At 47.1% G+C, this 285,643-nt stretch overlaps 6 protein-coding genes across 17 annotated transcripts in view; 4 read left to right on the top strand and 2 right to left on the bottom strand.

Annotated features, from left to right (window-relative positions):
- Positions 1-16,156: 16,156 nt before the first annotated feature.
- Positions 16,157-56,752, top strand: ZC3H4 (zinc finger CCCH-type containing 4). Of its 7 annotated transcripts, none has more exons than XM_081274291.1 (15): positions 16,157-16,571; positions 16,696-16,861; positions 33,944-34,163; positions 34,416-34,526; positions 36,791-37,013; positions 38,232-38,383; positions 39,044-39,140; positions 39,243-39,382; positions 40,330-40,440; positions 42,503-42,614; positions 43,100-43,209; positions 48,374-48,738; positions 48,898-49,241; positions 51,697-51,948; positions 53,086-56,752. In XM_081274291.1, exons 2-15 carry the CDS (start codon positions 16,701-16,703, stop codon positions 54,600-54,602), a joined length of 3,915 nt encoding a protein of 1,304 aa, XP_081130417.1. In that variant the 5' UTR covers positions 16,157-16,571; positions 16,696-16,700; the 3' UTR covers positions 54,603-56,752. The 7 variants fall into 7 exon arrangements, with proteins under 7 accessions (XP_081130417.1, XP_081130422.1, XP_081130419.1 ...); XM_081274293.1 differs by lacking the exon at positions 16,157-16,571 and adding an exon at positions 18,260-18,321 and having other exon boundaries at positions 16,750-16,861; XM_081274294.1 differs by lacking the exons at positions 16,157-16,571; positions 16,696-16,861 and adding exons at positions 17,063-17,123; positions 18,260-18,321.
- A 14,660-nt stretch (positions 56,753-71,412) lies between these two features.
- Positions 71,413-73,707, top strand: TMEM160 (transmembrane protein 160). Its single transcript, XM_081273685.1, has 3 exons — positions 71,413-71,667; positions 72,736-72,828; positions 73,365-73,707. The coding sequence occupies exons 1-3, from the start codon at positions 71,460-71,462 to the stop codon at positions 73,628-73,630; spliced, it is 567 nt and encodes a 188-aa protein (XP_081129811.1). The 5' UTR covers positions 71,413-71,459; the 3' UTR covers positions 73,631-73,707.
- A 153-nt stretch (positions 73,708-73,860) lies between these two features.
- On the bottom strand, positions 73,861-90,415 carry NPAS1 (neuronal PAS domain protein 1). 3 transcript variants are annotated; one of them, XM_081274825.1, is made up of 12 exons: positions 90,078-90,389; positions 88,890-89,053; positions 88,219-88,454; positions 81,624-81,697; positions 81,295-81,384; positions 79,224-79,392; positions 77,854-77,969; positions 77,367-77,527; positions 76,757-76,863; positions 76,217-76,364; positions 75,065-75,159; positions 73,861-74,424 (listed from the first exon to the last, which is right to left on the bottom strand). In XM_081274825.1, the coding sequence occupies exons 2-12, from the start codon at positions 89,009-89,011 to the stop codon at positions 73,961-73,963; spliced, it is 1,782 nt and encodes a 593-aa protein (XP_081130951.1). In that variant the 5' UTR covers positions 89,012-89,053; positions 90,078-90,389; the 3' UTR covers positions 73,861-73,960. The 3 variants fall into 3 exon arrangements, with proteins under 3 accessions (XP_081130951.1, XP_081130952.1, XP_081130953.1); XM_081274826.1 differs by having other exon boundaries at positions 77,367-77,524; positions 90,078-90,382; XM_081274827.1 differs by having other exon boundaries at positions 74,289-74,424; positions 76,217-76,317; positions 77,367-77,524; positions 90,078-90,415.
- Positions 90,416-100,186: 9,771 nt separating this feature from the next.
- ARHGAP35 (Rho GTPase activating protein 35) lies at positions 100,187-224,664 on the bottom strand. 4 transcript variants are annotated; one of them, XM_081275418.1, is made up of 8 exons: positions 223,830-224,664; positions 188,857-188,894; positions 172,269-176,145; positions 159,415-159,559; positions 113,413-113,490; positions 111,722-111,853; positions 105,610-105,715; positions 100,187-104,411 (listed from the first exon to the last, which is right to left on the bottom strand). In XM_081275418.1, exons 3-8 carry the CDS (start codon positions 175,950-175,952, stop codon positions 104,054-104,056), a joined length of 4,503 nt encoding a protein of 1,500 aa, XP_081131544.1. In that variant the 5' UTR covers positions 175,953-176,145; positions 188,857-188,894; positions 223,830-224,664; the 3' UTR covers positions 100,187-104,053. The 4 variants fall into 4 exon arrangements, with proteins under 4 accessions (XP_081131544.1, XP_081131545.1, XP_081131543.1 ...); XM_081275419.1 differs by lacking the exon at positions 223,830-224,664 and adding an exon at positions 191,825-191,860; XM_081275417.1 differs by lacking the exon at positions 188,857-188,894.
- A 13,424-nt stretch (positions 224,665-238,088) lies between these two features.
- Positions 238,089-248,412, top strand: AP2S1 (adaptor related protein complex 2 subunit sigma 1). The gene is made up of 5 exons (XM_081274462.1): positions 238,089-238,248; positions 241,866-242,015; positions 247,260-247,373; positions 247,924-247,983; positions 248,088-248,412. The coding sequence occupies exons 1-5, from the start codon at positions 238,246-238,248 to the stop codon at positions 248,187-248,189; spliced, it is 429 nt and encodes a 142-aa protein (XP_081130588.1). The 5' UTR covers positions 238,089-238,245; the 3' UTR covers positions 248,190-248,412.
- A 28,128-nt stretch (positions 248,413-276,540) lies between these two features.
- The window catches only part of SLC1A5 (solute carrier family 1 member 5), a 17,835-nt gene continuing 8,732 nt past the window's right edge, over positions 276,541-285,643 (top strand). Inside the window, exons 1-3 of the mRNA XM_081273740.1 lie at positions 276,541-277,925; positions 280,046-280,088; positions 280,596-280,643. Of these exons, the coding sequence (XP_081129866.1) occupies positions 277,369-277,925; positions 280,046-280,088; positions 280,596-280,643 (648 nt within the window). The 5' untranslated portion in view covers positions 276,541-277,368. The remainder of the gene's footprint in view (positions 277,926-280,045; positions 280,089-280,595; positions 280,644-285,643) is intronic.

Below are 285,643 nucleotides of genomic sequence, written 5' to 3' on the forward strand. Positions count from 1 at the left end.
ACTTATGGATCAAGGAGGCCAATTTTGAGTCAGTTCTGGAACATGTACAGAAACCCCAGTGTTGTAGGTATTGTGAAATAAAGTGGTGAATAAAATAGACAAAATGTAGAACTTTGCCCTCTATTAGAACAACCTAAAGAAAAATACAGTCTTCCCGGGTACAGGTGGGAGATTACTTCCTCCACTTCATGCACATACCAAAATCTGCAGATACTCAAATCCCTTATATAAAATGAGCTAGTGTTTGCGTATAATCTACCCACATCCTCCAGTGTATTTTAAATAACTCCAGATTACTTATTACACATAATGCAATATAAATGCTGTGTAAGTGGTTTTACAGATAGGATGTATTTTCCTTAGGCAGGATGCCCTTTTATTATTTAAGTAAATACTTATTCAGGACCTGTTATGGGGTCAGTCACTAATCTCTGTCCAACATATACAGCTGTGAAGGAGGCAGTAAAACAGATACCCCCTCATCAAGTTAGAATGTTTTTATTTATTTATTTATTTATTTATTTAGATGTAGATGGACAGAATGCCTTTATTTTGTTTATTTTTATGCAATGCTAAGGATGGAAGCCAGTAACTCACACATGCTAGGCAAGCACTCTGCCACTGAGCTACATCCCCAGCCCTAGAATGGCTTTTAGTAATCTATGTAATCTTTATAAATATTGGAATTTTGGGGAGGGTGGGTACAAGAGATTGAACTCGGGCACTCAACCACTGAGTCACACTCCCAGCCCTATTTTGTATTTTATTTAGAGACAGGGTCTCACTGAGTTGTTTAGCACCTCACTGTGGCTGAGGCTGGCTTTGAACTCGCAATTCTCCTGCCTCAGTCTCTCAAATCACTAGGATTACAGGCATGTGCCACTGCACCAGGAAGAATTTTTTTTTGTTTAACTAGGGACTGAATAGGAGTACGTTACCACCAAGCTACATCCTCAACCCTTTTTGCTTTTTATTTTGAGATAGGGTCTCATTAAGTTGCTCAAGACCTCACTAAATTGCTGAGGCTAGCCTCCAATTTGTGATCCTCCTGCCTCAGGCTCACAAATTGCTGGGATTACAGGCATGTGCCACCTCACTCAGTGTAGATTACATAGAATTTTATTCCAATTTCATAGCTGAGTAGTCTGAAGTCGAGAAAAGGTAAGTAGCCAAAATAAAGTCTCATAACTGGGATTCAAGCCCAGGCTTCAAAGCATTTAACCCATGTGCTTCCTGAGGAATTTACACTGTTGTGTGGTATATTAAGCTCCTACTGTGTCCTGATTTTGTCCACTGAGGCACATACTCTGTGAACCTCAAAGGTGGAGGAATGAGGGACAAGAGATGAGAAATGAAAGACGGAGACCAGGCAGAGATACACATGAGAATTTATTTGTCAAAGCTGACAAATAAAGGCCATTTCTCTATAGGAGAGAGAGGCCAAACAGGCTTGGGTTCTGGGACTTTGGGGGGGCAGGCTCAGGAATCAGAGCCAAGTGGGTCCTAATGGGGGCGGTTAAGGTTGGGTTGGTATGAGGGAGTGGTGAGCCTTTCTCAGAAATGCCCCTAGGTGGGAAAGGGAAACTTTTTCCTTAAAATGGCAGCTGTCACTTAAGATGGCCATCCAGATGCTACAAGGACCTTTTTTTTTTTTTTTGGGGGGGGGTTTGCTGGGGATCAAACCCAGGGCCTTGTGCATACAAGGCAAGCACTCTACCAACTGAACTTTATCCCCAGCCCCACTAAACAAGGAACTTATAGTGGATATTTCTTCCCCTTGTACAGACGAGAACTTGGAAACTCAAGATGGCAGTGGCAATCCATCCAAGGCCATATTTTGTTTTTAAAAATTTGGGGGGCTGAAGCCGGGTATGGTGGTGCACACCTATAATTCCAGCATCTTAGGAGGCTGAGGCAGGAGGATGGCAAGACCAAAGCCACCCTCAGCAAAAGCAAGGCACTGAGCAACTCAGTGAGACCCTGTCTCTATCAAGGCCCAAATCTTTTTTTTTTTTTTTTTTTTTTTTTTTTAAAGAGAGAGTGAGAGAGGGGGGAGAGAGAGAGAGAGAGCGCATTTTTTTAATATTTATTTTTTAGTTTTCAGCGGACACAACATCTTTGTTGGTATGTGGTGCTGAGGATCGAACCCGGGCCGCACGCATGCCGGGTGAGCGCGCTACCGCTTGAGCCACATCCCCAGCCCCAAGACCCTGTCTCTAAATAAAATACAAAATAGGGCTGGGGATGTGGCTCAGTGGTCAAGTGCCCCTTAGTTCAATCCCCAGTAACCCCCTAAAAAAATAGTTGGAGCTGAATTTACAACTCCATGGTAGAGCACTTGCCTAATATACATGAAATACTAAGTTCAATCCCCAACACTAGAAAAAAAAAAAATGGCAAAAACATTCATGCAGGGCTGGGGATGTGGCTCAAGCTGTAGCGCGCTTACCTGGCATGCGTGTGGCCCGGGTTCGATCCTCAGCACCACATACCAACAAAGATGTTGTGTCCGCCGAGAACTAAAAAATAAATATTAAAAATTCTCTCTCTCTCCCCCCTCTCACTCTCTCTTTAAAAAAAAAAAAATTCATGCAAAAATCTGTTCAATGACTGCATTATTGATTATTGCCCTGGAACAAATTTTGTGGAAACGTAGGGACTTGAACCAGGCATAGTGGCACAGGAAGATCAAAAATTAAGGTCAGCCTCAGCAATTTAGCAAGACCCTGTCTCAAAATAAAAAACACAAAGGGCTGGGGAAGTAACACAATGGTAGAGTGCCCCCAGGGCTCAATCCCCAGCACCAAAAACAAGCAAACAAGACCAAAGTAGGGACTTTAAAAAATAAACATTTATTGGGGCCCTTTGGTGGCACAGGCCTTTAATCCCAGCCGCTAAGGAGGCTGAAATGGGAGGATCAGGATCACTAGTTTAAAGCCAGCCTCAACAAAGGCGAGGCACTAGGAGCCACTCAGTGAGACCCTATCTCTAAATAAAATATAAAATCGAGCTGGGGATGTGGCTCAGTGGTACAGCGCCTCTGTCATTTGAGGACACCCTAAGCAATTTAGTGAGATCCTGTCTCAAAATAAAAATAAAAAGGGCTGGGGATGTGACTTAGTGATCAAGACTCCTGGGTTCCATCCCTGGTACCCAAACAAATAAAATAAATAAACATTGGGGCTGGGGATGTGGCTCAAGCGGTAGCATGCTCGCCTGGCATGCACGGGTCGCTGGGTTTGATCCTCAGCTCCACATAAAAATAAAATAAAGATGTTGTGTCCGCCGAAAACTAAAAAATAAATATTAAAAAATTATTAAAAAAATAATAAATAAATAAACATTTATTATGTCTTATAGTTTCTGTAGATCAGGAGTTCAGGAGCAACCTGGCTGGGCAGTTCTGGTTTAGGGTCTCATGAGGATTTAGTCAAGTGTCATCTGGGGCTGAGTTTATCCTTTGATTTGGGCTGACTGTTCCCCTTCTTAGAAGGCTCACACACGTCTAGCAAGTATTCATTGGCTTATTCTTTTTTTTTTTTTTTCTTGGTACTGGGGATTCAACCTAGGAGCACTTTACCATTGAACCAGATCCTTAGCCCTTTTAATTTTTTTATTTTGAGAAAGGGTCTTGCTAAATTGCTGAGGCTGACCTCAGACTTGCAATCCTCCTGCCTTGGCCTCTCTAGTGGATGGGATTACAGGCCTTTGATGACAATTTTGACCATAAGAACATGACAGAGAGACATTACTTAAATTCTGAGCTCAGTCATCAAAGTGGAAATTCACTTCCATCTGCTGTGGAAACACTTGAGTTTGACCCTGAGTTGCCAGAGAAGCAGTCCAATTGCCCCTCGGCCATGGTGAAGGGAGAAGCCACCCTAAGCACAGACAGATGCCTACCCAGCCCCCAAGTTCTTCAACCATCCACAATTTATTTTCTAGACATGTGTTCTGTAACCCCATGAGATGTCCTATGCCAGAACCAGCCAGCTGAGCCCTTCCTGAATTTCTGGCCCACAGGTACTGTGAGGGATAATAAAATAATCGTTGCTATTCCAAGCCACTAAGTTTCAGGGTAGTTTTCTTTTGAACACACATAAAATGTACCATCTTAACCATTTCTAAGTGCACAGTTGAGTACTGTTAAGGATATTCACATTCATCATTGTGCAACTAATCTCCAGAATCTTTTCATCTTGCTAAAAATGAAATTTTTTGAATTGCCAAAAGACAGAATAACAACAAATTTAGTTTAAAGATCTAGCTCGGTGCAGTGATACACACCTATAATATCAGCAAATCAGAAAAGTGAGAGGAGGATTGCGAATTCAAGGCCAGCTCAGCAACTTAGGGAGACCCTGAATCTAAATAAAACATAAAAAACATCCCTGGTAGTACCCCCCCCCAACACAAATAAATAAATAAATGAACATAAAAAGGGCTGGGGCTTGGGCTGGGGTTGTAGCTCATTGATAGAGCGCTTGCCTAGCATGTGTGAGGTACTGGGTTCAATTCTCTGCACCACACATAAATGAATAAAAATAGAGTTCTTTTTTAATATTTATTTTTTAGCTGTAGATGGACATAACACAATGCTTTTTATTTTTTATGTGGTGCTGAGGATCAAACCCGGGTCCTGCCTATGCTAGGTGAGCGCTCCACCACTGAGCCACAATCCCAGCCCTAGAGTTCTTTCAACAACTAAAAAAAAAAAAAAAAAAAAAAAAGGATGGGGATGTGGCTCAGTGGTTAAACTTTCCTGGGTTCAATCACCAGGTAACTAACACACACACACACACACACACACAAATTGGTTACCATTAGGTTATTCAGATTCCTATCCTTGTAAATGGTAAAGCAGAAGGATGTCTTTTCTTTTATTTTATTGGTACCAGGGATTGAATCCAGGGCTCTTAACCACAGAGTCTGGGATTACAGGACTGCACCATAATGCCCAGCGCAGAGGATGTCTTTACCATGCCAGCCAAACTGCACTGGGAATTAAACACTTAGTTTGCATCTGGTGACATGAAACTTTAGCATGAGTAACTCCATTCTGGTTTGTTCTTTTAGGGTCTTAAGCAGGAACTTACATCAATGGACTCCTATACATTTTATTTAATACCCAACAAGTCCACATCTGTCCCTGCTCCCTGTCCAGGCTCTGGTGACCACAAATTTATTTTCTATTTTGATTTCAATTATTCTAAATACTTCATCTGAGTGAAGTCAAACAGTATTTATCTTTGTGGGGGGAGTGGGTACTGGGATTGTGCCCAAGTGTCCTTTATCACAGAGCTACATACCCAGCCCTTTTTATTTTTTATTTTAAGACAGACTCACCAAGTTTACTGAGGGTCTCACTATGTTGTTGAGGCTGGCTTTACATTTGCCACCCTCCTGCCTCAGGCTCCCATCCTCTTGGGATTACAGGCATGTGTCACCATGCCCAGTGTCTTTCTTTTTTGTTGTTCTTGTTCTTGGTAATGCTAAGGGATTGAACCCAGGGCCTAGTGTCTGCAAGTATATACTGTACCACTGAACTATTCCCAGTCTTTGTCTTTTTCTGTTTCCTTCATTTAGCATAATGTCCTAAAAATTCATCCCTATCTAGATGCAGACACCACATGCTGTTATCCTAGCTACTCAGGAAGCTGAGGCTAGAGGATTGCAAGTTGGAGCCCAGCCTAGCTTTTTTTTTTTTTTTTTTAATAGTGTTGGTGATGAAACCCAGAGTGGATCTTGGGCATGTGTTGCACACCAACTCTTCCTTTTGAAGGCTAAATAACTAAATAATATCCCATTGTATTTACATAACATTTTGTATGTCTGTTCACCCACTGATGGTGATTTAGGTTACTTCAATTTTTTTTTTTTTAATTGGGAATTTAACTCAGGGGTGTGTCAGCACTGAGCATATCCCCAGCCCTTTTTTTCATTTTGAGACTGGGTCTCCCTAAGTTGCTAAGGCTGGCTTTAAACTTGTGATCCTCCTGCCTCAGCCTTCCTAGACACTGGGATTACAGGCATGTACCACCGTGCCTGGCCCATCTTTTGACTATTGTGAATAAATAGTTATGAACTTGGTGCACAGATATTTTTTTAAAATATTTTTGTAGTTGTAGATGGACAGAATGCCTTTATTTTATTTGTTTATTTTTATATGGTTTTGAGGATCGAACCCACGGCCTCACACATGCTAGGCAAGCACTCTGCCACTGAGCTACAGCCTCAGCCCTGCACAGATTTTTTTTTTTAAAGAGAGAGTGAGAGAGAGGGGGACAGAGAGAGAGAGAGAGAGAATTTTTTAATATTTATTTATTTTTTCTTAGTTCTCGGCAGACACAACATCTTTGTTTGTATGTGGTGCTGAGGATCGAACCCGGGCCGCACGCACGCCAGGCGAGCGCGCTACCGATTGAGCCACATCCCCAGCCCTGCACAGATATTTTTGAGACCCCATTTTCAGTTCTTTTGGATCCACACCCATGGGACAGCTTGTTTTTTAGCAACAACTAATCAGAATGGTTGTCAAGGGGTGGGGGTATAGCTCAGTTGGTAGAGTGCTTGCCTCACACGCAAAAGGACCTGGGTTCAATCCCCAGCACCAAAAAAAAAAAAAAAAAAAAAAAGAAGAAGAAGAGGAAGAGGAAGAGTTGTCAACTTAAGATTCTAAAACTTGCAAAGGGTAGACAGCAGTTATCCAGTAGTTTGAGTTCCTGGGTTTGAGGAGTACATAATTAACTCCACCCAGGTGACTGCTCACCGTTAACCAAGGCAGGGACTCTCAGTCCCACCTGCACATTAGCATCACCTAGGGAGCTTTGCAGCAAGTGCAGTGCCTAGACCCTTCCTGCAGAGACTGGCTAATTGGTCTGGGGTGGAGCTGAGACATTGGGATTTTTATAAAACGCTCCCCAGATGATTCTAAAATGCATTCAGGGTGAACCACGGAACAAGTCCCACATACTGCTTCATTCTAGTCTAGATTCTTTTCTTCTTGTGAGAACCAAATTACACTTTGGGCTGGTAGAGTGCTTGCCCAAGCAAGGCCCTGGGTTAGGTCCCCAGCACCACAAAGTGAAAAACAAGAGAGCAGTAGGTTATTTACCTGTGGGTGAAACTGTTTTCTGCCTCCTGTCTTTTTTGTTGTTGCTGTTAACTACATTGGCCAGACTGGTCCTGAATTCCTAGACTCAAAGAGACTATCCTGACTCAGCCTCCCTGGTTATTGGGACTACATGTGTGCAGCACCATGTGCAACCACTTTTTCTTTTTAAAAAATTTTTCTCGGGGCTGGGGATGTGGCTCAAGCGGTAGCGCGCTCGCCTGGCATGCGTGCGGCCCGGGTTCGATCCTCAGCACCACATACAAAGATGTTGTGTCCGCCAATAACTAAAAAATAAATATTTAAAAAAATTCTCTCTCTCTCTTTCTCTCTCTCCCTCTCTCACTCTCTTTAAAAAAATAAAAATAAATAAAAATAAAAAAGCTTTAAAAAATTTTTCTCATGCTTGGGACCAAACCAATGGAATTGCACATGCTACTGACGTGCTCTATGACTGAGTTACACCCCCAACCCCAACTCTATTTCTAAATAAGTTCAAGTTCTGAGGTTCCAGTAGAGATGTGAGTTTGGGAAAAAATGCTAACCTAGTACAGGTATAAATGCATATTTTCAAACACATAATGGCATATGTAGAAATAACTGTAGCTGCATGTATGTGGATATATATATACACACAGATATATACATATTCATATATATATATATAAACATACATATATGATATTAAGTCTGGGATTTGATTAAATAATTCAGCAGGTTTGGAGGTGTTCTGAGGATGGGAGTAAAGAAAAAATGAGGGCTGGGGTATAGCTCAGTGGCAGTCCCTGTTATGTGTTCAGCACCACAAACAAACAAACCCCCAAAACAAAGTGCCTTGGTGCGTACCTGTAATCCTCAGGAGACTGAGGGAGGAGGATCATAAGACCAGGCCAGCCTCAGCCATTTACTGGGACTCTGACTCAAAATAAAAAAAAAAGGCTGGGGATGTGGTAGAGCATCCCTGGGTTCAATCCTCAGTACCAAAGGGGAAAGAAGAGCTGGAGATATACCTCAGTTGGTAGAGTGCTTGCCTCATATGCACAAGGCCCTGGGTTCAATCCCCAGCACCATAAAAAGGAAAAAAAAAAAGGCAAAAGAAAAAGTTGAAGGAAAGAAAAGAAAAAAGAAAAGGACCGTGGTTGTTTTGAGTTAAAGATTACTGAATTTGGGCAGTGCGTACATGATTTTATTGATTCTTAATTTTATTCATTTTATTGTATTCCTCCTACAATTTTTGTATCTGTTTGAATTTTTCAATAAGAATAATCTCTTTTCTATCCTGCTCTTAAGCTTCTGACTCTAAAGCTCTTGCCCTTTGGTTTGTTTTTCCTTGAGATTGAAAAATTGCCAATTCCAAGATCAAATAACCTCTTCCTGCAGGAAAAGACATTTAGAAGTCACAGAATCACCAAACAGCAGAGGGTTGTATCATGTGTCTTTTGGATAAGCCTCTGGAAATAAACATTTCTACTCATTACATTATTAAAGTGAAATGCACATGTATCATAAAAAGAAAAATAAAGGAAGTTAGAGCTATTTCAAGGAACAACAACAACAAAAACAACAAAAATCCTTAGTTTTAAATGGTTTAGGAGTTAATGTATCAACTTTGAAAATGATCCCAAAGATCCATGGCCTGTAGTTATTTGTAATTGGTCAGGGAGTGACTGACCTGAGCCATTCCATTGTGGATGCAGTAATTCTTATAAAATGATTACTCTGTGAAAAATAGTGCTGAAAATACAGCTAATTGCTCTCTATATTATTTTTTCTTATATGTATAGGCCTACTAAAGATTTTTTTTAAAGAGAGAGCGAGAGAGGGGAGAGAGAGAGAGAGAGAGAGAGAGAGAGAGAGAGAGAGAGAGAGAATTTTTAATATTTATTTTTTAGTTCTCGGCGGACACAACATCTTTGTTGGTATGTGGTGCTGAGGATCGAACCCGGGCCGCACGCATGCCAGGCGAGCGCGGCCCACCTACTAAAGATTTTAAAGGATTCGCCTTTTTGCCTTTGCTCTCCTTCCTTATATATATATATATATATATATATATATATATATATTTTTTTTTTTTTTTTTAAGAGAGAGAGAGGAGAGAGAGAGAGAGAGAGAGAGAGGGAGGAGAGAGACAGAATTTTTAATATTTTTATTTTTTAGTTCTCGGCGGACACAACATCTTTGTTGGTATGTGGTGCTGAGGATCGAACCCGGGCCTCACGCATGCCAGGCGAGCGCGCTACCACTTGAGCCACATCCCCAGCCCCTATATTTTTTGAGTTTATGGGGAAAATGAAATAAAATGGTATAGCTTTTACTTTTCTTTTTCCCCTTTTTTTAATGTGGTTTTGAGGATCAAACCCAGGGCCTTGTACATTCATGGCAAGCACTCTACCAGCCAAGCTATATCCCTAGCCCTGAGGTAGAATGCTTGCCTAGCATGCATGAGGCACTGAATTCGATCCTCAGCACGACATAAAAATAAAATATATTGTGTTCATATACAATAAAAAAAATGATATAAAAATGTGTATTGATTAAAAGAGAAATAATAAATAAAAATTAAAAAACTTTCATGTTAAGGTGATCTGATCATGGCCTGAAATCCCAGCAACTAAGGAGCCTGAGGCAGAAGGATCTGAAGTTCAAAGACAGCCTGGGCAATTTAGCCAGACTCTGTGTCAAAATAAAATATTTTAAAAAAGGGCTGATCACAGTGGTACATGCCTGTAATATTAGCAGCTGGAGAGGGTAAGGCAGGAGGATTATGAGTTCAAAGCCAGCTTCAGCAATTTAGCAAGACCCTGTCTCTAAATAATATAAAAAGGGGCTGGGGATGTGTCTTGGGGTTAAGCGCCCCTTCGTTCCCCATACCAAATAAAATAAAATGAAAATGGAGGGGAATGATGTAGTTCAGGGGTAGAGTGCTTGCCTAGCATACTTAAGGCCCTGGGTTTGATTTTTTTAAAGAGGGGCAGTAATGGCTGAGAATATAGTTTAGTGGTAGAACATCAGTGGGTACAATCTTCAGTATAGAGGAAAAAAATTTTTGAGATGAAATTTGCATGATTTAAAATTAGCCCAAAGTGTACAATCCGATATTTCATTCCCCAAGTGATGATATGTATATCTCATAAACTGCCAAGAATCTATCATGACTTTGTTAGGAACAGGTGGTGTGAGGCCCTGGGATTCCCAGCACTTCAAAAAACAAAAAAGATTTCAATGTAACATATTAATTTATTATTATTATTATTATTATTTTTAAAGAGAGAGTGAGAGAGGAGAGTGAGAGAGAGAGAGAGAGAATTTTTAATATTTATTTTTTAGTTCTCGGCGGACACAACATCTTTGCTTGTATGTGGTGCTGAGGATTGAACCCCGGCCGCATGCATGCCAGGCGAGCGCGCTACCGCTTGAGCCACATCCCCAGCCCTATTATTATTATTATTATTATTGGTAGTAGTAGTAGTAGTAGTAGTACCAGGGATTGAATTCAGGGGTATTCAAATCCTGAGCCACATCCCCAGCCCTTTTTTTTTTTTTTTTAATTTTGAGACAGGGTCTTGCCTAGTCGCTTAGGGCCTCTCTAAATTGCTGAGGCTGGCTTTGAACTTGTCATCCTCCTGTCTCAGCCTCCTGATTTGCTGGGATCTCAGGCATGCCCCACTTTGACAAGCACCAGTCCTATTATTTTATGGGCTTTGTTCACTAGGTGAACATTCATTGTTAGACTGTGGAACTCTAACCATCCCTGGAAACAAATCCTTATCATTATCACTAATGCCCCCCAAAAGGGCAAATTTCCAAAATGCTCCCAAGGGAGCAATACTTTCCCTTGACAATCAGTTGACTGCCTAAAACGACTCATTAATTTCCCTCAGTAATTCCCAATATGTCCTCGAGGGGGCGACATCATCCCCTTGAGAATCAGGTAGACCAATAATTTCTCTCCCAGACTAGACACCCCAATAAATCCAGGATTGGATTCTCAAGGAAGAAAGGGAAATAACTATTGGTTGGTTGTCATTAGGGTCCAAAAGGATATAATGCTTCTCTTTTGACCAGTGGTTTCCTTTCTTCTGCAGGTGACTCCTGAGTTGATGGTGGTGTTTCTTCTACACTACGTTGGATATCTTCTCTGTAAAGAGCTTCCTTCCTTTCTTTTTGCACTGAGGATTGAACCCAAGCCTCAAGCCTTCTAGTAAGTGCTATACCACTGAACTACTTACCCAGTCCTTTCCCCCCAACTCTTGCCTCCCTTTCCTCACACTTTTAAATTATATTTTGAGACAGGTTCTCACTAAGTGGCTCAGGCTGATCTCCAATTTGCCATTCTCCTGCCTCAGGCTCCCAAGTCTGTAGGATCACAGGCGCTTGCTCTATACCAAGCTGGCTAAAGATCCTTTTATCTACAGTGCAAAGAACCCACCCTAAGGCTATCCCTGGAACTAGAAAGAAAAGTCATTCATCAGAATAATGTACCAAGAGTAGGAAGACATATATCATAAAAATATTAGTTAGACTTGCAAGAATTTGAGAAAATTCTATCACAAAATTAAAAAAAATATATGCAGAGAAGTGTTGCCTCAGAGACATTTTGGAAGTATAGGGGAATAGGTATGTTGGAATTTTTGTTTTTCCTTAACGGAAAGTTGCTGAAATTTGATACCCCCTTCCTGTCTACACACACACACACACACACACACACACACACACAAAGAGAGAGAGAGAGAGAGAGAGAGAGAGAGAGAGAGAGAGAGAGAGAAAGAGAAAGAGAGAGAGAGAGGGAGGGAGGGAGGGATAGAGAGAGAGAGAGAGATCGATCTACCTTTGGCTCCTGGAGTTTTGGAGGCAACTTGGATCATGGTTGAGAGACCTTACTTATCAGCAAAGAGCTATAAAGCTGGTGGGCCCCTGGGCAGAAGGAGGTTCTCTAGTTGTTCTGGGATATTGTGCAAATGATTTTGCCTTTTGGGTCTCATACCCAGCAGATCCAGTTCTCAAAAAATATATAGCAAATGAAGATAGTAAATACACTACAACACATTCATCTATTCTATGGATGGACACTTGGAAGTTTTCTGGGACTCTTTCAATTAGTGTGGTCATAAACGTTCTTGTTCATGCCTTTTGGTTGATTTTGTTTTGTATGTATTTCTATTGCCATGTACTTTTTTTTTTTTTTGACCCAGGGGCACATTAATCACCATGCCACATCCCTAGCCCTTTTAAAATTATTTTTATTTTGAGACAGGGTCTCCCTAAGTTGCTTAGGTCCTTGCTAAGTTGCTGAGGCTGGCTTTGAACTTGCAATCCTCCTCAGCCTCTTGTGCTGTATTCTTTTGGGTGGAACTATTGAAGTATAGTATGGCAATACCTACTAACCCAATTTCCAAAGTGGGTACAGTCCCACAAGCAATGTAGGAGCGTTTCAGTTGATTTGCATCATCATTAATATCTGATTTACTCACATTGGGTTTTGTTTGTTCAGTTTTGGTGCTGAGGATTAAACTCAAAGCCTCACACATGCTAAGCACATGCTCTAACACAGAGATCCACCCTAGCCCTACACTGAGGAATATTAGACAGAAATGAGCATGAGCTGATTATTACTGTATGCCACAAATATTCTGAAGCACGGGCTGGGGTTGTGGCTCAGTGGTAGAGTGCTTGCCTCACATGCATGGGGCACTGGATTTGATTCTCAGCCCACATAAATAAGTAAAATAAAGGTGTTGTGTTCATCTACAACTAAACATTAAAAAAAGGAAAAAAAAACCTTGCATTAAAAAAATATGTTGCCACATGCTAAGCAAGTGCTCCACCATTGAGCTATATCCCCAGTCCTTTTCAAATTTTATTTTGAGACAGGTTTTTATTGTGTTACCCAGGCTGAACTAGAACTTGCAATCCTCCTACCTGAGTTCCCCAGTAGCTGGGATTATAGGAGTAGTTGGGATTACAGGTGTGTACCTCTGGACCCAGCTGGCTCCATAGTCAATGTAAATTCAATATAAACAATTGATGAGGGGCTTGGGATGTGGCTCAGTGATAGAAGTACTTGCCTAGCATGTGTGAGGCTTTATGTTCAATCCCAAGCACTGTTGAAAAAAAGAAAAGAATTATGATTTCTTCTTCTTTTTGGTATTTGGGATTGAACCCAGGGGCGCTTAATCACTGAGCCATATTCCTAGACCTTTTTATTTCTTTTTTTCAATATTTTTTAGTTGTAGGTAGACATAATACCTTTATTTTATTTGTTTATTGTGGTGCTAAGGATCGAACCCAGGACCTCTCGTGGCTACAACCCCAGCCCACCTTTTTATTTCTTATTTTGACACAGGATCTTGCTAAATTGCTTAGGGCCTCACTAAGTTGCAGAGGCTAGCTTTGAACTCAAGATCTTCCTGCCTCAGTCTCTTAATCTGCTGGGATTACAGGAGTGCACCACTGTGCCCTGTAACAATTATGGTTTCTTTCTCCAAATTGTCATTATAAAAGTGTTATGGGGCTAGGGCTGGGGCTCAGTGGCAGAGCACCCGCCTTGCACATGTGAGGCACTGGGTTCAATACTCAGCACCACACAAAAATAAATAAACAAAATAAAGATATTGCGTCCATCTATAACAAAAAAAAATATTTAAAAAAAGTGTTATGGGCACTTAACTCTGGCAGGTGCAGAACATAGAACTTGTCCCAAGAAATGGTCTTTTTAAAAATATTTTTTTAGTTTTAGGTGGACACAATAACTATTTTATTTTTATATGGTGCTGAGGATCGAACCCAGTGCCCCACGCATGCCAGGCGAGCGCGCTACCATTTGAGCCACATCTCCAGCCCCAGGAAATGGTCTTTTTGGGATCAAGCATTTTGGTCAATCATAAGATTTGCTGACCTACTCGCATTTCCCATTACCTAAAAGAAGATAGCCCTGGAAAGGTGTGGAATGGTCTGTTGAACTTCCATGATGGCCTAGCTGGGTACTATACCTTGAAATACAGGTGTTGTCCTCTCAGATATGGTATATGTTTTCAACTGGTGTTGTATTATCCATAAGTAGAATACAGGGCATCTATAAATCGAGGCACCTAGAGGGAAGAATGGCACCTTTCCCAATAACACATAATGACCCATTGCAGTATCCTCCTCCTCCTTTTTTTTCCCCCCTCTCTCTGTACTGGGCATTGAATCCAAGGCCTCTCATGTGCCAGGCAAGCACGCTAATAATGAGCTACATCCCTGGCCCTGTATTCTTTCTTTTCACTCCCACAACCCTGCACTATTAGTTCTTGGCATTTTAACAGACTTTTTGGGAGAACTTAGTTATGAGCAGGTGGCAAATTTCATTACAATCTTGCATTCAAGGAAAAGGTTCCCTTGTACCTTGTACTTCAATTAAAAGATTTGCTCTTGTAAGGACATTTTATAGGAGTAGGGAATAAAGATAACCATCATTAGATTAGGGACTGGATGCAGAAAAAACACTGTGGTTAGAGGTCAGAAGACTGGCTGGCTGTGACCATCGGGTGGTGGGCCATCAGTTTCTCAGAACAAGTATCATCCCTTACAAGTTTAAGCATTTTATCAAGAATGCTACTTTTATCCCTGAAGGAGGTTGTAAATTACAGCTCCCAAAAGCTTGAGACCCAGAACAGATTTGGGAATTTTCTTTCTTTTATATCAGGATCTAGGGGGCTGGGGATGTGGCTCAAGCGGTAGCGCGCTCCCCTGGCATGTGTGCGGCCCGAGTTGGATCCTCAGCACCGCATACAAAGATGTTGTGTCTGCCAAATAATAATAATAATAAAAAAAATATATCAGGATCTATATACCAGGGAGTCACATGGCACCTCTGTCTTCATACTTATCAATCATGTCATAAGGGTTTTCTCTCTGTTCCTGGAAGTTGATCCTTGCCTCCTCAAGGCCTGGAATACGCAGTTTTCTTGGCCTGAAACCTTCTCCACGCTTTCATGTTCCAGTGTAAACAGTCATCCTGAGAGTTCCCTGACGCCACTCCCTTTATTATTTGGTGACCAGTTCCTTCCCCTGGGACATTATCGGCTAGTTACTAAGTTCCATAAAGAAACCATTGCCCAGCACAGCGGCTGGCACTGTAGAAAGAGCTGATAGATACTGAATCAAAATCCCTGTATGGAAATAGGACTGAACACTTCTAGCCCTGACTTGCTGTGTTCTTATGACATTGAGCCAATTTAGTTTTCATCTACAAAATGGGGATAATAGCAGTTTCCCTTACGACGGTTGGGAAGATCAAAAGATTGTGTTTATACATGGCTTATCTACTAGTTCAAGGTTTCAATTTTGAAGGCACTTCCAGGCATCGTCCCCACCCAAGGATGACGTCATCGATCGAGTTAGCCAGTGATGTCATCTCCGGGCCGGCTTTGCACTGCCCTTTCTCCGGAAACCTCCGACTCCAGGGACAGGCCTCCAGCTTTCGGTTATTTTTTTTTCCTTCAATTTTCTCACCTAAAAACTTTCGACTCTTCATGCCTTCCTTTAATCTAACAATTTTCGATTCTTCCCGCTTGCTCCGGGGCGAGTTCCTCAAAATCATTTACTCTCTCCTCTCCAGTCCTACTCCTGTCAATTCTCTTAACCCCATTACCCGGCTCCGTCTCTTTCGGCTGTTTCCGTCTCCCATCGCCTATCCTTACACTGTCTTCGGACCTTTCCGGATTCTCTCAGTTCCTGGCACTTCCCGAGTCTCGATCCTGTTCGGCAATTTCCGGTTCCCCGTTTTCTCTCAAGTCCCACCGCCATCCTCACATTCGGCTCTTTCCGTCTCGCCTCGATTTCACGTGCTTTGGTAGCAGAGACTACTTTCGGCTTTTTCTGGCTCATGACAGCCCCCTGTTTCTTTCTCATGTGCTTTCGGCTTTTTCCGCCTCCCCTCGGCCTCGCCCTTTACCTTCGACTCTTTCCGGCAAGCAGTCTCTGCCCCCTACTCCGCGTGACGCGGCCTGGGCCTCCGCCTCTCAGTTCCCCCTCCCTCCTCGCCCTTCCTCCCGCCTCAGTCTCTGGGCTCGTCCCGGCAGTATCGCCATTTTGTGTGAATTCCTGACTGCGGCGGGGGCCGGGAAGCCGGGGAACCTAGGGCGGGCAGGCAGACAGTCGGCCGGTCTCCGCGGCCCGTTCCCTCTCTCCCTAAAATCCCCCCCTTTTTTTAACCTCACCTCGCTCGCTCTCCTCTTCTCCCCTTGCCCCTCGCTTGCTCCATTGCGCGCGGCCTGCGCTAATTACACCCAACACCCACCAGTGTCCGTGTCTCCCGGGTCTCCGCCCCCGGGCCCGCAGGCGTGTGTGTGGGGGCTCTCGCCCCGATGAGGGCCCCGCGCCCGTGAGCGAGTTACCGCAGGGCGGGCTGCAGAGAAAGCAGGCGGCGGGCGGACGCCCGGGCCTAGGCCGCGCGGCCTACGCGGAGGTCGGCGCAGAGGTGATTCCGAAACCGAAAAAATATATACCTAATTCCCATCAGGAGCCCAGAGAGCTTAAGTGTGCCCCTCCCGCCACGCCCAAGCAGTCCTTTTTCGTGCATTAACATCCCCTCCCCCCCAAAGGAACTATGGAGGCCGCGCCCGGGACCCCCCCGCCGCCGCCATCAGAATCGCCGCCGCCGCCATCGCCACCGCCGCCATCAACGCCTTCGTCTCCTCCGTGTTCCCCCGATGCCCGCCCGGCCACCCCGCACCTCCTCCACCACCGCCTCCCGCTCCCTGACGACAGGTCAGGCCCCCGGCCGGGCCGGGGCAGCGTCCCCGGGGGGAGGAAGAGGAGGAGGAGGAAGGGGGGCGGCCGCCATGTTGGGCCGGGCCGCGGAGGAGGAGGAGGAGGAGGAGGAAGGGCGGGGTCGGTGGGTGTCTCTCGCTGGCTCGCTCTTTCTCGCTTGCTTTCTCTCCCGGCCTCATGCGTTTCCCCCCCCTCGCGGCGCTCGCCCGCTCTCCCTCGCTCTCGCTCTGTCTTTTTTGGGCGCCATGCTGAGGGGAAGGTGAGGAGGCGCCCCCCGGGCCCCCCGCGCCCGCCCTGGGGAGGGGGCGCCGGGGGGCGTTGCGGAGGCCCACCGGGGTCTTGGCTGCCCTAGCGCCGGGAGCTGGCAGCCAGCGGCCCGCCTGCCCGTCGCCTGGCTTCGGGAAAGGGGATGGGGGAGGGGCTCCCGTCCCTTTTTGGGGGGCTCTTGAGCAACAGCCCCCCTTTAGGTGTTTGGAGTTGGGGGTCTCCCAGCCCCTGGCAGTATCCTTTCTCCTGAGGGAGGTGTGCCTTGCTGTACTTGGATAGGTACCCGAGCTTTCTTAGGAGGCAGAAAGTGGGGGTTCGTGCAGTCTTGTCTCCATCCTAATGGGGGGTCATTTGGACGGGGCCTGTTTTGCACCTTGTAATTTTTTTTTTTTTGGCGGGAGGTGTTTTTTAGCTACTCCCCAGAAGACAGATTAGGGGGTGCATCCAGCCTTTTGACAAAAGCCCCTCTTGGGAAAAGCAACTTCCCCATATTTCTCCTTGGGGGGGTCCTCGCTCTTCGTAGGTAGGTGACCTGGGGGAGGATTCTCAGTCTTATTTTGGGGGGTGAGGTTTGTTTTTTTTGCCAGGGAGGGGAGAGGAAGTTGTTCCCCCACTTTCTTTTCACCCTCTTTCCGAGTAAAACGGGGCGCCATCTCTTCCGGGAGAGAAATAGAGGTTTCTTAGTGCTTTGGCAGGGGGTGGAAGGGGACACCCCCTGCCTTTTATTGAGTGCGAAATGGGACCCTCCACGCCCTTCTCTAGCGATGATAATGGGGCCAGCCCCGCGCCTTTCTGGGCGAGGTGGGGGCCCGTTTCCCCCGCTCGAGCTGGAGGCTTTGGGGTGCAGGCTTCGCTCTCACCCATTCCTGGTGGGGAAGGGGAGAAGTGGCTGGATAGTGGGTTTGAAAATGGAAGGTGGGTTTCAGCCGGCAGGAAAGCGAGTCTTGGAGGGAGTGGGGGTGGGGAGGGAAAGAGAATGCGCTGGACAGATGGCTGCCCGGACACAGCTCGGTCTCGGAGCCGCGCAGACCCTCTCTTAGACCGGTGTCTCAGCCAGGGCTTCCTTGCCAGGCTCCACGGCCCCTTCTCCCCACTCCCACCTCCCCTTTTTCCCTTTCTCCTTCACAGACCATACTTTGCCTTTTAAAAGAAATGCCACCCACATTCAGAGACACAAGTGCAGCAGTTTGGTGAGCTTTTACAAAAAAAATTTTTTTTCTGTTTTGTTCTAATTAAATGTATCGTCCTGGGAATCGCAGCCCTTCGCAGCCCGACTCCAGTTCAAGGAAATAAACAGATTAGCAAAGGTCTGTTGGCTGAGCCCATGTTGGGCTTCCGGGGCCCCCTCTCCAGGGGCAGGTGCATTACTCAAAGGTGCTTACACGCTTTATTCGACCTCTAAGGAGTTCTCTTATGTCAGAAGTGTATGTCTTACAATGGGTTGGGATGGTAAGTAGCCTCTTTTATTGAGTAATTCAATTATCTCCCTCTTTTTGTCCCTTTCCTGCCTGCCTTCTCACCTTTAGACCAAAGTGATGCTTGAGAGAATGAATTTATATGTTCAAATCAGGATTCTAACCCTGTTGAGCCCTTTTAGACTTGCACATCCTTTCAATGTTTAATTTTTAAAAATTGACGTACACAGTTTTCTCAAAAAAAAAAAAGTATTACTGTAACATGACAAAAATCTATGTAAGTTTTCAGACCCTTGGCATCTCTCTTTCCATATCAGCCCATTGTTTTGTCTCCAGCCTTCATCCTTGAGGAAAGTGGATACTTCAAGTCCATGTGTAGGAGACAAGCTTACTGAATTTGGTTTATGATATTTGAATTCAAGTTAAAGTCTCCCCCCCCCAAAAAAAAAAAAAAAAGATTGTGGTTCAAGTAGATCCAATTTCCTTGTTTTACTCCAATGTCTCTTATGGTGATGGACGTTTAAATTGAGCAAGTCATTTGTAAAGTACTGTTTAAGCACAAAATCTGTAAACTGTGTCAAGCCCCAGTCTCTGCCTGTCTCCACTGCTCTTTGTTCAGAAAGCACATGTCTGACCGTGAAAAGTTGATGCAAACGTGTTACACGCCCAGTCATGTTGGAGAGAACACCTCCAGCCCCCAGTTCCCCATCCTACACTTACAAGGAAAAAAACAACAAAAATGACTTGCAGAACCAAACACTGTACTTCTGATGTGTTTTACAAGCATAAGTTTTTCTGTTAAAAGACAAAACACGTTGAAGTTCCATCTTCCCTTGGCCCACTTTTGGTCCCTGACATTTTGCTAGAGAAATCTTTCTAACACACAGCCTATCACCTAATCCCCTCCAAGAGACTCAGTTTCCTTTTTTCCATTCTTAGGAGAAACAGTGTTCACTCATATTTAGTTGAGGAAACACGTAAACTGCATTTTGCAGGCCACTTGTTTTGTTCTTCCTGGTAATATGTTGCCAACTTAACCCCCCGCGCAGTGGTGGTCTTAGGCGTATAAAGTCAGTTATGGGAGGAAGAAGACTCTAAAATGTACAGTGTCCTGAAAAAAACGTCTGAAGCACGAATCGAACACACTATCCAGTGCACTGTGTCAGCCAAAAGGAAATTGCTCGAAGTTTCCCATGCTTTGTAAAGTTCCTCCTGCAGGGGCTAAGAAACTGGATGTTAACTGAGGACCCAAGTTTTAGAATTACTAAATTATGGAAGAATGCTTACTTAGATTTACTTTTATAAGGAAATAAGAATTTCATTTGTAAGTGAAAGTTTTAGCAGTCATTAGGTGAATTTGAAAAACATTTAAAAAGCTCTCAGACATATCACAGTGATTTATTGTTTTTGTTTCCCCCCCCCCCCCTCAAAGGAATCTCATTCATCCAGTCCAAGAAGCCCCAGTTATTAAGTCAAACTGCATTTTGGTAATCCGTGTTTTTGAAATGTCACAGTACTACCTTTTTTTTTTTTTTAACTCCCCCAAACTGATGTACCAGTGTTAGTGAAAATGATGAAATTAATGGATGTTGCAAAAGAAAAAGAAGGGTGTCACTCAGAATCCCTGATTTAACAGCAATTCTTAAACATTTGTAACTTTGAATTCTTTTGTTTTCTCTGGGTGAGAGATTTAATTTGAAAGCAAATCAAAATCCCGGTGGAAACAAACTAATTTGTGATCATGAAAATATGAAGATTCTGTACCTCAGACCCCTTTTTTATTCCTTTCCAGTTTGCTTTTCCAAAGAAAAGGATTCCCCAGAAGGGCTTTCCAATTCCCAGTCTGTCCTCTCTTCCTGTAGGGTTTTGATTTGCTCTGAAGGTTTACATTTTTGATTCTTGACAAGCCAGAATTTTCTTTACATAGAGCTAGTTATTTTAGAAAGCCACTATTGTGGTTTTGCCTTAGTCAGGAAGGCTGATCCCAAAGGAAAGTTGTTTTGCACCTGTGGCTTTCCTGGAGTGCGTCACATGTCAGAGGTGAACATTTGACTCTTGAGTCTGTTTATTTTCTTGCAGTTGAACATATAACAATTTCATGTTGGCCCTCGTTAGCAATTCATCACTTGATAATACCTCTACCTCTGCTCCTTAGGATCTAAGATCTCTTACTTACCCTGATGGGAAAGAATGGCTGTCTCAGGGTTGCTTGAAGTTGTTCACTTTTGTTATATTTTTTGTGACTATTGAGTCCTTAGAAACATCTCTCCATGTAGGCCAGATCCAGTTACAATAATACTTCTATGGCTAAAATTGCTTAATGATACTGTTTCCAAGTCTCTGGATAGCTTTAAGTCAAACCTTATTCAGACAACCTAATTTTGGTCCCTATGGATGCTATCTTCTAGTGCCATAGCAACTGGTTCTGACCTGCTTTTGGGAGTTTGAGTGACAGCAAGAGAGAATTGAAATAGTCTGGTTGAGCAAGGCATTTAACCTGTAGCTTGGCAGCATAGCTGTTGATGCAATAGGAGAAAAAGGGAAGGTTCCAGAGCTTTCTGGCAATTGGTATTTATTAAGCCAACCTAAGGACCTGTAGCAGCAGTCTGCTCATTGGTGGAGTGAATTCTGTCTGAATGAATGGTTTGAGGCCAGTTTCATAATTAAAACCTAATAGAATGGAAAAGCTGCCAGTTTGAGTGGCACATAAAGTTCACTGGGATGAGTTAAGATAAAAATGAGGTTGTTGGGCTGAGGATGTGGCTCAGCGGTAGCACGCTCGCCTGGCATGTGTGCGGCCCGGGTTTGATCCTCAGCACCACATACCAACAAAGATGTTGTGTCCACCGATAACTAAAAAAAAAAATATATTAAAATTCTCTCTCCCTCTCTCTTTAAAAAAAAAAAAAAATGAGATTGTTGGGTCTGGGCTTATAGCTCAGTGGCAGAGCACTTGCCTCCCACGTGTGGGGCACAGGGTTCCATCCTCAGCACCACATAAAAATAAATAAAATAAAGATATTGTGGCCCCCTTCAAAAAAAAAATGAGATTGTTCCAGGGGAATCAGACTTTGTGAATTTTGCTTTCCAAATTTCTTGGCCTAGTCTTCGCTATGGAGTGTTTTTGCTTTTGGTAGTACTGTAGATGAAGTCTTGATGACATTGTGCAGAGCTTATTTTGTTTTTAGTAGTGATGTGGGATGAGGTGGGCAGTTTTAAAATAGGTTACTAGTACATCACCGTCTGGGGTGATTCCTTTTTTTTAAATACCTTTAATTAATTAATTAATTTTTTAATGTGGTGCTGAAGATCGAATCCAGGGCCTCGCACATGCTAGGCGAACACTCTACCGCTGAGCCACAAACCAGCCACATGGGGTGATTCTTAATTGTTGGCAAAAATGAAGACCTGGCTTATTGGTGCTAGAATTTTTTTTTTTTTTAAGCAGAAAGAGGATATTTATTAGGAGTGTGATTTATTTCTCTGGCCAAAAAGGCTCTGAATAGAGGGTCTGTCTGGTAATTTTTTGCCATGTTGCATCTGGGTGAATTGGTGACTCAGCTCCCTGTTTTCAAGCAAGTGGTGACATCTTTTTGAACATTGGAGGTGGTGACAGGATGTGAAGGAAGAATGTGGGCTTTGGAGTCAGATAAAACCATTCAGGCCTGGTCCCTCCCCGGCAGTGTGCCATGGGCCCTGAGCATAATGCTCACTTCTCAGGGTCATTGTGGTCAAATGGATACTGCTAGACACCCACACAATACCCACATTCAGTGACCTCCCTCCTAGGGGGAAATTCTAAATAGAACTTTTACAGTCTGGTGTGTAAACAGAAGTAAGACTAACATCTGTGTTTCTGAAGAAAGTCAGTTTATCTTTCACCTTGCAGAGTTCCTGTCACTTATTTAGTTGCAAGTTGCTGATTGGGGTTGAAAGAAAGTGGAAGCCATTTTAAGGCATTTCTTAGGTGTGTCTTGAGCCAGTGCTCACCGTATCATTAGTGTTTATGTTTTGCAACTGGAATCTGAGTCAGTGTTGTACCCTGGTAGGCCTCTGAGATCTGGGAAGCCAGGGACCTAGAACCTGGCACCACTGGTAACTAGTCCCATCGCCTTAGGCCAAGCCTTTACCCTTACAGAGTCTCTGAGAGCAAGGTCTGTCCTAAATCCAGGATCCTGCAATCCCTGTGGAATTTGGCCAAGTAGGCTAAGGTTTTGTTCTTTTAGCATCCAGCTTATCCTGTGCTTTTCTTAAATGTTTTGGAGTGTGCCAAGGATCCCTTTCCTGAGAATTTCATGGAGGGCTAGGCTAAGATTGTTCCTCCCTTTACCAGGCCTCCAGTTTCTTTCTTCTCTGTCTGTCGTACCTTCTGCAGTTTCTGGCATTCATGAAGGGTACTGTAGCTCCTGCTGCTGCAGCTCCTGCAGCCTGCTAATCCCCAACTGCAAAGTAGGTGTCTTGAAAATTAATAAGGTTAGGCTCAGTGGCCAGCTCACAGGGAGATTCCTCAGGAGACCCCTTGGCTTAACAGTTAGCTAAGTACCTGGCTTCCTTGTTCCAGTCGTGCCAGATTGGATAGCGTTTCCTCCTCAGCCATCAAGCTTGATGCAGCAGGGCCCTTTCCACATGGGGTTGACCCTCTGCTGGTGGAGAGTGATGGGCAGCTGGCAAATGGACTTTGACTCCTACATTATTAAGCTCCTAAGTCAATTTCCTTTGTCTTCCCAAAGGGGCAACAGTAGCACTTCCACCTGTGCATTGTTGATGGGAAGGTCAAAGGCTGTCCTCTAGAGTCCTGCTGACTGCTTCTTGTATTAGCTCATTTAACCTCAGCATTAACTGAAAAGTTAATGTCCCTTGTTCTGGGTTCACAGAGTTAGTATGCTAGAGGCACCACTGGAATCTGGCAGCCTGCACCCTGGCTCCATCTCTGTACTCACTCTGCTGTCCTAGACCTGCAGGGTAAGTCATCATTGGGATATGAAGTCCATTTATTGATTGTCTCTGCATTTGAAAAACAAAGCAACTGAAGAGGATGGAAAAAGCAGAATGTAGTTAGTAGTTTTCTGAAACTTGAGAGGAATGTAGAGGAGGAGACTTGAGTCAGGGTCAGAAAGTTTGAAGCCACTGCATTTAGGATACCGGTAGGTCTTTCCCACAGCCGTTTTTGTAGGTGAAGTTTGTGGTCACATGACTATACTCATTTGTGTCTTCAGTGGCAGATGGCAGAGTTGAGTAGTTGGGACAAAGACCACCCTATAGCTTGCATAACTGTTTACTCATCAGTCCTTGAAAGTTTTCAGGCCCCTGCCCTTGTGTGGTGGGCATGGTGGCTGGTGTTCCTACACAGAAGCTGGCATCATTATTCTTTGGTGGGAGGGAATGGAAGGAATGAATACAGGTATTCCGTTTAGAGTGGGCCCCAGAGGATGGGGGTGTGCTACACTCTCCTGTCCCCCAGTCTGCAGCAGCTCTATCATCCCTGTCTCCTGCTCATCCTGGTGAATGTAGAGGCACAAGCCCTGGCTTTGAACTCCTAAATGAAAGGGATTTTCATTCATTAGAAGTAACTGGAGACTTCTTGAGGCCCAGAGTGGATGGAGATCACTGCTAACACGTCCCTGCTGTGGCCTGACCCAAGGGAGCTGGGTCCAGACATTAGTGTCACTTGGCTAAATGACCACTGCAGGTGGCTTGGATTATTGCCCTCCTCATTTTCCTAACAGACACCAGGGCTTAGGTTTCCTTGGGATTCCAGGCAGGCCCTGCTGCAGCACGGGACAGGAGCAGTCACAGTAACCGAAGCCAATATGCAACACAGGAGGGCTGTGTTCCTGGGAGTGCCACATTTGTCTTGATCTGCGCACCGTCACGCTTGGGCCAATTTGGAAGCCCTTGAAACACGGAGAATGAGTTTGTGACTAAAGACATAATGACTCCATCAGAGTTTTAAGTGGTTAGGTTGCTGAAGGAGGTTCCTGGGAAATTTTCTATCCTTTGTGTTAAAGAAACTGACAAAAAGGGTGTGAATGGCCGCCACAAAGGCCTCATGCGCCTGGACTACTGCGAGTGCCAGCCCAGGCTAGGTACCCCCGCCCCTGCTGGGTCCTTGGAAGCCCAGGTACTGAGATGTTGCCCACAAGGAACCCACAGGTGACTTGAAGTTAATAATTGTATTTTGCAGCTCTTAATGAGAAATTCTTTTTTTGTAATATTTAGTTTTTAGTTGTAGTTGGACACAATACCTTTATTTTATTTCTTTTTTTATGTGGTGCTGAGGATTGAACCCAGGGCCTCGCATGTGCTAGGTGAGTGCTCTACTGCTCAGCTACTGCTCCAGCCCTCATGAGAAGTGGTGTCTAAATAAGAAATTTCATGATTCCTTGGCCAAGAACTCTTTTTAGAGGAAGATAGCAAAACTTTGTCTTGGTTGAATGTATGTCGAATGGAACCAGATGAATTCCCCTGAAAAGTTATAAACAAGGTCAAGCCTTCGTCCCCAAGTTAAATAATTTGACTTTACTCTCCGGAGTATAGAAAGTGGGCTGCTTGCATGTGACCCAGCGCCTGTGCGACTTTAAGCCATCTAAAATTGGGTTGGTGTGAAAGGTGGTTAGAAAACTTTCCTTTACTACTAAGAAGCAAATTCTGGAAGTTCATCTGCCAGGAGGAACTTGGATCTGAGAGTCACGCTGCTGAACAAGAGCATTTTCAGAGGTTGGGCCAGTGAAGAATGGCTAGTTGGGGAAGGAAATGGCAACTGTGTTTCGGCAGACAAGGCTGCTCTAGCAGGCTGGGTTTCTTGGTTGGACTGTTTGAGTTCTACATGGACTGTCCACTTGCGAGGATTGTATGCTTGGTTGACCTCAGTGTGGCTGCTGTACATTTGAGGGTGAGGTGTTCCATTTCCCATTACAGGACTTCGAAACCTCCCTCCCTTGGATTTGCATTGCTTTCTGTCTTGGGATGAGTCCTATTTGTTTTTTCACTAAGATTGTTTAGATCTTCCTGTCCTCTTAGCTCCTGAACTATTCAAGTGTTCTCAGACTTTTGAATGCCACCATTCCCTTCGTTCAATATTGGAGGGACTGTATTGACCTCATGTGTTTGCATTTCTAAACATTTAACATAAGCTAGGGTTATACCCATTGCTTTATTTATGTGGGCTCATGGGATTCTCCCCAAACCCCATCCTGGAGGCTCCATTGTTGCCTTGGGATGCAGAGTGTTTAAGAAGGGCTGGGGTTCTGACTCAGTGGTAGAGCACTTGCCTAGCATGTGTGAGGCACTGGGTTCGATTCTCAACACCACATATAAATAAGTAAAATAAAGGTCCATCAACAACTAATAAAAATATTAAAAGAAAAAAAGAAAGAAAGAAACTTGTACCCCGAGCATGGTAGCATACTCCTGGTGGCTACTCCTATAATCCCAGCAACTCAGGAGGCTGAGATAGGAGGATTTCAGATTCCAGGCCAGCCTCAGCAATTTAGCAAGGCCCTAAGCAACTTAGTGAGACTCTGTCTTACAAGATTAGGAAGGAAAAAAAAAAAAAAAAAAGGACTGGTGTTATAGCTCAGTGGTAGAGCAGCCCTGGGCTCAATCCCCAGTACCAGGGAGGGAAAAAAAAGAAACTTGCTCCTTTGGGCGCAGTGGTACACATCTGTAATCCCAGCAGCTCAGGAGGCTAAGACAGGAGGATTGCAAGTTCAAATCCAGCCTCAGCAAAAAGTGAGGCACTAAACAACTCAGTGAGACCCTGTCTCTAAATAAAATACAAAAAATAGGACTGGGGATGTGGCTTAGTGGTTGAGTGCCCCTGAATTCAATCCCTGGTCCCCCTTCCCCTCCAGAAAAAAAAAAAAAAAGCTTGCTCCACAATGTCTTAGTGCCTCATTCTGCCATTTCTTGGCATGTGGATTTAGTCTGTTTTCTGTTCTTTTTTTTTTTTTTTTTAAAGAGAGAGAGAGAGAGAGAGGGGGACAGAGAGAGAGAGAGAATTTTTTTTTAATGTTTGTTTATTTTTTCTTAGTTCTCGGCGGACACAACATCTTTGTTGGTATGTGGTGCTGAGGATCGAACCCGGGCCGCACGCATGCCAGGCGAGCGCGCTACCGCTTGAGCCACATCCCCAGCCCTAAAATAAATGATTCTTTTACAGATAATTTCTGTTTAGAGCTGGGCATTGTTGCTGGTGATGGTGTTGCACGCCTGTACTCCCAGTGACTTGGGGGCCAACCTCAGCAAAAGCAAGGCACCAATCAACTTAGTGAGACTCTGTCTCTAAATAAAATACAAAAAATAGGGCTAGGGATATGGCTCAGTAGTTTAGTGCCCCTGAGTTCAATCCCTGGTACAGGAAAAAAAAAAAAAAAAAATACAGCACTGGGGTCAAATCCTTGTTCTAATCCTGCTGCTTCCTGCTGTGATTCTATGGGCAGATTTTTTTCCATCTGAGTCTTTTTGCTGGTGCTTTAAATGGGATGAAGTACTGCCTCGTGGGTTTGCTGGTTTTTGCAGTCAGAGGAATACAAGCATGGTGCTGTAGAATATTAGCATTGACGTCTACCTGCTGCTTTGGGACTTCACAGCTCCCCTCAGGTACTCAGGCAGGCTTGGGAGTTCAGGAAAGCTGGGCAGATGGGGTATGGTCTTGGTGAGTGACAAGGAGATCCCACACCCTACACTTTGGTTCTTTGCTGGGAAATTAACATTGTCTTTCCCTCACAGTCTTCTCACATTGCTGAGGTGGTCCCACTCTAAGCTTTATTTATTCATTTAAGAAAATATATTATTTTAGTTGTAGGTAGACACAATGCCTTTATTTAAAATAACTTATCTATTTTTATGTGGTGCTGAGGATTGAAACCACTGCCTCATAAATGCTAGGCAAGCACTCTGCCACTGAGCCACAACTCCAGCCCCTAAGCTTTATTTTTTATTATGTATTTTCTGGTACCAGGGACTAAACACAGGGGTGCTGTACCACTGAGCTGTATCCCCAATCCTTTCAGGGTCTCACTAAGTTGCTGAGGGTCTCACTGAATTGCTGAGGCTGGCTTCAAACTTGAGATTCTCTTACCTCAGCCCCCCAAATCACTGGGATTACAGGTGTATGCCACTGCACCTGGCCTACTCTGAGCTTTAACTTTTTTGGTACCAGAGCTTGTACCCAGGGGTGCTTAACCACTGAGCACATCCCCAGCCCTTTTTAAATATTTTATTTAGAGACAGGGTCTCACTAAGTTACTTAGGGTCTTATTAAATTGCTGAGGCTGGCTTTGACTTGCAGTCCTCCTGTCTCAGCCTCCTGAGCCATTGGGATTACAGACATGAGCCACTGCACCTAGCTTTGTTTTAACTTTTTATCATGAAAATTTTTACCACACAAGTAAAGAAAAAATGGTATAATAAGTCACCATATACTCACCACCCAGTTTCAATAATTATCTGTATTTTGCCAATTTTGGCTTATTCCATTACCTTGTCCCCCCATATCTGCCTGTTTTAAAGTAACATTTCACCCATAAATTCTTTAGTATAAATCTGTTTTTCTTTTTTTTAAGAGAGAGAGAGAGAATTTTTAATATTTATTTTTTAGTTTTCGGCAGACACAACATCTTTGTATGTGGTGCTGAGGATCGAACCTGGGCTGCACGCATGCCAGGCGAGCGCGCTACCACTTGAGCCACATCCCCAGCCCTGTTTTTCTTTTCTTTGGTACTGGGGATTGAACCCAGGGGTATTCTACCATCATCACACCCCCCCCCCCCCCCCCCGTCCCTTTAAATTGTAAGGCAAGTTGGCCAGGGCCTCCCTAAGTTGCCAAGACTGGTCTCAAATTTTCGGTCCTCCTGCCTCAGCCTTTGTGTGATCAGGATTACAGATGTGCTCCATCGCATCTGCCTAAGTTTTTTTTTTTTTTTTAATATAGGCCAGAAATCCAACTTCACTCCTAACAAAATTAATAATAAGCAGTTATATCTCAGTCAGGTTCAAAATGCTTGAGGTGATTTGAATTGGATGCCTGTGTCAGGCTGCATGCAGTCTTGCTCACACTGAAGGGAGGGGTGTGGAGGGGTGGCTGCCTTTTCTTCTTCCCAGGTGGCATTGTGCCTGCCACTCGGCTGGTGCCATATTATGGGCAGGTTTCCATGGAAATGTTGTGACATCACAGAGCAGGTTATGACTACACTTAAGAATTCTGAAGAGGGGAAGGGAAAGCGCCCATTTGCTCTTGGTTTCTGATTGATGAACTAGGTAGTAAGGACACTGAAAAACACGTGCAAGACCCAGAGATTTATTTCAAGAATTTCTTGGTTCTGAAATGCCCTCAGTTTCCCCGCGGGGCTGCTCTACCACTTCCTAAATCAGGGAAGGTCGTGGGCACAGCCCCTGAGCCAGTCTTCTCATGGAAAGGCCTGTGCCTTCGCTCTAGTGAGCGGCTGTCTGCAGGGTCAGGTTGCGATCCTCGGCTCCTGCACTTAGGCTGGTCGTTAAACATTTGAAGAGGTGGAGCCTCCTTGTAATTTTTGTGATTTTGTCCCTAGTTAATGGGTCATTCAGAGCCTACCCAGGCAATTTGTTGAGAGTCTGGGCAGTTAATGGTCATAACCCTGACCTTCACATTAACCTAGCCGCCTCATGATCTTCAGGTAACAGCCACTGTTCCCATGAGCTTCCATCTTTCTGTGTTTGCCTCTTTTCTCCCTTGTAAACCAGGTAGAGCCGCAGGCCCCTGGCCCCTCCCAGCTTCTTCCAACCCTGTTGTGTAGAGAGTTGCCATGTTGCAAGCTTTCTTCTCACAGGGGCCTTTGTCCCTTCTTCCTGGGTCTCAGCTCTCCCGTGTCTTTTCTTCTTGGGTAGTCACTGGGTTGCCTTCCAGTACCACACAGATTAGAGCTAAGGAAGGGGAGATGTTGATTTTTTTCAGTTTGATCAGCAGGATTGGTTGGGAGAGAATGGTTGGGCACAGTTGGGCCAAGTGAGTGGGAGCTTGTTGGCTAGCAGATAGCAGTGTCCCCTCAGGAAGGTGATGTGTGCTTCCTGGGCAGCATTCCAGCCATTGTAGGGTTGTCCACATGAGGCATGCTGATTGTAACTGGGTTGCTTTTTTTTTGATGCTGAGGATTGAACCCAGAAATGCTTAACCACTGGCCATATCTCCAGGCCCTTTTATTTTTTATTTTGAGACAGGGTCTCTCTAAGTTGCTTGGGGCCTTGCTAAGTTGCTGAGGCTGACTTTGAACTTGAGATCCTCAGCCTCCTGGGCCGCTGGGATTATATGTGTACACCATCTCGCCTAGTTCTGACTGGTTCTTAAAACCAGTAAGTAACTAATATTTAACTTGTGTGCCTGCCCCATGACCAGGGCTTTATTCATATTATCTCATTTAGCCTTCACAGCCCTTGAGGTAGGTACTGCTGTTATCCCGTTCTTCAGACTAGAAAACCAAGGGTTGGGTCGCATAGCAGGAGCACATGTTAGGGTAGAGGCCAAGCTGGTGGAGTTTCTTGGGTCTGTAGGAAGAAGCATGTTGTCCCTTCCACCAGCCTGCTGTGGAAATGAGATCTCATTTCCAAGTACTGTTTTTGCCAAGTCCGTGGTATGTGATGAACCCTGCATGCTTCCGGGCCCTGTGGAGTTGGCTCAGTTGGTATTGGCCAGGCCAGGTGTCTAGATCTATTTTTTGACCCAAGAGGAGGAGCAGCCAGCTCTCAAAATGGAAACTTGGATGCCATGGAAGCTTTGTCCAGGAAGTTGGAGGCAGAGCTACCTCTTGGCCTCTTTTTATTTCTTCTTGGGGGCCAGTTCCAAGCGTTTCCCAGTGCAACTAATTTCTTGTCCCTGATGGCTCTGGCAGTAGAGCCAGCTGTGGCCGTGTAGGGGCATTGCCAGTCTGGGCTGTTGGAATGAAGCGGTCTCTGTGCAGGCCGCCACTGCAGGCTTTCTCCCGCGTGCTTGTCTCAAGAGGGTTTGGCAGGTCTAGATTGAAATGATTAGTGCAGTGGGGCTTCCCCCACTTTTCTTGGGGGATTATGTCACAGTCTATTAAGAGTGCTCCCTTGGTATTTAATCCCACTCTGACATGGATTTTGCTGGCAGCCTGTTAAGTGGCACTGCTTAAACCTGGTTGCTGTTTTGTGAAGGCTGCCTTTGTGCAGTGGTGTGGATGGCCCTCAGGATTTCCCCAGCTCTCCCAGTGGGCTTGATTTCTTTTCTTTTCTTTTTTTTTTTTTTTTGTTTCTGTTGAACATTCTTTTTTTTTTTTTTTTTTTTTTTGGTTTCTGTTGAACAGAGTTTGAAGGAAATAACCAGACCTAATATTCATGCAGGGAGGGTGTCTCCTATGTAATAACCACCTGCAGAGGTTATCCTGGGACTCTGGGGGCTGAAGGCATGCCAAGACTAGATGGCACTAGGAATGCCCAGCAACCCATCCAGTGTCACCATCCCAATGCCCCTTTATAAATCAGCAGTGATTTTTTCTTCTTTAATTCCTGTTTCTTTTTCAGCTTTTCTCAATTCTAGAAAAAAAAAAAAGTTCCAGGTTCTCCCTGCCTGCTTTGTGCAGAATGTGGTTGATTCGTGCCAAGCCTGGATGTGCCCATGACTGTTAGTTTAGGTGGGGCAAGGACTCTCTCCTTGGCTGAATGCTCTGTAGGCTGGAGCTGTGTGCTGTCCTCCCAGTCTTTTTTTTTTTTTTTTTTTTTAAAGAGAGAGTGAGAGAGGAGGGGGAGAGAGAGAGAGAGAGAGAATTTTTAATATTTATTTTTTAGTTCTCGGCGGACACAACATCTTTGTTGGTATGTGGTGCTAAGGATCGAACCCGGGCCGCACGCATGCCGGGCGAGCGCCCTACCGCTTGAGCCACATCCCCAGCCCCTGTCCTCCCAGTCTTGATGAGGCCTTCGTAATTGACAGGCTTTCTTCTAGAATCATTCTGGATAGTGGTTAGGGCTTTCGAGTTCCACAGATGGTCTTTTGTCACGTCCCTCACCCTCCTATTCCTGTGTGTTAGATGTCCAGCAGCTGGTCCCTGCGCCCTGGCATGTGAGCCTAGAGTGCAGGCCTCAGCGGATCCTAGGTAGGATCTTCCGCCTGTATCATGGAGACTGCTTTGTGGATTGAGTTATAAGACAGCGATGACGTCCCTCTCAGGCTGGCCCTTTCCACACTACAGTGAGGAGGGCCGTCCTCTCTTCAGCATTTTTGCATGGACTTGCAGCCTACGCAGTCTGTCCCCTGTTTCTCCAAGGTATGGCTCTGGCCTGTCCACAGTATTCCCATCAGGGACGGGCCAGTCAGTTGCTCTGCTCCAGGCGCCATCTCGAAGTGATTGCAGAGCAGGAAGTTTGCTGTGTCACTGAGTAACAGGACCCAACCAGTTTCCCCAGTCAAGTGGGGTGTGTGTGGTGCTGGGGATGGAACCCAGGGTCTTGCACATGCAGACACACGCTGTGCCTCTGGCATGTGCTTATCCTCAGGTGGTGCTTTCAGCGTGGGCGAGGCCACCCTGGCTAGTGTTGTGGGAAGGTGCCTCACTTGTCAGGAATGCTGCCCTCTGCCCCACCCTGATCCCACCTTTGATCAGCGTCTGCCTGTAGGGGCAGCTGGGGACAACCTGGTGGTTTAGGAGGGAACAACATGAGCTGCACATGGTCACTTCTCTTTGTTGTTTACTTTGAAATAGAAGAAAGAGCTTTGTGTCCTATAATCTGTTTCAGAAGTGGCACTTGACCTCTGCCTCTGGGTATGTGCAGGGCTGGGCCACTTGGCATTGAAACAAGACCTGTCCACTTTAAAATGGCGTGAGATTAACACAGAAGCCCCTCTTGAGGGCCTCCTTAGTGTTTGGGAGCATCCCTGAGGTGGGCCAAGGGAACAGCTGGTGAAAGGGCTGTGGAGAGTCCTCAGGAAGTGGCAGTTTGTTGCTTTTCCAGAGCTCACCTTAGAGCCTTTGGGGCTCCTGACTGGCTGTTTTCCCTAAGCTACAGCCTCCCTACCGAGGTCCATTCCCCTTGGGTTATCGCTTTGGATCCTTGGCCCATTTCATTACTCTTTTTTTTTTTAATTGTAAATGGATCTTTATTTTATTTATTTAGTATGTGGTGCTGAGTATCTAACCTAGGGCCTCATGCTGTGAGGCAAGCTCTGTCACTGAGCTATAATCCCAGCCCCTACCTCACCTTCGTCTCTTTTTGTGCCCTAATCAATTGAGATGGAAGAGATTTTCATGCTTACAGTGGACCTTGCGGTGGTCATTCATGAGGAATTTGGGGCGCTTTAAAAATTTTACTTTTTTTTTTTCCTTTACCAACTTCTGTAGTTGTGAGAACTGTCTGTGGGTTTGGCTTGAAAGTTGGACTGCTTTTCTTCCTGCTCCCTCCTTAACCCTATTTCTCCCTCCCTCACCCCACCCATACATCCAGTGTCCTGCAGGTGGTGTCTTCATGTTTGGAGACTACTTTTACTTTTTAAAGTAGTGGGCCATGGGGGGATTGACAAAGCCAGGAACACTGTAGGAGGGGTCCAGAAGGGAAACGTGGAGGCCAGGCATGTCAGGAGGGAGAGAAGGCAGGGTCACCTACCATGTGAGGACCTCATTAGGGGATTGAGACATTTCTCCTCTGTGGTGTCCCTGTCCATCTGTGACCCCCAACCCCAGACCAGTAGTGGAGGCCAGAGCCTCTTCACCAGTGGTGATTGTGGGCCTTCTGTAGGGTGTATTGGTGTTCTGAGGCCTGTTTGTGGGCAACCAGAAAGCTGAGGGGTAGTCTTGGTTGAGAACCATGGCCCTCTCAGCCTTGTTCAGATGTAGAGCAGATGCTCAGCTGGCTGGGCGGCTCCAGGGGCCAAGGCCCTGGGCAGCAGGTCATTTTGCTGTGGGAAGATATAGTCGGGGTTCCCTGAGATCTGGAACTTCTGTGATCAGGCGAGTTTTGTAAATGCTCCAGAGCAGAGCTGAGTGGGTGCTGCAGGGCAGGGCTTCTGGGAACCCTCTGACAGTACCCAGGGTGAGACTTTGAATTCACATGACCACAGAACTTGCCATTTTTCTTGTTTAAAACTCAACCTATGGAAAATCCTGGTGTGGGTTTGTCCCTGTTAGTGGCATATCTTTCTCTTTGTGTCTCTCTCTGCTGGGAATGGAGCACCCGCAAGGCCTCTGAGCTACGCCCCTAGTCTGCTAGTGGTGGGGCCTTTAAATTCTAGGAGTTCTCTATGTGCACCCCTCCCAGCCAAGTTAGAATCCTAAGCACAGCCCTTCTAGAGAGGAAGGGTCTGTCTGGGGCTTGCAGCTCTTGCCCCATGGCTTTTGGGCCTCCTCCAGCCCAGAGTCCTTGGGTTCTGTCCCACCCACGGGTTCATGCTGACTTTGGGGTTGGTTTGTAGGGAAGATGGTGAGTTGGAGGAAGGTGAACTGGAAGATGATGGGGCTGAGGAGACCCAAGACACCCCCGGAGGGCCTGAGAGGAGTCGGAAAGAAAAGGGGGAAAAGCACCATAGTGACTCGGATGAGGAGAAGTCTCACCGGAGACTGAAGCGGAAACGGAAGAAAGAGCGGGAGAAGGAGAAGCGGAGGTCGAAGAAGAGGAGGAAATCCAAGCACAAAGTAGGTCCGGGAAGGCTCCTGCACCGGCCTGCCTGAGGGCACTCTCAATAATGATGTTTTTTTCGTGCCCTGAAGTGGGTAAAGACTTTTCTTTTAAAGAGCTTATGCTTCATTGCCACTGAGTGCCCCAGGTGAGGTCTTTTGGTTGGAGCACAGGGCCCTCTGGCACATTCCAGCCTTGCCTGTCCTGGGGCTGGCTGTGCCACTGCAGCCTTTAGCACATTGCTAACTCCACTTCCCTTGTCCTTGCAGCGCCATGCTTCTTCCAGTGATGATTTCTCTGACTTCTCAGATGACTCGGATTTCAGCCCCAGCGAGAAGGGGCACCGCAAGTACCGGGAATACAGCCCCCCATATGCACCTGTGAGTGGCACTGCCCAGGGCCCCGCTGAGCTACTTCTGAGCTGCACCCCTAGTCCGCCTTTAAATTCTAGCAATTCTGCCTATACTCCTCCCAGCCAAGATAGAGTCCCCAGCACTGTCTTTTCTAAGAGAGGGAGAGGGGTGGCCTCCAGCCTCCCAGGGGTTATCCTGGGGCTCACAGCTCCAGGAGTCTACAACTACCCACATTTATATGGATTTTAATTCTGTGGTGTTAGGTATTGTTTCATCCTATGTTATAGATGAGGAAACTGAGTCTTTAGAAGATTTTAGGAAGGCTACCCAGTTGTCAGTGGAGGAGCTAGGATTTGAACCCAGGCAGTGGTTGATTTCCATAAGGCCCGCTCCTGAGCCTTTTTGGCACATGACTCCCAGGGCTTCAGCAGGATTCAGTATGTTTCACTGCCTCAGGTCACAGCTGACTGCTTTCTGACATTCATAAGTGATCTTTTGTGGGAAATTGGCAAGAGAATGAAATGGCCAGGAGAGTAAATTATCTCAAGGTTTGCGTAGTGGGAAGTTAAATACCCCATTACATCTCTGAGCTTAAGAACAAATTTGTGTTATTTGTTCAGAGTGTGTACATTTTTTTCCCACCAGAAGAACCCGTAAGAAAGAAATCTATGTGAATTTTCAGATTCTGATAAGAAATGTTGAAAAGTTAGTAGCTCTTTTTAAAGCTGGAGAGACAGCATCATCCTATGACTCAGCGTCATCCATCATAGTGGAAGATTGTCCAATGGCATAGCTGAGAAGATTCAGATCTGAGAGAGGCCAGGAATGGAGGGGACAGTGTAGGCTTGAATTGTGAATGAGAGTTTTGAGGCCTTTTGAGATATGCTCAAGAATTTCTGAGCATGTCTATATATCTGTATTTTGAGTTTCACTATGACTATTGTAGATATTTTAAATCAATAGACTTTATTTTGTAGAATAGTTTTAGGTTTACAGAAAACTGAGCAGGCAGTGCAGGGTTCCCTTTGCTTGTCTTTCTCTTCAGTTTCCTGTTATTAACATATTGCATTAGTGTGATAAGTTGTTATAATTCATGAACCTGCTGGATACATTTGTATCCATCAGGGTCCAATCTGTTAGGGTCCTGTAGCTCTTTGGATTTTGTTACAGTTTCACAGTAGTTTCACAGCCCAAGAAACTTCGCTGCAGACCACTGATCTTTTTACTGTCTCTACAGTTTTGGCTCTTTCAGAATGTCATAGCTGGAATCATCTGTAGCATTTTTGGACTACCTTCTTTCCCTTAGCAATATGTTTGGGTTTTTGTTGTTGTTGTTGTTTTTGAAATGGGGTCTGCCTGTATTGCCCAGGCTGGACTCAAGCCATCCTCTTGCCTCAGCCTCCCAAGCAGCTGGAACTCTGTGTGTGCACCCTGTGCCTGGCCTTAGCACTATGCACTTACAGTTCCTGTGTTACTTCTCATTGCTCTGTAGCTCATTTCTTTTCATTGCTAAATGATGCACCATTGTCTGGGTAAACCACACTTTCTTTGTATAACTATTGAAGGACTTTTTTTTTAAGGATATCTTGGTTGCTTCCATTTGAATGTTTGTTTTTTCTTCATCCAGCACTTTTTGGCACTAGGACACCTTTGTAAAACAACAATTGAAACAGCTGTCTAGTTTGACTAAAAAAAGCAGATCATTAAATTGGATTTCCAGGTCATACAGGGAAAAACAAATTTTTTTTTTTTTTTTTTTTTTTTTTGTACTAGGTATTGAACCCAGGGGTACTTTACCACTGAGCTAGACCCCCAGCCCTTTTGATTTTTGTTTTGAGAGTGGGTCTCACTAGGTTGCTTCAGTTCTCACTGAGTTGCACAGGCAGGCCTCAAACTTGAGGTCCTCCTGAATTGCTGGGATTGTAGGCTGTGTGCTATGGGCCCTAAAAAAATTTTGACCGAGGAGCACTCTTCCTACCTATAGGCCCCTCCCCAAATGTTCTTGCTCTGCATTCTTGGAAAATACTGCCTCTTGCCCTTGGCTTTTCAGGGATCATGGGGTCTGAATCTCAGTTTTCTTTCAAGCGTTATCTGTTTCTGAAAGACAGAAATATGTGGGCCCCCTGATAGATTGGTCTCCAGAGTGGTTGAGGCCCAGCAGTGGTCTCTACCCAGGGACAGTAGAGACTCTCAGATAAGTCAGTTCAGGAATTCTTGGGAACCTTGGTGGTTCTGACCCCAGTACATGAGGCCTGACTCACCCTCTCTTCCTGATTCTCTCCTGGGCCCAGTCCCACCAGCAATACCCCCCATCGCACAACACGCCCCTGCCCAAAAAGGCCTACTCCAAGATGGACAGCAAGGGCTACAGCATGTATGAAGACTATGAGAATGAGCAGTATGGGGAGTATGAGGGGGATGAGGAGGAGGACATGGGCAAGGAGGACTACGACGACTTTACCAAAGAGCTGAACCAGTACCGGCGTGCCAAGGAGGGCAGCAGCCGGGGCCGAGGTGAGCCCTTCCAGCAGATTCTTCTCTAGGGCTAAGTGGTTGCTGGGCAGGGGCCACGCAGAGCCAGGCTGACCACAGGCCCTGCTCATGGAGCTCCTCATGTCCAGGAGGAGATGCAGGCAGCTGTTTAGGGGTGAGAGAAATAGATAAAGAAGTTCTGGGAACTACGCAGGGCACAGGGACCAAGGTTAGCCACAGAAGAGTGTGGGAAGAGGATCCCCAGCTAGGCAGTGGCAGGGAGGAGGCCGGGAGGAGGCCAGTGTGGCTGAGGGTATTTTCTTTTTAAATTCACTTTCTGGTCAGCTCTGAGGAAAGTGAGAAGGGACAGCTTAATGTCTCTGTCACCTGGACTAGGATAATAACAACTGGCTGCTGAAACCCTCAGTGGCACTGCCCATCCCCAGCCCTCCCTGCTCCCATTACCTGACAGTGCAGCTGCAGTCTGTGCAGCTGCCACCACCTCTGAACCTTGAACCTGTGGCCAGGAAGATAGGGGAGGGCTGAGCACTGAGTCAGCAGCCCAGCCTAATCTCTTAGAACTGTCTCCTGCCAGAAGGGCAACCAGCCCAAGGGGCTTCCAGAATCTTACAGCTCAGAGGTTCTTAGCCTTGTGACCCTGCCTGAGGCCCAGCTTTTTGTTAGAGCGGCCTTCATTTGTTTCCCGGGGGCAGGCTCTGTGATTTGGGGAAACCCTCCGCCAGTGCTGTCCAGTGGCATTGGAATGTGAGCCACTCATCAGTTCTCATATTCTAGTGTCCACGTTGACAAAGTGCCAGGAAACAGGTTAACAACCAGTTTAATCAACCTGTGTATTCAGAGTGTATTTCAGTATGAACTCAAAGCAGACACGTGGGATATTATTCACTCTAACTCTTTTTCTCCCCACTAAGTCTTTGGAAACCAGTGTTTGGTTTGGGCTCTGTTCCTCTCTTAGCTTGGACTAGCCTGTTCCAGGTGCTTGTTGGCCATGTGTGGCTGGTGGCTGCTGTGTTGAACAGCTAAGTGGCCGGTACCCATGAAGCAGGGTTGTCAGTGCTGTAGTAGCTGTATGTCAGGAGTGCTGAGGAACCAGGGGACTTTTAATCTTCCCAGGGAAGCTGGGAGGATTCCTGAAGAAGCAGGAAGATGCAGTGATTGAGCGGCAGGAGTTGAGTTATCTTCTTTCTTGCTGATGGGATCTGCTCTGATATCAGGCTCTCTATTCCAATCCCTGTGCAGGCAGCCGAGGCCGGGGCAGAGGCTACAGGGGCCGAGGAAGCCGTGGAGGATCCCGAGGCCGAGGCATGGGCAGGGGCAGCCGAGGCCGCGGCAGAGGCTCTGTGGGAGACCACCCCGAGGACGAAGAGGACTTCTATGAGGAGGAGATGGAAGTAAGGTTTTCTGTAGCCCTGGAGTGACAAGACTGTGGCTGGTGGGCTCTCTGGCTAAGGTGGAAGGACACAGGAACATTCTGAAGGAAAGGAAGGCCTTGAGTAGCTGGTTAATGTGCTTTAAAATGTTCATTTTGCATTAGATAAAACCTTCATATGGATTGAAATGGCAAAAGTATCTAAGGGTTAGTTGTGAAGCAACCTTGTCCTTGGAGACAAGTTTCATTTATTCTTCCCTCTTTCTTTGTTTTTCTTTCTTTCCTGGGGCTTGAACCCAGGGCCTCACACATCTAGGCAAATGCTATATCATTGAGCTACATCCCCAGGCCCAGGAATATGTGTTTAGGCTCCTTGCCCCTACAGAAGACATGCAGTGTTCTGTTCCTGCCTTGCAAGGTCACCATTCTGTGGCCTTTCTGAGCCAGGACACAATAAGCCGCCACTTCTTTTATAGCCAGACAGCTGTCCATAGTGTGCCTTACTGGTTCTGCCCAGTGGCTGGGAGGCAGGAGTCTCCCCAATGAGGGCTGCATAGGAAGGACCAGGACCACCCACTGTTGAGGCAGCCACACTCCAGTGCCTAGGAGGCAGGGTGTGTAGGGAATGTTCCTTGTTCCTCTGTGACACTCTCTTGCCATTTCTGTCTTTCTGGAATTCCAGTATGGAGAAAGCGAGGAGCCAATGGGCGATGATGACTATGATGAGTACTCCAAGGAGCTGAACCAGTACCGCAGGTCCAAGGACGGCCGAGGCCGAGGTGGGCAGGGGCCTCAGGTGCCCTGTGCTGCTGGGGGCTGGTAGCTGCTTCTGGACTCAGGCCCTGGGAAGGGGAGCAGGCTAACCCACTCTCATTCTGCAGGGTTGAGTCGAGGCCGGGGCCGGGGTTCCCGAGGCCGAGGGAAAGGCATGGGCCGGGGTCGCGGTCGAGGTGGAAGTCGTGGAGGGATGAATAAGAGCGGAATGAACGATGACGAGGACTTCTATGACGACGACATGGGCGTGAGTTGATCCTTGTTCTGAGCTGATGGTTTTGGCCAGAGCCCCTTCTGGGATTTCCCGATCCCTTTGATAGGGGTAATTGAACTCAGAGATATTCTACCATCAAACCACATCCCCAGCCCCATTTATTTGTTTTTTTATTTTGATATAGGGACTCACTAAATTGTTGAGGTGAGTCTGGCTTTGAATTTGTGATCCTCCTGTTCGAGCCTCTGGAGGTGCTGGGATTATAGGCATGCATCACCATGCTCAGCCTTTTTTTTTTTAACCGCCTTTAATGAGTCATTCCTTGAGGCTGATCCTGCCCTCCTACTCCCATTGGCTCTCACCCCTGTGGCTGATGATGTCTGTCTTGGGGACTCAGTGCTGGTAGACCCTTTGTATTTACAACCATGTCTTCAGCTGGGAAAGTGGTACTGGCACAGACCTATAATCCCAGCAGTTTGTGAGGCCGAGTTCAAAACCAGCCTCAGCAATTTAGCAGTGCCCTCTAAGCAACTTTGCAAGACCCTGTCTCTAAATAAAACGCAGAAAGGGGTAGGGATGTGGCTTAGTGGTTAAGAGCCCCTGGGTTCATTCCCTAGTACCTAGTACCAAAAAAAAAAAAAAATGTCTTCAGCAGTATCTGCAGCACCTCAGTGAGTCTGACGTTGGTGACCCATTCAGCTAGTCCACCAGGGTCTTAGAGGCTGGCCCATGCCTCCTCCTCTAGGAGGTGACATGTTCCCACACAGAACTCAAGATCCCGTCTGCCTGCAGCTCTGAATGCTAGAGCTTTCTCCTGTGTGCACCAGTACTCCACACATGGGTTCAAACTCTGCACTCCCTTCAGGGTGGGTCAGAAGTGCTTATCTGTGTTCTTGTAAACACCCTTCCCTTTGCGTGCTCTTCCCATCTGCCCAGAGCTGCGCTTTTCACCCTCTTCACTCATTCTGCATTCTTCACAGGATGGTGGTGGGGGAAGCTACCGCAGAGGTGACCATGACAAGCCCCACCAGCAGTCTGACAAGAAAGGCAAAGTCATCTGCAAATACTTTGTGGAAGGGCGGTGCACATGGGTAAGAAGCAGGCTGTGTCGCCTCTGTGAATAACCTGGAGGTCATACTAACTGTTGTGGTGGGTGGACGAGATCGTGTGATGCTCTTTGTTCTTGGTGTTGATACCCAGAGACACCTGGGCAGGCCTGGAAGATTCCACTGACTTCTCAGAGTGAGGAGGACATAGAGCAGGGGAACATATTTTCAGTTTTAGGGATATTTTTTGGCCAAAGCTTTGATCCATCTGTATGGCTTCAGATGCATTTATAAGGGTCAGTGCTAATGTAAAGACGTGACAGGTCCTGATGGGCATTCAGGGATGCTGCTCCCATGCACGTGTCTTGGGAAGAAATAGGTACCTCAGAATAATGTGTGGCATATAAAACATTCTGTATTACAGTCACGGTTCATATTCTTTTTAGAAACTTGAATACATATATATATACACACACACAAAGAAAATGGAGTAGCTATCCCTAAGTATAGAGGAAGCAGATACAGAACAGCTTCTTTCTTTCTTTATTTTTTTTTCATGGGCACGATATCTTTATTTTGTTTATTTATTTTTATGTGGTGCTGAGGATTGAACCCAGTGCCTCACATGTGCGAGGCAAGCACTTTACCACTGAGCCACAACCCCAGCCCCTCTTTATTTTTTTTATTCGTGCATTATAGTTGTACATATGGTGGGGTCTGTTGTTCCATGTTTGTACATGCATACAGTATAACAACATAGGGGCTGGGGTTGTGGCTCAGTGGCAGAGCACTTGCCTAGCACAGGTAAGGCCCTGGGTTCAAGCCTTAGCATCACATAAAAATTAATAAGGTTAAGTTCTTAAAAAAAAACCTATAACAATATAACTTGGCCAATATCCCTCCCTAGCACCTCCCCACTCCCTGCTTTCATCTCAAACTCCTTGTCCCCTTCCTCTGTTCTACTGCTGTCCCTTTGTTTTTCATACAGTCACCCCTTTTTCCTTTTTCCTCTGTAGTTTCCACATATGAGAGAAAGCATACTACTCTTGACCTCCTGGGTTTGGCTTATTTTGCTTTACATAATGGTCTCAATTCCATCTGTTTTCCTGCAAATGACATGATTTCATTCTTCTTTATGTCTGAATAAAGCTTCATCATGTATACATACCACATTTTCTTTATCCATTCACCTGTTGATGGACACCTAGGCTGGATCCATAGTTTGGCTGTAAACCTGGGTATGCATTTGTCACTGTAGTATGATGACTTTGATTGTTTAGAATAATATTGAGGAATGGTATAGCTGGGTCACAGTGGTTCCATGCCTAATCTTTTGGGGACCCTCCATACTGGTGTCCATATTGGTTGTAAGAACAGCTGCTTTATCTCAGTTGATAGTAAGTGATTCCTGTAAGGGACTGAAGGCTGAGGAACAGAGAACAAGAACCTTGATTCCTTTTGTTTGAATTATGTTCAACGCCAAGTAAAGGAAAACCTAATTTTACTGGCTTCAACACAGTAGACATTTGTCTCAGAACAAGGAGTCTTGGGGGAATGGGCAGTAGAAGATGCTGTAGTGGTCATCAGTATCCTGGGGACCTAGGTTCCTTCCTACTTTCTATTCTACCTTTTTAAAGCATGTGGCATTTATTCTCATGTTTGCATAATGGCTGCTGTGCCTCTGGACATCGCATCCAAGGTCTAGGAGGAAGAAAGATGAGCGAAAGAAAAATTTTTTTTTTATTTAGGAAGTTTTCTTTCTGGGAACTTTTGCCTATATTTTATTGCAAAGGAGGCTGGGAAATTAAGTATTTTTAGCTAGGCACATTCGTCCCCAAACAAACTTAGGGTTCTGTTAGGAAGGAAGAAGTGTGGTACTGGGTTGCAGGTAGGTGACTAGCCCTCATTGCCACGCAGCCAACAGTGAAAAATAGATGAAAACTGGGGGAAGACGGAGAAAAAGAAGACAGTTGGAGAGAAGCAGCAGAGACAGTGGCATGGGGATGTGGCAAGGGCAGGTTTTAGCCTGCTGTTCTTGGCTGTCCTTTCCAAGGGGCAAGGAAGGCCTTGCTGCCACCACCTTACCTTTTTAGTGCTTCTCTTCCAGGGAGACCACTGTAATTTCAGCCACGACATTGAACTGCCAAAGAAGCGAGAACTGTGCAAGTTCTACATCACTGGATTTTGCGCCAGAGCTGAGAACTGCCCCTACATGCACGATATCCTTTGCCATCTACATCTGTTGCGTAGAGCAGCCGTGGTGCCCTTCATCATGCTTGGCCTTGTGCTGAGAGCTTTCTGGGGTCTTCATCTCACCTAACCCCCTTTCTGCCCACGCCGGGTCTGCCGTGTAAGCCAGGACACACCTGCTGTGTCCTCTTTCACATAAACTCGCAAGACCGGCCTGTGCCCGGTGCCTGTCTTTCTGAAAATTTTCCAACTGGCTTTGTAAACTTGAGCAAGTCATGTTACTTCCCCACTCCCATTGAAGATCTGAGGACACAACTCCAAGGCCAGAAATTGCTCTTCAACAGGAGTCTGTAGAACCATGTCTGGTCTTGAGTAGCTGCCAACCACTGTGCAACCCTGAGCAAGTCACTTGACCTCTCTGGGTTTCCGTTTACTCATCTCCAAAACAAAGGGCATGGATTCTGTCTTTGGTGGGTTCCATGAGTTGAAGTATTTGCCTTAATTTGTCGTGAACGTGATTTTCCATGTAAGTTATACCACACCACTGGGAACTGCATTAATGGTGATGACTGCATGTTCTCCCATGACCCCCTCACTGAAGAGACGAGAGAGCTCCTGGATAAGGTAATGTCTGGGGGCCCAGGGCTAACAGGAACCAGGAAGCACCCCTTCCATTGCCTTGGCGCTGCAGCTTGCCCATCTGGCCTATGCAGGTCCAGAATTCCCAGTTGCTTGATGAGCTTCTGGGTCATTTTCAGAAGGCAACAGCGACTGCTTTCCTTTCTGCAGGGGAGTTGGCGTGGCCGTGTGTGGATATCTTGTTTCTGGCCACAGCAGGGTGTTGCTATATTCACTGGGGATAGCTGTGTAAAAGGAGTACCGCCTGGTGTATCTCCAGATACATGTTGTGATGTCAGGATCAACTAGAAAGCAAGCCTACGATGTGCAGTAGCACACGCCTGGGTTCCAGCAATGGGAGAGACTCAGGCAGGAGAATCACAAGTTTGAGGCAGCGTAGTAAGGCCCTCAACAACTTAGATCCTGATGCAAAATGAAAAGAAAATTGAAAGGACTAGAGATGTGGCTCAGTGGTAAAGCACCTCTGCTTCAATCTCCAGTACTGGCAAGAGAAAAAGGAAAACAGCTCACGACACAAAGGAGGCAGTGGAAATGTCAGTGTTGCTTGCAGCTTGTAGGGACCCTCATGCAGAGAGGGAGGGGCAATGGAGGTCTCTGGAGGAGGAAACTCCTCAGTCGAGGTGTCAGGATCCACAAGCCAAGTGACATCTGAAGCTGCTGGTGTCTGTAGTTTTCTGCCCGAGGAGTCAGTACTAGGGCGTGGGGTATTATGAACTCTTCTCTGACACACAGCATGTCCAGAGGGTGGAGGGAGATGGACCAGGATCCCTCCTCGCCTCCTAGTACACAACAGTCTTAGGAGATTGGCTGTTTTTGAAAAAGGGAAGGACCTAGCCCATCAGTCCATGAGCCAGCTCAGGGAGCCCCTCCTTCTGCAGCTGCCTGACAAGCGGGCAAGCGCTTGGAGGCACTCATGCTGGTGGTCCTGTGTCCTGGGAACGCACTCACACACTCTTATATTTGTCTTCAGAGAGCCCCTTACCCTCGGGTTATGTGACAAATAATTACCTTAAGTCCAGTCATTTCACCACAGGAGGAGTGGGACCAGAAATGGTGGCTCCATTTCCCCTTTGAAGGGCTAAATGATGCCTGACTGAAGACTGCCCCCTGCAGGAGGCTCCAAGTTTGTACTCCAGCAGAAACAACCAAGCAGTATCTTGTTTTACTTTTTTTTCTAGTAGTACATTTTTATTTGTAATTTTTATCCCCCAACGTTCCCCCCCGCCATACACAAAAGCCAGGCACCATGGCACAGGCCTGTAATCCCAGCACTTCAAGAGGCTGAGGCAGGAGGATTGTGAGTTCAAGGCTAGCCTCAGCAACTTAGCAAGATTCTGTTTGAAAATAAAAAGGGCTGGGTTGTGGCTCACAAGTAGAGCACGCCTGGGTTCAAGCCCAATTCCAAAATAAAGAAAAAAAATAAGCAAATGAGATTCATTTTAATAATATATCTTATTTAACCCCAGTACTGTTTGGCAAGTAACAAATTATAAGGAGAAAGTTGAGACTTTTGTTTTCTTTCCTGCACTTGTTGTTCACGTATGGCCAGTGGTCACCATATTGGACAGCTCTATGCTAGACACTCTAGTCAGAAACCAAAGGGGCATGTTTTAGCTTTTCTGTCCACAAACCTTCTAAAGCATCAGTATCAGTCCCTATTTCAAGTCAAGTATGTAGATTAAAAATGAGTGGCAACCCAGGAAAAACAATACTAGAGATGAGGTGGGATGGTTAGAAAGTAAAATGTAAATTGGGTGCAGTGGCACAGGCCTATAATCCCAGTGACTCAGGAGGCTGGGGTAGGAGGATCATGCAAGTTCAAGGCTGGCCTCAGCAACTTAATAAGTCCCTAAGCGACTTAGACTCTGTCTCAAAAAATGCAAAGGGCTGCAAACTTAACTTAGTGGTAAAGCACCCCTTGGTTCGATCCCTCGTACCAAAAAGAGAAAAACGTGCACAGGCCAGAGCAATGCCGGAGTAAGATTGCAAGTTTGAGGCCAACCTGGGCAACTTAGACCCAGTCACCAAATAAAATGTAAAAAGGGCTGGGATGTAGCTCAGTGACAGAGCTCTTCCCCAGCATGTTGGAGGCCTTGGGTTCCAGCCCCATTCTGGGGGCAGGGGGCCTATATAATAATTTTCAGAATTAGAGAAACAATCCATGTGAAGCCTATGCAGACTCCGTGGACTGTGGGGACAGTAGCCGTTCTGAGCTCTCCTTCTCGCTCCTGTGGAGGCATGTTGCAGTCTCTTTCTATTGGTGCTATCTCCCACTCCGTTGTGTGGATGGCTAAGTGGGTCCCATCATTAGCTGAAGGATGGTTTTGTTTCCAGTTTGAGGAAGAAACTTAGAGGTTTTGACTAACTGCCTTTAGCTCATTTACTTGGCCCAATGAACTTGGTCCACATATCTTTTTTGTGGGGGTGGTGGTACTGGGGATTGAACTTGGGGGAACTCAACCAACTGAGCCACATCCCCAGCCTTATTTTGTATTTTATTTAACGTCAGGATCTCACTGAGTTGCTTAGCACCTCACTTTTGCTGAGGCTGGCTTTGAACTGGCGATCCTTCTGCCTCAGCCTCCCAAACCACTGGAATTACAGGTGTGCGGAACAGCACCCGACTTGGTCCATGTATCTTTGCATTGTGCAGATATGACTCCCATTTTTGTGCTGAAAAGGTGACTTTGACTTTTGGAATCCCTTTGATTCACTGAATGCATCAGTCTTGGTGTGAAAGGCTTTTCTGAGAGCAGGGTGTTTGGTGGTTGTGTCTGCTGAGGTGTGCCTGTGAGCACTGGTCCTGCTACTGGGAGTGTTCAGGGTTAGATGTACCCCAGCTCAGTGTCTGTGCTAGAAGGACCAATGGTTAGTTTGGGTCTGACCCTTCTGGTTGTGTTCTCTTGTGTCATTTATAGTCTGTGTCTGGGCTTAAATGCAGAACCTGTCTGTATCTTTTTTAATATTTTTAGTTGTTGATGCGTACAAAATTCTATTTATTTATTTTTATCTGGTGGTGAGGATTGAACCCAGTGCCTTACATGTGCTAGGCCAGCGCTCCACCACTGAGCCACAGCCACAGCCCTAGCCCCTTACGTCTGTATCTTGAGCTGGCCTCTTCTCCCGATGTTAAGGGCCTGTGTGAGGCGAGGGAGCCCTTGAGGCTGAGTCCTGGAAGGCTGAATGTCATGCTGCCAGCCTAGAGAGGAGGCAGAGGCCCTGAGTACTGGGCCCAGTTGAGACTCCTCTGTGTAGAATGCAGCTGGGTCCCAAGGAGCAGGAGGCCTCTCTCTCTGGACACTGGGGACCCTCTCACAGAGGAAGTTGTTAGAGCCTCTGTCCGATTAGCCATCCAGGAGTGACACAGGTGTCTGCTGCGTGTGAGCACTGGGCTCACGCTTCCCAGAGGCTCTTGTCCCTGGAGCTGGCAACTTGTGGAGAAGGGGATGTCGCCCTGTTTTCACGGCTGCTCAGTGGTACAGAGATTGGCAGCATGTTCTGCAGATTCAGAAGAGCGAGCCTATTTTGTGGGTGTTGGGAGGCCTCTGGGAGAGCTGATGTCTGAAGGAACCTGGAAATGAGAGCAGGTGGCAGGTGTTACCAGGGAAAATGGTGTTAACCAAGAGGGGATGAGCCAAGTGTGGTGGTGCACGGCTGTAATCCTGGTGGCTTGGGAAGCTGAAGGAGGAGGATCACAAGTTCAAAGCCAGCCTTAGCAACTTAGGGAGGCCCTAAGAAACTTAGTGAGATCCTGTCTTAAAATAAAAAAATAAAGGGGCCGAGGTTGTGGCTCAGTGGCAAACACTTGCCTAACGCGTTTGAGGCGCTGGGTTCGTCCCTCAGCATCACATAAAAATAAATGAATAAGAGAATAATGTCCATCTATAGCTAAAAGGAATACTTTAGGAAATAAGTAAAAAATAAAAAATAGGCTGGGGCTGGGGCTCAGTGGTTCGGCACCCCTGGGTTCAATCCTTAGTACAAAAAGAAAAGCCGAAGAGGGAACAAGGCATCATGGTGGGAGCCAGGGAGGCAGACCAGACGGGGAAGGCCTGGGGGGGCGGGGAGCGGAAGCAGAGGTCAGGTTTGTTCCTGTTTAATGAGGTCAGGTTTGTTCCTGTTTAATGAGGTAAAACCTTTACTTTTTCCTGAAGGCATTGTGCCCATGTTAGTAGCCCTGAAGTTTGTTCTACCAGTACACAGAGGTGGGTGGTGTTTTGAGGGTGTTCAAGCCACCATGTTTATTTTTCTTCACATAGTTGCTGAGACATTCTGGCCCAGTCCAGATGTCCACTTTTTTTTTTTTTTTTTTTTTTTTTTTTTTTTTTTTTTTGGTTCTAGGGATTGAACTCAGGGACAACTCGACCACTGAGCCCCATCCCCAGCCCTTTTTATATTTTATTTAGAGACAGGGTCTTGCTGAGTTACTTAGCGCCTTGCTAAATTGCTGAGACTGGCTTTAAACTCTCGATCCTGTTGCCTCAGCCTCCTAAGCCCCTGGGATTACAGGCGAGTGCCACCACACCTGGCCAGATGTCCACATGTTTTGACACCTCACCTGCAACTCTCCTATATCAGGGCCAGTGGCATGCGCAGGTGGTTCAGCAGGGTAGGAGACGGTCTTGCCTTCATGGGGTTGGCAGGATGGGCACACCAGGAGTCATCACAGGAATAGCTTGGCACCAGACCTTGTCGGGAGTGCACTGAGGGTGCAGTAGTAAACAGGAGCCCCGGGTGTTGAGGGTTAATAAGGCTCCCCCAGGGCTGGGTGGATAACCTCTTCCTACTATGTATGAGGCCCTGGATTCAATCCCAGCACTGCAAAAAATAAAGAAGAAGAAGAGAGAGAAAGAACGCACGCACTGATGTATGGTATCCATCCATCATAAGACTTATTTAGGGCCTTAGCAGATTAGCAAGGCCCTGACAACTTAGTGAGACCTTGTCTCTAAACAAAAAATAAAAGGGGCTGTGCCTCAGTGGTTGACAAAAAAGGAACCGTAGTCACGGAACCCATTCTGTGAGGGCCTCTGCATGCTCTGCTTTAGCTTTTCCTTTCAAAATTGAGCTCTCAAGGTGGGGAGGTCTGATCCGCCTGACTGCCCGAGACTTCTCTGACCGTTACTCCTTGGTTCCCTCTCACCTATAGATGCTGGCTGACGACGCAGAAGCTGGTGCTGAGGATGAGAAAGAAGTGGAGGAGCTGAAGAAGCAGGGCATCAACCCGCTGCCCAAACCGCCCCCTGGGGTGGGCCTCCTGCCCACCCCGCCCCGGCCCCCTGGTCCCCAGGCCCCAACCTCTCCCAATGGCAGGCCCATGCAGGGTGGACCCCCTCCCCCTCCCCCACCCCCTCCACCCCCTCCCGGGCCCCCTCAGATGCCCATGCCAGTGCACGAGCCGCTGTCCCCGCAGCAGCTGCAGCAGCAGCAGGACATGTACAACAAGAAGATCCCTTCCTTATTTGAGATTGTGGTGCGGCCCACAGGACAGCTGGCTGAGAAGCTGGGCGTGAGGTGAGTGCCCGCCCACATTAGCCCACAGGAACCGGGTGCATGGGCAGGGTCTTGCCCTAGAACCTGTTGGGGTCCCCTGAGCTCTCCACATCTTTTGGGGGTAGGGTGCCACCTCCTTTCCTCAGCAGCTGCTTTCATAGTAACTGTTTTCTCTCCTAGGTTTCCTGGACCTGGAGGACCCCCAGGGCCAATGGGTCCTGGTCCCAACATGGGGCCCTCAGGGCCAATGGGGGGCCCCATGCATCCTGACATGCACCCCGACATGCACCCGGACATGCACCCCGACATGCACCCGGACATGCACCCGGACATGCCGATGGGCCCTGGCATGAATCCTGGCCCACCCATGGGTCCTGGAGGTCCCCCGATGATGCCATATGGTCCTGGAGACTCCCCTCATTCTGGAATGATGCCCCCCATCCCGCCAGCCCAGAACTTCTATGAAAACTTCTACCAGCAGCAGGAAGGCATGGAGATGGAGCCCGGGCTGCTCGGAGACACAGGTACGCACACTCCTGCAGGGATCCCTGGGGTGCTGGGCTGGCTGAATGGAGTCAGAAGGTGTGGCTTTTTTCTTCCTTGGTCTGCATCTCTTTGAAATCAGAACTCCAACTCTTACCTCTGTTCCATTGATGGTTGAATATTTTCAGTGACAAGGGACTTATTATCTTATTGAGACCAAAAGGAATATTATGTTTATTATCAATGTGTCAGAAATAAGTCAGGTACCCTGGGTGGAGCTCCTCTCTCCAGGTAGTTCTGGACTTGGAGCTGTCAGTGTCAACCCTGTGACTCCATTTGTCCTGTCTCCATGACTGGCCATTTTCCTTCCTTCTGTCTTCTCTTTGTGTTGGTAACAACCCCAGTGTCTGACAGCCAGTCAGGACAAGATGATGTACTCTGCTGGCCGGGAGATGTGTGCTCAGCCCCCAGAAACGGGAAGGAGATTGGCTCCTGGCCTCGGGGCCCCAAGCGGGTAGCTGCAGTCTTTGCCTAGCGCATTTCTCTGGAGGGAAGGAGATAGCTTGTAAATAAGTGATTCAGCTCATTTCAGCCTTAGCCACTCTTAGAAGATAATATGGGCAGTGTTGGGGCAGGGCAAGGTGGGGACAGACATTAAAGGCCAATTCTCAGTCACTGAGAATTGAAGTGACTGAGACAGGAGTTCAGGTCTGCACCGAAGCACAGCAGGTGCTGTGGCCACAGTGCACCTGCAGAGGAAGAGTGAAAGAGGCCTCCCAACATGTGGGACCGAGCCTGGCAGGAGTGGACTTGCTGTGAAGGGTGGGGGCTAAACAAGGATGATGGGTGGGAACAGGAAACCTGCCACCCCACTGTGGAACAGGTGGTGAGAGTTGGCCAAGAGCAGCAGGGTCAGGCTTCAGGGTTTGGACATGGTTCTTTAGGGCCAGGGTGACCCCTGTAAGCATGGAGCAGGAGCAGTGTGGACGAGGGGGAGCTGGATCAGGGCCACCGCCTGATGCGGCCAGGCCTCCTGGAGCTGAGGCGGGTGGCAGCAGCGCCTTGTCTTGGCGGCAGAAAACAGGAGATGCCTGTTCATCAGCCACACAGTAGTTTTGAAGGAGTGGCTGGAGGGACATCACGGCAGTTTCCAGTCTGGAGATGGAAATGTGAGCCTCGAGTGTGGATGTTGGGCAAGGAGCAGGGCCTTCAGAAAGATGAATGGGAAGCAGCAGGCTTTGAGGTCATGGGGCTCATGGTCCCTGAGAGCTTCAGTGCCCTGCTGGGAACTCTAAAGGCCTGTTGGCAGCAGGCCTCTCGAGCAGCATGCCTTTCTCCTACGCAGTCCAGGCCACAGACCACCTTGGCGAGCACACAGTGGGTGCTTTCTACTGTACTCAGAGTTGCGCAGCCATCATTCACTCTCAGCTCTGGTCTTTGGCGGGGCCTCGACTATCTTGTTCCCTTGAGTGTCCCCAGCTCCTGGTGGGTGTGCACTAGAGCAGGCTCCGGTCATTCACACAGCCACGCTCAGGTCCCAGCAGCAGGCATGGCCTGTCATTTTTTGCTTCATATACTTTTGTGTATGAAATACTTACCAATTTTGTAATCTGCAATCCTGTTAATTTAAGATAAATTGTAGTTCCACTTTCGGGGTAGCACCGGCCATGTTTCCAATGCTCACTAGACCCATGAAGGTAGAGGTGGTCCTGTCCCATGTGGAGGGACAAGGTAGACAGTCCTGGGTGTTTGGTGCCCCCCCTGCACCCCCACTGCTCGTGTGGACTGCCCACTCCCTCCCTGGGAGTGGTGAGTGGGCTGCAGCCTGCCCCTCTCTGCAGCTCTGGGCTCCACATGGTGAGGGAGGGAAGGCTGACACCCCAGCCTTGAGAGAAACCACCCACCCTGCCCTTCTTGCAAGGCCAGGGGCCTGTGAGGAGAAGTGGGAAGAAGAAGCACCCCTAGACTTCCAGGCTGGCAGGTGGCACACTTGTGCAGTTCATTCTCTTCCTTTCCTGGTTTCTCTGTTGGAGAATGTGATTGGGCTCATGCTCTGAGCTGTTTTCTTTATTATCACAAAGAACCAGAGACCAGTGCTCATTGCAGATAACTATGAGTAGCCAGAGCACGTGGGAGGGCGCCCCGTCTCTCCTGGGGACTGCTGCTGTCTCTCTTTTCAAACCCCACCCACATCTCACCAGCACACCTGCAGTGTCCATCCTGTTGTCATCCACCAGCATTTCCGCACATGACCAGACCCCTTTTGTGAGCTTCATCCTTCCCAGCTGCCTTGTGGATGGGATGCCCTGCCAGGCTGCCCCGTAACCCACTGTTTGGCTCCCCGTGAGCACCAGGCCTGGGCCAGGCAGGAAAGGGATGGGCTGGACATCCTCACCCATCACCATCAGGAATTGGCTTTTCTAGTGAAGGGCAGGGGGTGGAGTTGGCACCTCCAGGACCTTCCCGACACGAACCCTCGGTTCTTCCCTGCCACAGAGGACTACGGGCACTACGAAGAGCTGCCGGGGCAGCCTGGGGAGCCCCTCTTCCCCGAGCACCCTCTGGAGCCTGACAGCTTCTCTGAGGGAGGGCCCCCAGGTCGACCGAAGCCGGGCGCCGGTGTCCCCGACTTCCTGCCCTCGGCCCAGCGGGCCCTGTACCTGAGGATCCAGCAGAAGCAGCAGGAGGAGGAGGAGAGAGCAAGGAGGCTGGCTGAGAGCAGCAAGCAGGACCGGGAGAATGAGGAAGGCAGGTGTCCCCAGGGCAGGGGCTTGGCCCCCGGGCCACTGTGCAGGGGAGAGGTGGGGACCTCTAGGTTGGGTTTCCTGCCAGGAAGGAGACTGCAGCCAGGGAGGACCCTTGCCGAGGCTAAGAAGCCAGGCCGGGCTGCTGCATGTGCCTGAGCCAGCTGGAGGTCAGGGCGGCCCCGCTGTGTCTTGGGGTTCCTGAGAGACTTGCTCCCCAGGAGGGGGGAGGTGGGCTGGTCCCTGGCGAGGCAGTGGCGGCAGGGCTGACCACCTGCGCCTATCCAGATCAGGCTTTAGGAGGGCTCTCACCTGTCCCCAGAGCAGGCATCTGGGGAGCCTGTGGGACAGCAAGTTGTTGCAGTAAACTGACAACAATTACAGTCATGGGCGCCACGTGGGCGCCAGGTTGCATCCACCTCGGGGTGAGTGGACAAGTGGTATCTGGGACTTGAAGCCAGAGGCCACAAGCCCCCAAGACAGGAGCCTGGGAACCACAGGGACCGCAGGAGGAGGGGAAGGGAGTGGCAGCTCCTACCCTGGGGTGCAGGTGTCCCTGCCTAGGTTTTGCTTGTGCCAGTTTCAGTGGTTGGTTAGACCGCCCTCCCCTGGGTCAGGTAAGGTGTGAAGGGCCCGAGGGCAAGTGCCAGTGCCTCGGCCCGGAGTCAGTGATGGCTGCTGCCAGGGCCTCCAGAGAGAGGTGCCCAGAGCCCGGTGACCACGATGCCGAACCAGCCTGGAGGATGGGGAGGAGGCAACAGAGCCCTGGGCCAGGAGTCCCAGCTCAGTCCCATCCCTGACCCCAATTAAATGGCACCGAGCCTCCATGTTCTCATCTGTCCAGTGGGCATGTCAGTCGACCTCCTGGGTGGTTGGTGAGTCATCTAAATGCGACAGGTCACTTAGAACATGGTGGATGGGAGGACAGCTGCCCAGACGTGAGCACCAACCTGCAGGCTCTCGCTCTGTACCAGGCTCCCTGGGTCTCCTTGGCAGCCACGCACGAGGTCTCGGGAGATGCTGAGGCGTTCCTGAGAGCCAAGAGCAGAGCGCCATTCACCCAGGGGGGTGTCAGGGTCCATAGGGCTGGTGGTGGATGTGGTGGTCACTCACACCTCCCTGCTCCTCTGTTCTTTCTCAGGTGACACTGGAAACTGGTACTCGAGTGATGAGGACGAGGGTGGGAGCAGTGTCACCTCCATCCTCAAGACCCTGAGGCAGCAGACGTCCAGCCGACCCCAGGCTTCAGTTGGGGAACTGAGCAGCAGTGGGCTGGGGGACCCCCGCCTCCAGAAGGGACACTCCTCAGGAGGCCGGTTGGCTGACCCCCGCCTTAGCCGGGACCCCAGACTTTCTCGCCATGCTGAGGCTTCTGGTGGGTCAGGCACAGGGGACTCGGGGCCCTCTGATCCTCGTCTGGCTCGCTCCCTGCCCACCTCCAAGCCTGAAGGCAGCCTTCATTCCAGCCCAGCCGGCCCCAGTAGCTCCAAGGGGCCCGGGCCAACTCCTACCGAAGAAGAGGAAGGGGAGCGAGCCCTGCGGGAGAAGGCTGTGAACATTCCCCTGGACCCCCTCCCCGGGCACCCACTGCGGGACCCACGATCGCAGCTGCAGCAGTTCAGCCACATCAAGAAGGACGTGACCCTGAGCAAGCCCAGCTTTGCCCGCACTGTGCTTTGGAACCCTGAGGACCTGATCCCTCTGCCCATCCCCAAGCAGGACGTGGTGCCCCCTGTGCCCGCTGCCCTGCAGTCCATGCCTTCCCTGGACCCCAGGCTGCACCGTTCTACCCCTGCAGGGCCCCCCAATGCCCGGCAGCGCTCAGGCACCTCCACGGACCCCAGCACGTCTGGCTCTAACCTGCCCGACTTTGAACTCCTCTCTCGAATTCTCAAGACTGTCAATGCTACTGGCCCTTCGACAGCCCCCAGCCCGAGTGACAAGCCCAGTGACCCCAGGGTGCGGAAGGCTCCCAGCGACCCCCGACTGCAGAAAACAGCAGATTCTGCAGCCCCCTCCCGTGCTGCCAAGCTCAGCCCCGCAGAAGCACCCTCTCCGGCCGGCAGTCCCAGTGGGGAGTCCTCCCCACCTGCCACAGCTCCCTATGACCCCCGCGTACTGGCAGCTGGTGGGCTGGGCCAGGGCAGCGGCAGCGGCCAGAGCAGTGTGCTGAGTGGCATCAGCCTCTATGACCCGAGGACTCCCAACGCAGGTGGCAAAGCCGCAGAGCCGGCCACTGACGCAGGTGCCCAGCCCAAGGGCCCCGAGGGCAACGGCAAGAGTGTGGCCTCCAAGGCCAAGGAGCCCCCATTTGTCCGCAAGTCCGCCCTGGAGCAGCCAGAAACGGGGAAAGCCGGTGCAGATGGGGCTGCCGCAGCCACGGACAGGTACAACAGCTACAACCGGCCCCGGCCCAAGGCCGCCTCGGCCCCCGCCACCGCCACGGTCACCCCGCCACCAGAGGGCACCCCACCTCAGCCCGGGGTGCACAACCTACCTGTGCCTACCCTCTTTGGGACTGTGAAGCCAGCCCCCAAGACAGGCTCGGGAAGCCCATTTGCTGGTAACAGCCCAGCCCGTGAGGGTGAGCAGGACGCAGGGTCCCTGAAAGATGTTTTTAAAGGCTTCGACCCCACTGCCTCCCCCTTCTGCCAGTAGTGTTAAGCCGGAGCCAGTGTTCCCTCCACTCCACCCTCCTTGGGGTGATATTTAAGGGCAGCAGCTGGAGTTGGGATGGGGGTGGGATCTGGGTGTTTTTTATTTTTTCTTTTTCCTTTTTTTTCTAATGTAGTACCTTCTTTGAGACATAAATTGTATATAACCATCTTCAGTTCTGGTCAGTGCTGCAGGGCTCCTGGGCTCCCCTAAGGACACTGGCTCACAAGGGGAGCAGCTGACAGTGTGCTGGGCCTGCGCCCCACGGGGCTAGGTCTTGGAGGCAGGGGCTGTCTGCTGCGGGGGGCCAGTGGGTCTCCTGGGGAAAGCTTGATGCTCCCAGGACAGAGGGCACAGGAGGTGTCTAGAAGGCACTGAAAGCCACACACACCACACTCCTGGGCAAGAAGAGTGGAACCAGGCCTGTGAGCAGACAGGTCAGGGTGCCTCCAAAGTCCCAGCACCAGCTGCCGTGTCCCTCCAGCCTACATCCTGAGACAGCCCGCCTCAGGAGAGGATGAAAAGCACCAAGGAAAGAAGGGGTCTCGGTGGCACCCTGAGTGTCCTGGCTGTGGCCCACTCCTGTCTCTCTGAATTCATACTCGGGGTCCCCTCTTCACCCTCCGTCCAGAATTCTGAAAATCTACACCCTCCAGTCTGTGCAGGAAACTCCAGGGGAAGAGATGGACCTGGAGGCAGCAGGGGCTGGTGGGGGGCAGTACCCACTGAAGAGCTGCCCCCAGGAGGAAGCCCCCCTTGGAGTGTCTTTTCTGTCAGTATTACCTGCCTGTCCCCCTGACCAGGGTCTGCCCTGATCCTCAGAAGCCACAGCACCCAGTGTGCCTGCACTGCCAGCCCTGCCCCTTGGAGACAGCTCAAGGATCCGTGGTATGGCCACTCTGCCAGGCTCCCAGGGAGGGAGTCCTGGGGTGGCTCTTTGGCCAAGTGTTTGTGTCTCTGCTCTCTTCGCTCCTCCTCAAGCTGTGTTACCTGTAGGATGAGGTGCTGGTGTATTTGATTTTCCTCTCCCAAGCTGACAGAAGTGCTCATTCAGAGGCTGTCACAGTGTTGGATTATGGGCACTTCCCAAAGAGGGCCTGAGGGAAGGGCAGGAGGCTGTAGCTGGGGTGGAGAGGGGTGCGCTGGGCCCTGTCCATGAGAGGGACCGGGACCCCACTGTGGGGGGACCAAGGCATCCGGCTGAGCCGGGACAACAAAGACGTCTGCACTGGCCTCTTCCCCCAGCTGCCCTGCCCTGGCCTGTCCTGTCCTCAGAACCCAGGGTGCCCACCCTGAGCACAGCTGGGGAGGCTGGCTCAGGGAATGGCAGACCTGCAGGTCCTGCCTGTCAGGCTCACTCCGAGGCTGCAGGAGGTCTGGTGCCTGTGGCCCCCGCTCATCTTTACTCCACCACAGCTGCCCTGCTGTTAATGAGGCCCAGTCACCCAGCCCTAGAGCGGGAGGCAGGCAGGTCCCATCATCCCATACCACCACCCCAAAGGTGAAAAATGAATTGCTAATTTGGGGCCATTAGCCAGTGTGGGAGAGACTGGGCGGCCTGCTAGGCCCCAAGCCCTGTGGTCAGGTTGGTTGGTTCCATCCTTTTGTCTTTCTGTTTTGTTTTTTAAAACAATCATTAATGAGATTTGTCTTCAGCTACCAGTGTTGGCCACGAAGACAGGGCTGTGGCCAGGTGTGTGTGGGAGAAGTAAGGATGCAGACAGTGTGGCAGTGTTTTTTGGTTTTTGTGTGTTTTTTTTTTTCTCTGAGAATTTTGTAAAGAAAAAGTAAATGCTTTTTAAAACCGAAATCTGTGGATGAAATAGAAGCTGGAACCCTCCTTGGAATATGCAGCCTAAGACCCTCCTGGGCTGTAAATTCACCCGGAACTTCCACTGGCCGACAGGCCGAGCTTTTAAAGAAAGATTGTTCTCTAACCAGGATTGTAACAAAAGTGTAAATACTATTTCAGAGTTGAAAGTCGATGGTGCAAATATGTATATAATGTACTGTATTTTTACAATGATCATCGCATGACTTTATCCTGCCCCCTTTTGTACTCCGTATCTGTCTTCCAGAAACCTCACCTGCCTTTTCTCCTGTGGTCTCTTAATCCAATAATTGTATTACTGCCATTAAAGGATGCAGTTATTTTAAAAAGCCTGTGGGTCTTGTCTCTGTGCTGCCCAGACTTTCCCTTGTCCTGGAAATGAAAAGAGGTGAGTGGAGGCTGCAGTGGAGCCTGCCTTTGGTTCACGATGTTGGGATCACACCCAGGACCTCAGGCTGTGCTCTGCCACTGAGCCACACCTAGCCCTGTTGTGTTGGTTTTGTTTGTTTGGGTGCTGGAGAGGGGACCCAGGCCTCCTGCGTGCCAGGCAAGCACTCCTACAAAACCGCTGAATCAGTGAGGGTCTCCAGTGAGCCAGGACCAGGAGGAGGGAGACAGGTGTGCAGATCTGCATCTGTGCTTCTATCGATATGTGTGGGATCTACACACACACACACACACACACACACACACGTGGGTGCTCCCCCACTTACAATGGTTCCACTTAGGATTCTTTGGTGTTACGATAGTCAGAACCGATATGCATTCAGTAGAACTGCACTTTGAGCCTGGATCTTTGGTCTCGTCCCAGGCTAGTGACAGGTGATGTGATGACTCTTGGATTGTGAGGAAGCAGCAGCTGCAGCTCCCAGTCAGCCCTGAGATGACTTGAGATGGTCAAGATCTTATTATTTAAATAGGCTTTGAGGTAGCTGACGGTGCTCAGCTGCAGGCTGATGTCAGTGTTCTGGGCACATTTAAAGGAGCTGGGCTGGAGGGTGATGTTCAGTGGATGAGGTGTGTTAAATGCACGTCAATGCACAGCAGGTTTATGGGGAGGTGACTCCACTGGAGAGAGGGAGGGGGAAAGGTTTGTGCTGCACTTTGGAGGCTGGTGAGTCAGGACTGGCAGGGTGGGCCATTCTTCCTACTAAGACCTTCAACTGATTGAATGAGGCTCACTCACACATTCTGAAGGGTAATGTTTACAGAAAATCTGCTGACTACCTCATCTGTGCTGCCACAGGCTTGGAGTGTGGTTCTGGGGTAAAGTGCTTGCCTCAGAGGCACTGGGCCCTGGGTTTGATCCTCAGCCCCCAAACAACAAAACAACCAGAAGTTCAGCACAACTATCTGACACGTTTGGCCAGTCACCTGGGTTCCCGTGGCCATGCCACACTGGCACAAACCACCACGGAGTGGGAGACCCCATGCGCTCCTTTGCTCATGGAGTAGTCCACGGTCACTGCCAGGCCAGAGATGAAGTGCTGAGGCGCAAACTCGGGGCAGGCGCCCGCTCGTGGAAGGGGCCTGTCCTTGCAGATGCCTTGCCACCCTGCCTGGTCCTGGCCTACACACACCTGAGAGGTACACACACCCTGAGAGTTTCACTTGAGAGCACCTGGAGGCAGAGGAGGATTTGGGGATCAGGGAGTGAGGCTGCAAACAGAGGCTAGGCTTTTGCAAGAACCCTGCCCTGGGATGCTATTCCACTGCAGCCCCGTGACAAATTGCCATGGCCTGAGTGGCTTAAACAGACACTAATTCTCTCAAAGTTCTAGGTGCTGGAAGTCCAATATGAAGGTGGATCTTTGCCCGGCTTGTAGATGGCCCCCTTCTGTGTTCTCAGCTGGCTTTCCCTAGGTGCATGCAGTGAGGGGACAGAGGCAGAAACAAATCACTCTTTGGCCAGCACTGTAGCACACACCTATAATCCCAGCAGCTCAGGAGGCTGAGACAAGATCCCAAGTTCAAAGCCAGCCTCAGCAACTTAGTGAGTCCCTCAACAACCTAAGTGAGTTCCACTTTCAAAAAATAAAAGGGGGGGGTGGTCCCAGGCCCCGTGTCCTCTGCTCTTTGTCAACTTCAAAGACAAGCAAAGGCTCACACTGCTAAATTTTCGTTTCGTTTTTTTTTTTTTTTTTTTTTTGGTCCTGGGGATTTAGTCTGGTGGTGCTCTACCACTGAGCCACATCTCCAGTCCTTTTTATTTTTTATTTGGATACAGGGACTTACTGAGTTTCTTAGGGTCTTACTAAGGTGCTGAGGGTGGCCTCAAACTTATGATCCTCCAGCCTCAGCCTCCCAAGTCTCTGGGACTACAGGTGTACACCACGATCGATGTCTGACTGAAAAACCCTTTAAATGTGAAAAATATGGCAAATCATCCCATTTTCCCAGTTGTCTTCAAAGCCATTTCATTCATACTGGAAAACAAACCCCCTGAATGTTTGATGTTCCATTTTCCTTCTCATTTACTAAAATACTCAGGAGAGAAGCTCTGAGAATGTGAGAAATGTGGGAAATGTTCCAGTTTATTCCATTTCTTCTATGGACTGGGAAGATTCTCTTTGAAAGATTTATGCCAAAATAAATAAATCCTATGCAAGTAAGAAAATAAACAAAAGGGCAACCAGGGTTGTGGCTCAGTGGCAGAGTGCTTGCCTAGCATATGTGAGGCACTGGGTTCCATCCCTGGCACCACATATAAATAAATAAAATAAAGGTATTGTGTCCATCTACAAGCAAGGAAAATTTTAAATAAATAAATAAAAGGGGATGGGAGTGTAGCTCAGTTTTAAGCACCCCAGGGTTCAATCCCTGGTACAAAAAAAAAAAAAAAAAATCCAAATAACTTTTTGGTGTGTGTTATAAAGACATCCTCATGGATTGGGGTCTACCCTACATTACCTCCTACAGCCTCTACCCACACACTGCCTGGGGGATTAGGTTAGAGCTTCAACTTGTGAACAGGCAGGCAGGGTGGGGTGGCTGGTGCACAATTCAGTCCGCAGCTCCCACCCAGCCCCGTTCCGCTGGGTCTCCAATTACCCACTGAAGAGGCAAAAGCATTTCCACATTTTATAAATTTTCTTCTAGTGGTTGCTGCAGTAGTCTCGGAGCCTGTCATTTTTAGACAATCTGTCTCTGCCTGTTCACTTTCCCCTACTTACCAGCTGCTCGTGTGATTTTAAAGACCTCATCCTCTGGGGATGTGGCTCAGGTAGTAGCGCGCTCGCCTGGCATGTGTCGGGCACTGGGTTCGATCCTCAGCACCACATAAAAATAAAATAAAGATTCAGTGTCCACCTAAAGCTAAAAAAATAAATATTAAAAAAAAACTCATCCTCTGTACTGCAACCTCTCCACTGGTGCTGTCCACTGGAATGTCCCAAGGTGATGCAAGTGTCCTCTGTGTTGTTCCATGCAGTTGGCACCAGCCATGTGTGGCTATAGAGCACTTGCAGTGTGGCAGGTCGAGGAGGCGCTGAATTTTTGGGGAGGTCAGGGGAGGCGGGTCTTGGAGATGGAACCCAGGGGTCTTGACCACAGAGCCACATCCCCAGACCTTTTGGGGTTTCTCTGGGTGTCTTGTCTTGTTTTTTTAGACCGGGTCTTGCTAAATTGCCCAGGCTGGCCTTGAACTTGCAATCCTGCCTCAGCCTCCTGAGTAACTGGGATTACAGGTGTGTGCCACTTGTCCGGGCTCTGGATTTCTATTCTGAATGAATTTGACCACCACACTGCAGCACAGCTGTGATGACCTTCCGGTGGTCAGAACCACTACAACAGAACCGACATTGACTGTCCTCTCTAACCCTCCTCTCTCCTGGCAACTGTACTTATTGTCAAGCTTGCTAACTGCAATTGGGTCTTTGTATTTCGTTTCTAGATATACATAACAGTAGGGTGTATTTTGACATATTAAACATACATAGAATAAGTATAACTGGTTCCAATGAGGTTGTATATGATGTAGAGTTATATTGGTCATGTATTCTTTCTCCCAAAATATTTTTTAGTTGTCAATGGACCTTTATCTTATTTATTTATATGTGGTGCTGAGGATCGAACCCACATGCTGGGCAAGTGCTCCACCATTGAGCCACAGCCCCACCCCCCAGTGTATTCTTCTTTTTTTAATATTTATTTTTCAATTGTAGATGGATATAATACCTTTATTTTATTTATTTATTTAATGTGCTGCTGAGAGTTGAACCCAGGGCCTCGCATGTGCTGGGCGAGCGCTCTACCGCTGAGCCCCAGTCCCAGCCCTCAACCCCATTTATTCATTTTTTTAAAATATTTTTTTTAGTTGTAGATAGACAATATTTTTTTAATACTTTATTAGTTGTTGGTGGACCTTTATTGATTTACTTGTGGTGCTGAGAATCGAACCCAGTGCTTCACACATGCTAGGCAAGCGCTCTACCACTGAGCTACAGCTCAGGCCCCATTTATTCTTATTATTTAATTCATTCTTATTTAATTACCATAAACTTAGTAGCTCAAAACAATGTACGCGTGTTCTACTATATTCCTAGAGATCCGAGGGTGTTCAGAAGACTGTGCTGGTCAAGTTCCTTCTGGGAGGCCAAGGGAAGCGTTCATTCATTTGCTTTTTAGGGTCCATCTGCAGCGCTTGGCTTGTGGCCCCTTCCTTCCTTGTCGCATCTCCTGCCATTACCTCTAATCCTCTTCTTGTTTTCCCTCTGTTTTTCTTTTTTCTTTTTTGTACCAGGGGTTGAATCCAGGGAACGTAGCCACTGAGCCACATTCCCAGCCCTTTTTATTTATCTTTTTTATTTGAGACAAGGCCTCACTAAGTTGCTGAGATGGTCTCAAACTTGCCGGCCTCCTACCTCAGCTTCTCGAGTTGCTGGGATCACAGGCCCACGCCATGATGCCTGGCTCTACTTAGGTTTCTGTAGAAGATGTGACAGCAGATGTGCATCCCAGGATGGAGTGATACCAGGAGGGGCCACCGGCCACAGGCTGCAGATGCCTCTGGAAGCTGACAAAGGCCAGGAATGGACTCTCCCTTAGAGCTCCCAGAAGGACCCCAATCCTGATGCCTGATTTTAGACTTCTAACCTGTAGACCTCGGACCTCTGTAAAAGAATAGACATGTGTTAACAGAAGTCACTACGGGTGCTCATCCATTACCACGGCCACGGGAAGCTCATGCACAAGCTGAACTGTAGTATTAGAGGCCAAGGAGGGGCTCAAGCAGGCTCCAGGGGATCCCAGTCAACACCTCATGTCTGTTTCTCCATCTGGGGACTGGTGATGGGTGTGACCTTTTAAACATTCATCAAGCTCTATGCCTTGATTGGTGCCCTTTCCTGAATTTATGTGGCTCTTAAAAGTTAAAGCTAGGTGCAGGCTAGGGTGGTGGCTCAGTGGTAGAGTATTTGCCTAGCATGTGTGAGGCATGGGTTTGATTCTCAGCACCACATACAAATAAATAAAGTCCATTGACAACTAAAAAAAAAAAAAAAAAAAGTCAAATGGTGCACGACTGTAACAAGCCTCGAGACTTTCCTCGCTCTCCCATTTGGAGATCTTGAGGCTGAGAGCGGAGGAGCCGTCCTGAAGCTTGGTTTAAAGGTAAAGTGTGTGTGTGTGTGTTTTATTTGGTGTCCCAGGAAACTCACACGAGCAACCTGAAGTTCAGCTGCCTGCGCTGGATGGGGGTGGCAGAGACTCCATCTCAAAATTTTACAAAGATCTGGAGATGTGGCTCAGTGGATAAGTGACAGGACCCTCCCCTCCCAAAAAAAGGAGAAAAAAAAGCTAAATAAAGCTGGGTGTGGTGATGCCCACCTGTAATCCCAGCTGCTTAGGAGGCTGAGACAGGAGGATCACAAGTTCAAGGCCAGCCTCAGCAACTCACTGAGACCTTGTCTCAAAAAATAAAAAGGGCTGGGATGTGGCTTAGTGGGAAAGTGTCTCTGGACTCACCATCACCCCAAAAATATTAAATTCCAGCCCTCCCGGAGCCCCCCATTCTGGAAGGCCCCTGAAGGCCACAGGATGGGCCCCATCTCTAATAGTATTCCTGTTTGGTCCTGGAACAGCCCCCCATGGATGCTGAGGGACAACGGTAGCAGTTTCAGTGAGTTTTATGCATCCTATAGAATCAGTGAACCTCACAGCACTCTTGGGGACCTCTGACTTGCAGATGGTGTCAGTAAGGGTGATCCTGTGGTCTGGTCCCTCCAACTTGGCCTTTGTCTTCACTTTCACGCCCTCTCTAGGCCAGCCCCCTAGTGACTTCCAGCTTGTGCCCACTGTCAAAGTCCCTTTGGTGTTGGGAATGGAGCCCTGTTCGGGCCAGGCAAGCGTCCCCCACCAAGCCACCTCCCCAGTCCTGATACCATGTACTTTCTCTTCTGCATAGAGATCCTAGTCAGCCATGACCTACCCAAGACTATTTTTTTCTTTGTTTCAAGATTATTTTTCTGGCTGGGGATGTGGCTCAAGCGGTAGCGCGCTCGCCCGGCATGCGTGCGGCCCGGGTTCGATCCTCAGCACCACATACCAACAAAGATGTTGTGTCCGCTGAGAACTAAAAAATAAATAGTAAAAATTATCTCTCTCTCTCCTCTCTCTCCTCTCTCTCCTCTCTCACTCTCTCTTTTAAAAAAAAGAAAGATTATTTTTCTGATTCTTTTGGATGGTTTCATCTGTGACATCCGAACGTCCACTTTTTAAGATGGTGTCCCCTTTGTCCAGGCTGGTGCCAAATGCCTGGCTAGACGATCCTTCCTCCTGCCTCAGCCTCCCAAGCAGACAGGACTACTGGTGCCCACCTCGTCTACCCCAGACCCTCCACCTTTGGGGAACATGGTCAGAGCTGGTGCACGGGGAGCCATGAGCGCGGGATGGCGCGCTGGTGGCCTCGTCTCCCCGCGACCCTCGGGTTCCAGACTTTCTGATGCTGAGCGCGTTGGGAATTCTGGGACCAGGTTTCTGGAAGCCCAAAGGAGGAGGCGGAGAAGCCAGCCTCGGGGAGGAGAAGGACGCTGAGAGGGTGCGGGGTTCCCTGCGGGAACGAGGGGCCCACCTGGGTCAGTGGGGGCTTCCTGGCACCATCAGCATCTGGACCAAGGGTGCTTCCGACACCTTCTTCAGGATGAAATAATAGAGTCCTCAGTGGAAGGAATGGAAATCTCTTAACAGAAGAGCAGATGATGAACACAGAAAGCTGTGGGAGAGTTCTCTCCTGCCCTTCTGGGCTATGTCACAGGCGAAAGGAGGAGACCAGAAAGGGAAATCACCTTTCCTGAGGCCACCCAGGAAGATCTGGGACAGGCAGCCAAAGCCAGATCAGAGCATTAGCGGCAGTCCAGCACAGAGGATGGTGCTTTGACTGGGCATGATGTTCATGGTTCCATGACCCAGGGGCCACCAGGTTCCCCATTTCACAGATGAAGAGATCGAGGCACAGGGAGTCTTAAGTAGCTCACTGTAGATCAGCAGCCTCTGAGTGGCTTCAAACACAGTCTGGCTCCAGGGTCATCTTACTGGGACAGGGACACCTTACCAAGGCCCTCCCTGCCTTCTCCCAGAGCTGCCATGGCCAGAGGTCCCTGTTTTCCTCTTGGCTTAATCAGCATCTGACCAGGAAAACAGAAACTGCGAGGCCCAGAGGGAGTGGAGCGCAGCCACAGGACGCTGCGGGAGGTCAGGAGGGCTGTGAGAAGCTGCTAGAATCCCCAAGTCCAAGGGAATCGGAGAAAGGTGGTGTCACCCTGAGACCCTGAGCTGTTGAAGTAGGAACCAGCCACCTGTGCAGGGCCACAGGAGCCCGCGATTGGTGGCCATGGTCTCTGGGTCTTTATTACCTTCCAGTTGCCAAAACCCAGGGAGAAACCAGCCAGGCTTCGAGCCTCAGCTGCAGAGAATGAAGTCTGGGGAGTCACCCTCACAGGAGACCCGACACTCACCCCATAGTGTCCTCAGAGTCACAGCCCAGCAGACAGGAGGGCGCACAGGAAGAGGAGCAGGTGCTGCAGGTGGGGGAGGAGGGGGGGACGGGAGGAGGGGGGAGGGGGAGGAGGAGGGGAGGGGAGGGAGGAGGGGAGAGGGGGGAGGGAAGAGGGGAGGGGAAGGGGAAGCGGGGAGGAGGGGGGGAGGGGGGGAGGCCTCTCCAGGGGCCCTGCTCCAGGGCATCCCAGGGGTGGGAAGAGCAGGGTCTGAGTCACCTCCTGAAGGGGATCTCCTCACCCCTTGGCCCCCACAGGCCTCCCACCCGCCTCTGACCACCCTTCTCCCAGCCAGGGCAGGCAGGAGAGCTAAGGGGTGTCCTGGGAAGCCTCTCCAAGGGCTCCTCACCCAAGTGCCAAACCACTACCGAATCTCTCATCAGAGAGAAAAACGGGTTCAAAGCCGATTATTTGCCCCTCTTATCTTCTTTTTCCCTTTCCACAGTTTTAGTTGCTGCTGTCAACCATAGTCCAAAAGTATTAAATGAAAATAATAAAAATAGCTGGGCGCGGGGGTGCACGCCTGTAATCCCAGTGGCCCAGGAGGCTGAGGCAGGAGGATGGTGAGTTCAAAGCCAGCCTCAGCAATTTAGCGAGGCCTTGTCTCAAAATAAAAAATAAAAATTGGGGCTGGGAATGTGGTTCAATGGTTAAGCACCCTGGGTTCAATCCGAGGTACCCCCCCGAAAAAAATCTCTATCGGTCATAACCAACTAAGACCTACAACAGAATATCAGATAGCAATAGAAACTATAACAAGCCTAGGATTTACCCTAATGATGAATGCACAAGAACTTTATGGAAATGTCGAACATACATCTGTTCCCAGAAGAGGGGCACAGCTCAGGGGCCGAGCACCTGCCTGGCACACACCAGGGCCTGGGCTGTATCCCCCTCACTGCAAACAATAAAATAAAGATGCTTATGATCTCAGTGTGGCTAAGGAGGCCTAATGAGCAAGGCTTGAGTTTAAAAGAAAACCCTGGGAATAAAGAAGGGGGGGGGAAGAGACTTGTAATTCCCCTCCCCCTCTCAAATGTGGGACCAGGAAGCTGGTTATTTACCCCTTGGGTTCACTGTTGTGACCACAATGCCTCCAAATGAACTGCCACCTAGCCAGGTCCTTTAAAAAAAAAAAAAAAAAACACCAGGGATTGAACCCAGGATCTCATAACCACTGAGCCACATCCTCAGCCCTTTTGTGAGACAGGGTCTTTCTAAATTGCTTAGGGCCTCAACTCTAAGTTGCTGAGGCTGGCTTTGAACTCATGATCCTCCTGCCTCAGCCTCCTGAGCTGCTGGGATTACAGGTGTGTGCCACGGTGCCTGGCTACTTTTTAAAATTTTGAAACAGGGTCTTACTAAGTTGCTTAGTCTCTCAGTAAGTTGCTGAGGCTGGTTTTGATCCTCCTGCCTCAGCCTTCCGAGCCACTGGGATTCCAGGTGTGTGCCATAGTGCCCAGCACCTAGCTAGCTCTTGACAAAAATATATTCATTATAAAAACAAAAACCCCAACACCTACCACCCCGTCTACTCCACAGATACTGGCCACAGTGCCGTGGAGCGGGGCTGGCACTTTGATGTATTTTCAAAACTTTCCAGATAATTCCCCTGAGAACCACCATCTAATCACTGATGCGGATGCAGCCAGCCGTGTTAAGATCTGTCTCTTTATGGACGGTTTGTTTTTCTGCCCTGACCCTTTCTGGCATTCAACGTATTTCCCTCCCTCTTTTTTCTCATCAATAGAAACCATTTAACTAGCCAAGAATGTGAAAAATGAGTCTCAAATATTTTTAGTTCTCAACCCCATTGAATGTGTAGCATTGCACAAGTGCACATGCGCGGTCCATTCCCTGTCCATCCCCAGGTTTAACCCCACACCTCCTAACCTGCCCTCTCCACGAAATCCTACTCTTTCTCAGCAGGAGATGAAGGAGCAGATTTCAAGAGCAGCCTGGCCCAGCAGGCCTTGTCACCAAGGTTCTGGGACAATGGAGGGCAATGGGAGGTCCCAGTTTGAAGTAGGGAGACAACATAAGCAGATGCTCATTTAAAAGTCCTGTACCTGCTAAAGGAGGTCCACCCATCAGTCAGCACAAGCTTCTAGGGGTAGTCAGATCGGGTGACTCCTCAACTCACAATGTCCCACTGGCTTCCGTCACAGTTAAAATAACAGAAAGTCCCCACGAAGGTCCACAAGACCCTGGTAATGTCACCTCCCCTCCCCATCCCCCCTCTGGCTTCCTCTCTCCTCACTCACTATGCTGCAGTCAAGGTGGCCTCTGTGCCATTTCTCTAACCAACCCCAGGACCTTTGCAGTTACTTGTCTCCTCTGCCTGGAGCTCTCCTCGAGTCATGGCTGATTCCTCCTTGCTACTCACATTACATCCTCAAAATTTAGCAGCTTAAACTAGGTATAGGATTGAGCCCAGGGCCTTGAGCAAGTGCTCCCCATAACATCAGGTGATGATGGTGCTTTCAGCTCTGCGTGTGGAGGATGAGCACCCACATGGTCATCCTGTTTCTCCCTTATGGTATGCTACTCAGAGTCCCTGAGATATTCAGCTCTTCATTATTAAAACAGACTTTGTGCCAGCATGGTGGTGGGACACTCCTGTAATCCCAGGACTCGGGGGATTGAGGCCGGAGGATTACAAATTCAAGGCCAGCCTCAGCAACTTTGCAAGGTTCTGTCTCAAAATCAAAAATAAAAAGGGCTGAAGATGTGGCTCCGTGGTAGAGCACCTGGATTCAGTCCCCAATACTGAAAAATGAATGAATGAATGAAGAATGAATAAATAAATAGGCTTTATGTAAAATGATTTTGCCCACCTGGGTGTTGATTTGTGTTCTGAGGATTTTTGAGGTACATGAGCCTGAGCTGTGATATTCACAGGCATATTAAACACATTTTTTTAAAATTAAAAAAAAAATTTTTAGTTGTCAATGGACCTTTTTTTTTTTTTATTTCTATGTGGTGCTGGGAATTGAACCCAGTGCCTCACACATGCTAGGCACTGAGCCCCAGCCCCAGCCCTTTAATCGCATTTTCAACTTCTGACAGGTTCGTTGGGATGGAATCCCATCATAAGTTAAGGATCATTTGTACTCAATAAATATTTGATGAAATAATAAATGAAGAGGCCCGCTTAGGGAGACTGGAGACCACTGAGCAGGCGGGTTTCCATGCCCAGGTGAAAGCTGATAAGGGTTTGGATAGGGAAAGAGTGGAGGGAAATGGATAGCTGTCGACAGGATCACCAGCCCGCTCCTGTTTCTGGTCCCTCCCTCCCATATCCATCCTCCACAGGGAGGCAGGGGACCTTCTCAACACATAAGTTCTCTGTTCTCCACCTGAACCCTCCATGGCTCCCCAGTGCACAGGATCAGGGGTTTAGAGGTAAACGAAACAGGGTGACCTGGGAAGGCCAAGATTACCCATTCCTCCCTCTGGGCAGGGTTAGGAGTGGGAACAGAGGAGTAGACACCATTCTAGCTTCAAAAGACCTCCATATACCCTAGGGCATCTCAGAAAAATGCTGTCACAGCTGTCTGTGTGTGTGTTATCCAAGAAACCATCTTGTGATCGTAAATAAGTGGAATTTATTTTATTGGTTATGTTCCCGTTTACACTCAGTTGTATTCCACAGATTCATTCTGCAAGTCTGATCTCTCTCTACTTGGTCTGTGCCTACTTAACACTTCAGACTTCATCTTTTTTTTTTTAAAGAGAGAGTGAGAGAGGAGAGAGAGAGAGAGAGAGAGAGAGAGAGAGAGAGAATTTTTAATATTTATTTTTTAGTTCTCGGCGGACACAACATCTTTGTTGGTATGTGGTGCTGAGGATCGAACCCGGGCCACACGCATGCCAGGCGAGCGCGCTACTGCTTGAGCCACATCCCCAGCCCCAGACTTCATCTTAAATATCTCCTTGCCGATCCTACATCCAGGCTAGGTCAGATGCCCTCTCTGGAATTCTATAATTTACTTATTTGGCATGCTAATTGCTTATTTTCTGCCTCCCCTTCGGGACTGTGAGTTGCATCAGGGAAAACAGTTTTCCCATCTATGAACATGGTACATCTCTCCACTGATTTAGACCTTCTTTAATGTGTCTTCTATGTATTTTTTAGATTTGGGTATAGGAATCTTACCTTATTTTATTAAAATTATTCCTAAGTACTGAGGATTGAACTCAAGGGCACTCGACCCCTGAGCCACATCCCCAGTTCTATTTTGTATTTTATTTAGAGACAGGGTCTCACTGAGTTGCTTAGCACCTCACTTTTGCTGAGTGATACACACTTTTTTGGTATATCAACCTTGATTTCTGCAACCTAGCTGAAATCACCTGTTAGTTTTAATTTTGTTCAGTTAATTTATTAGGAATATCTAAATAATCACATCATGAATAAATAGAGACAGTGTTGCTTTTTTCTGATTTTTACATCTTTTATTTCTTTTTCTTGACTTGTTGCAATATTTATCACCTCCAATACAATGTTGATCAGAAGTGGAAATAATGGAATTCTTTTCTTTTTTAAATCTTAGGGCAAAGCAGTCAATATTTCACCATTATTGGCTGATGGACTGAGGAGGTGCTCAGTGGTACAGCACTTGCTAGCATGCACTGAGCTCTGGTTCACTTCACAGCTCTGGGGCGGGGTTAGGGAGGGGACTAGTAGCTCCTTCCTTCATCCCTCCTTCCCTCCCTCCCTTCCTTCCTTCTTTCCTTCCTTCCTCTTTCTCCTTTCTCTTTTCTTTCTTTTTATACCAGGAATTAGACCAAGGGGTGCCTAACCACGAGCAATAACCTTAGCCCTATTTATTATTATTTTTGGGGGGTGTAGTGGGGATTAAACCTAGAGTTGCTTTACCACTGAGCCACATCCCCAGCCCTTTTAATTTTGAGACAGGGTCTTGCTGGGATTTTACAGGTGTTCATCACCACACCCAGCTTAATTTTTTTTATTTTGAATCAGTGTCCCACTAAGTTGCTCAAGGCCTCCTTAAGTTCCTGGGGCTGGCTTTGAACTTGCCATCCTCCTTCTTCAGCCTCCAGAATGATGGATCACAGGCCAGCACACTGTGCCTGGCTTAGTTGTAGCTGTTTTGTAGATGCCTTTTATCAGAATGAGGGAATTCACAGCAGAAAATTTTGTCTGTTTTGTTTACTGACTTATGCCAAATGTGCTCAGTAAATACTTAAACTTTTTTTTTTGTGTGTGTGTGTATATGTTTGTATGTGTGTTTATTTGTTGGTTGGTTGGTTTGATGCTGGTGATTTAGCCTAGGGGCACTTTACCAATGAGGTACATCCCCAGCCATTTTTATGTTTTTATTTTGAGACAGGGTCTCACTAAGTGTCTGAGGCTGGCCTCAAACTTGTGGTCCTCCTATCTTAGCCTTCTGAGTCACTAGGATTATAGGCATGAGCTCCTATGTTCAGCTGCTCAGTAAATACTTGTTGAATGAATGAATGCATGAATGCATATAAGTGGTATGGCACAGTGGCTAGTAATTTGGCATTAAAAATGTTTAATTAGCTATGTGATTAAGGGTAGTGATTAACCTCTATCTCCTCTGAAAAATGGGAATAATAATGGTATTATATGAAGCTATTTTGAAGATTTAATGGGGTCCTCTATACAAGGCAGTGGAACAGTGATTGACACATTGAGCTCAATTAACATTAGCTTCTATTATCCCAGTCCTCTGAGCTTTGCCGTTTCCCTCTAAAACAGGGAACATTCCAGTTTCTCTTAGGGTTGCAGTGAGGACTAAACAACCATTATGTACATAATGTGCCTAGCACAATTGCTGGCACAGAGAAAGCCATCAGTAAGTGTTTGCTATTATTGACTTAGTCCCTCCCCTGTGTTGGGTGGGGGACATGGAGATGGGTCAGTTAAGTACCCCATCCACTGGAAGCTCACAGCCAGAGAAGTATTAAGATACTTATGTCATGGTGTAGTGAGTGTATAGAAAGCCAAGAGAGCAACCAGTGGCAGAAGCACGATGCTAAAGTTTGCCAGTGGGATGTTTTTAAACGTTTTATCTGCCTCTTTTTTTTTTTTTTTCCTTTAAGTACATGGACCTGACATGCGCTGGGATATAGCTCAGCAGCAAAGCGTTGGCCTAGCTGAGGAACCAACCCAGTGCCTCATACAAGCTAGTCAAGCGCTCCACTACAACCTGAGCCCCCCAGTGGAATCTTGTCCCTCCTAAAACCAGAGGCTTAGACCTTAAAGGAAACTACATATGTCTATAGCAGGGAAAAAATGGAAACAACCTTGGTATCCAACAGAGGCGTCCGGATCAATCACTTCTGGTATGTTCTTATAATGTATCCATAGGAACATTAAATATGATGGTGTTAAATAGGGGATGGAAACTGGTTAGGGGACTGGTTGGGGTTTACTTTTCATTGAACCCTGCATTTAGCACCATGTTCAAAAATAAACAATGTTTTTAAGATTATAAATTTAAATGTTACGGGAAAAAATTGTGATACCACAATTCAAGGTTCACAGTAAAGTTATCTGGAAAAAAAAATTTGTCAAACAGCATCTTATTTTACATCTACATAAAAAGACTAGAGAGGAATACAAAATAGTAGTAGTATAATCGCTCATTGGTCAGCTTACTGAGGAGTTTTACTCTACTCTCCGGACTCCCCCGAGTATTGCAAAGATTCTACATTAAGCTCCTGGATGTTTGTTTTCGCCTTTGGGATTATGTTTAAAACTACAAGTCCCAGCAGACACCGCGCTGCCGGCTTCTGGAGAGAGGCCTCCCCCGACGCAATGATCGCTGGGATTCGTAGTCGAGTGGTAAAAGCAAGGTGGGACGCACACTACCGGCATAGATGACAGAGGAGGAATCATCACCATTCTGACCAATGGACAATGGTTACCGGACCTGAGTGGCGGGCGAAAACCTAATGGGAGGGCCGCTACTCCTGAGTGACGCGTCTTGCAGCCTACAGGCGGCTCTTGGGGCGGGGCGGCGCGCGGCGGCTGTAGTGCGAACTATGGGAGGCGGCTGGTGGTGGGCTCGGGTCGCCCGCCTGGCCCGAGTCCGCTTCCGGGGGGCGCTGCTGCCGCCTCAGCGGCCCCGGAGTGGGGGCGCCCGGGGGTCCTTCGCCCCCGGCCACGGTCCCCGCGCCGGAGCTTCTCCGCCCCCAGTGTCCGAACTGGACCGCGCGGACGCCTGGCTCCTCCGAAAGGCTCACGAGACAGGTCTGTGGTAGGGAATGGGGTCAGCTCGGGTGAGAGACGGGGGACCGTGTGGCTGAGCGGTGGGCGTATGTGTGCGGGGACGAGGGTGCGTGCGGTTCCTGCTGGAAACAGGGCCTGGGCTCGGCAGGGAGAAGGGCTTCCGTATAAGCGCAGAGAAACCCTGGTCGAGGAGCGCAGGAGGTCCGCATAGGGCAAGGACTTGCGGAAGGAGGAGTGCTCGGTGCAGGAGGGATCGGAAGCGGTGGTCCGACGAGGAGAGGCAGCTTGATAGAATTGCGCCTTTCTGGATGAAAGAGGTTTGCAGAGGCAGCCTAAGAGTGAGGGAGTTGTTTGCAAGAGGGGTCCATTCGAATTGTAGAGGCGACCACTCGGTATAAAGCGGGAGTGTGGCTCCCCGCAGAAGATGGGGACGCTCCGGATTGGAGGAGGGCACAACCAATAGAAGAAAAGTTCTCGTCTGATTGGAGGGAGAGGTGATCTATGCTGCAGGGGGAGGGAACTCAACAAGGGGTGGGGGTGGCAGTTTGGAGGTACAGTGGGATAGTGTGGGGTCTTGTAATGGGACCAGCCTGCCAACACCACGCAGGAATTTGAGCGGGGGTGGTGGGAAGATGTGGATGCATTGAGGACGACCATACCCGGTAGGAGAGGGTGGCATTTGGTGGAAGGTGAAGAGGGAAGCTGGAGAAAGGCTTGGGTGGGAGGAGCCTGTTCCAGGTGTCTGAGAAAGAAGTGAGAGGGGGTGCCATGGAGATACCATGTGGGCAGGAGGGTGACCAGGACCACCTCTTGGGGCTTTCCTGCCTTCAGATGGAGATTCTTCACTTTGGGCTCTAAATTATCCTCCAGGTTCTGCAGACTGACTTGAATCTCGGGTGGTGCAGAATTTGGGGGAGAGGGGCTCAGTGATGGGGTGAGAGATTGAGGTGACAGGGTTTGGGGGGGGGCTGGATGGGGTGGAAGTGGGATGAGGGGAAGGCCCAGGGTTTGACTCTCTGGGTGGGGTGGGGGTTGGGAGTGGGAGTCAGGCTGGGCTGACATTGTGCTTCCATCTCCCCCTCTCTCTAGCCTTCCTCTCCTGGTTCCGCAATGGCCTCCTGGCATCTGGCATCGGGGTCATCTCCTTCATGCAGAGTGACATGGGTCGGGAAGCAGCCTATGGTGAGTGTAGACCCCTTCTCTCACTCTCAAGGGAGTGAGGGTGCTCCCTCTCAACATGGACTCCCTCCTGCCCCTCCCCCAGTTATAAATGTAGAGCCTCTCACTCTTCCACGGGACACACTGGTGAGTGTGGGCCTCCCACCCACCTCTATTCAGGGGCACAGATCCCTCAAGTGGTGGCTCAGGGCATGGCTATGGGGCTTCCTCTTCCAATCTGATTTCTTAGAGTTGAAGGGCTTTTGTCCAGCCCTCCTGCATGGCTCTGCCTCTGCCCCTCCAGCATTCTCTTTGCTCCCAGACCAGCCCTCACTCTCCTGGACTTCACTTCCAAGCATGGACACCCTGATTCCCGTTTATGCGCAGCCACCTTGGTCCTGGCCCTGAACTGCTCCAGCCCCCTAATCCACCCTTGGGTTTGCTCCAATCCCTTCCTAGCCCAGCCTCTGTCCCTGATCTCCCCCAGCCCCTCAAGGGGGCAGCACCAGGCTGGTGCTCCAGTCCCTGCCCTCCATTGACCCTGGTCTTGTCTTCCACAGGCTTCTTCCTGCTGGGCGGCCTGTGTGTAGTGTGGGGCGGCGCCTCCTATGCCGTGGGCCTAGCGTCGCTGCGGGGACCCATGCAGCTCTCTCTGGGGGGCGCGGCGGCGGGCGTTGGGGCCGTGCTGGCCGCTAGTCTGCTCTGGGCTTGTGCCGTGGGCCTCTACATGGGCCAGCTAGAGCTTGATGTGGAACTGGTACCCGAGGACGATGGGGCGGCCAGCGCCGAAGGCCCAGATGAAGCAGGCCGGCCACCGCCCGAGTAAGCAAGGCTGTGCCGACCGGCTGGTGCTGGGCGGCCCGGGCCCCAGGACTGGGACATTAAAACCTGACCCTTCCCTCGCTCCAGAGTGGTGGTTCCTGTTGCTTGGGGAAGGCTGGGCCTGGAGGAGGTGGGGCCGAGGGAGGAGGGCAGTGGGGACTGCGGCGGGGGGGGGGGGGGCAGTGGGGATGGTGGGGCAGGCAGGTGGAGCTCATCCAGGAGATGAGATGGAGGTGGAGCCGGTGCCCAGCCCCGCCCGGCGGGCGTTTAATTCTCAAGAGGGCTGACAGCTTGGCCCCGCCACGCCCTCCCCAGGTCCACTGCCCCGCGGTCCTCAGTCCCCCTTCCGCGACACCCTGGTGCCCGGAGGCCCAGGGTAGGGCAGACCCAGGCTGGGATAGAAGGCCTCGGGGAGCGCGGGGCTGGGACCCAGCCGCGGCAGGTGCGGGTACACGAGGCCCAGCTCGGCGGGGCCGTAGCGGATGGCGCCGGGCGTGCACAGGCTCCGCACCACGGGCGGCAGGAAGCCTGCGTGGAGCAGGGCGGGTGGGGGGTCCCCGGGCGGCGCCAGGCCCCACGGCCGCACCGGATCCTGCTTCAGCGCCCCGGCCCGGATGACAGACGTGAACTCCCGTCGCGGTGGGGCCGGCCGTTTGGAGGGCTCCTCGTCCCCACTGTCCTCGTGGCCTTGCCTTTCCCTGGAAGCCGGTTCCACCTTGATGCGTTTGCCGCGCGTCTGCGGGGCCTCGTCCTTGTCGGCGGGGACGACCTGCTTCCTCTCCACTGGGGGCTCCCGCTCTGGAAGAGGCCGATTCTGAAGCCCTCAGCCTTCCCCCGTGGGCTGGGGGCTCGCCCTGCCCTTCTCAGCTAGGGAACACTTGCTGAGGTTGTCACACTGGGAGGGGGGCCACTGCATGTAGTGGGCAGAGGCCAGAAGTGCTGCTAAACATCCTCCAGTGCAGAGGACAGCAAAGGACCGTCCAGCCGAAAACAGGAGTAGAGCTGAGGTTGAGAAGTCCCAATCTAGACCTGTGCTGATCCATGAAACTTTCCAGAATACAACGTTCCACTTACTGGAAATGTTTTAGATCTGCACTGTCCCATGTGGCGAGGAGTATGATCAAGATGTGGATTCCTTTTCTTTCTTTTATTCTTTTTTGGTAGCAGGGATTGAACCCGGGAACTCTTAACCACTGAGCCCTGTCCCCAACTCTTTTTCTTTTGAGACAGGGCCTTGTAAGTTGCTTAGGGCCTCACTGAGTTGCTGAGGCTGGCTTCAAACTTGAGATCCTTCTGCCTGGTTGGTTGCTGGATTATAGGCATGTGCCAGCGGATTTTTAATTTTAATGTAAATAGCCACATGTGGCTTCCAGACTGGACACTGCAGGACTGGGCAGTCCTGAGGGGCTTCCCAGGGGCCCAGGTGGGAGGGGCTTACCTGTGTGCTCTGGCCCTGGGCTGGATGTGTCCTCACAGGGCACACTGGCTGGAAGCTGGAAGGCATCCAGAGGTGTTTGGCCACACTCCGCTTGGCTGGGGACAAGAGGATGGCATTGGGAGCCAGGGGTCCCTGGCTGCCCAGCCTCTGGCAAGGGAAGGTGCCCTCCTGCCCCACACCACCTGCAGCAGTAAGTGAAGTCCCCCCCTACACTGTGAGTGCAGGTGACTGCACCAGGGAATATGGAGCCTCCACCCCAAAGTACTGAAAGGACTCTTCTCCAGACCCCCAAACTCCAAGTTGGCTTCTAGCCCAACCACACAGATCCACACAGCCACTGGCCAGCCTGCTGGTACTGTCTGGTGCCCCTGGGCACCGTGTGCTCCTGCTGTTTCTGTCTGGGGGCCCCCGGGCACCCTGTGCTCATGTGTTCTCAGCATCTCCTTCCAGAACTGCGGCTCCCCTCCAGAGCCCAAATCTGAGCAGAAGACTGCTTTATCTCCCTCTTCCAGCCTTAGAGTCTGGCATTTTCCAAACCTGCCCCAGCCTACTTTCTGGTCCCCCAGCACCCATTTTGTTTCTCAGACCTTCATCTTCATAGTAGCAAGAGAGTTTTTCCCCAAAGCAGATTTGACTATGACCCTCCTCAGATCTAAAGCCGCCTATGGCTCCCCAGTGCCCCATATGAAAGGCCTCTAGTCATCCTCAGCCTTTTCTTTCAAGACTTTATACGCCGGCCCCAAGCCATGCCCCTACTTCCTGTTGCCCTGAGCCTGTTTCTGCTGGGCCTCTGATGGCAATAGCTTTCTCTCCTCTGCCTTTCCCACTCATTTTCCATGAGTCCGTCTACTCTGTGGCCCTCCCCTGGTAGGAGCCTACTATGGCTCCCCAGTGCCCAGAGTCAATTTCAAGTCCTCAGCCTGGACCGGAAGCCACCATGAACCTGCCCCACCCTCCCACCTCTTCTCTGTGTCCTTCTCCCTCTCACGGTCTCCTTTCCCCTTCAGGTTTTCAGACCCCTCAGGACTTGTCCTGTTCCCAAGGCTCTCCCTGAAGACCCCCACCCTGAGCTGCGGGCAGGTGGCAGAATCCTTGGGAGGAGTTCTCGGGGGCTGGGCTCTGCGCCCGCAGGAGGGGAGCAGCAGCTCTCACCTGAGCACATGGCTGACCCAGAGCACGTGATGCTCCCCAGGGCTCTTCCCGCTGCCAGCCACGGTGGCCACAGACTGCAGCCACACGAAGCCCCCAGCACGCTGCAGCCAACGGTAGTAACCGGTCATCACCTGGCCCTTGTCCAGCACTGGACCCAGCCCAGAGGTCAGAAGAGACCCAAGGGACAGGGCAGGGTGGGGACGGGGAGGGGGTCAGAAATGGTGGACAGGAGGAGGGGGCAGAGAGGGAAAGACCAGCAGAGAGAGGGAGACAGAGAGCCAGAGTCAGAGCCCAGAGGTGGTCCAGTACGGAAGCCTGCAGCGTTTCAAGGGTGGGTCAGAGGCCCCACAGCCCCTTTAGCCCTCCGCCCACACCCTGAGTCCTTGCTGAGTCTCCTGCTGCCCTCTTCGTGTGACAAATTGAGCCCTTGGAACCACAGGTGCAGCAGGAGGCACCGTGGCCAGCCCTGAAGGAGGACTTCAGGGAACAGTGAGGGTACTCAGGTCTGGTTTGTGTGGGGGGGTCTGTGGTGTGTCTCACGGTCCAGGTGGCTTTGGCGGATCCTGGTTGCATCCTGTCCATGGACGAACTGGTAGCAGCTGCGGCCCACAAGCTCTGAGGGCCCCAGGTCCATATGGTCGCTGACTCTGGGATGACAGAAGAGGGGAGGAGTCCAAGACCATGGTGTGGGGGGAAACAGAGTGGGCTCCAGAGTGACCCGGGGTCCAAGCCCTTGCCCTGAGGGCTCTGGGCTTCTGTTCAGCTGTGAAGTGGGCATGATAATAATAGTGTCCCTCGCAGGGTGGCTGCGAGCAGGGCTTTGATGGTGCTCTCAGCACAGGGACCGTTTCACTGTTAATCTTCCCCACCGCCCAGTGCAGGAGTGCAGGGAGGAGAGGCTCCAGAGGAAAGGGCTGGGGAGGGGCGGAGCTCCGTTGGCCCCGCCCTCCTCCAGCCCCAAGGATACCACCCAGGCCGAGGCGGGAAGGGGGGCGTCCCTTCTGCCTGTTACCCTGCCCCTCCGCTGCTCTTCCTCCTCCCGAGGTCCCCGATGCCCCAGTCCGCAGACCCAGCAGTCCCTTTGACTTCCACAGAACCCCAGGTCTCCTGTGCGCCCCCATCCACGCGCCCCAGTCCCCGACCCCGGTACCTGCTCTCACAAGCAAGGATGGTGAGACCCAGGCTGAGGCGGAAGACGATCATGTGTCCATGCAGAGGCAGCTCAGCCAGTGGGGCTGGGGGCAAGGTGTGACCCAGAGCCACCAGGCCCAACGCACGGGCCCGCAGGCGCCCTGTCACGTGGATGACCTGCTGGTGGTGGGTGTAGTTGGGGACAAGCAAGGCGGTACCAGTGGATAGTGGGCATGGTTGGGGCGGGGCAAGGCCAGGGGCAGGAAGACCATAATCAGGCCATTCCACCAGGTTCCACCTGTCACCCAGAGGCCCTGGGGCACGGAGGGAAAGGAGGGGCCCTCAGATCCTAGACCTGGTTCCCTAAACCATCTATAGCTAGAGAAGCCTCCACCAGGTTTCCCTCGGTCACCCTCGGACCAGGGACATCGCTGGCAGGGATGCACAAGCTCTGCCCCAGACCACAGGATGTGCCTCAGAGGCTGGGACCAGATGCCCACACCCACCTTGTACCCTGAGGCCTTGACGTGCAGCCCCCGCTTAGTGAGGGTGGATTTCATGCGGATGAAGAAGGAGCGCTCCTGCACCCGGGAGGAGGCGGGCCCCTCCGCAGGGCTGGTCTCTGGGGAGGACAGCAGGGCAGTTATGGGGTCCTAGAGAGGTCACACAGCCCCACCTACCGCAGAGCCAGCGAGAGCCGGGACCCTGATAGGTTCCCAGTGCACCCCTCAGAGAACACCTGATCATGCAGCTCGTTGCCACCTGCCCATCTCCCCTCTGCTGCAGCCAGGCGGGTCTTCAAGCTCCCATCAGACCCTGGCCCTCCTGATCCCACCACCACAGCTTCCCAGGGTCCTGCAGCCTCTTCCTCCAGGTCTCGGCTCACACATCTCCAGGAAGTCCCTCTCTGATCCCCAGGCTAGGCCAGCTGTCGGGATTCAGGTCCCCTATCTGGGCTCTGTCCAGTTTCAACTGTCAGTCTGTCAGGACCAGGTCAGTCTTCCCCACTGGACTGTGAACTCCAGGAGGATGGAACTGTCCTTACTCTGTCCCCAGCATAGGACCTGGCACAGAGGGAGGCTCGGGAATAGCAACTAATGAAACTCAAAAATCCAGATTATCCTGTGAGCCCTGATATGGTCTTACAAAAATGCTCACATAAGTACTCTGAGTCTCAAGTTCAGGTGCAGACAGCCACACTTCTTCCTCGTGTGTAACAGACATCCCCCCCAAGCTGGCAGTCCCTGCTGATGTACCAGGTGTTTTTGGTGTTTAGCAAACCCAATATAGGAAAATTCAATTTACGGGAGAGTTAAACCTCATAGGCCCCCAACATTTCAGAGCTAAAAGTAGCTTTCAGGATCTAATCTCCAACACACACTCTCTGCACCACAAGAGTGGAAATTTCCACTGGAGGAAAGAGACAAGCCTGGGCTGGAGTCCAATTCAATCACTTATAGCTGTGTGACCCGGGGCAATTAACTTAACCTCTCTGTGCTGTGTCTCCGTGTTCTGCTGTGTAATATGGAGATAATAGTTCCTGCTTTTAGTTAGAATACAATGCAGTTATGTACTTAAAGGCACAGCACAATGCGAATGTCCCCCTACGCGTGCCTGCCTGCCAGATTATTTTCCGAAGTCACTCCCACCTTTATTCAGCAGGCAGAGAGGTCTTTCTGAAACTCAAATCTTGGGGAGCCTGGCCATTCTAGGGAGTTTGGCAGTTTTAGCGAGCCGAGTCTCATCGCTCAGGCTGATTGGTTCTACAGACTTGCTTTGCGCAAGGGAGAGTGGGTTTCGTTTAAAGGAGACAGAGCAGAACAGGCGCCCCCTGCTTCACCCGGGCTTCCTTCTTTTGGGGGGTCCTTGGAATTACCGATCTCCGGGGCATCCGCCAGCGAGGAGAAAGAGGAGGAGGAAGAGGACGAGACGGAGGGCGGGGTGGGGGGCCCGGGGGTCGGGGTCCGCAGCCCCAGTTGTTCCAGAACCTCCGAGTGGTCCCCGGGGTGGATGTAGTCGAAGACGCTGCTGCCAGTCAGCTCCACCTGCCGGCGGCCGAGGGGAGTGCAGGGGCGCGTCAGGTGCGCGCGCAGCCTCTCGCCCCAGGGGGTGGGGCCCGCGCGCGAGTGTGCCCCGTGCCAATCCTGGGCTTTTTAGCAGAAATAACGTTTACCTGTTTAATGGAGGCCACAAACAGGTTCTTCCTGCGCCCTCCCAGGGGAGAGTCGTGCCCAGGGATTATTAAAGTTTTTCTAACTCTGACTACTCTAGGTAACTCTGACAGCGGGTTGTCACAGCCGCGGTTTTCTAGCTCCTCTCCGCTCCCACCCTACAGCAGGCAGCCTGTCCCGGCGGGGATCGCAGGGAACTCGGAAAGCGAGCGCTGGGGTAGCTTCCCAGCCCTGGAAAGCGTGAGAGCCCTCAAAGCAGCGCCTCTACATTCACGTCGACCTCCAAAATCTCTCTCAGGGGTCCTTCTCTCCCCGCCGCCCCCAGCCCGGACCCCCATCTCTTCTCCACTGCACTCCTGCCCCGAGTCCCCACTCAAGCCCCCTCCCCACATTGCTAATTGACCACAGCTCTCCATTCATCGCCCCTCTACCGGGGTCACGGGTCTCCCACTAGTCTTCATCCCTCTGGACTGCTCCCCCTCATTGACTCTGATCTTTTTTTTTTTTTTTTTTTTTTTGCATCTGAGATTGATTCCAGGAGCACTGAGTCACATCCCCAGTCCTTTTTTATATTTTGAGACCAAGTCTTGCTAAGTTGCTGAAGCTGGCTTTGACCTTGCAATCCTCCTGCCTCAGCCTCCTGAGTCACAGGGGTTACAGGCATGCACCACCTGGCTTTGAGCCCCCCTTTTTTGCGGGGGTACTGGGGAGTGGACTCGGGGGCACTCAACCACCGAGCCACATCCCCAGCCCTATTTTATTTAGACAGGGTCTCACCGGGTTGCTTAGCGCCTGCCTTGCTTTGGCTGAGCCTGGCTTTGACGTCTCAATTCTCCTGCCTCCCTGCTGAGCCACTGGATTATAGGCTTGAACCATCTCCCCAGCTTTGACACCCCCCCCTTTTAAGCCTTTCTTCCACTCTTCCTGTGTGCCCCCTTCCTCTTGTCCAAATTCCTTTTCTTTCTCTTCCCACTCCAGGAATCGCTAACCTGATGACCAACAAAAGCCAGCTAGACAATGAACCGAAGTTCCCCAATTTCCCATTTGCCAACAGATTTGTAGAAATGATAAAAGTTGATAGCAATTTGCATTGAATGGATTGGCTAGGCCTAGAAGCTGTAAGAGGCCAGGGCTCCTGAGCCAGGGGCTTCTGAGTCTTCCTGCCCTCCTTTTATTTTGCAGGAGCTGGGGCAGAAACAGCATGTTGAGTTAACCACATAATGAGAGTCAATCAACTAAAACAGCAAGGTGGCATACACCTGTGTAATCCTCGTGATCCAGGAGGCTGAGGCAGGAGGGTCACACGTCCCAGGCCAGCCTCTGCAACTCAGGAAGGCCCTGTCCCAAAGAGGACTGAGAATGTAGTTTAGTGGTAAATTGCCTCACGGTTCAATCTCCAGTTCAGGAGTGGGGACATACTCACTCCCCAAGGCGGGGGGGGGGGGGGGGGGGGGGCTCAAACCCTTCCAACATGAATTGCTACAAACTTTAAAATGATTAAAAGGAATGTGCTGGCAAACACGGTGCACCTGGCTAACCAGTTACTGACAAACGGATCTTTCAGCTCATTTGCTTTCCTCAAATTGACCTGTTATTTTAATGACTCTTCCCCCAACCACTACCATGAAGATGAGCTGGGGGGTGCCACATGGGGTTCCAAGGAGCACACTATGGGGACTGTGGATTCAGTCCATTTCTTTTATGGGTGGGGTCTGGAGAGAGCAAAAGCAAGCACGGGCCAGGCGGTGGAGATGGTGGCCCCCTGGTGGTCCTTACCTGTGAGAGGCCCAGGTAGATGGAAACTGTTTCTGAGATGTAGAGGAATTTTCCTTCCTGGTTCAAGGCGAACACAAAGCCGTCTAGGGACTAGAGTCGGGAGAAACGGAGGCAGGAATAGGGAGGATTTCCAGCCAGCAAGCGGGAAGGCAAGCTCTGAAATCTGGGTCTCTGCCTGGGGGTGGTGGGCTTCGGTGACCCTTGAAACGGGCAGGCAACAGCGAAGCCCGGCATTCACTCCCCAGGGGATGATGCGGCAGAAGGGGTACTGTTCCCCGATGTGGCCACCAGGTGGCAGTGAGGAGCAATAGGCTAGGAAAGGGCCTCACCTGCAAGATGTGTCCTCCCAGGTGCTGCTCGAAGACCTCGGAGACCAGCGCCGCGGGGCCCCGGCGGCCTGAGGCTGGGGCGGAGGGAAGGATGCGGCCAGGGCCTATTGGTCTGGCTGACCTTGGCCTGGGAAGGCCCCCAGGGAGCCAGGCTACAAATCCCCCACGATTCCCCCAAGTGACCAGGGCCCAGTAGAAAAGAGACCCGAGGTGGGGCGGGGGCAGGGTCACAAATACAGTGACAGACAGACGGGGGTGCAGAGAGGGATTCGTTCATTCCCACTCACTAACTCCCCCAAAGCTCACTAAATACCTCTGCCATAGGTCCTGCAGTGGGCAGTGCTGGGGTGACCAGGTGACCGGGACAGCCCAGCCCGCCCTCACTGAGCTCCCAGGCCAGGTGCAGATGAAGAAAAGCAAGAAATAACAGGCACAGAACTATCATTTGTGGCCAGTGTCATGGAGAATAGAATAGGTGGGGGACATCTGAACAGAGGACTGAAGGGTGAGGAGGCGGGTGGGAGAGGGGCTGAGAGAGACCCCGGGAAACAGGAAGAAACCGGGGGATTGCAACAGGACAGCCCAGTTCAAAAATGGGCAAAAGACTTGAATAGGCTTTTCTCCAGGGAAGATGTACAGATGGTTAACAAGCTCTGAAAAGGTGTTCAACGTCCTTAGTCATCAGGGAAATGCAAATCACACCATGCCTGTAATCCCAGCTGCTCAGGAGGCTGAGGCAGGAGGATCCAGAGTTCAAAGCCAGCCTCAGCAACGGCGAGGCACTAAACAACTCAGTGAGACCCTGTCTCTAAATAAAACACAAAATAGGGCTGGGGATGGGGCTCAGTGGTGAGTGTCCCTGAGCTTAATCCCTGGTACCCAAAACAAAACAACAAAACACCACAGTGACAGGTGACACGGGGGGGGGGGGGCTGGGCACGGGGGTGCAGGCCTATAATTCCTGCAACTCAGGAGACTGAGGCAGGAGGACCGCAAGTTTTGAGGCCAGCCTTAGGAACTTAGCGAGACCCTGTTTCAAAATGAAAAAATAAAAATAAAAAGGTCTGGGGATGTGCTCAGTGGTAAAGCACCCCTGGGTTCAGTCCCCAGTAACCAAACCAAACAAAACCAAAACACAGTGACATACCACTTCATACCCACCGGGATGGCTAGAGTTAAAACAAAAACAACCCCCAAAACAGAAACCAAGCATCGGCAAGGACGTGGAGAAACGGGGTGGTTGTATGTTGCTGGGGGTGTACGACAGCCCGGCGGCTGTGGCCCTCATGTGGTGGGGACTCCGAGGGCAGTGGTTGGGCTCCTGATGTGCAACCAGAGGGGTTGAAACCAGGGAACAAATACGTGTGCCTGTGGGTCCACCGGGCGTTATTCACCTGGTCCAAGAGGGGGACCCCCCAAATGTCCACGCATGAGGCGTGGATGGCATGGGTGTGTGCACACGATTCAACACTGTTTCGAGTCCAGAGCGAAACTGACAGGTGACGTGACGTGGCCGAACCTTGAGAAAAGTGCCAAGTGGAAGGCACACACCAGGACGTGGGCAGGACTCCAGCCCCGGGGACGTCTAGAGTCGGCCTCTATGGAGGTTGAAGCGGTGAGTGGTTGCAGGACTGGGGGAAGGGGAGGGGCTTGATGGGGCTGGGATTGTTTTGGGGTGATGGAGACGGTTTGCAGAGGTGACCACGGTGATGGTGACGGCTGCAGAGCATCCTGACCACTGTACTCACTGCCACTGGGCTCTTCCCTCTACAATGGCTAACTTTATGGTAGGTAAATTCTACTTCAATGAACTTATTTTTTTTTTAATGAGATAAGGTCAGAGACATTAAAAAGGAGATAAGGTAAGAGGCTGAGGCTGTAGCTCGGTTGGTAGAGAGCTTGCCTCACATGCACAAGGCCCCGGGTTCGATCCCCAGCACCGCATTAAAAAAAAAAAAAAAAAGCTAAGGACAGGTCCTTAAATAAAGAGAGAAGGGCTGGGGATGTGGCTCAAGCGGTAGCGCGCTCGCCTGGCATGCGTGCGGCCCGGGTTCGATCCTCGGCACCACATACCAACAAAGATGTTGTGTCCGCCGAGAACTAAAAAATAAATATTAAAAATTCTCTTCTCTCTCTCTCTCCTCTCTCACTCTCTCTTAAAATAAATAAATAAATAAATAAATAAATAAATAAAGAGAGAAATCTAAACAAAGAGAGAGGGAAGACAGAGAGATGTAAAAAGATGAGAGAGAGAGAGAGGGGGGGGGAAGAGATCCAGAGAGAAATGCAGAGTCAGAACTGGCGAAGGAGCCAGGGGTGGTGACAGGGTCCCCGGCGTCATCCTCCCTTGGCCAGGAGCTGGGGCCCCAGTCCTTGTGCTGGAGGTCGGCAGAGGTACCAGAGTCCTGGACACTGTCCCCACCCAGATTCCCAGGGTGACCCCGACCCTGCATAGTTGACCCCCTAAGGGAGAGGCAGGCACTCTGGGGAGGACTTGGTTCCTCAAGAGTCCCCAGGGCAGGCTTCCAGTGCCATCCTGCCCTGACCAGCCCCTCCTCCTCTCTGAGCCCCAGTTTCCTGCTCTGCCAAGTGGGTTTGGGGGTGCGGGTCTCCCCCAGGGCCACAGCCCCAGCCGCCCGGCCCAGAGCGGGTGCGTATTCATTGCATTAATCGTGTGATTACTGTTGTTACGACCAGGCCACCAGACCATCAAAACACCGGGTCATGACAACTGCCCAGGCCGCCCTGGCCCCCCAGTGTCTGGCCAAGCCTCCCCCAGCGCCCCAATCCTACTGCTGCTCCTCTCTCCTCCCTCTGCAGCTCCAGGAACAATAACTGGGGGGAGGGGGGCGGCAGACCCTCCCGAGACGCAGCTCCCACCATCCTGGTGACTGGCGGAACAATGCGGGCCTGCTAATTGTCGCAATTTTCCCTGTCATTTTTGCTAATTCCTTCATTTTCCCTCTCCCAGGACCAGCCCGGGTCAGACTGAGCTGCTGCAATTAACAGCATCCACGGGCCGGCGGGCTGGGGGCGGGGGCTCAGGACCTGCTGTCCCCATCCCCGGCCACCCCCTGCGACAGGGACCCCAGAGCCGGCTCTGATCACTGACTGATGCTCACATTCACTCTGCCCCCACCCCCTCAGCCCAGCCACCTCCTGACTCCTCCCTCAAACGCCCCCCCCCAAATTCACCGGGTGCCTCTTCAAATCCAGACCCCCAACCTCACTCACTTAACAGGTTTCTCCTCAGGGACTGCCCTCAGGTGCCATCAAGGCACACAGAGAAGGGACAGAGGTGGGGACAGGGGAGCAGAAGTGCAGGAGGGACCCAGGGGCAGGCCAGGGGAGAGCAAGGGCAGAGGGGAGCAGTGGAGGCCCAGCTTCACGGCTAATGCCCTGAGCTTCAGCTGCCCTGAGAAGGGCCGCCGGGGGTTGGCTTCCAGTGCCAACACTTTATCCCGGGACTCTTTACCCTGGGGAGCCTGGAAGACGGACCCCCCCCCCATCATCCAGGCTCCTGGCTCCCTGGTGCTGACCTCGGGGCACTGTGGGGAGGGACCCTGTTCTGCTGAGTCCCCTTAGCTCCGTCTGTGATGGAGTGGATGTCTGTGCACCAGCCAGACGCAGGCGCATTTTTTTTGGTACAGGGGACTGCATCCAGGGCTACTCAACCCCTGAGCCACATCCCCAGCCCTTTGCAAGTTTTGTTCTGAGACAGGATCTCACTGAGTTGCTGAGGCTGGCCTTGAACTTGTGGTCCTCCTACCTCAGCCTCTGGAGTCACTGAGATTCCAGGTGTGCACCCCGAGCCTGCACTGCTGGATTCTTACCAATGTCATGGCACATAACATGGAGGCAGTGGACCCTTCCAGGTGGTCCCCTGGGGTCCACCCGACCCTCCTCTTCCTCACGCCCATGTGTGTCATCAGCAGGCCCCATGGCCTGGACCCGAGGTTATCACCCACCCCGACCAGCTCCCACCCAAAGCCTCACCTTCCACCTGTCCCCTGCTTCTCTCCCTGGGTCCCGGGTTCCTTCCTGGCTCCTGTCTCACTGGGGTAGTGATCAAATCCTCACCATGACCCGGAGGCCCTGCATGACCATGACACGGCCCCACTGGCCACTCTGTTCACCCTCACCTTACTTGCTCCTCTCCAGAACCCTAGGTCTCAAAGCTGTGACCTGCTTTCCAAAAGGTCTGCCTCAGGACCTTTGCATTTGCTGTGTCCCCAGGCCTAGACCACTCTTCTTCCTTACAGCTTACTCCCTAATCTCCAGGAAATCACTTCCTCAGAGAGGTGGTGCCTGACCTGTGATCTAAGACATCACCTCACCTGGGTCCACTGCCGCTCAGTGACAATGTATTGAGCCCTTCCTGCAACCCAAGCACTATTCTAGCTCAGCAGACAAAGGGCACACAATAAACAAGATAAGCACATGCGGGTGACAATGAGTGCCAGGGAAAGGTGTAAAACCAGAAAGGAAGATGGGTGTGGGCTGTGGGGGAAGGCTTTCCTGAAAAGCTGGCCTTCTGAGGGAAGGGGATCCGGGTGGAGGACCCTAGGCAGCCTCCTAGGAGCCAGGAGGAAGTGAGACCAGGGAGGAAGGTGGGGCAGGGCCCTGTGTGCAGGGTGTGGAGGTCAGGGACACAGAAAGGTGGTCAGTGGGTGTTTGTTGAAAGAGGAGGGCGTGCTGATGTGAGGCAGAGCCTTCTCCTTCCTAGACTGACCCTGGGGGCTGGACTTTAACATCCATCAGCCCATTTTACAGATGGCTGACTGAGGCCCTGAGTAACAGATACCCCCACCAGGAGATCTGCAAGGTAGGCGCCATCCCTATGCTGCAGTCCCTGCTGTGTGCCCTCTGTGTGACCTGGGGCCACCAGAGTACCTCCCCCTATGGCTTCTGAGGGCTCAGCTGGTTCTCTGTGTGGGGCGCCTGGCTTAGCATCGGGCAGGCAGTCACCGGCCACTCTTACCACCGAGGACATGAGGCCCCTTCAGGGGCGACAGCAGGCTCTGCTGTCTGGTTTCAGCCGAGACATCCTCAGTTTCCCCATCTGAACTACAGAAGCAGGTGTTTAGCCCCTTATTGGGGGACCCCTACAGCTGCAGGCGTCTGTCCCTCATCTTCCAACTTGGGGGCTACAGTCCAGCAGTACTGCACCCACCCACACACGCTGGCCCAACCTCAGCTGGCTCTGGCATACAGGTGGCCTGTCACCCCATGCTGTCACCTCGAGGAACCCCTGCCCCCTCTGAGCCTCGGAATGCCCATCCAGGTAGTGGGGGGACGGCAGGCCCACTCTCTCAGCCCCCCTTTTCCTCCCTGGAGCTCAGGGACAATAGACAAGATGTTTATCCCCCAGCGGCGCACATGTTGTTCGAGGTAATGACAGTAATCAGCGGCGCTAATGCCGCATTCTCTCAGCGCCAGTCAATTCGCCTAATTACCGCCTGGGAAGCCGGATTATTTAAATTTAAATGGTGATTTATTGCGAGCTTAATCAATGCTATTTTCTCTCCCCCCCTCCTCCTCTGGGACCAGGGCAGGAGGGGAATTGGAGCCCCTGCAACCCCACCCTAAGGACACCCCCTTCTCCTGCGGCAGGGGTCAGGGGTAGCTTGGTGCATCCTGTGCCTTTTGCCTACGACCTCAGATTAACACCTTTCACCGTCTTCTTTTAATAACAGTGAAGCAGAGATGCATCAAATATAAGTGGTAATGACAAGGACAGAGCCCTTCTGGGCATCAATAGTCAAGTCTGAGTGATAATAAAATTAGTTATACATCTGTATTTCACGTAGTCTAGGTTCTTACAGATTCCAGATGATAGTGGCTTATTTCTCTGTGTCTTGGCGGAGTGGCTCCAGGGCGGGAACTTTGCTCTACTTTGATGCTGGACTCTGAGTGCTGGGAACGCGGGAGGCAGAGGCTCCCGGCCAGAGCCCCGCAGCCTGACCACACTGCCCCTCTGAGCCGGGCCTGCCCGCTCCTCGGCCTTCTGGGGGAGGTTGGAGGGTTAGTCCCATTTCATGAACAAGGCACCAGGAGAGGAGGCCACCTGCCCAAGGCTACAGAGCTGGGGGGCGGCAGAGCCAGCCCAGAGACCAAGGCACATCTCCCTGAACCGCCTCATGTTCCCCCTTGGCTGAGCTGTCTGCCTCACGCACCCCAAACCCCGGATTCGGGCGCCAACGTCCTTGCATGCCCTCTGCGCTCCGCAGGTCTGGGCGTGGTATCTCCCACGAGTGATGGGAACCCAAAGTGGGTTCTCTGCGGCTCATCCATTAGACATGGGGATTCTTTGGGATAAGAATGATTCACCTCCCCTAATAAAAATAACAGCTGTTACTGGCGATGCCTGGTGTTGCCGCGTCCTGGCTTAGGCCAAAATTTACGAAATCGCCACAATTTCTGTGCCCATTTCACAGATTAATAAACCGAGGCTTGGAGGGCAGGAGCCACGTGATAGGGACACACAAAGGGCCTGGCCGACTCCCCTGGAGCTGGACCAGGGCTCAATCTCCTGCGGCCCGGATCCCAGTTTCTGGGTCCCTAGAACCCTGGCGCCCCGCGCATGCGCACTCACCGAGGCCGGCCGGTGGTCCCACCGCCCGCAGGCCCCAGGGCGGCGCCCCCAGCGCTGCGAAGCGTCGCAGGCGGAGGTAGGTGACGCTGAGACGCACGATGGAGGCCTTGTCCAGCTGGCTGGAGATGGCGCCGGGCAGTGGGAGTAGCTTGGCCAGCTCGAAGAACTCTAGGTTTTCCTTCCCGCGCCGTGAGCGCGCCGCATTACGGGACTTCTCCTTGCGCTGCGCCTGCAGGCTGGGTGGGCGGCCGGGAGGAGGCATCAGCTGGGCCAGGGGCCCAGGGAGAGGGGCGGGGGGCAAACCCGGCCTCCTGGTGCCCCGGGAACTGGAGGGACACTGGGAGTGGACTCAATCCCCTGGCGATGGGGGCAGACCTGAGTGCGAATTCTATACGTGGCCGGCGGTGGGGACAGACCTGGGTGTAAGCCCGTCCTCTAGGGGGAGGAGGAAGAAGGGAGGGATTAACAATCCTGATTCTGAATTCTGGCCGAAGGGACTAGAAACCGAACGCAGCAGACAGGTACCAAACCACCGTTCAGTAAGTCGGGGCGGGGCAGAAAGCTCGGGAGGAACCCTCCCCGGGGACGCGAACCCAAAAGTGAGTGTGAATTCTCCCCGGGGCACCTCCCCGGGGGCGGGGCCATAACCAAGGGGGCGGGGCTTAGCTCACCAGGGTCCAGGCGGGGCCTTGACCATCAGCCCAGGCAGAAAGTCCCACGGGACGCTGGCGCCACGGCCTCCCCCGCACTTGACCTCGCTTCCGCCGCCACTGCCGGGATAGGGGGCCGCCATCTCGCGGGGGCTGCTTCAGGCAGGCTCAGGGACCCGCGTCTCCTGCAGCCGGAAGGAGTCAGAGGCGGCGCTCAGTGCCCTGGGGAAACCTTTGGGGAAACTGAGGTCCCTGCGGGGTCCCTGAAGCTGGCCTGGATGGTGCCTCAGTTTCCCCTCCTTAGAGGCCCGGGGACAGAAGCCGCAGCTCCTACCCTGCCCTGCCCCTGGCTGGCGCTCTGGGTGAGGACGTGCCCCGCCGCCGCCTCCCCCGCGCCGCCCGCCAGCGCGCCCGCCTCACGCCCGCGCCGGGCCGGCTCCCGCATACCAATGGGCGCACGCGGCGCGCATACGGATCGGACCGGCCCGCGCGCTGCGTGCCAAGCATGCCCAAGCCGGGCTGGGGGCGGGCGCCTTGCGGGGCCCAGGCACGCAGGGCTCCAGCCCCCTGGCCTTTGGTCCCGGGGATCCGCCCCCCAAACCCATCCCCAGCGTCGGCCTCCTCGGATCCGCGGTGCGCCTATTTCCTAGGCTAGGCTAATGAGGTAGGGGGCAGAGGCCAGGGCCCCACCCTATGTCCTGCCCAGGGATCCCTCAGTCCCTCGGGGGTGGCGCCAAGTGTCTGAGCCGCCAAATTTCCGCAATTTCAACTTCCTCTCTGAAGACCCCAGCGTGCGAGAGCCAACCCCCATGCGGTGACCATAGCCTCGGCCCCGGGACACCCCCAGATGGACCTATACTCAGGGCCCAGGTGTCTTGGTAACCGGATCCTCTAGAACCAGAAGGTTTTTCTTCCAGAACTGGGCTCCAGGACGCCCCTTTCCTGAAGGATCCAGGCCGCCCCAAAGCCTCCGCATCCAGGTGTCCAGATGCCCCCGACCCTGGCGTCTAGGTTCCCTGATCTCCTATTTCCCCAGGACGCAAACAGCAGTGTACCCCTGTCCCCAGCCTGGGGATACAGTCGTCCTGATCCTCTAGCCCCCAGGACACTAGAGTTGCGACCCCATATTCCTCCAGGACCCAGGAGTTCCTCTTCCCATCCATTCAAGCCTCCAGGCGTCCCCAACTCAGAGGACACCAACCCGGTTACCTGGCCGCGGGGCAGACTCCAGGCGCGGCGTGAGGCCGGCCAGGCGGCGCAGAGGGGCCACTCCATAGACCCTGGGGCGAGCGGGGCTCCGCGGGCTGTGGCGCCTGGCTCTCAGCGCCCACCGCAGCCCCGCAGACTCGGAGACCGCGGACAGCGCCGCCGGGCGGGGGCGGGGTCTGTCGGGACCCCGCCCACCGCGTCTCCACCCCTCGGCCCAGCCCACCGCCAGCACTCGCGCCTTTGGTTGGTAGGGAGTCCTCACCTCGGTGTCCCGCAGCCCGGCCTCACCTCACAGCAACATCAGGGGTCAAAACCTCGGAGTCGGAGCGTCTCCAGACCTGGAGAGGAACCCGGAGTCTCCGCATATTCACCGCGCTCGGAAGGTGTCAAGTGCCCCAGCTCCTCCGAGATAATCCTGCCTTCCAACAGCCCCTCGGACAAGGACAGTACCCTGCGCCCAAGCCCCCCAGAGGAGACTCAGACGTCCCCTTCAGGGACACAGATCCAGGCGTTTGAGACCCTCCCTTTCCAGTTGAGAATTTTGGGGTGCCAGCATACCCTTCCCCGATAAGCCTGGGACCTCGTACCGGAGCCCACACCCCTTACAAGGCCAGGATTTGGCGTCCAGACCTAGCCCCTTTCCATAGGTCTCTGGTACTGACACTTGGGTGCCTGAGGAACTCCAGAGGCCAGGAACCTGGGGTCTTACTTCCATGTCCCACTGCAGAGACATCCGAGCCATTTAGGTGGTAAATGGGAACTGAGGGGTTGTAGCCGCTGGAACAGATGGCAGGGACCCAGGTGTCCTAGCCAGGTCTTGCCAACTCTGATAGGGGAACCTACACTCATCCCAGACTTCCTCTCCTCCAGACCCGGGTCCCAGTGTGCTCTGCTGCCTGCTTGGAAGGCAGGTCTGCAGGTACTTAAGGCCTCTGGAGTGAGATCCCAACCTGGGGATGGAAAACAGGGGTCTCTAGGAGAGGGAGGCAGGCAGGTATTCCCAGAGAGTGTGGGCACCTCTGAACAGATGGGTAAACAGATGAATGTGTGTGCGCACTGGCTCAGAAGAGCACTGTAACACAGTCATAGTTAACGATTAGGGGGTGCCGATTTTTGGCCGTCCTTTATTCTGTAGCAAGGTCTGCACTGGCCTCTCTAATAGGTCCATTTTACAGCTAGAGAAACTGAGGCACAGACAGGCTCAATAGCCTGGTTATGATGATCTCTCAACCAGCAATATTTACACGTGTCTGAGAGGGACTCAGGCCCAGGTCACTGGCTCCTGTCTCTCTCTCTCTTTTTCCCTTTGGGGGGATTAAACTCAGGGGCACTCAACCATTGAGCCCCACCCCTGGCCCTATTTTGTATTTCATTTAGAGACAGGGTCTCACTGAGTTTCCTATGCCTCGCTTTTGCTGAGGCTGGCTTTGAACTGGCGATCCTCCTGCCTCAGCCTCCCGAGCCTGTGGGATTTCAGGTGTGCACCACCAGGCCTGGCTGGCTCCTGTCTCTTGACATTACTTTGGCTGTGAGGCCTGGGCAGGCACAAGGCCGCCTCAAGAGGTGCCCGGTACTGAGGTTTATGGCTCCGGACACATGCAGCTCTAGTGGAGGTTAGGGTCCTGCTGCTGGGGTTGCTGCTGCACTTCCTGCTGAGGGCTCCACCTGTCTGGGCCTCCCTTTTGTCCCCCGTAAAAAGAGGATGATTGAATTCTGGTTTTCCCCTCTTGCATCTGTGGGGTTATCATTTTCATCCAACAGTTCTCACTGTGACCTGGGGACAGAACCCCTCTCAGAGATCTGCCAGAGATACATACGGAGACATTTTCTGCTTCAGTATCCCTCAAGCATCTGGTGGCTGCCCAAAGGCTGTGTTGCATGGAATATTGCAACAGACCAGCCACAGAAGCAGCCTTCAGAGTCCAACCATCTTCTTTAAGCTTCACACTAAAATGATTTGCAAAAACGTAAAACAGCTGACTGTGTTACACCTGTAAACTCAGCCGCTCAGGAGGCTGAGGCAGGAGGATCTGGAGTTCAAAGCCAGCCTCAGCAAAAGCAAGATGCTAAGCAAGTCCGTGAGACCCTGTCTCTAAATAAAATACAAAGTAGGGCAGGGATGTGGCTCAGTGGTCAAGTGCCCCTTCGTTCATTCCCCAGTACCCCCCACAAAAAAAAAAATCAATGTAAAATAATGCCCGGCACAGTGATGCACATTTGTAATTCCAGACACTCTGGAGGCTGAGGCAGGAGGATCACAAGTTCAAAGCCAGCCTCAGCAACTTAGGGAGGCTCCAAGTAACTTAGCAAGACCCTGTCTAAAACTAAAAAACAGAAAGGGCAGGGATGTGGCTCAGTGGTCAAGCACCCTTGGGTTTCAATCACTAGTACAAAAAAAATAATTAAAATAAAATAATATAGGGCTGGGGTTGTGGCTCTGTGGCAGAGCGCTTGCCTATCATGAGTGAGGCCCTGGGTTCTATCCTCAGCACCTCATACAAGTAAATAAAATAAAGGTCCATCAACAACTAAAAAATATTAAGAATAAATAAATAAAATAATATAAAAAATAAAGAAGTCCTGAAAGTATGGGCTGGGGCGGTAGCTCAGTGGTAAAGCACTTTCCTCACACGTGTGAGGCCCTGGGTTCGAGCCTCAGCACCTCATAAATAAGTAAAATAAAGGTATGTGTCCACCTACAACTAAAAAAAAAAAGTTCTGAAACCAAAAGTTTGAGAAGCCACGACTAAGCCATTTAAGGCTGTCGGGCATATTAAGTCTGCTCCACAGTGTGGCATACACCCAGGGACACCTGCGCCATCACACACCCGACACAAAGACGAGGCCCCGTCCCAGAATCACTGACACCATCTCCAGGCTCCCTTAGTGGGCCTCAGTCTCCCACCTGTGAAATGGGTGGATGTTCATGATCTCTGTGTCCTTGTCCTTTGGCAGCTCGGAGGACAAATTCTGGCCAGGGGTGTCAGCCAGGCCCCCACGCTGGGACCCAGGAAGTCTTCCAGAAGGGCTCCAGATAACCCTTTAGTGCCTGGGATGCAGGCAGGGGTCGGCACCAGGAGGCAGAGTGGGGGCTGGACTGGGCGGAGGGGCCTGTGGGGACAGCCAGTCCCCAGCAGCCCGGCCTCCACTCCTCTCAGCTGCCCTCGGCTCTCTTTGGCTTCTCTCTGCTTTTCTTTGCGGTGCCACTGGGGATTGGGCCTGGCCTTGTGCGCGTGGGTTCAGCACCGCAGCTGAGCTGGGCGCATTAGCAGTGCGAGGCTCAGGGATGGGATCTGGGGGGTAAAGAAGAACCAGAGCTAGAGATGATTCCCCTGAGGACCAGGGCGGGGTGGAGTGCCAGGCCAGAGGCAGGGGACGCTGGGGCGTGGGGTGCAGATGGAGGGTGCCCAGGTGCCACTTAATCTTCGTGATTGTTGTTATCGTTTACACCAGGCAGACAGACATGATTTTTTTATTTGGTACCAGGAATTGAACCCAGGGGTGCTAACCACTGAGCCCCATCCCCAGCCCTTTTTTGTATTTTATTTAGAGACAGGGTCTCGCTGAGTTGCTTAGGGCCTCCCTAAGTTGCTGAGGCTGCCTTTGAATTTGTGTTCCTCCTGCCTCAGCCTCCTGAGCCACTGGGATTACAGCGTGGCCACTGTGCCCGGCTGTTGTTCATGTAGTTTATTTAGCTGGAATAACAGGAATGGGGGTCCTAGGGGCTGAATTAAACTCCCCCCAACCCCATGTTGCCATCTTCAGCCCCAGGACCTCGGAATGTGACTATTTGGGACAGGGTTCATAGAGGTGATCAAGTTGACATAAGGTCATCAGGGTGCTTAGGGTGGGTCCCTGGATCTAGGGGAAGGAGGAAGATATCCAGCTCAGTGCTGAAGCCAGCCAGGAGGCAGGGAGCAGGCTCCCGCAGCCCTGGGAGGAGCCAGCCCTTCACTTGTCCTCCCCCGCTGTGAGGCTGGGGGCCGCCAAGTCCAGATTTTTTGTCAAGGCAGCTCTAGGAGGGGAGTGGCCGCCCGTGGGGACAGAGCTGCTTTTGGGTGGAAATATTGTAAAATCGACCATGGTTTCAGTTGCATGACTCACAAATGTGCTAGAACCCACCACACACGCAAAAACAGAACACAGGTGCATGTGCAGGCCTGTGGCCCAGAGGCCCCGGAGGCTGAAGACTGCAAGTTCAAGGCCAGCCTCAGCAATTCAGTGTGACCCTGTCTCAAAAAATAAAAAGGGCTGGGCTGGGGCTGGGGCTCAGTGGCTAAGTGCCCTGGGTTCAATCCTTGCTCCCCCCAAAAATTTGCGATTCAGGTTTGGCGAGGATTTTGGGAAAATAAGTCCTTTATTTTATTTGGTGCTGGGAATTGAACCCAGGATCATTTTACCACTGAGCCCTAGATGTCCCCTAGCCCTAAATGGGTCCTTTTTAAAAAGTCAAGATGGCACCTGGTCCCAAATACTTGGGAGGCTGAGGTGGGAGGATTGCTGGAGTCCAGGAGTTTGAGGGCAGCCCGTGCAACGTGGTGTGACATCATCTCAAAAGAAAGATGTCTGTTGAGTGCTGGGAGGAGACAGCTCACCAGAGAAGAGCCTGCTGGTACTTATGGTGTCAGGGGAGCCTTCTGGGGTCTGGAGCTGACTAGTTGGGAAACATGGGGCAGAAGGGTATGTGGGGAATCTCTGGAAAAGTCCTCCAGGCAGAGGGAAGGCCCTGAGGTAGAAGGACAGAAAGGGGTGGGGCAACACACTTTGCTGCACGATGGGGGAGTCTTCTGGAGATGGGTTTGGTTTTGGCTTGGGCCCATAGAAGAAGCCATAGGAAGGCTGGGGACATGGCTCAGTTGGTAGAGGGCTTGCCTCATGCACAAGGCCCTGGGTCCAATCCCCAGCACCAAAAAAAAAAAAAAAAAAAAAAAAAAAAAAAAAAAAAAAACAACAACAAAAAAAACCGAAGCCATTGGAAGTTCTTAGGTTGAGGAAGAGCCTGATTTAATTTTCTCTTTTTTTCCCCCTGTAGTCTGGGGATTGAACCCAGAGGTGTTTTTCCACTGAGCCACATTCCCAGCCTTTTTATTTATTTTTTTTTAATTTTGAGACAGAGTCTCACTAAATTGCTGAGGCTGGCCTCAAACTTGCCATCCTCCTGACTCAGCCTCCCAAGTCACTGGGATTACACACATAATGGCTTAATTTCCATGTCTGGAGACAACCTCGGCTGCAGGACAGAAAAGGAACTGCATGTCATATTGGGTGGCTGGCGGGGAGTGAGAGCAAAATCCCAGCTGAGGGGGTGACAGGAAGAGCACATGGGGGAGGTGGTGGGACCGCCACCAGGAGACAAGTTGCTCAGATTCTGTGGCTATTTCAAAGGCAGAACTGCTGGAACCAGGTAGGGCGCACACCTGTGATCTCAGCGACCTGGGAGGCTGAGGCAGGAGGATCTCGCCTTAGAAACTTAGTAAGACTTTGTCTCAAAAAAAAAAAAAAAAAAAAAAAAAAGGGCTGGGGATGGCGCGGTGGTGGAGCGTCCTGGGTTCAATCCCTAGTAAGGGTGGGGGAGGGAAGTCGGGGCAGGGAGGGCGGGGCGGGCAACCAGACCCAAGTGTGGTGAAGGGGAGGGGCGAGGGGGCCTGATGGCGGGCTAGAGGGACTGGGGTGGGCAGGCGCAGGCTGGGCCCGGACATTGAATCCAGCTTCCTAGAGCTGATTCCTGTTCTTGGGGCCTCCAGGGGAGCTGGACATGCCATCCGGTTTTGGGGTCAGACGAGTGGGAGCAAACCTGGGTCCCCTAGTTTGTGTTGAACGAGTCACTTGGCCCCCTCTGTGCAGTTTCTCCATCCACTAAATGGGGATAATGTTAGACCCATGTCACAGAACTATGTGAGCTGACGGATGAAAGGGTGAAGACAGGCACTTGTAAGTGCCCTAACTGTGGGTTTTGTAATATTATTTCATCGCTCGTGTTTGTCCTCACTAGCAGGCTGGCCTGGGGCAGGCCTGTCTCTCCAGTCCCTTCTTTACTGCACCTCCTCTCAGGTCCTCTAAGCCTGGTTAAGTCTCTCCCTTGCTCAAGCCACATCCACGGACGAGCTTTAAGCTTATTATCTTGCCCTGCAAGGCCCTGTGTGGCCTGGCCTCTGACCTCCCGTGACTGCATGACAGTAAACGGGTGGCTGGCTGGATGAATGCATGAAATGACAGGAATTGGAGGTCATTCTCTGGTCTTGGCCAGCTCCTAGGACACTTCAGTTCCAACCACCGGCCCTCACAACCTGTCTCCTCCCCAGTCTCCAAGGCTCCTAATCTTACAGTCTTCATGAGAAAAGCCTCCACCAGCCTCTAGTACTGGCCGCCCCACGGGGCTGCTGGGCAAGGCGGCGCTCTGCTGACCTCTGGTGGCCACATGGAGGAATGCAGGAGCTGGTGTGTCTCTGGAGCCCCTGGGAGGCGTCTCTCACAGTCTCGGTTTTTAACAGTCTGTCTTCTGGACCCCAGGAGATCCAGAACCCCACCTCTCCTCTCCTCTTTCTGTCTTGCTCTTGTCTGATCCATCGTCACCTCCTAACTGAGCTCCTGGATCCCAGGATCAAACTTCCATATTTCTTCTTTTGCCCCAGATTCCTGTAGGTTCCAACCTTCGCATTGTTAATTGTCACATTTTTTTTTTTTCTTTTTTGGTGCTGGGATTGAACCCAGAGGCACTTAACCACTGAGTCACATACCAGCCCTTTTATTTTACTTATTTATTTTTTAATATTTTTAAGTGGTAGTTGGACACTAAAAAAATTAAAGGGCTGGGGGGCGATGTTATAACTTTCTTTATTTTTATGTGGTGCTGAGGATCGAACCCAGAGCCTCACATGTGCTAGGCAGGCGCTCTATTGCTGAGCCACGACCCCAGCACCGCCCCCCAGCCCTTTTATTTTTTTATCTTCTGTCAGGGTCTTGATAATTTGCCCATGCTGGCCTTGAACTTGGTATTGTCCTGTCTCAGCCTCAGAATTTCTTGGGATGACAGGTGTGGACTTCTGTGCCCAGCTCTGCTTTAATTTAAAAAGTTTTTCTTAAGAGTAGTTTTAGGTTTATAGCTAGTTTGATTTTTTTTTTAAAGAGAGAGTGAGAGAGAGAGAAAATTTTTTAATATTTATTTTTTTTAGTTCTCGGCGGACACAACATCTTTGTTGGTATGTGGTGCTGAGGATCGAACCCGGGCCGCACGCATGCCAGGCGAGCGCGCTACCGCTTGAGCCACATCCCCAGCCCGCTAGTTTGATTTTTCAGAACATCATACCGAATAAAAATGCTGAAGCGTTTTGATACTGACTGCTGTTTCCTGTAGGTGCTGTACCCGGGGTGGTGCCTCCCTGGCCTTCCTGGCCCCTGCTCCCCAAGGCTCCTGTCTCCACAGCGCATTCTGCTTGCTAATTGATGTCTCTCATTAGGGTCTCAGGTCCAGGCAGGGATCTTTGTTGTGTTCATGGCTGTGTCTTCTGGGGCCTGACAGAGAGCAGATGCTCAGGAAATCTATGTTAAATGGGGGTGGGGGACACTGGGGATCTAGCTCAGTTGGTAGAGTGCTTGTCTCATATGCACAAGGCCCTGGGTTCAACTCCCAGTCCACACAAACACACACACACACACACACACATACACACAAAAAAAAAGTTAAAAAAAGAGGGGGGGCTACAATCTGAAGGAGCAACTTAACCACTGAGCCATATCCCCAATCTTTTTTATTTTTAATTTCTTTTTGTAGTTGTTGATGGACAGCATGACTTTATTTATTTTTATGCTTGCTAAGGACTGAACCCAGTGCCTCACACGTGCTAAGCAAGCACTCTGCCACTGAGCCACATCCCAGCCCTTTTTTATATTTTATTTAGAGACAAGAGTCTCACTGAGTTGCTTAGGGCCTTGCTAGGTTGCTGAGGCTGGCTTTGAACTCATGATCCTCCTGCCTTAGCCTCCCAAGCAGCTGGGATTACAGGCATGCACCACTGTGCCTGGCTCTTAGAGAACTTTTTCTATAAAAGCAAAGGAATCTATGTTGGTTTGAGAGTCAAGGAGAGCCTTTGCTGTCCATGAAGCTAAAGAGGGAAATGTGTGTGTGTAATAAATAATTTATATAGGGGCTGGGGATATAGCTCAAAGTGCCTGCCTTGCATGCACAGGCCCTGGGTTCAATCACATCACACACACACAAAAATAAGTAAATAAATAAACAAATAATATATATAAATAATTCCATATAAGGTGGGGTGAAGGGGGAAGGGAACAGCATGGCTTGAGGTGGGTGGACCCTGGCTGGACCGGAGGGTACCAAAGGAGGAAGGCTCCCAAGAGGTTGGCAGGAGGCCTCGTGGCCTGCTGAAGAATCTGGGCTTCCTCCAAGGGCACTGGGGAGCCCTGGAGGGTGCTGAGGGAGTGGCATGGCCTGATTCAAGTTTTGAAAAGCTCCTTTGGCTGCCACCTGGAAAGGCTGAGACTGGAGGCTGGGAGGAGGCAGGAAGGATGTCCTGGTGACATGGGTGGCAGGGAACCGGGAGGGAATTGAACCTGGGAGCTGTATCAGGTTGACAGCAAAGGGAGCAGGACACCTTGGGGTCGTTGGCTTGTGAAATGTCCCGGGGACACACAGATTTGGAGAAGATGTAAGGGGTTTGGCTTGGGTGTGTGTCACACTAAGATCCTTGAGGGGAGCATCGCAGGCAGGTGGACACGAGTGAGGTGCTTGAGCAGAGACTGGCTGAGAGATTGCCTCCCAGGTCAAGGTCAGGGTGGGCCTGCTGCATTCTGCAAGCTGAGCAGAAGCAGCTGGTGGCCATCCTGGGCGGGCATCTGGAAGAACCACAGAAGCTGCCCCGGAGGCTCTCCACCTGGGTGGACAGTGGCTGAGAGACACAAGGACGGAAGTCCACAAGAGGAACATCAAGAGCAGGAGGACTGAGACCAGCTGTGAGAGGGCCCTGTGAGAGGGGTTTTTGGGCTGGGGCTCAGGCTCACTGGTAGAGCGCTCACCTGGCATGCGTCAGGCGCTAGGTTCGATCCTTAGCACCATATAAAAATAAAACAATAAAAGAATGATACCATGCCCACCTATAACTAAGAAATATTACTATTATTTTAAAGAAAGAACAAGTGCTGAAGCATTCTTGGCTTCCACAGAGGCCCGTGGTAGGTGAGAGATGCTGGGCAGATCCACGTAGGAAAGAGGCCGAGGGAGAATTTCTAGAGGAAGGCTGGCTTTGGAGGCAGGCGGGAACCTGGGGAGAGCTGAGGTTGGACGGAGGGCATTGCAGCCACCTGTCCTCGGGGTGACTCTGAGGAGTTGGATGGAAGCGGGGAAGAGCAGGCTGAGTGGGGCGCAGTCCCACGTGGATAGCAAAGTGCAGGGTCCAGTAAATAAGCAGCTCTATTTATTTGTCCGACTGCCCAGCTGAGAAGCCCAGAGCAGGCAGCACCATCTCCTGTGCCCGCTGCTGCTGCTGGCAGTGGCTGCCTGCAGAGGGGGGTGCCCTGGGTCAACCCACAGGGTCATGTCTGCAACGGGCTTGGGCTGGGGTGGCCGTGGGGAAGGCACCTGTATGAAGTTCCTGCCCCAGGTTAGGGCAAAAGGCAAGGTCAAGGACAGGGAGGGCAGTGAGAGGAGTCGTCTAGGTGAGCCTGGACTGGGGTCTGCGCTGGGATGGAGCAGAGGGACTGGCAGGGCCGAGGCCAAGGCCTGCTTGGGTGGTGGGTGAGGGTAGGGAGGGAGCGGGGCTGAGTGGGCCCCTCAAGCCTGCGGGCAGAGGTTTCTTTGGGAGGCAGCCATCTACCACCACTGAAGGCATTGTCCCTCATCTGGTGGTGACAATGTCAGACTGCAAGGACAGGCAGCCTGCTCTGGCAAGAGGAGAGGCTGGGCCCCTGGCCCGTTCCCGCTCCCTTCCCCGGGACCCTCCTGACGTCTGCCTCCCAGCACACCAGACTGGGGCGTGATGGACAGTGACAGTGGGAAGCTGTGCAGGCGACAAAGGCCATCGAGGTGGGAGAGACGGCCGCACTCGCAGGACCCCAGGCTGCAGCCCACCCCTGGGCTGGGGGCACCCTTCATGCTCTTAGGTTTGGTTTTTTACAAGATTGATTTATTAACTATGATACATATCACATAAGGCCTTTCAGTTTTTTACACCATTCCCATTGAGACAAGTACAATACTTTGTAGCAAATACATGATTTTAAAAAACAAAACCAAACAAAAACACCTCGGTCAGAGATGCCTCAGCCTTGTTGAGGGCTGGCCATGCACTAATCAGGCTGGAGCCTCACACCCCACGACTGTTAAAAGAAAAGCCTGGAAATTAAGCAACACTCCTAACACCAACTAGAGCGGTCCTGGTTAAAGCCCCTAAAATACGAGAAATAATTGTTATACTTTCTTTACATACAGTTTCCACTTTGCTGCAAAACAGAATTTTGGGCACACGGCCAGACTACTAACACATTTCAATACCATTAATGTTTGTTTTTCTCAGGAAACTCAAAATATTTGTTAATTCAACATATATAAAGGTCATTTAACATGTGAAAATACAAGTACCAGAAAAATAAGCCGGCAGCAGCACTATTCCAAATTTTTCAAACAGTTTTATTCCCATACATTTCCAAGACATTTCCTTTTTTTAAAAAAAATGTACACAGGGAACATGATTTTTTTTAAATGCAAACAATAACTTACGCCCTGTCTCAACTACATGGATAGCAAGTGGCATCGCTGCTGTCAGGAGGGGCACAGGGAAACGGGCTGCCAGGTGTTGGGGCCGCCCTGCACCCATCCCCAGGGTCCTCGAGTGACGAGGTCACCTTCTCCCTAGGTGCAGACGCACGGTCAAGCCCGCCTGTCGAGGAGCGCTGCTCCTGCTTCCCCTGCCACGCTGTGATCTGCACAGCCCACAGCCCCAAGCAGGTCTACTCTTTGGGGGAGCAGACCTGGCCCCCCACCTGCACAGTAAGCGTTCTGCTCACAGGACAGGAAGCAGCACAAGCAGAAATCACATTTGGTGACAATATGCTGCAGCTAGCCAGCCCACTGCCATATTTTGGGAGTTGAGGCCAGGGTGCCTAGTGGCCTAGGACCATCTATCAAGGGGACACTGGCTTCCACGGAACCCAGTCCCACAGACAAGCAGCTGAAGCTTAGTCTGGGGAGGGCGGGCTCTGTTCCAAAACCTTCCGGCCAGCAAGCTGCTCCTACAAGTGATGTCACCCTCAAATGCAGTGGCAAAGGCAAATTCTGCCAGAAGCCTTATAAGCAGGGAAAACCAAGGGGGAGGGGCAGGCTCCCTTCACACTCCTCCTTAAAATGTCAAGGGATGGGAAGGGCAGGCGACGCAGAGTGAGTGCAGACGCCCAACAGTGACACAAGTCAGGAGTTCCAATGTTCCCAGGCCTCCAGCCTGCCCGGGTCTCTGTGCAGGGCAACCCTGGGGTACTGCAGAGTGATGCCATCAGGCTATGCCCACCAAGAACAGCCAGGGGCGGCAGCTGGCCTGCTCTCCTGCTTTTGGCAAGAGCACTGGCTGCCACCCGGATCCGAATGATGTGCAGCCCACCCAGGGACCAGGCGAGAACGTTCTAGAGCTTATGGTCCTGGACAGGGGAGGGGTGGCAGGGTTCTGTGCAAGGCCAGCGTGTCCTAGTGAAGCCCTAGGTGCTCTCCCTTTCAGATCTGATTGCTGTCCTGACTGCCACCACTGCCATGCCCGACGGAGTGTCCTTGATCCCCTGGGTCCTGGGAAGAAGGACTTGAAGGCTGAGGAGTCAGGGCAAGGGGAACCTGTAGCTCCCTGCACGCTCAGGCTCTCCTGGGACGCAGGCGTCAGTGCCCACTGCCCAACTCTGGTGCCCTGGGGGCAGTGGGCAGGAGGCCCCAGCCTGGCTTCTGGTACTTCTGCAAGGGTTAGGGTGCAAGGCAGCGCCTCCCACAGCCACCCTCCTGTCCCCACAGAGCATAGCAGCAGAACTTGTGGAAATGGCTGGCCAGTGTGGGAATTGGTTGCCTTTACCCTTGGTACAAACAAGGGACTCCACCAACATGGTTTCCCTGCAGCCCCAACTCCTTGAAAAGCCAACTGGGAGAGCAAGATGTAGATAAAGTAGAGGGGTAAATGAAGCCTCTTCCCCATCTGCCTAGGGCTCAGGGCTGTGGGGACTGGAGGGCTAGAGGACAGACCACCAGCCTCAACCGAATCCAGCAGCACTACCCCTCCAGCCACCCAGACCTACAGCTCCAGGTGTTACAGACCCACTAGAGGGGAGGAAACCAGCACCCAGCATCCACACACAACGCGTCTGTACCTTGGGTTTGGTTTTATGTTCTTAGGTAATATAATGGGCTGGGGTGTAGCGCAGCGGCCTGACACAAGGCCCTGGGTTAACCCCCAGCACTGTAAAAGGAAAAAAAAAAAAAAAAAAAGTAAAGTCACAAAACTCTTGGGGGTAATTTAGTGTTTCTAAGCACCTTATTTTGCCATCAAGAACTCGACAGCTGGTTTACCCAAAGGACCTAGTGGGCACAGTGCCCGCCTCTACCAGCAGGTGGCAGCATTGCTCACCTGGAGGCCTCTCCTGCAGTGCAGTGCGGTGCGGGTGCCCTGTGATGGGGAGGCCCTGGGAACCTACCATGCAAAAGCTGTTTCTAAAGTGCAATGACAAGTGAGGAGCCTCTCTGCCCCTCCCCTACACCCAGGGCTGCGGAGGCCGTGATGCCACCATGAAAATGAAAACTTGGGGGATAGGGTAGTGGCCTTTCCAGTAGAGGTAGGGGGTGGAAATGGCTCTTGGGGCGGGTGGAAAGACCTGGCAGGGCCAGGGTGGTGATGACAGGAAGGCAAAATGCCTGTGTCTTGAGCTGTGTGCTCTTGTGAGGGCCCCAGCAGACAACCCTGCCTGCCCACATCCCAGACACGCCTGCTGGTGTCATTCCACTTTAACACCAAACGCACCAACCCAGGCCCCAGGTGCCCACCTCACCCCATGTGCACAAGTAGTGTTTCCTTAGCAGTGTAGTGTGTTGGCAGCTGGGCCAGGCTGGTCCCACCTGCAGCTCTCCCACCAGGGGATGCAACCTTCTTGGGGAGAGGGGATCTGCTGAAAGGACCTAAGTGGGACCCAAAAGGCTCACAGGCCTCTGCTCCAGACATCCTTATTTTGCTCTGAGCCTTCGGGGCCACCTCCATCTGTCCACCTGCCCGCAGAGGTGGAAGACAGTGGAATCTCGAGGTCTGCGGTTTCTTCCTCCTGCGGTTGACTCGTGGGCGGAGCCTTCACCCTCTTCCAGTGTTCCTACAGGTGTGTCCAGAAGCCTGTGAAGCGGGGATCTGGGGATGGAGAAGTCACACTCTCTTCGGTCCAGGCACAAAGCTATCCTCCCCTGGTTCTCATCCGCTGGGCAGATGCCCCCATATGTACCTTGGGTTGGCAGAACTGGGACCTACATGTTCCTGAGGACCCCCAGGGCAGGTATGTGTGGGCAGACAATGAAGGTGGGAAGAGACAAAAGGGGTGTCAGCCCTGCCCGGGGCAGGCCTGCATTCAGAACGTCCTCCCCTGGCAGAGGCCAGGGTTCTGGCCCAGTAATGGGGTCTGCACAAGCAGGGAGACACCCTGAGGCTGGTGTGCACAGCTGGGCGAGGTGGTCCAGGGAGCAGCGGAAGAGCACTTGGGGCTGCTGCCTGACTAGGTCAGTCATCAAAGTGGTCCGAGTCGAAGGGCAGGGCCCCACTGCTGCTGCTGGGCTTGGGTGCCTGACAGCCTAGCTTGTAGAGGACACGAGCTGGTCCCCGAGCTGAGGTCTTGAGAATTGACAGGGAAGAGGGGCACTTGGCTTTGGCCCCTGCCCCAGTAGCTGTGGTTGTGTTCAAGGCTGAGTGCCATGCTGTTTAAGAGAAGACCAGTTCCCCGTTGCCCCAGGCCCTGATGGCTCACAACGTGTGTTCGGCTTGAAGCTGGGAGGGGAGCAGTGGCTGCATGGGGGACTGTGGGGTGGGTGGTGGTGACTGGGGGGGTGATGGCTGACTGGTGACAGGCGTGGAGGTGAGGAAGGGGACGGTGGCAGCCACAGCCGAGGGGGAGCTGGGCACGGCACCTGGGGGCTCGCTGATGGGGCGGTTGTAGAAGAAGAAGGGGCACTGCTGGATGAAGAGCTCGATGATTGTCTGGTAGGTGCGTGTGGCCGTGAGCGCGTCCATGGTGCTGAAGTCGGGCCTCATCAAGGTGGGCCAGAAGCAGATGGAGAGGTTCTCGCTGGTCATGAGGTTCACCTTGTTGTTGTGGCTGACTCTGCAGGTGACACCAAACCCACAGTCAGAGTGACCCACTGTCACTGGGCCCAACCACTGAGAACCCGGGACTGCCTTGGCTTTCCGTGCCTGCTCCTCTTGCTCCAGGGGCTCCTGTGGCGAGCATGGAAGGCTGCCACAGGCGAGGAAGAGTGAAAGCCCTGGCCCACAGGCACCTTCCAAACCCTGGGGGGTGGATAGAACCCTCAGGGACCAACTCACCAGACAACCAAGTGGGTGATGGTGCTCTGGCTGTGCAGAGAGATCTCTGTGGTCCCAAGCCAGAGCTCCATAACATACCAACAAACCTATTCTTGTATGTGAACGCATCTGGGGACAGTTAGACAGCCTTCCTGACTGCAGCGGCCACACTCCCTCCACTGGGGTCTGCTCTTCTTGTGGCGCAGCCCTTCTGAACAGCGTCCTGTCACACACCAGCTGGGAAATTCGGAAGCTGGAGATGGACTCTGGGAGGTTTCTAGGGGCAGATCTCTTGGGGTACCAGTGTGCACCAGAGAACCTTCCCTCCTGCTAGTTAAGAGGAGGTGGATGCCCTCAAGTCCAGTCAAAGCCAAGGGCACAGTCTGGTGTGGGGCCCGACTCTGTCCAGGAGAAGCCCACATGCCATGCACCTGGTGGGAGGGGAAAGGACACTCAGGCCAGTGACTATCAAGGCCCTTCCCCTCCCACCAGCTGGGGCCATGTGGGCTTCTCCTGGACAGAGTCAGCTATTCCTGTGGGGGAGGCTAAACAGCAGCATGGCAGGCTGGGGCCCGACCTTTCAGCCAGGATGAGGATGTAGGCCTTGTTCTACTGTTAACTAACCTGGCTGTCCATCTCCCCACTTTTTTTTTTGGTACCAGGAATAGAAACCCAGAGGCACTTAACCACTGAGCCACATCCCCAGCCCTTTTTCATATTTTATCTAGATATAGGGTCTCACTGAGCTGCTTAGGGTCTTGCTAAGTTGCTGGGCTGACTCTGAACTCACAATCCTCCTGCCCAATCTCCGGAGCTGCTAGGATTACAGGCATGTACCTGGCTGTTTATTTTTTGAGATAGGGCTGGCCTAGAACTTGCTATCTATCCTCCTACCTCAGCCTTCCACTGGTGTGACAGGTGTGTGCCACGGGGCCTAGGTGGCTGTCAATTTTTCAGAGGGAGAAAAAAAAAAAAAGCCAGAAAGTCCTGCAACCTACTTGTTTAGGTGAGAGATGACGTATTTGAAGACTTCATGGTTTTCCTTTGGGAATTTCTTTAATACCTCCTTAAGGGCGTGTAATTTCTGCTCCCGGTCGTTGATCTCTGAGGAAAGAAAATCAAAGACTTTCATGGCCAAGGCTGGTGGGTGTTCAGTGGCTCAAGGCAGAGCTAGGGAAGTGATGGAAGTTGTGGGCTGGCGGCACATCAGGGCACACTGTGCAGCGGGCCTTCTCTGAGGGCACCTGGGGCTGTCACAAGGCCTGCCTGAGCCCCAGGGCCAGGCCCACCTGTGTCCCAGCCCCCTGCTGAAGGGCAGTATTATGTGCCTGGGGCTTCCTGGCCCCCACCACCCAAGAAGCAACCATCCAGAGACTCTACCATAAAGAACACCATTCTTTTGCTCCTCTGGTTGCCCTTGGAGACAGGCACCCTGATGCAGAAAGGCTGCTCGCTTCCTGACCAGACGAGCGCTGCGACCCACCCACGCCAACAGGCTGTCTACGAAGGGAATCTGTCACAAGACCAGGTCTCTGTCCTCCCTGGAGACACAGAATGCCTCTATCCACTGCCCTGCTGGAGGAGCGGATGGCAGCAGTGGGGAGCTTCATGCAGCTCAGAGCGACTCTGTACCCTCCTCCCCCACTGCCACCACACTCTGCCCATTGTGCAGCCCTCACGTCCTGGACAGGAAAAACAAGCAGCCCTAGAAGAAGCGCAGAGTTCACTTCAGGCCTGGTGCAGTTGGCCCCACAACCCTGAGGAGGGCACTGTTCGGCCCCATTTCAAGATGAGGAACCTGGAGCCCAGAGAGCTTACAGGACAGGGAATCAAAGCCTGACCAACTGGCTGCAGAGTCTGAGCTGTGACCACGGGGCTCCCTGGTGTCCTGGCTCTCCTCCCTGAAGGGGCCTGCTCCACCTTGGCTGGTGAGGCTTCATTTCTCTGTAACATTTATCTGAAGTTCCCACCTCAATGACAGACTCTACAGACTGAGATTTAAAATTCTTTACTGTTATGTTTCAATAAAGCCTGTAACAAACAAACAAACAAACAAGCAGGGACAGAGGAAGCACTTGCACAACTCCAGGTTTCATTTGATAAAATAATCACGCCCCTTCCAGATGCCAGTGCGCACAGGTCTCTCTGTAGGTGCCTGCACGACACAAACACAGCTGTGTTTGTTTTAATCAAGCACTTATGGCACCTTCACAGAAGAGCTGAGTCAGGAAGTGGGGCTGGCCAGGCCACCATGTGGATACCCCCTGTCCTTCCTCCCCAGGGAGCAGCAAGGATGGGTGTTTCCCTTCTTTGTTCCTTGGGGTGATTATGGAGCCTGCTCTGATAACTCCGGTGACCTGTGATGGTGGTGATGGAAGCCCAGCCCCCTCAGCAGCACTTCAGCCAGGAACCTGAGAAGGGCCCTGATAGTCACTAGCCTGTGTGTCCTTTCCCCTCCCACCAGTTGCATGGCAAGACCCTGGCAGAGGCTCTCAGGGAGTGGGATCACTGCAGGCTCAGACCAGCAGCCTCTTCACATAGAAAAGACACCAGTGGCCTCTCGCTTGGGACAGTGCGGGAACCTGCTGCAGAATTCCCAGCAGCTCTCCCTGCAGCCCTCATCAATGCCTCAGTGGAAGGTGAAGCTGGGCTACACCCGTGGTGGTCCAGAAGACTGCTCAAGTGGTCATAAAAGCCACAACACTGGTGCCAGGGCAGCTGAGCATTGTACCAGGCTCCTCTCCCAGGTCAGCCATCTGTTCTGGGTTCCCTGTCGTGCCTCTGCTGTCATTAATTCCATCAAAAAGGAAAGTGATGGGGGCCCCACATGAGCAGGCCTCCTGTAGATAGCAAGAAAGCTCACTGTGGGGTCGGCTGAGCCAAGACATGTCTGGGGCATAGAGTAGGCAACTGAAAGTAGCTGAGACTCCAAGAACTCATGAGGAAGAACAAAGGACAGGAGAGGCCACCAGGGACCTTAGAGACATCTCTCACAATAAAGAGAAACCAGCTCTCAAGATGATACAAAACTGGCAACGTCTCTAAATTGGTGGCATGGATCCAATCTCAATGTCCCTGCTTGGCTGCTTGCTGTGTTTGGCACCCTGGTCACCAATTGAGCTGTAAGCTTAGATCTGTTCCTGCTGACTCAGTACCTGGAGCTGATAGTCTCAGAACACCTTGTACACCTGCATCAGGAGAAAAGGAAAAGGCCTGGATCAAGGTCATAGGCCTAGTGATACATATAACACAGGAGGTGTGCAACTCCCCTTCTGCCAGGTGGTAGACCCCAGGGCCAGGCTGTCCTGTGGGCATGATCTTATGACATGCTGTTCAGTGTCTCCTGCCCCTCCCCACTGAGGCAGGGACTGCATAATGTCTGTCTACTGCCATCTGTCCCTGAAAATACCCAGCCTGGTGCATATGTGTATCTGTGAAATTAATCAGCCTGTGCTCGGCAGTGAGGAGCACCATGCCCCTAAGCATCTATCTGGAGAGACAAGAGAAAGGTAAGGTCCCAGAATCAGCAGTGTCACAAGGCAGTATAGGAACGAGAGCCCCAAAGGTGGCAGGACCTGTCTGCTTGTGACCTTGACAGTGAGTGGTTTGTTATCTCTTGCCTCACCTGTCAAATAGGAAGGGTAAACATAATAAGCCAGTACTCTGAGCCACTTCCCTTTGACAATCTGATGAAAGCTACTGGCCTTCCTCCTAGACTGAGACAGACTGATTTTATGAGCAGGTTTTGAGGGCTGAGGACCTTGGAACTGCAGGTCCTTAGCTCAGACACTCTGGCCTGAGATGGAGTCAGCTCTAGGACCCCTGCCAACACAAATGCCCTAAGACAAGGTTTACTGGGACTGGATGGACTAGAGGGAGCCTGAATGAGGAGGGGGTATTGTGAGGAGAAAAGGACAAGACTGAGGACACCTATGTTCTTGGCAGGTGACACATGAGAGGACAAGAGATGGCAATATAAAGCTGCCTTCTCTGCCTCCTGGAATCCTGTTCCTACCTGAAACCACAGTTCAGAAGATACCTCTGCCGTGTGGCCGCCCCCCGCACAGTGTTCGGCGTACTCTATCGAGCTCAGCTCGATTCATTCTGTCTGTAGGGACCTTCAGTGGGTCTCCAGGGAGGGCATGGATTAAAGAGCCTGCCAGTCAGTAGCAGTATGACTCTGAGCCTTAAGCCAAGGAGCATCACCTCTGATAGCCTTAGTGTCCTCCTCTGTGAAATGGGAGATATAATACCATCTGCCTCAAATGCTAAGGGCTATCAGGCCTGGCAGCCAGGTCAGGCATACCGCAAGCACACCGCATCTTCTGTGAGCTCTGGCTGAAGTTCATTTCTAAATCTCCCACATACCACCTCGACCATGGTAGAAGATAACTGGTGAATAATCACAAAAATCTTCACTTTGTGGGCACATTTTCAACAATGTTCAAAAGTTCTGGCATTAACAGACCAATTGTACAGTGACCCTGATCTCTGTTGTGATGGGATCTGAAACCAGGTCCACCTGAACACAGGCACAGCTGCTCTGAGGCATTAAGTGGAAAGAGCTGGTCAAGTTGATGTTGCCATGGAAACCCAGCCATTCTGGAAATAGCTACTTTGGGGCAGGGCAATTTTGTTCCTTACTGTTCCTTGACACTAACTTTTGCTCTGCCTGATACCTCTGGCTCAGTAACAACTACCACCAACATACAGAGCCCCACTTTCTCTCAATTGCTTTGGCTGCGAGAGGGATCCACTCCTCCCCTACCCCTTCTTCCAGGTTCAAGACAACGGAGGAACCAGCTGACTGGTGTGGGGCACAGGAAACTCACAATGGGAGAGGAAGCTGCGAGCCTCCACCCTTTTCCAGGCAGCTGCAGAAGCAGCAGTAGCCTCCTCCCGGCAGTAGCACTGGAGGTGCTTAGGAAGGGCCAGTGATTCCCTATCAACCCCCTCTTCTCCTGCCCCTCCCCAGACAAGAAGGTGCTATGCCAGCAGTTCACCAGGAAACAATAGCATTCTGTTGGGTGTCAGGATCTGATCCGCCTCTAGATGGCGCCAAGTCAAGACAAATGCAGAGAGGAATCCTGGCTTCCAGAAGGCTGTGTGCTCCTCCTCTAACTTCCACTCAGAGATAAGCTTAGGTTGAAGGAGAGCTGGCTCTATAGAGTTCTTTAAAAAAATTATTATTTTAATTATATATTTTTTGCAACAGGATCTGGCTGTTGCCCAGGTTGGCCTCAAACTTGCAATCCTCAGCCTCAGCCTCCCAAATTACTAGAATGGCTACCTTGCCCAGCTCAGAGAGAGATTTCCTATACCTTTCACCCCTGGGCCAGCCAGGAACCTGCTGGAGAAGGACTAACTTCCCTGAGAAACCCTGTCTCCTGTCTTCACCAGGCAACCCTCTGAGAGTCCCATAAGAAGTATGTGCTGCCTGCTCCCTGGTGGGCTGCAAGACAGTTAGGAGCTGTGACTACTCCAGAGGATGGAGTGGGGGCAGAACAAGGCCAATGTGGCACCCAGGCTGTAGAAACAAACACTACAAGAAATGCAGGCCATGGAAAAGTGGCACAGGGCCGCATAGCATAGCAGCCTCTGCAGGCTGGGAAGGGACTTTCTTAGCACCTGCTTTTTTTTTTTTTTTTTTTTTTTTGTACTGGGGATTTAACCCAGAGGCCCTTTACCACGGAGCTACCTCCCCAGCCCTTTTTTTATTTTTTGAGACAGGGTTTTGCTAAGTTGCTGAAGTTGGCCTTGAACTTTCAATTCTCTGACCTCAGCTTCTGGAGTCATTGAGATTACAGGAGTTTGCCACTGTGCCTGGATCAGTACCTGCTTCCTTTAGAAGAGTCCAGGACACAGGACTCAGAGCTACGTTATCTACAACCTCTAAGAGTTCTTTCTGCTCATGTCACCAGTCTTGTGAGTAAACTTGTTCAAAAGTCCCTTGGGCAGTGACAAGATTAGACTCATGTCCAGACCTTGAGAAGCGTGCCTTTCCTCTTCCCACCCTGTCACTGACAGCTGGAAAAGATACTGCACTTTCTGCAGCTGCCCAGCAATGCTGCTTCTGGGTCTTGGTCCGCTGAAGGGGCAAAGTAGGAAGATTGCCTTTGGCTAAAAAAGAGAGTTAAGTGCCAGGTGGTGGGAAGCTCTGAGGTCAGGGCCCCTCCATGGCACTGCACAAAGCCCAGGCAAAGTGGGCTGGTGAGAAGTCCCCACCTTGTGGACAGACAGTTCCACAGAAAGGCAGGCCAAGGCAGCAACAGATGACAGGGCAGGCAAGACGGTACCCAGAGACTGCTATGAAAACCAGAGGGGCTCTGGGCATAGTGGCACATGCCTGGAATCCCATAAACTCAGGAGGTTGAGGCAGGAAAACAGAAAATTCAAGTCCAGGCTTCACAACTCAATGAGACTCCGTCTCAAAAAATAAAGGGCTAGGGAGTGTAGCTCAGTGGTAGAGCACCCCCGAGTTCAATCCCCACATACCATGAAACACAAAGCCAACCAACCAAACAAAAACACAGGTGCTCGTGTGCTACAGTGCTAAGTGAGGCTCTGGCCAGGGCCACTGAAGGTGACCCTTTTCCTCTAAAAGGGTCTTCCTAAGAGGCTGTATGGCTCCAGACCATGTTAACTTTGTGACCTGAGAGGCAGGAGAAGAGGAACAAAGGGGAAAGGAAATCAAGACAGGGCTTTTTTTCACATCCTTGCCTCCAGGTATCTCCACATCTCACTTCACCAGCCGTAGGGGCAGGAATAGCAGGACCAAACTAAGGCACAGGTAGGGTTAAGTCGGCCACAAGCAAAGGAGCAGGGATTCAGTGCAAGTCAAATAACAAAACCATGCACTTAACAGTTTTGGGGGAATCTGCAGCTCTCTTGGTACAACACTCACATGAGCACCTATGGTTTACAGAAGAGGGGACCAATCTGAGGTCCCTCTAGTGGTATCTTTCCTTTCCTTCTGTCCTTCAAAACTCAGCTCCAAGAACCAGAGTGTCCATTCTGAAGGCAGGACCGTCCCTACAGCGCTGCTCCCTGCACTCTACCCATAGGGTCTGCGTGGCCTAGCCCCAGGGCCACACGTGGTGCAGTACTCACTGTGCGCCTCCACCAAGTCGATCTGCATATTGTAGGGGACCAGGGGGTCTGGCAGTTCTGAGAAGAAGCTCTTCATGGCGCCTGCCACAGTGTTCACCGTGAAGTCTTTCTCTGCCAGGTCCAGATTGTGGTCTGAAAGGAAGTCAGACAGTGAGGCTAGGCAGAAGCAACAGGGAGACTGAAGGTTTGGGAGAGGCTAGAGAAGCTTGAGGTCTTGGGGATTCTGCCCAGGGCTCGCCAGGAGTCTGGGCAGGGATTAGGGTTAGCACAGACTGGGAAGGAGGCGACATCCATGGGTCCTGCTGAAAAAGAGCCCGAGGTCCACGGGCATATGAGAGCCAACGCCTCTTTCCCAGGTTGCTGGGCTGAACTCACCTCCACCCACTGGGAAGGGGAATCGCACTCCTGCACCCTGGTTTTCTGTGCCACTTTCCTCCCCTTGTCTAGCTGTGAAGTGGTGCTGTCTTTCCTCACTTCCCTCCCTCCCAGGATCAAAAGGGGCTCTGCTGAGAGGCTGGCTTGCTGCGAGAAGGCCGTCTCCTTCTCTGTCCTCTATGGGGGAGAGGTGAGTCCACATTTTTCTTCCTCTGGCTCCTGCCTTCTGTGGTACCACTGGCCGCTTCTCTCATTTTCCTTCTCTTGACATACTTCACTGCCTGCTTCTCTGCAGATACCATCTGCTGATGGATGTTGTGGTGACCATTCTGGGGAGCTGTCAGCTGTTCGGACTCATGCTGTACAGTTAGGCGCCACCCCCAGCCCTTTTTAATATTTTATTTAGAGACAGGGTCTCACTGAGCTGCTTAGGGCCTTGCTAAATTGCTGAGGCTGATTTTGAACTCCTGATCATCCCGCTCCAGCCTCCTGAGCCACTGGGATTACAGGTGTGCACTACCGTGCCTGGCACCACCACCTTTTCCAGTTAACAGTAGATTGAATGTTACCAACAGTGATCCCATGAGTCAGTGTCTCTACCTACCTAGTAGCTGTCAGGCTGTGTAAGTGTACTCTGTTATGTTTGCCCAATGACAAAATTGCCTAAGGATGCTTTTTTTAATTTTTTGGGTGGGGGTATCGGGGATTGAATAAGGGGCATTCACCACTGAGTCACATCCCTAGCTCTATTTTATATTTTATTAGAGACAGGGTCTCACTGAGTTGCTTATCACCTCAATAAATTGCTGGGGCTGGCTGTGAACTCGAAATCCTCTTGCATCCACCTCCTGAGCTAAGGATGCATTTTTCAGAAGCAATGGATGACTATACTAGTGTGTCCCAGGTCTCGCCAAGAGCTAGTATGACTCTTGAGAGTTCTACTTTGGGAGTCTGGGCCTAAGGCTCAGCTCATCCTAAAACATCTCTGCATTCTCTCACACAGGGCCTTTGTGAAGGCAGCTGTGGTTGAGGCTCACAGCCTCATCTCCACCTGCTGTGATCACCCTGCCCAGCCAAGGGAGGCAAGGCTCTCTCTTCAGGAGAAACAAGCAACCTGAACAGTGTCTGTGGATGGTGATGAGGGTGGCTAGTCTGGCTCAGCTGGGCAGGGGTGTGCTTTGGTTTGCTGACAGGTCTGGTCCCCATGGGATCTTTTTCTCGGTCCCTGAGCCAGTACTTCTTGGCTGGCTTTGGGTAGATGGGTGGCAGGAGTGTCTGGAGGCCCAGGCCCCACTGGCAGTCCAGCTGTGACTTACCTTGATCAAACTGTCTCTGCAGACTCTCCATCTCTGACTTGTTCCCACTGACCCGGTAGATGCCTTCAGTGCTCAGACCTGAGGAGACATGAACAAGCAGGGGTCTATGAGCATGTCAGGAGGAACAGGGTGAAGCATGTTTTTTTTCATTTGATTCTTCTTCTTCTTCTTTTTTTTTTTTTTTTTTTTTTTGTGGTGCTAGGGATTGAACCCAGGGCCTTGTGCATGTGAGGCAAGCACTCTACCAACTGAGCTATATCCCCAGCCCTCATTTGATTTTTCTACATGCTTCAACCCACGTGCCTCACATTTTTTTTTTCAGTTAAAAAATTTAAAATACTTGGCTAGCAGCAGTGGTGCACACCTGTAATTTCAGACACTTGGAGGCTGAAGCAGGAAGATCACAAGTTAAGAACAGCCTGGCCAACTTAATGAGACTCTGTCTCAAAATAAGAAAAAAAAAAAAAAAAAAAAAGAAAAAAAAAAAAAAAAAAAAAAAGCTGGGATAGAGCTCTGTGGTAAACAGTCCCTGGGTTCAATCCCCAATACTTCAATCAATTCATTAAGTAAAATATTTGTTTTTTTTTTTTGTAAAAATAGAATAGAAGTATATTTAAAATAACAGAAGTGGCTGAAGGCAATTTTTATTTATTTTTTATTTTTTATTTTTTAAAGAGAGAATGAGAGAGAGAGAGGGGGACAGAGAGAGAGAGATAGAATTTTAATTTTTATTTATTTTTTCTTAGTTCTTGGCGGACACAACATCTTTGTTGGTATGTGGTGCTGAGGATCGAACCCGGGCCGCACGCACGCCAGGCGAGCGCGCTACCGCTTGAGCCACATCCCCAGCCCCGGCAATTTTTATTTTGATGTATAGTCTTGAATTTTTCATTTTTAAAAATGAATATAATACTATATTTTAATCCACTGTTTTCACTTACAAAGTATACTGTGAACTTTTATTTTTTCAGTACTGAGAATTGAACCCAGGGGTGTGCTACTCACTGCTCAGTTATCTCCCCAGCCCTTCTAAGTTTTTATTTTGAGATGGCATCTTGCTATGTTACTGAAGGTCTCACTCAATTGCTCAAGGCTGGCCTCAAACTTTCAATCTTCCTGCCTCAGCCTCCTGAGTAGTTGGGATTACAGGTGTGTGACACTGCACCCTGTCTGTGAACTTACTTTTATCAATAAATGTTATACTTTTACAACAGGATCCTTAGGGGCTGGGAGTATGGGTCAGTGGTAGGGCACCTGCCTAGCATGCTCAAGGCCCTGGGTTTGAACCCTAACAATGCAAAAACAAAACACAAAACAAAAAGAATGCCATATAACATGATTCTGAAAATGCTGAAGTATAAGCTACACTCATGGCCCCCACAATTGTTTCTCGATGTGTAAGATTATAGAATCTTGGAAAGATATATTCCTTACTATGTGAATTTGCTATTTATGTTCTTGTTAATTTTCCTAATGAAATGCTTCTTATTTTGTACCAGCAAAAACTCTTTGAATACCAAGTAACTGTTTTTTTTTTTTTAATTATTGTTATTTGGGTTCTGGGGATTGAACCCAGGGATGCCCTGACACTGAGTCAGAGCTGCCCCCATTTTTTTTTTAATAGAGAGGAGAGAGAATTTTTTAATATTTATTTTTCAGTTTTCAGTGGACACAACATCTTTATTTTTATGTGGTGCTGAGAATCGAACTTAGCGCCCCGCGCATGCCAGGCGAGCGTGTTATAGCTTGAGCCACATCCCCAGCCCAACCCCAACTTTTTTTTTAATATTTGTTTTTTAGTTGTAGTTGAACATAGTATCTTTATTTTATTTATATGTGGTACTAAGGATTCAACCCAGGGCCTCGCACGTGCTAGGCGAGTACTCTACCTCTGACCCTCAACTCCAGCCCGAGAGCTGGCCCTTTTTATTTTGAGACAGAGTCTTGCTAAATTGATGAGATTCAACTTGAACTTGAACTCCTGAGTTGCTGGGATTACAGGTATGTGCTTCTATGCCTGGCTCTAATTTTGTTAAATTTTAAGTAGTATATAATTTAAAAAAAAATTTAAGTTTTTAAGATTAGTCTTTTTTGAGGGGGTTGGGTACTAGAGATTGAACCCAGGGGCACTCAACTACTGAGCCACATTCCCAGCCCTATTTTAAATTTTATTTAGAGACAGGGTCTCACTGAGTTGCTTAGCGACTCACTAAATTGCTGAGACTGGCTTTGAACTTGTAATCTTCTTGCCTCTGCCTCCCGAGCTGCTGGGATTACAGGCATGCACACTGCGCCTGGCCAAAATTAGTCTTTTTTTTTTTTTTTAATTTTATTTTTAAATATTGTTAAAAAAATTTTATTTTTGAGTTGTAGTTGGACACAATACCTTTATTTTATTTTTATGTGGTGCTGAGGATCGAACCCAGGGCCTCACACATTAGGCGAGCACTCTGCCACTGAGCCAAACCCCAGCCCAAATTAGTCATTTTTTGATGGTGTTTTCCACTTAGAATGGCTTTGCCTATTCTTATACCAGGCAGTCTGTTTTTTTCCTTCGTATATATATATATATTTTAATGTTTTAATTCTGTGTAACTGATCTGGTACACGCTGTAAGGAAGAAGTCAATAGTAAAAATCAATTACTTAAATGACACTGAATATAAAAATATTAAGTGAAAGATTCATCCCTAACCCCACTCTGCCCCCAGAGGACACACTGTTCAGCCTGGAGTGGATTCCGAGCATTCTCTACTGAGTCCATTCTCCCTGTCCAGGGAAGTAAAGTCTGCTGTTCATACTAAGGTCACAAATCTAAAGAAGAGCAACATCACTGTGAAAAACAAGGAAGAAACTCTAGGTCCCTTGTGAAGACCATGCTGGCTTGCTGAAAGGGCACCGATGGGAGGACCAGGTCCTGAAGTCAGTCAGGCTCCTGAGGGCCCAGTGTCTCGATGTCAGTTGCCACTATAATGATTGCCATCAGGTAAGATAAAAGTCTGGGTCCCAGACTGGCAGCAGGTGACCTCTGGAGGGCACTGGTGCAGAAGCTATTCTGGCTTTAACACTGCTAAGTGCAGACAGGCCTTTCATCTCAGAGAAAAGGGGGCTGATGGACGAGCTCCAAGGACACTCTGCCGTGTGAGTGCAGCACCCATCTACACAGGAGCAGCTGTGGCTGTGTTCTCCCAACCTGAGCAGGGCCTGTGCTGTGCTGTGTGCTGAGCAAAACACTCCTGCACCCGCCATTCGCTTGTTTACTCATGTGTCATGACGCCACTTAGTCCTCCACACCTCCTGGGAGGAGATACTGGCTGGGGAGAGAATACAGCTGAGAACAGCCCAAGTTCAGAAACAAGGGTGAAATCCTGGCCCCCAGGGAGGCTGACAGAGACCAGGGCTTCTGCCACACTCCTGTCTTCACACTGCTCCAGAAGCCAATTGGCTGAGGCGCATGCTGCCTCACTACACCCCATCAGGCTAGGGTCCAGGCCATAGTCTCCCCAAAAGTACCATACTTGAGCAAAAAAGCCCAGGGGCCCTGAGCATTCTGCATGGCTTTTGAGACAGTATGTTTCCTACTGTCAGCAGGACCCCATTTCCCATCCCTTGAATCTGTTATTTTACCATAGACTATTTCCTCAGTGGCTTTTTAAAACTACCCGCAGACGCATTTAAACTTCCTCCCCATTTCACATCTTAGGTTTACACAGAATTACCACATTCTGGGCCAGCCCCATCAGTAGCCTGAAGTTTTCACTCCTGCATTTGAAAACAAACAAAAACTATGTTCTAAGTTCTCTTCCCTTTCCCTGAATATCAACCCTCTCTAATTTGGGAGACAGGAAAAAAAAGGCACAAATGGCAGGAGCTTAAAATGTCTCTGATGGTATAGCAATGTCACCATTCCCAAATCCCAGTGGAGGGGCACTCCCTGCACTACAGATCTGACAGTCTTGGGCCACTCACGTCTTTGGGCAACCTGGACCCTTCACATGGACAGGAATCCCTCTGCAAGTTCTCCTAAAGCCACCTACTTCAGCATCAGAAGGCAGAAGACAAACAGCAAATTAGCTATCTGGCAATGATCAGAGGTGCTGGGCCTGCTGACATCTCAGTAGATGAATCTCACAAAAATGCAAGCATTTAAAAGCACAAGAGCAGCAGCCCCATTGCATTAATCATCAACTTAGTATTTCCTGTAATCTGGGTATTTGTTTATTTTATAAAATCTCATTTTAAAATAGCAATTCTGCTACTGTCACATTCAACACTACAGCATAATTTAGGAAAGGTATCATTAGCTTGGCTAGTATGATATATCACAACTACTAATTAGACATCAATTAAAACAAAAACAAAACAAAACTGCGAGTAGAACGTGAATACCATGAAGGCTCAAGTGTGTACAGGGCAGGCACACAGGTGAGAACCAGGATGCTGGACAGAGCAGGGCAGTGTGTCAAGGGGCCCGAGACCAGAGCAGGAGAAGAACAAGAGGCTTGGAGCAGATTTCTTACTAATAGTGACGTGCACACACGATGCCTAGTCCAGACTCTCTCTCTTTTTTTTTTTTTTTAAAGAGAGAGCGAGAGAGATAGAGAGAGAGAGATAGAGAGAATTTTAATATTTTATTTTTTAGTTATCGGCGGACACAACATCCTTGTTGGTATGTGGTGCTGAGGATCGAACCCGGGCCACACGCATGCCAGGCGAGCGCGCTACCGCTTGAGCCACATCCCCAGCCCGAGAGAGAATTTTTAATATTTACTTTTTAGTTCTCGGAGGACACAACATCTTTGTATGTGGTGCTGAGGATCGAACCCGGGCCGCACGCATGCAAGGCGAGCGCGCTACCGCTTGAGCCACATCCCCAGCCCAAATTTATTTTTTAGTTATCGGCCGACACAACATCTTTGTATGTGGTGCTGAGGATCGAACCCAGGCCGCATGCATGCCAGGTGGGCGCGCTACCGCTTGAGCCACATCCCCAGCCCCCAGACTCTCAATCCATCCGAGAAAGCATCAACCTTAATTTCAGAGGCATCCCTCCCCACGAGGACTCACCACAGATGCACTCCTCACTTCACTAAAGTGCAGCCCCATCTATAGGCCTTTTTCCTTCATTTTATTTTTTAACTTTAAAAAAAATTTATTTTTTAACTGTAGATAGACACAATATATTTTTTATGTGGTGCTAAGGATCGAACCCAGTGACTCAACGTGCTAGGCAAGCAAGCGCTCTACCACTGAGCCACAAACCCAGCCCTCTTTTCTGTTTTTAAAAAACTTTTTTTTTTTTTTACTGGTTTCCAATGTCTTCTATGTTTAAGTTAATCTTCGGGACTAAAACAAGAAAAAGTTCAGAATGGGCAAGGTCACTATTTTCAAATATCTGAATGACTGCCATGTAGAACAGTCTTGTTTCAGTGGCTCAACGGAACAGAGTTAACGAGTAGAATAGAAATTACAGAATGACAAATATTCTCTCAATATAAAGATAACTATTAATAGCTACAGATGTGGGCTGGGGATGTGGCTCAAGCGGTAGCGCGCTCGCCTGGCATGCGTGCGGCCCGGGTTCGATCCTCAGCACCACATACCAACAAGGATGTTGTGTCCGCGGAGAACTAAAAAATAAATATTAAAAATTCTCTCTCTCTCTCTCCTCTCTCACTCTCTCTTTAAAAAAAAAAATAGCTACAGATGTTATTTATTAGAATAAGCCAGAGCTTTTGACCTCCTGCACTGCATAACCATCTGACTGGGATGCTGGTGTCTAGCCCAGAAGACAGCTCCTAACAAGACTCGCCATCAGAAACCATGCACCGAATGCATACTATGCCAAGCTCTCACCGCGCCCTATAAGAGAGGTTCCAACTACTCCCATGGTGAGATGGGAATGCTGAGGCTAAGAGTGAAGTACCATGCACAAGGTCAGACAAGATGTGATCTGAACTTTATAGAGCTTGCAGTCTTCTATTTCATTTTATGTCACTAGGTCTCAAAATTAAGCATGCATCAGAAGCAGCTGGGGGCCTGTTACAGTACAGGCTCTACAGTCCCAGATTCCATCAGTTTCAAGTGAAGCCCAAACATCTGCATTTTTAACACTATCCTTGGTGCTGTTGTGGCTGCTGGCCAGTCGGGACCTGCCACTCTAGAAGGTAGCCAGGTTTCTAAGGTCTCTCTGACTCCTAAATTCCATGAGTCAATAAAACCCAGGGGCAATACAAATGGATATCAGATACTTTAGGACATTTCTAAGAAGTATTAAAGCTGCTGCTTTTTACATCTAAGCCAAGTTTCTTAGGTATCACTTAATCTTTTAACCACAGTCACGTATGACTTTCATAAAAAATTTAAAAAGTAGTAGATAAAAGCAAAAAGGTCTATTCTGTCTTTCAATAAATATCTGCAACATCTGTCACTCCATTGATTGCCAGGGTTCATTCGGCCAATCTGGCTGGCTAGGTGTGTGTCTATTTCCTCTCTCACCACTCCATGTGCATCCCTCCCAAAGCTGTGTACTCTGAAGACGGCAACCTTCTCTGACAGAGGTCTTCAGTCAAGGGTATTCAAGTAGCTGTGCTCCCCTGCTAGAATCTCCAAACAAGCTCTCAATAAATACATGCTTAGCAACACACATGTCAGATAAGTCCTTTACAGAGCTATCAGACTTGGTCTTAAAATTACTTTGGTGACCCCACAAAAGGCTTAGATGGCCGGGTGCAGTGGTGCATGCCTGTAATCTCAGCAGCTCAGGAGGCTGAGACAGGAGGATCGCCAGTTCAAAGCTAGCTGCAGGCGCTAAGCAACTCAGTGAGACCCTGTCTCTAAAGAAAATACAAAAAAAGGGCTAGGGATGTGACTCAGTGGTTGAGTGCCCCTGAGCTCAATCCCTGGTACCCACCCCCTAAAAAAAAAAAAAAAAAAAAACCGGCAACAACAACAAAAAGGCTTTGATGGATGCCCAGTTCCAGCACTGAGGCCTCCTCATGGCATATTTTTTTTAAAATACTTTTTTAGTTGCAGATGGACACAATACCTTTATTTTATTTATTTTTATGTGGTGCTGAGGACTGACCCAGTGCCTCACATGTGCTAGTGAAATGCTCTACCACTGAGCTATAGCCCTAGCCACAGAATTGGTGTGTTTTGGCCTTCAGCTGCCCTGGCTCCTGAGAGGCCAGCAGCACTTGGCAGGATGGGTGCCTCACAGGAGCCTGGAAACCAAGGGGAGAGCATCACCTCCTTGGCCCCGGATGGGCCTGACTTTCTGAAATATCCGAACGAGTTTTTACTCCTGGATCCCATGCCAGTCTTTGTGGCCAGAGGTCCTTCTGCAGTTGACTGCGACAGGCCTCACTGCTGCTCCTTTACACCAGGACTTGATTCTGCTGAAGTGTCCTTTCTAGCAGCAAATCAATACTTCCTCCAAGACAAACTATTTTTTACTTTCTATATTTAGAAAGAAAAACTCAGCACTTTAGTTCTTTGAAAATATCTAACTAGCACCCCAGGACTGACTAAAGGCAACACTAATGGACTTTTCTGGAGGCTGAGTCTGAAATAAACCATTCTTTTTTCTTAGCCTCTAAGGCTAAAGCCAGCAGATCCTCAAGGCCTGAGGGTGCTGAGAGCTCAGGAAGAGGCAGAAACTCACTCCCCTAGCAGCACTTCAGACTCTCTTTCAGAGGACTGGCCTTTGGGAGCACCAATAAGCCATTCTTTTGGTCCTTCTGAGGACCTTGCTGCAGCACTGCCCCCTCACCTCAATGTAAGATGAAAGGGTGAGGGGGCAGGTGAGGTCAAAAGCAGGTGTGCCTGCATTTCCCTTTCTGTACACAAGCAGTAACAGTTGCCAGTCCAGGGGCTGGTATGTACTTAATGAGATCTTGGCTCCTTGCTCACAGAGCAGATATTGGCCTAATGATCTAGTGACAGTAGGTGGGCAAGGGCATGAGCAGTTTTCTTTTTCTTAATATGTATTTTTTTTAGTTGTAGGTGGACACAATATCTTTATCTTATTTTTATGTGATGCTGAGGATAGAGAAACCCAGTGCCTCATGCGTGCCAGGCGAGCGCTCTACCGCTGAGCCCTAGCCCTTATGTTTTCTTTTAAAGAGAGAGTGAGAGAGGAGAGAGGAGAGAGGAGAGAGGAGAGAGGAGAGAGGAGAGAGGAGAGAGGAGAGAGGAGAGAGAGAGAGAGAGAGAGAGAGAGAGAGAGAGAGAGAGAGAATTTTTAATATTTATTTATTTATTTTTTTTAAGTTCTCGGCAGACACAACATCTTTGTTGGTATGTGGTGCTGAGGATCGAACCCGGGTCACACGTATGCCAGGAGAGCGCGCTACCGCTTGAGCCACATCCCCAGCCCCCCTTATGTTTTCTTTTGGGGGCTGGGGATTGAACCCTGGGGCGCTTAACCAAGGAACCACACACCCAACCCTTTTTATATTGATTTTTTAAAATCGTGAGACAGGGTTTCACTAAGTTGCTGAGGCTGGTCTTGAACTTGTGATCCTCCTGCCTCAGTCTCCCCAATTGCTGGGATTATAGGTGTATGCCATTACGCCTGGCTCAAGGCCTGAATTCAAATTCTGAGTCTGATTTTCACTCACCTGACCATTTGATGGAAGAAATAAGATGACCAATACAAAGTCCACAGCACAAAGCCTGCCATTATTTGTCTTTTTTGCCTATACTCTTAGAAAGCCTCAACAGTAGTGCTCCCTGTAGGCATGATCTAGGTTCTGAAACCTCGGCCCAAATAAGCCAGTCTGCAGAAACATATTTAAAAACATGCAGGGGGTTTTGACACCAAGGTGACTTCAGTTCAGATCCTGGCTCTGCCTTATAGCTAACCTGGGTGGCTGAGAATAAACTACTTCACCTCTCCAAAGCCTGGGATCCTCACCAAAAATCAGGTAAAGGTATCATTACTGAGTCTGCTGAGAAGCTATAAACTGTGAGATTACACAAATCAAAGCAATCAGTATCACAAATGGCTGATACACTGAAAAGATAACTGAGAATACTAAAATAGCAAATTAACAAGAGTTCACTTTTGGATGTGGCCTTACTATGCAGTGTACTAAGGTCTTCACTAGAATTGCACAGTGAATCCTCCCAATAATTCCTTGAGGTAAATATTTTTATTGTCAACAGCAAAAGGAGGTTCAGAAAGGCCAAGCCTTTTGCCCAAGGCCACAGTGCTGGGTCAATGGTAGTGCTAATGCAAGCCAGGGTCTCAGTGCTATGCTGCTCCCTCCAACACCTGCTCCCACTGCCTTCACCCTTAAAAAGTCCAGGCAGGAGGCAGCCCCTAAAGGCCAGATCCGCTACTTTCCAGTCCTCCTGCCTTATCCGCACCCGCTCACCCACACTCTGTTCCTTCTGCTCATCTGTGAGCTGTGAGGTGAGCAAGTGAAGCTGGGAAAGACCAAGGTCTTCTCGCCACACCACAGCGGCAGGTTCCTGCTTTTTTCCTCCGACGAAGGCCTGCTGGAGGTCCTACTCTAACAGTCCCCAACAGGTCTCCCTGCTGCCTTCCTGCTCTGATGTGCCTGGAATGTCTCTCTGGCTTTTCTCTTGCTGGAACACTAAGGCCCCTCGGGCCCCTCCCATGATGGATTGTCAGCTGTCTTCCCCTCATGCTATAAGACCTGCTTCTGCCAGGGCCAGGCCTCCTCCCCATGACAGGATGCCATTAACATGCTATTATGACTGCTTGATTGGGTGCTAGCCCCACAAGCAGGCACTGTGGCTTTATGCATTCCTAATGTCATTGTACGTCTATACAACCATGTCAGAATCTCAGGGCTGAGAAGGAAAGGAAGAAGGATCTGGAGGGGAAGCAACGAAAACCTCGCACCAGGTCTGGGGCATCATATGGCTCTGGCATCTGCTTGATCCTGGCATTAACTGCAAAGCAGGGCTTCTGGACCCTGTTCTGAGCCAAACACCAGGGCTCTATGTTCCCTTGACTTTCAAGAGAACACACACCTCAGCATGGTGTTTAAGAAACCACACTGCGGGTTGGGGATGTGGCTCAAGTGGCAGCACGCTCGCCTGGCATGTGTGCGGCCCGGGTTCGATCCTCAGCACCACATACAAACAAAGATGTTGTCCGCTGAAAACTAAAAAAAAAAAATAAATATTAAGATTTTCTCTCTCTCTCTCTCTTAAAAAAAAAAAAAAAAAAAAAAAGAAACCACACTGCATCTGGGCGAGCGGCATACACCTTAACCCAAGCTATTTGGAAGATTGAGGCAGGACAATAGCAAGTTTGAGGCCAGACTCAGCAACTTGGTGAGACCCTGTTTCAATATAAAATTTAAAAAGGGCTGAGCCTGTTCTCAGTGGTAGAGTGATTAGCTAGCAAGCGTGAGGCTACAGGTCTGATTTCCCAAAATTGTTGAAAGAAAAAGGAGACTAGATTGGCCAAGTGAAATTCAGGCCAGCCTGGAGATGACACTCTGCCCAATCTGGAAGGGAGAGGAGTGTGACTCAAAATTGAGGTAAGCAGCCTGCACTCTGTAGAACAGGAATGACTGCTCCTAGCCAGGATAGCCAGGAAGCCCCTCCTGCCTGAACACAAGGAGTCCTCTGGGTTCTGAAGTGTGACTTTGCCAGCACACCCACACAAGGCCAGTGGCCCAATATGCCAGTATGAATGACAGGAGCTGGTAGCACCACGCTGAGAGCTACCAACAAAAAGCCTGCTGGCACATCTGCTGGGCCAATACCCCAGAGTAGCCCAAGCAGGCAGTCTCGTGAGGGCACAGGAGACTTCTCCAGGCCTTAAGGAGGGCAGAGGTTAACTTCATTCAGATTCCCGATTCCCAGTGGTCCGTGAAAGGAAGCAAACATGACACCAATGCCAGTCCTGGTCTCTCATTTCTAAGAAGGAGCACTTTTCACAGTCAGAAACACAGAAGCCTTTGGCAGCAAAGTTGACTTCGGTCTCTACAATCTAAGAAAGATATACACTTTTCTTTTCTTTTTTTTTTTATATTTATTTTTTAATTGTTGCCGGACACAATACGTTTCTTTCTTTTTATTTATTTTTATGTGGTGCTGAGGATTGAACCCAGGGCCTCGCACTTGCAGACCAGTGCTCTAGGCTGAGCTACAACCCCAGTCCAGAAATATACGCTTTTCAAAGGTGACCTTGGGAGTTCCCCTCATCAGGCTCAAGCCAGCTAATACACACCCCGCCTTCACTCCAACACCCATAGCTTCAAAGCACTCACTGTTTCCTGCCTCAGGACCTTCCTCCAGGTCATCTCTTCACCTTTACCTCCAGGCTTGGGCTGGCTCACCATGGCTCCCAGACCTAAGCGGAGTTTCCTGTTTCAATAACACTGCTTCCATTTATGCAGAATGTACCCTTTAGGGCAGGCTCAGCCACAGGCACTCTACACACACCAGCTTGCCAGATGCCCACAGCCTCCCTAGGAGTTGTATAATACCATCACTCACTCAATTATTGTGGTACCAAGGATTTAACTGAGGGGACGCTCTACCACTGAGCTACACTCCCTGCCCTTCTTAAAAAATTTTTATTTATTTATTTATTTATTTTTAAGAGAGAGAGAGAGAGAGAGAGAGAGAGAGAGAGAGAGAGAGAGAGAATTTTTTAATATTTATTTTTTAGTTCTCGGCGGACACAACATCTTTGTTTGTATGTGGTGCTGAGGATCGAACCTGGGCCGCACGCATGCCAGGCGAGTGCGCTACTGCTTGAGCCACACCCCCCAGCCCTCCCTGCCCTTTTTAAAAAAATGTTTGTGACAATGTCTTGCTAAATTGACCAGGCTGGCTTTGAACTTGTGGTCCTCCTGTCTCTGTCTGCCAAGTCACAGGGGTTATAGGTGTGCACCACCATGCCTAGGAATATGCTGGGGGATTTAAGGGTCAGCCTATGTGGCTCAGCCTTTTCTTCCCCTACAAAGCTGGTTTATTAGCAAGTTGCTTTTCCAGTTTAAAACAAAGCCCTCCACTTTTTTTGCTACCTCCCAGGAACTGCTTCCACGGCGCCTTATTTTTCTGCTTGCTTATAAGTGAAGCATAAGTCACTTGCATTCCAAAAATTCCCCACTGCCATGCAGGCAGGCAGTCAGCTCGCCAGCTCTTGCTTGTTCCAGATAAGCAGAGTTCACTTAGCTTGTGACTCGGCCTTGCTAGCGGATTTCCTCAGGACCCAGTGCCCTGCCTGATCAGAACAGCATGCCCTGGCAAGCTGCCTGTAGAGCTCAGAGCCAAAGCCAAGTCGAGCTTGTCTCAGAAAGTGATCCTGCCTTCCATCCAAGATAGAAATAGTCTGGGTGGCAGCCCAAGTCCCTGCACAATTCTGACGGGCCTGCTTTGCCTGGTTGTCCCAGCTGCGCCTGCCCTCCTGTGTACCGGGGAACTCGGCTGGACAGGCTGCTCTGCCCCAAGCCAGCCAAGAGGACTGTTTGCCACACAGAACAAGCAAGAAGGGACAAAAGGACAGCAGGCTGTCCTGTGAAAGTGGTTCAGAGGAGCAGAATCCACAGACCACTGCAGATTCTTGTCTGGGCCCTTCGTGGAGCTGCTTGCCAATGCCATCCAATGAAGACCTGGGGACATACCGTTTGCCCTTGCTCTTGCCCTGTGCATGTCTACTTGTCCGTCTCCCTCTCTCACACTTTGTGCTGCATTTATGCTGGGGTTCTGCACACTAACCCTCCCTCCAGGTCTGAGGAATGAGAAGGTGTGAGACCTGCAGGCCCTGAGGTGATCTGGTGAAAAACACTGAGTGCTCACCATGAGCTAGGTACAACTCTGTGGACAGGACAGATGTACACAACAGTTCCCATATTTTCAGATGAGGACAATGAGGGAAGGCTGCGTGCACAGTAAAGTGGCCAGGAAGTCCAGCGCTGGAATTCAGCTCATCTACGCTAGAACCCGAGCCCCTGCACGCGCCTGGGCAAGTGTACTCAGCTTCTGGGATCTCTTCTCCTGATTATTTCACCAAAGCCAGTGAACCCTATACCAAACAGTGTCTGCTCCTCCATGTCCCACTGGCTTAAAAGGTGTTGAAGACCCACTCATAAAAGGACCCATTAACAAGAATTTGGGCAACTCTATGGAACAGTGCCACTCTCTCTAGGGTATACAAGCCACAGCAATCACTGCACTGGCCCTAAGAGTGAGTCAACGGACCAGACTGGAGATAAGACTTAGTGCATGATCCGCTGAAGTGAACTGAAGAAGTCACTGGGCAGACGGGGTGGAAGGCTTCCTGGAAAGCAGCACCTCCATACAGGTGCTACTCCTGTCCACAAAGGAGAGAGGACGAGTGCTCCACTGTGGGAGGAGCTCCTCCACGCTGGCCACCTCCAGGCTTCCAAGCCTAGAGCTGGCAGAACAAACAACTTCAGTCCTCTTTACCTCAAAACTCTGTACCTTTTCTCCCTCCTGTAGACAATCAGTGAGCCCTTCTCTAGATGCTAGAGACTGTGCTGGATCCAGCTGCAAGAAGGGCCACGAGGAAGCACCCATGGTGGTGGCGCAGACCTGTAACCCCAGTGACTTGGGAGATTGAGGCAGGAAGACCACAAGTCTGAGGCCAGCCTCAGCAACTTAGCAGACAGTCTCAAAATAAAAAGTTAAAAAAAGGGCTGAGGGGGCTGGGGATGTGGCTCAAGCGGTAACGCGCTTGCCTGGCATGTGCGGGGTGCTGGGTTCGATCCTCATCACCACATAAAAATAAAATAAAGATGTTGTGACCACCGAAAACTAAAAATAAATATTATATATATACATAAAAAAAAAAGGGCTGAGGATGTAGCTCAGTAGTAGAGCACCCGGGCTCAATCCCTAGTACCAAAAACCTGAAAATGACAAAACCCCATGGTTTTCTCACTTTGTCACCAATTTACAGAAGCACAAATACGGCAAATACTCAGACAGCCTGGTCATGTGGCCAATCCATAGCTGCACCTAACTAAATGGCTTCGGCCGACAGACAGAAGCATCTACACTGAAGTGGCTGCCTGGTCAGATAATTTCAGAGAGCTGGAACTTCTGAGTGCAGGGAAATAACTGACTGGATTTAACAGCTCTGGTTCACCAGTCTCCTCCATGATAGCTCTACAAAGTGACCATGCTGATTACAGGTGGAAACCAGGAGGCTTTTGTAGGAAGCTGCTTCCCAAGTCTAAAGGAGTTTGGTAAAATGCTGGATCTGCCTAGTCTGAGGTTACAAAGCCCTTGGCCCCATTAGCCTAAATTAAGCACAGAAGGAAGAGGTAGACGGTGGGCCCTTCATCCAGTGGGTTGTGCAGCCTGTACTCAAAGGACTCTGGGATTTCAGTTTCCTCTTGTAAAAGGGATTAGTGTTACTTTGAGATTAATACCATCCTCCAGTTCATGGAAGATTAGTCAATAATTGTAAAGGTGCTCTGTGAAGAAAAAGCCCCACGAACAAGGTTTTCACTGTGCTGCCAACAGGCACATGGGCCACTGTGCAACCAGGCCTGGGCGGGGGCACCGTCTCCCACCTTTCAATTGCAGCCTCCTCACCTGGGTGCTCTCAGGAGGGCAGAGGGAGGCCTGTCTTGAGATCTTAAATTTAGAAGTACTGGGGCGAAGGGATGGTGCAGTGTGGCATGGCAGGAAAGATGTGTTTGGTATTTGTCTTTGGCAGCTGACACACAGCTTGTAGAACCCTTGAAACATCCTGAGTTGATAGGAAGGTCTTTGGTTACTCATGGATAATGACTTAATCAATCATGCCTATGTGATGGAGGCTCCACAAAAGCCTGCAACAGGGTTTAGAGAACTTTGGGGTTGGTGAGCACATCTAAGCATTTTTGGGAGGGTGGCATGTTTCAGGGGTTATGGAAACTCCATGTACCTCCCCTGTATCTGGCTATCTCTGAGCTGCACCCTCTACAACAAACTGGTAATCGTAAGCACAGTGCTCTCCTGAGCTCTGTGAGCTATTCTAACAATAACCTGCTCCTGCTGAGAGGAGGCCATGCCATCCCTTGACTTTGCAGGCAGGACCCTAACTTGACTTCTGGTCATTCACCCAATCCTTGCCTGGCATCTGGAGTGAGGGCAGTCTTGTGGGATTGAGCTTTGAACCTGTGGGGTGTGATGCTAACTCGGGGGGTTAGTGCCACAGTTGAAGTGACCTGGAGAAGTGGCACTGGAAAGAACCCCACACATTTGCTTTCAGGAGGAAAAAAACCTCCCGGGCAGTTAGAAAAGTTTTTGGTGCAGGGGAGCAGAGTCCAGTACCACCTGTTCTGATTCTATGAGTTGTCGGGGTGCTGATTTGTCTTCTTTGGGCTTCAGATTGCCCCAGTGACGAGATGCAATGTGGGTAGTGGGACAATGGCTCTGGGTTTGAATTCTGGACCCTGGCTTCATCCTTGTGAACATAATTTTCCGCATCAGAACACTGGAGGTTCCAGCTGCCTCACAAGGTTGCTAGGAGGGTTAAATGAGACTAGTGGAAACCTTAGCTCAGGGACCCGCAGGTGAGCTCTGAGATGGCACTTGGTACACATCATCTCTCTTAATGTGCACAACCACGCTGCAAGGAAGCTATTTTCATCTTCACGTTACAGTCAAGGAAATGTAGACTCAGAGAAGTGAAGGAAGTTGCTCAGGGCCACGCCGCCTGCAGATACTGTGCTGGCACCTCTCATGAAAGGCTCTATGCTGCAAAGAGGTCTAAATAAAGAGCATTTCTCAACTGGATTAAGCAATCTGGGAGTTCACCAACAGCTGCAGGGAATCAGGTCAAGCGATAGTGGGCCTTTTGTCCTGCTGTCTCCCATCAGGGCAACACTGTAATATGCTCTCAGTTAGTTATAAAGCTGGGAATATTTGCATATTGCTTACACCAAATACTTAATAGCTATTTTCCATTTAATAATTTGGTGGAATTTTTTGGAAGGTAGTTCCAGGAATAATCAGCACATTAAAAAAAATGAATAAAATAACATTAAAAAAAATACACTGGCTTACACAGTCCTTCAAGTTATAGGTTGTACGGGGTCTGAGAATTTGCTTTCTCCCAAGTTTCCTGCTATACTATACACTGCGGCCCTTACACAAATATTTAAGCAAACTCCTTTGGCATTTACTGTGGTACCCATATCCTACAACATTCAAAGGTGAAGTAAACCTTGTATGTAATATACTGCTGATGGAAAAAGTGTTGATTTAGGTGAGGAAAAAGGAAGGTGCCAGCACACTCCAGCCGATCAGAGAGCTCCAAGAGATCAATCCCCAAGAATTCACTGTACATCTTGTGCTTTCAGCTTTTTATTTGTCCTAATGTAGCTAATTAGTGTCTGGGAAGAACAGCCTACTATTCCTTCAACAGACACCAGAGAGCTGACTGCAGGCAGAAGTGGTGATGGGTGATGGAACACTGCTTGCCTGAGTCCCTCACAGCCTGGCACAGGGAGTGGAACAGTGAAGGGCAGGGCCACAGCAGAGAAGACAGGCCATGAAAGCGCACACTGGTCTATCGCTTCTCTCAGGGATGACACTGTACCTTGCATTTGGCAGGCAGGAGGGTGGGTATTCAGGAAAGGATTACTGAAAGTGAAGAGGGCAACAGAAGAGCTAAGAAGAATCCAGACCAGGATGCTCAGAGGAGATGGAGCACAAGGAGCTCTCCCCTAGGGCTAGAGAGGGTACTGCTTACCTCAGGCTGCTCACACCCAGGTGATAATATGTCTGGCAGTCTGAAGGAAGCAAGTGTTCCCTGATGGCTTGTGTGCTGCTGCTCACACTAGCCCAATGCAGATAGTATCACTAAGACTCCAACACTGGCTGCATCCCCTGAGAACTGAACAATTTGCCTAGAACAGTCCTAGAGTGGCAGGGGAGACAGACATCACCAGGTGACAAGAAGTCCTCTTAAAAAAAAAACCACCTGGGATTGTGGCTTAGCAGTAGAGTGTTTGCTGCAAACCCAGGGCATGAGAGACTCTTGGTTTGATCCTCAGCACCCATAAAAATTAAGATAAAGGTATAAAAAAATAAAAAAAACCACCTGAATTAATATAGGCCAGTATGGACCCAGTGAAACACTGATCAAACTTGGAATGAGAAATCTATTTGCCAATCCTCCATTTATTATTATTATTGTACAATAGTTTCACTGAGGTACAACTCACAGGCACACAACTCAATGGTTTTTAAAAACATATTCACAAAGTGTACAACTATCACAAACAGTTTTCCAAATCTTCCATCAACCCATAAAGAAACTACTCATGAGCAGTCACTCCAAATTCCTCCCTTCTTGCAACTCCTGGCAACCACTAACTTACTTTCTGAATTTATGGATTTACCTATTCTGAACATTTTATTTAAATGGGATCATACAGCATGCCTGTAATCCCAGTGACTCAGAAGGTTGAGATAGGAAGATTACAAGTTCGAGGCCAGGCTCAGCAACTTAGCGAGACCCTGTCTAAAAAAAAAAGGGGGGGAGGGAGAGGGTTGAGGGGCTGAGGATGTGGCCCAGTGGTAAGTGTCCCAGGGTTCAATCCCTGGTACCACAAACAAACAAATGGGATCATATAATATGTGGTCTTTAGTAACTGGTTTATTTCATGTACCATAATATTTTCAAAGTTCCCATTATTTTATTCCTGTCCATGGTTGAACAATACTATCCTGTATGGATATACTACATTTTATGAGCCCCTTATTGGTTTGATATGTGGACTGCTACCACTTTGGGCTACTGTGAATAATGCACTCTCCGAATCTTTTTTCCAAACTTAGGGAAGATGCCTGGAATCTTCATAGCCAGCTCCCACCAAGTTTTCCTTCAGCCCTACCAGGCTGATCTCCGTACTTTCTCCCCTTCTTGTTCCACTGACCCACTGCTCCCTCCTTTCAAGCCCATCTATTTAGACATCCTACCTAGAAGTTTCACACATGCCCCCTGTTAGCAATGCACCCTCTACCCCCACACGGAACACACAGGGCATTTGTTCCCACCCAGATGTTGCAACTCTGCTCAAGACTTATGCATTATACACATCTTCTTCCTTCTCCTTTTCTATATACACATCTTCACATTTCCACTGCTGAATGGAGCTTTTGAGGGATGAGGTCTTTTGAGTGTCTCTATACCATTAAGTCATTCATAATCATTTACTAGAGCCTTGTTTACTTAGTTTGGAGGGGACAATGATGAAGATCCAGTCCCTTCCCTCAAGGAACTTAGGGTCCATTGAGGCAGACAAACAATTGAAGTCCAGTGCACAGAGTGCTCTCAGAGAAAGACACAGGGCATGACAGACCAAGGGGTAGGGGCCCTGGCTCAGAGAACAAGTCAAAGAAGGACTCTGGGAAGGAACAGCAAAGATCTCAGCGAGTAAGAAATATGATGGAAGCTTAAGAAACTGTGTAGTTCTGATCTGTGGCCTAAAGTTTAGAGTGGATGAAGTAAACTTCAAAAGGCAAGGGTAGATGATGAACAGGGACCAGATCCTATCAGTAACAACATTCACATTTGTCTGCAAAGTGATGGAGAGTGAGAGAGCCACTGAAGAACTGTCAACAGGGGAAACTGATGTGAACCCCATCTGCTTTAGAAAGATATTTGCAGCAGTGCGGATAAGGGACTGAAAGGACACAAGATCAGAAACATAAAGACCAATTATATGAGGCTATGACAGCAAACCAAGAAGAAAGTGAAACTACATGCAGTGGCAGGGGCCAGATTCAAGATTCCTGAAGGTAGTTAACACTAGGAGTGACTGATTAGGTGGACTGCTGAGGAAGGTAACAGGGAAGGCCTGGGGTCTCTGACACAGGTCACCAATTCTCTGGGATAAAAATCTTTTTTTTTTTTAGTTTTCGGTGAACACAACATCTTTGTATGTGGTGCTGAGGATCAAACCCGGGCCCCACGCATGCCAGGCGACCGCGCTACCGCTTGAGCCATATCCCCAGCCCTGGGATAAAAATCTTTAAAACCTAATTTCCCACTGATGACAGCGATGATTGACAAGTTTTCTCTTTCTTAGAGCAACAAAATCCTTTTTTCCAAACAAAAATCTTAAACTGAACTTGAAGAGTGCAGGCCCCACTTAGAATCCTAGGGATCCAAGGAAAAGTCTTAAAATCCCTGGCCAAGACCAGATGCTGGAGGCTTACCTTCAAGGGACATGAGAGCAAAGCAGCTAGGCGCGCTGCCCCCACCTCTACACCTAGTCAACCCTCCCACCCATTCTCTCTCAGACCAACCTCTATCCCAGACATTTCTTTCTTCTTGATTTCTAGGACACCCAAGCCCTGTAGCCTCAGACGCTGGGTGAACTTACTACCACGAGCTAGTATAGCTAGTATTTTTCTCTCCGATATAGTCATCTTTCCAGAGAGTTCTGGCCTTAGACTTCTTTGGGATCTTCTTAGCCCTGAAAACGCTTTCACTCAACAGGCTCAGAAACATTTACAGACTAACTCATTACACTCATTCCATCAGATTACCTCTCTAAAGTAAGACAAACAGTTGTAATGACTATATGACAAAGAGAAAAGGGAAAAAAAAAAAAAAAAACAAAGAAATCAGGGTTTTGGATTGGGAGACCATGATCATACAGATGTCCAATTGCATTGTAAGTATAAACCAAATGAAAATCTCAATGAAATGGGTAAAATGGACTAAACAAAGTAATTCCAGAAATCACACAGATATTTTGTTTAAAAATAAAAGAAGAATATCTTGAAGAGTTACGCAGAGTGGTGCAAACCTGTAATAATGGCTACTCAGGATTAGCAGGAAGAGCATAAGTTCAGAGAAAACTTAAAACAGGGCTGGGGAGGTGGTTCAGTGGTAGAGTTTGCATAGCATATGCAATAATCTGGTTCAATCCCCAACACCTGCAAACAAATAAACAAATAAACCAAAACTAACAACAACAACAAAAAAACCTTTAAAAGATCCAATAAAAATATAACATATAACATAGGGAAAGTTGAAAGTCCCTGAGATCCACTTTGGGACTGGATGTATAAATAAATGAAACAGGTGCAGAGGCTGGACAGACACAGGTTTCCATGTAATATCTCTTTACTGATTTGGTCTTGACCAGATTCTTTGCTGGACTAAGTTCTTCACAGTTTAGGAAACATGATTTTGGTATAAAAAGAAGAAAATGAAATCAGTAAAATCTTAGAAAAGACTCTGGCTGGACATGTTGGTGCATCCCTACAATCTCAAGAGATTTAGGAGGCTGAGGCAGGAAGATCACAATTTCAAGGACAGCCTTACCAGGCACAGTGGCACACACCTATAATCCCAGTAGCTCAGAAGTCAAGGCAGAAGGATCATAAGTTCAAAACCAGCCTCAGCAACTTAGTGAGGCCCTGAGCTATCTAGCGAAACCCTGTCTCTAAGTAAAATATAAAAAAGGTATGGGAATGTGGCTCAGTGTTAATTGCCCCTGGATTCAATTCCCAGTACCAAGGGGGAAAAAAAAAAGAAAGAAAGAAAAAAAAAGGACAGCACCTTTGAGTTCAGTCGTCAGCACTACAAAAACTGAAACAACAACAACAACAAAATACTCAATTTTAAGAATTAAAAAAAAAAAACAACTGTTTGATAAAACAAATGTGACAAAATATAAGGGAAGGATATCAAGAGTTAGTATCGTAATAACTGGGTGTGGTGGCACACACCTGTAATCCCAGAAGCTGAGGATCACTATTTCAAAGCCAGCTTCAGCAAAAGCAAGGCTCCAAGAAACTCAGTGAGACCCTGTCTCTAAATAAAATACAAAATAAGGCTGGGGATGTGGCTCAGTGGTGTCCAGTGCCCCTAGTTCTATCCCCAGTACCAAAAAAAGAAAAGAAAAGAAAAAATATCATGGTAAATAGATAAACATATAAAGGGAAAATAAATAACTTTTGATCCATGCTTTATATTTTCAGAGGCTATCCAAAATTTGCCAAGACTATTCATTTTGGCAAGTTTTTGAACCATTGGTCCAGGTTGGCTTCTGCCTATTTCTAACTTCTCAAGGGATTCACAGACTTATCTCTTCTAAAATAGGCAGTGAAAATCTTTAAATCTGAGCCAATAATTTCAATGAAAAAGATACAATAATCTAAAACATACTGGCCTGAAATTAGGTAGAAGCAGCAGAATAGTGGAGATTTAAGGTGCAGAGAGAAGGATAAAGAAAGAGATCTCATGAATGAGAGGTAGGCTGGAGTAGCAGACATCAGCCTCTGCAGTGAGCCTTCAGAGCTGTCTGTTGCTGGGGTGTGGGAACTTGTGCTGGGATTTCTTCCCCTCAGAGTAACAGCTCATGCTCTACACCCAGAAACTCTAATTGACACATCAGCTGGCTCTCAGACACTCCATTCTTCTTCAAGGCCTGAAGGTGAGAGACACCATCATATATTCACAGACTTTTTCAGTGCCAACAGCATCAGTAGGCCAATCTTGGCAAGGCAGGCCTGGGCTCTGGCTTCCAGCATCAGCCTCTCAGGAAACTTCCGCTGCATACTGTGAGAGAGGGAGGAATTCCTTCAACCTTAGGGTTTTATCTTTAAAATGAAAGAGTTGTTGCTGGGTGTGGTGGCACCTGCATTTAATCCCAGTGACCTGGGAAGCTGAGGTAGAAGGATTACAAATTTAAAGCCAGCCTAGGTAACTTAGTGAGATCCTGTCCCCTCAAAATAAGGACTGAGGATGTTAGCTCAGTGGTAGAGTACCCCTGGGTTCTATACCCAGCAGCACCATCATCACCACTACTAGCAACAAGTTAATAAAAATAAAGTGAAATGAAAGTGTTGGGCTAGGTACGTGAAAAAAAAATTGCTGGACATGATGGTGTACACCTGTGATCCCAGGGACTTGGGAGGCTGAAGCAAGAGGATCCCAAGATCAAAATTAGCCTTAGCAACTTAGCAAGACCCATGTCTTAAAAAATAAAACAGGCAGCTGCAGTGGTTCATACTTGTAAATCCCAGCAACTTGGGAGGCTGAGGCAGAAGGATCTCCAAGTTCAAAGTCAGCCTTAGCAAATTAGTGAGACTCTGTCTCAAAATAAAAAATAAAAAAGGGCTGAAGATGTGGCTAAGTGGTAGAGCATCCCTGGGTTCAATTCCCAGTATCCCCTCAAAAAAATTCAATGGATTACAACACCCATTCAGAAGTATATAGACCGGTGTATGGTTATAGATTTTCACATGATCACCCATGGATCAAGATGCGGAAGGTCTTGAGCATTCTAGAAGCTCCTTGGTGCCTATTCCCAGTTTCTACTCCCTCCCAAGGATACCCATTAAACAACATAGTTAATTTTTTTTCATATTGCATAATTAGAGTCTGACAGTATGCACTCTTCACATGATCATTTTTTAATAATGTTTTTTTAAAGGGCTGGGGTTGTGGCTCAGCGGTAGAGAGCTCACCTCGCATGTGCGAGACCCTGGGTTTGATCCTCAGCACCACATAAAAATAAATAAATAAAAATAAAGGTATTGTGTCCAAATATAACTAAAAAATAAATATTTAAAAAATGTTTTTTAAAAATATTTTTAGTTATAGGTGAACACAATGTCTTTATATTACTTTATGTGGTGTTGAGGATCGAACCCAGTGCCTCACGCTTGCTAGGCGAGTGCTCTACCTCTGAGCCACAACCCCAGCCCCATTACATGATCATTTTATTGCTACCCTTACATACTGTTAAGGGAAGTGGTATACTGGAGAGCATTTGACAATATTCTCCAAGAAATAAAAATGCACATCCCTTCCATCAGTCTAGTTCATTCTGAATTTATTCTACAGACACTGGCGCACAAATGCGTGTGTGCGTATGTGTATATCCACACATACACAGGGATCTACTGCAGCATTATAAAGGGATGAGGATGTAGCTCATGGTGGTTCCCCCGGTTTCAATTCCTAGTACTAACCCCAACCCCAGCAAACAAACAAAGAAGAAAAATCCCACAAAACCAAGAAACACTTATGCAGATGACTTTAAAAAAGTAGTTTACCACTATGGGAAAATATTCGCAATATATTTTTAGGTGACAAAAAAAAGCATAGAGAGGTTGGGGTGGTGGCTCAGTGGTAGAGTCCTCACCTAGCACATTTGAAGCCCTGAATTGGATCCTCAGCACCACATAAAAGTAAATAAATAAATAAAAGGTATCATGTCCAACTACAATTGAAAAATAAATATTAAAAAAAAGCATAGAGTAGTACATTTATATTGCTGTTTGTGTAAAAACAAGTATGTGGCTATCTGTTTGTACACATACACATACAAAAGAAATCCCTGGGGCTGGGGTTGTAGTTCAGTGGTCAAGTGTTTGCCTAGCATGTGTGAGGCACTAATTCCAATCCTCAGCACTATATAAAAATAAATAAACTAAATAAAGGTACTGTGCCCATCTACAATATACATACACACACACACACACACACACAAAAAAAAAAAAACAAAAACAAAGAAAGAAAAACTCCTAGAAGAGTACCATTCAAATTCTTAATAGCAGATAACTTTGAGGTATGAGAAAATAACTTTTTCTTTTGTGGTATGGGTGATCAAACCTAGGACCATGCACAGGCTAGGTAAGTGCTCTGTCACAGAGCTACACCTCAGTCATTTTTATTTTTTATTTTAAAACAGGGACTTAGGGGCTGGGGATGTGGCTCAAGCAGTAGCGCCTCGCCTGGTATTTGTGTGGCCCAGGTTCGATCCTCAGCACCACATACAAAGATGTTGTGTTCGCCGAAAACTAAAAAATAAATATTTAAAAAAAAATTCTCTCTCAAAAAAAAAAAAAAAACAACCAAACAACCACAAGTCCAAGGACTTGATAAATAAATAAATAAATAAATAAATAAATAAATAAATAAATAAATCAGGGACTTATAAATTGCCAAAGCTGATCTGAAACTTGCAATTCTCCTGCTTCAGACTCCCAACTCGCTGGGGTTATAGGTGTGCCCCACTGCACCTGGCTTTAATTTCTTTTAATACAACACATAAATAGTAAAAAGATTTACTTTTCTACTAATTTGTTCTCCAAAGGAACACCCTTCTCTTTAAGAATAAAAGCCTCCAAAATTCTCTATACTACATAGCCTAAGGAAGCCACAGGGATCTGGGGGGTGGGGGGGTTCTACTAGCTACAAGCTCCCACGCAGCTTCCTGCCTTAACGGGCTACCCAGGAGACGTGACTCGTTCAAGATTCTCACAAGAGAATCTATATATACACAAGAAGATAGGGGCAGCCAAATACAAAGATCACATGAAGACAGAAACTACCAGGACTAATAGAGAGAGGGCAGAAAGGCATTAGACACCACTCTCACCAAACCCTCTAGCCACACCCGCACAAGATCAGGTTATCTTTAAATGACACAAAAGCAGCAGTCTCCCAGCCAATGGTAGTTAGAAAATTATTCTCAGAAGGCAAATGTAAAGCCTTTTAAAAAGGCCATTTTTCAGATGCTAAATTCATTTGATTTAAAGGGCTGTACTTGGTTTTAAAATGGCAGAAAGAAGACCTTCTCCTCTAGGGAATTCCATAAGAGCAACCAGGAGAGAAACAGAAACATCACAAAACTGGAGACATGTGAGATCCTGAGCCACAGTACATGAATAAGCTAAGCTTAATCAAATGCTGTAAAGGTGAAAGAAGGGTGTGGGAAAGCAATGGAAGAGATGCCTGTTGGTACAGATATCGGACAAAGCATGCCCTTCCACTTCTCCAACGCAAATACTTCAGAACCAGGAGCAAAACCAGCAATCCATTATTCTAGACAGCAGGGATAGTTCAGAGACTGGTGACTGAGGCTTCCTCAGATCCAGGCTGAAATTAACAATCCTACATGCAAGTCACATGTACAGGAAGCAGTCTGTCAATGAGCAGGGTGACAGAGGGCAAGAAAGATGAGCAATACCACTCACATGTAAAACATTTAAGGAAAATCCCTGCTGGGTGAAGCCTCTCCCATGAATTGTGTACAAACTGTTAGACTAGGAAGGAATGGCCTCTAAAGATGAATGGTAATTTTATTGATTGACTGACTATGGTACTGAGGCTTGAAACCAGGGTGCTTTACCTCAGCAACACCCCCAGTTCTTTTTTTTATTTTGAGACAGCCTAAATTGTTGAGGATCTTGTCTGGCATGAATGATTTTAAAAGGATCCAACATATACTGAATCGTGTACCTAAAAATGGTTAAGATGAACCAGGCATGGTGGCACACACCTGGAATTCTAGCTACTCAGGAGGATGAGGCAGGAGGATCACAAGTTCAAGGCTGGTCTTGACAACTTTGTGAGACGGTATCTCAAAATGAAATTTTAAAAAAAGGGCTGGAGGGCTAGGATTGTGGCTCAGTGGTACAGTGCTCGCCTAGCATGCATGAGGCACTGGGTTCGATCCTCAGCACCATATAAAAATAAAAAATAAAGATATTGTGTCCACCTAAAAACTAAAAAATAAATATTAAAAGGAGGGGGGGGCTGGAGATGTAGCTCAGAGGCAGAGTGCTCCTGGGTTCAATCTCCAGTACTGAGGGAGGAAAAAAAGCCCACTTTGGATTCACTGCAGTGGAGGTCACCATTAAATTGGCCACTTTTTTTGGTTTCTTTCTTTTTCTTTCTTTCTTTTTTTAGTTGAGGATGGACACAACACCTTTGTTTTATTTACTTATTTTCATGTGGTGCTGAGGATCGAACTCAGTGCCTCACACATGCTAGGAAAGCACTTTACCACTAAGCCACAACCCCAGCTCAAACTGGCCACTTCTTAATTGATCTATCAGAAATAAGACAAAGTTGTCTTATTATTTGGAAAGTAAGGCTGACAATCACCTTTAATCTTCTTTCTGTTTGTATTTTTAGTGCTGGGTATCAAATCCAGGGCCTCAAGCATGCTGAGCATAGGCTCTGCTCTTGAGCTGCACCCCTGGCTGATACCTTTAATCTTTTGAATCTTTGTGGCATTATTACAACGTAAGCCTCACAGGATTGTAGTAAAGATTAGAGGAGACACAGCACCTAGCATGCCCTCTTCAAATACCAAATAAGTAGAAGGTTCTTCCAGCTTTGAGACTAACATACCCCAGACAAGAATAGTTGCAAAGGGCTGGGGATGTGGCTCAAGAGGTAGCGCGCTCGCCTGGCATGCGTGCGACCTGGGTTCGATCCTCAGCACCACATACAAATAAAGATGTTGTGTCCGCTGAAAACTAAAAAATAAATACTAAAAAATACTCTCTCTTTAGGGAAAAAATGTTTGATGACTCAAATTAAATTAAAAAAAAAAAAAAGAACAGTTGCAAAGTTTCATAATTTCCATAACATTTTCATGCATACATTTCTCTTTTGGTATCTAATGTCATCCTTCAGGAGGGAACCTAGGCAAGGGAGAAAGGATCACCTGGTTTCACAGAAGAAATTAAGGACAATGGAAATAACTCCATTACCTTGGGGTTCTCACTTTTTCTTCTTCTTTTATCCTAGTGCTGGCGTTTGAACCTGCAAAGCATAGTATGCTCTACCACTGAGTATATTCCCAGTCCCTCACAGTCTTTTTTTTTAAGAGAGAGTGAGAGAGGAGAGAGAGGGAGAGAGGGAGAGAGAGAGAGAGAGAGAGAGAGAGAGAGAGAGAGAGAGAGAATTTTTAATATTTATTTTTTTAGTTCTCGGCGGACACAACATCTTTGTTGGTATGTGGTGCTGAGGATCAAACCCGGGCCGCACGCATGCCAGGCGAGCGCCGCTTGAGCCACATCCCCAGCCCTTTTTTTTTTTTTTTAACATAGGAAATCTCCCTCTTCCTATAAATTTTTGTTTTGAGTCAGGGTTGGTCCTGGGGATGGAACCCAGGGTCTTATGGTGCTGGGCACATGCTGTACCACTGAGCTACATGCCTTGCCCTCCTACCTCCTAAACCTATTCCCTATTTGCATTCTCAAACTCCTAGGAGAAGGGACCATGTCCTATTAATTGTCCTTGGTCTGCTGAAGAGGCTCACTAAATATGTTCATTGCAAGAATGAAAGAATGACAGATCTAGAGTGAACACTGAGTGTGTACTGACACTGGTACCAAACACCTCACCACCATGCCACAGTGGTCACCACACCAACCTCACAGAATAGGCTTACTGAGGAAGCCTATTTAGATGAATAAATCATCCTAGCCACACCCCAAATCTCACCTATTTTTTAAAAAATGAAAGATAGTACAATTTGAGTAGTAGTGCTAGAGGGTCTACTGTAAGAAGCCGAATATCACTGGGTGTAGTGGCACACACCACTTGGGAACCTGAGGCATATGCATCATCCCCATTCAGTAGAGAAGAAAACAGGAGCTTGGATTGCAAGTTCAAAGCCAGCCTCCATGATTTAGTGAGACCCTGTCTCAAAATAAGAAAAATTTATAAGGGTGTGAATATAGCTCAGTGGTTAAGTGCCACTGGGTTCAATACCCTGTACCTGACCTCGCACCTCCTCACCCCCATCTAAAAATCATCAGTAATTGGAGTGCTGAGACTTACCCACAAGTCTTTCTCAAATGTTTTGAAAAAGTGGGTTAAATCTAGGGTAAGCTGCACACAGTGAAGACACCTATAGTCTCATCTACTCTGGAGGCTGAGGTGGGAGGGTCACTTGAGCCCAGGAGCCTGGGCAACATAGTGAGACACCTTCTCAAAAAATAAAATATTGTTGTTTTTATCATCATTCCCATTCAGTAGAGAAGAAAACGGAAGCTTGAGTAGGGTAAGCACTTGGCCTGGCTCTGGCCCAAAGCCTCCAGCTGGTGGCTCTAGGTGGCCTTGCTGTACTCCTCCTCTTGGGAAATGAAGGTTATATCAGAGTGGTAGCATTAAGGCTCATTTTCACTTTTTTCTTTGTATTTTTCAAGAGGAACAGTATGACAATAACATAGCAATTTCTATTTTCTAAAAAAAGAAAACCATTTTTCCCCTTAAGTGATCTGAGGGGTTCCCCTGAAATCTTGCTTCTATTATTTAAATTCTGAATAAGTCCTTTTCTTCAAAGATCACTCCAAAGATAAAGCTTCCCTGTCCAAAATACAGGAAATATGAAACAGTGCTGTTCAGATTAGAAAGATACTGTCAGCTTTATATAGTTGCTAGAAGGAGGCTGTGGAGCACAGGCAAGAGACAGCTCCTCTGAGGCTCCATTCCTCACTGGGGAGTTAAAATACAATAACTCTGACAAAGAGCCTAGGCTGGGTCCTCCTGAATGTTCATTATCCTCTTATTATTAAAATAGCCACTACCACATCCTTGCCATCTGATGCTCCTCTCTGCCCACTTTAATCTTTTCAACTGGACTGACTTCTCATCACGAGCATGTGCAAGGCTCCCCGCCTCCCCAGCCAGGAGCAACAGGGGCTACACCGGGATGGTCAGGGCTGGGCTTGGTTTAGTCCAGGCTTAGAACTCCCATCTTACTTTTCCTCATCTAGTGTTAGTGATATTTACTAACATTACCAACAAATACACAACCTGTTTTTTAAGTCAGACTTGTCAGAAGTATGCTAAAGACTGTTCAAGGCTCAGAAGAACTGTAAATTCACCCAGAGTCAGGGTCCTTTACTGTCGTCCAGGGCTCCGTAGAGAGCCCAGCCCAGAAAGAGAAACACCTCCTTACGGAGTGAGCTTCTAACAAAAACACCCTCTTTCTGTCACAGTACAAATCCTGACTCCTGATATCCACATAGAATAAAGTGTTCACTGTTTTGGCTTTTGAAACACACAAACTCCATCACTAAACACAAACACTGATTGTAGTTCTAGTTATCAGGTATTGAATGACAAGATGAACTAGAAAGGTCTCCTTTCAACCAAATTTCAGCTGATGTGAAAAGATAAGAAGTGTCAGTTTTTTTGTTTTAAACTGTTGGGAGGCCACCAAATTTAAATAGTTGAAGGAGTCCAGCCAGAAGTAAAGAACCTGAACTGCAGTGAAATCATAAGATCTTGCACCATCTCTGTTTGAAAAAAATGGGATTCAACTGTCTGATACCCAAGTCATCTTACATTTCAAACCAACGGAGCACTTGAGAGCCAGGCCTCACAAAAGGGCAGCTTATCCTTTCCAACCAGGTTCTCAAGTGGTACTCTTCCACGTCTCCACCCACTTGCCCAGTCCTTCTCACTGTGTAGATTCAATTCCCATTCCTGCTGACCCAATTCTCTGTTCTGATCATGTGGACACAAAGGTCCTCAACTGAGGCCCATGGAGACACATGAATGAAGAAAAGCCTGCCCCTGCGTTCACGATCTCAGCGTTCCAATGCCTGAAATCACCTTGTAGCTGGTCTGAGCTGCTTGGACCCACTACAACAAGGTAACAGGGCTGGGGTGGGGGCTTGACCAACAGACATTTATGTTCTCAGTTTTGGAGGCTGGAAGATAGAGATCATGGAGATCTCGATCCAGTGACAGCCTTCTTTCTGGCCTGTAGATGGCCACATTCTTGCCATGCCCTCACATGGTACAGAGAAAAGGGGTGACAGATTAACAAATAACCCTACTCCAAAGAGAAAATATGCTACAGAATAGAGGCCCATCTGGAGTGAAGGCTTCAGAAAGAGTGGAGATCTGTTGAGGGGCACGTTGCAGGCAGCAGGAAGTGATGAACCATGACATGGAAGCATGCCACTGCCTGACACGTGTGAAGGGAGACAAAGTCAGATGGAAGAGAAGACTAGACGGGACCCTCCTGCTCACTGTCCTGTGTTCTCCCAGTGTTGGGCTCCAGCCTAGGAAGGCTACCTCTACACTGAGCTGTAATGTAAGGGACGGGACCTCTGTTCCTTCTCTTAGAGGAGGAGGAGCAGAGAGCAGAAAGGCCATGAAAGAAAGAGCACTGGGTCCTTAAGGGCCAACACTGCTTGAATAGCGGTTACTTTGTAGGAGGCCAGATCCTGGCCCTTCACTCACAACCCTCTAGTGGCTTCTTACTTCATGCAGAGTGAATCCCAAAACTTGCTAGGAGTGTTCCAGCCTCAGGACTTCTGCACTTCTGTCTGAAGATTCTTCCCCAGGAAAGGGCATGGCTCCCTCTTCACCTTCTTTTTTAATAATTTTTTTAATATCTATTTTTTAGTTATACACAATATCTTTTTATTTATTTATTTAATGTGGCGCTGAGGATCGAACCCAGGGCCTCGCACGTGCTAGGCGAGCGTTCTATACCACTGAGCCACAACCCCTGCCCCTCCTTCAAAGCCCCAAAGCCATTCTCCTGAACCTTCAACTGTTATCTAAAACATGAATGCTCTCTTAGACACTTCACATACCTGGGTGATGCTTCATTTTTTTCCTTCTGAGCACTAAACACTAAGATTCTTTTTTTTTTTTTTTTTAAGAAAGAGTGAGAGAGGAGAGAGAGGAGAGAGAGGAGAGAGAGAGAGAGAGAGAGAGAGAGAGAGAGAGAGAGAGAATTTTTTTTAATATTTATTTTTTTTAGTTCTCGGCGGACACAACATCTTTGTTGGTATGTGGTGCTGAGGATCGAACCTGGGATGCACGCATGCCAGGCAAACGCGCTACCGCTTGAGCCACATCCCCAGCCCAAGATTCTTCTTCTTCTTCTTTTTTTTTTTTTTTAATTTGTGCATTGTATCTATACAAAATACTGGAATTCATTATGAAATATTCGTATATGCATATAACATAATTTGGTCAATTTGTTACAGGGAGAAAAACTCAGAAGCATCCTCTGGGTTTAGAAGCTCCATTAAATCACTTTGTTTCTCTAGGATTGGATTTCTTCATTTGCAAAATGTTGATGTCAGAATAAAGCTATGATTTCCAAGCTGCGGAGTTGTGCAGAGCCCCAGGGCTCTTTGTTACCTAGGGTTGGGGAAAAGGCAGATTCTCAGGATTCTGAGCTTCCTGTCCTGGCTTCAATCATTCAGTAATTTATATACTGGAATCCCATTTGAAGCAATAATTTTTAAAGAGAGAGAGAATTTTAACATTTATTTTTTAGTTACTGGAGGACACAACATCTTTGTTTTTTGTATGTGGTGCTGAGGATCGAACCCAGGCTGCACGCATGCCAGGCAAGCACGCTACCGCTTGAGCCACATCCCCAGCCCTGAAGCAATAATTTTAAATACATATATTTATCAGTCTTTAGATACATAGTTTTTCAGCTGACAACTATTTAGTAGCCTTTAAAAGACCACATTTTTTAACTGTACAGAGTAGGCTCCATGTCATACCACCTAAGACTATGCTACTAAGAGGTTTTACTTCAATAAAAAGATTTATCTCTGTTTCTAAGGAGGTGATTACTTTTAAAAAAATGTTTTATTGGTGCATAGTAATTATACACAATAGTGAGATTCATTGTGACTGATTTGTACAACATAATTTGATCAATTTAATTCTCCTGTACCTTCTCTTCCCTTCCTCTCCTCCCTCACCCTGATTTCTTTCCTCTACCCAACTGGCCCCCCTTCTATTTATTTTCATAGGTCACCTTTTTTTTTCCTCTCTCTCTCTTTCTTGCTTCCACATATAAGAGAAAACCTACAACCCTTGACAAAGTATGGCTTATTTCACTTAACATGATGCTCTCCAAATCCATCTATTTTCCTGAAAATGATATATTTTTCTTCTTTATAGCTGACTTAAGATCCTTATTATTTTTTTTTTTTTCATTTTTATTTTTGGGCAGTGACGGGGGCCAGGAGGTGGGGGGGGATTACTAGAAACAGAACCTGGGAGCACTTTACCTCTGAGCTATATCCTCAGCCCTTTTTTATCTTGAGTCAGGGTCTCACTAAGTTGTCTAGAGCCTTGCCAAGTTGCTGAGGCTGTCCTCGAACTTGCAATCCTCCTGCCTCAGCCTCCTGAGCTACTAAGATTACAGGATGCACACTGCCCAGCAACAAGGACTTCTGTCTGTTTTGGCCAACAGTGAAATGTCCAACATCTTGAACATACATGGCACATGGCGTGAGGTGCATGGTTTGTACTCAATGAACTCATGACTGAAGCAGTGTCTTTGCTGCCGAAGCCTGTTAAGGGCTCTGGCTTTCTGGAGCCCAGCAGAGAAATAACACACAAAGAACTACATAAAGAGTGAGGTAAAATGAGCCAGGCATGGTGATACATGCCTATAATCCCAGCAACTCAGGAGTCTGAGTCAGGAGGATCATAAGTTTGAGGCCAGCCTCAGCAAGGCAGTGAGATTCTGACTCAAAATGAAAACAATAAGTTAAAAAAGGGCTGGGGGTGCTGGGATGGTGGCTCAACAGTAGAGCACTGACCCAGCATGAGCGAGGCACTGGGTTCGATCCTCAGTACTACATAAAATTAAATAAATAAAATAAAGGTATTGTGTCCCACTACAACAAAAAAAGGGGAGGGGGCTGAGTATATAGCTCAGTGGTAGAGCACCCCTGGGTACAATTCCCAGTACTGGGCAAAAACAACAACAAAAAACCAACCAGCCAAACCAAAACAACATAACACAACAAACAAGAGTGAGGTAAAATGGAGGTGCAGAGAGCTCTGGGGAGAAAAAAGATCCTGAAGTCTGTGCCAGAGTTCTAGTGAGTAGAAAAAAGATCCAAAAGAATATGGACAAAGGAACCCTAACTACAAGGAGCAAGCATCTCAATGAGGAGTTAACATGAACCTGGGACATAATTAGAGGACATGCAAGAAGTTCAACCTGAAATTTCACCACTGAGTTCCGACGGCTCCCATGTTCTGAGATGTACTATGAGCCAAGCTAAGTATCTCCTATGCCTGACCTCACTCAAGCTCACAGTCCCTCAAAAACTCATAGTTCCTCAAAAGGCAGGCAATGTCATTAGCTGCACTTTACAGAGGAATAACAGGCTCAGAGATGAGAAGCAGTTTAGCCAAGGAACGTGGCAGAGCTTGGATTATTTATTTACTCAGGGCTTCACACATGCTACATCCCTAGCTCTTTTAATTTTGAGACAGGGTCTGGGTAAATTGCCTAGGCTGGCCTCTAACTTGCAATCCTCCTGCTTTAGCCCTCCAAGTAGCTGGAATTACAGGTGTACACTACTGTCTGGCAAAGCTGGAATTTTAAAGCAATTGTATGGATCCCATAGTCCTGCCCTGCCACGGCCCTGAAGAACTCAGAAAGAAGAACCTGTCATGGGGGACTACTCTCCCTGAGGAAGAGCCTGCCCTAGGTATCAATGGCCATGAGTCTCTGCATAGGGGGGCTTGGCAAATCAGAGTCTGCACAGAGGCCCAACCAGAGTAGAAGAGGCATCCTGGATACCTTCAACAGCAACAGCTCTGCAGTAGCAGCCACTGATTACTTATAACCTGCCAGCAGCTGTTACAAGGCGTGTGACACACTGAATCATTTCAATGACTCAAAGGACTAGCATCAGGGCCCATTTTATAGTCAAGAAAACAAAAGCAGGGAGAGGTGAAACATTTGTTCATAAACAAAAGAGCCAAGCCATGCATGGCAGCAAACGCCTGTTTTCCCAGTGGCTCCGGAGGCTGACACAAGAGGATCACCATTTCAAAGCCAGCCTCAGCAACAGCAAGGTGCTAAGCAACTCAGTGAGACCCTGTCTCTAAATAAAAAAAATACAAAACAAGGCTGGAGATGTGGCTCAGAGGTTGAGTGCCCCGGAGTTCAGCCCCCAGTAACCTCCCTCTGCCCCACCCTCCCAAAGAAAGAGCCAAGCCTTGGATCTGGGTGGCAGGCTCCAGGTTCATCCTGAATGGTCTCTTTACTAGCACAAAATAAAAGGCCACTAAAATATGCCTAACTTGTCCGGGTACTAGGGCAGCCGGCAACAGTTTCCCCCGGCTTTTCTGTGGTGTATCCATAGTTGCATTCTGTACCCGCCCCCACACTCCCCCCACAACCACTGTTCTAAGCCTGCCCTGGACGTTTGTTGCAAGGCTGTCTCCCAAAGGTCTCTGATCTAATGGCAAGCTTTTTTCCCTAAAGATGTTTCCATCAATTAGTGGTGAAATTTAAATCTGCCACTCAGAAAGCACTCTGCACATTTACCCAAGCAAATGAGCTGCACCAGGAGGAAGGTCACACTCCAAGTATTCTGTCAAAAGCCATTTTTTCTAGAGGGTTTCCATTTGCAGCTAAGGAGCTGGTGTCACCTCTGACCTGCAAACCACACAGACAAGCTGATAGGAAGCAAGCGCCCACAAGTCCTAGCTGCAGAGCCTCATCCTGGCCCTGAAGAGCCACTAAGGTAAAAACTCACTTCCAGACTCACTCCTCCTTCCTTTCCTCACAAACTGCTCTGAAGGCTGACAATTTTTCATTTTGGAGTTTTGGTGAATGTCTGTCTCATTGTGAGGTATCTCTAAGCTACTTATCTTTGTCACAAATGACCAACATTTAAACAGAGAGCAATTCCTACAATGGCTGCCAAGTAAGAGTCCAGGGTTACCAGATGTGCCCAAACCAGTCTAAGCTCAAGGCCACAAAGAGCTCCCGCAGAGAAAGGAGCTATACCTCCTGGTATACAGATAAAGCTGGAGCCCTCTGCAGGTGGGAGGATCCCATTGCTTAAGAAATGTGTGGGCCTCTTTGGTGTAGCTATCCATTGCCTTGCCAGAACTACCGGTCAGTCCTAAAGATACAAAACCACAAAGCCACAGCTAGGACCACAAAGAACACCCAACTGCTTTAGCTCTTGGCCTCACAAATTATTCCTTCATGGACTGACATGCGTCTAAAGACATAAACCATTAAGTTCAACACACTAAAATTAATCATTCGAGACTGCTTCTCTTCTAGGTATACATCAACGCATATATATATATGGTACCAGAGTACTCATAGCAGCACTATTCATAACTAAAAACTCAAATATCCCTGTAAGACAGAGGAATAAATAAATTGTGGGGGGCTGGGAATGTGGCTCAAGCGGTAGCGCACTCGCCTGGCATGCATTCGGCCTGGGTCCGATTCTCAGCACCACATACAAACAAAGATGTTGTGTCCGCTGAAAACTGAAAAATAAATATTAAAAATTCTTTCTCTCTAAATAATAATAATAATAATAATAATAATAATAATAATAATAATAATAAATTGTGGAATATTCACACAGGATGGTATACAGCAATGAGAATCTAAAATGATACAACCATGGACGAATTTATGGATTCAACTACAGATGAGTCTCACAATGTTAAGTGAAAGAAGACAGACACAAAAAATGTACATTCGGTATATTCCACTTTTAAAGGATGAAAGCAGACACAATTTCTCTATACTGTTACAAGCCAAGATACTGATCATCCTTGTTGAGGAAAGAAACCACAAGGGGGCATTAAGGGGTCAGCCATCTTCTGCTCTTATCTGGAACCTGGCCACACAGGTGTGTTCAGGTTGTGCATACACATTGATTGTACTTATGATGGGTGCCCTTTCTAAAATGCACATTATCCTTTTATAAGAAATGTCTGAAACTGCCTACAGAGTTGGGTGTGGCAGCACAGGCCTATAATCCCAGTGACTCAGAAGGCTGAGGCAGGAGAACTGCAAATTAGGTCACCGTGGGTAACTTAGCCAGACCCTGTCTCAAAATAAAGTGAGCTGGAAATGTAGCTCAGAGGTAGAGCATCCCTGGGTTGTATGTGTGTGTGTATAAATTTTTAAGCATCTCTGGTGCTATTTATACTTGTAGTAATAAAAATTGATTTTTAAAAATTTTTAAAAATTGTAGATGAATAATACCTTTTTTAAAAATTTAGTTATTTATTTTTATGTGATGCTGGGGATTGAACCTAGTACCTCACACATGCCAGATGAATGCACTACCACTGAGCCCCAACCCCAGCCCCAGTAAATACCGATTTAAGGTAATACATAAATCAAGCAATCAATCCTAAACACGTATTGGTCTAGAAATTTCCGATATCTCAGGAAGCAGTTTGTCCAAAGTTCACAATTTGATAATTTTGAAACATATACATGAGAGAAATCATCACTACAATCAAGACAGAGACTACAACCACCCTCAAAGTTTCCTCAGGCCCCTTCCTTTCCAATCAATTGGTGTAGCCCCAACTTCCAGACCACCACTGGTCTGCTTCTGGACACTACGGATAGTAATTTTCATTTTACAGAAATTTATAGAAATGAAATAATTTCTGTCATAGGATTCTGTTGCTCTATAAGAATGACTGAGGCCTGCCACGTTGCTGGTGGCAGTACTTAACTCCTCTGGATTTCTGGGTAGTAGCACTCCACTAGAGGGATGAACCACAATCTGTTCATTCACCTAGACATTGGCTGGTTTCCATTTGGGGCTCTTAGAAACAAAACAGAAACAGCTGTGTATAGTTAGTCTGTGTGAATGTAAGTTTTAATTTATCTCAGGCAAACACCTAGAAGAGGAGGGCAAGTATATGCTTAACTTTTTTTGATACCAGGGACTGAACCCAAGGGTGCTTAATCACTGAGTCCAGTCCTTTTATTATATATTTTACTTTGAGACAGGGCCTCGATAAGTTACTTAGGGCCTGTCAAGTAGCCAAGGCTGGCTTTGAACTTGTGATCCTCCTACCTCAGTCTCTCAAGGCACTGGGATTAGAGGTGTGTACCACAACACCCAGCTGCTTAACTTTTTAATAAACTGCCAAAAAGTTTTCTAAAGATCCTATTTTTTTTTATAGTTCCCTCAGCAGTGTCTGTGAGGATGCTAATTTGCTTCATCTCTTTACTAATACTTGGTCCTGTCAGTCACATTACTCCCCCAATGATTTTTAAAATCCAATAATGCTCCCCACCTGATTGATTATGCATTTGTGATTATGCCCATCTCCCCCACCCCACACATCATGAGGGCAACATAAGCTCAATCCAGCACCCAGCAGGCACTCGGTCAACAAAAACATTCAATAAATACTCGTTAAATGAAAGAAATATGCCATCCCCCTACACACACAAAGATAGTAAGCTCATTATTTTCAGAGTGTTAATGAAATGTCAGGAAGTTTGCCTTCCTACAACCACCTGCTCCTGTATCTGGGACTTCCACACTCAACTGGGGATGAGAAGTCAAGCGTGACCTGATTATCAAGGGGCAGTGCCCCTGGAAAGTGAATCAAAAAAGTGCCATAGAATTGTAGCCCGTTAAGTGCTGACACTGACACTCAAAGGCAGGGTTACCTGACTCAGTTCTAGGTCCTAGCAAAGGGCTTTTGAAAACAAATATGCTTCAGCTTTAATGTTGTACCCAAGCAGGTACTGCCCTGAGAGGCAGAGTTCTGGTCCTGCCACCAGATTTTGTGGAAGATTCCTCACAATACAGTGCGGTGGGTGAAGAGGGTTGGTAATAAATGCTGCCACCTCCTTTCAAGTGAGTCTAACCCTGCACTTTACTGACACTGGGGTCCTCCTTGCATTGACCAAAAAAAAAAAAAAAAGATATTCCCTTATCCCCTCCCAAGAGCCAGCTTCCCACCACACCTGGGTTCTTAAAGAAACAGAACAATCTCTTATGAAATGAGATCACATACACCAAGTGCCTAAAACAATGTTAGGTCATAGCAACACTCCACAAATGTTTAAGAACTGGGGTGAGTGCATGTGCTGGCAAACCATCTTTGGCATTATTATCTTCAACAGCTGCCAAACTCCCTTGACTTACACTCCATGGAGACTAACTGAAATTAAGATGCCATAACTAAACTGGCCTACCAGTTAGACATAGAGAATGGTCGGAACACATGATAATTTAAAATATCAAACAAGTGCCTTTTGCCCAAAGAAACCGCTTCTCTGTAGAACAGGGCCCCTTCTGAGACCCCGGGCACTCACTAGAAGGGTAGGTAATGGTTGTCTCTCAGTCAGTAAAGAAACTAAGAAAGGACTAGCTGCACAAGAAATCGTTTTTGTCACTGTCGACCAGTCCCAAAGAAAAAAGATAAAAAGTTATTCAAAGTGTCAGGAAGAAGTTTGGTTTCCCACATCATTCAAAGAAACCAAGCATAGACAATGCGATTTTTAAAAGGCTACAAAGTGAGGCTAAGGAGAAGCTAAGGTGTAAGGTCAAGTGTAACAAGGCCAGGACAATCAGAGAACCAAGTGCTCAGCCTCCAGGATGCTGAGACTTGTGCAGTGGAACAATTGCAGGCTCCCTCAGGGGATTTCTGAGCTGCAGGAAACTTTGACTCAAATTTAGTTCTATATCTCAGCTTTATGGATTTATTTTGTGGTACTGGAAATTGAACCTAGGGATGCTCTACCACTAAGCCATATTCCCAGCCCTGTTTATTTTGAGACAGGGTCTAGGTTGCTAAGGCTGACCTTGAACTCGTGATCCTCCTGCCTCAGTCTCCCTAGTAGCTAGGATTATGTAAAGGTGTGTGCCACTGCACCTGGCTGAGGCCTAGGCTTTAAGACCTTAGTGGGTGGCCACCAGAAGGTGTAAAGTCAGTGAATTTTATCCTGAGCAAGTGTTCTCAGGAGAATGGTGAACAGGCTCTAGAAGTAACCCTTCACCCCAAGCCAGTGAAACGGACTGCATAGAACCCAATATTCCTACTTCCTGACACGCATCAGAGAGCTCACATTAGTTTGGCCAATGTTCTGTTACTTAGAAGTCATACTTCTCTAAAAGGACTCAACGATTCTATGGCTTCAACCAATTTTCCCATATAGATGGAAATGGAAAGAAAAGGGAAAAAAGATTTTTTTCTAAGAGAGAAAAATAAAAAGTCTTCTTACTCCCAGGCTTCCCTACCCTGACATTGCTCTCATGGAGGTCCTGGAGCAGCTGTGGTAGTGACATGCCCTCTTCTAACCTTTCCATGTAACCGGAGCTGAGAGAGTGAAAATCTAATACCCTATATCCTATTAGCACAGCAAGCACAGAGGCTGTCCCCAGACCTGAGCTGGCCTAAAACCATCTGCAGATCAATCTGAAAGCTATTCTACCTAGTGGAGACTGCTCAAACATATTCCTATTTCAGGAAATATGAAACAGGGACAAATGAATTTGTCACAAAGCTCAAAGAAAAAGACAGGTGCAAGCCAGAACCAATCTATAACCACATGTTATGAACTAACTTGAGAAGGAAAAAAGTAAAGGGGAAGAGCCTCAACTAGGCCCTGGGTTAAAAATACCAGGAGTGGCAAAAAAAAAAAAAAAAAAAAAAAAAAAAAGAAAGAGAGAGAGAGAAAATTTTCTGGGATTGGTGTTAAACCACTGAGCTATATCCCATCCCTATCCCTTTTCATTTTGAGATAGGGTCTCCCTAAGTTGCTGAATTCTCCTGCCTTGGCATCCCAAGTTGCTGGGACTATGGGTGTGCATTACCATACCCAGCAGGAGCGGCATATTTTAAAATGAGAAAGCCAAGATCTTTTTTCTTGTGCTTTCCTTTTAGTGTGAGTGGGAGGGGCATGGAAGTTGCAGGAATCTGCCACATGCCCCCTCTGCAAACAAAGCTTCTTTCCCTACACTCCCAAGACTTCCTTCTGATACTAACTCCTGCTGCCTTCTTTAATCAAAACACAGCACAGGGTTCAGAGTGTGGCTCAGTGATAGAGCATGTGCTTGGGTTTGATACCAATACCTGCCTGCGTCCCTTCCCTCCCAATCTACAACTCAGTTTACCTGGAGATAGAGTTAAGAAGATGCTATTCAAGGTATATAATGTTAAGTTAAAACAAACAGCTGGGCACATGCCTGTAATCCCGGAGACCAGGGAGGCTGAGGCAGGAAGATCTCAAGTTTAAGGCCAGCATGGGCAACTTAGTGAGACCCTGTCTAAAAACAGATAAACAAACAACAAACTACAGAATGGTATGGACATGATCTCATCCTTTCAAACCTTCTGAAGGACTAGTAATAGCTGAAAGCATAATCCAATTAATGGAGATCACATCTGGAGACTGGAATTCTAAGCCATGCTCACTTTCTGTTATACATACCTATAATGGTTAATTTGCTTTATAATGAGTATATTAGTCTTGTAATTAGAAACTAATGTTTGTCAAATGTATGAATTGTCAAGATCATTGTACTGTCATGTGAACTAATAAAAAAATGTAAAAACCTGTACAATCAGAATAAGAAATTATACCCCATTTGATTCAAATGTATGAATTGTCAAGATCATTGTTCTGTCATGTGTAACTAATAAAAAAAATTAAAAACCTGTACAATCAGAAACTAATGTTTATAAAGTGATGGTATGGCTCAAGTCATCCTAATTTGTAAATGGTTAAGCCACCTTCCTCTCCACTGTGAGATTTCTTTCTCCAGCTTCCTATACTTCCACTGGCTGTGCTGAGAGGTGGATGGCAACATCTGAGGCCCTGAGGTTCCAGTGTTCTTCCCACTGCTAACAGTAGGAGTGTAATCTCCTACTCCTGCCCTCAAAAAGGCTGATGCAATGCTATATTTGCCAGGACAAGCGTTCAAGTGCCAAGGTGTAGGAGACAGACACAAAAACAGGGACATGATAACTTCTGACTCTGGACTGCTTGGACAAGGCCTGATAAACAAGGTTCACTGGGAATGTCATCTCTAATTGGGCAGACGTGCCTGCCTGAACTCTCAATGTAAAACTGTGCAGTCAGATGGCAATTCTACCAGCAGTGAGAGGGGAAAGATGAACAAGAGGCCTGCTTTCCCTAAGAAAAGTCAAATATAAGTCAGCTATAAGCCAGTTAGCACTGAGGAAAGCACCAGCACACAATTCATTAAATCGTCAAACACCATCTACAGAGTCCCCTGTGCCCAAATCACACAGGCATCCTGTCCGGAGAGGAAGAGAGTAGCCCTGTGTCCACTGTACCTTGGGGGTCAACTGGGGCACATTCTGAGGTAGCTATGGGTGGTGTTAGAGGGGTCTGAGGATGATCGATTCAGACAACACACTACAATAAAGGAAGATTATACTCTACAAGACAACTTGTCTAGATTCTTCAGAAAAGGTCTTCATAATTTAAAAAAAAAAAAAAAAAAGATTTTTTTTCAAAGTTTTAGATGGACACAATACCTTTATTTTTATTTATTTATTTTTTTGTGGTGCTGAGGATCGAACCCAGTGCCTCACACATGCAAGGCAAGTCCTCTGCCACTGAACCACAATCATTCATATATATATATATATATATATTTTTTTTTTTAAGGCAGAGAGGACTATTCTAGACTGAAAGGACACAAGATACATTATGAATATTGATTAGATCCTGAAATGAACAACTTGGCCATGCCAGACAGATATAAGTCAAATGAGCAAATTTAAGCATGGATTACATATATGCAATGAACTACTAAATCAAGGCGTATTCACACATACACACAAACACATATATATGTGAGTACACACTTTTTTTTGGAGGGGGGGAGTGCTATGGATAGAACCAGGGCATTGTGTATACTAGGCAAGTTCTCGACCACTCAGCCACACCCCAAGTCCAGGGATAACAATCTTAAAAATGTTAATGTTAGGGCTGGGGTTATGGCTCAGCTTGCCTAGCATGCATGATGCACTGGGTTCGATTTAAGAAGAGTCTATCAACAAACTTAAAAAAATTTTTTTTAAGTGATAATGTTAGAGAGGAGGGTCTTTTAAGCTTAGGGACACATGCTGAGGATTTTGATAGTGAGGTGACATGGCATCTGCATTTTGCTTTAAAGTTTTTTATTTTAATTGTAGTTGGACACAATACATTTTATTTTTACGTGGTGATGAGGATTGAACCCTGGGCCTTGCACGTGCTAGATGAGCGCTCTACTGCTGAGCCACAACTCCAGCCCTTAAAGGTTTAACAACAATAAAAATTAGAGGGAGAAAAGGACAGACATGGAGAAATGTTAACCACCTGAATACCAGATGATCCTTGTACAACTCTTAACAACTTTTTAGTAGGAACTACCTTGAATTGAAAAGTTTGGGGAAAAAGAAAACAGTCATGAGTGTTCACACTTAAAGGTAATGTCAGACATTCAAATGAAGGGAAGGGAGACCAAGAATACAGCTGGTGAAGCTAACAGTGATAACCAGCTCTCTAAGAGCACTTCTGTGGACCAAGTACCATGACATGTGTCCTGTGTATGGGTCTCTCCAAGCCCTCATGGCCCGCTAAGATGCAAGGCCTGTTGTCACCTTGTTCCACAGATGAACAGATGACAGAGCAAAGATTCTAACCCAGCTGGACTGTAAATCGGATACTGTTACTACTTCAAAAGGCCTCTTAGCTATTCTGCTTCTTAATTTTAAGCACATCAGGAGAAAATGCTACATGGTTAAACAATCTGTGCAATTGTCATTCTTGTTGGGGCAGTAATGGCAATGAACCCAAGGCCTCCTGCGTGCTAGGCAAGCACTCTACCACTTAGTTACACCCCAGTCCTTGTGCTGTGGTCACTTACGCAACATTACACAGCAATGCATAAGGCAGTCAGGTTTTCCATATTTTCAAAGAAGCTGTAGGAGATGAACATACTTAATTTTTGTTTGCCAATTATAGTAAATAATTTTGTTCAAAAAAGTCATGCTTGGGCTGGGGCTCAGTGGCACTGGGTTCACTGTGAGGCACTGGGTTTGATCCTCAGCACCACATAAAAATGAATAAACAAAGATATGGTACCATCTATAACTAAAAAATATTAAAAAAAAAAAAAGTCATGCTTGCCTGGGAGCAGTGGTACACACATGTACTCCTAGTTACTTGGGAGGCTAAGGCAGGAGGATGGCAAGTTGCCTGGGCAACTGCAAGACCCTGTCTCAACATAAAAAAAATAAGAAGGACTGGCAGAGTTCCCCTGGGTTCAAGTGGAAGAGAATATGTTTCCACAAAGTATTTAACATATGAGGAATATGACCACAAAACAATGTCTTATGTAAAATGCAGGCATAATAGTTATGGAGTGGGCTGGAGGGGTCAGGAGCATGATATGCACCTGGCAGACAACCAGGGAACATGAAGCAGTTTTCTAGAAGAGAATGGACAGCAGAAATAAAGTAGAGGGGGAAAGTCAAGAGATGAAAAGTAGATGTGACATACTTGGGGCTTGATCAGATGAATCTGAGATGACCTTGATGCTCCTAGCATTCTGGGGCAGTGAAACAATCCAGCTGGGCTTTTTTTTGTACCAGGGATTGAACCAAGGGTCACTTAACCACTAAGCCACATCCCCAGGCCTTTTTTATTTTGAGACACTACGTTGCTTAGAGCCTCAATAAATTGCTGAGGCTGGCCTTAAACTTACAATCCCCCTGCCTTATTAGCCTCCTGAGTTGCTGTACCACCACATCCAGCCTAGTTGGGCTTTAAGAGGAATAGCTTGGTGGGTGGCTGGAGGAGGGGGAGGGCAGGGTGAACAGGTCTTTAGAGCTAAAAGGATTCACAACTAGAATAGCAGGGAGAGGTGTCACCTCATCAGAGGATGCATAGATCTAATCATGCTGAGTTGAAAGTTGGAGAAGCTGGACAGGCAAGGCAGGTCAACCCACCAGTACACTCAGCTAGAGGGCAAGTGGGGAGCACAGCACCCCATGCCACTGCCACAAGTTACTTAAGGAGGCTCAGAGGCTCCCAGTGAGAAGTATGAGCTCTTCATACTACTAATCAATGCAGGAATTTAGAAAACTCTAGTGATCACTGTACCAGGCAAGTCATGGCTGGATGCTCAAACTAGTGGGTCAGGGCTGGGGGTGTAGCTTAGTAGTAGAGTGCTTGCCTAGCATGTGGGAGGCCCTGGGATCCATTCCCAGCACCTCCTGTCCCCTCAAAAAAGAGCAAATCAAACTAGTGGGTGAAAGTATTAGGAGAGACCTACTACTTATACAGTCTCTAAGCAGCTCCCTACTAATTACCCTTTGGGTCTAAGGGGAAATGAGCAGCTATCCAGTGTAGCAGCCTGGCAGACACCACCTTCCTCAACTGATCAAAGTGAACAGCTTCAGGGATAGGAAAAACAACATCACATACCTCCTGATGTGATGCACTGGGAAGGACCCAGCACCGCTACCTGCTGTTCCTGCCCATAGCACAAAACCAAATTTAATCATGAGAAAACACCCAAAGGAGAGAAAACACCCAAAGGAGAGAAAACAAAAGCCAAGTTGAAGGACATATACCAAAAAATTGACCAGAATTCTTTAAAATGAACAAACTGCTCCAGATCAGAGACTAAAGAGATTTAACAACTACATGTAACATGAGGGTCAAGATTAGGTCTTGAACCAAAATAATTTTTGTATGCTGCTATGAAAGACATTACTAATGAAATGAAAATATCTAAAGATCACAAACAAGATTAGTACTGAATTAACTTCCTAATTTTGATAATTGCTTGGTAATTGTATGAGAGAATATTTTCAGGAATAATCACTCAAGTATTTAGAAAACGAGGTGCATCATATCTGTGACTTTCAAACATTTTATAGAGAGAACCATAAAAAAAAAAGAGAGATACACAGAAAGGATGACATAGCAAATGTGATTAAATTAACATTTAGTCAAGTTGGGAGTTATAACTTACAATTTGTACAGTTATCAAGTATTTCAAAATAAAAAAGTTAAGGGGAAAAAGGTGTCTCACCTCCCGCCATGAAAATGACCCAATCTCTGAAGTGCAGGAGTGGCTTCAACCACTCAAATTTGCTTTCTGAAGATTTTTTCCTTGTCTGAATGGAAGGTGCCAGGAAAAAACTGATATGACACCAGCGTCAAGGGATGGACACTGAGAAGGTTTTGGGTACAGAATGGACTAAGCGAGGCCACAGATCTGCTTGTTAACCTAGCATGCTTATCAACCCTAGGTGCCTGTCACATAGAAAATCCAGGAAACAACCACAAAGTCTTCGGTGAACTTCAACTTGAAAACTATCTTCCCTGATTTAGCACTTCCTAAGCAAATATTAACACTGTCACTTCAGCTTCATAGGCTGCTGCTGAAGAGATTGGCAGAGGCTGGTGGGCTATCTATACCACATGCTACTTTATATCATTACAGAAAACACTGGCATTAGAAAGAACATTGAAAGAAAAGTACTTACCCGTTTCAAATTAATATAAACTTATATTTTTTGAGTTTAAACTTTTGAACCTAGGATTACTTAACCACTGAGCCACATCCCAGCCCTTTTCATCTTTTATTTTAAGACAGGGCCTTACAAGTTGCTGAGGCTGGCTTTGAACTTGCAATCCTCCTGCCTCAGCCTCCTAAGTCACTGGTATTATAAGCATGTGCCACCACTAAAGCTCAAATATTGATGCTCAGGAACCCACACCAGCAAAAGGAGCCAGCAGAAAATCAGGGAACAAGTGGTGTGAAAAATCGAGGTCAAAGAGACATGGGTGCTCTAAACAAATTGTTTTAACACAAATAAAATCTAGTCATTTCAAGGACATTGAAGAAAATTTTAAGACAGTCTGCATTTGTGATAACTCCAAGTTGTCAATGTGGCTAAAATTCAGCAGCATGAGCACAAGTTATCCAAGCATTCTGTTTTCTTCTGAAGAAACATCCTATTGATACACAATTTTCAGATACTTATTCAACAATGCCAAAGGTTGTAATATTTACAATGATGCATGAACCAAATGTATGATGTGTCCAGTATAACATGGAGAATATGATGATAAATATGACCCTTTCCTTGCCCTGAAGGAGCTTTCAGATCTACAGGGGACACAGGCAGGCAAGTGACAGCAGTGCTATATACTCTGGCTGGGTGCAAAGTTGGCCAGAGGAGAGACCTACCCCATCACATTGCAGTCCTGAAGACAAAACAGCTGCCAAACACTGAGCACACAATAGCTTCGCAGCTGCATGAAAATGGAAGACCCACAGTCTGACAGCTGTCAGAATGCTGGGCTCTTTCTCCTGAAGCATTTCACACAAAATTTTATCACAGCTTCCAGAAACTCCAGAAGGCCCAGCTCTCAGAAAATTTCCTGTAGACAGTGAAAGGTCTTGTATGCTGCAAGGTCAGACTCACCTGTAGCTTCAATGTACTCAATGCACCTTTCAATAAAAATGGGGATTGGCTTCTCTGGAGTTACGACAGTTGTTAAGGGCACCCCAAAGTAGTTACTCTCCCAGGTTGCCTTTGTGATGGACGGTCGAGGTTTGGGCTTTGGTTTCTGTCAAAGAAAAAGGAAGCACAAAAATAAAGTGAGCATTGTCATATATCAGTAAGGCTTCTAGAGAGGAATGCACAGTGGGGTAGAAACTGATGGAAAGATTGCAAGTAAGATAAAAAGACCCACTTGCTCACCTCACTAATACCAGACAAGGTGCCAGAAAGTTGCCATATAATCACACCTTGAGTGTTGAAACCACTTTATTAGAACAAAGATGTTTATAAGAAGCAGGCCAAGTTTATTTAATAAAATAACAAAAGATGACTACCCACATCCTTTATCAGGGATGCACTGGAGTAAACAGGAAGTTTTCCAAATAGTCCACATGGATAAAGTTGTTATGTACTCAGAGATGGCTAAAACCTTCAAAAGATAAAAGTTAGATCAGAGAACTAATAATTTCTTCTTTTCAGAAAAGACACATAGCGTACATTCTGCTAGGGCTTACACCCCCAAATAAGAATTCTTTGAGAATTACACCCCAAAATAATATTCTTTGAGAATATCCCGTGCAAATATCCTATCCTTTGAGTACCAAGTACAAAAAAAAAAAAAAAAGGAAGAAAAAAAGGACAAAATGCACACTAATACTTTAGATTAGGGTGATTTTCCAGTGGTTTCCACATAAGAAAATGGTAAAGCCAACTAATAGAATTACTTTACTTTGTCGTGTTTTTTTTTGTCTGTTCTTTCCCAAAGTCATCTTCTTTATGAAGTAGCAACAGTAGCAGCAGCAACACCAACTATTTGAGAACTTACTATGTACCACGCAAGTTCCAAATTTTATTTTTAAACTTCACAAGATTCTGTTTTACAAAGGAAATGTTTCAGGTGTCTAAATAACATAAAGAGTAAGTGGCAGTGCTTGGGACTCAAACCCAGAAAGGTCTGTTCAAGTTAATACTGAAATATTCTGCTCCAAAAATTATTCAACCCTTTCATTTTAAAGCTCACATGAGGATGGGACCCTGTTATACACAAATGGTAACTTTCCTAAAGCCATAGAAATGTACTTAACCTATTGTTAAAATATCTACTAAAAAGAGGAGAGTAACCAAATAGGATCAAGATAAACACATCCAGGTGTGTCTTCAGCAATTTGGTTTCATTTCCAAGTTTATGAAATCAATATAGAAGGGCAGATTTACTTAGAAATGTACACAGGCTATAAACCTAGTTGGGGATTTTACATAAAACCCCCTGGAGGAGACAACTAACTGCCAGGCCATCAGCTGACCTTTCCCTTTCCTTCTCCTGCCCATTCTCATTCCTTTTAGTACCCTTTATAAGGGAACAAGTCACTTCCTGTTTAGTCTGAGATTCTTCCCCATCACCACTGGCCCCTGCCAAGTACTGGGCATTAAACCCAGAGGTGCTTTACCACTGAGTATAAGGTGGATATTTTTTTTAATTTAATTTTAAAAATTATTTTTCCCCAGTGTTGGGCATCAAACCCAGGGACTCATGTATGCTAGGGAAGTACTCTCCACTAAGCCACATTCCTAACCCAAGTTTTAAAAAAATTGAGACAGGCAATTTGCAATCCTTTTGCCTCGGTTTCCTGAGTATCTTGGATTACAGGCGTGCACCACCATGCCCAACTTAATCTGAGATTCTTTGAGAATATTCTGTGCAAATGAGTAGCAAAGAGCAGAACACACCAGGCGTGATGGTGCACACTATAATCCCAGTGACTCAGCGGCCACGGCAGGAGGATTGCAAGTTCAAGCCAGTCTCAGCAATTTAGTGAGACCCTGACTCAAAAAAGAAAATGGGCTGGGGACATAGCTCAGTGGTAAAAATGTCCCTGGATTCAATCCCCAGTACAAAAAGAAAAAAAAAAAAAAAAAAAAAAAGCCCATTTCTGGCCTGCTGGTTGGTAATAGTTCAGAGAATAAACTAAAGGCAAAGAGAAGCCCATCTTCCCACGCTCTGCTGAGTGGTTCAACATAGAGGACACTGGAGTCCTGGAGAACTACACTAGCCACAAGGTCTGGCCCTTCCCATTATGATATGTGCACTGCTGGCCAAAAATTGTGATGTGGTGCCTAAATTAAACAGGCTCTGATTTTTACCAAAGAATTAAGCAAAAGAAAGTTAGTGATATATGATCTATCTTTACAGAAGATAATTTGTCCAATCTAGACTGTCTAGCATATTCTACTTGTATAAAGCACAACATAAAGAATTTAAGCTTTGGGGGCTGGGGTTGTGGCTCAAAAGCCCTGGGTTTGATCCTCAGCACCATAAATAAATGAATGAATGAATGAATGAATAAACAAATAAATAAAAGAAAGAAAGAAAGAATGAATGATTGAATAAATAAATAAATGTATTTTTTTAAAAAAAAGAATTTAAGCTTTGATTTGGGTTTGGTGGTGCACACCAATAATCCCAGCCACTTGGGAGGCTGAGGCTGGAAGATCACAAGTTCAAGGCCAGCCTCAGCAACTCAGCAACTTACAAAAAGGTATTCCAAACAAACAAGCAAGCAAGCAAGCAAATAGATAGAAAGACAGATAAGAAAATGAAAAACATAAGCTTTGAAGTCTAACAGACCTGAGTAAGAATTCTGAAAGTTCTATGAACTGGGTCAAATAATGTGCCACATCCACCTTTGTGAAGTGAGGCTTGGTCACAGGGCAGTCATGAGGGTTAAATGATATGAGGTATGGAAGTGGCTCAGCACCTTGTACACAGTGATCATCCAATAAACAAGAGTTCTTATAAAGAACTGAGTCCTTCTGTTGTTACACATTATTGCAACCAGATGCATCAAGTAATCCTCTCACTGAAAAACGTCCCTAACATTTAAAAGGTTAGCTCTAGAGCACGAATAACCAAAGGCAACCATCTGTGTTTAAACAGTGTTCTTCTATTAATCCTGCCAAATTTCCCTGTCAAAACTAAATCAAACAGCATTGTTCTTCAGTAAAACTGACTTCCAAGTAAACTGGTATAAAGGGGGGAAAAATGGAACTAAAGGGAATCTGTGAGGAAATGCCTCCTAATCAGAAAGCCTCCTAGACAGTTCTAGTAGCCAGCCAAGTTTTCTCATATTTTTTCACCTTCTCAGGACCAAACAAGATGATGCAGGTATGTTGTATTAATGAGAGTTGGCTAAAAAATTCAGCTCCAAGTCAATTAAATACTTTTATGCAGCAGACCTGAAGTTCTTTTACATGCATTCCTTCACTCAGGTTCACAATTGATCTGTGGGTGTGGATGTTAAGAACCCCACTGAATTTTCCTAGGAAATCCAGTAACTTTTCCATCAAGTCAGTATGACTGTAAAACCCATGCTCTCAGTCACTGCAGTGTACAGCCTTCTGGTGGAAGTTCTTGGAATAACTGAACACTTGAGTGTCTAGAGAACTTCTCATGGCAATAATATCCTCTCACATATGAACTTCTCATGGCAATAATATCCTCCATACCAAAGTCCTGTAAGCTAGAAAAGGAAAGAATGGAGAGGCACTATGACAAATATGTCCAAATGGCTTCCAAAGGGTTTTGTTGAGAGAGATAAGAGAGATAGAAGGCTAAATTAGACAGTTGCTCTGATCTCTTTCACCTCAAAAAGTCCAACAGCTAGTTCAATCCTCCATTCGTGCATGTGGAAATGGAGACCAAGCTCTGAAACAGCATCAACCTCCTTCTGCTGAAAGACATGGATTTTTTCCACCCCTGACCTTTTAAGAAAGAGTGAAACAAACTTTGGTTTACCAAATGTGAAATACATCCTTAAGATAACTGCAGACTCTTTAGGGAGTCCCAAAATTAAGTAATGAGTTCTTGTTCAATTCTAAACCTGCCTAGTAAGGAAATCAGGAGTTTGTGGTGTGCCGAGCCAAACTGCAGATACAGCAACTGACACTTCAGGCATCTGAAGGATTACTGGGCACACTTCAGCTGGAAATGCCATTCTTGAGTGGTCTGCCAGAAGTCTCCTGCTCCCAGTCAGACACGTGTCCCTCGTTAAAGAGTCATGGGAAGCACTCTCAGCAGCAGGTGCTTAGGGAAGATAAAGTGACACCACTCAACATTCATCTTCTTTGGGGGACACTCAATAGGTTAAACTGAAAAAGCTTCTAGGAAGCCAACCTCTGAGACCCATCTACACATCTGTGCCTCAAAGTGTAGAACACAAGTGGGTCAAAAATGGAAGTGACCCAGATGAGTACTGAGTGCCCTGCACAGTCATGTCAACCTCACCATCACCCTGAAAGGTAAGGGCAGATGCACAGTTCAGAAGGGAGGCTGGGAGAGATTCCAGCCCAGTGTGCAGGGTGCTGTCATCGATGACTGAAGGCCCACGCTCCTCCCTCCACAATGAAATGCCACTGCAGATCGGGGGCTGGATCAGCCTGACTCACTTTCATCTTGACTTCTCAGCACCACATATAAATAAATAAAATAAAGTCCACTGACAATTAAAAAATATTTTTTGAAAATTAAAAAAAAAGCCTACTTCTAAGTCTTGAAACTAATCTTGTGTCAAAGTTTATAAACAATGGTTTATGCCAGTGCTGCATTTGGAGGAAGAGATGATTGGAATCGGCCAGTGGCCTCTTGGCTTTTTAGAAACAGGGCAAAAAGGCAGAGTAGGAAGCTACATTTGTCACTTGCCTCTGTTCCCTACTGGGGTGTAAATCTACCCCACAGCCCCTCCAAACACACCAGGGCAAGATAAAGGGTAGAATGCCAGCCATGAAATAAGGAAGAGCCTGGAGAAGGAGTGCTTCCTTGAGCATGGAAGATGATTCGGATTTAGGGCTTGATGTGCAGTGGGATCTCAACAAACATGCTGAACAGTTCCCAATAATGCACCCGATCAATATTCCTTCCCTGTTTCCATATTCGGGTGAGGACTGCCTGAGTACAGATCTCTTCTCCTTGTGTGATCTGCTCTCACCTTGTTAGGAACAAGGCTAAGGGCCCTTGTTCACACATGGACAGTACTGTTTATCAAAACCCCTTTTTAAAAACCAGATGAAATGGTTAATTCCATCTGTCATTCTAGAGGCACTGAATAAGGTACAGTCATTTACGTACACACACAACTATTTTTCTACTAGTCTAAGTTCCTAGAGGATAAGAATCTTGGTATTTTTCTTTTTTAATAAATTATTCAAGCTCACATAGCGAAGTGGCAGCAGAGCTAATACCAGGACCAAAGTTGCCTCCCACCCTTGATGAACTTACACTGACTGGTTAAAAAAAAAAAAATGCAGCCCCAACAACAACTGACCTGGACATCCATAGGTAAGAACTGAGTGACAAAGCCAAAAGGCTGGGAGGACTGTCAACAACACAGGCAATTTCAGGGCTCCAGTAGAGAAGCCAGCCACCCTCTCCGGATAAGAATAGTGTATCTTCTGTGGGAACAGCAGGCATAGCTCCTCAATGATCCCAAATTGTCAGCTTCAAATATTTTCTTCTGCTCTCCATAAATACTCTTATACATGTCTAAGCACCTATCCAGACTTTTGGGTCAGATAGTTGTGTACCAACTAGCATAGGCTACCAGGCATTAAACCCAGCTGCACTTAACCACTGAGTCACATTCCCAGCTGTTTTTATTTATTATTTTGAGATAGGACTTGCTAAGTTGCTTAGGGTCTCGCTAAATTGCTGAGGCTGGCTTTGAACTTGTGATCCTCCTGCCTCAGCCTCCCCAGCTGCTGAAATTACAGGTGCTGCTGGGATTACAAGCATGCATCACCATATCTGTCCTTAGCATAGCCTTTTAAATGCTGGTAACAAAACAGTAAAAAGGGGCTGGAGTTGTGGCTCAGAGGTAAAGTGCAAGGCATGTGTGAGGCACTGGGTTCAATCTTCAGCACCACATAAAAATAAATAAAGATTCAGTGTCCACCTACAACTGAAGAAAAAAAAAAAAAAAGGACAACAAAAAACAGAATCCAGGGGCTGGGGTTGTGGCTCCGAGGTAGAGTGCTTGCCTTGCATGCATGAGGCACTGGGTTCGATCCTCAGCGCCACATAAAAATAAAGCAAAGATATTGTGTCCACCTATAACTAAAACAAACAAACAAACAAACAAACAGAATCCAGCCAGGCACAGTGGTGCACACCAGCCATCCCAGCTCCTCATGGGGATGCTGAGGCAGGAAGATTGTGAGTTCAAGGTCAGCCTCAGATACTTCGCAAGTCCTTGCCTCAAAATAAAAAATAAAAAGGGCTGAGAATGTAGCTCAGTGGTAAAATGCCCCTGCATTCACTCCCTAATACCAAGAATGCAGGCTTTTTTTTTTTTTTTTTTTTAAAGGCAGAATACAATATACAGAACACAGTGTGGAAAAGGGATGGTATCATCTGAAAGGAAGAAAGAGGAAAACCAATAGAAGTTGAGTGCCAGAGGGTCACACACATGGTCAGGTTGGTGGTGACACACTCTGGACTAACTGTAAAGGCAGGAGTCTTAGAAAAACTGAAAGATTCCGTAAGTGATATTACTCAAGCTTCCTTCACATTCTATAATCAACACTGCATCTCTGATCAGCAATTATCTTTTTCTTTTTTAAAACTTTTATTTTAATTTTGTAGTTGTTGATAGACCTTTTTTTTTTTAATTTACAAGTGTTGCTGAGAATCGAACCCAGTCCCTCACACATACTAGACAAGTGCGATACCACTGAGCCCCAGCCCCTATCTCTCTTTTTTAAGGAAATTCTTGTTACTCACTTATGCCCCAAATGTTCTCCAACTTCTGGCTCAGAATAAATCCAAGCTCAAGTTTAAGATAAAACCTGTGGGCAGACTAATTCTTGCTGGTGAAGTCTATTCTTTAAGGACAAATGTTCAGATTTGATCTCCTTTAAGCTGGCAGTTAGTAGTTGAGAGCATTTTTAGGAATGAACAGGAAGGAGCATAAAGTCCTGGCCTTCCTACCATTCAACCTTCCTGAATGATGGGGAAAAAAAAGGAAGGCCAGTCATCCATCACAGACCCCAAATAGAGATCATAGCTTTCTGCTCTAGAAAGGCACGAAGTCTGGCAAACCTGGTCCATTCCTGTTGCTCTCAGTGACTCACTCAATTCATAGCCAGTGCAATGAGGGACTAAGCAGGGAGGAAGGCCTGCAAGATCCGGACATGTTCAATGCCCTGCCTGGAATTCTATGCACGTTGATGCTGCACTTCCCAGTGCTGTGGCCCCTTCTTTATCTGCTTGCCTCTTCCTGAACACTGGATGGATTCATATGCAAGTCCTTCCTTTTGGAAACAGAGGTGATTTCTGACTAAAGTTGAAATTATCTGGGTTGCTGCAAAGGTATTTCAGCATCACCAGGTCTAGAGAACAAGTTAGCCAGAGAAGCAGCACAGCAATACTCTGTTCTTTGAAAAACAGATTTGGGTAGCCTATTTTATTGATTTACTTATATTAAGCACAGGTGTGCTGAAACCTAAGGCAGAAAGTTAAAAGACAGTCTATTCTTATCACCAAAACACAATACAGAAATTCTTCAAGCTTAAAATATGAGAACCCAGTGACACCAGTTTGAAACAATTTCTCAAAGTTCCAGTGGCTATTTCAGGGTCTCCTTGCCATTACTGTTTTCTAATCAACTAGACTCTAATACCAGAAACAAACATAGCATCATGACATTCTTAGGGAACTGTGTGGGGAAATGGACGTTGTTTATGGATAACCAAGGTCCTTTGTTTGAATGAACAAATTGAATGGACTGATTGAGTAGTCTACATATGTGCGCCCGACCACTGAATATCAGTAGCTTGTGGATTCAACTCTAAAAACCCAATGGGAGTAGAAATCAGAAGACTGGGTTCAAATACCTCAGCTCTGATGGCCAGGCATGGTGGCACACACCTGTAATCCCAGCCACTTGGGAAGTTGAGGCAAGAGGATTATAAATTCAAGGCCAGCCTGGGCAACATAGGGAGACCCTATTCCAAAATAAAATTGAAAAAAAAGACTGGAAATGAAGCTCAGTGGTAGAGCTCCCTCAGTTCAATCCCCAGTACCACCAAAAAAAAACCCAAGCAGAACCACCACCATCTCATTGAGTAGGGCTAGCCTTTTCTGAAGCACACGCTGAGTCTTTCCTGAGCAGGTTACAAAGAACTCAGATCTCATAGCATTCAACTTGTCTGTCAAATCAACATCCCTCCCAGGGGAGCAAGCGGTCCACTTCTCCAGCTGGTTTTTATTCACACTAGAAACTTTAACTCTGCTCTAGGCCTCACAGAATGAGAGCTGTGTCCACACAAAGCCACAACAACCAGCCAATTCACTGAATCCAATGAAATAAGCCAATTCACTTGGGGGGATGGGGGGGCCCACAAACTGTCAAACTGGTTACTTGGTGCCTTATAGACCAAACAATGCGTGATTGAATTGGTTAGCTTTTCAATAGGTTGTCTTGTCATGTGGCAGCTACAGTGAGTGAAAGATTTTCTTTATCATTCTTTTTTGTCTTTTTTTTCTTTTTACACAAAAATAAGAACACATCAGATAAAAGGGTAAACAGCCAATAATGTCCTCTCTTTATATCGTGGTCAAACACATCAAATTCAGGACATTTGTGGAGCAAGGCTCCCCAGCTTATTTCTTGGCTTTAAAATAAGAGCCGCCGATCCCAATCTCGTCTTTGCAAACGCACGGCACTGGGAGACAGAGACCATGTGCAGCACCAAAGCTTTAGACAAAGCTCTATTCACAAACCTCGCTGAAGTGCAATCACAGAGTTTCAATTTCATTCAGCGGAGTGCGGAAGGCTCCCACTGAGGGTGGGCTGCTGAATGGTTCCTCTGGGAAAAGGACCCAGAAGGAGAGTCAGCTTTACAGTCTGCACTTTCATTAGGAGAGATGAAAGCTCGTCCCTCACTCTGACTCCAGTTTCACAGCGAAGAACTAATCTAGCAAATTAGCCAAGGGCACTGGGTAATTTTTCTTTCTCCCCCATTGGTGCACTGGCGCCCAGGACAGAGTTTTTTTCACTAGGGCAGTTGCCAGGGGAAGCACCAAGAAAGCAGACAAGTAACACAAGGGTTAAAATTTACACAGAGAGGAGGCATGGTGTTGGTCAGCTAGGCCAGACCAGCTATCTCCTTTTTCTGAGTATGACATGCCTATTTCACTTTCAGGTCTCCACTCAACCCATGCCAACGCTTCAGTCTCGTTATACACCAGCCACTAAGGCTTCCCTGGTCTGTCCAGTGTCCATTCCTCCCAACCTAAGAGGAAGGTGCTCCCTCTTTTACAGCAGGGTATGGAGAAGTGACTCATGTGTTCAAAGCCCAAGGGAGGAAACAGGGGAGCTGAGATCTGACCAGAGGCCCCCTGATTCCCAGAGCCTCAGCTGCTAATCACTATACCCCATTCTACCTGAACATCCCCAAGCCCCACTGTGGGCTCTCTGCCCACACCCAGCCTTTCCTGGGCAGAAGACCCATTTTCAGTAATTGTGTGAGTTTTGCTACCCCAACTGGGTGCCGATACCTGGGCAAGAAGGAGCTGGGCCATTCTGCACGAATATTTGGCATGGAGGAGGGACTGAGGTGTTTTCCACAACCAACTAAAGTTTGAGTGCCTGGCTTTCCCCTCACTTCAAATAAATGTGGTACTGCTTTGTCATGCCAATAAAAATCAAAGGCCAAATCCCCAACAGAGGGGCTGGCTTGGCCTTCTTTGACTTGATGGTATTTTGCTTTTCCAGTAAAACAAGTGCCAATCTGCATTTTTTAAAAAATATTTTTTTAGTTGTTGATGGACCTTTTTTTATTTATGGTCAGCATATGTGGTACTGAGAATCAAACCCAGTGCCTCACACGTGCTAGGCAAGCACTCTACCACTGCGCTACAAGCCCAACCCATCAATCTGCATTATTATTATTTTTTAAAAATATGGTGCTAGAGGGGCTAGGGCTGTAGCTCAGCAGCAGAGCACTTGCCTAGCATGTGTGAGGAACTGGGCTTGAAAAAAATTAAACAAGATAAAGGCATTCTGTCTATCTACAACTACAAAAAAAGAGTTAAAAAAATCAAATAAATGTGGTGCTAGAGATTGAACCCAGTGTCTAACATGTGCTAGGCAAGTACTCTACCACTGAGCCACAACCCCAGTCCCCAGTTTGCATTCTTAATGGCAGCAATTTTTTTTTTAATATTAATTTATTTTTTCTTAGTTCTCGGCGGACACAACATCTCTGTTGGTATGTGGTGCTGAGGATCGAACCCGGGCCGCACGCACGCCAGGCGAGCGCGCTACCGCTTGAGCCACATCCCCAGCCCATGGCAGCAATTTTGATAGGAGATTTGCTCTGGTAAAAAAGGCTTTCTTCCTCTTTGCACTAGGCTGACAAAACAGCCATGCTCAGTCCAAAAGATCATTTCTCCACTGCAGGAAAAGACAATTTCACCTTTCATTTACTCTTTCCAAAGGATATTCCTAAACTGACTTCTGGCATGCAATTACTCTTCAGCCAGAGGAATTGTTTTTATTTGACTCAAAGAGACATGGTCCACATCACTAAAGATGGGCCAGCAATCTTGGCTCCTTGCATGGGGACCTGGCAGCCCTGAGTGAGGGGGTTCCAGGTGAAGAGCTTGGCCACCAACAAGAACACAGCCATCTCTGCAGCTCTGAAGCCAGCTGTTCCTGCTGAACCTGCAGCAGAGTGACAGCTCTTGAAAGCACAGCTTGTTTCAGAATGCATTTTAAAAGCATCATTTGCAGTATTTAAAAATATCGCCAGAAGTCAGAAAAAATCATAATTCAGTACGCTATTATGCCACCTTCCTAATTCCCAGGTGTGCAAACACCCCCACAAATTTAGAAGAATGTCACGTTCAGATAGGCTCTCCTGGCAAGAGGCTTCACCGGGAGTGGAGGAGGAAAAGAAAGCCAAAATGTTTGGATTCCAGATCATTAAACGGGAGCTTTGGGAAATATTGGCAGGCTGTTTTTCTGGCTTCCTGAGTAAGGACACTTTTAATGTGTCTGCCTCCTACCAACCTTTGGAGAATAAAATAGGAAAGGCAGATCCAATGAAGGACTCCACATGGAGGAAAAACAGAAGAATGTATTGATATCTATTATCATTTTGTGGTGGATGAGGGAGGCAGAACACATCACACTGCCCCCTGCCCTTTCTGACACTGCACAGGTAAGAAAACTCTGGAAGATCCTGGTTAATGGTGACTGGGGAACATTGTGCACACAATGAAGGAACGCGAGGTGGATGCAATTTCCTCGGGAGGCAATGGAAACACATCCCTCCATCTCTGAGGGCACAAACTGCTGCTGAACTAGCCTCCATGTTATGTTACAAGAGAACTGTCAGCTCTCGAGACAGCCTGGACTCTAGAGCCTTCTGATTCCGTATGTCTTGTAACAGCACAAAAGTTTCTGGCAACTTTGCTTTCCACAGGTCCCTGTAATACCTCCAGACTAGTGACTTTGTTCTCTACTGTTTCATGGGAAGGAGAACAGCAAAAACTTTTGACATAGAGAAACCATTCTGTGTATCAAGAGTTGTTGTATTTCTGTTGTGGTCTCTCATCAAGATGTCTTTCTCTGGAAAGAGAGGGTATGTCCTGCTACTCTAAAAAGACTAAGTTGGGGACAGGGTACCACTTACAGATTTTTGCCCTGCAAACTACAATTCTGTGCAAAAAATTCTACTTCATCTGCTGCTGTACTGGGGTCACTGCCTCTACATCTGGCAGAGCAGGCCTGGCATACATGATGCATACTGTTATCTGTTTAATCCCTTCCCATTTCCCTCCCTGCCCCACTGTGGTCCCTATGTAAAATATGAAGTTCTCTTGCCAGGCATGGTGGCACACACCTGTAATCCTAGCAGCTGGGGAGGCTGAGGCATGAGGATCCTGAGTTGAAAACCAGCCTCAGCAACTTAGCAAGGCACTAAGTAACTCAGTGAGAGTTGAGTTGCATACGTAGATATTTATGGCAAACATCAAAAGTGATAAGTATAAATAAAATGTAATATATAGAAAAGGGCTGGGGATGTGATTCAATAGTAAAGTGCTCCTGGGTTCAATCCATGGTACCAAAAAAAGAAAAAAAAGAGGCTCTCACTGATAGCAGCAACTTGCTGAAGGACACAATAAATAGAGCTAGACAGCATTTCAATTTCACAAATATGAGACTACTTTCTAACTCTCAGTGGCAAGACTCTTTTCCATTTACGTACTGAAAGCCATTCACTGCTTTATGAGTACAAATAAGCATCTAATTTCTCATTAATCTAAAATATAGCAACTTTTGTGGATCAGCAAGGGAAAGAACATTTAAGAAATGTATGAATAATATTTATATTTAGCAGTAAGAGACTGAGTCATGTTAAGTCTACAATCTGATGCTGAAGTGACAAAGAGCAAGTATATCTTCACTGGCTTGACCACTTGGCAGGACACAAATGAGTACTGCACCATTTGCTCATTTTGGTAATTACTGTTTTACACAAAGACAACTCAGGCTACCTATTACTAACTACTACTTGCAAGCAGCCTGTAGTAGTGATCTGAAATACTGTTAACTCTTCAAAGCAAGGTCAAAGTTAAAAATCTCTCTCTCACACACAAGAATTTTTTTTTTTTTAACCAGAATAAGTTGTCCTTGAAAAGTCATCATTATCAATCAACTCTCCCTGAGCTAGCGCACAAATCAACCTCTATGATTCATTCTAAACTGGCATCTTACCTTAGTGTTCCTCCTTAGACTGCGAAGGATATTCCTCCTCCTCGGGTCTTCATCGGTTTCATATGGAATGACAGCATTGTCCCCTTTATAGCCCTGGGATGCCTGATCCTCCTCTTTCTTCCGAATGGGCCCCAGCTCATCATCACTCCCCACGCTGAAACTGGTTCGGTAACTAGCAAACCGCCCCAGCCGGGTGCATCTCGTCCTGTACAGCACAGGCTTGCTCACGATAGATACCTTGCGGCCTCGCTCTAGAGAACTGGTGTCCATCTCACTGTCGGAACCATTGCCACTGCCATTGGATTGGGCTTTGTTGATGTTCCGAATGGTGATGATTTTGCCTTGGGTGCTGTCATGGGGCACAGAGTATATATTTTCTTCTTCATTCCTCGGCTTCACCACAGCATCCATGGGTTCAGCATAGTCAGAAGGATCAAAGCCATCCTGAGGCAGCCAGGGACTAGAGGACACAGACTTCCTCTGTCCTTCCCTATGGCCTTGGTCTAAATAAGACAGATCTCCCTTCGTGATTTCAAAATGGACAGGGGGCTTTGGTTTGACTGGTGGAGGTACTTTGTTGTTCAGTTTACTCTCAAAATTGCTCATGATGAAAGACAGCCCGTCATTTCCCTCCAGTTCCATAGAAAGTTTGGAATGGTCTTTGGACAGAGAGGGCAGTGATGTATCTTCTCGGAACAGGGTGTAAGATGGGGGCTCGATATCCTCTTCTGAATCCTGCAGGTTTGAGTTGCAGAGTGGTGAGCCGGCCCGGGGGGAGTTAAAGACCTCCTCAGTGGTGCTACAGGCCTCAGCAGCATTATCGTACATATGAGTGGCCTCAATTATGTTCTTTTTCTCCACCACATCTTTAAAAAATGGGTGAAAGATCTCAAGTTTGTGCTGGGGTTGGCTACAGGGGATACTTGTGAACCTTCCATCAATCTCTTGAGCGATCTCCTCCCCCTCTGTCAGCTGTTCCCGACTTAAGTCATTGTCCAGGACGTCTATGGCGCCATCAGTGAGTGCTACAAGCTGGATAGGGATAATATCCTGCACTTCACAAAGAAAGGCACATAACATAGCCAAGGAGGCCTTGCGTTTGGCTGAATAAAAAACAATGTACCCATGAACCAACCGGCTCTTTCTGATGCTAAACGAGGAATGGTATGAGAGAATAGACAGTTCAATGCGCTTTTTGTGTAGTCCAATTGGAAGTTCAAGTAAAACAGAGTTGTTGCTCCCACAATGGGAAGACTTACAGGTTTGGGACTGAAGGACAGGAAAGAGTATATCGTCCGCACTAAAAGGATCCCCACACATCAGACACATAACAATTCGCAAATCGACATCAGCCAAATCTTTGATGCTAGCAGTAGAACTGACCAGGTTTAAGTTTCGCTTTGAGTCTAGCAGTCCCTTTAAAACTTGACTGATTTGCTTCTCGTTAATGTTCCGTCCATAACCGATGCCAGCAGAAGCTGGGTCTAGAAAGACACACTGAAGTTTGCTAGCAATTTGCTGACCTTGTTGTATTAAGCTATGCAGGGTCTCTCCACTGGTATCTCCTCTCTTGTTAACCAAAATTAATGTCAGGGGGAGGTGGACTAAATGATTATCCCGCCGGCCCAGTGTGGACTCTCTGCTTTTTTCTATACTCTCTACTACGTAGGATAGTGATTCCTTTGAATTGTAAAGGCAGAGACAGCCGTGGGGCTGAAAGGTTGGTGTCTGGAAAGAGTTCACAGGAAGCCTGACATTCCCCTCTATTGGCCTCAGGGAAAGTTCATACATTTTACCATCTATCACGTACTTGTCATCATTAGTACAAAGAGCTCGAATCTCATTGGCCAACTCTCGGGCAAGGCCATCTTTGCCCAAGATAACCAAGTTGATCCTATCAATGTTGGGGTCAGAAAGTGAATTTTTCTGATTCCGGTCAGATGGTCGGATAAACCGAGAACTAATCAAGTGCTCAATCTTAGCATCCACACATGCTGGGCAGCTGGGGCAGGTCTCTTTTGTTGGGTGGTACACAAAGTGAATGTGCTTCAGAATGAGGGCATCCCGCTCTGCCTGGAGCTTTTGTAGTGCTTTAAATCGCTGTTCTTCCCCCAGGACATCCTGAATGACACCCATCTTTTCCTTGCTGGGCTTAGCATCCAGCTCCAGCTCATAAAACAATTCTGAATATTCCAAAAGTAACTCCTGAAATTCTTCCTTTGCTTTGTCTATAATCTGCTTTTGATGTTTGCCATAAATATCCATGTATACAGATTCTTCCAGCCACTGATAGAAATCTTCATTCATAATAAAACTACGGGCCTCTTCCCAAGGTTTTCCGGGAGTTATGAAAGGTGAGGTCTCCAGGTTTTCCTTGAATGCCCTTCTCATCTCAGCTCTCCTCCTCTCATTCCTCAGCTTCTCTAAGTGGGCCTCGTAGAGCTGCTCGGCAGGGACAGTATCCATTAAGTCAAAGGGAATCCGTTCATTTTCCATGTTGTCAATGTGGCTGGTGGCATCCCATGGTGTCTCTTCAAGCACAACAAACCACTTCAAGAATTCTGGCTTAGTCTCTAATAGTTTTTTGGCTTTTATGCAGCTTAGGTGGTCTATTTCATCTAGATTAGGAATAAGAGCTTCAAAAGCTAATGGCAGGGCAGCTAGGTACAGCTTTCTCCTGCGCTCAATGTGCTCATGCTTGAGGCGGTGGATGTGCTGTAGAAACAGCTTCTTGGCCTTCTGAGTCCCTTCCAGGTAGACATAGTCCTGGTACTCTGGGGAGGCCTGCATCTTTCGGCTGACACTCAACCAATTCTCATTGTGATTTTTCACAATGCGACTCACCAGCCACTCATATTTGTCTTTTGCTGTAGCTATCTGCTGGCTTTGTTGTTTGAGAGCTTCAAAATAAGGAATAATTTTTGTTTTCCCCCGACTTTTATCAATGAGTTGCACTAAGGTGCTGAAAGCCAAATCCACATTTACATTGGATCTTGCTGAGGTCTCTACAACCTGAAGGTTCTTTTTGCTTAAGGCAAAAGTATGTGCATCTCTAATGTACCGCTCGACACCCTCGTCACACTTGGTCAGGACCACCACGATGGGCTTTTTAGTTTTTGCAAGCTGATTGTAGAGATTAGAGACAAACTTGAGCTGGTCATCAAAGTTCCTATTCATGCCCCTGCTAACATCAATACCAAGAAGAAAACCATCCACCAGCAGCTTTCCATCTGGCATTTGTTTCTGCTCAAAGTCCTGTTCCAGCCCCAGCTGGTCAGTGCAAAAGTACATGAGTTTTTCAGCTGATGCAAGCTTGGTTGCAGCAGCTCTCTTGATGTAGGGCTGCAGGGCCGTGCTTCGATGAGGCTGAAAAGTCTGATCATCAATAAATTCAGTCTGTTCCACAATGTGCATCTTACATTCCACACAATCCTCCAGGGAGCGGCCAACTTCTCCCCAGTAGAGAAAGTGGTCATTATTGACCACTCGCCCGCCAAAGTCACTGGTGCTGAGGACAGAGGTATGGTCCAAGTGAAACTCATCAGCACTTGGGCGCACAAAGCGGTTACAGAGACAAGACTTCCCAATGCCACACTGGCCTTTCTCCTTCTCGGTCCCAGACAATCCCACCACACTGATGTTGTAGGTGGGAATGCGGACATCTTGCTTTCTTGCCATCATCATCGTCGACACATCCTGCCACAACCAGCCACTTCCAAGATCAGATTAGTGTTTTCCAGTAGAGTGGAGGGCTGCTCAACATTACCAGTGGAGAATGGCTGCCCAATAAGCACGAGTGCCAGGTCCCATAGTGCTTGTGTACCACTATGAGGTCAGTTTTCACAACTTCTCATTGCCAAATTGCCAACATTTCTTCCTAGATGAAGGAAAACAAAGAAAAGCCATCAGCATCATTTTAAAACCCAGTTTTAATCACTGAACCATAACAAATTTTTAAAATATTTTTTTAGTTGTAGATGGACACAATATCTTTATTTTATTAATTTATTTTTACGTGGTGCTAAGGATCGAACCCAGTGCCTCATGCTTGCAAAGCAAGCACTCTACCACTGAGCTACAGCCCAGCCCCATAACAACATTTTTTAACTCAATAAATAAATGTTTAGTCAATGCCTAATGTGCTAGGCCTTATGCTAAGGGAAGATACTGGCGAATAAGACTGACATCTATGCACTCTCAAAGAAGTAGAATCTAGACTAAGACAGGAAAATATAAATATTTTTTATATTATATAAAAATAATATAAATGATGAAGAAAGATTGTACTAAATGCTGAAGAAAGATTGTGAGGGCGCCTTCAAAGAATGACTGCTTCCAGGGCTAGGACAGGGTGGGGACAAGATCAGCCAGAAATATCTTGTCCAAAAAAAACTGATGGGGCATCTTGCAAGGACATGGGTGTCATCAGAGTGGCTCCCAATGGCCAGGTCTGGGACAATTTGAATGTCAAATAATGACATGCTGCTAAAGAAGCCAAGTTCCATACTTCAGTAGAAACAAGTGGAGCATTCAAGGAAAAAAGAGATAAACCTTCCCCATCTCTCCACTTCCCTAGGTGACTGCTTACATGAACAAAATCATAAGATGTTTGTGACTGTCTAATGCATGTTTATATACATCTCTGAAGTAGGTAAATATATATATTTCCTGAACAGGAAAGATCTGTACAAAATCAAAGTGCTTCTCCAATTACCCTATAATGTAAGTGTACAATTCTGCTTCAACCTATAATGACACTTAAGTTTGACAGAATCTTGAGTAGGAGGATTCAACAGAGCCCATCTCTATCAATTCCTCACCCCAGGGTCTGGCAGGCCTCAAAAGGCTACCTGGTTGGCCATTCTTGAAATACAATTTGGCAATACCAGTCCAACTGAAGTGACTACTACATGCGGCTAGCAAATCATCCCTTGTCTTATGACTCAATTATTCTCTGTAAAGTAGATCTAATAGTTTATTCCTTCCAACAAAAATATTGGCTTGATTTTGATATGAACCAAAATGCATTATTCAACATCTTGTTTAGTTATAATTTTTTTTAATGGCATGATAATCTCAATTATCTGAAAGATGCTAAAGAAAAGAAAGCAACAGTTAACTCTAGACAATGTAGCAGAGAATTACAAAGACAACTAACCCCCACCCCACCCCAATGAGAATTAGCTGGCATGGAAGTGGTTAATTTTTGGACCTCTGGTAACTTTCCACTTGTTAGAAACCTAATAAGTTTCTTGGTATAATAAGTACACTCATCTTAGCTTTGATGTCTGGATAATGCAGTTTTACTAGTTCCTCAACAGGACTGAATTACACTGTAAACAAAGGCTGCTATGAATCTAAAGACATTTCAAACACTTGGTTTAAAGGAAATAACTGTAAGTACCTGGTCACATACAATTTTCTAAGAGGTGGGTTAAAAAAAAAAAATTAGCCGAGTCACTAAATTTAATGATGTGAAAGCCACAAAGAGAAAAAAGAAAGTGCATGCCCAAGACTTCACCATGTCTTAAGAGTTTAAAACTGATGGGAACTGGTATTCACAGTGTGTAACTGAGATACTGCATTAGCAAAATCTAAATATGCATTCTAATAATTTTCCATTACTAATCTTTTTTAACTGAAGAGTTACAACAGAGAAGAAAGGAATTCGTTAAAATAGTAACTCCCTCTATTTTTGAGTTTTACAGAGCTACTTAGATTAGAAAAAAACAAAGATACTAAACAGTTTCAAATTTGATGCCACAAGTTAACTATTTAAGAGAGGAATATATCTCAGGCATATTTTCTATTCTTTGTCAAGAAAATATGCTGTCATAAAACATAGTGCAAACATCCATGTGCTTTTTAGAACTTGTCACCAGTCATCTAGAACTGTTTGTGATTTGTTTAACCAAGACACTGGCTCCCTACCAGAGTGCCTCTGCTGGAAGGTAAGAGGCTGTTTTCTTTTTTAACACCTCTACAAAACACCCAGGGTGAGAAGTGGTAACATTCCGAAGATAGCACACATTTCCTAGGACCCAAAAATGCCTCCATGATCCCAGGATTAGTGGGTGCTGAAGTTCATACTGTAAACAGCTCCATCAGGATATATGCCTAGTGCATTACTCTCCCCTCCCAGCAGCCCACCGGCCTCCCTATAGCAGGAAAGGTTCCTGGGCTATGTGAGCTGGACGTCTCTGTAAGACACAGACCTTCCACCATTATCCACAACCAAACCACCATCTCCAGCTATGAGAAAATGCAACCACTTCCAGAAACACCATCAACTAATACTATAAGGAAATAATTTCACAGGGAACTAGAGAAAGAAGCTACATATTGTTATGGTAATTTCCCCTAACCCGAATGGAATAGAAAAGGAATGGAAATACACATTGTAACTAACAGTGCAAAAAGCATTTCCTAAACCTCCTTACTACCTCAACATCTTAAATTTCTGAGTAGTTTTCAAAGCTGTTGAGTTACATGGGTAGTTAAGCAGGTACAGGGCAAAACTGAGCTAGGGGAGGGAGTAAAAGGAAAGACCTACACAAAAAGCACTTTCACTGCTAGTCTCACGCCTCAGTTTTCCAGAGGAGTTTACCTTCTAAATGGGCCAGGTAGGATGGGATAAAAAAGCTCCAATAAAAGAACACTATTTTCTGGTCTATGAAAGCACTGACTTTTTAAGCAAAATATATTTTTAAAAGCTCAATGCTCCCATTTTCATATTTATAAACACTAAAATAATTATCTGGTTTGTTTTTTCTTTTGAATACAGACAAATTAGAGAAGATGGAAATACAGAGTTCGAGGTCCTTATTCACCCATGAAACCTAGATGAGACTTAAAGTTAGCAATATGAAAAAATGACATATCAGGGCATTTAGCTGTAAACAGGAATTATAGTCTTGCTTTCGAACCTGATTGAGATATAACAGGTATCTTCATTTCTGTTAATCAAATTTCTGTTGGAATCTGAAGCAATACCATTATTCTACCCATTTGTTTATAAATGAAGAATGTCTTATTATGGAATGACTATATTAGCTCTCTGTTTCCTGATCATCATGTGAGCTGGTGCCCTCTGTCACACTCTTCTGCCAGGATGTTCAGCCTCACCTTGGTCCCTGAGTAATGGAGTCTGCTGTCTATGGATGAAGACCTTTGAAACCATAATTCCCCAAATAAACTTTCCCTCCTTTACAATTGTTTGTCAATTCTTTTAATCTCAGCAGCAAAAAACCTGACTAAAACAGAAATTGGTACCAGCAGTGGGGACCTGGCTGTGACTAACCTATGTGGTTCAGAAGCTTTTGGAGCTTTCTGTAATTGGTGGGAGGAATTTCCAGATGCTTAGCAATGCAAGCTGGAAATGCTTTAGATTACTGTAAGTGCAGCTTAATGGCTGATTCTGGTGGGATCTCAGAAGACCAGAATGCCAGTAGGACCGTGGACAGTGAAAACAGGGCTCAAGAGAGGTTAGAGGAAAAGGAGGACATACTGCAATTGGACTAGAGGCCCTCTGTGTTATGTTCTGGCTGAGAAGTTGTCTGCATTTTGCCCATGTTCTGAGATTTTCTGTGAGGCTGATTTAAAAAGTGATGGACTTCTTAATCTGGCAGAAGAAATTTCTAGACAGCATAGCATTCAGGAAGTGGAACGGGTATTGATGGTGGCTTTTGGCCAAGATTTTGTGATATTTAGGAGTACAAGACAGAGCAAAATGATTTGAAAAACTTAGACATGAAAGGCTAAGTAAAACAGGGGCTAAGGAAGTTGCAGTCCTTAAATTACTGCCACTTAAGACTTTGCCCAGAAACATTGAGAAAGATGCCTTGAGGACATCTCAAGATCTGGCAAGACAACATCCATCTCAGACTCTAGGGAGTAAAAATGAAAATTCTTCTGAGAAAAGACCAGTGGGGAACCCTTGCTTAAGGGGGCCTAAGAAGTTTTTTCAATGTCTTCAGTCACCCAGACACTCAGAGGCACCAGCAGCCAGGGTTCACTGGAGACTTTACTACTGCTCTAGATGTGACAGAACTTGGCCTCAACCACATGGTGCTGGTTCTCCAAGATTGCCAGAAGCTGAAGTTTGGGGGTCATGAGACTTCCACCAAGATTTCAAAGGAAGGCCTGAGAGGCCAGGCAAAGTGCAATAGAATTGAAGTCCCTGCAGGCAGCCCCTGAAAGGGCGAAGGGTGAAGATGTGAGAAGGAAACTGAAGCTGCAGTGGAGACCTCTGAGATTAAGAAATCTAGTAACGTGGGACATTGTCCTAGGAAAGCTGCAGGATTGAGCAGAGACACCAACCAACAGATAGGCCACTTGGGCTGCAACCAACAAGGCCACATGGGCAGAGCTACACAAACCTTTTGGACAGAACATTACCATGCCATCTACCCCAGATGCTGAATGTGAAGCTATAGGACTTGTTTACCCAGCTGGATTTCAGTCTTGCTTTGGTCCCATCCCTTATTTCTATGCCCTTATTTTTCTGAATGAAAATGTTTTCTCTGTACCTTTATATACTGGATGCTTGTAAATTACTTTTGATTTTCACAGGGGCTCATGATGTAAGCTTGCCTTGAATCTCAGAAGAGACTCTGGGCTTGAACTTTTGGGCAATCTTGAACTGTTGATACTATGGGGACTCTTGGAAATGAAGAAAATACATTTTGCATTGTGAGATGAATGTGAGTTTATGGGGCGGGGGCAGAGGTGAAATGTTATTGTTTGAATGTGAGGTGTTCCCCAAAAGCTCACGTATGAGACAATGTGAGAAGGTTCGGAGGAGAAATGATTCAGTTATAAGAGTCTTGACCCAATCAGTGAATCAACCCCCTGATGGGATTATCTAAGTAGAAACTAGAGGCAGGTGGGTTACAACTGAAGGCGGTGAGCAATGGGGGCATGGCTTTGGGATGGGGGGGTAAATATATATATATATATATATATATATTTAGTAAGTAAGTGGAGATCTCTCTCTTTCTGATTTCTGATCTGTGAGCAGCTTCCCTCCGCCATACTCCTCTGCCATGATGTTCAGCCTCACCTCAGGCCCCAAGGAATGAAGTCTGCTGTCTATGAACTGAGACCTCTGAAATCGTGAGCCCCCAAATAAACTTTCTTTTCTCTAGCCCCCCACAAAAGAAATGACTACATTAAACTCAACAAGCAAAAAAATACAACCTTCAAGGTCAGATAACAAAAGGTCCCCACTTGATGGCACCAGTTTCACAGGAGCAAACTTCCCTCATGGTTCAGAGGGATGACCATTTTTGTATTACTCTCATCTTTCCAACTGAGGACTATCAACCTAATCCAATATATACCAAAAGAGAGAGAGAGAGAGAGAGAGAGAGAGAGAGAGAGAGAGAGAGAGAGAAAAGGAAGGGCACTGTCCTTGCTGACAAGGATCTTTTTGAATGAACTCAGAGCTTCATGCACTCTACACTGAGCTATACCCCCAGCCCTTTTTATTTTGAAACAGGTTCTCACTAAGTTGCCAAGGCTGGCCTCCTTGAGCCTGCAGCCTCAGCCTCCTAGCAGTAGCTGGGATTACAGGCATTCCCTTGTACCTGGAGCTGCTGAGGATCTTATATTTTACCTGAGAAACAAGTTATACTTAATAAAAAAAAAGGACTAAGCTTGTGATTCAGTGGTAAAAGCACCTCTGGGTTCAATCCCTGATATCCATCCTCCACACCCAGAATGTGAAGGACAGTTGGGCTCAAACTATGAACAGGTATTTTATCTTTGACAGTCTTATATGAATAAGATTTTTTTACCCCACTGACGTTATTTATTGTTGGTAATACTGCTACCTCAACTCCTCACCCAAAAAATTACCATAACTCCTTAGAACAGAGTCTAAGTAGCGTCAATCATTTCACATAAAAGAAAACACTATTAGAATTTCTTTGCAATTATATTTCTGCCTTTTGATCCAACACAAATCAAAATGGTAACATTGGGGGTGTGTTTCATGTATAGAAAATCATGGATTTACAAAGAAAAGAACAAATGACACTTTCCTAAACAGTACTGGTAGCTGCACACATGACCCCCCCCCCCCCAATAACTAACTCCCATCTAAAGGGGAAGATTTCTTCCTAGCCATAGAACATAACTATATCCCTTTAAGCTCTTTACACAGGAAATTTCCAAAATAGGTCATCTGGATCTTTGGAAAGACTGATTCAAGTGCTTACCCATCTGGTCTTGAACTTGTGATCTCATCCAATTGATGGGCCATTCTTAGACACTAGGTTTGAGCAGTCAGCTTACCTACGCCCTCTGCAGAGTACATGTACAGTACCCTCCAGAAAGCCCAAACAGGAAAACTCCAGGGGTCAGAAGATTAGGACTAGTAACTCACATGTCTATTTTGAAATAATCTGGCCTAGGGCTGGGGATGTGGCTCAAGCAGTAGCGCACTCGCCTGGCATGCGTGCAGCCCAGGTTCGATCCTCAGCACCACATACAAACAAAGATGTTGTGTCCGCCGAGAACTTAATATTAAAAAAAAAAAAATCTCTCTCTAAAAAAGAAGAAAAAAAAAAAAAAAGAAAGAAAGAATCTGGCCTAAAGTTAATTTTTTAAAGAGCAGCTATGAGTCTCTGCCACTCCATTTATAATTTCTGCAAATGCCCCTTCCTGCCCCTCTTGACTCATTTTTTTCTCCCAAGCCCTGGTAAAGGGACCTCTGAATCCCAGGGCAGAAAAACAGAATCATGCTGCAATTTTACCATGATAGCTGGGCTACTCTAAATACAGAAAGCCCATTTTCCACTATGATACAATTTTCATGCTTTGGGATGTGGAGAACTCTACAAACCAGTCCTAAAGAATCAACATTTCTAGCCAGGTTATTCACACGATGGAATCATATTCCCATGATGAATAAGGAGACTGCTTTTAGTAAAAGCACTTCCTTAAATTTTATCCTTAGCAGCTTTCTACAAGGTAGCTACAGAATTCTAATCAAGCTATCTGACTGAAATTTAAGGCAAATATAAACAAACACAAAATAAAAAACTGAGTAATCATTCTCCATGATGTAGTAAAATTTCCTGGGTTACTTATTATGATATTGTGACATATATATTTGGTCTTTGTCCCATTTTCTTGGTAGAGAATTACTAATATTTGGAATCTTCAAAGTAGTGTCTTTTTGTGCTAATGATTGACAGAGCACCGGAAGACCCTCTGCAGCTTCAGAAGGGGACTGCACACAGGGAAAACCAAGGCAGAATTAGAAGACTGGCACTTTCAGCTCTACCTTCCCAGAGAGGAGAGGAGGGTTGAAGGTAAACTGATCACCAAGAGCCAATTATTTAATCAACCATACCTATGTAGCAAAGTCCCCACAAAACCCCAAAGACAGGGTCTGGCAAGCTTCTGGATAGCTGCACACACACAGGCTCTAAGAGAACAGAGGACAGGACATCCCTTCCCAAATTCCTCACCCTACGAACAGGGAAACATGTTTTCCTGAGTTCTGTGGGTCACTCTGGAAAATTAATCTGACCAAAGAAAAGGGTCATGGGAACCTTGACTGATAACCAGTCAAAAGCAAGGTTAACAACTTGGCACTTGCATTGGAATTTGGGGACAGGCTAGTAGGACTGAGCCCTCAACTGATGGGATCTGACACTTATCCAGGTGTGTGGTTTCAGAACTAAAATGAATCTGAGAACATTTCAGAGGCTGCTACAGAACTGATGGCTTCTTTGATATGGGGATGGGGGAGAACTCTATACTTCTGGTGTCAGAAACACATATTGTGCGAGTATAGTGGGAAAAACTTGAGTTTGTCTATTACTATATTCTCAGAAACGATGTCAGAATTGGGATTTGCTAGGATGGCCCAGGCTTGTAGAAATGTGGTTTGAGAAGAAAAAAGGAAAAAAGGTAGATTGACTTCTGGGAGGCCCACAGTATGGGTGCCCAATTACTAAAAGCAAAATTTGCCTGTGTTATTTAAAGATGGATCCAACTCCTAGGGAGCTGGTTCACTGGATACTAAAGAATATGAAAACTACTCAGAAAAAAGCTAAATGCTCCAGCCCTTGGTTATCACTATTTGAAACATAGTATGAGGGCTGGGGATGTGGCTCAAGCGGTAGCGCGCTCGCCTGGCATGCATGCAGCCCGGGTTCGATCCTCAGCACCACATACAAACAAAGGTGTTGTGTCTGCCAAAAACTAAAAAATAAATATTAAAATTCTCTCTCTCTCTCTCTCTCTCTCTCTCCCCCCCCTCCCTCTCTCTCACTCTATCTTAAAAAAAAAAAAAAAAAAAGAAAAGAAACATAGTATGAAAGCAGAGAGAGCACTGGGTCAGATTTGGTTCAAGACCAGTCTCAGATCTAAGCCAGCCTGAGCTTTGGCCACCAGCCTTAAGCAGTAGTCCCAAGGGAAAAAATTATGCAAGAACAAGAAAAAGCTGAGACTTTTGATCACCAAGAAAGCAGTGACATGGAGACAGGGAAGCAAAGCAGGGTACAGCCAGCAGATCGGTAGCATCACCTTTCTGGAGAGCTGGCACTGAGGTGGACACTGAGAGTGACTAAGTAGGGGGCAGTGTCCTTGGTTCTAAATGCTATAGAGAGGAAGAACATGGTGTGGTTGGTGCAAGACACAAAGCTTATTATGAAATGATCACAGATAGTTCTACCTGACCAGCCACACAGAGGTTATTCTCCAAGAATGGCCAATCAACCTGATGGACAGGACAGAAGACATTATAAGGTCTTCTCACACTGAGAAGTGGGTGCTGGGACCTCCATCTATCAATGCCAAGTGAAAGAACATTGAAACTAAAGCAATTGATGTCCCCCTATGCAAGGCACTTAGGACAGGCTTTATGGTGGATAAAATATTCACCTGTTGACACATCCCATTACCCAGGTTGTTGAAAATGCCGTGATGAAGTGGGGTGAGTCCTTGAATGTGAACACCCCCAAGTCACCTTACTGCAACAAAACCAAAAACTAGTTTAGAGAGCTTTCCCACATTTGCTGACTCAAGTTCCCCTTATGGGTCTTACAGAAGAGCATTAAATGAATTAACAAGAAAGATGAGAGGCAGAGGGAAGAGTCAAAGGACCCATTCTAGGAAGGCAGAAAATTTTAAGTGAATTTAAAAATAAATTAAATAAAGAAAATTTTGAGTTGGGTGCAATGGTACATGCCTATAACTCCAGCTACTCGACAGGCTACAGCAGTAGTATCACAAGTTCAAGGCCAGCCTGGGTAATTTATCAAGACCCTGTGTCAAATTAGGAAAGGAAAAGTGATAGAATTATTAGCTGAGCTGTAGAGCACTTGCCTAGCACACTCGAGGCCCTGGGTTCAATCCCCAGTACATCCCCCAGCCCCCAGCCTCCCCCCCCCCCCCCCGCAAAAAAGGAGTTATGTCTCCATTGTCACGTATATCTAAAAAGAACAACAACAAAAACAAAGGGTATATCTACTTTTCCTGAATGTTTTATGGAACTAGGCTTATTTCTACTTGGGAAATTCTTCCCCTTCTTCATTTTATAAAACCAAAACTTGTTGATTAGATTCTAATGGAGGCTACAGTTTGGAAAGGGCTGACAGAATTAAGATAAGATATGCAGCTAAGAGCAGTGGATCACAAATTGGAGGCCAGCCTGGACAACTAGTGAGACCCTATATCAAAACAAAAAATAAAAAAGGCTGAAGATGTAGCTCAGTGAGCAAGGCCCTAGGTTCAATCCCCAGTACCCCCCCACACACACACACACAAAAAAAAAAAGGATAAAATTTTATAGGTCAGTTGGGGTATTTGTGTACATATATACATACACAACACATATTTTAAAGTTTTTTTTTTAGTTGCAGATGGACACAATACCTTTATTTATTTATAAGTGGTGCAGAGGATCGAACCCAGTGCCTCACCCGTGGCAGGCAAGCGCTCTACCACTGAGCCACAACCCCAGCCCTAATTTTTTTTATTTTTTTATTTTTATTTTTTGCCTTGCTGGGGACTGCACCTGGGATCTCAAGCATATCAGGCAAATGCTCTACTGCTAAGCTACATCAACTTACAAGTTGGACATGTACTCAAAGATGCTTCATGCAAACTGGCTGTGCCTCTTCTACCTGATTATATTATGGGATGAACGCTGTATCTCACTGGAAATGTTTCCTCTACCTAGTAGAGGCATCAAAATCTACCCTGCTAGCAATATTAAATGCACACGCTAAATAGGAACCAGTCAGACTGCCCAAGCCCACACATTGGAGCAGGATTGGAGTGCTGGTCAGGACACATTTCTATGTAACAGACCTATGCGGAGCCCAGGCTAGGGCTTATGGCAAAAGCCTGGAGTGCTTCCCAGTGACAACTTCTGGGACTTTGGACTAGACAATTCCATTCAGGGGGCACTTACTACCTTGTTATGGGGCATTTATCAAAACTATCCCTAAGACTGAAGAACATACAATGACCTTGAAATCTGAGGGATCCATGATGTCTTGTGTTTGGTGTCTTGAGTGAAACACTCACTTATATATTACTATAAGAGGGGCTGGGATGTGGCTCAAGCGGTAGCGCGCTCGCCTCGCATGCGAGCGGCCCGGGTTCGATCCTCAGCACCACATACCAACAAAGATGTTGTGTCTGCCGAGAACTAAAAAATAAATATTAAAATTTTAATATATATATATATATATATATATATATATATATATATTACTATAAGAATATAGTAATAGACAAACTCAAGTTTTTCCCACTATACTCGCACAATATGTGTTCCTGACACCATAAAAGAATGGAACTGGTCTCCTGGGTCACACTAACTGAGGATCCCAAAGAGGAGGTTGTCAGAGAAGGAAGCTGCTTCTCTCCTAAGACCAACTCTGAGGAACTGCTAGGTCTTATCAACCCATGGACAATGCCCTACATACAGCTTCCATCAGACCCAGGAGTTGCTAGGTGTGGTGTATGGATGGCAATTTCAAGGTGAATGGACAACATCTTATTTGGAGCGATGCTACTCTAATCAAAGAAAAGGGAAATAAACTAGCTCAGTGGGTGAAGTGCATGCTGAAAATATGGACACTGTTTTTTTGTTGTAGTTTGTTTTGTTTTTTTTTTTTTACAGAGAGAGAGGATTTTTTTTAATATTTTATTTTTTTTTTTGTTTTCGGTGGACACAACATCTTTATTTTATTTTTATGTGGTGCTGTGCATGCCAGGCGAGCGCGATAGCGCTTGAGCCACATCCCCAACCCTGGACAGTGTTTTTTGTTGTCATTTTTTTTGTACTGGAATTGAACCCAGAGGCTCTCTACCACTGAGCTATATCCCCAACCCTACTTTTTATTTTGAGACAGGGTCTTGCCCAGGCTGGCCTCAAACTTGCAATCCTCTTGCTTCAGCATCTGAGTCTCTGGGATTACAGGTGTAGCAACCACACCTGGCTGGACAGTATTCATACTTGTTTGTTTGTTGATACTATGAACTGAACCCATAGGCACTCAATCACTGAGCAATATCCCCCATCACTTTTTATTTTGAGATAGGGTCTCCTAATTGCTTAGGGCCTCACAAAGTTGCTGAGGCTGACTTTGAACCTGTAACCCTACTGCCTCACTGGATGTTAAAAAATACCTGACTGGATTTTTTTTAAAAAGCCCATGTTTGGGGTTTTTACTGACTCATGGGCAGTGGCAAAGTAAACTTATTTATTCCTATATTCTCAGACCTATGTTGAGAAAAACAACAACAAAACTCAGGATTTATCTAAGCTCTAAAAGTATAGCACACCAAAGGTAATGCAAAGCCAAGGCAAATCCAAACTTGGAAGCACTACATAAACCAGATATCAAAGAAAGGTGAGCCAAATTCATTACCAAACCAGGATCCTAAAAACAGTCAGGTGTTAGCTTCAAATTTCCTGGTATTAAGACCAATTTTACAGTTTTCTGAAATGGCAAATAAAATCCATAAAATTATTTCAGCCTTTGCTTGAGAACTTATGTCTACTTAGGTTTTTTTTTTTTTTAAATCTCAGTAGGAAAAAAGTTCTTTTTAAAAGAATATTCTTCATAAAAATGCTTCTGAATATGCAAAGGAATGGAGGTAACTTCAGCCAACAGGACAGTATTGAAGAAATAGGCATTTCTGTCAATTGGAGAAAAATTGGGCAACCCAGTTTCAAGTCTAACTATTAAGCCTATTACCCCAATAGCATTAAGATGACATGAAGATTTCAGTCCATTATTGCAAATTATTCTTCACTACTCATGTGCATTATTCTATAAATTGCCAATTCTAAAACAGGTTACTGCAAGTAATAAAAGATACACTACATATATAACTTAAAAAAAATAATTAGCTTCTATTTTATTTAATGTACATGAACAGATAGTAAGAACAATGTCAGAAAGAAACAAAATAGAATCAACTTCTAAATCCAGTAAATTTTAATAGAAACAATCTGAATTTCCAGATTAAAGAAATCATTTAAGTTTACACTAGCAAAACCATACTCATATTCTTCTCCCCACCTCCCCCATTTCTGGTGTCAAGTTTTACTTACATGCCTGATTTGTTTCAAATGAAGTTAAAACCAAAGGCCTGAGAGAGAGAGAGAAATAAGGGAACAGTTTCAAGATACGGGAGAAGGACCTAGAATCAGCACAAAATTGTGCCCCTGGCCCGATTATCTAAAATCTGCTAAATTAAGCCTGTTTTCCCCTATGTTCTTCTATAGGAGATGAAAATGTGAGTTAATATGCTCAACCTAAAAGATTTTCTGAATTAAAAGATGTCACATGTAGGCACTATTAACGAAAAGTTATAGCAAAAAGTACTATTATTTCTCATTCAAATATCATCTCAATATTTGAAAAGGACATTTCAAATTAAAAAATAAAAATAAAACCCCACAAAATCATGAAAAGTACATTTCAGTTTTCTCATCTGAGGCTAGAGAGGAGAGGCTACAAGAAAGCACACAGTGGAGCTTCAGTCCTGTGTCTCGAGTGGTAGGTGGTGATGTGGGTGAGTCTAACTGTTCACATTTATTTCACACACTCTCCTATGCAATTTTTAAAAAGGATACAATTCTGAAAAGTGAAAAGCCTTGAGTTCACACAGCTAAAAAGCAGAGCTGGGATGTGAATGGATCACTACAGTACACACTCCCCCTTCTACATTAGGCCCCTGCCTGGGGGTCATGTCAAACAGGTGACTCTAATGCTCACTACAGCATTAGAGAGAAATGTGGAGAAGCAGCACTCTGGGGAGCCCAGGATGTAACTGGCAGTTTTTCAGGATACTAAGAACGCTCAATAGGCGGCATGCCCAACCTTTCTGCCTTAAGAAAGCAATTCTAATTGGTCTGTTTTATGTGCTGGGGTGCCACATTAAAATAATAACAATAACAATAATATATAGCTTTTTCAAAAAGTTCAAAAAACCATTTAATGCTCAGACACTTGTTGGTCTAATTTCCAAGCTTTTGCTAAGAGACAAGAATCAGAGAGATTTGTCTCTGTTCCAAACCCTTTTTTCCCTCCTCTTATTGGAGAAGCCTATCCAGATTAGTGATACTGAAGACAGAGAAAGGAAATAGCAAGTTAGTCAAGGATCACAGTCCAGAAGTCGGGTCTCCAACACCACCCCAGCAGGGAGGGGCTGTAAATCTGTGAAGGGCCCTTGTACAGGATAGTTTGGACTTTGCCCTGAGGAGGCAGAGGCTTCTGAACAAGAATGCACAGCCAGGTCTGTGGGAAAAGGTAGTTCTGAAAGCTATCTGCACACATACTCTATCTTGGTCCTGCTATTTTACTCTCACTGGAAAGTGCTTCCATGCAAAGGCCAATTCCAAACTGGTCACAACAAAAAACAAGTGCCTAGACGAATGGAAACGCTGACACGGTGGTGGTGTGAGAAGCTCCTCTGAAAAGCATCATCAGGCCTAGTTTTCGTAATTTAGTGGTGGCTCACAGGAAGTGCCTGGAAGCCAGATTCTTTCTGACTGTGCTCAAGGCCATAATTTCCTTCCCATACTTAAACAGATGACCCTGTGGCTCACTGTCAAGGGAGTAGGCCAAGGGAAAAGGGCAGATAAATAAGAAGCAAAATCTGAAGAAAACTGACTAATCTGAAAAAAAAAAAAATCCTAGAATTCTTTTTGAGATTAACTAAAAAGGACTTTTAGAAGAACATGAGTTATTGTCTCTATAATGAAAGCCCCTGGAAGGCAGGCAGAGCTGGGTGGGGCAGGCAGCCGGCTCCCTTGTCATCAGATGCCGATGCTGAAGTGGAGAAGGAAAGGCAGCCCCAGAAGCCACTTACAGACCTGTGCTCTCAGCGCCCCTGAAGCTTCTTCCCACCCTCATGCTGTCCTGTGCCAGTGTGGGGAGAAGTGTCTAAGATCCTAGAACCAAAACAATTGAGAAGGGGACAGGAAGAGTGACGTTCAGCCAGCACCATTTATTATAGCAACAGGCTCCCCCCACTGCCCTAGGTATGTTTTTATGACATTCTATTTATATGTTCTATCTAGCACCTGCCTGTTTCTCAACACTTCAAGATCAATTGCAAACTACAAAAAAGAGGTCCTGTTAGGGAGTCCAAAAGTATCTAAGAATACACATGAGCTCACAAAAGGAATTTTATAAGCAGCTTTTTCTATAAAATGCTAGCATCATGATTTCCCTTAAGATAAGAGACCAGAATAGTAACTAGTTCCTTATCAGCCACCATTCCTTAGAAAGTGCTTGGCCAGTCATTTCTTGAAGATCAATGAGTCATCCCTTATCATTGCTTTCTCCCTCAGACTTAAGGAAAACAGGTTCAGCCTACTCTTTCCACAACAGCTGTCCTACCTGCTAGAGGAAATCACCTTGACCTCATATGTTTGGCTACCATTCAAAACACCATGTCTCTTGGTCCAAATTATCAAGAATAAACATACCCTTCTGAGCTGCACATGCACAGAATGCCTGTACTGCTCATTCCTAACATAAACCCACTGCATGTGTGTCTCCTGTGGGGACCTCATCTCGCTCCACACTTTACACGTGGCCCTGGGAAGCATACTGAGTAGCTACTTTCTATTGAATAGTATTAAAATAAATGTACAACAAACAGCTACTTCTGGCTACTAACTTACACCAGAAAGGATAAAAAGGAAAAGCACATCATCATTATAAAAGCCTTGTCACCAATCTGATGGCCAAAAAACCTGTGGCATGGCTAATGTGACTACTATAGTCTACGGAATAAAAGAGGGATTCTGAGATAGGCAGCTATCTAAATCCAGCTCTTTTACTTCTACATGCATCCCCTCACAGCCTCAGACCACTGCCCAGCCCCTAAACCCATCTGTAATTTCTACTTTGCGCTCAGGAAACCTACCAGGTAAGAGACCGACAGGAACTCAATCTTACTGTCTATAACATGACAGTCCCTTCCAGCTACTAACTCTCCTCAAGAGCACAGGTGTGGGCATGTAAAGTTATATAACTTGTTTATACCAAGATACCGTTCAAACTCACCAACCCTGGCGTCTTTGTCATCAAGAACATCACAGGTCACACTCAAGACAAAGAGAACACACATTTCTCAGAGCCCTTTCCCCCAGTGAGGACTCATAGACAACAGAATAAAGTAAGGGTTTTTCTCATATTATACATTCAAGAGAACTGTTCTGGGGCTGAGGCTGTAGCTCAGTAGCATAGTACTTGCCTAGCATGTGTAAGGCACTGGGTTTGATCCTCAGCACCACATAAAAAAAAGAAAATGAAACAATTAAAATAAAGGCATGCTGACCATCTACAACTACCAAAAAAAAAAAAAAAAAAAAAAAGAGAGAGAGAGAGAGAGAGAGAGAGCTGTTCTGTAATAATCTGTTCGTAAGCTTACATATTCCTCCTCTGTATTCAAAGCATTACAGTGAGCCACTTCTAAAATGATGAGCAAAATATGTATGTCATACCTTGTCAATTTTCATTAATACATGAGCTCAGAAAACTTGGGCAATATGATCATGTTGTTATAGGCATGCACAAATACTTCACAAAGAAGCCCACTATTTTATACAATTATTATGCATCAATAAAAATATACTTTAAAAAAAAAAAGAAACTAGGGCTGGGGTTGTGGCTCAACGGTTAAAGTGTTTGCCTCACATGTGTGAGGCACTAGGTTCGATTCTCAGCACCACATATAAATAAATGAATAAAATAAAGGTCCATCAACAACTAAAAAAAAAAAAATTAAAAAAGAAAAGAAACTTGGAAAACCAACTCCATTTTACTGACTATTTACCAGAAAGCCAAATTCAACCAGTTGGATCACAAGCACTAACAGCCAAGTCAGGTGCACACAAAAGTCAACTGAGCTGAAAAGTTGTATGTCCACATTCCACACCAGCAAGGATGCAATGAGCAGCTGGCAGCAGTAGCAGCAGCGACAGCGACAGAGCCAGCCTGCATTCAACCTGGCCTTCTTACACTCCTCCATGCCCCCAACCCAAATGAGTGCTCCTACAGGCACACACCCAACTCTATCATCTAAGACAGTGAACCGGTATTGTCTGAAGTCACAAAGTTTTACATGTGCTTGCTTCTAATTAAAGGTCATTTGATTTTAAGAACTTGATAAAAAGGCCATAAACCTGTATCACTCCACAAGAATGCCACGAATGCCAAGGACCCAACTTCCAGAGTGACCTTTATTAAGCTCTGCCTCTACTACTTTGCCAACTAACATGTCAAGCAGGGGACAGAACATTCCTACCTGTCACAGGCTACTCAGCTTAAAAAAGTGAAGGCAAGTGAAAAGGCTTTCCAGTGACCAAAGTAGGTCAAATTCCTCCAGCAAAAACTACTAGGTACAAACAGTCTTAAAAATGAAAAAGTCTAAACATAAAAAGCCACTTATGGTGCCAGAAAATGAGAAAGGTAATATTCACATTCTGGTAGAAGAACACTTGGAGAGCAGCCAACTGGCCTAAACTTTCTCCCTAACTAGATCATCAAATCATGCCAGGGGAGGAAGGCCCATGCAGATAAAAACTAGTTAAATGACACCGCACACTCAAACTATCTTGACAGCTCTTTACCGTCAGCAGGATCACGGGACAATGATGTTCTTCAAGGAGACAGGTAAGGCTCACAGGAATAATGATAACCCAAGTGCATGCAATTATAATCAGACTTATAACAATCAGTCTCTGTCCTTAGAATGGACACTCAAGTTCAACAGCTGAGAAAGATGACATATTGCTCCCAGGGAAGCTGGATGGCCTGGATCCCCACAGCCTCACATGTTCCTTCCCATGTCCACTCCATCTGCTCTTGCTCTCTGCAAGCTACACTCCACAGAGCAGCAAGTTATGTACAAAGAACAGATCTGATTTTGTCAATCCCCTGATTACAGCTCGTCTGAGCTTCCTTCTGCTCTTAGAGTAAAATCCAAAAATACTTCATATAGCCTTTAAATGACCTCATTTCCACCATTCTACCTTTTTCTCACTAGACTCCAGCCACTGTGGCCTTCCTTTGGTTCCTGGGCTGCCTTCATTTATATATTTTCATCCATCCAACAAAAAATTACTGTATGGGCAGAGCACAGGTACTAGCGGTAGAAGAGGACGTCTACCCTCCTGGAGGGAAAAAGGCAATTAGGGAATGAGTTTAGGTTAGGTGAAGCAGCTGAGAGCTTCTGTGCGTGTGAGGGGGCAGTGCAGTGCTAGGAAGAATGGTCCTATGGAGAAGCAGGGCCTACTGAGGAGGAGGCTGAGAGTGGCCACAAAGCGGAAAAGAGGGCTAACAAAGAGGGGAGAGTATCCAGGCAAATAGCAACCATAAAGGCCTTACTTAGAGCTGAGTAATATTTTTTGCTTTAATGCCTATTTCTCATTAAATTGTTAACTCCAAAAAGAGGCAGCCTAACATCTTATCTATTCTGTTTCCCTTTGACCTAACCATCACACCTAGCACCGGACTCAATAAATACCTGCTAAATGGAAGACGTGTCTAAAGAAAAAAAATCAAAGTTATTCCCAAGTAATAAAAGTGCTACCTCAAGTTATCAGGTTTCAAGTTTAGCTACCCCCTCCCCACCACAGTGATGGGGATCAAAATCAAACTCAAGGCATCTACACACACGCAGGACTCTACCACTATACAGGAAGGCAAGTGACCACACACACCACCTGGGGCCCCAGCAGCATCAGGGGAGCACTGGCTGACAGGTTCTGCATCACTACAGCAGTAGCTTCCCAGAGCAGCAAGCCAGCAGCCCTGCACACACCCTGGGCTCCAGCCCATAGCAGCTTACTGAGGCTGACAGCCCTCTCCTCCTTCCTTTTGCTCCTCCAACTTGAATGGTGGTTTCTACTTTCCTGATTGGAAAACAATGAAGATAAGAGCAGAGAATTGAGAAATAAAAAGAGCAATATTAACTAAGCTGGAAAATGAAGTATAAAAATGGCAAAAAAGAATGAAGACTTCATTTTTAAAAAATGTTCCAAAAAAACAAAATCCCCAAAATTTCTCCCTACATATATCCTAATGTAACTCTAGAGTTCTAAAAATTAAATAGTTCAGTTATATATTTAGCTGGGTTTTTGTTGTTGTTGTTTTGGTACTAGGGATGCTCTACCACTGAACTACAACCACAGCCCCTTTTATTATTGAGGACAGAGTCTTGCTAAATTGCTCAGATTAGCCTCAAACTAGTGATCCTCCTGCCTCAGTCTCAAATCATTGGGATTAAAGGTGAGCACCTCCACTCCCAGCAGTTGTAAATTTGTTGTTGTTGTTGTTGTTGTTGGAAGACTGTAAGTGCATCTTTGCGGCTAAATCAAGTTTCTGTAGAATCAGAAGAATCTTCCTATGTGTTTCCTGGAGTGCTTCCCTACAGTACGCATTTCATTGGCATCTGGTTTCTGCCTGATAACTATTAAAAAGCTTTGGAATTGATAAAGATTGGAGAAGAGAAAACGAAACAATCATTCTAAAGAGCAACCTGAGGGGCTGGGGATGTGGCTCAAGTGGTAGCGCGGTCGTCTGGCATGCGTGCGGCCGGGGTTCGATCCTCAGCACCACATACAAACAAAGATGTTGTGTCTGCCGATAACTAAAAAATAAATATTTGAAAAAAAAAAAAAAAAAGGAGCAACCTGAAAATAAATCTCATCCAAAGCACTCAGCCAAGGATTCCAAAGCTCCTTCACTCCCAACTGGTTGGGGAGGGAGCAGGGATCAAGCGGCACACTGGGGTAGGAATGGGGGATTTCCACCTCTCCCTTGCCAAAGACACCCCTGAACTTTAGGCTATCTACATTTCTGAGGGCCTCTGTTTTTTGGTAAAAGAAGAATCCATTACAATCAACTGCAGAGAAAAGTTTACCTTTCTGAAAAGGATGAAAAACGGAGTCAATCTGGAGCAGATTCAAACCTCCAACTCCCAAAAATCTGTGTGTTTTCAACCTGCTTACACATGACACGGACATCTCTAAGTCTTTTATCAAATTCACTTTCAGGTATTATATGCAATACAAAGATAAGAAGTGTTAGAGATTGTTAAGAAAAAAAGGCTAAATAAAAACCACCAATTTCAAGGGTTAAAAACTACTAGAACCACACCAAAAGCCATTCATCACATCATCCACTAACCCCATTTTCCATTAACAAAAAATGCTCATGAAATGGACACCTCGGGGAAAACATAAACCACAGTGAGCACACAGAGCTGACTTGCCGACTTTGAGGCTGACTGATGAAAGTGGTCATCAGCTGTTGTCATTTTCATACTTCCTTTGACAACATACCTAACAGAGCACGGCTGGTTCACCATTATTTCTAACAGACTAACCGCAGGAAACCAGGCCCGACAACCAAATATGAGCAGTTCTCTAGTATTAGGTACTGTACATTCCTTTGCAAGAAAGTAATGTTATGCTGAAACGGGATTTACTGAATGGTTCATGGATAATAATGTTTCACAGATAATCAACTGTCCACACATAAACTCTCAATAATTAAACTAGCACTTCATAATGAAGGAGCTTCAAATTCACCACTTACTTAACATTTACTAAGAGCCGCCTTGGGGCCAGGTGAGAAGCAAAAGGACAACCAGAGCAGGGGTCCAATGCCAATGTGAAGTCTCCCTGCACAGTAAGTGGGCTAAGAGAAGAAATCAAAAATGACCAGACTGGCTTTAAACATAATCGCTCTCTCCAGCTGTTTCTCAATTCGTTATCTCTCTTTTATGTAACAGCAAATATTACTCGATAAGCCAGGCATAGTGTCAAGTAAATAGAATGAATATGTGATTTATATAATTCTTCACAATAACCAGTAAGGCAGATACTATTATAATCCCCATTTTACAGAGGAAAAAATAGGCCAGAGGTTCAGAATCACTGGTCATAGTTCAGGATCACTGCTATGGGTCTCTGAAACCCAAATCGTGGCTTAACCCCAACACTGCTCTGCCAAAAAGATGAAACAGAAGTAGTCATGCAGCTTGAGCATGCTGGAGAAAAGAGAAGGCAATGTCAGCAAAGTTTTCCACTGTGAGGGGAACAGTGTCCTACCTACCTACCCAGATGCAAAAAAAAAAAAAAATTATTTTGGTGGGGGGAGGTACTGGAGATTGAACTCAAGGGCACTTGACCACTGAGTCACATCCCCAGCCCTGTTTTGTATTTTATTTAGAGACAGGGTCTCACTGAGTTGCTCAATGCCTTTCTTTTTGCTGAGGCTGGCTTTGAACTTGTGATCTTCCTGCCTCAGCCTCCTGAGACGCTGGAATTACAGGCGTGCACCATGCCCAGCGCAAAACTTTAATAATGTGCTTCTCAGAATATTTTCTTTATGTATTTTATGTTGCTCAAAATACTATTGCATACATTGCCTTACTGCTTCTTAAACCCCCTAAAGAAGGGTAGACAGTCTCCTCATTCCACAAAGAACAACACAGGGACCCAGAGACAGAGGGATCCACCTAAGGCCAGAAGGATTCAACATACTGTCTCATCAATGGGAATACTGAACACTCAATCAAGTCTCATGGAAGAAACAGAATTTCTGCTAGTTACCACAAAGACCATTTCCAAAATGAGGACATAAGGGAAATGGCTTTTAACTTCAGTAACAATAATTAATATCATTTCAGCTGAGTATTAAATTGTGAGAAAGCCATAACTTGCATGGTTCTTCATTTCTCAAGCCATGGAAAGAGTAAGATACTGTTAAGTTTTTGCCCTTAACTTTAACTTCATTTTTTTCTCATTCCACTGTAAAAATTCGCTTATACTCACACAAAAAGAATTCCTTAAAAAAACAAATTCACCAAAAAGTCAATTATGTAACTTCACTATTCCGGAAACATTCTTTTAAGACTCTAGAAAAAGCTGGGTACGTTGGTATATGCCTGTAATGGGAGGCTGAGGCAAGCAGATCACATGTTCAAGGTCAGCCTCAGCAATTTAGCAAGGCCCTAAGAAACTGAGCGAGACCCTGTCTCAAAATAAAAATAAAAAGGGATGGGAATGTAGCTTAGTGTTATAGCACTTACCTAGCATGTGCAAGGCCCTGGACTCAACCCTTAGTACCACCAACAACCAAACAAAAACAACAAAAAGTTACTCAAAAAAAAAGCAGAGTAAGACAAAACACAGCAGCCAGCAGTAAAAGATCTACATCCTCCATTAAAAGCAAAAAATATCAGGACAGAGTGTAAACAAAGTCATTTCATTTAAAGTTTCAAAGGAAAAAATAAAATTTGCTCAGATAACAAACCATAAGCAACATTGTATTCGTAAACTGAGGCTACCTTGGAAATTTCACATCACTGCCAGGCACAGTTGGTGCACAGTTGTTAATCTTAGCCATAAGTTGCAGGAAGATCACAAATTTGAGGCCTGCCAGGGCAATTTAGCAAGACCCTGTCTCAAAAATATAAAAAGAGTAAGGGATGAAGCTCAGTGGTAGAACTCCTCTGAGTTCAGTCCCTAGAACTGCAAAAATAAATAATAAAAGAAACTTCACATGATTGAACCATGTTTAAAAACTCAAACCTCAGCAGGGCACATTGGCACACACCTGTAATCCCAGATGCTCAGGGGGCTAAAACAGGAATATTGTGAGTTCAAAGCCAGCCTCAGCAATGGTGAGGTGCTAAGCAACTCAGTAAGATCCTGTCTCTAAATAAAATACAAAATAGGGGGCTGGGGATGTGGCTCAACCGGTAGCGCGCTCGCCTCGCATGCGTGCGGCCCGGGTTTGATCCTCAGCACCAGATACCAACAAAGATGTTGTGTCCGCCGAGAACTAAAAAATAAATATTAAAAATTCTCTCATTCTCTCTTACTCTCTCTCTCTCTCTCTCTCTCTTTAAAAAAAATAAAATAAAAATAAAAAATAAAATAAAATACAAAATAGGGCTGGGAATGTGGCTTAGGGTTTGAGTGCCCCTAAATTCAATCCCCAGTACCAAAACAAAACAAAACAAAACAAAACAAAACAAAAAAAAAACCAACACTCAAACCTCAAAGAAAGAATCTCACTTTATCATTTATGATGAATTCATGAGATCTGAAGAAAGCTTGACCAAAACTATCCATAAGCTTTCAAGTTATTAGGAAAATAAATTTCCTTGAAATACACAGGGAATGGATTGCAACCCAATTGCATCATTGGCTCTTTGTTTCAAGGGCTATGAGGGACAATCCTAAGGACAAGGGAGTGGTGCTGAAAACCCTTCAGCCTTGGCTTGGAGTAGCTCCTGCTCTTACTGAGCATGCACAAGACAGTCCTGGATTCCATCCCCAAAACCACAGAAATAAACAAATAATTTTTTGAAAATTCAATTTTTAAAAATTCAGCCTAATCAGAAAATGAAATCACTTACAGAACAACTTGAATTTATGGTCAAAAAAGCCCCAATTCAGTAAAGAGGTTTGGTTTTTCCCTAATGTGCGGTCTTCACTAACTTGAAATTGTATTTAAAAATAACGCCAATCAGGTGCCGGGGTTGTGACTCAGTGTTAGAGCACTTGCCTACCATGTGTGAAGCACTGGGTTTGATCCAGGAACCACATAAAAACAAATAAAAATAAAGGTATTGTGTCCACATGAATACACACACACACACACACACACACACACACACACACACACACACACATATGCCAATCTGAAATCTTAAAAAAAAAAAAAGATTAATTCATGGAAAGGCAAAAAACAAACCCAACTTTAGAAATATTCATAAGTGAAGATACGGGCTGGGGATGTGGCTCAAGCGGTAGCGCGCTCGCCTGATATGCGTGCGGCCCGGGTTCGATCCTCAGCACCACATACAAAGAAAGATGTTGTGTCCGCCAAAAACTAAAAAATAAATAAATAAATATTAAAATTCTCTCTCTCTCTCTCTCTCTCTGTCTCTCTCTCTCTCTCTTTAAAAAAATAAAATAAATAAGTGAAGATACCCTCCTCAGATAAATTTTTCACTGCTGAAGTTGGCATTACAATTCAACACCCCAATTAAGTTTAAGAATTTACTTCTTATAGACGGGCATGGTGGCACATGCCTATAATCCCAGCAACTCAGGAGGCTAAGACAAGAGGATTGCAAGATGGAGGCCAGCCTTAGCAATTTAGTGAGGCCCTATCTCAAAAAAAAAAAAAAAAAAAAAAAAAAATGGTGGAGGTTGGCAGGGAGAGCTGAAGATGTGGCTCAGTGGTTAAGCACCTAGGTTCAATGCCCAGTACCAAAAGAAAAAAGAATTTTTTTTTTCCACTTATTGAAAGATTTAAGTCCTCAGATCTGCCTAAGCCCTGAGATGGTTAGCTCATACTTTTATTTGTACAGAAAGTTTCTATCCAATTTTAAACCTGCTTAAATTATGGGCCAAAGATAAAAGAAGAGGGCTGGGGTGCAGCTCAGTGGTACAGCGTTTATCTAGCAAGCATAAGCTTGACAAAATTATCTATTGATCCCCAATACCCACCCCAAAAAAGACAAGAGGGGAGAAAAGTATTCATAATTAATAAGAGAATTACACTTTATAATCTTTAAAGTGCTTTCTCATTTCACCCTCACAACAATCCCAAGCAGAGGCTGGCCCCCATTCTCCAAATCACTGAGTCACATAGCTGAAAAGGACTAACTTTCATCCAACGCACTCCACTGTAACAGAAGAAGAGTATAAACAACGTACTCTCAGGATCTAACACAGCACCTGGCACAAGGGGAATGCTCAACAACAGTACCTCTACTATGTTCAAAAGGTTCAAACCAGGCAATTTTTTTTTTTTTTTTTCTGGTGGTACTGGAGATTGAACCCAGGGGCATTTTACCACTGAACTTACATCCCCAGTCCTTTTTTTTGTTTTGTTTTTAGGCACTGTCTTACTAAAGTGCTCAGGTCTTGCCAAGCTGGTAAGGCTGAACTTTCAATCCTCCTGCCCCAGCTTCTCACGTCACTGGGATTACAAGTGTGCAACACTACAGCAGCCCAAACATATCACTTCAGGACTTGTAGTGATATAACCTAGCCAAGGCCATGCTATTGAATACTGGTTCCTCTCACTCCAGCTTCCTTAATTAAAGGCAGGTTCTACCCCCTCCCCAGGCTGTCATTGAGACTTTAACTTCCCAAATACTTGCTCAGATTTCACACAGGCATTTGATTTTTAAAAATATTTTCAATTATTTGAACTTACATCCTTCTCCACTCATAAGCAGGTATTCGGTCCCTTCACATGCTGGGCTGAGGATGTGGCTCAGTGGTAGAGCACTAGCATTCACAAGGCCCCTGGTTCAATCCCCAGCTACCACCACCACAACAAAGTGTTTCATATGCATCACTCTTTATCACAGTTCCATAACCCCTTATTTAGCACCTACTCTATCTGCTAGAAGAATACACCTCTAGGCAGAGAGGCCTCGTGAGCTAACAAAGTCTCCGCACATGTTCAGGAGAAAGCACTTGGTCTAGTCTAACTGGACAGCACAATGCCAGGAAGTCCCAGCTGTAAGAAGAGTGTGGGATCAACCCACAGACAGAACTACGAAGGCAAGACAGTGACATTTATTTTTTTAGGCAGTTTCTTTTTCTTTCTTGATACTTGGGAATGAATCCAGGGGTGGTTTATCATTGAGCTACACCCCCAGCCCTTTCTAATTTTGTAATTTGAGATAGGGCCTTGCATTTGCTTAGGGCCTCACTAAATTGCTGAGGCTGGCTTCAAACATGCGATCCTTCTGCCTCCCCTCCAGAGCTGCTAGGATTACAGGTGGGTATCATCGCATCCAGCTAGGCAGTTTTTTTACTTTGTCCTGATACCTCTGTTTCTCTTCCTATTTATTCTACCTTTTTCTTGCAAAACACACACACACACACAATCTTTTGAATGTTCATAATTTTCACTCTGTATCTTCATTATGTTCTTTTTTAATTTGGAAAAGTTCTCTTTAGTAATATTATAATGGGCAATTTTAGGATCAAAGGTACCAACTATGGTTCCATATCCACCCAAAAGGTTAATTAACCAACTCTAATCTTTTGGCAGCTAAGGATCCCTAATAATATTTGGACTCTCTTTCCCAGAAAAAAAAAAATGCACTTATATAAAAAAATTCAGAACCCCAGATTAAGAACATTTGCCCTAGCCAAATAATGTAAGCAAAAACATCAAAGAGACTTAGCCACTATTTCTACCCCAAGAATACCTATTTCCCCATTTACACAAGTAGAATAATCTTACTTCTGAATCATGGAGCAATTATTTTTAATGAGTAAATAAAATAAGTGAATGCCTCCAAGATTTATAATCCTCACCCAATAGTAATGATACAGCTTCCATTTATTGGTCCCTAGTATGTGGATGTGGTAGGCCCTTGGCAAAGCAGTTGACATGCAATCTTTCATATAATGCAAAGGTCCTGTAGAGTAGGCAGAGTTATATTCTCATTTTACACATAAGAAAACCAAGGCCTGATCCAGGCTAACCAGTTGCAAAGTGAGCACTGGTATTTTGATTTCCAAAGCCCATCTATCTACATTACCTCTCACCAGAGGAAACCTTATCACCATATTGATTTCTGGGAGATCAAAAGATATTGCCAAACAGACGCCACCCAATCATTTTCATCTGTTCCTGGAGCAAGTAAATAGTGCAGTCCAAGGGTCCAGTCCAGTGTCACACACCCTTAGGTGTGTGAATACCTATATAGTGGCTAAGAGCAAAGAGACCCTCACACTCTTGTCCACGGAAAGCAGGGAAATCGAGTCATCAGTCTTTATAACAGTTCCACGTGAATAGGTGTCACAGTTAGTGCTTTAGTCACTGTATTTCCAAATGGACTTCTTGAGTTGGGCAATGGCCCCAGCTACCTAAACTGTTACATCCTCGCACACAAACATTTGCAACATATCAATGAGGTAATAAGTCAACAGTGAAATTCCAATAAAACACGAATAAGTCTAAATAACCTTTCCCCTGGGTTCTCATCCTACCTTACACATCCCCCATGACTTTAACCATGACGCTGTATGTTAGCTGTACCTATGAAACTAACACTACTTCTGAGCACCTACACTATTGATGCTGACAGCCCCAAGGGCTAACACTCTGTCACTTCAGCTCTATAATGAGTTCTGCTTGGCATATAAACGAATGACGTTGGTGAACAAATCTTGAACCTGGGAAAGCTGTAATCATTACTTCAAATAGAAAGACATGTTTACTAAACAATGAGAGATGATACGAAGGTTTGAGAGCTAGAATACCAACCTTCCAAAAAGAACAACTTACATACTCCTCTTTTAGACGTTCAACAGCAGAGTTCTTTGCACCAAGGACACCTCCAAATTAGTGTCAGGGAAAAACAAAACACAATGCCCAATCTGAAACGGTAAAGTCAAAGAGACAAAACAAGGCCGTGGGCTCAGTGTTATTCTAAACCAGTGCTTCTAATCTTTTTTGGGTCATGGATTCCTTTGAGAATTTGATGAAAGGTACAGATCTTCTCTCCAAAGAAAGTCAACAAAACCAAACTTTAGCTTATGACCGAGCCATCATAGACACCAGTTAAGGCTCCACAGAACCTTGTAAATTCATAATCTTTGTTTATAATCTGCATTTCTAGCCATGCTGAACCCAACCATTTAGTTTTTTAGAAGCTACACCAACATTAAGGGAATTTGAACTTGGAGGTGATGGCCTTAGTATTTATAACAACTCGCCACCCACAGCAATGGTCCCTACTCCTCTTGCTACCTCACTCACCTTAAGTCACAGTAACAAACTCTGGGGTGAAGACATTTTATCTTTCCCAACTGAAACATTAGAAATTCAAAAGCAGGAGCCACACCTGATAGTAGAATATATTTCACCCAGGACTACATACATTTTAGATTATTTAGCAGTCACTGAGTTGCTGACTATATAATAGGTTTAAAATAACCTATATGCTGGGTGTGGCAGTGCTCGCCTATAATCCCAGTGGCTCAGGAAGTTGAGGCAGGAGCATCCAAGCTCAAAGCAGCCTCAGAAAATCAGTGAGGCCCTCAGCAACTTAGCAAGAGACCCTGTCTCAAAAAACACAAAGGGCTGGGGATGTGGCTCAGTAGTTAAATGCCCCTGGGTTAAATCCCCAGTACAAAAAACAAAACAAAACAAAAAGGCCAAAATAACCTATACATTCTCTTTTTTAAACACCTTTATTTTATTTATTCCATGTGGTACTGAGAATCGACCCAGTGCTTTACACATGCAAGGCAAGCGCTCTACCACTAAGCTATAACCTTAGCCTCATGTTATCTTTTATAGTAAAATGAGATGTAAATTCAAGCAATATAGGAAAAGATAATGCTACATAACGAAGCAGAGATTTTTAAAAAACAAAACATTTTCCTAAATTGAACCCCTAGGAGCCTGAAATATGAGAATAAGCTGGTCCAGAGGTCCTTTCTCATCTCCACATTGCCAAGTTTCTCCCCCTGATAGGAGAGTGGCTACTATGAAAGGTACGCTGGTGGGGCTGGGGATGTGGCTCAAGCGGTAGCACGCTCGCCTGGCATGCGTGCGGCCCGGGTTCGATCCTCAGCACCACATACAAACAAAGATGTTGTGTCTGCCGAAAAACTGAAAAATAAATATTAAAAAATTCTCTCTCTCACTCTCTCTTTAAAAAAAAAAAAAGAAAGAAAGAAAGGTACGCTGGTATATAACAAACCACACCCACCCCAAAGGACATAAAGGAAACTGCAAGTGGAGCCTATGGAGACATGAACAGAAACCCTGCCTCTTGTTCTGTAAGCGTGTCTTGTGTATCAACAATACTCACACTCCGGGGTTATACGCTTAATAAAATGATGACATAGACCCTGCCCTCAAGGAGCTTAAGATGTAGCTGGAGAAAGAGACAAGAAATAAACCAGTGAAGCTGGGCATGGTGACACACACCTGTAATCCTCAAGAAGCTGAGGCAGGAAGATCGCAAGTTCGAGATCAGGCTAGGCCATTTAGTGAGACTCAAAAACCAAACCAAAGGGGGGGAAATAGGGGACTGGGGTGTAATTTGGTGGCACAACACCCCTGAGTTCAATACCCAGGACCAAAAAAGACAGAAAAAAAATCAAACAGGTCATTGGAACACATTAATAAGTACTATGACAGGGGTAAACTTGGCAGGCAAGCTCAGATACAGGGGCTGACTACAGTGGATTAGGGAAGGCTTTCCCCAAAAAAACTAATTTGTAGCTCAATTTCAAGAAGTAAAAGAAGTTGGGCTGGGGATGTGGCTCAAGTGGTAGCATGCTCGCCTAGCATGCGTGAGGCACTGGGTTCGATTCTCAGCACCACATAAAAATAAAATAAAGATAAAAAAAGCCTATTAAAAAAATATGCCTCTTTAAAAAAAAAGAAGTAAAAAAAGTTAATCAAGCTGTGTGTTTGTTTTTCAAGTGATCTTTTGTTGGGAGTTTTGCAGTTTGGCTGGTGGGGAGACTACCCCAGATAAACAGCACATGAGGAGGATCAGGAGGACTCTTCGAGAGCGACAAGCACCACATGATGCAGCACTGAGTTCAAGGGGAGAAGGGGACAATAGGCAGCGCTTCTGGAAGGCCCTGTACAAGCTTTCTCTCTACATACATATTTCCTTGGTGAAGTCACAGCCCTTAGATGCTCTTGCTATTAAGTTCTTATTTCAAAGTAATTTTAGATTTATAGAAAAATTGCAGATATTACACATTTCCCATACATCCTTCATTCAGCTTTCCCTGTTCACATAACCACAGAAAACATGTCAAAACAAAGAAACTAGGCAGGCATGATGGTGAACATTTGTAATGCCAGTGGCTTAGGAGGCTGAGGCAGGAGGATTCCAAGTTCAAGGCCAGCTCAGCCACTTAGACAAATTTAAAAATTTTTTCCACTAATTCCCTTATCTGTTCCAGCATTCAATCCAAGATCCCACATCCCATTCTACTTAATTCAAGGCTTTGAAAAATTCCTGCCTCTACTCTTGCACACCAGTTTTATCATTTATCATCATTCTCCATCTATGCCTCCCCCAACTTCACAAGCCCAATCAGAAAGTAAATGTCCTGAGTATATAGTGACAATGAGGAAACCAGAGGATCTGGAATAGAGATTACTATTATCTCTACTATTAGGGATTCAAGAAAATCTAGTAAAAAGAGAAACCCATGGCATCTTCACAAGGAAAGATATGCACACATACCCACCACCTACAAATGAACTTGGCCTAAAATGCTGCTTCCACTATAGAAGAACAAATTCAAAAGCAGACCTGTTTCTGTTACTTTAGTTTTCCCAGCAACCAAGTAAGTCCTCTTTAATCTCTCTCTTAAACACCCCAGGCATACAAAGAAGGAGCTGGGACCCCTCAACCCATCCTCAAAACAAAATGCTGGCAAAACTATCTGGGATCTGGGAAGGGAGAGAAGGATGACTCATCTTCTTTTTCCTAGATTTTCATGAAGGTCTCTAATTGGCAGGACAGAATTCCATCATATCACAGCCATCTTTATAAAGGGAGTTTACCAGTATTAGTCATACTTCTGTTATATATATGACCTGCACACTAAGCCTCCAGCTCCTAAAACTCCCACACCCACAACCTTGAGTAATGTCCACCTTCTAGAATCACGAATAAACCCTGTGCAGAAATCACTGCAATGCTCATACAAACTAACAACTTTTTCTACCATTTTTAAAACATAACTGTTAAAATAAAGTGCAACTGTTAACAGTGGTTATTCCCTGGGAGTTAGAACTTAAAGAAAGAATATTTTATGTATTTCAGGTATCAGAAGCTACTTATGGAGCATTCATCAAATACACAAGGGGCAGAACCCTACACCACCCCAAAGTAGGGAGGAAATGGAGTGAAAAGAGGAGAGAAAGGAAGGAAGCAAGCTCTCTAGATCTGCACTACTCTCTCCCATACTTCAGCCACTTAAATCAAGCAGGGTATAACAGCGCAGGTCTGTAATCGCAACTACCAGTGAGGCTGAAGCAGGAGGATCACAAACTCAAGGCCAGCCTCAGCAACTTAGCAAGACTCTGTCTTGAAATATAAAAATACAAAGGGGGATATAGCTCAGTGACAATGGATTAAATCCCCAGTGGTACAGGAGGTTGGAGAAGTTAAACCAATTAAGATTAAAACAAGTACAACTAAGTAGAACAAATAATAATAAAATCAAAACGATAGTTTCTCAGTCCCACTAACTACATTTCAGGCAGGGACATGTAGCTAATTCAGAAAGTACTATTAGACAGGGATGATACAAAAGAAGCCCTGATACTAACTCATTAGACTTTGTAAATAACAGCGGGTATTTGAAGTAGGCAAGCATTCCAGGATAGCTTATGACCACACCACTGGGTTTCCAGAAACATCATGTAATACCAAAATTTCCAGGGCTCTTTCCCAAACTGAAAAGGCAAAATTCTTCATGGAGGCTTTAAAAAATAAGTAGGTGATTGGCTTTGCTTCTACTTTGCTAAGATAAGCTTAATGAAAATACCCTAAAACTACAGTGCAGAGTCCAATTAGGACCTCACTAAAAGGTCCTGAGTAGAAGGGGAAAATGGAACTGGAATTTTCAACACATCATTCTGGAAATCTTAACAAGTAAGCTAAACTAGGGATCAAGGAAACAAACTAAAGAATGCACTATGCCCATCTAAGTGCCATTCAGTAGGAGAAACATTTCTTAATAATTAAGGCCAGTATGAAAATCACTAGCAATTAACCTACACAAAGGGGCTTGCTCTCCTTTCTCTGAGTTCTTCCTCTACACCACCCAGTATGTGCTGTCTCAGCTTCCTCTGGATGCAAAGACAATACCTATCTCATAAGTCTGATATGTGGATTCCTGAGCTACTATAGGTCAAGTGCATAAAACAATGTCTAGTAGACTGCAAGACTAAGGAGGTACTGGCTATTATTACGTGAAGAGGACCTAAAGGTCTCTGAGATATAGTTTGGCCTGTGTGAATACAGTGAGCTCCTGGGAGAGAGGGATGTTATAATGAATGCCCTTTTAAGGGGTTTTGGAAAGCCCGATCCATCCCAACAGAGACACCCCTCCAACCTATGAGCTATTGTTCATAATGCTTCAAGAAGTAGGAGACAACTATTCTACTCCTAGAAATTTTACTACAAGTATAATCTCACACATGCAAAATTTTGTCCAAGTTGTCTCTACAACTACAAACAAATCAAATGTCCATCCACAGAAGACTGGCAAAATCACTGGAAACATGTCTGTCTACTAGAATACTATAAAGCTGTAATAAAGACCAAAGAAGTTCCCTCTGTGCTAATAAAGAACAATCTCCCATGACATTAAGTGACAAAAGAAGTTACAAAACAGTAATTAGGACATGCTGCTACTCATGTAAGGGAAAGGGAAGTCATATGTACTCTTATTTACTTGCTTGTACATTAAAATATCTCTGGTAAAACACTGATGGCTCTGAAAAAGATAGCAGGTGGTTAAGGGACAGGGGAAAGGGAATACATCCTGGGTATTTAATGACTACTGATACAGAACTATATGAACACATCACTACACAAAAACAAGCGATATCACACCACCAGCAAACTGCAAATGGAACACAGCTGAGAAAATCCTGGTAAGCAATGTATCAAACATTATAGACCCCAGAGATGCTGAAAGGCAAGCAGTGAAGTAACCAATTGGAGAAAGGTTGGTAAGCGCTCTCTGGAAAGAGGAGCCAGCTTCATCACAAGCAGAGGCAAAAAAAAAAAAAAAAGAGCACAGCATGCTCTGGGTCCTGAAGAGCCACCCATGGATAGAGGATGGCTATCTAAATGGGAGAAGCCCAAGGCCAGGAAGAAAGAATGAGCGAAATTATAAAGGGTTTCTCAGGACACTTATTAAGTGTGGATTTTGTCTTAAAGGAAATATAGGAACCCTGAAGGTTTCTTTCTTTCTTTTTTTTTTTTTTTTTTAAAGAGAGAGTGAGAGAGGAGAGAGAGAGAGAGAGAGAGAGAGAGAGAGAGAGAGAGAATTTTTAATATTTTTATTTTTTTTAGTTCTCGGCGGACACAACATCTTTGTTGGTATGTGGTGCTGAGGATCGAACCCGGGCCGCACGCATGCCAGGCGAGCGCGCTACCGCTTGAGCCACGTCCCCAGCCCTCTTTCTTTCTTTTATAAAGTATTTTTTAGTCGTCAATGGATCTTTATTTTATTTATTCATATGTGGGGCTGAGAATGGAACCCAGTGCCTCATACATGCTAGGTAAGTGCTCTACCACTGAGCCACAACCCAGGCCAACCTTGAAGGTTGCTAAGCAGGGAAGTGTACCAAGGTTTTGTTTTATTCTGTGTGACCACCAGGGGCTTGTAGAGAGAATGAATTGAGAGAGGAAAGAACAAGGAAAATACCTTGAAAATTTTTGCAAGCAAGCACAGCACCCTACTTCTTCAAATCCCTTTTAGCACAGAGCATGCTGAATTTTACTTAAAGGTTTGACACAGTATCACATGCCTGTTACCCAGTATCACATGCCTGTAATTCCAGTGACTTAGGAGGCTCCAGGCAGGAGGATTGCAACTTTGAGGCCAGCCTTGTAAACTTAGAAAGTTCTCAAAATAAAGCATCTGAATTCAATCTCTATTAAAAAAAAAAAAAATTACTTAAAGGCATTCAACAAATACTTATTTTAGAATAATAATATCTATTAATTGAACATTTACTATATGTCACTTTTTTTGAGAGAGAGAGAGAGAGAGAGAATTTTAATATTTATTTTTTAGTTTTCGGCAGACACAACATCTTTCTTTGTATGTGGTGCTGAGGATCGAACCCGGGCCGCACGCATGCCAGACGAGCGTGCTACCGCTTGAGCCACATACCCAGCCCTCAAACACTTTTTTTTATTTTTTTAGTTGTAGTTGGACACAATACCTTTATTTTATTTATTCATTTTTATGTGGTGCTGAGGATTGAACCCAGGGCCTCTCACATGCTAGGTGAGTGCTCTACACTGAACCACACCCCAGCCCTGTCAAACACTTTTTAATGTGCTGATTTTATAAATGAGAAAACTAAGGCTCAGAGAAGCTAAATAGTTTGTTGAGGGTGACAGAACAAATGGAGGTACATGGGACACGAATCTGTCTAAATATTTTTGTTGTTGTTGGCCTATGGCAAAGTTTTCCACAATCTATGTAAAATGAGAATTAGGAATATATAGCTACATATGTCCATGTAAGACAGTCAACTTTCTTGGGAAGGACCTTTCATTCTAATACTGGATCTTACTTTTTATGAAATAAAGGAATACATTTTTTTTTCCTTTTTTAAAATGCCCTCCTTGGTAAAACTAAAAAAAAAAAAAAAAAAAGGCTGTTTAATAACTTGCATTTGCTTTCCTACTATGATATTCTCTAAAACTATAAAAGTCAAGTCCAGGTACTACAAAACTAATGATGACACTCACTTGGTATTTAGGAGGACTCATACATTATTTTAAGCTTCTTAAATCATTTTAATTTACACAGTGACCCTTTTATAGAAGAGGTGCCTTGAGGCGCCTTATGTTTGAGTATCTTGTCAAGGGTGCAGAATGGTAAGAGGAGTGATAAGGCTATGTGTCCTAAAGAGAGAAAGAGAGAAAAAGCAACTGAGGCCTGACCTAACACCGAGAATGCCATACAAATCTCAAACCACTGCTATCTGGCCTATAATGTGAGGTTTTGTTGTTGTTGTTGTTGTTGTTGTTGTTAATTATTTGTTTGTTTTTAAAGAGAGAGAGAGAATTTTTAAATATTTATTTTTTAGTTTTCGGTGGACAGACCATCTTTATTTTTTTATTTTTATGTGGTGCTGAGGATCGAACCCAGCACCCCGCTCATGCCAGGCGAGCACGCTTGAGCCACATCCCCAGCTCTATAATGTGAGTTTTAATGTTTAGATGTGTGACACCCTGATAAGACCCCAAAACTGGTTGTTCCTGGGGGCAAGTTACAAGCTGTATAAAGACCAAGAAATAACAAAGAAATGGCAACTGTTGCCCCACTAAGTGATCCAAAATGTCATCCTGTTGCCTACACAGCACCTAACACACGCCCTCACCTAAACATTTTCATTAATCAAAGTTTCATTCTCTTAACAAATTCAAAGGTTTTCCAACTTCAAAGAACTTTTATGTTTTCACTCTTAGCATTTACTTTTCCTTTTCTTTTTTTGGCACCAGGAATTGAGCCAAGCAATGCTTACCCACTAAGCCACATCCCCACATCTACAACCCTTTTTTAATTGTATTTAGAGACAAGGTCTAAGTTGCTGAGGCTGGCTTTGAACTTGCAATCTTCCTGCCTCAGCCTCCCAAGCCACTGTGATGATAGGTGTGCACAATTGTACCTGGCAGCATTTAGTTTTCAAAAAAAGCAAAAATAAAAGACTTCAGTCAGGCAGGGTAGTATTTAAAAGTCCATTTTATAGGCAAGATAACTCAAAAATAATTATCCCAGGTCACAAAGTTGATATGAAGCAAAATGAAAACTAACAAAAGATAGGGTTTTTTTTTTTTCCTCTACATCACTTGCAGGATTCTAAGAATCTAAGGACCAAAACACCCCAAACTTCATCTTCTCCATTCAAAACCTCACACCTTTATTCAACAAATATTGTGTTCCAATTGACCTGTCAGCCCTGTTCTAGGAATAAAAATAAAGGGTGGGGTTGTGCTCAGTTGTAGAGCACTTGTCTTGCATGCTTGGGGCACTGGGTTCAATTCTCGGCATCACATAAATAAATAAAGGTATTGTGCCCATCTACAAATAAAAAAAAAAAAGGCTTAATAAATAAAGGGACAGAATACAACAGTTACTAATAGAGCATTATGTAAAATTGTGGATGTGTAACCGACGTGATTCTGCAATCTGCATTTGGGGTAAAAATTGGGAGTTCATAACCCACTTGAATCTAATGTATGAAATATGATATGTCAAGAGCTTTGTAATGTTGTGAACAACCAATAAAAATAAATAAATAAATAAATAAATAAATAAATAAATAAATAAATAAATAAAGGGACAGGGCTAGGGATGTAGCTCAATGGTAGAGTATTTACCTAGCAAACATGAGGCACTAGGTTCAAACTCAGCACAAAAATAAAACAAAAAGAGGATCAAAAAGATGAAAATTATCTGTTAGAGTCTCCAAAACTATTTTACTTTGCAATCCCCCACCTGAACTTAAACAGTTCACACTGTAACTGGCCTTCTAGTACTCTCTCGGACAAGAGAAAGAATAGCCAGTAAATAAATGGGTATGAGTGTCCTGCAAAATAACAATAAAAGCAAACGGAGTAAACTTGAAAATCTCCAAATTACTTCTTATTCAAGAAAAAACATGAATTTGGACAGGTTTCTTAAAAAATTCTTTCTCATAAGAAGATGAAATCTGACTTCCTAGTAAATGCATTCTTGCACCGAAATGTTCAGTCACACTTACTTCTTTAAGATAAGATCAGGGGAGAGAAAAAAAAAATAGGCCATTGGCCTTCTAAAATTTTTACTTTCTGGTGCAGAAACAGGGTGATCCTTGTGCTACCTGTAATGGTAGAATTGCCTTTATTTTAGAAGAGGGATATAAATTCTCCAGAAAAGGAGGCACAGTCTGTGTGACTGATACACTCAATGGGGTGGACATACAAACACTGGCTCAATAAGCCGGAAAAGGAGAAATAAAACTTATGTCTCCCTATCCTCTAGAGCTACAAAGAACTGGTTTGTTCCCTCTTCTACTTAGTAATCCTTAGGTTTTAAAATTATTTTAATAAAAACAATTAAATAGGTTAGATATTAAATAAAATTATTTAAATCCTTTCAAAATATTCAGGGCCCATAAAAAAGAAGACATAACTGACTTTGACTAATCACTCCTTCCTCCTTGTGGTTCAAGCAGTAGCGTGCTCGCCTGGCATGCGTGCGGCCGGGGTTCGATCCTTAGCACCACATACAAACAAAGATGTTGTGTGTGCCGAAAACTAAAAAATAAATAAATATTAAAATTCTCTCTCTCTCTCTTAAAAAAAAAAAAAAGAAGGAACCAGCAGGGCACGGTAGCACACACCTGTAATGGCTCAGGACGCTGAGGCAGGAGGATCAAAAGTTCAAAGTAGCCTTAGCAATTTAGTGATGCCCTAAGCAACTAACCAAGACCCTGTCTCTAAATAAAATATAAAAAAGGCTGGAGAAGTGGCTCAGTAGTTGAGTGCCCCTGGATTCAATCCCCAATACCAATCCAAAAAAAAAAAAAAAAGAACAAACTTGGGGGGTCGGGGAAACTTGCTGAACAGAGAACTGAGCTCCAGCTATCACCCATCCAGTACACTCTAGTTCCCTTCATCTCTGGGGTAAAACTGCCATGTGTGGAAGCATTCTGGAAAGTGACAAGCCTATCAGAGAAGGCCACTGTTAGCAGAGGCTCAGCCAGAATTGTTCTGGGACCTGACAGCCCTGAAGACTTCACAAGTCCCCTTATCTTATCAATGTTCCAGTTCCCCACCCAAAAACTGAGAATACCAACTACCAGAGGAGAAGGAGGCAGCACTCAGTAGTGTTCTAGTACAAAATAAGCAATGATTGCTATTAATTGTTAATATTTCTAATAATTAATTTGATTATTCTCTAAGAAAGGGTGACTGCCCTAGAGGGACTTGAGTCCAGCATTTAGATTTACTTCTAAATCCTTGCTTTTCAGCTCAATTTTTGCTTTATATGTTTATAAATAAAACTATAAGGAGGCCGAGACAAGAGCCTCCCAAGTTTGAGGCCAGTCTGGGCAACTTAGGAAGACCCTGTCTCAAAATTAGAAAAAGAAAAAAAAAATGAAATAAAGGACTAGGGATGAAGCTCAGTAGTAAAGCATTCCTGGGTTCATTCCCCAGTACCCCCCCCCCAAAAAAAAAGGAAGGAAGGGAAATGTAAAAGCACATTTCACACACACACACACAAAGCTTGTTTAACCTTTTTTCTTAAATCAATAGTAAATATCTTGAAGAAAATTTAGAAAAACTTGAGGAAAAAAGGGCAAGCCACCCAAACTACTATAACACAAAGGTAACTACTAATAGCACTCCAGTATATTTCTTCCACATTTTCCCATATATATTCTAAATAACTGGACTCACACTGTTTATAGTTCTATGTCATGTATTTTCCCATACTTAATTTTATTTTGTGTGCACTTTCCCATGTCAAGTATTTTCCAAAAATCATACTCTTTTAGTAACTCCATACTTTTCCATAAGGCAACTGTTCCCCCAAGGTTAAGATACAGATTCTTTTTATTAATTTGTAAATGTCACTATAGTTAACATTTTTGGGGGTTGGGGCAGGGGTAGTAGGGGAGATACCAAGGATTGAACTAAGGGGCACTACACCCCTGAGCCACATCTCCAGCCCTATCTTTTTGTATTTTATTTAGAGGCAGGGTCTCACTGAGTTGCTTAGTCCCTCACTTTTGCTGAAGCTGGCTTTCAACTCCTCCTGCCTCAGCTTCCCAAACTACTGGGATTACAGGCATGTGCCACCACCCCCAGCATAGTTAACAACTTTATATAAAAATCTTTGTTTGCATCACTATTTGGTCCACAGAGACTAAAATGTAAATAGTTAAGGACTGTTATGTCTCTTAAAACATTGCCAACTGCTTTCTAGAAAGTTCACCATGATTTGCAAGCCCAACAGCAGTTTGAGTATTAGTCACATCATATTCTCACTACACACAGTGGCACACGCCTCTAATCCCAGCCACTTGTGAGACTGAGGCAGGAGGATAAAATAAAGGACTAGGGATGAAGCTCAGTAGTAAAAGTTTAAGGCCAGCTTCAGCAACTTAGCAAGGTCCTAAGAAACTTAGTGAGAACCTATCTCAAAATAAAAAAAATAAAAAGGGCTGGGGATGTGGCTCTGTGGTTGAGCGCCCCTGGGTTCAAACCCTAGTACAACAAACAAAAAACCCCAGTTATCTAGAAAAGTATGCCCCATTATATGAAAAAAGAATCTGCACAACATAAAAATTTCACAAACATACATTTAAGACTTAAGTACTTTTCTACAAGTAAATTGCACCTTAACTTTTAAAAAAAATATTTATTTTTTAGTTGTAGTTGGACACAACACCTTTATTTCACTTATTTATTTTTATGTGGTGCTAAGGATCAAACCCAGGGTCCCACACATTCGAGGTGAGCGCTCTACCGCTGAGCCACAACCCTAGCCCCTGCACCTTAACTTTTTAAAAAAGTAAATTAGAAGACTAAAAAGAAGATCTTACACAGGAAACATGCATTCCCTATATACACATGTCGAATCCCAATTACATAACAGAATGCTGCCATTTTTCAGAGCTCTTGTGTTTACTGGTGGACTAATATTGGGCACATGTTGACAGCTAGGACCCACTCCCTCACCAAGTCAGAGCCTTTTTTCCTCTCTTCTCATTCATCAAAGGTTTTATCTACATTCTTCGACTGACCATTTGCAGGAAGAAATTTCTTCTGGGTCAGCAGCATTTTAAAAGTACATAATCCTGTAATATCAGTGACTAGAAGGCCAAGGTAGGAAGATCACAAGTTCAAGGCCAGCCTACTCAATTCAGGGAGACACTGTCTCAAATTAAAAAATATGCAAGGTGTAGTGGCAAATGCCTATAATCCCATTAGCTTAGGAGGCTGAGGCAAGAGGATTGAAGGTTCAAGGCTAGCCTCAGCAACTTACTTATCAAAATAAAAAAAACACCCTTAGGTTCAATCTCTTATACTAAAAATTTAAAAAAATTAAAATGAGCTGGGGATAGCTCAGTGATAGAGCACCCCTGGATCCAATCCCCAGTATCAAAAAAAAAAAAAAAAAATACAAAGATATACAATAATTTCAGGCCATTAAAGGTAATCACAAAAGCAGCATCAACCAGTCTTCCACCTACAAACTTAAGAAGCATTTTTGAAAAATGAAGACCTAGTAGTACTTTTTATAACCAAGCATTTTAGGTATACTTTTCCCAGTGAAATAATTCTCTCAAAGTGAAAACCACTCTAGCTGAAGATGCAGATTTCAAGAATCTAATAATCTAGTATTAATGCAGTGCTGACTTTCATTTGTACACAATCAATTTGTTACTGAACAAAGAACCCTTTTTAATTGCCTGTGGCAATTAATGGTGATCATTTTCCTTTGTCTCATTCCTAAGCAGCAGAGGCTGCCAAAGACACGAAGCCAGTTTTGACCTTTCTTTTAAATGGAGATGGGATAATATACAATGCAACTGTATGCATATTTTTAAATTTTCTTTTTTATACATCAGGAGGCTAATATCTGTAGCTGGCTAACATACTTTCACCCCAACATTTTTTTTGAATTACAACTTAAAAAGTTACTAAACAAGGGGCTGAGGATATAGCTCAGTTGGTAGAGTGCTGCCTTGCATAAACAAAGGTTCAATTCCCATCACCACAAAAAAAAAAAAAAAAAAAAAAAAAAAAAAGTTACTAAATAGGGGCTATAGCTCAGTAGCAAAGTGCTTGCCTAGCACGTGTGAGGCGCTGGATTCAATCCTCAGCATCACATAAAAATAAATAAATAAATAAATAAAGGCATTCTGTCCACCAACATCTAAAAAAAAAATGTTACTAAATAGAGTGAGTTTTATACAGTATTTTTAATCCATATATCTATACATTTCTATCTATATAATTAAAAAATTTTTATTACTCATTTAAATTTTATTTATCATTTCCTAGGGTGGTGGGGTGCTATGATTGAACTCAGAGCCTTGTGCATATTAGGCAAATGCTCTACCACAGAGATATATCCCCAGTTCCAAACTTTTAATTGCAAATTGACAAATTACAGTTGTACATATTCTGTACATTTCTAGTTACCTGAAGAATATTCTGAAAGAAAGAAAATATTGGCTAGGGGTATAGATCAGTGAGCATGCTTATCAAATACAAGGTCCTGGGTTCGATCCCTAGCACCAAAAAAGGAAGAAAAAGATCTCAATTAGGAGCTACCCAAATATTTTCCTGTCAAAGATATAATTTTTAAGGAGTTCCTGACCAAACACTTCCACCTTCTTTATGTATACTTACAGTTTTGTTATAGTTTGATTTGAATCCAGGTCATAAATAAAACATTCAACTTTTCCAATATGCTGGCTAGATATGATATGGATAAGTGTGGTGGCGCACACCTGTAATCCAGCAACTTAGGAGGCTGAGGCAGGAGGATCACAAATTCCACAATCCCTACAACTTACTGAGACCCTGAAATAAAAAACGGCTGGGCACACAGCTCAATGGTAGAGCCCCAGTAGGTTCAATCCCTGGTACCACCAAAAGACAAGCCAAAACAAAAAATCCCTGTGATATGGAACAGGTTTGGATATTGTGTGAGCTATCTCTGAATATGAAAATCTTTTAATACTATTTAATACTGCTTCCTAAGAAGCCAGACATTAACCCAATAGTTTAACAATTACTTTCCTTCACCCTATGTTATATAATTGTTTACAACTGACTGTAAATTCAGTTGTAAACAATTAAATAACATAGGGGTGAACTATAGTGTATTTTTATATCCCAGAGTAGCAAGGAAGCCTAATAAGTATAAATTTTGAAATCAGAAATACCTGGTTTCATAAGTCTTAATAAGTGGTAACTTATTAACCTTTTCACCAAGGTCATGACACTAATGATGCAGAAAGCATGTGGATTAAATACTAAGCATGCTCTCTAAAAGTTTATAGCCAGAGGATGGTCTTTATAATTGGTGCACAATCTCAAAAAGAAAAAAATAAAGGTTTTGGCATCTGTTCAGATTTGATCAACATGTCTGTAGAGGGGGCCTATCAAGTAAATGGTATTATGCATATGAATCCCAGGCCTTAAAGAGTCTATTCTCTAAAGAGATAAGACAATCAAATATTATCAGCTTTTAAATCAGGCAGAAAGAGAACCAACTAATCTAATCCCTTCATTTTTCAATTAAAGAAAATACAGTCTAGAGAAGTGAAAAATTATTTGGCCCAAGTTATACAGCTAGTAAATGGCAGAGCAGGGATAAGAAGGAGTTTAAATGTTATTTACACCTTGGTAAGCTACTTTTTTTTTTTGGGGGGGGGGTAGTTGTAGATGGAGAGCATGCCTTTATTTGTTTACTTTTATGTGGTGCTAAGGATCAAACCCAGTGCCTCACACTTGCTAGGCAACCCACTCTGCCACTGAGCCCCAGCCCCAGCCAGTAAGCTACCTCTTAATTGTTCAAATTCAACTACCAAATGACTACAGTGACTAGGAAGATGACATCTTCCAAGTAAGAATGCAGAGATACTAAGAGAGCAACAGGGTATGAAATACCTGCAGACATAATGCAACAGTCACAAGTACTACGAATGTCATAAAATGGCAATATTCCTTTCAATAAGGGAAGATGAAGGAAATAGTTAAGTCTATTTTCAGCAAAAATAAATATTGCCTTCCTGTGATAATGCTCCATGTCTTTAAGTTCCTGGTTCTCTGCTAATATATCAAGTTAATGATGCTTCTCAATATCAGAGAAGCAAATAAATGAAAATCAGATTGACAGATGCCAAAAGTTATTTTCAAGAATTCTTTAAAATGAAGCCTGATAAAGCATTCTATCAAAAGTTAAACAGAAAAAACTTTCGGGAAGATGAACATGAATGATTTGTTTGCATTTCTTAATACCAGCAATTCAAGTACTATTCAGACCACTGCTATTTGAGAGCCTAGGTCAACAATGACTCAGCTCAAAAAATTCCATATCATCATTTAAAAGAGGTATGTGGTGTTAGTTACACAGCTAAAATAATCTGGATGCCTCCCCACCCACTCCTTCAAAATTACAAACTAATTTCCATGTGAACAGCTAAGGGGTAGTGTTTATGTTATGTTAGAAAAAGTATATGGCTAAGGTAATCCAATTAATCCCCTATCAAAGAGCCCCATCCCAATTCCAGTTTACTAACCTGAGTAGAGGTAAGAAGGGGTCCCAAAAGCAGCACTGGGAGCCCAGTCCTATTCCCTAGTTCTAACTGTTCTTGTGATGCATCTAGACTGGACAGCCCACCACCACACTTCAGACTAGGAGTGGGAAGTCCAGAGAGGAAAGGATTTGTCCAAGGTCCTAACCAAGCAGGACAAGGCTTAGACCAGAAGGCAGGCCCCTGGCCTTATGTCCAATACTCTTCTTTTGTGGCAGAAACCTGCCACAATGCTCCAAGCAAGTCTTCCATTTTCCCACCTGTAAATAAGGAGGTTAAGACTAGGCACTGATTTCTAAACCGAGAGACTACCAAACCCCAAGGGGTTAGAGGAGCCATTTCTGCTAGTTACCTTTCCTCTTCATGCAAAGAATCTCAATTTTACCTATCTTACATATTGTAAAAACAAGAAATTTTAAACATGATGATGATTAAACACGATTAATCAAGTCACACTTGGTAAATTAAGACACTATTTAGACTACTATGTGGTGAATGATAGCAGTCATAGCAGATCACAGGAAAGCCCTGCAAAAGGCCTTAGAAAAAAGACTGCAGCCAAAGGGAGGAAAGCTGATCAGAGCAGACAAGGCACAGAGCCACTCAGCCACCCCCACCTTCTCCACCTGCAGCTGTACTAACATGACTGACATGCTTCCTCATCACCGACTGACACACTTCTAGAGAAGGCTCTAGTGCATCTGATAAGTTATCTATGCAACCTTCACCTCTCTCAGATTGACTTTTGTCAGAAGTCAACATCAGGCCTAGAGAGGAATGACCATTTTCTGATCTAATTATCCTATAGCCTGCACCATGCCAAGAAAAAAAGGAAATGGGTACTAGAAAATGGGGATAGTTTTTAAATAAGAGGATAATTTAAATAATGAAGGTTAGTTTAAAAAAAAGAAAAAGAAAGAAAGAAAGAAAGAAAGAAAGAAAGAAATGAAGGCAGGTTGGCAAATTTTTAAAAGTCTGGACAGGGCAAAAGACCCTGAAGTCACATTAAATAGGCTGAAAATAGTTGTCTACTTCTACCTCCTCTCATACTTCACCCCATATGCACAGTGTCCATTCCAGAAGGCCAAGGCTATTGCCCCACATTTTCGGTAGCACTCAATTCCATCATGAAAGCAGATGTCAATGATGGGATTGGAGCCTCTGCTACCATCAGAGAAATATGTCACTGGAACATCAGTTACCAGCTTAGGAAGAAAAATCAGCTCTTTGTTCTGTCTCCTCACTTACAATTATGTAAACATAAGCTTTGAGCATGCAGAAACTTTTTATGCTGCCAGTGATATTAAAACTCTGGAACACAAATTTAAGTATACTGCATACACAGTTGTTTTTATTCTTAATTAGCTGTCACCTCCATATTAAGAATAAAAACAACTACTATACTAATGTGAGGAACACAAACTAAATTCAGCAAATTAATCATGACACACAAGGCCAAAGATTCAACACTGGAAATGAACCAAAATTCTTTAAGTCAATAACGATGAAAATACATGCCATAGTTAGATCATTAAAATTACGAGACTCTGCTTGTCAGAAAATTTAAGTCCTAAAAAGTTAGTTGAAAGAGTGCTACAGATTTATTATCTCATATACAAATGCCAACATTTAATAGGTAAGCACTCCAATTGTGTAGATGACAGTGAATGTTCTTTATTTCAAATGTGTTCACACAGAACAATTTCTAAATAAGTGCTGAAATAAACATAGTCTGAACATAGCTCAGTTAAGAAAGCCCTTCCAGTAAATGTTCCTTCACAGCTGGATAGCTGCTTTAATATGCAATTGCCCTTAGGCCACAGGAAAAAAAAATCAGGCTCTTGATTTACTTAAGATATAAAATAAATAAACCTAGGCCAAGCCAAAGGTCCTCTCTCCCAAGTTAAAGGAGGGAAATGTTCGGATGGCTTTTTTGTAAAAGCCATCTCTACCTCCAAATGGTTTTCCTAAGGCCCACACCCACTGCAAGATTACAGAAAAAAACAGCCCAGGAAAGGTAGAGAAGGCACAATTCCCAGATAATAAGACCAAAGCTGACTCATGTTGGCTAGTTCCTAACCCCCCTCTCTAACTCTACCCAGTGAGGTCCCCAGAAGGCCTGGGGAATGTGAGGGCTCACCCACACAACCCTTGAACGCCAACCAGCTCCTGAACTCACTGTGGATCTACCCAGAGGCACTCAGCTCCTGTGGCTGGGAGTGCCTGCAATACCAGAGGGCAGAAATCTGAGTGACACTTGGCACTCTCTCTTTCAACAAACAACCGCAAAGTGCTTTCCAAACCCAGGCCCTCACTATTTTGAAGACAAGGAAGCTGGAATCTACCCTGGGCAGAGGTGAAAAAGAAATAAACCCACCCTGCCCAGCCCTTCCCCCAAGGTCACAGGGCAAACCAAAGGCCATTAAAAAAGGCAAGACACACTGCAGCTTCTGTAGGCCCTGAGCAGTAAACACCAAGAATGACCATATCGCCCCCTGGGATCCAGGAGCACTTGAGAACTGGCATTTCCCTGGCTGGGGTAAAACAAGAATATGAATTGTCAGCTGGAAAAAAACAAAAAACAAAAAACACACTCCTAAGCTCTCCCATGGGGCACTGACTTGGAGGTAGAAGGCGGAAGAGGGTACAACCATCTCTCTGCAACAGCTCAGAGAAGGAGAGAGGGTAAGTGAGAAAGAGAATAAAGACCTGTGAGCAGCTGCAGTCCCCTTTTCCTAAGGACACAAAGCTGCAAAGCCCAGAGATCTGAAGGTGGGGGGCGGGACAGAGCACAGGAAAGAAAATGGGGTAATGGAATGAGATCTACTCCCCCCAGTAAGCTAAATAGAAGTGGGAGAAATGGGGGAGACACTCTTAGGCTCCCAAGAGCAGTAACTAACCAACCCTCACCTATTTACCAGATTTCACAGGATTGGGGGGGGGGGGGGATAAAATCCTCAGGCTCAGGGCTCGGATAGAGAGTCTGAAGCCACTGAAGTTCCCAGTGCCTAGAGAACTCCCCGTTTCACCAGTGAGTGAAGAATGAAAATCAGGAGAGGCAGACATGCCTGAAAAGGGAAAGCCCTCAATGGGGAATGGGTGGGCCACAGTGGGGACCCAGGAAAAGCAGGTCTGATAGGAACTAAATGCAAGAGGAGCCTGACAGACTATGAGGGAAAAGGGGGAAAATGTTGAAAAGGGAAAAGGAAGCCAAAAAGGAAGGGGCCTGGGAGAATCATCAAAAGGGAGTGAGCATCTATCAAAGAACTGGGGCAGCTCTGAGAAGGGATGGGAGGAATAAGAAGGAAAAATTAAGAAAACACCTTAATGTCAGAATTGGGGGAAAGAGGACTCAAAAAGAAGGTAAGTGCAGGGGAGGAAGGACAAATACACAAAGAGTGGACAGTGACAGCTGAATCAAAATTAAAGGGAGAGAATGTCAGGGGAAAAACTTAGAATTGAGAGAGACCCAGGTGGAATGCCCTTAAAACAAGACCATGTTAAAGGGGACCACTTCAAAAGGGACAGTGTTGGAAAGTTAAAAATGAGTCAAAAAATATACAGGCTAGTGGACAGCTCCAAAAAGGGCCAGATGAGGTGGGTGGGTACTAAATAAGAGGATGGGACAGAGCTGAACAAACCAGAGGAGAGAGCAGGTGGAAAGGTTCTGCAGGCAGGTCTTGAACATGCAGAATGGGAAGGGGCTGGGAGATGGGTCAGAGTTGAGAGGTAAAGGCAAGTCTAAGAAAGGCCACAATGGGGAGGAGAGGCCTGGGGGAGGCAAAGAGGAGGCAGGAAGCAGGTGTTAGGCATAAAGGAACCGAAGGGGGGTCAGGCCAAAGAAGGGAGAGCAAATGAATGGAGCAGCTCACGGGAGTGCCAAAATGAAGGTGGGGAGGAGCCAAGGATGACAGCCACTGAGCCAGGAAAAGAGGTCAGGTAAGTAAATGGCAGAAATGAGAAATCTGCAGGGTCAGAGAATGAGGATGAGGCTGCTTCGGGGGAAGGCAAAGGCAGAAAGCAAGCAGCCAGGGAAGGACTGCAAATTCTGAGCTCAGGCAAGGGGCAGAGGTGGGAGGTGAAAAGATCTGGAAGAGAGGAAAGGGTCTGAATAGCAAACAGAAGCAAGAACTGGTAAAAGGAGGCAGCAAATATAGTGCATCCAAGTCAGAGAAGGGTCAAGAGAGACAGTCAAGGGGTTTCTCGGGGTGCAGCAGGTTCTGTGTGGGCCAGAACAGAAATGCGGGTAGGGGATAGTTGGGCCTGAAAAGATGGAATTAAGTTCAAGGGACAGAACCGGAGGCAGCAGTGTCTAAATCAACAGGACACCAAGGCGGCAGATCGCAGGTCCTAAAGGGACAGCTCCTAGGAGTGCAAGACATTCTACGACAGGAATAATAGTGGATAGGTCAAAGAAGGGGCCAGGGACAGAACCGGAGAGTAGTGATAGCAGAATAAAAGAGAATGCAGGAGAGTCATGGATCTCCGAGTGGGAGCCAGAATCAAGGGATGCAGAAGGGTCACTGAGGAGGAGGTGGGTCCCGTAAGCACTGCAGAGTCCAGGAGGGGCTAAGGGCATTACCAGGCACGGAAGAAGGAAAACGAGGGGCGCAGAAGCGGGAGTAGGGTGGCTGCCGGCAAGGTGGGGCGGGGAAAACACGAGACAGACACCAAGATCCCAACGGATCGCGGGCGGGGGCACCCGCAAGGACAGCAAGGCTGGGGCGGGCAGGGGCAAGTCCGAAGGACAGGCGGGCCTCGCGGGCCGGGCCCAAGCGCGAAGCGGCGGGGACCGCAGGGCCAGGGGCGCTGGGGGGCCGTTCCTTCCCCTCCCCCTCCGGCTCCTCCATTGTTCCCGGGCTCGGGGCCCCGCCGTCCCCGCCTCCCCCAGACCCCGCAGCGGGGCGGCGCCCGGCTTCGCCGCCCGGAGCCCACGAGCTCGCGCACTCACCAGCTGGGCGCCCTCAGCGCGGCCCCGGCCTTCGCGATCCCAGCCGCGGCGACGGCGGCCCCGGCGCCATGTTCCTCTGCTCTTCGTCCTGCAGCGGCTGAGGCGGCGGCGGCAGCGACGACTCCGGCTCCGGCGGCGGGGGGCCAAGCGGACCCTCCCTCGCGAACTGCCTCCTCCGCCTCCTCCACCTCCTCCTCCCGCCGCTCCGCGGCTCTCCCTCGGGGCGGGGGGCGGGGAGGGGAAGGGGGGAGGGGCGGGAACCAGAGGGAGGGCGGACCAGCCTTGCTCGCTCCCTCCCTCCCTTGCGCGCAATGGCGCCGGCACCTCCTTCCTGCGGCCGCCGCTCCCGCGCGCACACACACCTCGCTATTGCGCGTGCGTGGCGCGGGGACCGTTGCAGGGGGATAACGGCCCAAGGGGGCGCGCCACGAGGGAATGACCAGCACCGGGCAGCGGGAAGCGGCGAAGCACTCGCTCGCCTGAGGAGCTCTCTGCTACCGTTGCAGCCGGGTACTGGGAATGGGTGCAAAGAGCGCAACGCGCGTGCGCCCCAAGAAAATGCCGCTTCTGCGGCGCGAGACTGAACGCCAGAACACCCGCGAACGGGCAGAGGGAGCTGGGTGGTCTAGTGCGCGTGCGCAGCATGGGCTTCCAGCCGGCTCTGCTACTGGCGCTAGGCAGAGGGAGTGGCTGTCGGGAGGCGCGCGCCTCCTTGCGCGCGCCAGAAACGCAGATCCCCTGCCTCGCGCAGCTTCTTGGAGAAAGCTGCAGCGAAGACTCACGGCCCGGCTTTGGAGGCGGGGACCAAGGGCACGATCCTGCTCGCGCGGGACCTGGCCAGCCAATGAAATGCAAGGAGAGGTGGGTTTGCCGCGAGAGCCGCAACCCCCGAGATAACGGAGGAGGAGAGAAAGAAATCGTAACGGGGGGCGGTGGGGCAGGGCTAGGAAGGAGGGAGCGTACCCATCGGGGGAGTTGATTGGAGAGCACGGGGAGGCGTGGCCCGCCTCAACCCAATCGGGGCCTCATAATTCGTCGTTCCGGGAGAAGGGGAGGAGCTAGAAAGCGCGTGCTCTTACCCTAGGCAGTGAGGAAAATCTGAAGGCAAGGCGCGCGTTGGTGCAAGTTGTTGAGTGATTCAGGGGTTACTGGATCCCGGGCAGAGGAAAGACGACCCAGTCCTGCATGCAGTCCTGGCTTTCAAGTTATCACTGTGCAAATGACTGGAAATCAAATGTCGGTTTGGGAGGGGGAGTTGTGATTGGAGTGGGCACCGCTGTAAACCTGGATTCCTCAGAACCGAGGAGGGGGTTCCTCTGGGACTCCTCCGGAAGTACGCATTATGGAAGATGAGCTCTCTGGGCACAAAGTCTGTTTGAGGAATGCGTGAGGAAAGGCTGTGTTTCCTATTACATTTTGCATTTCTTTCCTCAGTCTCTTCATCTATCTATAAAATGGGAAAGCAGGAAAATAATCGTACCTCCCTCCGAAATAAACTAATAATCTCTATGGTCCAAAACTCAAAACCACTCAAGTCGTGTGTCTGTGTTCACACATAATATATATTATTTTTTACTACATATACATGCCTATGATAAAGTTTAATTTGAGTGAGGCACAATAACAGATTAACAACAATTATAAATATGCTGGTCTGTAATAAAAATAATGTCAATGCCAATACTAATATCTTCCTCCGGCTGACCACGGATAACTGAAACTTGGGAAAGCAAAACTACGGGTAAAGTTAGTATTGCTACACATTTGTAAAGCGCTAAAAAAAATCATCCCTTGCACAAAGTGTGTTCTCTAAGCATTAAAAAATAAAATTATGTGGGCTCAAGTTTTAAAACATACCATTTCTGGCTAAAAATCTTTTCCATCTATCATTTTCTTATTTACCATTCTTAAAATATAGCATTTTTAGCTGGGTATGGTGTTTCATACCTGTAATCCCAACTAAAACAGGAGGATCAAAAATTTGATGGGCTGGGCTCAGTGGTGCACACCTGTAATCCTGCCACTCAAGAAGTTGAGACAGGAGGATTGCAAGTTCAGAGCCAGCCTCAGCAACTTAGCAAGATCTTGTCTCAAAATAAAAGGGGATGTGATTTAGCAGTTAAGTGGCCCTGGGTTCAATCTCTGGTATCAAAAAAAGGGGGGGGGATTGGGGCTGGGGATGTGGCTCAAACGGTATAGCGCTCGCCTGGCATGCGTGCGGCCCGGGTTCGATCCTCAGCACCACATACAAACAAAAATGTTGTGTCCGCCAAAAACTGAAAAATAAATATCAAAAGTTCTCTCTCTCCTCTCTCCTCTCTCCTCTCTCCTCTCTCTCATCTCTCTTAAAAAAAGGGGGGGGGGGGGGGGGCTGGATATGTGGCTCAGTGGTACACTGCCTCTGGGTTCAACCCTCAGTTCCAAAAAAGAGATGTTGTTCCAGGACACCCTGAGCAACTTAGAGAGATTCTATTTCAAAATTTAAAAAGGCTGAAAATGTAGCTCAGCAATAGAGGGCTTCCTCAACATGTGCCATGCCTGAGTTCAATCCCCAGTACCACAAAAATAAAATTAATTTAGCCCCAAAACTTTTTTAAGCACTATGGCTGCCAGATCAAGTGTGTGAGCTATCATTGCAAAACCTCCTTTGTGATGTTAAGATCACTTTCATTTGTAATCCCAGTGATTTGGGAGGCTGAGGCAATTTAGAAATTAGAATTTAGCCTCAGCAATTTAGAAATAAAAAAGTTTGCAAGTATAGTTGTGGTAGAGGGTTCTAGGTTCAATCCCCAGTACCACCCTGTTGCTGGGGAAAAAAAAAAAAAAAAAAAAACTGGAAAGCTGGTGGATGGCAGTACTAGATACTCCCACCTCAAATTAATGTCTTTATAACACTTGTGAAGTGTTCCAGGTCCTCCCTGTCATTTGAATTTGTGAACTGACAGTGCCTCTCTCTGGACCTAGTTTCTCCCCTTTTGGAGCCTGTGAACACCACCCTAATTTTCAAGTCTTATCCTTAAAATCACTTCCTGAGAGTGGCCTCAGATTTGGCCTGATCCCTCAGCCTTTAATAAAAGTGAACACTTTGGAGTTGGAGTTGTGGCTCAGCGGTAGAGTGCTTGCCTAGCATGCGTGAGGCGCTGGGTTCAATCCTCAGCACCATATAAAAATAAAAGTATCGTGTCCACCCACAACTAAAATATAAAATAAATAAATAAGTGAACACTTTGTACTAATCAATATTCCAAAGCACTTCAGACATATTCACTTCATTCTCATAACTCAATTATGGATAAATTATAATTCATAGAGAAGTTACACAGTCAGAAAGTGGCATAATTGATCATTAAACCCGACTACACACCTATTCTATATAGCACTTCATAAGGGAACAAAGTTCTGTGTTGGTGTCACCAGTATGTGTTAACCCTATGGAGCTAGGGACTCTGGTTGTTTTTTTAAGTCTGGCAAATGGTGATGAGTCCCACGCCAACAAAAGGAATGGTAGGCACTGTGGGCATGGTAGCCAAAAAGCCTGTCCACTGACTAACTCCTATCCTTCTTTCAGTTGCTAGCGCAGATGTTCCCTCCTCTTCCAGGAGACCCTCCCTTACCCAATGTCTCCTCCAGGATCCCACAGACCATGTAAGTCGCCTACCCAAACCCTGTCCACCCTGGGTCATCCTTGTCTTGTAATAGGTCTTTTCCATTTTGTGAAGGCAAGCCCAGGCTGTCTCAGTCATGGTAGTTGTCTCTAAGCAGATCCAAAAACAAGGCAGGCAGAGGCTTAGGCAGCGTTTTGTTGGATGAACGGAACCACCTAGGAGGGCCTTCCCAGCTCTGCGATTCTTTCCAGTGAGCAAGAAGGCGAATAGCAGCTGAGCAAGCCAACGACAGGAAGCAGGCTTCCCTGGGGGCAGCCACCCCCGCTAGCCTCCACTCCAGGATAAATAAACAATCGAGTAAACAATTAGCCGACCGGGAGAAGTGCCGGCTGCTGGCTTGGGCCGGTATCAAGATTTCCCAAGCTTTGCCCTGGGGGCCCGAATGGCTGGAGGTCACACCAGCTAGGAGGCCCCAAGCGGGGCGTGGGGCTCTGAAACCGCCTGGGAAAGATGCACAGGCAGAAAAAGCCACTGAGGAATTGTGCAGAGAGGGTGAAGGTGCTGGGAGACATTCTGTATCCATTCCTGAGAGTCTGAAAGAATCGCAGAGGGTGGGGACAAGGTCTGTGCGTGACTCAGTATGGTGAACCCACAGCGCCGCCTACAAGCCAAACTGGGGAAGCGGCTTCTCGCTGAAGCTGCCTGAGGTGTCTGCAAGCCGAGAACTGTTTCGCCATTGGCCCGAAGAGCAGCCAATCACGAGGAAGAAACCGGAGGTGGGGATGCTCCGATCCACAGCTGCAACAGCTGCCAGGCCTCGCGCTTGACACTTGGTGGGCACGCGCTGAGTATTTGACCGAATATAATGAACCTCTCTATTTTTATAAACTTAAAAATTGAAGTGTGCCGGGCGCAGCAGCCCACCCCTGTAATCCCTGCGGCTCGGGAGGCTGAGGCAGGAGGAGGGCAGGTTCCAAGCCAGCCTCAGCAATTGAGGTTGTAAGCAATCTACTGAGACCCTGTCTCAAAATTAAAAATAGAAAGGGCTGGGGATGTGACTCAATGGTTAAGTGCCCTTAAGTAGAGACCTATTTAAGGGAGAATGGGGGCAATCTCAAGAGAGAGGCCTTTGGGAAAGCATTCTGAATGCAGACTATCTCTGGAGGGAGAGACAGCTCCCTTTTGTATTTTTAATTAAACAATAAGACATGAATTTTTTGGCCTGTCAAAAAATTTATTTAAATTTGAATACTGCAGTATTTTTAAAAGATGCTATCCCAGGGCTGGGGTCCTGGTTCAGCTGTGGAGCGCTTGCCTAGCACGTGCAAGGCGCTGGGTTCGATCCTCAGCACCACATAAAAATAAAATAAAGGCATTGTGTCCAACTACTACAACTAGAACACGATATTCTTTTTTAAATTAGATGCTGTCCCCTTGAACATCTCAGGCCCATCCTACTTGCCTCTCTGGAATTGCCTTGTATTCCAGACCTCTCTACACGCTTACAGTGTAGAATACCAGGACAGGCATAGACTCTGGAGTCAGAAAGCCTGGGCTTGAATATCAGCTCCACAACTTTTTTTTTTTCGTTGTAAATGGACACAATATCTTTATTTTATTTTATTTATTTTTATGTGGTGCTGAGGATCGAACCCAGCACCTCATGTGTGTGAGGCAAGCGCTCTGCCGCTGAGCTACAACGCCAGCCCCTCAGCTCCACAACTTACTGGCAAGTTCCTCAACTTCTCTGTTCCACAGTTTCCTCATCTTTAAAATGGTGTTGATAGTATTAGTACCTACCTTACAGAGTTGTTTGGAAATTTTCATTTATAAAAAGCTTAGGAAAAAACCTGCAATTTGTCAGGGTTTTTTGGTGAATGGCTGATACCTGACCAGCCTGGGCAACTTAGCGAGACCTTGTCTCAAAATTTAAAAAATAAGCTGGGTGCAGTGGTGCACACCTGTTAATTCCAGTGGCTCAAGAGGCTGAGACAGGAGAATCACCTATTCAAAGCCAGTCTCAGCAAAAGTGAGGCGCTAAGCAACTCAGTGAGACCCTGTCTCTAAATAAAATACAAAAACAGGTCCGGTGATGTGGCTCAGTGCGAGTGTTCCTGAGTTCAATCCATTATTATTACCAAAATAATAATAATAATAATAATAATAATGATGGAACAGGGGATGTAGCTCAGTGGCACAGTGTCCCTGGGTTCAATTCCCAGTACAAGAAGGAAAAGGAGGAGGAGAAAAGAAAGAAAGAAAAGAAAAAGTCTGGAATTTAGTAAGCATTCTATTGGTAATAGTTACTACTAAGTGGTGAATTTTTTAAAAAATAAATTATACCCGGTTGCGGTGACAAATGCTCATAATCCCAGTGACTCAAAAGGCTAAGGCAGGATGATCACAAGTTCAAAGGCAGTGTCAGCAACTTGGTGAGGTCCTCATCAACTTAGAGAGATCCTGTTTCAAAATAAAAAATAAAAAGGACTGGGGATGTAGATCAGTGGTAAATTGTCCCTGGTTAAATCCCTAGTACCCAAAACGAAAAATTTAAATAAAAATAAAAAGTAAATCATATAATGGTGGGCTGGGGATGTGGCTCAAGTGGTAGCACGCTCGCCTGGCGTGCGTGCGGCCCGGGTTCGATCCTCAGCACCACATACCAACAAAGATGTTGTGTCCGCCGAGAACTAAGGAAAAATAAATAAATATTAAAATTCTCTCTCTCTCTCTCTCTCTCTCTCTGTCCCCCTCTCTCTAAAAAAAAAAATCATATAATGTTTTTTTTTTACTAGGAGATAATATAAATAACAAATTTTATCACTGTAACCACTTTTTTAAAAAAAGTATTTTTTTAGTTGGACACTCAATATCTTTATTTATTTTTATGTGATGCTGACGATCAAACCCAGTGCCTCACATATGCAAGGCAAGCACTTTACCACTGAGCTACAGCCCCAGCCCCCATTGTAACCACTTTTGACTGTATGACTCAGTGGCATTAAGTATATTAAGTATATTCACAATATTGTGTGATCGGCGCTGGTATCCTTTCACAGAACTTTTTCATTATCCCAAACAGAAACTCTAGACTCATTAAACAGTAACATCCATTCTCCTTCTCTGCCAGCAGTCCCTGGTAACTAACATTTTCTCTACTTTCTGTCTTTGAATTTGCTTATTCTAGGTCCTTCACATAGGACCTAGAATAGGCAATATTTGTCCTTTTGTGTCTGGGTTGTTCACTTACTTCAAGAATCATATATATAGGGCTGGGGATGTGGCTCAAGCGGTAGCGCGCTCGCCTGGCATGCGTGCGGCCCGGGTTCGATCCTCAGCACCACATACCAACAAAGATGTTGTGTCCGCCGAGAACTAAAAATAAATATTAAAAATTCTCTTCTCTCTCTCCTCTCTCACTCTCTCTTTAAAAAAAAAAAAAAAGAATCATATATATAGTATGTATCAGAACTTCATTCCATTTTAAGGCTGCATAATATTCCACAGTGTGTATAAACCATGTTTTGTTTATCTACTCATGTGTTGAGCATTTGGGGTTTAGGCTATTGTGATATGAACACAGGTGTAAAATTATCTGTGAGAATCTCTAGTTTTGATGGTTACACCTAAAAATCGAATTACTAAATTGTATGGTAACTCTCTTTATTCTGTTTAACTTTTTTTTTCTCTTTTTTTGCAGTGCTAGGGACAAACCTGGGCTTCATGTATGCTAAGCAAGTGCTCTACACTGAGCCATGTCCCTAGCCCCATGTTTAACTTTATAAGGAACCACTAAACTGTTTTCCACAGCTGCCGTGCTATTTTACATTCTTACCAGAAATGCATCAGGATTCCAGTTTCTCCACATCTTTGCCAACACTTGGTTTCTTCACATTTTTGGTTTGTTTTATTTTTATAATAGGCATACTCCTAATGGGTGGGAAGTGGTATCTTGTGGTTTTGATTTGCATTTTCCTCATGCCTAATAATGTTGGGCATCTTTTCATGGGCTGATTGAACATTTGTATTTCTTCTTTAGAGAAAGATCTTTTCATGTTGGTTGCCCGTTTTTACACTTGATCTTAGCCAAAAGGCCGAGAAGCGATGGTTGCCCATTTTTAAGTCAAGCAGATTTTCACTTTTTCTTTTCTTTCTTTTATTTGTGTGGGGGGGCAGTACTAGAGCTGTAACTGAGGGGCTCTCTACCACAAAGATACACTCCCAAGTCTTTTTACTTTTTTATTTTTTTAAAATATATATATTTTTAGGGCTGGGGTTGTGGCCCTAAAAAATGGTACAGCACTCACCTAGCACATATGAGGACCTGGATTCGATCCTCAGCACCACGTAAACATAAATAAATAAAATAAAGGTATTGTATCCAACTACAACTAATATATATATATATATATATATATATATATATATATGTATGTATAAAATTGATGGGCATTTATTTATTTATATGTGGTGCTGAGAATTGAACCCAATGCCTCATACATGCTAGGCAAGCACTCTACCACTGAGCCACAATGCCAGGTCTTTTTACATTTTATTTTTTTAATTTTTATTTATTTATTTTGTTACTGGGGATTGAACCCAGGGGTACTCAACTACTGAGCCACATCCTCAGCCCTTTTTACTTTTTATTTGAAAGAGGATCTTTCTGTGTAGCCCAGACTGGCCTAAAACTTGCAATTCTCCTACCTCAGCCTCTCAAGTACCTGGGATTATAGACCTATGCCACTACACCTGGTGAGTTCTTTATATATACTGGATATTAATCCCACAGGAGAGATGTGCTTGCAAACATTTTTTTTCCATTCCATGGATTTTGTTTTCACTATCTTGACATTTGTCCTTTTTTAAAAAAAAATTTAGTTGTAGTTGGACACAATACCTTTATTTTATTTATTTACTTTTATATGGTGCTGAGGATCGAACCCAGTGCCTCCTATATGCTAGGCCAGCACTCTACTGCTAAGCCCCAGCCCCAGCCTCCTTGGCAGCTGTCCTCTGATACACAAAAGGTTTTTACTGTGTGTCTGTGGTGTGGTGTCTTCAATCAAGTCCAGGGCCTCATATATGCTGGGGAGGCTCTCTGCCATGGCTGAGGTACACCCCAGCCACAAAAGTTTTTAATTTTAATAAAGTTTAATCCATCTCTTCTTCTCCTGTTGTTTATGCGTTGGATATCATATAAATTGTATAATTTTGAAAAGAAAAGTGTCACAGACATTACCTTAGCCAAGTGATTGAGTTTAATGTCACCAAGGATGAGATCCAGCGACATCACATGCCCCTGAGGGGATTCTCTGGGAGGAAAACAGTGTCACTTGGTGATATTCTTGACAAAAAAAGGTTAAACCTAGATATATATATATATATATATATATATATATATATATATATATAAAATGAAACATCAGACAAATCCAAATTAAGGGATATTCTGAAAAATAACTGATTGGGAATCATCAAAAATGGCCAGTGTATTGAAATACAGAAAAGAATGAGAAGAGATTATTCCAGATAAAAGGAGGCCAAGGGACATGATTTTCCCCCTCCTTTGCTACTGGGGATTGAACCCAGGGGTGTGCAACCACTGAGATACACCCTCAGCCCTTTTTATTTTATTTGTTTGTTTGTTTATGTGTTTTGGTATTAGGATTAAACCCAGAGATGCTCAACTACTGAGCCACATCCATAGCCCTTTTTGATATTTTATTTAGACACGAGGTCTCACTGAGTTGCTTAGAGCCTTGATAAATTGCTGAGACTGGTTTGAACTGGTGATCCTCCTGCCTTAGCCTTCAGAGCTACTGGGATTACAGGCGTGCACCACCACGCCCAGCTTACTTTTTATTTTGAGACATGGTCTCCCTAAATTGCAGAGGCTGTCCTTGAAATTGTGATCCTCCTGCCTCAGCCTCCAGAGTCCCTGGGATTCCACCTGGTGGAACACTACATCTAAATGCAATCTGTGATCCTGGATGAGTTTCTGGTGCAGAAAAAAAAAATATATATATATATATATATAAGGAATATTACTGAGATACTTCTCCCTCCCCCATACTGGGAAATGAACCCAGAGGCACTTTGACACCGAATTACATTCCTAACCCTTTTATTTTTTATCTTGAGACAAGATCTCACTATATTGCCCAGACTGGCTTTGAAGTTGTGATCCTTTTGCCTCACCCTCCTGAGCTGCTGGGATTACAGGTGTGTTGCCACTATACCCAGAAATACATTTTTTAATTGGTGGATTATAATCATACGTAATAGTATGATTCATTATGTCATATTTGTACATGTACATAATATAATCTGATCAATCTCATTCTCCAGATCAAAGATATTTTTATATGAACTGTATATTATACAATAGTATAGTATTAATATTAAATTTTCTAAGTATGATAATTGCATTGTGGTTATGGAGGAGAAAGTCCTTTCTTCGGAGTGATAAATATTTAGATTTTGGGAGGAAGTGCTAGCATGCTGTCTGCAACGAACCAAAGGAAAAAAAAATTCAAGTAAATACATACAGAGAGTAAATGTATCAAATGTCAACAATTGGTGCATCGAGGTGAATGATATATTGGAGTTCTCTGTACTACTATTACATTTTCAAGTAGATATGATCATTTTCTAATTAGAAAGTTTGAGAAAGCAAACTGGGTACCGAGGCACACATCTGTAATCCCGGCTACGCAGGAGGATTGCAAGTTCAATTTAACTCGCCCCTCAGCAACTTAGTGAGGCCCTGTCTCAAAATAAAAAATTTAGAAAGTCTGAGGCCTTAGCTCAGTAGTAAAGTACCCCTAGGTTTAATCCCTAGTCCTCATCCCACCCCTGCCCCCCCCCCAAAGTTGGAGAGAAGAAAAGTTAGGGGTGGGGTGTGGCTCAGTGATAGATGACTTGCCTGTGGAGCACAAGGCCCTCAGTCAATCCCCAGCCTTGGGAAAGACAGAGGAAGAGAGGAAGGACAGAATTCATTGCTAGCTGTCCCTAACTCTTCATTAAAACAGGCAGCCCTGCTCTAGATAATGATGAAAGCCAGTTTCTAAGATGGACCCCAGTGACTCTCACGGGTACTCCTGTTTCCTCTGGCATCCGACAGGGCTGATCTGTACTTCAGAAAGGATAGGGCATGACATCTGAGTCAAGGTCATAGAGGACACTGCAGTTCCCCACTTGCCTTCTCTTGATCACTTCCCCCCCCCCCCAAAGCAGCTGCTACATGAGGACACTCCTGTGTCCTGTGGGGAGGCCAACCGAGGTCGTGTTACTGAGGAAAAGCCTAAATAAACTGTCTCATTTCACTTGCATTAATTTACTTTAAAATCACTACTCTGGGAGGTCACGTGGGCAATCCACCATCAGTCTGCCACTGGCTTGGCCCGAGATCACACCTCTGACTTGGGGGGCATGATGCTAACGATTGTCTAGGTTACTCTTCAGGGACCTGGAGGTCACTTTTTCTGAAAACACTGACTCCTCGCTGGGGCCTGCTGATGTCTGTTGAGGTCAAGATGAAGGCTTGACATCTCTGTCTTCATTTTGTGTTGATCTCCTTTGTCGCCTTGACGTTTGGGCCAGAGTCTACTCAGCTCTGCAGAGAGACCTGTTGAACATTTGAGAAATGTTTTGTCCAAAACTATAATAACCTTGGAGACTCGCCTCATCTCTCTCTCTCCCCCACTTCAGGCTGAAGACACCTACCAGCTGCCATGACCTTAAACACCAAACCATGGAAGGCATGAGGAGTGGGTGGCACCTGAGTTCCCAGGAGATCGCAGACAAGATGCGAATAGTCCTCCCCTTTATAGACTCTCTCTCCCTCATTATTCCTATCTGCATCTGTGACTCCTGGAGTTGAGCTGATGTGGGAACAGAGCTCCATTCTTTGGCCACCAAATAGCCTCTCCTTCTCCCCAGGGCTCTCTCTAGGGTGTGGGTTTTTCCATGGGATAAGCCTCCAAACCTGGGTTTCCTGAGAGTAAGGAACTGAAAAGTCCACCAACAGTCAGCATCAATGTGGCCCCACAGGAGTGGCTGGACACAGCTCTGCTAGCCCCTTCAAGCCTTCTAATAACTGCAATCCTGCCAGAGACTTCAAGCCCGAACCGCCCTGCGATGCTGTTCTCCATTACTGACCCACAGAAACTATGAGATTTATGATTATTATTTTAAGCCGCTAAGTTTGGGGATAGTTCATTAGACAGTAGAAGATCACTAATTCAGGGGCTGGGGTGGTGGCTCAGTGGTAGAGTGCTTGCCTAGTATTGTGAGGCACTGGGTTCAATTCTCAGCACCGCATATAAATAAATAAAAATAAAGGTAACTAAAAAATATTTTTTAAAAATCACTAATTCAGCATTTAAAGCATCCTACAACTTTTAAATCACAGGACTTGTTAAAATTATTATTATTATTTTTTGTACCAGGGATTGAACCTAGGGGCACTCGACCACTGAGCCCCATTCCCAGCCCTATTTTGTATTTTATTTAGAGACAGGACCTCACTGAGTTGCTTACGGACTCACTATATTGCTGAGGCTGGCTTTGAACTCAAGATCCTCTTGCTCCAGCCTCCCAAGCTGTTGGGATTACAGGCCTATGCCACTGCACCTGGCTTCATTAAAACAATCTTTACCTTTTTTGTGTAATGTCATTTATGTCCATTTTCCCGGTGGATGGCAAATGTTTCCAGGACAGGGACAGGGCCCGTTTTCTTGCTGCTGGTTCATTTATCATCTAACATGTAGATTGAACACTCATGCCAAGTGCTGTGCTGAGCACTGGAGATCAGAGTCAGGACTAAGGTGACACAAACAAGGTCCCCAGAGCATAAAATGAAAGGAGGCACTCAGGCTCAGGCTCATGCCAGGGCTGGGTTGGCATCTGAGTAAGTGTTTTTTTCAGCTTTGCTCCTTGGGCACCTTGCTCACCCTACTCCAACCTTGTTGGAGAAGGAGACGTGTGCAGGAGAGTAGTCCATCTCTGGTCTTTTTTTTACCCTTGCAATATTCAATAGGGCTTTTTTTTTTTTCGGGGGGGGGGGGTACTGGGGATTGAACTCAAGGACACTCAACCCCTGAGCCACACCCCAGCCCTCACTGAGTTGCTTAGTGCCTCACCTTTGCTGAGGCTGGCTTTGAACTCACGATCCTCCTGCCACCCACCCACCACCATGCCGGGCCAACATTCAGTAGTTTTGTACTGGTTCTTCTGTCAGGAGCACACGTCTAATTGACAGGGTTCTGTAATATGCTTTGTTGTTGTCCCGGCAAATTTCCCGTCAGTACCCATAGGCATGCCTTTACTGAGTGCTTACTACGTGCCCAAGTTCTAGATGATGAAGGCACAGTTCACAGATAAGGTGCCTGCCCCCAAAGACACACCACCTAATGGAGGATCTCCACAAATCCCCCCCCCCAGGAAACCATTAAAAGTTCGAATAAAGGCTATAAAAATGCCCTAATTAACTTCTAGAGAATTATGGAGATCTTTACATCTAGGATGTCTCTGTAGATCCGCACAGGTGGTGTTTAAGCTAAGAGAAGAAGAGGCCAAACATGGAATGGAGGTGGGGAAGGTCTTCAAGGGACTAGTAAGGCCATGGAAAGTCCCTGAGGTGGGAATGCAGTTGGCATATTAGAGTAACTGAGAGAAGACAAATGGACCTCTGGACAGGAAATATTAACAATGGGCATTTGTGATGTGAACTAAGTCAGACAGGATGGTACATACCTGTAATCTCAGTGATTAAAGAGGCTGAGGCAGGAGAATTACAAGTCAGCCTCAGCAACTTAGACCCTGTATCAAAATTTAAAAAATGGCTTGGAATGTAGCTCAGTTAGACCATCCTTCCGTTCAATCCCCTGTACTGCCCCCCCCCAAAAAAAGTGAACTGATATTTATTGAGCATTTACTATGTGCAGAGTACTGTGCTAAGAACTTTGAAAACTTAATACTTTAAAACCACCCTACTGAGTTGACTCCCTGATCTTTCTTATTTGGCAGATGAAGAAGTTAAGAGGTGAAATCACTGGCCCAAAGTCACACAGCCTAGACAAGCAATGACCAGGTCTGCACAATTCTGACTTTCAAATTCAGCCACCACCGCCCCCCCCCCCGGTATTGGGTATTGAATTCGGGCCCCACACCTGTCAAATTCAAGCTTTAGAGTCAGGGAAATTGTGCTTACCTGTCTCCTGCAAGGAAACAACGTTGGTTGCATTTTTTTTCAGTGCGGGGACGAACCCAGCGCCTCCCGCCTGCTAAGCACAGGCTCCACTGCAGGGCTACACCCCCAGGCTCACTGTATTTGAAACAGCGCAGTGGATGAGCATGAAAAGACAGTTACACGTCTAGGTCACCCAGGCGGTCTCCTCTTCCCAACCCGCTGTCTTCCCCTGGGTGGGGGTTTGGGAAGGAGGCGACCAGAACTACATTTCCCTACAACTCCCTTCGCTGGCTGTCAAGCATCTCGGGAATTGTAGTCCTTCAAAGACACCTTCGCCCACAACTCCCGGCATGCATTTGGAGTCCGGATTCTTTGATAGGAAAGGGGCGGTCGCTGAGCATGCTGGGAAGTGGGCCCGAGCCTCTCCCGTGGTTGGTCGCCCGGAGGAGCCAGGTCGTTCGTGAAACTACAACTCCCAGCGGGCTGTGCGCGAGAGGGCAGGCGGGTTCTTTCTGCCGGAAGTCCGCTCCAGCTGTGGGCCCCTTAACTGCAGCCAGAGCCGTAGCCCCCCAGTTGCCGCGGGACCAGGGCCGCTGGGGTCCGGACAGGGGTCGCTATGGTAACGGGGGCGCGCCTCGCCGGGGGGCGGACGGAGGGAGGGTCCGCGTGCACACAGCCGAGGCTTGGATCGGCGCTGACAAGTGCCACCCTGCCGCGGATGGTCTGGATCCGACGTGGGCTCTGGGGCTGGGAAGGAGGGAACAGGGCCATGGTTCGCGCTCGGGTGTGCGATGGGGTCTCCAGGCAAGGGACATTGAGGAAGGGGTGTCCAGAGAGCAGACTTGCGCATACGGGAGACACTGAAAGTTGTTGGGCGCTTTTGAAACAGGAGAGGCAGCTGGCGAGGCACGGTCTCGGGAGTGGAGAGGAGACGTTGAAGGAGGACTGGAGACTCCGGACAGGGAGGGAGACCTGCCCGACGGTGGGGCAGGAGGGGTCTCCGGAGGCAGGCGGGGTCTCCGGAGGTTGGAACAGGAGCAGGACACTCTGAGGAGAGAGAAGCTCAAGGGGAAGAGAGTGGGCACTGGAGGCCGGAAGTGGGCACCTGTAGGGAGTCAGAAAAGTGTGCTGCGAAGGGAGGGGGTGGAGGTAGGGAGTGGATGCTAGAAACGAATGGGGAGGGCTGCAGAGGTCTTGGGGTAGGGAGGAGGCTTGCAAGAGGCGGCCCTTGGGGCAAGGACTGAGCATTGGATTTAGGGGGTACTTCTGTCCCCCAGGTTGGGGCTTGGGAACTCAGGTTTCTTTGGTCAGGGAATCAGGAAGGGAGATGGATGGAGGAGAATGTCAGGACAGTGGGTGAGTTTTCCAAAGACAGGGTCTTGGAAACAAGATGTGACTTTGGAACAAGGGATGAGGCTCTGGAGTTGGAGAAAGGATATCTCCAATGAAAGACTCACTGAGACTTGAGAGAGGGGACTGAAAGTGAAAAACTGGAGATCAGGGGGATGGGGGATGGGGACTGGAAACAGGGCAAGGTTGGGAGGCATCAGAGGGGACAACAACAGATGAGGATGGATGAGGGTCCTGGAGGGAATGGCCCTCGCGGGGTGGATTCCTGGATGTGGAGAGAATCTCACTGGAAGGTGAAACAGGAAGTATTCAGGGGACTTGGGAATAAGAAGCAGAGCTCTCAATTCTAGGCTTGCTTCTAGCTCCCCTTCCCATGTGACCCTTCTGTCCCTGGCTTTGCCCCAGGCTGTGGCTCCCTGCTATGCCCATCCATGCCACTTCCTTTCCTGCACTGGACCCTGGCCCTATTAGGAAGTGGGTTTCCCTGGCTCAGCAGAAGGAGTTCTTGGAAGGAGAGTGTAATATCCTCTTCCTGTCCAGCCTGGTGGGCTGGAGGTGGGGTAGAGTGTGTGAAGGCCTAGGAAGGGTTAGGAGCTCCTACAAGTTGGGATAAGGAGGTTCAGAGCAAGGTCTTTGAACTCCAAATCGGCTTTCTGGCTGTGAGACTTACTTTCTCTGAACCTGTTTTTCTCATCTGAAAAATGGGCAAGAGCATGCCAATCTCAGACAGAACTTGGCCCAAAGCCAGCCTTCCTAGATAGGTGAGTTTGGGTCAGGGTTTTCTCAAAGTCAAATACCAGCACAGTATAATGCTACTAAGCCATAGTGTTTATATGACACTTAGTATATGTTATGTGCTCTACTCTACCCTTTATATTTACCCATGTGTTGGTCTTTGGAGGAGGTACTCTCATTAAGTTCATTATACAGAAAGGGAAGCTGAGGCTCAGAGAGGTTAACTGATCTGCCATGGACACACAGCCAGTAATTGATAGTGCCAGGCATTAAAGCCTGAACTCATTTTATTTTTTTATTTTTTTAGTTGTTGATAAAGCTTTATTTATTTATATGTAGTGCTGAGAATCGAAGCCAGTGCCTTATACGTGCCAGGCAAGTGTGCTACCGCTGAGCCCCAGCCCCAGCTCCAAAGCCTGAACTCTTGATCGAATACTTCAGTCATAATGACAACTAATTTGTGTGTGTATGTGTGTGTGTGCATGTGTATGTGTGTGTGTGAGCTCAGCGTGTAAAGGCTGAGCCCTTCTGACTTAACTGTGGTTTTCACAGTAGCCCAAGATGATTCACCTGTCTTTTCAGAATTTTAATAGCAAACTTCTTAGAACCGATGACAGAGAACATGGAGCACGGAACTCGAGACGCTGCTCTGGTGCTTCTTGTGTATTGTTTACTGATCACATTAACCGAGGCACTGAGCAGTTAAGCCACTTCCGAAGTGACTTTGCAGGACTGGACTTGTAGCTCAGTGGAGAGCGCTTGCCTGCATGTGCAAGGGCCTGGGCACTGTCCTCAGCACTGCAGAAGGGAGGGAGGGAGGGAAACAGAGCGCTGGTGCATGCTACGACCTGGACGGACCTGAAGACATGACTCTAAGTGAAGGAAGCCAGTTAAAAAGGCCACATCTATGTGATCCCACTACTGTGAAATGTCTAGAATAGGCAAATCCACAGGGGAAGAGGTAGACTCGTTGCCAGGGGCTGAGGGGAGGAAGAGTTGAGGCTAATGGGTAGGAGGTTTTTTGGGGATGGTAAGAATATTCTAGAATTAGTGGTGATATTTGTGCAACTGTGACTATTCTAAGAGAATATCCTAGAAAAACCACTGAACTGTCTACTGTATAAGAGAGGGAATTTGCTGGGCGTGGTGGCCGTGCCTATAATCCCAGCAGCTCAGGAGGCCAAGTCAGGAGGATTGCAAGTTCAAATCCAGACTCAGCAACTTAGTGAGGCCCTAAGCAACTCTGTAAGACTCTGTCTCTAAATAAAATATAAAAGACTGCTGGTGGGCTCAGGTTGTAGCTCAGTGGTAGAGCGCTCTCCTTGCATGTGGAAGGCACTGGGTTCGATCCTCAGCACCACATAAAAATAAAATAAAGGTATTGTGCCCATCTACAACTAAAAAAATATATAAAAAAAAAAAGAGGGCTGGGGATGTAGGTGAGTGGTTAAGTGCTCCTGAGTTCAATGCCCAGTATCCTGCCCCACTCCCGAAAAAAGAGGGTGAATTTCGTGATATGTGAATAATAATTCACATCACAATTTTAAGAAGTCATCCAAAAGAAAAAGAAGTGGGGGCTGGGGTCATGGCTCAGTGGTAGAACACTCGCCTAGCACGTGTGAAGCCTTCAGTTCGATCCCCAGCACCACATAAAAATAAATATATAAAATAAAGATTTTGTGTCCATCTGCAACTAAAAAATGTTATAAAAAAAAAAAAAAAGAAAGAAAAGAAATGGAAGTGGAAAGCCAGGGCTCAGGCTGAAGAATTGAGATGCAAACCTTCATTGAGGGCCTCCTGCTTACCAGCCTCCAAACTAGGTTTATAAGCTTATGAACCTCCAGAAACCTGATAAAACACCCTCTTCTTGGAACTTGTTTTGCCGGCGGGGAAACAGACTGTGAGAGGCAGACAAGAAGCCATGGAGCCTGGGACTTGGGGCCCTGGGGCTGGCTCAGAGTTGGCCACTGCTGGAAGGCGGGCTGGAGGGACCTGGGACAGAGCGTAGGGACAGCGAGGCCTGTGTGGGCTCTAGGGAGCAGCTGGGGCCCTGCACCCTATCTCCCTGCAGGGACGGGTGGGGCAGTGGCCTCTAGCCCAGGCCACCTCCCTGCCTCTCTCACTTCCTCCTCTTCCTCCCGCTGCCCCCAGATCCGATTCATCCTCATCCAGAACCGCGCAGGCAAGACGCGCCTGGCCAAGTGGTACATGCAGTTTGATGACGATGAGAAGCAGAAGCTGATTGAGGAGGTGCACGCCGTGGTCACCGTCCGAGACGCCAAACACACCAACTTTGTGGAGGTGACAGATGCCCCTCAGTGCCTCCCACACCCCCTGCCTCCTTGTGACCTCCTCTGGCCTCCTGCCCAACTTCTAGCTCAAATGACCCTTTGACTGACCCACCTTCTCCTGTCTTCCCTCAGCTGACTTTACCTTCCTTCCTGTATTTGGTATTTTTTTCTTTTTTCTTTCTTTCTGTATTTTTTGTTTTTTGGTACCAAGAATTGATCCTAGGGTCGCTTAACCACTGAGCCACATCCCCAGCCCTTTTTTATACTTTATTTAGAGACAGGGTCTTGCTGAGTTGCTTAGGGCCTCTCTCAGTTGCTAAGGCTGGCCTCCAACTTGTGAACCTCCTGCCTCAGCCTCCTGAGCCACTGGGATTACAGGCATGTGCTACCACACTGGGCTTTGGTACCTTTCAAAATTACAAAGATGGAGATTACCACAGTGAAAGAGAGGAGTAGATTGAAGATCCATAAACCTACTTCTAGATCTTATCAGCATTTATATTTATCTTTCCTTCTACCTTACTTATTTACTTTATTGTCAAAGAGGTTAGTTTGTGTTCTTTGCTGCTGCTGAGACTGGAACCCAGCGTCTCAGGCATGCTAGGCAAGTGCTCGGCCACTAAGCTACCCTTCAGCCCTTCATTTCCCTTTGTAAAACTCACTATAGGAATGTTCATTCACACAGAAGTAGAGAGGATAGGATAAAGAGTGTCATTTGCTGTAGTGTTTTAAATTAAATTACAGATGTCATCATACTTCTTCTCCAAATATTTTTGGGATGTAGCTTAGAAAATAAAAACATTTCCCTACATCATCACAATACTGTTATCAGACCCGACCAAATCAAATTGGTAATACTGCCTTTTTCTTTTCTTTTTTTTTTTTTTCATGTGGTATGGAAGATTAAACCCAGGAGTGCTCTCCCACTGAACCTCATCCCCAGCCCTATTTTGTATTTTATTTAGAGACAAGGTCTCCCCAAGTTGCTTAGCGCCTCATCGTTGCTGAGGCTGGCTTTGAACTCGCAATTCTCCTATTTTAGCCTCCTGAGCCTCTGGGATTACAGGTGTGCATCACCGTGCCGAGCCTTTTTATTTTTTATTTTGAGACAAAGTCTTGCTAAGTTGTTTCGGGCCTTGCTAAGTTGCTGAGGCTGACTTCAAACTTGCAATCCTCCTGCCTCTGCCTCCCAAATCACTGAGATTACAGGCATGTGCCACTATACCTGGCTGTTGGTCTGTTGTAATCTTTGAGTCTTCACCTTTTATTCCCATGACATTCACCTGCTCAAGACAGCAGCCTGGGGCTGGCCTGTAGCTTAGTGGTGGACACTTGCCTAGCGTGAGGAGGTCCTCGAGTCACTCCCAGCACTTCACAGAAAAAGAGGTGGGACCCATTGTCCTGAAGAATCCAACAGACATTTACCACAGGCCTACTGTGTGCCAGGCACTGTTCTTGGTCCTAGGGTCCCACAGAGATTGTCGCAGACACCCATTTCTGCCTTGGAGAACCCTGTGCTTGTTGGTGGGAGCCGGTCTTGGCTATGGTGGTCAGGTGACCGTGAATGGCAGCAGAAACAATTAGCAGCTGACTTGAGGGCAGAGTGCTGGGTGACACTGGAGGAGAGACTGCAGTTTTCTGTGTCTTTTTTCTGGAAAGCATGGTAAAAGGTGACATTAGAGCCAAGACCCAAAGGAGTCGAAAAAGTCCAGTGAGAGGAACATTCCAGGCTGAGGGAACAGCAAGTACTAAGGCCCTGAGGCAGGAACACATGGAGGGCGTTCCAGGGCCTGGCAGGGAGGAGGGCGGGAGCCGGTGAGGATAAAGGTAGCCCAGGTGCTGGGCCTCAGGGGCCTCCTGGGAGACTCAGAAAAATGGAGCACAGGAGCATTTTGAGCCCAGGAGGGACATGGACCCGCCTTAGACCTCTGGGATCCGCTGTAGGGAACAAGAGCAGAAGCAGGGGCCTGCTCCGGGGGTGACCGCAGTGGTCCAGGGACATCTACTGGTGACAGAGCCACCATGGAAGTGATGGGGTGGCCAGACATGGGCGTGCAGTGCAGGGGAGAGACCAGGCTGAGGGCTGGGGTCTGGGCCTGAGCCCCAGGCAGGTGGCCTGCCGTTTTCTGAGATGTGCTGAGTCTGGCTGAGCAGGTGGAGGTGTTGGGAAGGTCAGTCCAAGGTGTCTGCCCCTGCCCCAGGGAGGCCGTGGGGGAGGGAAACGTGCAGGTCACGGAGCAGCGGCGACCTGGGAAATGTGGGGAACCAAGCCAAGGACTCGGAGTGGCCGTGAGAAGAGAGAACCAGGGGGCACGGGGGCCACGGCTGGAGGCAGAAGGCGGAGGAAAGCTGCTGTGTTCTGGAGACTGGCAGCTGGGGGCAGAAGAGTGTGCAGGAGGAGGGTGGGACTGGCCTCTGAGGGTGGCCAGCCAAAGTCACAGTGGCCTCACCCAGAGCTGGCCATTGGGATCGTGGGCGAGAAGAGGAAAGGGGAGCTGGGGTGCCAGGAGTGCCCTGCAGCACCCAGTGCGCCCTGAGCGCTGGCTTGATACACTTGTGCGGGTCTGGAAGCGGGTCCGTGGGGCCTGGGGAGACGGGGCAGCAGTGGGTCAGCGGGGAGTGAGACGGCCCGGCCGCAGGTCTTGGGTCCCCCTGGACCCAGGCTCACCGTGCGGTCCTCACTGGCAGCACTGCTGTGTCCCACCTGGGGCCGGCCAGCGCTCGCCACCTTCGGGGCAGTAACTGACAGCCTTGTGCTGCTTCCTGGGTCTCAGGCCTGTCTCCAGGTGGTGGCCATCCGAGTGGGCAGGGCTGGCTGGGGGGACCTGGCTGGGGTGCCTGGCCAGCCAGAGGAGGCAGGGCTTTCTGGAGGAAGGGGTGGGTGGGGGCAGAGGTCGTTCGTTGATCCAATGCTGAAACACAGGAGTATCAGGCAGAATGAATGTCACATTACACGTCCCTTATGATATAGCGGCCACCAGGGCCTGGGATCTGTGAGGGAGAAACAGGGAGGGGAAGCGGGAGACCCAGGCAGCTTCCCTGGCCACGGTCACAAATCGCCTCAAACACAGTAGCGTGAACCTCTGGGGCCAAGAGGGAATCCATTTCCTTGGCTTTTCTAGCGCCAGCAGCCGCCTGCCAGCCCAGGACTCCGGCCTCCTCCTGCAGCACCAGGGCGGCAGCTTCCATCTCTCTGGCTCTCACTGCCCCCCCCCATTTCCTATATAAGGACCCCTGCAATGACATCGTCCCATCCAAATAGTTGGGGACCATCTCCCCATTTCTTTCTTTTTCGTTTTGGTACTGGGGAGTGAACCCAGGGACACTCAACCACTGAGCCACATCCCCAGGCCCCGCCTTTTTGCCATTGTAGATGGACGGCATGCCTTTATTTAGTTTATTTATTTTTTTAATGTGGTGCTGAGAAGCGAACCCCAGAGCCCCACTTGCTAGGCTCAGCCCCAGCCCAGCCCTCAAACTTCTTAATCACATCTGCCAAGTCCCTCTCACCACGCAGGGCCACACAGTCACAGGCTCCAGAGATCAGGAGATGAGTGTCTTCAGTGGCCATCATTCAGTTTGCTGTAGCATCGGTGCGGTGGTGTCAGCCCTGGGTGGGGTGGTGCTGGGGACACAGAGCGACATGCCCAGCTTCCCACCTAGGCTCAGAGTGCCATCTGGGGACAGACTCATCCCAGACAGAGACGACCTGGAACAGGACAGGGTGGGTGTGGGCAGTGCCAACATTGTTCAGAGGGGACTCCTGCCCCCGCCTTCAGACAGAGGTTCCTGGGGAAGAGAGTGAGGTAGGGGTAGGCCCCAAGAAGAGCAGCTGAGGGGCCGGGGCCAGGGCCAGGAGTGGAAGAGCGCGGACAGTAGCAGAGCCCTGATCGGCAGCCCTGACCAGATAACGCGTCCCTGGGTCCCTGGGTTATGTGTGGCAACACTGCACAAAGTCATCTCATAGAAATTAACAAAGGGTAAGCCAAAGTGAAAACTTCAGAGGCTAATATTGGCACCTACAGTGGCCACCAGATGGCGCCACACACACATCCCAGAGAGCTGGAACTTCAGATTTTGGCTAATCCCAATTTAGTACCCCAGAGGGTGTGTCCATATCTAAATGTCAATTTGTTAGTGTCCCTCTGCCTTTATGTGTGTGTGTGTGTGTGTGTGTGTGTGTGTGTGTGTACACGCGCTGGGGATGGAATGCAGGCCTGTGCTAGGCATTCACTCTACCACCAGCCCCAGCCCCAGCCCCTATCAATCTCTTTACCTGTGCATGTAAAACTAGTCTCCTTCCCTGGTCCAGCAGCTATTCACGGGTGGTGTGGATGTGTTTATTGTGTTATTATTCTCATGTTTACATATTTCAATTGAGCATCCCTTATCCGAAAATCCAAAATGTGAAAAAAAAATTTTTTTTCTTTGAGAGAGTCTTACTGTCTCACAGTCCTACTGTCTTCCTGCTGCCCTGGTGGTCTTGGACTCCTGGGCACAAGCCGTACTCCTGCCTCAGCCTCCCGAGGGGCTGGCACTGTAGCCATGTGCTATCCCACCCGGCTCAAATCTGAAACCTTTTGGGTGCTGACCTGAGTTTTCAGATTTTGGAGAATTTTGGGCTTTCAGATGAGGTATATCGAACCAGTAAAGTCTGTGCAAATATTCCAAAATCTGAAAGACTCTGAAGTCTGAAACCCTTGTGGTCCTAAGCATATGGGCTCAGTTCAGTGAGCACAGGGCCCTGGTTGTCCTGGTTACCGTGGTGACCTCTGCACTGCCCACTGTAAGCCTGGCACACAATAGGCCCAGGAATTATTTGTAGAATGACTGATGGAATTAATCCATCTATGGACTTCAACCTCCAGAGGTGACAGCGGTGAGGCTGGGTGGATTCCACTGGACAGTCCAGGCTCCCTCTCAGCCCTGAGCCCCCTCTGCCTTCGGTGCCACTGCCCATCCCGCAGGTCTCAAATTTGATGCCCTCCTTCAGGAAGCCTCGCTGGCTCCCAGGCTCTATAAAGGGTTAGGTCCCCACTGGGGCTGCCTGACCTGCTGCCAGGGCATGAGTCTCCCTCCCCTGGACTGTGAGCCCTGGGAGGGCAGAACTGGGGTATCCCGCTCACCGCTGGGCCCCCAGCACAGGCCAGGCACAGAGCTGGGCCTCAGAGACCACAGAGTGGTGGCTCATGCCCACTCTGCCGGCACATTGGTCCTGGGCCTGCCCCATCACTGACAGCCCCTCTATCCACAGTTCCGGAACTTTAAGATCATCTACCGACGCTACGCTGGCCTGTACTTCTGCATCTGTGTGGACGTCAATGACAACAACCTGGCCTATCTGGAGGCCATCCACAACTTTGTGGAGGTGAGTGGAGCGGGGCCTGGGGGCCGGGCTCTCTTCTCCTCCCCATCTCTGCTGCTTCTGAAGAGCCCCTTCTTCCTCTGCCTTCCCACCGTCCAGCTCGGTCTCGTCTCTTTCTTCCTGTGCCTCAGGCTAGCCCTTCTGCCACCTTTTTCTGTTGTCACCCAGGGATCTTGTCACTCTTCCTCATCCTCCGTCTCTAATAACATCCCCGTCTCTGTCTCCCTCCCTGGATTTTTGTATCTTTCTCCCTCCCTTTTCCTCAGTGTCTCTCTTGCTTTTGTGCCATTTATTTTTATTTTTCTGATCCTGGGGATTGAACCCAGGTGCTTTACCTACGTCCCCAGTTCTTTTTTATGTATTGAGACAGGGTCTGGCCAAGTTGCTGAGGCTGGCCTTGAACTTGCGATCCTCCTGCCTCAGCCTCCCAGTGGCTGGGATGACAGGCGTGTACCACTGTGCCTGGCTTTTCCGTCTCTTTCTGATGCCTTTGCTCCTGTCTCTGCGTGTCCCCCCTCCCTGCCCGTCGGTTACCACTTTTCTTCTCGCCCAGGTCTTGAACGAGTACTTCCACAATGTCTGTGAACTGGACCTGGTGTTCAACTTCTACAAGGTAAGCTCCTGGCACAGGCGGGGAGGGGCGTGTGTGGCCTGGAGCCCTCAGCCACCAGGGCCCCTGATGCCCACTTCCTCTGCCCCGGGCCCTCCTTCACACAGGTCTACACGGTCGTGGACGAGATGTTCCTGGCCGGCGAAATCCGCGAGACCAGCCAGACGAAGGTGCTGAAGCAGCTGCTGATGCTGCAGTCCTTGGAGTGAGGCCACCCGCCGCCACCTCGGACTCACTCAGCCCCCTCCCTCAGCCGCCCTGGAGGAAGGGACCCAGCTGGGTCTGGGCCACAAGGGAGGAGACTGTACCCCACTGCCTCTGGGCCCAGCTGTGGGCGGAGGCCACCTTCAGTGTCCCGAGTAACCTTGCTGTTGTCGTGTGACGCCATGAGTGTGCGTGTGGAGCCCCCAATAAACCCGTGGTCCTGCCTGGCCTCGCATCCTCCAGCCCCTGCCTCATCCCAGGGACCCTCAGGACACCTGCCCTCCATCCATCAATGAGTCAGTCAGCAAGCACCACTGCTGTGCTGGAGGAGGTGGGGGTCAATGGGTGTCAGCTCTGTGGCCACCAACAAAGGGTTCCCAAGACACGGGCGGGATGGGTTTAGACAGTGAGACTCCGAGGCCCCTGAGTGCACCAAGCATCTGGGCACTGATCCAGTCGCCTTCCTCATCCTCACAGGATTCAGAGGAAACAGCTGCCGGGCGCAGTGGTGCCCACCTGTAATCCTAGAAGCTGGGGAGGCTGAGGCAGGAGGATTGCAAGTTCAAAGCCAGCCCCAGCAACAGCAAGGCCCTAAGCAACTGTAAATAAAATACAAAACAGGGTTGGGGATGTGGCTGAGTGGCCCTGAGTTCAATCTCCGTTAACAAACAAACACAAAAAAAAACAAGAAGAAGCCACTCTTGTCCCCATTTTTCAGGTGAGATCACTGAGCCCTGAAAAGTTAAAATCCTTGGCCACGTTCACAGCTGAGCAGGGCGGAGCTGCGGAGGCTGGTTCCCAGACGCTGGTTCACCAAGGCCCTGGGGTTGCCGGAGACGCACACACTCCGCTTAGGACTTTGCGTTTCTCAGCAGCAGCCCTGTTGGCAGTTGAGCCAGGACAGTCCTTCACTGTGAGATGGCCCCAGGTCTGGCTTCCACCCACCTGCCCAAAGTGGCCCTCTGGGGTTGTGGTGCGCCCCGCGTGGCCTCGGAGCGGAGTGTGAGGGAGGCTGGCAGCACCTGTGATGGAGCCGCTGGGCAAAGCGAGGACAGCCCTAGGCGAGTCTGCTCTCCTCACATGTCCCACTGCAGGGGACAGGGCTCCCAGCAGTGCCACTCTGCAGCTGTGTGGCCTTTAGGTGGGTCACTTAGCTTCTCTCACCTCAGTTTCTTCATCTGGAAAGTGAATTGGTGATGGTTTTTTATCTCACCCTCGGCTTTAAGGAGAGTTTACAGTTGGGCCAGGGGTTAGTAAGCACACACTCCTTCCATAGACATTAATTTAATGCCTGCTGTATGCAAGGCACCATCAGAGACACCAGAGGAATCTCCAGGAGTGGACAGTAAACAGCATAATTGTTGATATGCACAGGGAAAAATCCGGAGAATTCCTTTTGCTTTACACTGGGCAGTGTGTGAGAGTGTGAAGTGTGTGTGAGTGTGGTGCTGGGGATTGAACCCAGGGCCTTGTGCATGTGAGGCAAGCACCCTACCAACTGAGCTATAGCCCCAGCCCATCCCTGGCCCTTGTTATGTTTTATTTTGAGACAGGGTCTCGCCAAGGTGCTTAGGGCCTCACTAGATGGCTAAGGGCAGCCTTGAATCTATGATCCTCCTGCCTCAGTCTCCCTCATAAATAGGATTGTGGGCACGCACCATGTGCCTGGCTCTGGCACATTCAAGTTGGAAGCCGTGAGATTTTGTACCAGTTGGGTCTAAGGGAGAGGAGGATTAGAGCTCCCCCTCAGTTTTGCCCCTGAGTGTCTCACAGTCTGAAATCTTCCTTGGCAGAAGTGAGAAGCCGGTGGGAGTGATCTGTCCAGTTTTGTGTGTGTGTGTCTTAGCACTAGGCCTGGACCCAGGGTCTTGACGGTGCTGGGCAAGCGTCTGATCTCTGAGCTGCACCCCCCTGCCCTTTCCAGTTTGAGCTTCTGTGAGTCCCATGAAGAGTGTGGCCCTGGAGCTGGGAGGGAAGCCTCCTGGGAAACAGACCCTGGAAGTCACCAGGACACTGAGGGATCAGATCGACATGCCGGGGTCCGCTGAAGTCACCACAGGAATAGGGGCGGAGAGAGAAGCCATTTGAAGACAGCTGTCGGTTCTCTGGCTATCAGAGTTTAGAGAAAAGACTAGAAAATGAAGCAAAAAAGGAACAGCCAGTGTGGGGCTGGGGGTGCAGCTCACAGGGGGAACATGTACTCAGCATGTTTGAAGCCTTGGGTTTGAGGCCTGGATTGGCCTTCAGGAAAGAAAGGAAGGAAGGACAAAGAGTACATTGAGGAGAGAACAGCTGGGCACAAGGGCACACACCTATAATTCCAGTGGCTCTGGAGGAGGCCGAGGCAGGAGGAAGCAACTCAGTGAGACCCTATCTCTAAAATCTAAAAAAGGGCTGGGGGTGTGCTCAGTGACTAAGCATGTTCGGGTTCAATCCTCAGTTCCAAAAAAAAAAAAGGAAAAGGAGAGAATATTCACGTTTTAACACTGTTGAGATGGAGCTGGGCACAGTGGCACATACCCATAATCCCAGGGACTTGGGAGTCTGAGGCAGGAGGATTGCAAGTTTGAGGCCAGCCTCAACAATTAGTGAGACCCCATCTCAAAGTAAAGAAATTTTTTTACTTGTAGATGGACACACTATTTTATTTATTTTGTGTGGTGCTGAGAATCGAATCCAGTGCCTCACACGTGCTAGGTAAGTGCTCTACCACTGAGCCACAATCCCAACCCCTCAGACTAAAATTTAAAATGGGCTGGGGATGTGGCTCAGCTGGAGAGCACTTGCCTAGTACATGCAAGGCCCTGGGTTCAATCCCAGTACCAGAGAGAGAGAGAGAGAAAGAAAGAAAGAAAAATGTTCTTGAGGTCACTGCAAACCCATTCAAATGGTTAATCAGAGAATACCTAGTGCTGGCCCACGGCACCCAGGCAAGGGGCAGAGCCTGATAAGATTGCTGATGGGAACCTCCCAAAGGTGCAGCCTCTGGCACTTTCTTATAAAGATCGACTACGCTTCCCCTGACTCCGCAGTCGCACTCCTGCTTGTTCACCCAAGAGAATCAGATGTCTGTCTGCACAAGTCAGTGCACGCACATCCTTGGCATTGTCCTCAGTGCCGAAAGGTGAAGGCAGCCTGGTGGTCCTGCCCCGATCTGTGGATCAACCACGCTGTTTCCAGACAGTGGAGTATTACTTGGCCACAAAATGAAATGAAGCAGAGATCACAGTGGCACACCTGTCAGCCCAGCTACCCGGCAGCCGAGGCAAGAGGATCAGGAGCCCTAGGCCAGCCTGGGTAACCTAGTGATTACCTGTCTCAAGATAGAGGGAAAAAGGACTGGGAGGTGGCTCAGTGGTAGAGCACCCTTGGGTTCAACTCCCAGTACCAGGAAAAAGAAAAAGAGAAGGAGATGGAGAAGGAGAAGGAAAAAAGAAGGAGAAGGAGAAGGAGAAGGAAGGAAAGAAGCAAAAGGTACAAAGCTCCAAAACAGACCCAGCTGTGGAGACTCAGTGTGAGTGTGTCTCTGTGTGGTCCTGGGGTCAAACGCAGGGCCTGTGTATGATAAGCAAATGCGCTACTACTAAACCACACCCAGCCCTCTATGTAGAGTTGATAAGTGATAGAGGCCACCTTTCATGTCACTGGGGAAGCATGAGGGAAGCACATAAAAAAATTTCTTATTATTATGGCTGTATTGTAGAGAAACATTTGTTAGGACACGCACACACACATACACATACCTGTGTACATGCACACACAAACACAACAGCATGAAAGAAAATCCTGATCAGTTCTGCCTTGGAAGTAGAACAGCCAGCCATCAAAAGCACCACTTTAAGAAACAAAGACAGCCGGGCGAGGTGGTGCACACCTGTGATCCCAATGGTTCTGGAGGCTGAGGCAGGAGGATTGCAAGTTCAAAGCCAGCCTTAGCTATGGCGGGGTGCTAAGCAACTCAGTGAGACCCTGTCTCTAAATAAAATACAAAATTGGGATAGGGATGTGGCTCAGTGGTTAAGTGCCCATGGGTTTAATTTCCCGTACCAAAACAAAAAACAAAATCCAGGGGGTTAAACCCTCCCAGAAGCCTGGGAGATGGGGAAAGATTGCAGAAGGCGCACAGGAGACTGCCCCTGCAGTCCTGCGAAGGAGCCCAAGGCTCACGCACGCCAGGCAAGCAAGCACTCTACCTCCAAGTCACATCCCCAGGAGACTGATGTCCACCTGGACCCTGCAGAAATGAGCTGAGATGTTGCCTCTTAGTAGTTATCAGAGACCTGGGTGACAGAGATCCGGCAGGATGCTGCGGGAGCCTCTTTAACCTGGGTGAAAGTGAATTCCAGGTGGAGATGGGAGAGATGACTTTGGTCTGGCCCCAGGGGAGGGAGAGGCAGACGCAGCCCGGAGAGAGCAGAGGTGGAAGACAGTTGGCTCGCAGCCCCGCCACCTGCCTGAGCCTTGTGGAGGTTAACCAGAGGCAGCCTGGCCTTTGCTCCCCGTGGTGCAATCCCAAACGGGGCCCACAACGTCCACTTTAACTGACAGCACAGGAGCGGCATTTCCTGGGCACCTACTTCCTGGAGCTGCAGAAAACAGCTGCCCCAGCGGGGATCCTGGAGGAGATTCACACTCCCCTCAGCCTCTCCCCCCACATCCCATTCAGCATGACCTTCAAAATGTGTCCAAAGTCCAGCCCCCGCAGCTACTCCAGCTGCCTGGGCTACTGCAGGCACCTCCTTGTGGTTTCCATCCCTGCGCACCCCCCCCCCCATCCCTGCTGCCAACAGAAAGTTCCCTCATGGCAGCAGAATCCTGGACAGGCACAAGGACATCAGTCCCCTGCTTCAAATCCCTCCTGCCTCACTCAGAATAAAAGCCAAAGTCCTCAGCACAACCACAAGTTCCCTGGTCTCTCGAACCCACTCCCACCCACTTCCCCTCACTTACCCCCATCTGTGCACACACTGGCTTCCTTGACTTTCCCCAGCACAGTGCTGCCTCAGGACCTTTGTATGTGCTCTGCCCTTTCCCTGGAATGCTCTTGCCCTGTGTATCTGTACGGCTCACTTCCTCAGGTCTCTGCTCATCCATCACCTCCTCAGCTGGGCCTTCCTGACCTTGCCATTAAGGTCCTTCTCTCTAATATCATGTCACCATATATCTTGTAACCTATATTTAAAATTTCTTCTTTACCTTTTTTCCCTACCAGTGAGCTACACCCCGAGTCCTATTTATTTATTTATTTATTTATTTATTTTGAGACAGGGTCTCACTAAGTTACTAAGGCTAGCTTCCAACTTGAAATCCTCCTGCTTCAGCCTCCCAAACTGCTGGGATTACAAGCCTGCACCTCCGTGCCTGACAACTACTTTTTAAATGTCTTTTGATCATATTTATCACCACATACTGCTTACATATTATATATATACAAAATATAAAATAAGGGCTGAGAGTGGGGCTGTGGATCAGTGGTGGAGCACTTGACAGATATATATATGGCAAGGATATCTGTCTTCACTCTGAACTTCGTGTCCAAAAGAGCGCTGGACCCTCAACAAATATTAAGTAATGTGCTTCTAGAAGCTGTCCACACTCCTGGCCTAAGACCCCCCCACACCATTCGAGCCTCTACTTCCACCGCTGCCCGCCTGGCCTCTCTGCCTCTGTCTTTCTCCTGTCCCCTGTCTCCTCTCTCCCTGACAAGTCCCCTGTGATGACATGGAGCCCCCCAAGAGCATGCAGGCTTATCTCCCACCTTGAGGTCCTAGTCACACCTGCCGAGTCCCTCTGCTGTGGTCTTGGGAATTAGAATGTCCACATTCTGGCAATTAGAACGTTATTCTGGGCACCAAAGTTGAGTTATATAAAAAGCTTTATCAAAATTAATTCCACATCTTTCTCTTTGGTTTTTGAATGTGGCTACCAGAAAATTAAGAATTACCTATGTGAAGGGTTAGGGGTGTGGCTCAATGGTAGAAAGCACACTGAATGTGTGGTTTCCATCCCAGGACCACACAACACACACACACACACACACACACACACACACACACACACACACACATAATCACCTCTGGGGTTTGCATTATATTTCTGCAGACATACTGCTCCATATGTTTTCCTGGTCTAATGATTCTCCATTTCGCTCCTATTAATAGAATGTAAGCACCACAAAGCCTGGGTTTTGTATCATCTATCACTAGATCCCTGTTGCTAGCACATTCCTGGCATGTGGTAGGCCCTCAATACTTTTTTTTTTCAGGCTGGACACTGTGATGCATACCTGTAATCCCAGCGACTTGGGAGGCTGAGGCAGGAGGATTACAAGTTCGAAACCAGCCTCAGCAACTGAATGAGACCCTGTTTCAAAATAAAAAATAAATAATAAAAAAGGAGAGGATGTGGCTCAGTGGTTAAGTACCCCTGGGTTCAATCCCCAGTACTAAAAAAATAAAAATTGTTCAATCTTGGAGCTTAGAGCTGTTACCGCCTGGCCGGTGCTCTACCACTGAGCCACATCCCCAGTCCCTGGATAAACATTGGTTGAATGAATAAATATTTAAAATGTTTTTCCTGGTGACCTATCTCAGATACCCCTACTCCCACCCAACCCCCAAGGCTTCTTTCTCCCTCCCAGGATCAAGGATTCAGGGTAGAAGCCAGAGTGAGTGGGGCAGAGGGATCTGGAACAATTCTGGAGGCCTTCCTAGAGGAGGGGTGAGGCTGGTAGGAGTGGGGTTCCCAGCGAGGGGAAGGTCTTCCAGAGGGTGATCTCTCCAACACACAGGCCTGGCTGTTTCCATGGAGACGGATGCCAGACCCTACCCCTGTGCAAAGTGCTAAGGATGCAGTTGGACAACACCACATCCTCAGGGTAGTGAGGGCTGTACCAGCCAGAAGCCCTTGGGTGGAATTAGAGTGATGTGAGATAAAAATAGTGCAGGAGGAGCTACCCTCCAGCTTGGAGGCTCTTGGATCCCTTCCTACCACCTTCTGGGCTGGCTTCTTGCCATCGGGGGCCTAATCCCACTGTCCCCCTGTCTTCCAGCTACTGTCCCTCTTTCCTGTCTATATTTGTTTTTGTGGTCCTGGGGATGGAACCCAGGGTGCTCTACCAATGAGATACATCCCCGAGCCTTTTTAATTAATTAATTAATTAATTATTTTTGAGACAGGTTCTTGCTGAGGTTGGCTTTGAACTCGAGATCCTCCTGCCTCAGCCTCCCAAGGTGCTGGGATGACAGGCGAGTGCCACCACACCCAGTCTTTTCACTTTTAATGGGAGCCCTGGTTCCTACTTCACTGAGAAAAGCACCCAGTGGAGGCAAAAGAAAAAGCTTCCTCAGACTCCAACCACCCATCTACCCGCCTCCCTGACATCCTCCCCTATCCCTTGGTCTTCCAGTTACAACCAAAAAAAAAAAAAAAGGAAGAAAACAGTGGTGTGAAACCACCTTGTGTTCCACCCACCAGGGCAGGTTAGGGACCTGAACAGGGTGCAGGAAGCACAGCTGGTCTCTGCTCCCCAATGTCTTCAGTGGCAGCTGGCAGCACTGGCCGATTGGGGGTGATTCTGGGGCGGGAATCACTGGAAGTATCTCGCTCATGTCCAGGGTTGATGCTGGCCATTCTCAGCCACGCTGGTGGCCAGGGCTCCTTCGTGGGACCTCTCTGTGTGAGTGAGGTCTCTCCAGCATGGCAGATGGGTTGGTTCCCGAGTGAGTGGCCCATGAGAGCAGGTGGGCAGTGCCCAGTGATGGGGGACGGAGCCCATCATGTGTTGCTGGTTGACAGTCAGAACTTTTGCCCATGTTCAGGGGGAGGAATGTCAAGATCATGCCCTGAGAATGCAGGACGGAGAGATGGTTCTGGCTGTCTTTGGAAAACGTGGAAACGCATATTCCCCACCAATGATGAGCGACACTCTCCTCAGTCCTCCTCCTCTTGCCTGCTCAGGGACAACATTCCGCCCATTCTCCCGTCTCTTTACTTTTCTTCTAGAATCATCTAGAGTCCAGATCATTCCCATAAATACCAAAACACGAGGTTTGATCAAAAATACTCCCAGTCCCTCTCTCCCCACTTGATTTTCTCCGTGGGACTTCTCAGCACCTGAGGCTCTCCACCTTCTCTCTGGATTGTCAGCCCCAGGCACCGGGACTTTGGCTTGTTGTGTCCTCAGCCTTCGGGCAGTACCTGGTGGTGTTGTAGGTTAAATATTTTTCAAACAAATTTTTTGGGCCAAGCTGGTAATAATATTTGCCTCCAAGAAGAGGAGCGGGGTGGGCAGAGTACCTTGTGAGGACGCTTGAGTTACCCCCCCACCAAGGTGACAGGTGCTTTTAAAACAGGTGCACCAAGGATTGAACCCAGGGGTGTTCAACCACTGAGCCCCATCCCCAGCCCTTTTACAAAATATTTTATTTAGAGACAGGGTCTTGCTGAGTTGTTTAGGGCCTTGCTAAGTTGCTGAGGCTGGCCTGGAACTCACGATCCTCCTGCCTCAGCCTCCGGAGCCTCTGGGATTATAGGGGCGTGTGGCACTGCACCTGGGTGACATACTTCCTCTTTATCATCAACCTCTTGGGTCTTTTGGATTTTGCACCCTGACCCTATCTTACCCATTCCATAATCATTTCAATAATAAAATACATTATTTTAAAAAATTAGCCCAGCCCCCAGGAAGGAATGAGTAGCAAGGGGATTCTGTGTTCCGATGATGGTGGGTCAACACCTGAGCCTCTGGGGTCTTATCCCAGAGCCAGGTCTCCTCCTCCCCCACCCTGCACACTCATGCTTGGGGCTCCTCTCTGCCTCCCCCACGGAGGTCCAGCCCATGGCCAGCTCTCCAGGCCTCTGATCTGGCCACTTCAGAGCCTTCCCCTCGGGCCTGCAGCCCATCAAAGGTGGCTGGAGCGGGCGCCCTCCCCAGATGGGCCTTTGAGGATGGGATGAAAGAGGCTCCACCAAGCCCATGTGCGCGTCTGGGTGGGGCGCTCCAGAATCCTTGGAGGCCAAGAGACAGAGGAAGGGAGGCTTCCAGGGCCTCCCAGCAGCGTCAGGATGGCCTGAGCATTTACTGATCACCTACTGTATGCCCAGACCCATGCCAGGTGGGGCTAGGGACACAGTGGTCCGTGTCTGGCTTGGCCCTCACTAGGCTCATGGGAGTGCCCAGAGAGAGAGAACCCAGCGGGAGAGGATTGGAACCGGGGACCCAATGGATTCCATTGAGAAGGGCTTCTAGGAAGAGGGGGTGTAAGTTCCTCCAAGAGTTGATAACAACCCCCCAAATAATGCCAGAGATCCGCCTCTCGGGTCAGTCAGTGCCCTTATCCCTCTCTCAGCCCCTCCACGTCCCTGGGGTTCCTGATGCCTGTTCAGGAGGGAGGCTGGTTCTCCTGAATTCGGCAATTCCCTCGTGGCCAGTTTCTTTCCTGCGTCACCCCAGGCCGCGGCCTCTCCTCACCCTCTGCTCCCAGCCCTGGCAGAGGGCCTGACAGAGCTGATGTCTGGCAAATATTTGTCCCGAGAAGGAAGGAAGCCAAGATCTCCTCTAAGTGCCGGGGTGGGGGAGGGAGTTCCAGGCGGGGTGTGGGGACAGCCCTGGCCAAGGTGTGGAGCCCCGGGCAGGTGAGGCAGGGGTCCTGGGGGAGGCTGGGGCTGGTGGGGAGGCAGGAGGAGGAGCAGAGGGGAGGGAGGGTGGGAGGTGAGGAGGAGGAGGAGGTGAAGTAGGGGAGAAGGCCAGTAGAGAGGACAGAGAGAAGAGAGGGGACGGAGGCCGGGAAGGGAGTGGTTACTGGGGCCCTTTTTGCATGGCCAGAGGGGTGCGTGTTTTTCTGGGACACCCTGGAAGCGGATAGGAGAGGCCGCGTCGAGGGTCAGGCCGGCCTCCCAGAGCCTTCCAAGGGATCTGTACAGAACATTCCACGCGGGGCCCTCTGGGACAGGCCTAGAGGCTTGGCAGCTCTGTCTCTGTCCCTGCTGCCTGCTAGGCCACTGTCCCAGCCTTGGCCTCCTGGAGGGACGCCTGGGCTCACTCTCCCTCAGCCCTGCTCCCTGCGACAACCCAGCGGGTATTTATTATAAACACTTGAAAAAATGTTAATAGGTGACAGAAGGCACATGGTGGACTCCTGAGGCCCAGGAGGGGACGTGGAAAGCCTGCCTCCTCCCCTCTCCCCTCCTGCCTCCCCTCAGGGCTGCTGTGGGAGGCCCTGGACCTTGGGACCTCCCTTGGGCCTCTTTCATCCTGTCCTCAAAGGCCCATCTGGGGGGATGCCCGGCTCCAGCCGCCTCTGATGGGCTGCAGGCCCGAGGTAGAGGCTCTGAAGTGGCCAGATCAGAGGCCGGCAGAGCTGGCCACGGGCTGGGTTCCCGTGGGAGAGGCTGAGAGGAGCCTCTGGTTCCCAGCACCAGGAAGCAGCAAGGCCAAGCTTCTGGTCTCCCCGGAGAGGCACACGCAGAGGGAGGTGCGGTCTTCCACAGGCTCTGCCTATTTGATTATTAGACTTAAGGGTTTATTTGTTTGTTTATGTATTCTCATATTTTTGGCTCTGGGGATTCAGCCCAGGGCCTTGTGCACCCTCGGCACGCACTCTGCCACTCAGCTACACTCTCAACCTGTTTTAAAAATTTTTGCAACAAGAGCTGGGGTTGTGGCTCAGCAGTAGAGCGCTCGCCTGGCACGTGTGGGACCCTGGGTTCGATCCTCAGCACCATATAAAAATAAATAAGTGGAATAAAGGTGTTGTGTCCAACTACAACTAAAAAATAAATATTAAAAATAAAATAGAATAAAAGCATTGTGTTCAACTACAACTAAAATTTAAAAAAGGCTTTTTGCAACAGGATGCCAGGTGCAGTGGCACAGACCTGTAACACCAGTGACTCGGTTGTACATTCTGTGTCGAAGGAACCCCTGAGCTAGAGCCAGTCCGATACCAGTGACTCGGGAGGCTGAGGCATGAGGACTGAAGTTCACAGCCAACCTGGGCAACTTAGTGAGACCCTATTTCAGAATAAGAAATAAGAAGGGCTGGGCATGTAGCCTATTGGTAGAGTAGTCCTGGTAGAGTAATAGGTTTTGTCCCTAGTGCTAAGAAGAAATATTTTTTTGAGATAGGGTCTTGCTAAGTTGTTGAGGCTGTCTTTGAACTTGTGATCCTCCTGCTCAGCCTCTGGAGTTGATAGGAGTACAGGGCACCACCGTGCCTGGCTCAACACCATGTTTCTAAGCACCTACTGTATGCCAGGCACTGTTCGAGGCAGGGGGATATGGTAAAAGCCAATACAGATGCAAGTCTCCTGCTCTGAAGGAGGTGACATCCTAGTGAGGGAGGGAGACAGTAGATAAATAAAGTGACAAGTACATCTGATTACTCAGTAGGTCAGGTGGCCCAAACAGTATCAGGTCACTGCTCTGGATAGATACAACAGAGAGCAGAAGTTGGAACGCAGGGAGACAGGTTCCATTTTCTGTTTTTCACAGGGTGGTCAGAGAAGGCCTTGATCAGAGGGGACTGTGGGAGGCCATCATGTCATGTGACCAGCATTTTCCTCTTCTAATTGGTTTGAGACACTGTCGGTCACTTCCTGTGATCTGGCCACTTTCAAGTGCCTATAGATGGTAGCCCCGATCTTGAGAGTAGTAAAAATGTAGCAAATGTGTCTTCCTGCATAGGTGTGCCTTCCTGCAGCCCCAGGGGTCGAGCTCTGCTCACCTGTTCCTTTGTGATACTATCCCTTTGCCCTGTTTGGGATAGAATGTTCCATGGAAACTCCCTTTTTGTGTCCCCTTCTCTTGCTCTGCCCTTGGGTGTGGCCTCCCTAGATGCCAGTCAATCTGCTGACAGTGGACATCAGGAAGCTAGACTCAGCCCCCTAAACCTGACCCCTTGCCTCATTTGAATGGCTTCTCTTCAATAAAAGGGGTCAGCACGTGCTCTCTCTCTCTCTCTCTCTCTCTCTCTCTCTCTCTCTCTCTCTCTCTTTCTGTGGACCCTTAAGGTCAGAGGTGCCATCACAGGACCCCAAAGAAAAAGTTATCTCTGTCTCTTGTGTGGTTATTTCCTGCAGCCCAGTTCCCTGGAGTGACCCTGAGTGTTTTAGTTGCAACAGGGGACATTTGAGCAAAGTCCTGAAGAAGCAAGTCATGGAGTTATCTGGTAAGGGTGGGAATAGCAGTGGGAGCAGCAAATGCAAAGGCCCTGAGGTAGGAGTGAGTCCGGTGTGTCCCAGGACTAGGAAGGAGGCCAAGGTGGCTGGAGAGGACTGAGTGAGGAGGATTATAAGAGGCAATAGAGCTTTTAGGCTACCATCCAGAATTTGGATTTTGGGGCTGGGGATATTGTTCAGTCCTAGAGTACTCGTTTAGCCTATGTGAGGCCCTGGGTTCTTTTCCCAGCACCCCCCTCCACAAAAATTGGCTTTTACTTTTTCATCTGGAGAGCCAGCTGTGTCTTAGTATGTTCTGGGGCCGGTTCTCAAGAGAAGATTGCTCAACTTTGGGGAATTGTGCAAGCCAGTTGTTAAACACAGCTAGTATTAAAAATTAGATTGTCAATTGTTCAGCCGGGTACAGTGATGTTCCCAGTCAGCCTCACAACTTAGCAAGACCGTGTCAAAATTAAAAAGAAAGAAAGAAAGAAAGAAAGAATGGGGATGGCTCAGTGGTAAAGTGCCCTTGGGTTCAATCCCCAGTACCAGAAAAAAGCGGGGGGGGGGGAACGGAAGGGATCATATATAGATACCAAACTTACAGGTTAAAAAAAAAAATATATATATATATATATATATATATATATATATATATATAAAATAAAAGGTAATAACTGGCCAAACTTTATTGCATTCTCTTTTACTACATTGTACTATTCACCTATGCTCTTGAGGTTATTTATGTCTGTTGTATCTGCACATGGAAATATCACATGGAGGTATTTCTTTTTCTTTTTCTTTTTTTCACATTATTTTTAAAAAATTTATTCTAATTTGTTATATATGACAGCAGAATGTATTACACTTCATATTACACAGATAGAGCACAATTTTCCATGTCTCTGGTTGTACACAGAGTCACACCATTCGTGCCTACATACATGTACCTAGAGTCATGATGTCCGTCTCATTCCACCATCTTTCCTACCCCCACGCCCCCTCCCTTCCCCTCCCATCCCTTTGCCCTATCTAGTGTTGGTCTAATCCTCCCATGCTCCCCCCTCAACCCCATCAGGAGTCAACGTCCTTACATTAGAGAAAACATTTGGCATTTCGTTTTTTGGGATTGGCTAACTTCACTTAGCATGATATTCTCCAGCTCCATCCATTTACCTGCAAAGACCATTATTTTATTCTCTTTTATTGCTGAATAATATTCCATTGTGTATATATGACACACTTTTTTTACCCATTCATCCACTGAGGGTCATCTAGGTGGGTTCCACAGTTTATTGTGAATTGTGCTGCTATAAACATTGATGTGGCTGTGTCCCTGTAGAATGCGAGGAGAGGGATAGCTGGGTCAAATGGTGGATCCATTCCCAGTTTTCCAAGGAATCTCCATACTGCTTTCCATATTGGCTGCACCAATTTGCAGTCCCACCAGCAATGTATGAGTGTGCCTTTCCCCCCACATCCTCGCCAGCACTTGTTGTTGCTTGTATTCATAATAGCTGCCATTCTGACCGTAGTAAGATGATATCTTAGAGTATTGGTATCGGGGATTGAACTCAGAGGCCCTCGACCACAGAGCCACATCCCCAGCCTGTTTTGTATTTTCTTTAGAGACAGGGTCTCACTGAGGTGCTTAGCGCCTCACTTTTACTGAGGCTGGCTTTGAACTTGCGCTGCTCCTGCCTCAGCCTCCCAAGCTGCTGGGATCGCAGGCAGGTGCCACTGCGCCCAGCTCACAGTGGTATTTCTGAACTTCGCTTTGGATGGTGTCTCTTCAGCAACTTAAAAACCAGTCTCGGTGGGCTGGGGGTGTGGCTCAGCGGTACAGCACTTGCCTGGCATGTGTGAGGCTCTGGGTTCCATGCCCAACACCAATCAATCAATCAACCAATCAATCAATCAATGATGAATAGAAGTATTTCTGAATCAGACGTGGTGGGGGTGTTTACACTGCAGAAATTGGCCCTCGCTGGGCATCAGGGCTGCTTCCTCCCCAGGAGCTGGGGTTAAGCCTGCCCAGCATGCCAACGCTGGCCCATAGACCCGGGGAGACTTCTGTAAAGCGCACAGCGCTCGACTTCAGGGATGGGCCGCGCGGGTTTGGCGGGTTCCTCCCTGGTACACCGTCTGTGGACAGACTTCAGCTGGTGCCAACAGGGCGCCAGGATGCCCGCGCTTCAGACTCCAGCTGGGGCATAAATCCCTCCAGGAGTCGCTGTGTCCAGGGGCGTGGGAGGTTCCAAAGTGAATGGCCGCTGCCTCGTGGCTTTTCGAGGAGGCTGTGCCCATTTCCACCCCCACCAGCAGACGATGCCAACTTGTCCGCCTGAACCCTTTGATGGTTCTGGCTACTTCTAGGATGTAATCTTTGGATTTTCTTTCATAGGAAGGCCTTGTCCCTTCCTCTTGTAAGGTGGAAGGTTATTTGGTGGCCTCACCATGACCCCTTATAAACTCTACATGGCAGTCACTTTAGTCACTTTAAGGATTTGCTCTCCACCTCCTAACAGGAACCTTGGCCCACCACTCTTTTTTTTTTTTTTTTTTTTTTTTTGGTACCAGGGATTGAACCCAGAGCTGCTTAACCACTGAGCCACATCCCCCGCCCTTTTATTTTTTATTTTGAGACAGGGTCCCGCTAAGTCGCCTAGGGTCTCACTAAATTGCTGAGGCTGGCCTCAAACGTTCAATCCTCCTGCCTCAGCCTCCTGAGCCACCAGGGTTACTATGCCTAACCCACCATCTTGTTTGCTTATACTTTTTCCCCTTGGGAACTTACCTCTCGTGGCCTGTCACCAGGTTAAACCCACTTGTCTGTTCCCTGTATCTGTCTGTCTTGTTTCTGTTCTACTGAAAACCCAACTGGAACTATATTCGGCAAACTCTGGAGTTGACTGCTCACTTGAAAGAAAAGTCATCACCCCTTTGGCTTCAGGCATAGCTAGTTTCAGGAGCTGGAAGGACACATTGAGACCTGTCTCGACCTGTCTCGGCTCGATGGCTCCATTGTCTTCCATATTGGCACCCTTTGGCAGCTCCGGCCAAGTTTATTCTACCACAATTTAAAAAAATGAGGAGGCTTAAGATGCTTAGAATCTAAAATAGCCAGGTGTGGTGGCATGGGCCTGTTACTCCAGCTGCACAGGAGGCTGAGGAAGGAGGATCACTTGAGCACAGGAATGTGAGGCCAGCCTGGGCAAGGGCAGGGGGACCTCAAGAAAAACAAAGAAAAGAGCAAAGGGCAGGCAGACCGTGTGCTGCTGAGGTACCCAGGCTGTGTGGCTCTTCTGTGGTCCTGGATGGCCTGTGTCCCTCCAGCTGTCCTACCCACCAGGCAGCCTTCCGCTTGCCCCTGGGCTCTTTCATTGTCTGCTGTGGGACTCGGGGACAGTTTGCTTGTCTGTACTGAGACAGATTGTGCCTGCCAGTTTCTAATGTGCCTTCACATGTCCCACTCCTAGGCCTCTGGATCCTGAGGTGGAAATGTCCCCTTGCCCTCCCCTTCCCTCCCCAAAGTGCCACCGAGGGGGCGAGGAGGCAGAGAGGACTTTACCAGGGCCCTCCGGCTCCCTACCCCCAGTTGAAGTGCAGATTCCAGCACCTCTCAAATGGAGGCCCAGGGCCTCGGGGAGGCCAGGATTTGGGGACTCTCCCCTGGAGTCTAGAGGGTCTCTCAAGGCCAGAGGCGGCTCCTACAGGGCTCTCTAGCCCCAGGCAGTCTGCAGCTGCGAGGGCTCCCAGACACAAAATGTCCTGTTTCTTGGGGCCAGTCACCCGTGGCGGGGACACCCACATAGTCACTGGGAACGGGCTGTCTACTCAGAATGGGCTCCTAACAGGGCCAGGTCCCCTCTGTCCCCTCAAACTTGTAGGGCAGAGCCATGACCTTTTAGAAACTTCAGGGTGGGCTCCTGGCCCCCCTTTCTCCTCCCTGAACCTCAAACCTCAGCCCCACCCCCCACCCCTACCCCCCCAGGGCCAGGACCTGTCTGGGCCTCTAGAGGGTGGCCTGGTTCACTTCTGACTGGGCTCCCAGAGAATAAAAGCCTCCCCCACCATCTCCTCTGGACGGGTCAAGGCTAGGTCAAGGCCTATATTTGTTCTTCTACTTCCTTCCGTGTACCCAGACAGATATTGCCTTCCTTCTGCGGTAGACCAGAGGGGACCTGAGGCTCAGAATGGATCCCTCCCCCAGGGTCAGCTGAGAAGTGGACACACACCCCCCATTTCACCACTGTCTTATCCCGCCTCCTGGGAAGCATCAAATGTCTTTCTATCCAGGTCACCTGAGCCCCAAGACACCTGTGGGGTCCTAGGCCAGGGTGCGGAGAGGTGGCAGGGACAGTTACCCTGGGAGACTCCCCCCAGCCTTGGCTGGATCTGGGGGAGCTGAGGGGGGCAGCACCCAACACCCCAGCTCTGGGCCCAGAAACCCGAGTGTCAACAGGTACCGCCAACCACTGGGACCTGACCGAGAACGAGCCGGCTCTTGAATAAATGATCAGAAGGTGGGAAAGCAGGCCTTCTCCAGTTCCCAGGCTGCTGCTCCCAGCAGGGCCCGGGCAGGAAGCGCCTCTGCCTCTAAGCTCAGCTGCGCCCAAGGGTCTCCCACAGCCTCCTTCCTTCCTGCTTGAGTCACCCACATTCCCCGAGGAGCCCCTGCTGCTTTGCCTGGCCCAAGCGGGGCATGGTGGGGGCACAGCAGAGGCAGAGACAGCCCCTATGCCCGGTCCAATGGAGGGGGTAGACCCGTCCCCAGACAGTGACCGCCCAGAATGAACAGGGCTGGGACGGAGGGCCCTGGGCCCTAGGAGGCCTTGAAGGTCAGCCTTGGGGTTCACAGGACTCACGGTGTCCCTGAGACCCTGATGAAAATCTAAAGATGTTGGTCAAATGAAGGGGAAGATATATATAAACACCCCCTCTCACACATATACACATTTAAATGCTTGGTTGAGATTCACTAATTTATTTTATAAATTAATATGAACTAGGCTGACACCTGAGGTTTAAAAATGTCATAGGACAAAAATTACAAAAATTAACGTATTTTTGGCCGGGCACAGTGGTGCACATCTGTAATCCCAGCAGTTTGGGAAGCTGAGGCAGGAGGATCAAAGCCAGCCTCAGTAATTTAGTGAGGCCTTAAACAACTCAGTGAGATCCTGTCTGTAAATAAAATACAAAATAAGGCTGGGGATGTGGCTCAGGTCAAGTGCCCCTGAGTTCAATCCCTGGTAGCCAAAAAAAAAAAAAAAAGAAAAAAAAATTAAGGATTATTTTTCATGTGCATGATACTGAGGATTAAACCCAGGGTAGCTGTACTACTGAGCTAATCCCCAGCCTCTTTTTTATTTTTATTTTTTTAAATTTTGAGACAGACTCATTCTAAGTTGCCGAGGCTGGCCTTGAACTTGCAATCCTCCTGACTCACGCTGGGATTGCACGCTGCACCACTGCACCTGGCTTGGGCTCTACTTTTAGGCAAAACTATAAACAGTGAACATCAGAAGTGAGTGGGGTGACGTCATCCTGGAGAGCTCAGTGCTCTTAATCCTGGAGCATGAGGCAGACGGCAGTGTTCTGGTTCCCTTCAGGATCCCTGTTGATGTCACCCATTCACATAGTTTGGAATATTTCCATAGCATAAGTCTCTAACAATATTTTCCCTTCATTTTCTTTAGTCTGAAAAAATATGTTGGGTAAACTAGCGATGTATGTAGGCATTACTCACCTAGACTTGCCATACTCTAAGAGTCAAAGGCTTTTTTTTTCTTTTTTTAGCTTTCTGGCTTGGAGGAAAACAGGGCTGGAGAGTAAAGGTGAGGTTTAAAGTTATGTTTTGTTTTGTTTTGTTTTCTTTCCTATTACTCTCCTTTGTACTTACCCTTATTTCTTCTATCCTACCTCAATTTCTCAGAAGATCAGAAAACAACTTAGTTTCAGTTTGGTGACAGAGAACTTCAGCACAAGTGACTGCATTTTGATCTTTAGTCAGGTCTGTGAGGGACGTGCACAGGAGCCTCGTCGCAAGCAGTAGCAGCCTATCATTTTTATCTAACAAAAATATAGCTATATAGACCATACTAATGGCTGAGGGAGAAAGACCAAGATGGTGGCTGGGCTGGGGCTCAGTGGTAGCGCACTTGCCTGGCATGTGTGAGGCACTGGGTTTGATACTCAGCACCACATAAAAATAAATAAATTAAAGGTCTATCCACAACTAAAATAAAATATTTTTTAAAATATTGTGGGTGAACACAATACCTTTATTTTACTTTTATGTGGTGCTGAGGATCGAATCCAGTGCCCCACACATGCTAGACGAGTGCTCTACCTCTGAGCCACAACCCCAGCCCTAAAATAAAATAAAAAAATTTAAAAAACCAAATAAATAAAAAAATAAAGATTAAATTCTTAAGAAAACAAAACAACAAACAAACAAAAGACCAAGATGGAGTAGCATTGGTTCAGGGTACTTAAAATGGAGTTGGGAGGCTACTGATAACAAGTCTCCGCCTCATCCAAGGCTGGACCTTTCCAGTGGGTTGCAGACATGCCCCCCCCCACCCCCCACCCCCATGTGAATTGACTTTTGAAACATTGTTAATCTCTGTCAATCTTCTGTACTAGAAACCACCCCAACCTGCCCATAGACTGAGATTACACCCAATCCCTTTCTTACAATTTAACTTTTGTCAGCACCAACCATAATTTCTGACTAACAAATAATGTCATTCCCAACCCTCTTGCAGCTTAAAGCTACAAAGCTATAAATATAGCTGCCATTTTGTAGAAGTTTGGAATACATTTTCAAGACTACTTGAGTCTCTGTTTTCTCAGATTGCAAATCCTAACTAGCCCCAAACCAGTGCAGTTCCTTTTGTTCTTGACTAAGTTGATTTCTTTCTTGGTCACTGAGAAATCCTGGAGTCCAGTTGGAGGAGTAGAATTCAAGAATCAGCATATAATATTGAACCCAGGGGCACTTAATCACGAAGCCACCTCCCCAGCGCTCTTTGTTTTTTATTTTGAGACAGGGACCAATGTTAGATAGTAGCAAGCAATGAGCAGTGAAATACAGGCAAGGTCACAGTTGTTTTTTTTTTTTTTTTTTTTTTTTGGTCTTCAACCACTGAGCCACATCCTCAGCCCTATTTTATATTTTATTTAGAGACAGGGTTTCACTGAGTTGCTAAGTGCCTTGCCATGGCTGAGGCTGGCTTTGAACTTATGATCCTCCTGCCTCAGCCTCCTGAGCCTCTGGGATTACAGGTGTGTGCCACCGTGCCCAGCTCACAGGCATTCTTTAAATTACTTTAGGGTCTTCTTTGAACTTCTTCCAAAGTAAACAAGAAAGCAAAACATGGTAGTTTGTAGAAAAGAAAGAGAAACAAAAGGAGCTAATGGGGAAATATGTCAAGAGAAGAGGATTCATGGGACTGACTCATGGCTAAAGGTGTCTCCATTTGTCTGGGGAGGAAGAGACCTTTAGTAGCGCAGGCACACTAAGATAACTTCTGACCAGCTTCTGACCCCAGTGCCCACATTAACATGGGATTGACTTGTAGATGAAGCCCCCTAAGTAGGATGGCCACCATGACCGTTCCAAAGAGGACCAACGATGGTCAAAAACTCCACCACCCGTGAAGGAGGGGTTGAACACCGATTGGTGAAGAGGCAGAGGTGGTCCCCAGCCCTTCTGGCAAACACCAAAAAGTGTCTCCTTTGTCATTCTCTGCTCGGAGACAGCCCACCCACTCCCTCGAGAGTCCTTTTTGCTTAAGCAAAGTTCTCTTGCATGATTTTGGTGTCTGACTCTAAATCTTCTTCCGTTGGAATACAAGAACCAAGGTTTGGAGTTTCAGCTCCTTGCTTTCCTGTAACACCACTAAGTTGCTTAGGGCCTTATTAGGTTGCCAAGGCTGGCCTTGAACTCACAATCCTCCCATCTTGACCTCCCAAGCCACTGGGATTACGGGCATGCACCACTGTGCCAGCTAGGCTCTGATATTCTTTAGGGTTGTTCAGCACTATTCCCATTCTTCTTTCCTGAACACACAGTAGGATTTCACCTCTCTTCTCTGAATTAGGCTTGACAGGATAACTTGCTTTGGCCAGTGGCATGTCAGAGAAATAACGTGTTACTCCAGGTGGAAGCTTTTAAGAGCTAGTGTGTAGGGCTGGGGATGTGGTTCAAGCTCGCCTGGCATGCGCGGGGCGCTGGGTTCGATCCTCAGCACCACATAAAATAAAATAAAGATGTTGTGTCCACCAAAAACTGAAAAATAAATATTTAAAAAAAAACGAGCTAGTGTGTAGTATTGCATGTCACATTGCCACATTTCCGATGGAGGCTGTTCTGTCACCCCAGTAGATCAATCACAGATGGACATGTTTCTCACGAGTGAGAAATAAACCTTGGTCATTATAAGCCAGTGGGAGGTTGGAACTGTTTGTTACTGCTGCAGAACCTAGCTCATCCTAACTGAAACATGTAGTCAAGAGAAACTCAAATAGAGTCAATACACACCAATAGGCTAATGTGCATGATTTCTCCTATTAAGTCAAACAGGACCAGTTTTCTCATCAGAATGTAAACATATTTATCTTCAGTCAAGCAAAAATGAAGTTGTCAACTTGAGTTTGAGAATAATGTTGTTAGAAAAATATGTACCTTTAAACACTAGATTCACATTCAGAGAAGTGAGGCACCTGTGAGAAGAACTGAGAAACCCTGAGTTTTTCCATGATGAGAAACTCATATTGCCTTTCTAGCTCCACAGGGGAATCAAATTGGGGGAAATGTTCATCCTTTAGATTTTTTTTTTTTTTTTTTGTGGTGCTGGGGATCAAACCCAGGACCTCATGCGTGTTAAGCGCATGCTCTACCTCTGAGCTACACCGCCAGCCTCCCTCACTGTTTAAATCCTCTTTCTTCCCCCTCTCCCTTCCTTCCTTCCTTTTCCCCCCAGCACATGTAGTTGAATTTCTAAAAGTTAAATATGCATGAAAATGGATCTCCTTTGATCCCACAACCTCTTCTCACTGCTTCTCTGCTTCTCTTTATAGCTAATCTCAAAGTCACTGTCTTTTTTTTGTGTGTGTGTATCAGGGATTCAACCCAGGGGTGCTTAACCACTGAGCTACATCCCAGCCTCCCCCGCCCCCCACTTTTTTATATTTTATTTAGAGACAGGGTCTCACAGAGTTGCTGAGGCTGGCTTTGAACTCGCGATCCTCCTGCTTCAGCCTCCCGAGCTGCTGGGATCACAGGCGTGTGCCACCATGCCTGGCTATCAAAGGCACTGTCTTAAGGAAGGGTCCCACAGGTCTCCAGGGACCCCTGTGGCTACCTTCATGGTGGATGCACAAGTCTCTTCCTGGTTTCTCTTCAGTATCATTTGACATGTTTGATCTCCCCTCCTCCTGATAACACAGGAATCAAGGGCTAGCAGGAAATGTACAGTTTATGCAACTAACTTACTCTTACTACACCACTGGAAGCTAAATTTTGATCCATGTTGTTAGGGGAATGAATCTTATTTAACTAATTGTGACAACAGAAATTCGTGCATTTCAGGATCCTGCAAAATAAGGGCTGCCTGTCTTCCAAAGCTATGGAAATAAAGCTGCAAAAATATATCCCAGAATCAATCTCCTGAGGACCAAAATCAGAGGAGTGTCGTAGTATTTGCATAGAATCCACTTATATCCTCTCCTATATTTTAATTTATCTTTAAATGACTAATAACACAATGTAGCTGGGTACAGTGGCACACAGCTGTAATCCCAGTGGCTTGGGAGGCTGAGACAGGAGAATCGTGAGTTCAAAGCCAGCCTCAGCAAATTCGAGGTGCTAAGGAACTCAGAGAGACCCTATCTCTAAATAAAATCCAATAGGTCTGGGAATGTGGCTCAGTGGTGGAGTACCTCTGAGTTTAATCCCCAGTACAAAAAGCAAAAAACAATCCATAATGTAAATGCTATGTAAATAACTGTCATATTGGGTAGAATGACAAGGTAAAAAAGCCTATGCATATTTAGTACAGATGTAATTTTTCCCCTAAATATTTAAATGATGTGGAACCTGTGAACTAGACCTTGCCGCACTTTGCTTCCAGAACATTCCACCTGTCCCTTGAGTTCCTCTGCCTGCCCTCCTCAGTCTCCATTGCTTCTCCCCTTTAGTCTTACAGATTTGCACACACTTTCTCCACCCAGGGCTCCTGTGCTTGACTGAATGATGGTGCCCAAAGACATAGGTGCCTAGAGTCTGTTCACAGGGCAACAGAGGCAGGTGTGACTTCTGTGTCACAGGTGTGATTCAGGTAAGGTTTGTGAGATGGGAAGATCATCCTGGATTATCCATGTGGCCCGAAGGAGGTAAGGGAATGTCTGAGCAAGCTTGCAGACGCTGAACTGAGCATGTTGAAGATGGAGACTGTGGCCAAGGAATGCAGGGGATCTTTGGAAACTGAAGAAACCTGTGAAAAACTGAAGAAAGAGACCCAGATTTTCTCAGGTGGGCATGGCCCTGTGGGTACCTTGGCTGTGGTCCAGTGAAACCACTGGGACTTTTTTTTTCTTCTTTTTCTTTTTTGTAGTACTGGGGATTGAAGGCAGGGCCTGGTGTTTGCTCGGCAAGCATACATTGAGCTCCATCCCCAGCCCTTTTTATTTTGAGAGAGTGTCTTGCTAAATTGCCAAGGCTGACCTCAAACTTGTGATCCTGTCTCAGCTTCCTGAATAGCTGGAATTATAGGCATGAACTCCCACCCTGGGCGAGAACAGTGGTGTCTTGATGAGCTGGGAGCCTTCTTAGCCCAGGATGACCCAGGACAGGGTCAGGGCTGGGACGGGCACTCAGGTAGTATGTGTTACTTTATTCTTATTTTGGGTGTTAGGTGTGGAAGCCAGGGCCTGATGCATACAAAGCAAATGCTATACCTGAGCCCCCTATCTTCAGCCTCTTCAGAGATTTCTGTCCATTTGGTTGGGCTCCTGTCCACCAAATGTCCTGACTCATTTCTTGTGAGTTTTCCCTTTGAATTTTCTTTTCTTTTTCTCCCCCCACCCTTTACCCATTTTGTACTTGTGATTGAACACAGGGGCACTTTACAACTTAGCTACATCCCCAGACCTTTCTTTTCTTTTCTTTTCTTTCTTTCTTTCTTTCTTTCTTTCTTTCTTTCTTTCTTCTTTCTTCTTTCTTTCTTTCTTTCTTTTTGAGAGAGAGAGGGGGGGGGGATATTTTTTTAAATGTCTACTTTTTTTGTTAGTTTTAGGTGCACACAACATCTTTATTTGTATGTGGTGCTGAGGATCGAACCCAATGCCCCGCACATACCAGGCAAGCGCGCTACCGCTTGAGCCACATCCCCAGCCCCCCAGACCTTTCTTATATTTTATTTAGAGTCAGGGTCTTGCTAAGTTGCTTAGGGTCTCGCTAAACCGCTGAGGCTCTCTTTGAACTTGTGATCCTCCTGCCTCAGCCTCTTGAGCTGCTGGGATTACAGGTGTGTGCCACTGTCCCAGCAGAGACAGAGTCTTGCTAAATTGCTTGAGGTTCTCTCTGAGTTTTGTCTGGGCTGATCTCAAACGTTGATCCTCCTGCCTCAGCTTCCAAGTCGCTGGAATTACAGGTATGAGCCACTACACCCAGCTTCCCTTTGAATTTTCTATATCAATCAAATCAAACTATTCTTTCTTTCTTTTTCTTTTTCTTTTCTTTTTTTTTTTTTTTTTTTTTTTTTTTGCTCTGGGGATTGAACTCTGAGCCACTCAACCATTAAGCCCCATCTCCAGTCCTATTTTGTATTTTATTTAGAGACAGGGACTCACCGAGTTGCTTAGCGCCTCGCTGTTGATGAGGCTGGCTTTGAACTCATGATCCTCCTGTCTCAGCCTCCCCAGCCACTGTGATTACAGGAGAGTGCCTCGGCGTCGACCCAAACTATTCTTGGCTCTACAAATTATCCAAACCTTTCTTGCCTCCAGGACTTCGCCCTGTCCACTGCCTATACTCCTCCATTGCTGACAGTCTTCAAAATCTCCCCTAGATGCCCCCTCCTTCAGAACTGTCCCCTCTGAGCTTTCTCATCCCTGTCCCCATCCTGTCTACTCTGGGTCATCCTTGTCTGGCAATGGATCTGTCTTCTCCACTGGACTGAGTCCAGGAAGCCAGGAGTCAGGGCTGTCTCAGTTACTGTGGGGTCCCCAGAGCCACCCAGCCCCAGGCTGGACACATACGAGGTGCTCAGAAAAGTTTAACTGGGTGCATGGATACAGATCAGAGGGAGGAGCATTCTCGGTGACATTCTGACCACAGGCAGATACCTAGGTCCCGGTGGCCAAGCAGGGCCAGGAAGGGCCTCTCTGCCGTGTGGAGTCCAGATTCCTCAGCGCTGGCCCTGCCTCCTCCAGCCCCTCTCACCCCCTTCCCAGAAACACAGGCCTTTCTTTACTGTGTTGAAATCGGAATCTGGGTAGGAGGTTTGGGGGGCAGGGAAGGGGATCTGAAACCTGCTAGCACGTTTTCTTCGTGTCAGAGGCGGGAAGGGGGCTGCTGCACCACTGGCCAATCCTGAACCAGATCCTAACCCGCTTCCTGGCTTGACCCCGCCTCCCCACCCCTCCCCTCCCTGGGGGCCGAGGTTTTGGAGTCTCCTGCCTCCACCTTGCTGCCCAGCCTGGCACTCCCATCCTGAAGGCTGAGCACGGACTTTGCCCTATGCCCACGTTGCCCAAGTGGCCTGGCCATTTCTTCATACCCTTCCCTGGGCTGAGATTCCCAGGAGGGCTGCCAGAAACTTCAGCTGCGGCTGCACCTGAAGCCCAACTGCTGGCTCCTTACAGGCCTCCCTTTGCCCCATGGTCCTGGGATCCTCAAAGCTCCTGGAGGGAGCAACCCGCCTATGGCCCCGAACCTGCCTGGGGGAACACACTGCAAAAAGTGTTTTCTCCTTAGAATCGTGTATTTTTTTTTTTTTTTTTTTGAACTGGGGTCTCGCTTCGTTGTCCATACCATACTGGTCTCGAACTCCTGAGATCAAGTGATTCTCTTGCCTCAACCTCCCAAGTAACTGGGACTACAGGCAGAACTTTCTTAGAGTCCTTTTCTGTAAAAGGTCATTGTAGTTTATAATTCCTGAGGGTCTGAGCTTTGCCAGCACCAGCTAAGGGGCTTATGCTCTAGTTCTCAGTCCTCTCCACCATCTCTGAGGCAGAAACTACAACTGTACCCATTTCCCTGCTGAGCAAAATCAGGCTGGAGGAATGAGTGATTTACCCAGTCATTGAGCAATTCCATGATGCCTGCAAACGACCGCAAAGCCACAGCTTTCCTTCCTGAATGCAGTTTCTGAGAATTTTTGCAGATAAGCAATGCATTTGTAATGGATGCTGGCGGATGGTCACTTGCTTTTGCTCACAAGTGACATGGTGCCTTATTTTGTACACATCCTTCTGCAACCTGCTTTTTTCCTTATTAAAAATAGATAAATGTTCTGGGCACCGTGGCACACCTGTAATCCCAGCAACTGGGGAGGTTTAGGCAGGAGGATCACAAGGATGCCCAGCCTGGGCAACTCCAGGAGAGCCCATCTAAAACAAAAAGCTGGGAATGTAGCTTAGTGTTAAAGTGCCCTGGGTTCAATCCCTAGTACAACACACACACACACACACACACACACACACACACACACACACACACGGGATCTGTCTCATTGAATTAGATGCCTCTCAGTGTTCTGTGGCTGTGGTTTGTCGAATGACTGAAGGAATGAACTACTGAATGGACAGATGCCCAGAGGAAGAGTCTGACCCTAATTCTGTGGGATCTAAATACCATCATTGGATTAAGCCTCCCCTCTCTTAATACCATTAACATAAGACTTTGGGGATTAAACTTCAGCAGCCCAGCTCCTTCCTGTCTCAGCTCAATGATGCCTCCTCCTCTGGGAAGCCCTCCCTGATTCGCCAGGCTGTGTCAAGCATCTTTTCTGGAATCTTCAATCCCATCTTTTTACACTCTGGGGATGTGTCTGAATCTCCCATTAGACTGTTTGGGTCCCAGGAAGATAGATCCAGACTATCTTGGTCACTTCTGAGTCCTTAGCACAGCCCAACCAGGGCTGAACACTGTGCTAAGAATAAACGACAATTCCTTGAAGAAATGTCCCTGCTTGGAGAGGAGCTAAGCCCAGGGGTAGCCATGGTGGCTGATGAAAGATCAAGATGTAGACCCAAGTCAGAGACACCTGAGTTCAAATCACCTGCTCAGGCAGTGGGTTTGGGCCACTATGAACTTCATTATTCTCAACTGCTTCCAAGTCAGGAAAATGGGAGTGAGACTGTGTCAGGTATTGGTAGAGATAAGATAATGTCTGATGACATTAGCTTTTTTTTTTTTTTAGCCAAGGTCTGGCTTTGTTACCCAGGCTGGCCCTGAACTCCTAGGCTACATAATCCTGCCTCAACCACCCAAGGGGGGGCTGAGACATAGGGTATGCCGGCATGCACAGCTGGGAGCATTTATTGATTTTAAAAACTATAAACATTATTCAATCAATTACTCCATCTCATTCAAATTTTACAGCAATCATGTTGTCCCCAGGACAGGGTCCTAAGGAGGTCCCCAAAGGGAGGTTAACCTCAATCCAGACTGTGAGGGTTCTTGACATCATTGCAGAAAGGAATTTAAGGATGGGTCAAAGCGAGGCACAGATGGATTTTATTAAGAGGAATCAGTGGCAGTGAGGCACTGGGTCGGATCCTCGGCATCACATAAAGATGAATAAATAAAATATATTGTGCCCATGTATTACTAAAAATATTTTTTTTAAAAAAGGAAGTACATTCTGAGAGGCAGGGAGAGTGCAAGCTTGGTTACTTGATGTGTTGATCATTACCTGCTGGAGTTGTTTTCTTTTGTTATTGATGAAAAATCATTATTATTATTATTATTATACTGGGGATTGAACTCAGGGGCATTCAACCACTGATCCACATCCCCAGCTCTATTTTATATTTCATTTAGGGACAGGGTCTTAATGAGTTGCTAAGCACCTCACTATTGCTGAGGCTGGCTTTGAACTCGAAATCCTCCTGCCTCAGCCTCCTGAGCCACTGGGATTACAGGCAGGCACCTCTGCACCTGGCAAAAAATCTTTTTTAATTTTCCATTAGGGAGTTTTACCCCTCTGCTTTGTGAATTTGAACATTACTACATTGGTGTAACATTGGGGGATTGATAGAAGGTGTGACATATAGCTCAAGTTACCAGATCCTAAAAATATGAATCTCAGAAATATCTATTTGTTGAGCAGAAAGTATTCTCAGACCTTTTTTTTTTTTTTAAGTACAGATGAGTACAGATGAGTAGTGTATGCAGGGCATGGTGTCTCACACCTGTAATTCCCAGAAGCTCAGGAAGCTGAGGTGGGAAGATTGAGTTCAAAGCCAGCCTCAGTAACTTAGTGAGGCCCTAAGCTACTTAGCGAGACCATCTCTAGATAAAAAATAAAAAGCGATGGGGATGTGGCCCCTGGGTTCAATCCCTAATACAAAAAAAAAAAAAAAAAATAGTGTTGTTTGTGATCAAAGTATGTGGAAGTGAAATTCAAATCTGGGCTTTAAGTTTGTACTTTAAATCAAGGTTTCTCACGTTTTCCTTGTTACCTCTCCTTGTCTTCTGGCCTACCTCAATAAGAAGGATGAACTTTGATCAGCTGCATTTAAAATGTGAGAAACAAATTCTGAGAGACGACCAAAAAAAAAAAAAAAAGAACTGGTGTTAAGATGTTTCGAACTGGGAGGATTTGCAAATAAGTCATTTAGGATTTACCTGCATGTCCCAGAGACGCTGGAGCCTGGTTGCTGCTGTGTAAGGACTCCAACCTGCAAGTCCAATGCCTTTGACGGAAAAAAGCATCCTTCCAAAGCCCCGCCCCCCGGGAGCGCCCCGCCCCCTCTGGGCAGTGCCCCGCCCCCTCTGGGCAGCGCCCCGCCCTCGGATGCATCCCCCTGGAGGCCTCTTCCCCGGGCCTCGGCGGTGTGGGTAGTCTTTGTTGTTCTTCCCTCCACCCGTTACTGAGGGGTTGCTCTACTTCTGAGTTAGAGTTACACACCCAGAATCCCCCCTCCACTTTTTAAAAAAATTATTATTCCTTTTTTGAGAAGGGATCTCGCTAAATGCTGAGGCTGGCCTTGAACTTCTGGTCATCCTGCCTTCTGGTGTGCGATGCAGCCTTCTTTGGGCGACGGGCCCCTCTCGGTCTCAGCCCCGCCCCTCGCTCTCAGCGTGAGCCCAACAAGCCGCAGCCAATCGCCGCGCGCGGGCCGGTCCCACCTTCTTAGACCCGGCTCCCCACCTTTAATCCTGGTAGCTTCCGCCAACCTTGCGCCGAGCCTCGCTGCGCGCCTAGGAAACTTCTCGCTCTGTTGGTAGCTGCCACCTCGGGCAACCAGGGGCCTGGATTTCTCCTCCCTCACCCAGGAGTCCTATATTTCGTCCTCCTGGAGTTTCGCTTCGTGGCCTCCAGACTCGGGTCCCCTAGCTCTCAATTTCCAGGACCCAGAGACGCGGGATCTGCGACTCGGGACCAGGCGTTCCGGATCTACGCCACCTGGACTTAGTTTCCTGCAGATCTCTGCCACCTGGGCACTCTCCCAACCTCCCAGAGCCACGGACCCCACGTTCCAGGCTGAGAAACTCCTGTATTCCCAAGGCGCAGAGCTAGGAACCCCAGGCGCTTTCATCCAGCTTTTGGGCATCTGACACCACGTGGAAGAGCAGAGGAGCCCCAGAGCCCAGCCGAAGGAACTTAGGCACACCGGCTTCCCAGAGCCAAGGAACCTCGGCTCTGTAAACTCACAACTCCAAGAAGCCCTCCAAAGTTCCAGGTTCCAGGAGCGGAGGACTCTCAGTCCCAAGGTCGGCGTCCTGGGAAGGAGCCCCAAGCGCTCCCAGCTTCCAGGCACAAAGGAACCCCTGTGCGTCCCACCATGGTGGCAGATCCTCCTAAGACCGAACCCAAGGGGTTCACGGAGCCCGCCGCGAATGACGGACAGGCGCTGGGTCCCAGAGAGGACCAAGTCGTGACCTCAGGTGGCTCCTGCGGTTCTTGGAACCAGGTGCGCCGTTGCCTTCGCGCCAATCTGCTGGTCCTGCTGACTGTGGTGGCCGTGGCGATTGGCGTGGTGCTGGGGCTGGGGGTTTCGAGGGCAGGCGCGCTGAGCCCACAGTTCTGGACCGTCTTCAACTTCCCTGGGGAGCTATTACTGCGCCTGCTGAAGATGATCATTTTGCCGCTGGTAGTGTGCAGCCTGATCAGTGGCGCCGCCAGCCTGGACCCGAGCGCGCTTGGCCGCCTGGGCGCCTGGGCGCTGCTCTTTTTCCTGGTCACCACCCTGCTCGCGTCTGCTCTCGGCGTGGGCTTGGCTTTGGCGCTGCAACCCGGCGCCGCTTTTGCGGCCATCAACTCCTCTTTCGAAGGGGTCACCGGCACTGTGGAAGAGATCCCCAGCAAGGAGGTGCTGGATTCGTTCCTGGATCTTGCGAGGTCAGGTTCCGCCCGCGGTGGTAGGCATGGTGGAAGTGGCCACGTTGGCAGAAGAGGGCTTTGGGCCCTCTAGAGCGAGACATCCTCTCTAGAGCCTTGGGAAAATGGGACGGGATGGTGGAGGGAGCTCTGGTCCCTTGGGAAAGTGAGGACTGACTACCGGGGAAGGGGTTTTCTAAATTTAGGAACCTGGGCGCAGAGGGACTCCATAAGAGGGAGACAGGCAAAAAAAAAAAAAAAAAAAAAAAAAAAAAAAAAAAAAAGTCTTAAAGAGGGAAGAGGAAGAGAAATGCTCAGGGGCTTGGACATAGGGTCTGCCCAGAGGGAAAGGAACCCCGTGAGGAAAAGGGACCCTGAGGACATCCCCAATTGGATATGGAATCTTGACCAGAAGCACCATCTTAGGGCCCCCTTGGTTGCCCGAGATTCCCTCCCAGTGACCTGGATGTGCAGCCCGTTGGTGTGAATCATATACGACTTTTCAAGCTTCCTTATTAAAAAAAAAAAAAAAAAAAAGGAAGTCGGGGCAGCAGCCTTGGGATTCCTGTGTAATGAACCCCTGGAGAACTTGAGGGAATCCAAGGAATTTTACTTTCCAGCCCCATAGCTGCCCACACCATGGGTCACCTGGACACAGCCGCATTTCTTTTCTCAGCCCCTTCCCTTCCCAGTTTAGCAGGGGCCTGGCCACTTCCTCTTTGTCTTCCACCTCAGCCCTGGCCACCCTCCCACCTGCCACCCCCACCTTTCCCTCCCACTTACTCCTCTGTCTGCCCCCTTCTTCCTGCAGTGGGCCTCCCCAAAGTGGATCCATTTAGAAAGGGGAACAGATTCTTTTCCTTCTGCCCTCCACTGTTATGGCTTCTGAAGGGTGCAGACTGGGGACCACATGGTCCTGGCCTTTATGGCCTCTGATTCAGTGTCTCCAGATTGGGGACTTCCTGGAAGTGTGAGTGTGTGTGTTGGGGGGGTGTGGAAACACTGAGTCATGGGGTATCCCTCCACCTCTGAGACATCTGTGCTGGCTGAAGTGGGACACTTGCCAGGCTTGGTGTCCCCATAGGGGTGGGTAACAGCTCCTGGCTGAGTGAGATTAGCTGGGCCCTGGCCCAGCCCTGAGCTGCAGGCAGGCACACCCACCCGCAGGCTGTTTATGAACTCCCCATAACAGTTTCAAAACAGCTGTAATTCCCACTTGGTCTTCAGTTCCAAGACTTAACTGGAACATTTCAGTTACATGGCCTATAACCAGCCAGCTGACCCACACAGCTGGACATAGACACTCGAAACAGACACATGGCCTTCACCAGCTTAACACACATGCCTTTAATGGTCCCATTCAGTTACTCCAGTGAGCACACTAATGAACACCTGCACCCATGCTCAAGAGGACAGTACACACATACAGACCTCTGTGACTGCACATGCATAATAATATTCCACTGTGGCACCACAGCCTGGTCATCCACTGACACGCCCATCCAGCCGATCTTAACCTGCACTCCCCTCCTGGGTACGTGGCCATACCGGAACGCCTGTCCATCCGGGTCAGTTTGTGTAAAGTGCTAACTGCCGTGCTGGGCATGAGGGAGGTGACGTGGGTGGACTGGCTGCTCTTTCCACCTCATGGCAGACATTCATGACATGAGTGGCCATCCCTTGTCACACTCTCTGGGCCTCTCTGCTGCTTTCCAATCTGCTCAGATCCTCCCCACATCCTCCCATCCCCCAGCTGACCCCTCCCCCTAGGAACCAGTCCTTTTCTCAGCCCTTCAGGAAGTAGCTGATGCAAGACATAGAGGGTATGAGGTCTGCTGCCTGGGGTGGGGCTAAGGCTCGGGGTGACCCTGCCCTGGCTTGCCTGGGGAGCCCAGCATTCTTTGTTTCCAACCCACAGTCCCTTGGGCTTGGAATGACAGGAGGCCAGCTCAGAATCCCACACCCTGTAAAGGTGTACAGGCCAGGTCCCACTGCCCAGCCAAAACCTGGCTGAAGGAGGGAGGGTCCTAAATGAGGCCTAATTTGCCCTCACCCCTCGAAGAGGCCCAGCCAGCTCCCCTGATACTCCCTCTCCTCCCCATGACAGTATCTAATAACCCCCTGTTTGTCTATTTCTGCAGAAATATCTTTCCCTCCAACCTGGTGTCTGCGACCTTTCGCTCTGTGAGTTCTCAGGGTGTCTGGAGGGATGAGGTGGGCAGGGAGGGAGGCAGCTAGTCGGAGCCCATTCCATCTGATTTTGGGCCATCCCTGGGAAAACACAAGTGGCCACATGTGACATGTGATGTCAGAGGGTTCTTGGGTAGCCCCTGAAGCTCATCTGTGCCTTTCCCAATCAAAAAAAAAAAAAAAAATTATGGACCAGGTGTGGTGGCAAATGCCTATAATCCCAGCTACTTGGGAGGCTGAATCAGGAGGATCACAAGTTGAGGCCAGCCTGGGCAACTTAGTGAGTTCCTGTCTCAAAAAGGAGTAGGGATGTGGTTCAATGGTAAAGCACCCGGGTTCAATCCCCAGGAACCACCCCCCCAAAAAAGAAGTACTTCCTCAGTGGGGTGGCTGGGGTTGCTGGCAGGTGGTGCTTAGCGCAGACTTTGAGCTTTGTTGGTCCCAGCACGGGATGGGGGCCTCCATGACAGTGGACACTGATTCTTCCCATCCCTACTGCAGTACTCTACCTCCTACCAATGGATCGAGATCAACGGAACCCTGGTGAAGGTGAGAGAGCAGGGCTGGGCGGGCTCTGGCAGGATACTTGGGCTTCTGCCAGTCTTTGTTGACCCTCTGGGTCTTCTAGCAGTTTGGTGTGGGATTAGATTTAAATTCTGCAATCCTTTCCCAGTTTCCATTTTCTCTGCCTTCTAGATGTCTCCACTTTGTCCTTTCTCCCCCCCCTCCCCCGTGACCCTGCCCTAGTCTGGGATCCCCCCCTAATCCCACCTGTCCCTCTCACCCATCCTCCAACTTGCAGCCAAAGGGGTCTTTCCACAGTGCAGGTCTGACCCTCCTTTTCCACTGCCCCAAGCCCCTCCCCAAGCCCTCAGAAGAAAGCCCCGACTTCTTGCCACAGGGCAGGGGTCCCCATCAGACAGGACCCCTGCTGTGTTGGGTGCAGAGCAGGCTGAACTGTGTTGTCTGCAGGGCAGGCTGAACAGATGTTGGCTACAAGATAGCCCACGCAGTCAAACCCCCTTCTATTTGGTCCTTTATCACCTGTTTGCCTCAAGTCTGAACATTCAACCCTGCTCAAGGCTGAACACTTAACCCCCCCTTGGGCCAACAAGGCAGCTTGCAGACCCAGAGGCCCCATTAGATTTGGGCTATAAAAACTCCCTCCTGCCAGGCCCCCCTCTCTCTTGCTCTCTCTCTCTCTTGCTCCCTCTCTCTTGCTATCTCTCTTGCTTTCTCTGTCTCTCTCCTGCGTGCCCTCCCTCCCTCCCTCTCTCTCTCTCTCTCTCTCTCTCTCTCTCTCTCTCTCTCTCTTTCCTTCCTTCTTTTCTCTTTGTTGCACTGCTGCAATAAAGATCTTTTGGTTGCTCCGAGTATTGTGGTCACTTTCCTTTCATTGGTGCCGAAACCCGGGAGAGGGTTAAAACCCACTTTTGGGTCCCTCTTCCTTTGGAAGTGCCACTCACTGGACGACCTGAACTCCATCCACCACTGACCTTCGATTGGTGAGTTTCCCCTTCCTGGAGTCCTAAACCCAATGGTGGTGTCAGGAGGATTTGGCCGTTGATTGTCCGGCAAACCTCTTTGCCCACCTGCGGGGAGGAAAACACCCCACCACAGCCTTCAAGGCCACGGTGGCCCTCAGGGACTCCTTCCTAGGCAGAATAGACTCCAAGCTGGTAGTTTACCAGCATAGGCTTTGTAAGTCTCCCTCAAAGGATTGTGTAACCTCCAGGGACACATAACAGAGAACTGAACATCACAGTCCACCCAGACCTTCACCATCTTGGTGGCTCTCCTAAAATCCTAGTCCTCAGACGCTTACCCTCCCCTTCCTCTCTCTTCCCCTGTCTCTCTCTTTCCCCTCTTTCCGGCCCTGGGAGTATCCTGCCTCTCCAGGAGGGATCCCGAAAAGTCTTGGCCAAGGTCTCCCACGGCTCTGTCCAGGACGAGAGCTTCGACTGTCAGGATTCGGTGACGACCAATCTCTGCAGCTCGAACCTGCTACTAAGGCACTCCTGATTTTTGGCTCTAGCGGGGACGCCCCTTTTGCCAATAAATCAGTTTCCTCCTTCTCTCTTATACTACGGTTGCGTCTCCTTCCTTCTCCTCTAAACTGTTTGCGTCCCCTTCCCTCCTCCTTATACTACTTTACGACATGGGTAATGTGTCCTCTCTGCCGGTCGGCTCTCCCCTACAATGCCTCTTGGATAACCTCAAAACCCTCTCCTTGACACCAGATATCAAACCCCCAAAATTGATCAAATATAGCACCCAGGCCTGGCCCACTTATCCCTTAGACAACCAAAGCAGATGGCCCCCCTTTTGGGTCCCTGGATCCCTCCATTCTAAGTGGTCTGTACAATTACTGTGAGCATTCGAAAAAATGGGTAAAAAGCTGCTACATCAAAGCTTTCTTCTTGCTTGTGCTCTCTGCACCTCTTGCAGACCTCTGCAAATTTTTCTAGCTTGCAAACCAACACCCACAACCACTGATCCCCAATCTCCTCCTCCTCCGGACTCATCCACTACTTTTGACCCTACTGATGAACTTCCACCCTATTGCCCGGCTCAAATAGGTCCTCACCCTCAACCTTCTGCCCCAGCCCCTCCAGTGTCTCCCCCACCTGAACAACCTGACTTCTCCTCTCCACTCACTAGATCAAAAACTAAACAACCGCCTTTCCTCAAACCATTGCCTCTTTCCTGAGGTAGCAGGTACTGAAGGAATCCCTTCACCCACTCACTCCTCTCTTCTTCTGTCAGCACCCACACCAGGTCCCACCAGGTCCTCTGACCAGCTAACCCAAAGCTCAAACCAGCTGAGGAGAGCCCTTGGACCCCTATCAGAGATCTGGTGAAAATGGCCTTTAAAGTTGCTTTGTCATCACTGAAAACAGGTTACTAAGAATTGTCCCTTACAGGCTTTTTGGGATATTCATTCCCATCCTCCCCTCTGCTCTACCTGTTCTACTGCTCAAGTTTTCCTTGCTAGGGAAAATCCTATTCCTTTACATCACTCCTTCCTCATTCTCAGATCCACAGCTGCTCTCAGCCCCGCCTTCCCATCTTCCCCTCCTTACCCAGCCCCACAGAAAAGGCTTAACTGACCTTCTCCAGAAATCTTCACCATGGCTGATTTTAGGACTTTCGGCAAAAAAATCTCTACAAAAAGTTCAATGTAGATAAACTTCCTATTTTCCCGTTGCCTTGTTTTACTTGGTCACTGGCTGGAAAAATCAGCACTCGAAAAGCTGGACACCCCCTTACTAGTTTTTCACAAAATATGCCCAGAACAGAGGAAAAAAAACCCTGCTTTTTGTGAACTTCTGCAGACTGTGAACTTCTGAGCCCCTTCCCTTACATGCTGGGTACAAAATTCTGAAACAACCTAAACTTGGGGTTCAGGGGATTAATTGGTTACAACAGAAGCAGAGCCCTCTGAATCCGGTTGCAACCAAATAAAACTGTTTCCCTATCTTCAGTGCTATCTTAGGTGCCTTGCCTTGTCCGTCCCTACAACAGTATAATTCTTTTTTTTTTTTTAAAGAGAGAGAGAGAGAGAGAGAGAATTTTTAATATTTATTTTTTAGTTTATGGCGGACACAACATCTTTGTTTGTATGTGGTGCTGAGGATCGAACCCAGGTCGCACGCATGCCAGGCGAGCGCGCTACTGCTTGAGCCACATCTCCAGCCCAACAACAGTATAATTCTATATACTTAAACATTGTTCATGTTTTCATGAAATGGTCAACAGATGTGATTAATTGTGTGCTGCAAATAGCAAAATATCTCTTATTAAAATGGAATAATTTGTCTAAATTCAGAAATTTACAAGGATTATTTAAAAATGTAAAAAAAGAAAGAGTTAACAGGAAAGAGAAATTAGAAGGTTCTAGGTATGGATTTAATAGAAGGAAAATGTGTTTCTGGATAAGAGAGTCTATTAAGTAAATAAGAGGGTTTAAGGAAGTGCTAAAGAAGGTGTGTATATACAACTATGGTTAAACAACAACTGTTATTTTGCAATATTGTAATATGTTATTTCTTTAAAAGCTAAACTTGATTAATATAAAAACATCAATAGGGGCTGGGAATGTGGCTCAGGCGGTAGCGCGCTCGTCTGGCATGCGTGCGGCCCGGGTTCAATCCTCAGCACCACATACCAACAAAAAAAAATGTTGTGTCCGCCGAGAACTAAAAAAATAAAATAAATATTAAAAAAAAAATCTCTCTCTCTCTCTCTCTCCCTCTCCCCCCCCTCTCTCACTCTCTCTTTAAAAAAAAATCAATAATAATTGTGGTACTATTACTCTTCTTTGTATATTAAATGTGTTCATATTTTCCAGGTATATGTCATTAAGATAGAAGCTTTAAAAAAAAATTATATCAAGCTGCTGTTCTCCAAAAGGTTGCATGGTTATTTTAGGCTTATAAAAATAACATATCGGAGATTTATTTATATCATTTAATGTTTTATAACTGGACCTGTTATCAATAAGATTAATATAAAGTTCTATACACTGGGTACAATTTAAATGTAATATGCTATATTACCTAGTATTCATGTGACATCAAGCAACAACATATATAAACTTTATAAAATGATATTTAAAAACAAAGATCAGTTCTATAGTAGAACACTTTACCTAAGATTTGTAAATCTTAGCCTTACCTGAGATAAGGCTGTGCTTCCCATCTTACTACGTGTCAGAATGACTCCAAAGTAGGCCAGACTTCAGCTAAAGCCCAATACTCTTAATTTAGGGTGAAACTGACTTTGCTGGATGTTTATGATCAAGACTTAAAGTTAAATTAAAATAGCCAAGAAAACCAATATTTGGCTCTGGCCCTCTGAGTCAGTCTGAATCCAGGGAACAGGGAACTTCTCTAAAGAGCTTTGCAACTCTGGGCCACATAACCTCCTGATCAGGGAGATCAATGAGACCACTGGAGAATGAAAAGTCAATCAGTGCATTTGCTGTGAATAGGAGGGTCATTGGAGACAGGAGACATTCCTGATGCTTCCAAGGGAAGCCACATGGTCAAGTAAGACCTGGACCCATCCTAGCGCAAATGGCACTAGCAGAACTGAGAAGCTGCTCTCAGGTTCCCCCATGAGCGACCCCTATGGGAACTCAGCTGACTCTTAACAATAGATAGAAACAAAGTCAATTTTGACCAACTTGATCTTAAACACCTACCAAAAACAGTTAAGCCAAAACACAGTCATTCCTGGGAGTAATAAAGGACAAGAACAGCTAGAAAAGAGGAGACAGCAACTAAGCCAACAGGCTCCATGGGGAATGTTCAGTTAAGTATGGCCTTGGCTCCTCCCCCTCACAGGACCCTTATTAGTCCTCTCTATGTTTCTCCTAATAGGACCATGTCTATTAAATTGCCTACAGAAGTTCATGCAAGATCAGATACACAAATTCACCAACAAGCTGGTCAATCAACTACTTCTTTAAGACTACCAGTCCTGATGCCCAAGATGGAGACCTATGACTCATGACCAACTCCTCTGGCTCCAGAGACTCTGTGCCC

This window comes from Spermophilus citellus (genome assembly GCF_964194105.1).
Source record: "Spermophilus citellus genome assembly, chromosome: 18".
NCBI classification, from domain to species: domain Eukaryota; kingdom Metazoa; phylum Chordata; class Mammalia; order Rodentia; family Sciuridae; genus Spermophilus; species Spermophilus citellus.

Coding starts and splice junctions, on each gene's coding strand:
- ZC3H4 (XM_081274291.1), top strand. CDS start 16,701: ATGGAGGCCGCGCCCGGGACCCCCCCGCCGCCGCCATCAGAATCGCCG. Junction 34,527..36,790: donor ACAGCCCCCCATATGCACCT/GTGAGTGGCACT, acceptor TCCTGGGCCCAG/TCCCACCAGCAATACCCCCC. Junction 37,014..38,231: donor GGGCAGCAGCCGGGGCCGAG/GTGAGCCCTTCC, acceptor ATCCCTGTGCAG/GCAGCCGAGGCCGGGGCAGA.
- TMEM160 (XM_081273685.1), top strand. CDS start 71,460: ATGGGAGGCGGCTGGTGGTGGGCTCGGGTCGCCCGCCTGGCCCGAGTC. Junction 71,668..72,735: donor CCGAAAGGCTCACGAGACAG/GTCTGTGGTAGG, acceptor CCCTCTCTCTAG/CCTTCCTCTCCTGGTTCCGC. Junction 72,829..73,364: donor GGGTCGGGAAGCAGCCTATG/GTGAGTGTAGAC, acceptor TGTCTTCCACAG/GCTTCTTCCTGCTGGGCGGC.
- NPAS1 (XM_081274825.1), bottom strand. CDS start 89,011: ATGGCGGCCCCCTATCCCGGCAGTGGCGGCGGAAGCGAGGTCAAGTGC. Junction 79,393..81,294: donor TCTACCTGGGCCTCTCACAG/GTAAGGACCACC, acceptor GGCCGCCGGCAG/GTGGAGCTGACTGGCAGCAG. Junction 74,425..75,064: donor CCCAGGGCCAGAGCACACAG/GTAAGCCCCTCC, acceptor GGCCTCTTCCAG/AGCGGGAGCCCCCAGTGGAG.
- ARHGAP35 (XM_081275417.1), bottom strand. CDS start 175,952: ATGATGATGGCAAGAAAGCAAGATGTCCGCATTCCCACCTACAACATC. Junction 159,560..172,268: donor GTCTAAGGAGGAACACTAAG/GTAAGATGCCAG, acceptor TTTCTTTGACAG/AAACCAAAGCCCAAACCTCG. Junction 111,854..113,412: donor GCAGAGACAGTTTGATCAAG/GTAAGTCACAGC, acceptor ACTTCCTTTCAG/ACCACAATCTGGACCTGGCA.
- AP2S1 (XM_081274462.1), top strand. Junction 242,016..247,259: donor AACACACCAACTTTGTGGAG/GTGACAGATGCC, acceptor CTCTATCCACAG/TTCCGGAACTTTAAGATCAT. Junction 247,374..247,923: donor CCATCCACAACTTTGTGGAG/GTGAGTGGAGCG, acceptor CTTCTCGCCCAG/GTCTTGAACGAGTACTTCCA.